The 218,403-nt window shown below is 45.4% G+C and overlaps 9 protein-coding genes and 1 long non-coding RNA gene across 23 annotated transcripts in view; 3 read left to right on the top strand and 7 right to left on the bottom strand.

Moving 5' to 3' along the window:
- Nucleotides 1–12,936: 12,936 nt before the first annotated feature.
- On the bottom strand, nt 12,937–15,771 carry FUT4 (fucosyltransferase 4). The gene has a single exon (XM_053385632.1). The coding sequence runs from the start codon at nt 15,331–15,333 to the stop codon at nt 14,164–14,166; it is 1,170 nt and encodes a 389-aa protein (XP_053241607.1). The 5' UTR covers nt 15,334–15,771; the 3' UTR covers nt 12,937–14,163.
- Nucleotides 15,772–21,002: 5,231 nt separating this feature from the next.
- LOC128412563 (uncharacterized) lies at nt 21,003–22,932 on the bottom strand. The gene is made up of 5 exons (XR_008330107.1): nt 22,910–22,932; nt 22,551–22,602; nt 22,021–22,110; nt 21,836–21,918; nt 21,003–21,129 (listed from the first exon to the last, which is right to left on the bottom strand). It is a non-coding gene; the product is annotated as an uncharacterized LOC128412563 (long non-coding RNA).
- A 2,595-nt stretch (nt 22,933–25,527) lies between these two features.
- Nucleotides 25,528–185,766, bottom strand: HEPHL1 (hephaestin like 1). 6 transcript variants are annotated; one of them, XM_053385611.1, is made up of 20 exons: nt 185,533–185,766; nt 179,765–180,009; nt 178,878–179,090; nt 175,851–176,030; nt 173,768–174,022; nt 171,147–171,315; nt 169,850–169,989; nt 169,502–169,633; nt 168,187–168,398; nt 162,271–162,421; nt 158,395–158,607; nt 156,398–156,611; nt 155,365–155,504; nt 151,834–151,968; nt 150,583–150,689; nt 149,793–150,015; nt 147,695–147,834; nt 146,091–146,250; nt 145,643–145,714; nt 144,109–144,631 (listed from the first exon to the last, which is right to left on the bottom strand). In XM_053385611.1, the coding sequence occupies exons 1-20, from the start codon at nt 185,700–185,702 to the stop codon at nt 144,429–144,431; spliced, it is 3,474 nt and encodes a 1,157-aa protein (XP_053241586.1). In that variant the 5' UTR covers nt 185,703–185,766; the 3' UTR covers nt 144,109–144,428. The 6 variants fall into 6 exon arrangements, with proteins under 6 accessions (XP_053241589.1, XP_053241586.1, XP_053241585.1 ...); XM_053385610.1 differs by having other exon boundaries at nt 144,109–144,634; nt 185,533–185,765; XM_053385612.1 differs by lacking the exon at nt 158,395–158,607 and having other exon boundaries at nt 144,109–144,634; nt 185,533–185,765.
- Nucleotides 40,367–49,416, bottom strand: C4H11orf97 (chromosome 4 C11orf97 homolog). Of its 2 annotated transcripts, none has more exons than XM_053385638.1 (4): nt 49,060–49,416; nt 45,981–46,085; nt 42,600–42,810; nt 40,367–40,502 (listed from the first exon to the last, which is right to left on the bottom strand). In XM_053385638.1, exons 1-3 carry the CDS (start codon nt 49,151–49,153, stop codon nt 42,644–42,646), a joined length of 366 nt encoding a protein of 121 aa, XP_053241613.1. In that variant the 5' UTR covers nt 49,154–49,416; the 3' UTR covers nt 40,367–40,502; nt 42,600–42,643. The 2 variants fall into 2 exon arrangements, with proteins under 2 accessions (XP_053241613.1, XP_053241614.1); XM_053385639.1 differs by having other exon boundaries at nt 42,685–42,810; nt 49,060–49,412.
- Nucleotides 54,289–61,404, bottom strand: ANKRD49 (ankyrin repeat domain 49). Of its 2 annotated transcripts, none has more exons than XM_053385633.1 (4): nt 61,279–61,404; nt 60,984–61,104; nt 57,555–57,975; nt 54,289–54,946 (listed from the first exon to the last, which is right to left on the bottom strand). In XM_053385633.1, exons 3-4 carry the CDS (start codon nt 57,813–57,815, stop codon nt 54,485–54,487), a joined length of 723 nt encoding a protein of 240 aa, XP_053241608.1. In that variant the 5' UTR covers nt 57,816–57,975; nt 60,984–61,104; nt 61,279–61,404; the 3' UTR covers nt 54,289–54,484. The 2 variants fall into 2 exon arrangements, with proteins under 2 accessions (XP_053241608.1, XP_053241609.1); XM_053385634.1 differs by having other exon boundaries at nt 57,555–57,890.
- Nucleotides 61,557–88,670, top strand: MRE11 (MRE11 homolog, double strand break repair nuclease). Of its 5 annotated transcripts, none has more exons than XM_053385624.1 (21): nt 61,568–61,674; nt 64,367–64,474; nt 65,077–65,162; nt 65,331–65,469; nt 66,336–66,496; nt 66,677–66,764; nt 67,705–67,846; nt 69,953–70,067; nt 70,993–71,178; nt 73,413–73,584; nt 74,044–74,124; nt 74,600–74,726; nt 75,169–75,269; nt 76,466–76,639; nt 77,508–77,570; nt 78,851–79,070; nt 80,077–80,160; nt 82,709–82,767; nt 83,433–83,500; nt 85,370–85,448; nt 87,160–88,670. In XM_053385624.1, the coding sequence occupies exons 3-21, from the start codon at nt 65,131–65,133 to the stop codon at nt 87,205–87,207; spliced, it is 2,139 nt and encodes a 712-aa protein (XP_053241599.1). In that variant the 5' UTR covers nt 61,568–61,674; nt 64,367–64,474; nt 65,077–65,130; the 3' UTR covers nt 87,208–88,670. The 5 variants fall into 5 exon arrangements, with proteins under 5 accessions (XP_053241596.1, XP_053241598.1, XP_053241599.1 ...); XM_053385622.1 differs by having other exon boundaries at nt 65,062–65,162; XM_053385621.1 differs by lacking the exon at nt 64,367–64,474 and having other exon boundaries at nt 61,557–61,674; nt 65,062–65,162.
- GPR83 (G protein-coupled receptor 83) lies at nt 92,104–102,864 on the top strand. 2 transcript variants are annotated; one of them, XM_053385631.1, is made up of 5 exons: nt 92,104–92,645; nt 92,753–93,256; nt 98,105–98,230; nt 98,750–98,883; nt 101,138–102,864. In XM_053385631.1, exons 2-5 carry the CDS (start codon nt 92,864–92,866, stop codon nt 101,763–101,765), a joined length of 1,281 nt encoding a protein of 426 aa, XP_053241606.1. In that variant the 5' UTR covers nt 92,104–92,645; nt 92,753–92,863; the 3' UTR covers nt 101,766–102,864. The 2 variants fall into 2 exon arrangements, with proteins under 2 accessions (XP_053241606.1, XP_053241605.1); XM_053385630.1 differs by having other exon boundaries at nt 92,104–93,256.
- PANX1 (pannexin 1) lies at nt 110,903–129,067 on the bottom strand. 2 transcript variants are annotated; one of them, XM_053385627.1, is made up of 5 exons: nt 128,795–129,067; nt 117,925–118,064; nt 115,240–115,454; nt 112,907–113,577; nt 110,903–111,886 (listed from the first exon to the last, which is right to left on the bottom strand). In XM_053385627.1, exons 1-5 carry the CDS (start codon nt 128,973–128,975, stop codon nt 111,795–111,797), a joined length of 1,299 nt encoding a protein of 432 aa, XP_053241602.1. In that variant the 5' UTR covers nt 128,976–129,067; the 3' UTR covers nt 110,903–111,794. The 2 variants fall into 2 exon arrangements, with proteins under 2 accessions (XP_053241602.1, XP_053241603.1); XM_053385628.1 differs by lacking the exon at nt 128,795–129,067 and adding an exon at nt 121,556–121,630.
- On the bottom strand, nt 167,150–167,837 carry LOC128412562 (small integral membrane protein 4-like). The gene has a single exon (XM_053385640.1). It carries the CDS (start codon nt 167,684–167,686, stop codon nt 167,474–167,476), a length of 213 nt encoding a protein of 70 aa, XP_053241615.1. The 5' UTR covers nt 167,687–167,837; the 3' UTR covers nt 167,150–167,473.
- A 12,297-nt stretch (nt 185,767–198,063) lies between the features above and the next one.
- The window catches only part of LOC128412560 (transmembrane 4 L6 family member 1-like), a 20,808-nt gene continuing 468 nt past the window's right edge, over nt 198,064–218,403 (top strand). The window contains exons 1-5 of the mRNA XM_053385636.1: nt 198,064–198,202; nt 205,998–206,180; nt 212,154–212,219; nt 215,163–215,308; nt 216,921–217,101. Of these exons, the coding sequence (XP_053241611.1) occupies nt 198,200–198,202; nt 205,998–206,180; nt 212,154–212,219; nt 215,163–215,308; nt 216,921–217,101 (579 nt within the window). The 5' untranslated portion in view covers nt 198,064–198,199. The remainder of the gene's footprint in view (nt 198,203–205,997; nt 206,181–212,153; nt 212,220–215,162; nt 215,309–216,920; nt 217,102–218,403) is intronic.

Genomic DNA, 218,403 nt, shown 5'->3' with positions numbered 1-218,403 from the left:
ACCATCGGCATTGCTACCAGTTGTCGGTTTCAAGCCAAAAGTCAGAGGAATTGGCCACCCTCCAGGTGCCCGGCTTGAATCCTTGTTGACCTCCCTGTCTGCGACTCCCGGCAAGATCAGGCGAGATCTCAATCGGCGATCCTTCCCAACGTGAGAAGAACACACCATTCCTCCCCTCTCATCCCCAGGGAGGGGAAAGAGACAGACAGAAATGTATTTACATGCCTTTATTTCTGTCCTTCCAGCAGTACAGAGAAAACGTGACTGCACTCTCTCATCACCAACAGCAGAGAGAGAAAAACTCCTCCCATGTACTTCCAGTACAGGGTCATGTGACACTCTGAGCCAACATCCAGTGCTCAGTACACTGAATAGGCTGTCCCTTTGTTCCCACGGTACAGTCCCATTTATCAACATCCTGTTTGGCTTTCCAGCCACCTGGAGCACGCTGCTGCATTGCTCCTTTTTCGTAACAGTATTTGTGCCTCTCATTTTTTTTGCCCAAGTGCAATACTTTACATTTTTCCCTGTTAAAATTCATCTTGTTTGTTTTGGCCCAGTTCTCCAATCTGTCAACGTCGTTTTGAAGTGTGATCCTGTCCTCTGGGGTGTTAGCCACCCCTCCCAGTTTGGTGTCATCTGCAAATTTGATCAGGATGCCCTTGAGTCCATCATCCAAGTCGTTGATAAAGATGTTGAATAAGACCGGGCCCAAGACAGAACCCTGTGGCACCCCACTAGTCACTCTTCTCCAGGATGAAGAGGAACCATTGATGAGCACCCTTTGGGTTCGGTCAGTCAGCCAGTTACAAATCCACTGAGTTGTAGCAAAGTCAAGACCGCATTTTACCAGCTTCTTTACAAGAATATCATGGGGCACCTCGTCAAATGCCTTGCTGAAATCAAGGTAGGCTACATCCACTGCGTTCCCTTCATCTACCAGGCTTGTAATTCTGTCAAAAAACGAGATCAGGTTAGTCTGACATGCCTTATTTTTCAGAAATCCATGCTGACTATTGGTGATCACAGCATTCCTTTCTAGGTGCTCACAGACTGTTTGCTTAATGATCTGCTCCAGAATCTTCCCTGGTATTGATGTCAGACTGACTGGGCGGTAATTATTTGGGTCCTCTCTTTTCCCCTTTTTGAAAATAGGGACAACATTTGCCCTCCTCCAGTCTGCCGGGACTTCGCCTGTTCTCCAGGAATTCTCAAAGATGACTGCCAGTGGTTCTGAGATCACATCTGCCAGTTCTTTTAATACTCTTGGATGCATTTCATCTGGCCCTGGAGACTTGAATACATCTAAACTAGCCAAGTATTCTTGTACTATCTCATTAGTTATTCTGGGCTGTGTTTCCTCTGCTGAATCATTTGCTCCAAATTCTTCAGGTCGGGCATTGTTTTCTTTATCGGAGAAGACTGAGGCAAAGAAGGCATTGAGGAGTTCAGCCCTTTCTGTGTCCCCTGTTTGCATTCCACCATCTTCTCCTCTGAGTGACCCCACTGTTTCTTTGTTCTTCCTTTTGCTACGAACATACCCATAAAAGCCTTTTTTGTTGCTTTTAACCTCTCTAGCAAGCCTGAGTTCATTCTGTGCTTTAGCTTTTCTGACTTTGTGTCTACACGTGCTGGCTATTTGTTTGAATTCCTCTTTGGTGGTTTCCCCCCTTTTCCATTTTTTGTACACATCCTTTTTTAATCTTAACTCAGTTAAAAGTTCTTTAGATAACCACCTTGGCTTTTTTAGGCACCTTCCATGTTTCCGTCTCATTGGTATTGCCTGAAGTTGTGCTTTTACTATCTCCCTCTTAACAAACTCCCAGCCATCGTGAACTCCCTTTCCTTTTAGTATTACTCTCCATGGGATCTCACCCAGCACTTCCCTAAGTTTTATGAAGTCGGCTTTCTTAAAGTCAAGAAATTGAGTCCTAGTATGCTTGGCTGCTCCTTTCCGCTGTATAGTAAACTTCAGAAGAGCATGATCACTCGCGCCTAATGATCCTTCCACTTCTACCCCACTAACCAGGTCATCAACATTGGTTAGGACCAGATCTAAAATGGCTGTTCCTCTTGTTGCTTCTCCCACTTTCTGGACAATGAAGTTGTCTGCAAGGCCAGTGAGGAATCTGTTTGACCGTTTGCTCTTGGCTGAGTTTGACATCCAACAAATATCCGGGTAATTGAAGTCCCCCATTACTACTATCTCCCTTCCTTTTGCATGCTTGGCCATCTGTTCCAGGAAGGCATCATCTATTTCCTCCGTTTGGCTTGGGGATCTATAGTAAACTCCCACAATGAGGTCACTGTTGCTCTCACTTTGGCTTTGAGGTTCTAAATCTTGGATCTCTTCACAGGTATACACATCCCTGACATATAACGCCACTCCTCCTCCTTTCTTGTCTGGTCTGTTTCTCTGAAATAGATTGTATCCCTCCATTATTACATTCCAATCGTGGGACTTATCCCACCAGGTTTCAGTGATGCCTATTATGTCATATTTAGTTTGCTGTACCAAGATCTCAAGTTCATCTTGTTTATTTCCCATGCTTTGTGCATTAGTGAGGCTTAACAATTTAATCTGTGTAAGATGTATTAACAATTTAAGAAAACGCCCACCTGCATTGTATATTTAATCTGCAGCTGCAAGTACAGTACACTAAGTAAAAGTAATTTGTTCTTTAAACTTTAAACACAGAGTTTTTATAGGAGGGAACTCATTAAAGGGTCCCGCAACCCAGGGCTCTCTTCCTCAAAGCTCTGCAAATGGGAACTAGAGTCTTAATTCCCACCAAAAAAAAAAAGCTGGAAAGTGAAAGTTTGATGTAGAGTTCCTAGAAATTAAAAGAAAGACGACGGAAGAGGAAGAATAGTTAGAGCAATTTAAAAATGCAATATTAAAACTAATTACAGTTGGTAGAATAGGGTGGGTCCTAAAATATCTGAGGTGTCAAATAATAATCATAATAATTTTATTATTTATACCCCGCCAGGAGAAAGAGGTACCTCTTCAACATATGACAGAAACTATGTAGTGAAGGTGCCAGACACATCTCTGTGGAAAGGGAATTCTAAAAATGTGCTTTTATTGCAGCAAGCTTTCCCAGACATGGAATTGACTTGTACCGATTTCATCGCTGCTTTATTTATAGGGGCAAGTTTGCTGAGTGGGATTGCGGCTTGAAGTCTACCGATATCCATGGTCTGAAGCTGGCTGAAGTCTATAGTGATGGACTTAATGGAACCTGGCAGGGGTTGGCGGGTGAAAGCTGGTGGAGCTTGCATTTGGAAGCCGGCAGATGTCTCAAGGCTGGTGTTTGTGGATGTCAGCTGGTTGAAACTCACCTTCGGAGGCCGGTCAACAGAAGCCGGTGGATATTTGTGGACTGAAGCAGGACGCAAACGTAAACAAATGGAGAGTAGATTATGACCGATTGTATCTGCCGGTGTTCATTGTGGATGCTGGCTGGCGTACGTTTGTGTGTGGGAATGGGAGGTCTCAAAAATGGTCAGGGCGAAATGGTACATGTATGTGAGCGAATGGGGTGGGATGTGTGGAAATGTTTGTGATCAGATGGAACCTGTGGAAGCTGGAAGGCTGAAAGTTAGCATATAAAGTCCCTAGGCAGAAGTCGGTAGAAGTGCCTGGGTGATGCTGCCATATGGTAGCCGTTCCATTCGTGGTCCCATGGATGTCTGAAGCCAGTGAGGTTTCCTCAAGGCCACCCATGAAAGCAGTGAAGAGAACTGCAGGGCTTAAGCAAGGCAGCTTATAGTTCATTTGAAGAAACGCCTTTCTAAACACATCCACCTGCAGTAGCTATTCTGTCTTTTTATTCAAAGTCTCATAATGGGATATCACACACCTGACTTGGTATCGTTACACAGGAAAGGTGTGTAGGGTGAGAAATAAGCAAACCCCTGTGGAGGTGCCTCCAAAATCGTCAGGCCACGGGAGGTTGTGCTGATGCTCTTGGCTGTGGACTGCCTGTGATGTCACAAAAGAACATGGTGGCTGAGGGAGAAATGACAGTTATCAGAAGAGGGAAGAGGTTCAGGTGAAGGAGGCTCTGGAGAAGTTGGGTCAGGGGCAGCTGGAGGCAGAGAAGGGAAATCTGGTTTAGCTTCATCCTGTCTATTGGAGTTGCCTGTTGTCCTGTGCCTCACCTACGTAGCTGTCAAAAAAGTCACAACTGATTTTTGTCACAGAGAATCCAGCTGCCCACCATAAACTTTTAAGGATCCTCAGTGTTTGAAAAACTTCCTTTTAGCTGAAACATCACCGTTAGGTCTAGTAAGGTACTTCAGGATGCGGATTTTTAAGAGGAAAGATGACGGAAGTCAAGCCGTCATTAAATGGTGCACAGCATAGAAAAAAGACACAGAGAGCCAGCAATATTTTCAGGATGGTATGAGCAGCTCCTTCGTCCGCTCTCCTCCGATTTTATTCTCCTTTGTTCCCCTCTCCCCCATGGCCGGTCTGCCAATGTCTCACGTTACCTCATCCGGTCATGGCTTTTACTACACCAATCACCATATAAGGTAATCACTGCCCAGAGGAAACACAACTCCATATAAGGTCAATACATTCTATACACTGTAAGGCAGAGAGTGCTGGTCAGCCGAGGTCAGGGGGCACCCTGCAGTATTACAAGCCTCTGCCATGGCTTTATGACTCCCACAGAAAGAACCCCAGTCAAATGTAGGGGTTCAGCGTGTGAGCTATGATGAACCACAAAGACCCGGAATTGAATCTCACTGCTGCCCTCAATAAAAGATCCCAAAGAGGGGAAATGTGTGTCTCTCTCCCCCCCCCCCATCGTTCCTTCCTTCTTCCCTGCCCCACATATTTACAAAGTAGTCTTCCTGGGCCCTTTTAGTCTGAGATCATTTCAACTGGCAATGCTGAGGATTAAGACTGGGCCCTTATGCACAAAATGTAGGATGCTGCCTTATACCCAATCAGCCCCTTGGTTCATCAGCATGGTGCCCATCCCATAACCGCTTTATGCACCTCCCTGGTTGTGGTCAGTGGATATCAGGTTTATATACAAGAACCAAGTTGATCCTGGAAGCCTGAAGTCTACCCATGCTTGTTAGAATGGATGCATTTCTTGCAGCCAAGGAAGGTGACTGATGATTTTACAGGTTTCATAGGTGTCTTTGAAAGATAATTGTAAACACATTCAAATTGTTGGCATCAAACAATCAGATGGAAAACCTGATATCTCTTGGCAGTTGAGACAACTCACTTAGCAAGAGATACTTTGGAGAACACAGCTAGAGGAATCGATGCGGGTAAATCAGCATGAATGCAGTTAGCCCCTGGGTTTAATTTTCTGTAGCATTTTTTACAAAACACTTCCAGTGGAATATTGGTTATTCAGCTGAATGATGCACCAGAAAAGCTTAACCATCTATTTATGAAGTGTCCATTATTATTATTATTATTATTATTATTATTATTATTATTATTTATTTAATTTCTATACTGCCCTATACCCAAAGGTCTCATTAGCATGAGATATTAGATATTTGCTTTCTCCTGTTGACTTCTACAGTGACCAATTATGCAGTGCTAAAAGGCGCATTTTGAAATAGATTTGCAGAAAGGACAAACATTACACAGAAAACTAAACTCTCTTCCACCCCTCCACTGTTCTGGCCGGCGGGGGGGGGGGTGTTTTCCAGCCCCACAAGAGTCAATGGAGTGGGGGACATGGGGCACTAGTGCAATTATTTAAATCGGACACAGAAATTAGAAATATATTGCAGTGTAAGAAAAAGATACAAGGGCAAGTTGCTGGTGTTGCATTCAGAGTTTTCTTGCCTGGAAAACACTGCTTGTGTGCTAGAAATCTGATAATCCACAATCATTTCTAGAACCCATGCTATTTTTCAAAAATAATACCTATATCTTGATGCCACATAATCTTGTAATCCTAATCTTATTCTATAATATTAATATTTTGCCAGCAAAGAAAGGTAATCCAGTCAGCATGGTTTCAGACATCCATCAAAAAAAAATTATTATTTTGGTCTAATTCTTAGCTAGGAAAAATCCTTCTTTGAAGGGAACAGCTCGCATCAGGAAACCTATTACACGTGGGTTAACGCCAAAGTCTAGGGGTTGCGTTGTACAGGAGTGTCTTACAGGGAAATTCTAAGTGAGGCCTAATTGTCACAGTCCGGTCTACGGGCGATCGAAGTCCCGGCTGAGGACGTCGGGACCTGGGGCAAGATGGCAGGGTAGAAGCAGGAAGGAGAGTCAGAAAGCAGGGAATCACGGGTCCAAGGGTCGAGAAGCAAGGAGTCAAGAAGCTGAGGTCCGAGGGTCAGGAAGCAAGAAGCCAACCACAGCAAGGCGGGGAACGTGTTGCTGTGGCAAAGAGCTGAAGGGAAATGCTGACCTAATATCCCTTCCCGGCTCTTGCCACCAGGTGCAGTGAGTTACCAAGCGGCCTCACCTGTGCCTTGCCTCTCCAGAACAAACTTAGGAAGGCCCCAGTCCTACGAAGCCCTACTGGTCACAGGGCGTGGCTCCTGCACGCACCCCTGACACTAATTTGTCATGGTCTGCTATACAGGCACACTGCAGATGGACAACACCAAGGCCCCTGACTCCCCCTCCTTCCTTAAACTCAACTTGGTCCAGGCATCACTTCAGATAGATGACTCCTCTAAGTGCCTTTCAAACAGGTACTGTCAAGTAGGACACATAGTCACTCTCTTGACTTGGGTGAGAGAAAGTAGAGGTTGCTACTGGGGCATAGTTGACGCAGCTGACAATGGAATTCTTTCTTTGCGGAGGTGGCTGCGAAGCAAACGTGTCCCTTTGCATCTTTGGCTCGAATTAGGAGGCACAGCCTGGCTTGAGTTGAAGCCACGGCTGCAAAGGAACAACGAGAACGTGCTTAGGGTGTGATCTCCGTTCTATGACGTTGAGTCACCTGGCATCATTGTAATGTCAGGAGACTGGCAGGTGGGTGGCCTGCAGGGAGGGAAGCAGCTGGCCAGATCCTTTTTCCTGTTCCCATTTAATCCTGTGATCCCAGCCACGTGCAACCTGTTTATTTTGCAAAGAAATGCAAATATTGGAAAACACCAATAAGCCTTCAGTTTTCAAATAAAACCAACCCTTGGAAGCTGTCCATAGGTGCCAACGCCCTGGGTGCCCGAGCACCCACAAAATTCCCCATGAAGGGGACGGGCACCCACAGATTTCGGCACCAGGGCCATGCACCAACCCTGGGCACCCACAGTCACAGTGCCAAGCTGGCACTCCTGAACCTGTCACCATTTGGAGAAGTGGGGGGAGCAAAACACTTTAGAACCCGTTTTTTTGTTGAAGGCCTTCAGTGGGAGTCTGCGGAAGGTTTTTTCCATGGATTCCATGCAGAATCTTCTGCTAAAAGCAGAGAATGAAGGACTTCGGATTTCTAATTTGCATCTACTGCCTGGTGGCATGGCTTTTTCTCAGGGGGCCCCCCCGTGACGTTTTGCTGCTATAGGCAAAATACCATGCCCCACTCCTGATTCGGGCCCCTTTCCTGCCCCTGCTATCAGTCCGCACTGACACCGGCTCCCTCACTGCAACTGCTATAATGCAGTGACAGCATCACAAGTGCAGTATTAGCAGTGAAGGCAGGGGCACTCTGGCTGCAGTGATCTGGGCAAAGGTAGTGGGGCAACAGGGCAGGTAGTGGTGCAACAAGGGTTGGGGGTGTCAGATCTGCCACCTGAAGCAAATTGCTTCACCCTGCCTCATGCACGCACCAGTCTTAGTTTTTCTGGTGCCACGTAAGCTATGACTCGGCTGCCTATCGAATTTACTAGGGAAAGTATTCGAGGTTAGAATAAACTTTTCCCCATTTGATTTACTTTACTGCCCCATGTTTGCTCAGAAAGCAAACTTTAAAGTGCATTACCCAGATCGTAATGCGTAAATCCGGGTAGGTGATTAACAGTCTTATCTCACTCCAAATTACTGATTCCAAAACGAAAGGCAGAATACAGGTGTTTCCAGGGCGGCAGGTGTGGAACAGCCCAAGTACAGCCGCAAAGGAAAAATTGTGAACTCCAGAGCACGCACCCAATTGTTAGAATCAGAATTGTAAAGCTGGAAGGGACCCCAAGGGTCATCTAGTCCAACCCCCTGCAATGCAGGAATGTCAGGTAAAGCATCCCTGACAGACGGCCATACAACCTCTGCCTAAAAATCTTCAAGAACGGAGCGTCCACAACCTCCTGAGGGAGACCGCTCCGCTGTCAAACAGCTCTTACTGTCAGAAGGGTCTTCCTGATGTTTAGTTCAAATCTCCTTTCTTGTAACTTGAAGCCATTGGTTCGGATCCTACCCTCCGGAGCAGGAGAGAACAAGTTTGCTCCATCTTCCATGTGACAGCCCTTGAGATATTTAAAGATGGCCAGCCCGGATCCTCTCAGCCTCCTCTTTTCCAGGCTAAACATACCCAGCTCCTTCAACTGTTCCTCATAGCAATGAACCACTTTTTAAAAAACCAAATGTGCAGCTATTTACTTTTGACACGCCCCCCCACCCTCTATTCTCCATCTAGAGAAGGGGTGGTCAACCTGAGGCCCGGGGGCCGGATGTGGCCCAATCGCCCTCTCAATACGGCCCGCGGACAGTCCGGGAATCAGTGTGTTTTTACATGAGTAGAATGTGTGCTTTTATAGTAGTACCTCAGGTTACAAAAGCTTCAGGTTACAGACTCCACTAACCCAGAAATAGTACCTCAGGTTATGAACTTTGCTTCAGGATGAGAATGGAAATTGTGTGGCACCAGCGCAGCAGCAGTGGGAGGCCCCATTAGCTAAAGTGGTATCTCAGGTTAAGAACAATTTCAGGTTAAGAACGGACCTCCCAAGGTACAACTGTATTTAAAATGCATCTCTGGGTTATTTGTGGGGCATAGGAATTCGTTCATTTCCCCCCCCCAAAAAAAATATAGTCCGGCCCACCACATGGTCTGAGGGACGGTGGACAGGCCCACAGCTGAAAAAGGTTGCTGACCCCTGATTTAGACAACCCAGAGCCATTGTCAGAGTTTAAGGACACAGTCCAGCAAGGGGGGGGATTATAGGGTGGGGAACAGGACGTGTGGGGTATGGGTTGTAGAGACAGGGGCTGTGGCTTAAGAATTCCAACAATCAGATAAAGGGACTGAATTGGAAGGATTTCATGTGCAGCAGGAGCAGGGGGGAACATGGCAACAAACCTTTTATTGGCCCACGATTTCCCTTTTAAACCCACATTTATGGGGCTGTATTTCCGGGCCCCCCCTCCACTCTTCCCGGTGGAGCTCTCTAACCAAAGTCCTTCTCACTTCAGCTTTCTCTCTTCATTGCACACAGTCCTCATTCACGGATTAAATTTAAGGAGCGACAACGAAAGGAATTTATTAGAAGTCCAAAAATCGAAGGTGAGAACAGGCTTGCTTTTGATAAGGCAGGGGCAATCAAAAGTTGCCGCCACCGGTGTTGAGCAAAGACAGTGGTGCTTCTCTCAGAAGCGGATGCTTAAATAATGCCACCTTCAAACTTTCTGAAGTCTGAAAAAACCCATGGCAGGCCATGACAGCTCAATGAAACAGTATTCCAGCTGTTTGCATTTGACAGAGGAAAGGGGCGTCAGAGAACACCCTTCCCACTCACCGGTTGAATAATAGCTTAAAAAAAGACTTCCAAACCCATCGCAAATGTTTAAGGAAAAGGAACAAAAATGAGAGAAAGGGAACACACATCTTAATAGGCTTCGTTTAACTTATTTTATTGTCACCTTATCAGAAATAGGTCTGCAAATAGAAAAATATCTGTTTTCAAATTGGGATCAGAATGAGAAGCAAATATAAAATTACCTGAGTTACCGGTACATGCATCAGAAATGCATTTTTTTAAAAAAAATACAGGACCATATAAATTTGTCTCTCAGTTGGTCCAGATAACTGAGACGCCTCACTTGATTTTTAAAATATTTTTTTTAAAGAACCACTCCCATACTACTTTAAGACATACACGTCAGAAATAAACAAGAGGTCTTCCGAGCAGGTCATTTTGCAAGCAAGTCAGAACAGAAAGAAATAAGGTTTAGTACGTGTTCTACACAAGGACACCACACAGCAGAACTCTAGGCACCTAATTATAACCACTTATAATTGCATCTCCTGATGTTGCATGGAATATATACTGATTCAGCAAAGGGAATCTGTGCACATAAGCAGACTTCCTTCAGGTACCAATGTACATTAGAATGCACTTTTCAGCATGAATGCTAGGATGAAGCACTGAGTGTACATCGCCATCCAACTTCCTGATGGCAGATAACATAACCATGACTAAATAGCACCTTCTTTATAGGTGAATGGCTGGCAGAGTCAACGACAACACGTCACATTGCAACACTTTGTTTTAGCTCTGGCTTATTTATCCTTAATTCAATGTGCCAGGGCAGGGGAATCTTAACAGACTGCACTAAATGCTTAGCCACTGGGATTTTGCCTCTCTTTAACCACTTGGAAAATTGGTCTGTAGCTGGTGAAATTCCTACAGGTGATGCAAAAGGTACTCCCTCACTGCCTCGTGAGCTGAATGCATCTCTGGAGAAAATTATACCGGTAGGTCTTTTTAAATCCCATTGATTTCAGTGGAAATTGATTTAAGCTTTTCCTATTGGAACCAAGCAACTTCCAAGTGATGGATTGAGGTTGGACTTAGCACAAGGTGGTGAAGCAACACTTTATATTCTCTCTAAATAAATTATGTCTTTGATCTGCTATTATTAAAACATAGCCCAAGTCTAATAGGTAGCAATATCGTTTTCATTTCCTTCTGTAAAGGTAAAGGTAAAGGGATCCCTGATCATTAGGTTCAGTCGTGACCGACTCTGGGGTTGCGGCGCTCATCTCGCTTTATTGGCCGAGGGAGCCGGTGTACAGCTTCTGGGTCATGTGGCCAGCATGACTAAGCCGCTTCTGGTGAACCAGAGCAGCGCACGGAAACGCCGTTTACCTTCCCGCCAGAGTGGTACCTATTTATCTACTTGCACTTTGACGTGCTTTTGAACTGCTAGGTAGGCAGGAGCAGGGACCGAGCAACGGGAGCTCACCCCGTTGTGGGGATTCGAACCGCCGACCTTCTGATCGGCAAGCCTAGGCTCTGCAGTTTAGACCACAGCACCACCCACGTCCCTTCTGTACAAACCACAAAAAAGATCATTCAAAACTGTTCATCTTCTGATAAGGACAGGGGTCAGCAAACTTTTTCAGCAGTGGGCCGGTCCACTGTCCCTTAGACCTTGTGGGGGGCCAGACTATATTTATATTTTAGACAGGAGTCTAAAGTAGAATCCAGCAACCAGAGAAAAAGCCCATGCTTCTGAGTCTGGTCACATTTATAATTACTAGCTATCAAGCTTATTGAGAAGGGAAAAGTAAACACACATCTTCAGTTTCTGCTAAAACTGGCAGAAAAGAAGTATTTTGTTATTATGGGGAGTCTGTTGGTGGCAATTCTTCACTCGGCCTCTGGCTCCCTGCCTTTAAAAACAAATATACATTCATACTTTTTTCTCTTCTCAGCCCCACAGAACAATTCCCCTAAAAATCCACATTCTCAATTTGCAGATAGGCAAAGTTCATCATGAATATAAATTGAGAACTTCCCTGACTTGCATAGCACCTGTCAATCACGGTATTTTGAGTTTTGCAGATTAATCATTGCACAATACAGGCTCATGATACTAAAATAAAAATAAAAAAGTTCTGATGAAGTCACAGATCAAGTCAAATTTTCCCCTCTTATGAGAACATGGGGGAAATTACACAAATGCCTGTAAATAAACACAAAACTCCCAACTCAGGCGCCGAAGACATTTTAAATCGTTTCTTCCTGTTTTGGCTCTCTTCATTTTTCTCTCTGGGCACAACTAGTTATTTTTAGTGAAAGAAATACTTTATACTCTAAAGGGCTGGCTGTTTGTTTGTCCTGACACCCACACCTTTTTGTGTGCTTGTGCGTGTGTCTGTGCAATTCTTGCCTGCTGGGATTTCTCTGAGGGTTCACAGAGAAAGGCTTCGTTTAGGCTTATTGCTATTAAAACCATCTTTAGGAGTGTGATTCAAGTTTTAACACCTAGGAAAAAAGTTGCCAACGCAGATTTGTCTGTGTGTGTAATAACCACAGCAGCTCAAACACGAATCCATGAAAACACAAACAAAGCTACCAAGTCAGATAGCTGGTTAATCTACCAGTAATTCATTATTGTCAACATATATTGTCAATATATACTGTCGATCACTGCCTTCCTGCTCCTTTCTAAAACTGGAGATATATCATGGATTGAACCTGAGATGTTCTGCATGTGAAGTATGTGTTCAGTCACTGAGCTATGCGCTGCTCTCTCCATACCTGCAGGGCACAGCTGGGCTCCGCCACCGAACTAAATATGAAGACAGACATGATGCTTGATTTGTAAACCAGCAGATCTACTTTGAAAGCACCCTTCCTTTCAGTATGCCATGTACCTTGTGCTCTCAAGGTCTTTGCGGTAGGAAGAAACAGCTCCACAAGTTTGCAGAAGAAGGCACACTGTGGTGCAATACACTTATTTAAGAGCATTAATATATATATATATATATATATATATATATATATATATATATATATAATGGATGAACATAGAAACATGAATTTGGCACTTAATATTTTTAAATTCAAAACATAGCCCTCCAAAAACTTGGGAATGGGGGGCTGGGGAAGGCTGATGGCTCAGCCAGTGTTTGATTCACAGGTATCGGAAAGTTGAAAAGCTAGGTGAGATTTCTGTATTATGATGTCTGTCTTCACCATAAGAGTGTGCCTGAACACACACATACCACGCCAGCATATTGTAGAAGTAGTGGATAAGCTGACCCCCCACCCTAAACTTGCCCACTGTTGTTGAACTTATCTCCAAGGAATCTCTCACAAGCTTCTAAGGAAGCCGAGTTCCCAGGAACACAAGATGAAAACAAATGCTATTGAGCCTGGATAGCTGTAGGTTAGACTGTGGTGCTGATAACACCAAGGTTGCAGGTTTGATCCCCATATAGGACAGCTGCATATGCCTGCATTGAAGGGGCCATAGGCTCCCCATTCCAGGTTGAGGTAAGTCTTAAGTACAGTGGAGGCCATCAATCCAAAAGAGCTATCATGGCGGGAAAGGATGGTTACAGAAACAAATATTTAAGTCCTCAGCACAGTGTGCTTGGTCTGTGCAGCATCTATGGATTCAGCTACGGAAGACCACGATGGGATGGATTTAGGTGAACATTGGTTCTGAAGCAGCACTGGGTCTATCAGCACCCAATGATGAGATTTAATTTAGCTGCACTTATAAGACCATCTTTGAAAACCCATGTCAAGGTAAGTTCACATATTTCAATGTCCTGAATCTGCAATTACCATTTGGTAACAGGTAAGATAGTATCACTGGTCTTCTGTTATGCAATCATTTACCTGCAGTGCATACATGGTGAGATTACATTCTGACATTACTGGGGAATTTAGTCACGATGGTTAGGCTCATGGAACCATCAATCAGCGGCCGACCATCGTGGGTCACGGTGAAATGGAAAAGCTTAAAAATATGGGCAGAGCCTGGAGCTGGCAAGTCACCATCCCAAACTGGCTGGCCATGCTCAAAATCAGGCATCATCATGCGACAAGTCCACTTGTGAGAAGTCACCACCTCAAAAACACCCTGCAAAATCACTGTTGAGCTACATGTTTGGCAAAATTATTTGGCAGAGTCCTGGGGCTATTAGTTTTGCAATTCAGGTGTGTGTGTCTAGATAGAGGAATTGCATTTATGGATAACTATAATTTAAAAATTATACAGTAGTACATCAGCAAGAACTAAAGTGCTAGCTTTCAAAGTGCTGGGGGAATTACATACAGAATCATTAAAATGCTGTTCTCCTATCTAGACCCAACATCCTTTCCAACTCTCCATGAGGCAAGCAACCCAAACTTGCAAATTTGCCTTTAGACAAAACTCCAAGGATTTCCTCTTTTTTGGTGTAGACCTGTCACCCCAGGCCCTTAACCCGTCACATACTCCCCTTAATTACACCAAGAAGAAACCCCAGCTAACCCCACACGGGGTCAACTCTCAAACCAGTTGGCTAGATTCTGGATGGTCTTGGGTTGCTTGCCCGCAGCCCTGACTGCGTCGCAAACCCTGCAGCCGTGTTCCACCCAGAAGAGCAAGACCTGCACGTCGTACCGCTTCCTCCAGGCAAAATACCTCTGGTACCGGCTCTTGTTTTTATCTAGGAATTTCAGGTAAAGGGCCAGATGCCTGGGACTGGCAAAGTCGTCGATATGGATGAAAGAATCGGGGGGAATGAAAAGCTCGTAGTTGGACCTCGCGGGGCCAAGCACGATGGGCACTGCCCAGGATGTGAAGGCGTTCCTCCAGAGCTTCTCAGTGATGTAGTCTGGATGCTGGGAGTTCTCAAAGGCCAAGTAGAACTTGTACTCAGAGACCGTCTTGACCACACTATTGTCCTTCAGCTTCAGGCCGTGGGCGCCGTAGATGTCGATGGGGAGGTGGTCCTTCAGCTGGTGGTAGTAGCGGACGCGGGCCTGCTCTTCCTTCCAGTTGCTGATGGCCCAGGCCACCAGCTTGGTCTTCCTGGGCATGGGGAGGTGCAGGGCGGGTGTCTGGCTGGGGCGGAGATACCCATAGGGCACGAAGACGTCCGAGTCCACCTTGTAGGACATGGTCCAGTTGAAGATGCCCCCCAGGTCCTGGAGGCCTCGGGTATGTGAGGGTGACTCCGAGTTCATCCACACCCAGCGCTGCTCAGGGGGCCTAACCCGGGGCAGGTTCTGGAGGCCACTGCTCATGAGGTTCCTGTGGTGGAAGACGACAGCCTGCGCCTCCAGCTGGCGCCCCCGGTCGGTGGTGAGGTTGCAGGCGCGGATGCCGAAGCGGCGCTCGCAGCCGTCCAAGGGCTGGTTGCGCCCGAAGGGCACCCACCACATGAGGACGGTCACCGCCTCGTCGCCCCCGTCGTTGCCGCGGCCCCACACGGGCGGCGGGTCTCGCAGGCTGTTGGCGGCGTACAAGGCCAGCACGGTGCAGCAGGACAGCCCGGCCGCCAGCAGACGCCGCTTCAGCCCCGGCGCCCCGGGGCAGGAGAACCCGTGGCGCAGCCAGGGCGCAAGGCGCGCAAGCCGGCCTCGCAGCCGGCACAACAAGCCCGGCTCCGGGGAATCCATCGCGGGCCGCCGCCGACCGAGGGGATGAAGAAAGCGCCGAGGGCGCATCGTGGTCCTTTGGCGGCCTTTGCCACCGCCTCCTGCCCGGCCCCGCCTGCCAGGGCGCCGAGTGGCGCATCCCGATGGGTCCCGGGTTGCAGGCCCGCCTTCCCCAGAGGGGGCCGCGGCTCTCCGGCCTCCTCCAAGCCCTGCTTCTAAGCGGAAGGGGGGCCGCTGCAAGGATCCGAACTCCTTGGAGAGCCGCCGGACAGGACCCGGTTGCTCCTCGTCCCTTTGTTTGTCTGTTTGTTTGTAGATGCCGATTTCCTTGGGGCGGGCAGAGATTCAGCCGCGACAGCTTTCCCCTCCGCCAGAACCGCGGGAGAAGAGATGGCAGAGCTGCACCTGTTGAATTTCTGCCTGAGCTAAGAGGTGGAAGGGGGTGTGAGCCCGCGCAATCGGATGGCTTCTGCTGCGCCGTTGCTCTCTGCCTGCTCGGAGATGCAGTGATTTAGTTGGAGTTGGAACGGCGAGGGAGGGAAATGCCCAAAGCTTTAACAGCGCACTCCTAAGCAAAGCGTACTTAGAAGTTAGCCTCTGCTTGAGTTAACCTGCTGCGGTGTTGCAACCCGAAGCACGGAGAGGTGCGACGCAAGTTGTGATCACGATGCAAGAACGAAATGCATGCTGCACATGGGAAACGGGTAAAAGGCGGATCCAGCTGATTTTAAACGGATCCTCATGAATTCATATGATATTTTTTTTCATTCAAATTAAATAAAACTGCCATGATACTGTAGACCATGTCTTAGTCTGTAGGCTGCATCAAAAAAATCACGCTCCCACTGTTTCGTGGGGCCACGCAATGGCGCAAAAACATGGTTAAAAAACACGGATCCTCATGGATCCTCATGATTTTTGCACTAGATCAGCCCGAAGTCACCATCAGATCAAACATCATGGCCATGGGCACAGCATGCACCACAAAAATCACGGATCCACGGCTTCCTGGCCATATCATGGCCCAAAAAATGTGGTTCTGAAGCACAGATCCTCATGGATTCTCACACTTTTTGCATTGGACCAACCCTAACTCACAGTCAAATAACACATCATAGCCAGGGGCACAGCTTGCACCACAAAAAACTCGGATCCATGGCTTCCTGGTCGTAAAAGTAAAGGCACCCCTGACCATTAGGACCAGTCATGACCGTATCTGGGGTTGCGGTGCTCATCTCACTTTATTGGCCGAGGGAGCCGGCGTACAGCTTCTGGGTCATGTGGCCAGCATGACAAAGCTGCTTCTGGCGAACCAGAGCAGCGCACGGAAACGCCGTTTACCTTCCACCTGAGCGGTACCTGTTTATCTACTTGCACTTTGACGTGCTTTCGAACTGCTAGGTTGGCAGGAGCTGGGACTGAACAACGAGAGCTCATCCCGTCACAGGGATTCGAACTGCCGACCTTCTGATTGGCAAGTCCTAGGCTCTGTGGTTTAACCCTTCCTGGTCATACCATGGCCCAAAAACGTGGTTCTGAAGCACGGATCGCTGTGGATCCTCATGCTTTTTGTCTCTACTTTCCAAGGACAATCCTGGATTTACAGAAGCCATTCTGGTTTCTGATTTGATCCCGGAAAGCCCCGCTTTTCCTTAGGACGCCCCTATTTCCATCAGAGAAATGTTGGAGAGTGTAGTATGATTTTCCTGAGAGAAACGTTGTGAGGGCATGGAGTCATGAGATCCTGGAGCCAAGAAGATCAAGTAACTATGCAACCTTTAGAAGGCAGCTGAAGGCAGCCCTGTATAGGGAAGTGCGTAATGTTTTCCTATGTTTTTATGTATGTTGGAAGCCTCCCAGAGTGGCTCCGGCAGCCTTAGTCAGATGGGTGGGGTATAAATTAAATAATAATTATCATTATTATATCATTAATATTATAATATTATTATCAATATTATTATTGTTATAAGAATTTTAAGGTTGTACGTATATAAAATAAATGTTCATAAATGTACCAAGCACACACACACACACACACACAAACCACATGTCCGAAGCGCGCAGAAAAAGTCCTGAAACCATTTTGTCCCTCCCAAATTTACCTGTTCCGAACAGCACATTGAAATGATGGTTAATGATAAAGGCTTGATGTTGTTGGAGTTTGCTAAGGCCAATGCTAGCTTGGAAGATTTGATTTCTACCCTTACAGAATTTAGGCTTGCATGTGGAAACTTACAAAGCCAAAAGGGATATATTCTCTGGTAATTCTGATCTAGAATCTGGTGAGGATTCTAGAGTTGCTTCTGTAGTGCTGGGATGCTTCATGGAAAGCGATTCACAAATGAAATGAATGAATAAAGAACAGCACCCACCCCAGACCATTGGCTCTGCTGGCTGGGGCTGACAGGGGTTTATAGTCTTAACATCTGGATGCTTCAGGTTCCCTGTCTGGGCTGGGTGATCTGTATCTCTCCAGATATTACTGCACCAAAACCCCCAGCAGCTCCTTTTGGACTTACTTGCTTGGTTGCCTTAAGAGAATGGTATTTTGTCGGTTGATTTTGAGTGATCAATTCAATATCTGTGTAAAGAAGGCTTCTATGGCTGACGTGCCCTTTAAATGAAGGACTTCATTAGCTGTCAGATGATCTCTTCTAGTGCTTTGCAATGGCTGAGGAGTTGAGCACCGTGGCCGGCAAGCAAGCCAAGAGGCTGAAGAGCAGCTGCAGCAACACAGAGGAGGCAGCGGAAGAAGCTGGAAAGCAGGAGGAAAACAGGCATGAAACGAAATGGTTCAAGACCAGTGGGGAGGAGGTGGAGGACGGAGTGAAGAGGTTCCCCAAAAGGAAGGTTGTGCTGCTGATGGCATATTCAGGGAAAGGCTATCATGGGATGCACATAATAGGCAGAATATGTGGTCCTGGTCTAATGATAGGTGAGAACAGTGAACAGAGCCAGTGAGAGAGTGGTTGAGAGCCAGTGTGGTGTAGTGGTTAAGAGCGGTAGACTCGTAATCTGGTGAACCGGGTTCGCTTCCCTGCTCCTCCACATGCAGCTGCTGGGTGACTTTGGACTAGTCACACTTCTTTGAGGTTTCTCAGACTCACTCACCTCACAGAGTGTTTGTTGTGGGGGAGGAAGGGAAAGGAGAATGTTAGCCGCTTTGAGACTCCTTAAAGGGAGTGAAAGGTGGGATATCAAATCCAAACTCTTCTTCTTCTTCTTCTGAACATACCCTCCGTAGTTCTACACTTGAGGTCTTCAGCAGCAAAATGGATTTCGAAAATGTGTATTTTCCGCTGTTTTGCAGGTGTTTCTAAACTGATTATGGACATTTCCTCCCACTTCTGGTGAGCCAGGGCTGCTCAGCAATGCAACTGGTTGTCTCCAGTGGAGGCGAGCTCCTCTTTCTCCTTCACGGAGCAGCCATCCCTCCAGGCGATGAGAGTCTGAGTCCAACCCTGGCAGGCATGTCCAAAGTCTGTTTTGCGGGCCTAAACCGGCCCGTCGGTTGGTTGAATCCACCCCCTGTGGCAGTTTATTTCGTGGGGTTAAATCCTAAAAAAACCTCAGCTTCAACCCTGAAAAAAACTCCAGAACTTCAATCCTAAAAAAAAGGTCAACAACTTTGGTTTTCGCTTGGTCGGCCCTCATGGCCCTTCACTTCATCAGATCTGGGCCTCTTTGAAAAATGTTTGGGATTCTCTGAAAGGCTCTCAGCTTCCCCTCAATCCATGAACGTGGCTTGTTTCCCTCCCATTCTGCGTCCTGCAGCAGACAACTCTGATGGGTTCTAGTTGTTTCTTTTTCCTGTCGCCAGATCTAGCCTCACCAATGCCTCTCTGGAGAAGAGCGTTCAAAGCAAGGAGATCCATTCTGTAGTCTGTGTGATGGGAAGGTAAGCTGGATTCCAGGGTAGGAAGAGGAATCTGACCTGGAAAGGATCAGGGGAAGATTGGGTCAGGGAGGACCAGGAAGGGAAGGAGTCAGGAAGGAAGGAAACCCTATCCCCATGGGGTCAAGAGCTTCAAAGCAGACGAGCCCCTCTCAGAAAGCAAGGCTCCAAGGGATCATTCTGCATACTTGTGGGCCGTGCTTTTTTCTAAAAATATGTGGAGGGGTACTCTCCTTTTCCTACTCATATTGAAATATGAGCCCCCTCAATGAGGCCAAACTTAGATTCACAAAACGTTTAGGGGTATGCGTCCCACCAGAAAGAAAAGCATTGCTTGTTGGACAAGGACAGTATTCGCCTTCACTTTGTCCTGGCAAATTGGACTGAACTGAGGAGACAGGCTAACTTTTCAAAGAAAAATGAGAAATTCCTTGCTAGAGAGAAAGGGGGTTGGTGGGACTTGTTGTGCCCCTTCCTTTGCCTTCTCCCACCAACCCTGTGATCACTGTGTGTGTGTGTGTACACACACGCACGCACGCATGCACGCACGCACATTCAACCTCAATAAAGTCAGGTAGTCCTCAATCAATAAAGTGCTGACTGGCCACCTGCCTCAGTGGGTGTTTGGAGCTCACAGTATCACTCACACTAAGCAGACCAAACTGCTATATCAGGAAAAATAAAGGAACAAACCCTCTTGCACCCAGCAAGCTGGAACATTAGGACCATGTGTTCTGGCTTGCTGCAGGTCAGCAACTCACGGAAGATGAACATCATTGACCATGAGCTGAAAACATGCAACATTGACATTGCTGCTCTACAGGGGACAAGACTTGCTTCGAATGGCAGCCTCAGAGAGAACTACACCCTTTGTGGCAAGGAGGGCATCCCGAAGATTCACGGCATAAGATTTTTGCAGCGAGGGACTACCTTCTGTCTGTGATAGAACTGCCAGCTGAGGGCTCAGAATGCTTGCCTTCTCTCCATCTCTCATCTACCTCCATTCCGGTTAACATATTGAGTATACTCTGTGTGTGCTCTGATATGCAGATCAAGAACAAGTTCTGCAAGGAACTAAACCAGCATGTCAGCAGCCTTCTCGGTAGTGGCACCTGCACTGTGGAACACCTTCCCAGCAGATGTCAAAGAAATAAACAACTCTCTCACTTTCAGAAGACATCTGAAGGCAGCCCTGTCTGAAGTTTTGTTCTGTTTTTAGTGTTCTGCTGGGAGCCGCCCAGAGTGGCTGGGGAAACCCAACCAGATGGGCGGGGTATAAATAATAAAATTATTCTTACTATTACTATTACTATTCCTGCTAGGAGAGTACATCACAGCTGGGATAACCACAGAGGCCCCCTTGGTATCGGGAGCGTGAACAAGAATGGACAAAGGCTACCTGAACTGTGTTCATACCACAGCCTCTGCGTCACGAACATGGTGTGCTCTACCAAGGCAAAACACTCAGTATCCTGGAGACATCTTAGATCTCATCTTAGATCTGGCACCAGCTGGACTGGATTGTCACCAGGCGATTCCACTGAACTGTGTCAATGCCACACGGAGCTACCACAGCACTGACTGCGACACGGTCACACCCTGAAGGCGAGCAAAGAGGACCTCTAGCCAATCTAAGGTTCTGCACTTTGGCAGGAAGAACCAGCTGCACAAATATAAGATGAGGGACACTGGTTTGCTGGTAGGGAAAAGGATCTAGGGATCTTAGGGGACCACAAGCCTAACATGATCAACCTGAGAGTGATGCGGCAGCAGCAAAAAATGCTAATGCTATTTCAGGCTGCAACAACAAAAGTGTCCAATGGAAGACAATAACACAACGAAATTCAAAACAGTGACAATTTATCGAGCATTTATTCAAAATCCATTAAAAATATTTATTTTTATTCCATTATTTTCCAGTTCTTTTTCTTCTGGACACGTGGAGTTACACAGGGAGTAGATCATATATCCTAAGGAACGGAAAAACCCAAAATTCCGTGAGATCTTTTGAGGCAAAATAATGGTAAGAATTTTCAGATCTCTCTCTCTGTCCCCTGCCCTGTCTTTTGCCAAAACAAAGGGGTCAACCCTCTGCCCACATCTGTCCTCCCCCCCTCGGCCTCCGTGATGTGGTCCAGAGGAAAGAAGAGCAAGGCGTAAGGCACCAGCTTGGCTGCAGGAGTTGCCAGAAGGAGGCCTACAAAACGCCACCCAACCATCTTAGGGACTCCACTGTGCATCTCTGTAGGGTTTACTCTGGAGCCTTTTCTTCCCCTGAACCCATCCCACGAGGCAGCAGAGGTTTAGAATCAGAGTTCTCCTCGATGGGCTCCCTTCTGGGGGGATGAGCCCCATCGGCCCCTGGCTTCCCTCTACAGCACGTGCACAAACAGCTTCCTCTGGATCTCGTCCGCTCCATCTGCCGGAGCCTGTCTTCTGACACAGGGGAAAGTCCCTCACTCACCGAGGGTTTGAGACCCATTGGCTCCCCTCCCCTGGTTCCTCAGCCTCTTCTCCCTCTGAGTGCTCCTCCTTGTCCCCCCCCCTCCACTCCCTGGGCTCTGAGACATCTTCCCTTCCTGGTTCCTGCTTCCTCCCACCATTCCTCTGTGCCCAACCAGTCCATGACATTGTTCCAGCCTTGGCCTCTGTCCCCACAAAGCAGCTTCCCCCTACCTGATCTGGTCCCACAGCCACTGCTGCCCTTCTGTCGCTATGAAAAGATGGAGAAGGAGGTCTTGCTGGCATCGTTCTGTCACCTGCAAGAGAAAAAAGGTAAGCAGGATGCCAGGAGTGCCTGCTTCTCTCATAGATGAAACAGGGCATCTCTAACTACAGATGGGCTTTTGAGAAAGTCTTACCTGCTGAGTGCATTTGGATGTTGGCCTCTCTCTGGCGTCCAGTGGAGCCCGAGGTCCGCACTACCTATAAATCTTCAATGATGATGTCATCTGGATGGAAGAGAATGAGAATGAGAAGAGAATGAAAATGAAAATGAAAATGAAAATGAGATTTTCCCACAGGCCTTTAGTCAAAGGTCGCTGTCTCACAGGATTTTAACTGGTGTTTACTTGCTTAAGGAGATTATCAGAAGAGATCACAAAGAAAAAAGAAAAATATATGAATAAGATGAGACGTGGGAACAGCAAGATAGGACTGAATAGAAATATGAACATTATTTGGACAGATTTGTGGATATTAACGCAGCAGTAAGAAGATGATTGGAAACCCCTTCGGAACTTGAAATATGGGTACCCCCAACAAAAAAATTAAAATTCGGCTTTGTAATTCGGAATTTATGTGATTTGATTTGATTTGATTTGATTGGTCGGTTAATAAATATTATTTTTTTAAAAAACAAAGGTCGCTGTCTCCAAGGTGTGGGGCTTACCTTCTTTCGGGTTCAGGCGGAAGCAAGCCAGGTCCGGCCGAACTACTGTCACCTGCAGAGGAAAGAAAAATCGGGGTCAGATGGGAGCAAGAGAGCACAGAAGCAGCGCCAGGTCAGGAAGGATGGGTCTCCCTCTGTCTTGGCCCAATCCCTTGTTCCGGAGGACCTCCCTGGGCCCTGCAGCCTCCTGGGCAGAGGTGGAAGGGCAGCAGCAGGAAAGGGGGCAGGAAAAGCCCCTGGCCTCATCCTGGCCCCCAGGGACACACCCCGCATCATCTGCACTAAAGATCACTTGGGGATGTGATCTTGGGGGGATGGAAGTAACCAAAGAAATGACTAGAAGAAGGCAAGGTACTTACTCTGAGGTTGGGGTATTTCCGGGTGTGGCGTTTGCCTCCTAGGATGGGTCAAGGAAAGGGTTAAAATGGGTGTGATGTGATTGGCCAGTGAGAATGCAAGGGGGGAGTAAAAAATAGAGTGGGAGGTTTTGAAAGTCAGTTGAGGTTTCGGAGTTGGCAGTTGAGGTTTGTCAGTTGGGAGTTGAGCCTTAGGTGTTGGAGAAGGAAGAGGGAGGATTAGGTGTGGGTTGGTAGAGTTGTATTGTGAGAAAGTGAGAGGAATTGTTAGGTTGAGTTAGATAGACAGTGGGAAATAATTCAGTTTGGAGTTGCTAGGAACTAAGATTAGGAAACTGACAAGAGAAAAATAAACTGCAACCATACGCTTGTTCCTGCATTTAAAAATAAACTTGATTATTTGTTTATGTTAACAACTGTCTGGACTCTGTGTGTCCCTGTGAGAAGCGGGGTGGTGGCAGCGAAGAAAGCTATCGCAGTGGTGGCACAGGGTCAATAGACCGTGAAATATCCAGGGCCCTGTGTGTTCGCCACACCGGGCAATGGCCAGCGGCAAGGAAATGAGCCTTGAGCCTCCCCACTTTCCCCCAGGGCGTATCCTTGGAAGTCCTGCTGGAGGAAAGAGCGTCTCAGATTCAGGGGCCAGTCTGGGCCAAAGCGGCCCCCACTGCCCCCACCACGGAGTCCCTGGCACTTCTGGACCATGAGGGTTTGCCAGCTTTGGTCTTGGACCAAATTGGGGGCCAAACAGGCTCTGTGCCCCAGAAATGGGGCAGTCCATTGGGTAAGGGACAGGGGGGACGGACAACTCTAAGACCACCCCTGATGCCATCGGGACACTTACACTGAGAAGGTGGAGGAGGGTGCCAGGGTTGGGGGCTTCCATAAGGAGACTCCCCAGCAGGAGCCGGAAGTGCCTCTTCAGTTCCTGCGGGAAAAGAGAGAAGAGAGTTTGAATGCTGGGTTGGTTCTGCAAGTGTGTGATGAAGAAGAAGAAAGAGCCGTGAAGGGAAGTCAAAACCAAGGACATACTTCTTCTCTCTCCTCCTCGGCCCCTTTCAGCACGGCCTCCGACATCCTGTGCAGGATGGCACTGATCATATCGCAGCTGAATTTGGGCCTCATCGTGCTGCAGAGATGAAAGGGAGAGGGTTAGAGTCTCCCTTGCCCCCTTCTCCCTCCCGCCTGCTCTTTCCCCCTAGAGTTCTGCCCCCCACCCACAACCCCATCCACGCCAAAGACCCCACTCACCTGAGCTGGAGGAGGGCCTCCAAGCAAGGGCCAGGGTCAGGGGGCGATCCCTGAAGTGCTCCAAGGGCCCCAAGATGTCCTGGAAGAGAACAGAGGAGGAAAATCAGCTCTGACCCCAAACACCAGGCTTGGCTTTGCAGGGGAATGGCAACCCCATGCCCTAAGCTGGCAGGGTCCTCCTCTCTGCAGATGCACAGCCCCTTCCCCCCTTCCCCCCACACCCCCCATCACCCACCAAAATGGCTTGGGCCATCTCCTGCCTGGAGCACTTCAGGGATCGGAGCCCCCTGAGCTCAGCTGCCTGGCAGCTCTGGATGACCCCCAGGAGGTAGAGCTGTTCATCCTCCAGCAGCTGAAATGCAAAAGTCAGGCTGTCAGCTCCTCACGAGGGGAAGGTTTCTCCGCATCTGAGAGTGCAGAGTGGGGGGCAGGTCTGAGGGATCCAGTCCCTGCTCTTGTTTTCTCCAATACTCACCCCTGGGGCTGGGATGCGGAACCGCAGCAGAACTGCAAACAGAAGGACATGGGAAGAGGTGAGTCCTCTTTTGTATCCTTGGACTAGTTGCCCCCCATGCCCATTCCTGCCCTCCTCTGTCCAAAAAAGGAGGGCCACTGGCTCACCTGGTGCCACGGGCTGCTCTGGGTCTTGCTGGGGGGGCACCCTGTGGCAGCAACTGAACAGGCGCCTTAAGCACCTGATCCTAGAAGAGATGAGCGGAGAGAGCGACTCAGACGCCGGCAGCCCCAATTCCTGGGGGGGGGTGTGAGGAGGGGTGTCTGGAGAAAACAGTGAACCACTGCCAAATTGGCAGAACAGAAATACATATGTGGAGCCTAATCGATCCTTGCCGGCCCATCATGACCAATTCCTTCCATCTCTCTGCAGTTCAGTGACCTGAAGGGGCATCATCAGAGCCTGAAAGAGGCAGTCCAGAGCATGAAGGGCTGGCAGAGAGAGAAAGGAGGTCCCAAGTGCTCTGGATTCAAGAGCTACGGCCATGCCAGGACCCAGAGAGCCTGGTCCCCTTGTTCATGCAGTCAAGCAATGTATAAATTTCATGAAGCAAATGAAATGAATAGGGAGAGCTTTGGGTCATTCTTAACATTGTTACTGGATTTTTTTGGAAAGGGTGGCGGGGGTTTCCCCCTCCAGCAGGCACCATACCCCTCTCTAACTGTACCCCAAATCAACACCTTCACGTCTGCAAATTTCCCCACAAAACACATCCTGACACAGTCCTTTCCTTTTCTATTCCAAAGGCTCCCATAAATAAGGGTAGAATATTTGCCCTAATGAAGGCTGAACTTTTCGCTCACAAGGCGCTTAACCAATCCGCTCAGACTATCCAACGAACTGTCCAATAGCAACCAGTGAGCGCCACGAAACAGCACCCTCTAGAACAAAGCACTGAGGGCACAAGGAGAAGGGGACGACAGAGGACGAGATGGCTGGACAGTGTTCTCGATGCTACCAATATGAGTTGGACCAAACTGCAGGAGGCAGTGGAAGACAGGAGGGCCTGGCGTGCTCTGGTCCATGGGGTCACAAAGAATCGGACACGACCAAACGACTAAACAACAACAACAATAGAACAAAGCACACAGGCACTGCAGCTGCTGACCAGCCGTGGCCTCTGCTCTACAAGTAGGAATTCCCACTGGGAAAAGGGGAAAGTCAGAACCAGCCATGAAAACCATTCTTGGTCCATTGAAACTAGTCTTTTAAGTTTCAGTCTAGGCTCTTGCACTACCAACGCAGCTGTACGCTTGTGAAACATGGACCACTTATAAACGCCATCACCAGCTCCTTGAAAGATTCCATCAATGGTGTCTCCGAAAAATGTGACACACCACTTGGGAAGACAGGCGAACGAATACCAGTGTCCTGGAAGAAGCAAAGATCACCAGTGTGGAAGCAACGATTCTTCAACACCAACTTTGTTGGACTGGTCACGTCCAATGGTTGGGAAACACTGGCCTGCAAATGCTCCAATAGGAGAACAGCCTTTACCAAAGGTGTCATGGGCTTTGAAGACACTCGAACTCAGGACGAAAGGGAGAAACGAGCTAAGAGGAAGGCACGCTTGGCAAACCCTCACTGTGATCAATAAATAAAAGTGTTAAAAGAAAAGAATAAAGGAAAATAAAAATAAAACAAATCAAATAAATCAAATAAAAGCAATAAATGAAATCAAAATAAGAAAATGAAAAAAGAACAATTCACAAATCCTCTGCCTACTCTCCACCAACCGCCGCCACCACCACCTCCTCTCTCCTCACTATTATCGAATATGTTAGTCCCTTTTATTGGTTTGCCAGTGCTTGCCATTTGCTAATCAGCATGCAAATCATATCCAATTGCTAATCATTCAATCTGTCATATTTTACTGGATTTTTTGTGAATTACCATATATTCAATCAGACAGACAGACAAGATTTCTTCTACTATATATTTCTTTCTTTATCATATACACACAAAGCTTCTATTTTTAAACAGGAAATATTTTTGTAACCTAAGATCTATTATACAAATCCATACAGATGTTCATTTTGTTACAGTTCTGTTAAGTTGTATACAAATTATAAAGATGAGTCAATTATTTACTAAATTTGCGAGTTTTGCCATTACTGCATATTCTGATAGTTTCTCTTTCTATGCATCTATTCCAGGACATATGTTACCGTATTTTTCGTTCTATAGGGCGCACCGGCCCATAGGACGCACCTCGTTTTTTTGGGGGGGGGGGAATGAATAAAAAAAAATTATTCCCCCCCCAGCCGCGGCTGCCGCCCCAAGCCTTGCGCACACCTGCCCGAAGCACGGAGAGCCCTCCGGAGGGCTCCCCGTGCTTCGGGCTGCAGGCTGCCGCCGCAAGCCTCGCGCGCCCGTCGGGACCTCCCGCCGGGCGCGCAAGGCTTGCAGACACTCGCCCGAAGCACGGAGAGCCCACCGGAGGGCTTCCCGTGCTTCGGGCGACAGGCTGCCGCCCCAAGCCTCACGCGCTTGGTGGGACCTCCCGCTGGGCGCACAAGGCTTGCAGACACTCGCCCAAAGCACCGGGAGCCCTCCGGAGGGCTCCCCGTGCTTCGGGCGACAGGTTGCAGCGCCAAGCCTCGCGCGCTCAGCAGGACCTCCCGCCGGGCGCGCAAGGCTTGCGGACACCCGCAGGGGCTGCAGGCTGCTGCCCGCAAGCCTTGTGAGCCCGCAGGAACTCCCGCCGGGCTTGCGGATAGCTTCCTGAAGCCTGGAGAGCGAGAGGGGTCGGTGCGCACCGATGCCTCTCGCTCTCCAGGCTTCAGCGAAAGCCTGCATTCGCACCATAGGACGCACACACATTTCCCCTTCATTTTTGGAGGGGGAAAAGTGCGTCCTATGGTGCGAAAAATACGGTAGATTTCCATATGTTAGCCAACACCACTCTGACTGCTGTGTTCATATAACTAAATAGTTCCACAATTTCACAATACAGTAGCTGAAGGGGTCATTCCCAATGGCATAGTTTTGGGGTCCAATGCAAATTTAGGGTGTTTTTTTTTTTTTTTACATTTTTTTCATTTCGAAATGAACTTTCCTCCAAAACTTTTTGGTCTTTTCACAGGTCCACCATAAATGGAAGAAGGTTCCTTGAGGTCTATGACATTTCCAGCAATGTCCATTCATTTCATTATTCATCTTCTGTATATCTTTCAAAGTTATATACCATTGAAAGAACATTTTTGTACAGTCATACCTCATGTTACGGCTGCTTCAGGTTACGTGTTTTCGGGTTGCGGACCGTGGGAAACCCAAAAGTACCGGAACGGGTTACTTCCGGGTTTCGCTGCTCACACATGCGCAGAAGCGCCAAATTCTGCTGGCGCCCGAGCAGACGCGGCACTTCAGGATGCGAACGCTGCGGGTTGCAGACGTGCCTCTGTCACGGGTTACGTCCGCAACCTGAAGTTCCACTGTACCACTTTACCAATTTTGTTTTAGGGCTTAACTTGCAGTGAATTTTATTCCTTTATTCATAATTGTTCTCATTGTTGCACTGTAAACTGCTCTTAAATTTTTTGCAGCCATTTTGTCATATAAGGTTTTGCTTGTTCGAGCTCGGTGTCATATTAGAGTAATAGTTTATAAATTTTACCCAAAAGGTAGACCTCTGTTATGATGGACTCAAATTCTGTCTTTTCACTGATTTAACTGTTTGCCATACAGTCTTTCTTGAATCTGGATATTAGTTGACAGTATGTAAGCAGTTTCATATTTTTTCTCCTCTTTAATACTTTGGCATGTATTTGATCTGTTCTTGAAGATGAACCATATCTTGGTACAATATATAGTCATACATTCTCCTCTCTGCTCTAATAATAATGTTCCAGTGGTGACATTAACAGTGCTGCTAGGGGCATTTTTGTGATTTTTGTAGTGCAACTCATGATTTTTGTGGTGCAGGCTGTGCCCCTGGCTATGACGTGTGAATTGAAGGTGAGTTTGGGGTGGCCCAATGCAAAAAGCGTGAGGATCCATGAGGATCCGTGCTTCGCAATCACGTTTTTGGGCCATGGAGTTTCCAGGAAGCCGTGGATACATGATTTTTGTGGTGCAGGCTATGCCTCTGGCTATGATGTGTGATTTGATAGTGAGTTTGGGGTGGCCCAATGCAAAAAGCGTGAGGATACATAAGGTTCCTGCTTCAGAACCACGTTTTTGGGCCACGGTATTTTCAGGAAGCCATGGATCCGTGATTTTTGTGGTGCAGACTGTGCCCATGGGCATGATATGTGATTTGACGGTGGGTTTGGGGTGGCCCAATGCAAAAAGCGTGAGGATCCATGAGAGCCAGTGTGCTGTAGTGGTTAAGAGCGGTAGTCTCGTAATCTGGGGAACTGGGTTTGAGTCTCCATTCCTCCACATGCAGCTGCTGGGTGACCTTGGGCTAGTCACACTTCTCTGAAGTGTCTCAGCCCCACTCACCTCACAGAGTGTTTGGGGTAGTGATAAAGTGTTATGTACTGAGTTGAATAGGATCCAAACTGCAGCAGTCTGATTGGTCCTAGAACAATAGGATTCAGAATGCAGCAGTCTGATTGGTCCTAGAACAATGCAGCAGTATGATTGGTTGGCAGGAACCACCCAATCATGCTCCAGATAGAAGTGAATCTACAACCTGATTGGCTTACAGTAGAATTCCGGAATTAGCCAATCATGTGCAGCCCATTGTGTAAATAATGTATATAAAGCAGATGCTTTGAGGGGACTTTCATTCATTCCTCCTCACCACTATGAGCTGAATAAAGAGCATGAAATCACTTTGCGACTCTGAGTATATTTCAGATATCAAATCCAAATTCTTCTTCTTCTTCGAAACCATGTTTTGGGGCCACGGAATTGCCAGGAAGCTGTGGATCCGTGATTTTTGGGGTGCAGGCTGTGCCCATGCCCATGATATTTGATCTGATGGTGACTTTGGGCTGATCTAGTGCAAAAATCATGAGGATCCATGAGGATCCGTGTTTTTTAACCATGTTTTTGCGCCATTGCGGTACCATGAAACAGTGAGTGTGTGGTTTTTTTGGTTCTGCCTACAGACAAATACATGGTGTAGAGTATCATGGTTTTTTATTTTGTTTCAACATAAAAATCATATGAATTCATGAGGATCCATGTTTTTGTGGTGCTGCAGCGAGGCTAAGTGTTGGATCCACGTTTTTTATAGTCCTGTCTGTAGGTGTGCCTTCCAGATGTGATTTGACACTGGATTTGTTGGAGGTATTTTTTAAAAAGTGGAGGATCCATGAGGATCCATGTAGATCCGCCTTTAACCCAGACCCCTGTACATGCTCTCTTTTTTAAAAAAAAAATTAAATTTCTGTTTTAAATTTTAGAATATTCACCTTAAAATATCAGTGACTTCCCTTCTTCTCTTTCTTTCGTTCATTTTGCACAACATAAATCCATGCATATTTTATAAAAACTAAACTGTTCAGCTTTCCATTATTACATAAAAAAAACCAAACTTATTTACACTGTTGAATTTATCTTATGCTGCCCACATTTTCAATTTTCCTCCATATATTCAATAAACATTTTCCAATCTTTTTTAAATGTATGTTCTTCTTGTTCTCTTACTCCAGTCAATTCCAAATGCATACCATACATGCTCAAAGGCATTGTATAGATCAGGCATGGGCAAACTCAGCCCTCCAGATGTTTTGGGACTACAACTCCCATCATCCCTAGCTAACAGGACCAGTAGTCAGCAATGATGGGAATTGTAGTCTCAAAACATCTGGAGGGCCGAGTTTGCCTATGCCTGGTATAGATGGTATGATTTGGAGCATCAAACCTACAAGGTGCAACTTTAAATGGAAATGTTTTGGGCCCTTATCTCCATTTGGCTGGAAATTGTACTGTGTCTCAAGACTCTCCCTTTTGTCACCTTGGCAGATGTCATTGCCTCCCCATTGGTCCCTAGCTACGTATACAATTTCCAGCTCTTTACTGAGAGATTTTGGACTTACCCATTTTCCCCTTTAGGCTTACTGTGACCATGCTGTTCTTTTCCTTCCTTCCTTCCTTCCTTCCTTCCTTCCTTCCTTCCTTCCTTTTCCTTTGTGTTTTTCTAGGCCTCTTGGAACAAATGATTTAACAAAACCATCATTCTCAATGGAACCAGCGGATTCAAATTTCAATAATTTTTCAACATTTTCCTTTATTGAAATGTTGAATATTTAGGAGATTTCTAAATATTAGGAATAACTTTCTGATAGTAAGAGCTGTTTCACAGTGGAACAGACTCCCTTTGAAAGTGCTGGACTCTCCTTTACTGGAGGGTGAGGGTTTTTTTGTAATATTTTTTATTAAATTTTCTGTTTTACAATTTCAAAGAAACATTTTACAAACCTTAAAATATCCAATGACTTCCATTCTTCTCTTTCCATGGTTCAGTTTACATATCATACATCCCTGCATATTTTACTATAACCAGTCAAATAAATTTTCCACTTTTATATCCATCAAAAAATATTTACTCTGTTGACTTTATCTTAATGTTGCCAGAGTTTTCAGCTGTATACAGTTATTTTCCATATATTCAATAAATGTTCTCCAATCTTCTTTAAACGTATGTTCTTCTTGCTCTCTTATTCTATATGTTAAATCTGCAAGTTGTGCGTATTCTGTCAACTTAAGTTGCCAATCCTCTTTAGTTGGGACCTCGCTCACTTTCCACTTTTGAGCTAATAAAACATGGGTCGCAGTTGTTGCATACATAAATAACCTTTTCTGACACCTGGGAATTTCAGTCTGGGTTATCTCCAACAAAAAGTACCATCTATGAATCCTTTTCAAATAGTGCTCTTTCAATTAATAGCATGCTGAACCCAAACTGAACCCAATGGACGACCTAAGGAGCCAAGTTACAGATTGGTTGCATTATCACCAGTTACACGATGTGTTTAAATTAGATAGAAAGAATGGATTTTTGGACCAAAGCTCACAATTTGGAAAACACACACACATAACTCATGCAAAATAAGGATAAACTTTTGTCTAAAATGTGCAATCTTCTGTTAGAATGGGAAACAAAAGACAAGCTTGTTAAAGCTCAAATGAGACATTGAGCAATAGACATAGAGCATAACATAGATTTTAATCTGGGGGGAAACTCTGGAAAAGTGGCCTGAAATTTACAACATGCTATTCCCTGGAGGTTTTTAAGCAGAGGTTGGGCAGCCATCTGTCAGGGATTCTTTAGCTGTGACTCCTTCATTGCTGGGGGTTGGACTAGATGCCCCTCCCAACCCTACAATTCTATGGTTCTGTGAACATCATCAGGGCATCAAGTCACTTCCCACAACCCCTGAGAAACCTTAACCCTTTTCACCAGGGTGTATGTCGTCAAGTGAGGTATAACCAGTTGGAAATCTTTCTTGATTTATAGTCAAGCTTTAGGCTTAACATGTTTGATTGCTTCATTAAACTGTACCAGTAAACGGTGACTCTGCAGTCTGCGAACAGGTTTCACCTCTTCTCCCCAAACACATGAGGAAATCCCCTCCCCTCGCAAATATCATTTTCCTTTTGCTTACTCTGGCATCCTGTGTCGTTCCTACTTCACAGGGTAGTTGTGAAGATATAATGGATGTCAGTGTTTGTAAAAAAAAAAAAAAAGGAAAGGCTTCTGACCTCCCTTTGTCGCCTCAGCCTGGTCCTCGGACCCTTGTCGGCACAAAAGAGTCCACAAGAATATCCTTGCAGAGTGCTTTCTGCTTTTATTCTTAAAAGTCTTTCTGCAAAAGCGACTGACCAACTGTACACACATCAACACTACCAGCTTTCACTCACTAACTAACTAACTAACTAACTAACTAACCAACCAACCAACCAACCAACCCAACAACAAACTAACATTTCTCACTCTATATATACAACCCAGTGCAAGCCGCTGACTCATGCTGACCCAGCTTTTTAAGCATTAAAGAAACAGCAGCCATTTTAGCCGTGACAATGGAAGCATGGCGGGGGAGGGAACCATGCACAATGATTTGATCTTTCATTCCACAACACGGAAAGCAGAGGACAGACCAGGAAAAAGAATGCAAGGATCAACTTCACCCAGTAGCTTGTTGGAGGGCCCAGGATTTAGTCTGGCATTCTGCAACAATAGTTCTCAAAATAGGCTGCTTCAAGGGACTCAAATATAGGACTCAAAATAGGCTGTTTTAAGGGAGGTTCCTTCCCCCTTTATGATTTTTTAAATAATAATTTTTTATTAGTTTTCAATTACAACAATCCAATAATAGCCTCATTATAATAATGCCAAATTATAATACAATTAACAATACCAATCATTGAGATGCCAAATTATACAATTTAGTTGGCTTCTCATGTGCTAGAATTGATGGTTTAACGATTGACTTTATTTCTGCGTTCCAAAATTTTATAAATTCCAATTTGTTGGTCTGATCTAGACCAAGTGCTTACATTCCTATTTGACTATTTTCTGACCCATTAATTGTATTGGCAGGAGATAGGAATGCCAGAGTGTAGATATTTGTACGAGGTATTGCAACCTTAAGCACGGATAAGTGCGATGCAAGTTGTGATAACGATGCAAGAAGGAATTGCATACTGAACATGCTCAAAGGCAGACCATGTCATTACCAAGGAAGCAGATTTAATCACTGTTTGAGCACTATCCCTGCCTCCAGGTCTGGTCTTAACCAGATGGATACTGGAATCAGCAAGGGAGACCCACATGACCTGAAGGTGCTGCTGTGCAATGCCAGGTCAGTAATTAATAAGACCACTGCCATCCATGACTTGATCGTGGATTGAGGATTTGACCTGGCATGTGTAACAGAGACTTGGTTGGATGAAGCAGATGGGCCTGTTCTTGCTGCTGCTTGCCCACCAGATTTCTCTTACACACAGCAACCCAGGTCATGTGGGCGGGGAGGGGGGGTTGCAGTGAATTTTAGGAAGTCATTAGCTTGCACCAGGCGTCCGATTGGGAAGACCCAGTTCTCTGAGTGCATGTTCTGGAAGTTGGGCAATAGGGGCAGTACAGGATTCCTTTTGGTGTACCGGCCTCCCCGCTGCACCAAGGATTCCCTGTCCGAGCTGCTTCAGGTCGTGGCGGATGTTCTCCTGGAGACACCTAGTTTGGTTGTCCTGGGGGATTTTAACATCCACACCAACACGACCTTACAAGGGGCCGCTTGGGACTTCGTGGAAAGCATGGCCTCCACAGGGCTGTCCCTGAATAAGTTTGGCCCAACTCATAGTCGCCAACATGCCTTAGACCTAGTGTTCACCTCTATGGATGTGGGTGATCTGACACTAAGTAAAAGTGAAACAAAGAAGTGCCAGGGTCTGATCACTTATTGGCGCAACTGGATTTCTCCGCTGGAAACCAGCTGGAAATCTTTCATTTACACAGACCTGTTCCTCTTTTGCCTCTTGCCACCCAAGCCACTGAGAAGCCTTTTATTACAATCAATCAATCAATCAATCAATCAATCAATGAAGTTTCATTAAATCAACAAAGAAGACACATAGGCAAAAGCCCTTTGCTTAATCACACCCCAGGCCTCTCCTCCTCTGTTTGGAATTTTCAACTTTTTCAGCAGGATACAGTTCCAGAAAGGCTTTTGCCCCCCCCCCCCCAATTTTTAGAAATTGAGCTTTGTGCATACTTCCTCTTCCAGGGATGACACCCTCCTTCCTCCCCTGCACCCCAGTCAAATTAGGAAATTGGGATTGTTGTAAATAAAAATATGCCCTTTCCCCATATGGGGTATCCAAGAGCCCACATAGAGTCCTTACATAGATTCTCTATTGGTAGGAGAAAATAACAGAGGCCAACCAGAGAATACTGAGAAGCAAAGCAGCTTGTAAGCTTGATCTTTATTTATCTGTTGCAACAGTGTGCTCCCCTCACACGTAGGAAAGGAGGAGGACCCAGAAAAATGGTGAGCAAGGCCTTATAAAGACTTTTGAAATTGCCACCCTGTAGATCAAGACCACCCCCAGAAACATCATACATACATCACAGAAGGGGTGTAACCTAAGACCACCCCTCAGATACATCACACCTACATCACAGAAAAGGCAGTCCAAAATACAAATTTTAATATTTAATATGTTTTTCTCCTGTTTTTGTTTATCTCCTGTCTGGCAGGTTACTTGATTGGATTTCCTGGGTAGCCTGGCCAGTCTTTTGTAATGATAAATACTTAGTTCCTGGGCCAGGTCACAGGCTCACACCCTATTCAAATAGACATATCCTTAAGACAGGATTTGTGAAGGAAAAGACAATGGGGAGGGTTTTCCTTTTTGACCTTGCAGAGAAAAGATTTGGTCAGTTTAGGAATCAAAATGGTTCCAGGTTGGCCTTCCTGTGCTGATCTATGTATGTGCTTGCTTGGTACACTTATGAACATTACCATATATCTAAGACCATAAAATTCCTATCACAGGATCACCGCCCTGTTCTGGGAACTTGCAGTTCACCAAAGAAGGGTGGATATAGACTGCTGAGGTGGCTTGGGATGTGGGTGGCTGAGTGGGAAAGAGGTGGGGGGCGGGGAATGTAGGCAAGCACACTGGTACAAGAAGTTGCAGGGCCGAGCTGTGCTGCAAACACATGTACCCCTCTTCTGATGGAAAACATAAGGAGAGATTGCTGGATCAGGCCAATGGTCCATCTAATCCAGCATTCCTAGTGTCACAGTGGTTACTCAGATCATGGAATCAAAGAGTTGAAAGGGACTCCCAACTGTCATCTAGTCTAACCCTCTGCAATGCAGGAATCCTGCTCACAGCCATCCCTGAAGGTAAAGGGACCCCTGACAGTTAAGTCCAGTCGTCAATGACTCTGGGGTTGCGGCGCTCATCTCGCTTTACAGGCTGAGGGAGCAGGCGTTTGTCCGCTTCTGCAGACAGTTTTTCTGGGACATGTGGCTAGCATGACTAAGCCGCTTCTGGCGAAGCCAGAGCAGTGCACGGAATCACCGTTTACCTTCCCGCCACAGTGGTACCTATTTATCTACTTGCACTGTGTGCTTTCAAACTGCTAGGTTGGCAGGAGCTGGGACCGAACAAGGGGAGCTCACCCTGTTGCGGGGATTCGGACCGCCGACCTTCTGATTGGCAAGCCCAAGGCTCAGTGGTTTAGACCACAGCGCCACCCGCTCCAACCAGCTCAACCTTCTGGTTATCAGCTACCTGCACTGAGCCACCGTAATGACACTGAGAAACACTTAGCCAGGATGCGAGCACAAGGGCAATCTCCTCACCTGCAGGTTCCAGCAACTGGTATTCAGAAACATTACTGCCTCCAGCCGTGAAGGTGGTCCTACCAACACTAGGGAATGGGATGGGGAGCTTGTGACCTTTCCAGATGTTGTTAGGCTCTGCTGATGGGAGCTGGCATCCTGCAACATCTAGAGAACTTCCACCCTTTCCAAACCAGGTATTTTCCGGTCTCCTGCAAGAGTCTACAGATATATTCTCCGCAGATGAAGGTCCATGACTCAGAGAGTGTCTGCAGCGCAGGGGAGCTTCACAGCTCTTTCTCCCCTGCTGTACACATCAGCAGGGCTTTTTTGGTGTCAGATTCATCTCTATATGTGAGGGCTTTCTTGGGGTTAATAATATTAATAAATAATTTTTTATTTATATCCCGCCCTCCCCAGCCAAGGCTGGGCTCAGGGCGGCTAACAACAATCAAATAATACAACATTCTAAAATCATTTCATTAAAAAATTACTTCAAATCAAATTGATGGCAACTATTGGGCTAGAGTTCTGTGAAGATTGCCAAAGGAGGGAGTCAGGCTGTGCCCTGGCCAAGGGCCTGGTGGAACAGCTCTGTCTTGCAGGCCCTGCGGAAAGATGTCAAGCCCCGCAGGGCCTTAGTCTCCTGTGACAGAGCGTTCCACCAGGTCGGAGCCACAGCCAAAAAAGCCCTGGCTCTGGTTGAGGCCAGCCTAACCTCTTTGTGGCCTGGGACCTCCAAGATGTTTTTGTTTGAAGATCGTAAGTTCCTCTGTGGGACATACCAGGAGAGGCGGTCCCTGAGCAGTGGTGCACCCAAAGAGCTTCAAGGCTGAGAGGGATTCAAACCCAAGCCCTACTCCAGCCCTCTAAACACTATCCACACCTTCCTCAGACAACGTCGCCTTTCCCCCTCTCTTGTTCTGATCCGGTAGGACTCATGTTTTTCAGCTCTAGAGAGGTGCTGCCAGTCAGTGTAGACAATGGCCAATGGCCTCACTCAGTATCAGACACGTTCCAATAATTCTTTCTCCACACAATTTACGAAAGATATATATATGCATATTATTTGTACACCATCTTAGGTCCATAGATCTGAGGGTGGTGCGTAACATAAAATACCGTAATGGTTTCTGCAACAGCACCAAGTCCTCTTCTTCCCGAACGTCATTCTCTCTTGCTTCCAGTGAGTTTTGCTGGTTGACGTGGCACTTAAGAGAAGTGAGGGAAGGAGCGACCTTGTGATTTATAGTCAAGCTTTAGGCTTAACACGTTTGATTGCTTAATTGAGCTGTACCTGTAAATGCTGTCTCTGCAGTCTGCAAACAGGTCTCACCTTTTCTTCCCAAACACATGAGGAAATCGTCACCCCTTGCAAATATCATTTCCCTTTTGCTTACTCTGGCATCCTGTGTCATTCCTACTTCACAGGATAGTTGTGAAGATATAATGGAAGTATGGCGCAGGAGGCAACCATGCGGATTGATTTGATCTTTCCTTTCACAACACGGAAAGCAGAGGACAGACCGAGAAAAAGAATGCAAGGATCAATTTCATCCAATAGCTTGTTGGAGGGCCCAGGATTTAGTCTGGCATTCTGCAACAATACAGTGGTACCTCAGGTTAAGTACTAAATTCGTTCCGGAGGACCGTACTTAACCTGAAACTGTTCTTAACCTGAAGCACCACTTTAGCTAATGGGGCTTCCTGCTGCCGCTGCGCCGCCGGAGCACAATTTCTGTTCTCATCCTGAAGCAAAGTTCTTAACCTGAAGCACTATTTCTGGGTTAGCGGAGTCTGTAATCTGAAGCGTATGTAACCTGAAGCGTATGTAACCTGAGGTACCACTGTAGTTCTCAAAATAGGCTGCTTCAAGGGACTCAAATATAGGACTCAAAATAGGTTACTGCACACCTTGGGGTTACCCTGAGTGGTAGTGAAGTTCTACCATTTTAGATTCTGGACATAAGGTTCTCAAAAGGAAAGAAACCCTCTTTAGAAAACTACTTTAAAACATGGATTCTGCTCCTTCAACTGAGTGGTGCCCTGGAGGAAGAAGACTGCATAAGCAAATCCAATTTAATAAAGGTCTAATAGCTGCTGATAGACCTACACTTCTTCAACATCTCTATTCCTCTTTATTAAAACACCACCTAGGTAAAGGTAAAGGTACCCCTGCCCGTACGGGCCAGTCTTGCCAGACTCTAGGGTTGTGCGCTCATCTCACTCTATAGGCCGGGGGCCAGCGCTGTCCGCAGACACTTCCGGGTCACGTGGCCAGCGTGACAAAGCTGCATCTGGCGAGCCAGCGCAGCACACGGAACGCCGTTTACCTTCCCGCTAGTAAGCGGTCCCTATTTATCTACTTGCACCCGGGGGTGCTTTCGAACTGCTAGGTTGGCAGGCGCTGGGACCGAGCGACGGGAGCGCACCCCACCGCGGGGATTCGAACCGCCGACCTTTCGATCGGCAAGTCCTAGGCGCTGAGGCTTTAACCCACAGCGCCACCCACCTAAGCTTCCCTTTAATACTTCCTTCAGTCTGTTTGTGTCATGCCTGCTTTTTCCCCAGCCCTGCCCCCACTTATATCAAAAACCAACAGGATTAAGGTTGTAATCCTATATACAAATTTACAGGGGAATCACTCCAACTGAACTTCCTGGTGCTTACTTCTGACATAGAATCATGGCATCATAGAATTGTAGAGTTGGAAGGGACCCCGAGGGTCATTTAGTCCAACCCTCTGCAATGAAGAAATCTCAACTAGTGCATGCGTACATGGCAGATATGCCATCACATCCTCCAGGGAAGGAGAGTCCACCACCTCTTGTGGAAGTCTGTTCCACTCTCAAAAAACTCTTACTGTCAGAAAGTTGTTCCTGATGTTTAGTCAGAATCTTCTTTCTTGTAACTTGAATCCATTGGTTCGAGTCCTACTCTCTGGAGCAGGAGAGAACAAGCTTGCTCCATCCTCCATGGGACAGCCTTTTAGATATTTGAAGATGGCTATCATACTAAAAAGCAGAGACATCACCTTGCCAACAAAGGTCCGTATAGTTAAAGCTATGGTTTTCCCAGTAGTGATGTATGGAAGTGAGAGCTGGACCATAAAGAAGGCTGATCGCCGAAGAATGGATGCTTTTGAATTATGGTGCTGGAGGAGACTCTTGAGAGTCCCATGGACTGCAAGAAGATCAAACCTCTCCATTCTTAAGGAAATCAGCCCTGAGTGCTCACTGGAAGGACAGATCCTGAAGCTGAGGCTCCAATACTTTGGCCACCTCATGAGAAGAGAAGACTCCCTGGAAAAGACCCTGATGTTGGGAAAGATGGAGGGCACAAGGAGATGGGGACGGCAGAGGACGAGAAGGTTGGACAGTGTTCTCGAAGCTACCAGCATGAGTTTGACCAAACTGCAGGAGGCAGTGGAAGACAGGAGTGCCTGGCATGGGGTCACGAAGAGTCGGACACGACTAAACGACTAAACAACAACATGGGGGACTTGATTTGGGGATTTAGCCCTGGGGCAAGGACAAAGGAGGAGCATGGCGCAACCATTTAAGAGTCTCCTATGCTCTTCAAAGGGACGCGGGTGGCGCTGTGGGTTAAACCACAGAGCCTAGGACTTGCCGATCAGAAGGCTGGCGGTTTGAATCCCCATGACAGGGTGAGCTCCCGTTGCTTGGTCCCTGCTCCTGCCAACCTAGCAGTTTGAAAGCACGTCAAAGTGCAAGTAGATAAATAGGTACCACTCCAGCAGGAAGGTAAACGGCATTTCCGTGCGCTGCTCTGGTTCATCAGAAGCAGCTTAATCATGCTGGCCAGATGACCCGGAAGCTGTACACCGGCTCCCTCGGCCAATAAAGCGAGATGAGTGCCGCAACCCCAGAGTCGGCCACGACTGGACCTAATGGTCAGGGGTCCCTTTACCTTTATCCTCTTCAAAATGGCAGCACACCATTACAAACATGCAGACATTAGTAGAGATCTTACATACCTGCTGCTGTTTTTAAACATGAGTGGCATTAACAGTTGCACAAAAACAACAGGATTCCCACTTCTTCCTCCAGCTTGCACACCCTATATTGTTCCCAGATCTGCTCCGGGGAGTTGGGAGTACCCCAGAACAGATTTACGGAGCTCCGCGGGTGGGGGGGATATTCTGTTGTACACGGAAAAATCATGGCGCTGGTGGAATGTTTTGCTTTGCTCAGTGTTGAATACAGCTGTTCATCACTGCTTGTACAGTATATGAGCCCACTTTTACTAGCCTGCATTTCCGTGCTGTTTGCAGAAAAGGGGGCCATTGAACTAATAAAAGAACAATCTTCTACCAAACAGGCGTGTGCTGTGCGGGTAATAAAAATTTAGAGAGGTGAAACATTTTCGCTCTGGAACATTTTATAGCTAAACAGAAGATCAACACAGATATACTGACTGATGCATGGTTGAAAAGTTTATTTTACATGCTATGATACAAGTTCTAGAATATAGTACTCAGCATTTGGATAAAAATAGCAGCTGTGAATTTGCCTAGTTCCTGTCCCTTCCATCAATGCTGCTTTTCACAGGGGCTATCCTGCAGGAGGGGAAAATAATGAAAACAGAGACTAGTAAATGTTTTATTGGTGAGACATTTCCACATATATGTACTTTTATTTATTCATTTTGTTAGCCACCTAACACAGGGCAGTCTCCAATCAAGTTTTCTTTCTTTTTGTTAATAAAAAGGTGTCATGAACTATATATGCATTTTTTTATACAACATGACCTCACTGAATGTGAGGAAGCAGACAATTATTTTTAAAATGGGGGTGGAAACTTACCTGAGGTGCCTCTCAGCTACAGAAGTTGAATCCATTCAGTTAGAGAGGGGCACAAATTATTTAACATTTTTAATTGACAAGGGTAAAAACAGCTTGAAGTGTGCAAATGTGTGCGAAATCTTGTGCACTCAAACAAATGAAGTTGTAGGTTCACAAGTTTAAGGAAAATTGCAGATGTTTATGGAAGGTAGGATTCTTTGGCGGGGGGGGGGGTGGAATGAGAAAGCTAATATAAAAACAACCTAAACTACCTCACAGGGTTGTTGTGAGGATATTAAATGTGGAAGATAATGAAGTGTGCTGGCCTGAGCCACTTGGGAGAAGAGCAGAATATCTGGATTGGCTGTATGCTGCCTTAAGTGATAGAAGGAAGGTGGGATGTATATGTAAGGAAATAAATATGGCCATCTATTTTGGAGTAATCTCGTTGACTTTATTGGTTTATTATGACTTTACTGACTTTAACCAGGAGTTGAGATTGTAATTGCAAGTTCCCAAAGCAGGGCGGTGCTGCTGCCCGTGGCCCTGTTAAGATTCTTTTACATTTGAAAATTTTATTTGCCCTCAGGAGTATTTTATTTTATTTATTTTTTAAAATAATTTTTATTGGTTTCATTATGCAACACCAAACATTAAAACAACAAAAAAGGCAAACAGAACACGAAAAAGTAAAGAGAAAAAAAAACAAAAAAAGGAAAAACAGTACATAACATAAGATACAAACAAATTAAACTTATAGTAATTAGTACAGTAATTAGTATTTTAATTGTCCCTGCAAGAGTTTCTAGACTGCATTTTATTGGCTTGATACTGGGGATGGGTGCACTTTCTCCTGCTGCAGCAACAGCCATCTCTTCTGTGAGCCTGGACAGCTAGACTCCATCCCCCTAACGCTCCGCAGTTGTGTGAGAACCAAAAACAAACCCCTGTGTTGCAGTAGGAACCAACCACAACAATACAAACACAACACGTAGGCTAACAGTTAGTAGAGAATATATAATAGAATAATGATATTATTCAAATTGTAAGAATAAGTCAATCAAAGTTCACATGTACAATATAAGAGTGGTAGCGAGGACTGTCAAGTTGTGTGTTCAAAACAGATGTCTAAGGACAGTCTCACAATAGTCTTTCAAAAGTTTCAACAGAAGATGTCTCAAAAGTTTCAAAAGGACAGAGTCTCCGGAATGATACTACTGTTTCAGTAGTAGACATCTGTTTTGAACACACGGCTTGGCAGTCCTCGCTACCACTCTGTTATATTGTACATATGAACTTTGATTGGCTTATTCCTACAATCTGAATGATATCATTATTCTATTATATATTCTCTACTAACTATTAGCCTATGTGTTGTGTTTGTAGAGTTGTGCAAGAACCGGCAGCCCCACTTATACACTACGATAATTTTCCCTTGCAAAGTGCATGAATTGAACCAGCACCTCAGCAACTGCCCATCCCTGATCTCAAGGAGCAAAACCAGACTAAAAACACTGCAAGCCACATTGCAAGCCAGGAGTAGCAATCTTAAAGCAGAGTCGCAAATCTGAAGATCTAAAGAGCAACTAGTATGGTGTCTAACGGGCAGAGCGCTACCCTACCACAACCATACAATCCTAGGTTTCACGCAGCCGTGAAGTTTTACAAGATAGCCTTGGGGGATGTTTTCTTGCTTTCGCTCTCTCTCAGCCTAGTCTACTTCACAAGATTGCTCTGAGGATAAAATGGGGGGAAAACATACAGCGCCTTGAAGGAAAGGTGAAGAACAAACAGGGTGCTGTTTTTTTCCTTCCCTTAAAAAAAGTTTTATGTGACTTTTCAAAAGCTGATGGATGCTGGGATTCACACACCAAGACGGACAATCCCAGGTGAATGTTTTGAAAGTCAGAGTTGTTTACTGATGCAGGATGCAGCCCCCAGATATTTCATTCTTACTTCTTATTACGGCATGTCTGGAGTAGTACTTGGGCTGTGAAAGCAAGCTACTTGGATTCTGTGATGCCGGCTTGAAGCCTCCCACTGGGAAATTCCTTTTCAAGCTCCAAATTCCTTCCAGAGCCGCTGTTCAAAATATATGAAGAGCATTATTGTCAGTTGGGTTCCAAGCTGACCTTCTATATTTTTAGGTAGGAGGGAAAGCAATTAATACCCGCGGACCGAAATATTTGTACAAACCACTGGCTGACGAAACATAATCGTGCAACTGTAGGTCTGGAAGGAACCTTGCATTATTGATTCGATTCCATTTATGTGCGGTTTGCCGTAAAATATCTCCGAGCAGTATCATAATAAAAACAAGTCCATATGTAAAAAACAAGTTAATATACACAAACAATTAAAAAACCCACAACTCTGTATGTAAAAATGCTTGCAAAGCATCCCATATATATAATAAATTTCCAATCCAATACAGATACACACTGGGATAAAAAACACACCCTCCACTTGTTGTAAAAGGAAGATCTTCAGTAGGTCCTGAAAAGACAACAGAGTTGGCGCCTGTATAGTGCGTAATGGGAGAGAGCGCCAAAGGGTAGCTGCCACCTTCCTAAATGCTGTTCCTATATTGCGGGCATGTACAACAGGTCGATTGGGATCCTGGGCTAGATTATGGTCGATTGCAGGTCAATTGCTGCGCTCCTGGGGGACGTGACAGAGCCCTGCTGGCTCCCAGGAGAGCTGGCCTCTGTGTGTGTGTGTGTGTGTGTGTGTGTGTGTGTGTGTGTGTGTGTTTGCCTGTTCTCCTTCCCACTGCACTCCTGGGGGGATGTGAAAGGGATGCTACCCTGGCGGCTCCAAGGGAGAAACTGGCTGCTCTGCCAGCTCCCAGGAAGAGCTGGCCTGTGTTTGTGTGTACGTGTGCGAGAAGATGAGGTGTGTGGGCTCTGCACGGGCTGCGGCTGTGGAGGCACCCAGTCAGGGAGCTGAGGGAAGAGTGGCACATGAGAGAGACAATGACGTCCCCCTCCCTTTCCCCCCTCCCGCCAGTTCCCATGGAAAGAAAAACCCTCTCCCTCCTAGTTCTGGATGGGTGCTGATACCCCGCCCATCTGGCTAGGTTTCCCCAGCCAAATATACCGTATTTTTCACTCTATAAGATGCACCAGACCACAAGACGCACCTAGTTTTTGGAGGAGGAAAACAAGAAAAAAAATATTCTGAATCTCAGAAGCCAGAACAGCAAGAGGGATCGCTGCACAGTGAAAGCAGCAATCCCACTTGCTGTTCTGGCTTCTGGGATAGCTGCGCAGCCTGCATTCGCTCCATAAGACGCACACACATTTTCCCTTACTTTTTAGGAGGGAAAAAGTGAGTCTTATAGAGCAAAAAATTACGGTAATATGTTTAAGTTTAAGAATGACAATGGAAGAGCGCGGGAGATCACTGCCAGTTTTTGATATTGGACGGTATATTGAAACCTTATGGATGTTGGACGTGCCTGCTATATTGTATGGAATGGACCTCCTGATATAGATGGAATCTGCAGGAGACCCTCTGCAGCAGAGCAGAGTGATCAATTGGGTATATTGCATATTATTGCAAGGTCTGTGATAGATGCAAATATTAAGCCTCTCATCATGCATTTTTGCAGTGGTATGACGTGGTGGATAACTCTGTGGAATTAACAACTATAGGGCTTACACCAGTGGCTTTCAAACTGGCTTCCCAGAAACCTTGGGGTTCCTTTGAAGCTTCTCAAGGGTTCCTAAATGAAATTGGTAATGGCTGTGCAGCTTTTCAGAAAGACAACTTGCTCAATCTGCTGATGTTCTCCTGCAATGGGGAGCAGCAGGAATTGTGTTGTAAGCTTCATGCAGGGTGAATTGTGAGGCCCGTGTCCCACATATACTGAACTTGCCACAGGATCCTCTGCAGTGTTCAAAGTTCCACCACAAGCCATACGGATTCCCAGCTATGGAAAACATTCCTTCAAGGTAGCATCTTTGAAAACCACCAGCTAAGGCAAATTCATGGAGTAACAAAATACACATGGATGTCAATCAAAGTGGATGAGGGATGTCTTAACAGAGAATCAGTATGGAATAGTCAATTGCGTATTGGCCTTAGGCTTCATTTCAACCCCTTAATCAGCCATAAAGTTTACTAGGTGGTCAAGTCCCGCCCCACCCCTCTTTCTCTCAGTTTAATCTACCTTGCAGGGCTATTGTGAGAATAAAAAGAATAAACTTGTGCAGTGCTTTTTTTCTAAAAAAATGTTTAGGGGTACTCTCATTTTGACTCAAGAAAATCACCATTTTATAGTTCAAATCTGGGAAAATAAATACAGTAAATGGACAAAAGTACAAAGATTGACAAAATGTTTAGGGGTATGCGTACCCCTGTGTACCTCCAGAAAAAAGCACTACTGAACTTGTGTATTTTGATTGGAGCTTCTTGATAAAAGGCTGAATACAAATGATGACATGCCAAGGTAACAGTATTTATAGGGTCTGGCCCTCTTCTTCTATAAGTTGTCCAAAGCCAGCTTGCAACTACTAACTGCTGTTTTGGATTTCTCTGTTGAGGCTTCCCTAAACTTTAAATGAGCTGTTCCGAAGAATGGTGTTAAAGAACTGCCACTCTGAAAGATAAATGAAATACTTAATATGAAAAGGGGGGGCCACTCTGTGATTCTTACTTGGTCGGGTTACTAAATGAGTTCAATAGGGGCAAGCCAATGTACTGGCTTTTGCTAGAGTTTGCTCTTGTATTGAGCCTCTGAATTTATTATACTGTTGTAACCCACCCTGGGACCTTAAGGTGAAGGGCAGGTAAGATATACTGGGAGCTCTCCAATGAAGTGCTTCCGCTAGCACCACGACTTCTGATGTGCAACAGAAATTATTTCCTCTACCCAGGCATCCTCTAAATCTGCTCTGGGTCCCCCACCCCACCCCAACCCTCTGGAAAAGGATTGGTGGAAGACACAGGGGAGCATGAGAAGAGGCAAAGGAACTTCCATTGTCCAAGCAGAAATCCTTGTGCTGGAGGGTATCACACTTATAAATAATATGACATGCACCATTCTGAATGCCTGGAAAAATTGTAAGATACAAATATGATAAATAAATAGAACTTTGTTTTACCCGTAACATCTGACTTTATATTTCCTCAAGTTAAGCAGTATTTACACCAGATTTTCACAACTTATTATCCACTAAACCTTTCAGATTTTTCTTCCCTAAATCATTTTATTTTTATTTTATACCTTTGCCGGCCACGGAGCTTACCTTCTGAAGGGTGTTTAATTCTGCATTCATCCCTCCGAAAATAAAGCTCTTCTTCCAGCACTTCCTTAACTCTCCTAGGTGGTTCGACATATACAAACTTCTTCCCTGTTTTGTTAAAGACAATTTACAGGGATAAGGAATCCCATATGATACACGCCTTATTTCACTTAGCTGTGTATCAGAATTAACTAATTTGACATAATAAAATCATTCTCATTTGTAATATAAAGTTCAAAAATGCAAACAAGACGTTTAAAAAATGTGATACGAAAAATATCAATCATGTTTTATTTAAGTCACTGATGCACCCATAGCTTAAATATTCTTTTCTGGTACTCTGTTCTCAGGTGCAAGATATAGCAGATATGGAAACAATACTGAGATTTGTAATAATCTTCCATGCAATCACTAACTATTTTATATTTTCCCATGACACACCAGTGAAGACAGTAACTCAGACCACTGGTTCATCTAGCTCAGTATTCTACATTGCCTCACTATGGTTTCAGACAGGTTTTCCCCAGTCCTACCTAGAGATATTCTGGGTTGAAAATGGAACACTATGTGCACAAATCATGAGCTCCGTCACTGAGCTATGGCCCTCTCCCAAGGTGTGCATCACCACACATTAATTCCATAATTAAAGGCTCAGAAGACTCCAAAGCCATTACATTGACTGATTGGAGAGGTTTCCCATTGCATGATTTACGACAAGCAGAAGTGATGCTTCGCTGAACTCTGGGGCATAGTAACAAATGTTGCAATCCTAACCCCACTTACTTGGGAGTAAGCCCAAATGAGTTCAGTAGGATTTACTTCTGAGTAGGCAATTTTAATTGAAGGTTGTTGTTCTTAGGTAACAGACAGAAGAGTCACTTATAAGGATTCATAAGCATATAGGAATCAGTGGTACGGAGGTATGGAGTGGTACTGAAAAAAATATGTACTGTATAATATAGCGGATTGTTTGCGAAAGGGACCTTATCTTCCCTTTTGGGGCACTAGAGGGCACTGTATAAAATTATACTATACAGTATATGCAACAGGTTTTTGAAACAACTAAATGCTTTTTAACTCCACACACTACTCATCTGAACTGCCACATGGAGTGATAATCAGGTAATATGTGTATACTGCCATTCTGTGGGAGTGGGGGAAAGTGCAGAATGTGAAAATAGTCCCAGAATTCAGAGAACAGTGGCTCATAATTTGTTTTCCCAAAGCTTGGTGCCCCTTTAAGGTTGTAAAGTTATGCTTCAGAAGGAAACAATTCCTGCTGAAATCTCAGGAGCCAAAGGAGTGCTTGAATAGTCTGTCCAATGTTTGGAGGAATGGGGGGTGGCAGGGAAGGGCAGCTGCCTCCCCAGCAAGTAAAATAATAGAAATACTTAACAAATCACATTGGTCCCCCCCCCATCTTGGCTACTCCCATGTTTGGAGGTGAAGTTTCAATTCCACTTGTAATGGGATGTCCAAGTGTGGCATGAAACTGCTTAAATGCAGTCAAAATTTGCAAATGCTAATCTATAGTTTTGTGAGCCATTTGGGCCCAATAGCTCACCGGCAGCTGTGCTTTCAGGTGTAAAATTAACCCATCTCACTGCCCCACATATTGTATAGGCACCCCAGCCAGTTGCGGTTCAGTGACATTTCACTGTATTCTATACATGGTGTACCCAAACTAATGAACCAAAAGCAAATCACGACTATCAGGCATGTGTATGTATCTATAAAATGTCATACACATGCATGCAGCCCTTGAAGGTGATTACGTATAGATGGTTTTCTGTAAATCAAGTGTTTGTTAAGTTGTCCTTTGGTGAGTTAAAACGCCTGCGTATGAATAATGCTTCCATAGCTGATGGACTGAAAGCTTGCTGGGTTAGGCAACTCTTTCAGTAGAAATGGCGGTCAGCGATGCTGTAACAGATCTCAAAGTGGTCTGTGTTCATCACAGTGAGAAAATTTCCCCATGGGATAAACCAAACCTCCAGCATGTTTGGAAAAACTGCATTGAAGGAGATGGGGTGTATAGCATTGGGATGGGATGTCCCCAATGGAATTGACTATAATTGGGAATTGAATGTTGATTTTTGGTGGGGAGCAGAGGAAAGGGGAGGACACCAGTCCTTCTAGAATGGAACTGAAAAGAGTTCCTCATAGTGATTTTTGTCAAGCGGAATAAACCCTTGTGGGGTGTGCAATGCCCTCATGGAAGGGAGACTGATATGTGCACAAGGCGAAAAAGCACAGTAAGCGAAAACCTTCCTCTTAACCTGGGCATTTGGTCGATTAACATCCTATGGCTTTTAAAATGTGTTTGTGGGAAGGGGGGGTTGTTGGTTTGCTTTTGCTTTTTAAAAATTATTATTATTATTATCATTTATTCTTCATTTCATTTCTATACCATACCGTTTTGTATTTTTAAGAAAAATCTCAAAGTGGCTTACAGCACATTAAAAGGCCAGGAAAACAATCCGGAATGAAACACTACTTAAGAAAGTCAAACATAAAAGTACACAGCCAAAGCAACCTAATTAACGGGAAAACGAAAATATCATCTTAAAAGATTTCAAAATAAAACATTACAAAGGAGGTCGACTGCAGAATTTTATTATGCATTTTGTACTTCTCTGCCTGAACTGCCCTGGGATCTTCAGATGGAAGACTGTATACAAATTAAATAAACAATAATAATAATACTGGAACAGGCAGGATCCTCTGCACTGGGGGAAGAGGGTGGGTGGTCCCTTTGGGAGGCAAGGGAGGTGGGTTCTCTATGGGGAAATGAACAATGGCATCACATCATGGGCAAGGGGCATTGGAGCGGAGGGGGTCCAATGGTGCCAGGCAGTCCCTAATGCAAGAGGGTGGGGTGCCCTTTCCCTCTAATGGGGGTGGGTGGAGGGGAGAGGGCAGCACCCCCACATTTTGCACAGGAGAGGGGTAGCAGCAGCAGCCACAGCAATGACCCCACCTACCCACTCCCCTTGGCTCGAAAGAGGTTGCCACGCTTTCCAGCCCTGGAGGGGACTACGCGGTTGTGTGTGTCCCCCCTCGGCGACCCCTCCCCACTCACAGGGCTGCCCCGCTTCATTGTACTCCGCGTAACTCCGGCTGCTCCCCGGCTCCCCGGGACTCGGCTCCAGTTGCTCTCCGGCCGCCGCTCTCATGCCTCGCCGCCCGCCGCCGCCTCTTGCACCAGCCGCGCCCAGGCAAGTGGGAGACGCGCGGGCCCGTTGCCATAGGAGCCCGAGGCGGAGAAAGGAGGAGGAGGAAGAAGAGGGAGCCCGGAGCTCGCGACTCGCCTTCCCCGGGGGAGCTTAAGAAGGAGCCTGGGAGTTAAGTTTCCCGCTCCCCGGGGCCGGGGGAAAGCGCAGGAAGAGAGGCGGCCTAGAGTGAGACTAGGCCCGGGCCTCTTGGGCGTTGCCATGGCGACGGATGCTGCGCTAAGAAGCCCGGCGGGGATGGATGGTGGGTGAAGCGAGCAGAGGCGTCACAGTGCAAAAGCGCTGCTGTCGAAGGCTAAAGAGGCACCTGCAACTACTACTTCTTCGGCGATCACTCGTAGCCCAGCAAGATTGCCTTCCACAAACACGGTTTTAACAGTGAGTCCATAAGTTACTGTGGAGGCCAATTCTGGATCCACACGTCTTTCCACATTGGGGACATTTGTTTCTGGGCGGGAGTTGATCATGGTGAGGGTTTGCCAAGCGTGCCTTCCTCTTAGCACGTTTCTCCCTTTCGTCCTGAGTTCGAGTGTCTTCAAAGCCCATGACACCTTTGGTAAAGGCTGTTCTCCAACAGGAGCGCTCGCAGGCAAGTGTTTCCCAGTTGTTGGTGTTTATACTACATTTTTTAAAATTTGCCTTGAGAGAGTCTTTAAACCTCTTTTGTTGACCACCAGCATTACGCTTTCCATTTTTAAGTTCGGAATAGAGTAGTTGCTTTGGAAGACGATAATCAGGCATCCACACAACATGACCAGTCCAACAAAGTTGATGTTGAAGAATCACTGGTGATCTTTGCTTCTTCCTGTACACTGGTATTAGTTCACCTGTCTTCCCAAGTGATGTGGAAAATTTATCAGAGAGACCGTTGATGGAATCTTTCGAGGAGTTGGAGATGGCTTTTATAAGTGGTCCATGTTTCACAAGCATACAGTAAGGTTGGTAGTACAATAGCTTTGTAAACAAGCATTTTGGTTTCCTTGTGAATGTCCTCAAACTGCACTTCAATTGGGAGAAAGCCGCACTCGCAGAGTTCAGCTTTGCAACTTATTGTACCAGTGTGCTTGCGTATATCCCCCCCCTTCCCACTTAGCCACCCACATCCCAATCAGGGCTCCTGTGACCTGCCTTTCAGGCAGACATTCAACCGGAGCTTCTCCCCCATGGAAACGGCCCTGCTGAAATCCATGCCTAGAACTAAATCGGATGTGGAGACCCTTTGGCCTAGATGTTGCTAGACTCCCATCAGCCCCAAAGAGCACAGCCAGTGGCCAGGGAGTACAAAATCTGGAGGGCCAAAGGTTTCCCCTCGTCTGGCCTGAATACAGCATGTTAGGCATGCTTTAAGCCCGTGGATTTGAACTGGTGCAAGAAGGACCATTGTGTTCGGGTCTTAGGCGAAGCGGAGCAGGTTATCTCCCAACTGTTGACTTCAAGGGGGGGGGAGCCCCTAAATGAAACACACAATTAAGCATATTGTAGCTTGTGTAAACCCAAAAGAAAAAAATGGTGGGATATATCTCTAATAAGAAGTAAACCCAGCTGGACGCCTCCATTTGCCCGAGCTGCAACAAAACATGTATTTCCCGTATTGCTCTCTACAGCCGCAACACGCGCTGTAACCTTCCAACAGTTTGACTTCAGACCCCAAAGGCTCACTCCTCCATTGTCTCCTGAGACAGATGGATGCCAACCATTCCTCCAAGGTCAAGAATGGTCTAACATGGTTCTCTCCCCCTGCCCCATTTTTAACACCACAATCATGGGAGGCATGTTAGGCTGAGACGGTGACACGCCCAAGTTCACCCACTGAACTTCATGGCTGAGGGGGGGACTTTAACCCAGCTCCAGTACTCTAACCACTATGCCACACTTACTTACTTCCAAGCAAACCTGCATTGGGTAGTATTGTAAAATCATTTTTTAATAGAGCTAGGTAAACACACTGCATAGGAATATAACCAAGGCTTTCTAGCTGAATGAACATTTTGAGGTTAAGGCTTCAGAAATGCTACCATGGGGAATTCCAGCTACCAGATTCTCCATGTCTTTGTTCATGCTGTGTGCTTTCCGTGTGCTGGGAAAAGCATAGTTAAAATATGTATGGTCCCTGTGTGCTGCTACTTGTTTTTGAAGTGACATCACATAGAAGACATCCAAATATAATGCAAATACATCTGATAAACTAAAATTGTATGTAGATATTCTCTAAGCATACTTACAATCTTGGATATCTTGAGAATCACATAGGATAAGGTACAAACGACGCACTTTCCCACCAAACACACCGTGGTTTGGCAAATAGGCTTAGTTCCAGCAAAAACACAGCTTCCCAAACAGATTTTGAAATTCTGCAGCTGGCCACACGGTATGAGGAGTCAGAATCCCACTGAGCATGAAAGGACCACAGCTCAGTTCCAATAACATGCTCTGAATGCAAAAGGTCCCAGGCTCAATTTCTGGAATCTCTATTTAAAAGCATATTACTAATCAGCTGAGACAATGCTGAGCTAGACAGACTAGCAGTTCAACTCAGTAAAAAGCAGCTTCATATGATCATGTGCTGCTAATCACACAACACTCTGTATTGTGTTCCACCACAACCACAGGCAGTAGTGAGCCCCACTCACACTCTCAAAGAAATGCCAACATATGCATGCAATTAAATTTTAAAAAGGACAGTGTCAGTTTTCCTGAAAGTGCGCTAGCTTCAACACAATCCCTCAGTGACACACGTACAATTACTCATTTCCCCTTAATACAGACCTTTAGATATTTAGCTGCACTGTATTTCTGAAAGCTGTTAGTATCCAGAGTACTGTACTGCTCTTAATTAACCCACTAATCATTGCAACGAACCTTGCAGCTGAAGACCTGATCACGTTTCACTGTGTTAAATATTTTATTTTTAAATAAGACTCACAGCAGAATTACAGTATACTGTATTTCAAGTGTTACCTGTATTAAGTTCAGTTACATTCCATTTCACTTTTCATGCGGTTTTCAAACATTAACAAGTACCTCACAAAAAATAAAAAAATCTTTAAAGTGAACTTTGATATCATCTGTATTTGTCGTTTCATACAATAATAAATACTCCAGTTCTCTCTGTTACAACACACTAGTGCTTTACAGCTTTCAGTTACAGTAGATCTTCGCAATTTTGCACTACTTAAAGACGTACTACAAAATTCCTTTTTCTACACTACACCTTTAAAATGGTTTCAGACCTGCTTATTAGTCACAGCTCCCAACCACAGAATGGCAATTGCAGTTTGAGATAAAACTGGCAATCATTTTCCAGTGAAGCCTCAGCATTGACAAAACTACAAGTCACGGTGTTCTTTTGGGAGAAATTGTCACATTTAAACTGGTTCCCAAGCAGTTTAAATTTGTAGTGCAACCTTAAGATGGTGATCTGCTAGCCACTTTAATTAGCATACTACTAACTTAAAATGGCTTGGATGTCAAATCTTGAAACATTTATTTAGAGGTGCCGTTAGAACAGCAGAATGTGTAGCCTAATGCTAAGCACCGGTAATCAGTTCAGAAAACTAAACCTGCCTATTACAATTACAATGAGGCTTACTTTCTAGTAACTTAGGGAAATTATTTTACTGATTTTAGCAGGAACTATGTGATTATATGGAGCAAAGTCTGCTGATAAATGAACAGGATAACATACTAGTAATTTTCTGGTCAATTCAAGTAGTTTATAGACCACATTCGAGTGCCGCACAAACAGTCACATTTAGTAAAGAAGTTCAAGTTTGTAAGTAGTAATCAGAACTGGGTCTTTGGACTACAAAATTAAGGACTGTTGGCTTCAATACGCAAGCCACTTTGCTCCAGAGTTCCCTCGCTGATCTACCACTGATGATTGTTTGTCTATTTCAGAGTTAAGTGGGTTTTAGCTTACAAGTTTTGGATTGTAGCCTTTAGGCCACTTATTCAAGAACAGCCTCAGTGAATCGAGTTATGAGGTAACATCACATTACCACCCAATGTTAGTGGGTCTGACTTTTAATTTAGGGCTAATTCACACAAGACATTCAAAAGGAGCAAACACAGTGTTTACATGTATGTCAATTCATACATTACCCATTGACACTGTACATGAAATTGAGAACCTATTTGTACCAATTTCTATCTGGTACAAGCCAATAAGATTTATAAGGGGGGATTACATGTAGCCGTAGAGAGACAACACCTACTGTTTACATGAATTTTTTCAAACTTGTATTTTAAAAGTATTATGTGAACCAGCCCCAAGTATCTTTGGAATGGATAAAACCTCTGTGTGTGACAACAGGCTACTTCTCGTTCATGAATGACATCCAGCTCATCCCTGCCCATTATATGAAAATGTAACAAAGGAAGAAAGTACATGAATTACCAAGTTCTGAAATCTCATAGTGCCACTTCCGGGTAATGTTTTCTGCTCCCAGGTTTGCTTCTGAAAAAATCTATCGCTGTTAAGTATCCACGTAACTTTCAACAATTGAATTCATCAGTAGGATTGAATGAGGATTCAAATCCTGCTCACAGAGCCATCAAATAAATAATGTCATCCCAGCATATTATTTCCATTCATTCCCGTTATCCCTTTAAAAAGCAAAATCTGAGCACATAAAATGTTATGGTTTGAAGGTAGGCAGACAAGGTATATTATATATTGCACCAGACACTGAAATCTGACCATCACATTGCACTTTTTGATTTCAGGGTAGCTCAGTTTTTAATAGCTGAGAAAGTATTTTTCCTCTGTTGATTGGCAGCTGCTAACCTCATTACAACTGCCTGGAGGCTGTACGGATTTCTTTCTGCTCAAGCACAGCCCCTGTAAGTCAGCAGAGAGGTCTCAGTAATTCTCAATGGTTTTAAAAGGAAAAAAACAAAACACCCCAAATGTTTCAAACAATGCTGGTTCCCAACTCCTGTGTATTCCCATGCTTTGGGATATGAGATTGACGGATGGGAGTACTTCTGCCACGTTAAGTGGTCAATGTGGGAAACGGTCCCAAGATATTTAGGATTCCTCCAAAGCTTTTCAAGTAAAAATGGAAATGTTTCACAAGTTTAAGGGTAGAGTGGTTTATAGTATAAAAATAATGACATCGTAACAAAACGAGACCTCATTTCAGCATCTCACAGAGTAAAGCTACACCAAAGAGGTGGGGTTGAAAGCACCGACTTTTGAGTGCAATTACAAAGAGAACTTCTTACAAAGGCGCTGGCAGTGTGTGTGTTTCGACATTCAAACGTATGCAACTTCTAAGAATCGGACACGGAATTTGTGCAACTTTCGACAATCTCAAACAGGTAGTGATATATATCAGTCCTCCTGGCAATATCGTATGCTGTCTCGTCCAAGTTGTTCTTGAGATTTGGCTTTAGGTAGCGATTCATGAGCAAGAGTTCGAGGGTTTCCTTGCTCTCCCGGTTCCCTGCTGCAAGGTGAAGTGGAGTCAGCAAGCCATTGGTCTGAGCATTGATATCTGCCCCATGCTGGAGCAAGAACGATGCTATCTTGGTGTTGTTCCACTTGCAGGCACTGTGCAGGGGAGTCCAGCTATCCACTGTCAAGGCATGGACATCCGCGCCGTGGGCAATCAGTTCCCGTACAACTTCCAAGTGCCCGTTATAGGCAGCCCGGTGGAGAGGGGTATAGAAATCTTCATCCTGGACATTTACTGGAGCAAGGTTTTGAGACAGGAGCCTTTGCACCGTGCTGAGCTGCGGGGGTGAAGAGACAAATAAGTTTCAGCAAGCCTGCAAGCTAGACGCATTGCTTTTACAGCAAGAGTAGAACTGAAGACATTGAACCAATACTTTGCTTGGCTATAAACCTCAGTCAAATTTATTCTCTCTCAGCCTAATGATGTGACCTGTCCTGGACCATGTGTGATCACCGCCCGAGACCCTTTTTCGTGCGCCTCCCCCATGAGAGGGCCAGAGCATGGCAACACAGAAAAGGCCTTTTTTGCAGTGGCTCCCCAGTATGTGGGATGTTCTCCCCCACGAGACTCGCCTGGCTCCTTCATTACATATCTTTAGGTGCCAGATGAAAATGTTTCTCTTCAACCAGGCGTTTGGCTCATTAACATTCTATGGCTTTTTGAATGTGTTCCTTGGGAGGGAATTATTGGTTTGTTTGCTTCAGTTTTTATTATGCATTTCGTGTTTGCGTTTTGTATTTTTATGTTGTGAATTGCCCTGTGATCTTGGGATGAAGGGTGGTATTCAAAATTATTTAATAAATAGTAATAATGGAACACAGAGTTGACTTAGATATGATGTTTTTGCCCCATCTCTCCTGGAAGGGCTTTGGAGTGATATACAGTGGTACCTCAGGTTACAGACACTTCAGGTTACAGACGCTTCAGGTTACAGACTCCACTAACCCAGAAATAGTACCTCGGGTTAAGAGCTTTGCTTCAGGATGAGAACAGAAATTGCGCAGCAGTGGGAGGCCCCATTAGCTAAAGTGGTGCTTCAGGTTAAGAACAGTTTCAGGTTAAGAACGGACCTCCAGAACGAATTAAGTTCTTACCCTGAGGTACCACTGTACATGGGTCTTCGCTTCCTGTTTCCCCCCCTTACAACTGGATGTACGGAGAGAAAGGGTGATTGGCCCGAGATCACCGAACGAGGTTTAAGGCAGAGTGGGGATCTGAACCTGGGTCTCCCTGTTCCTAGCCTGACACTCTATCTACCACATTCCATCGGATCTCTATTGTGCAAGAGCCATTGCCGGGACAGAATGAAGTAACACTAAAACCTCTTAAGATTATAGCACACAATAAACAAGGATGATTATTGGCCTTGACTTCTGTGCAAAAGCACTTAAGCAGCATGGAGATGAAACATCAAATCCCACTTCGCAACTACAGTGGTACCTCAGGTTACAAACGCTTCCGGACCCGGAAACTACAACTAATCCAGAACGCGGCAGCTAGACTGGTGACTGGGAGCGGCCGCCGAGACCACATAACACCGGTCTTAAAAGACCTACATTGGCTCCCAGTACGTTTCCGAGCACAATTCAAAGTGTTGGTGCTGACCTTTAAAGCCCTAAATGGCTTTGGCCCAGTATACCTAAAGGAGCGTCTCCACCCCCATCGTTCTGCCCGGACACTGAGATCCAGCGCCGAGGGCCTTCTGGCGGTTCCCTCACTGCGAGAAGCCAAGTTACAGGGAACCAGGCAGAGGGCCTTCTCGGTAGTGGCGCCCTCCCTGTGGAACGCCCTCCCACCAGATGTCAAAGAGAACAACAACTATCAGACTTTTAGAAGACATCTGAAGGCAGCCCTATTTAGGGAAGCTTTTAATGTTTGATGTATTAGAGGATTTTAATATTTTTTTGGAAACCGCCCAGAGTGGCTGGGGAAGCCCAGCCAGATGGGCGGGGTACAAATAATAAATTATTATTATTATTATTATTATTATTCAGGTTACAGACTCCGCTAACCCAGAAAAAGTGCTTCAGGTTAAGAACTTTGCTTCAGGATGAGAACAGAAATCGTGCTCCGGCGGTGCGGCAGCAGCAGGAGGCCCCATTAGCTAAAGTGGTGCTTCAGGTTAAGAACAGTTTCAGGTTAAGTATGGACCTCCAGGACGAATTAAGTACTTAACCCGAGGTACCACTGTACAGTTTTTCTGCATAGCAGGAAGCATGCCACAGTGCCCCAATCCAGGGCTTCACTAAACTTTATTTATGAAGCTAGGAATGGGTACCAGGTCTGAGCAACCCTCGGTTCCCTCACTGCACCCTGGTTTTGATTAGATGTTCCTGGTTGGTATTCAGCCAGAAAAAAAAGTCTTCACTGGGGTACTGTGACTTAGGGTTAACAAATCAGGAAAATAGCTTAAATGAATCCAGTTCTTGGATAATATTTAAGTTAGCATCCACTGTGGTGCTCATCCTTTAGTTGGGTGGGGGCCAAGGCAGGGAGGTAGGCCTATTGCACTCTTAGATGAGCTTTTTAGGAATTTTGTATTGTATAGTTTGCTAGATCTTTGCCTTCTAATTTATTTTATCTGTTGGTATTGTATCCAATTAAAGCATTTTGAGACTTTTTTTTTGTACAAAGTGCCTAACAAATGTAATGAATCGTTCATTTGTGATAATAATAAATCATCAACAACTTTGTGCCAAAGCCAGAACATGATGAGAGGAGGGAGAACGGAAAGGAAGAGTGCTCAGCTTTGGCACTCATTACCAGCTTCATAAATCATGAAGCCTGGAATGATTGTCCACATCAGGTTGAAGAAATTTAGGTTTCTGGCACAACACACACAGCCCCAATATGAATTTCCGAAATGTGATTACGAAATGGCTTACTCTATTTTTTTCTGCTGCCCAAAGCAGAAGCTTATCTGGGTTGTTTTCCAGCTTCTTCTCTTGAGCCTGGTACCATTCCTCGGTTTTTTCTTCCTGATCTTCATCGTCAGAATCTCCAGACCAAAGACTCTGTGTTCCGGTGGGGATCAGGTGCCGGTGGGTCTCCAACAATTCAAGCTGGTTAAAGCTCTCAGGAAAGTCTCTATAATCTTTTGCATCCTCCTCTATGTTCTTCTCTGAGGACTTCCCACTTTCATTCATTCTGCAGACTTGAGTTCTCAAGCCCCAATTCACACGTGAAATAGTTCCTTCTCCTCTTCTAGCTCATTTCATTTCCTGATTGTTCATCAGCAGAATTTACAAGCACGTAGAAACAGCTAGCAAAGGCTAGTGGCATAGATCGCATCGACATCATGGCAACCTTTAGAGAAAGAAAAATTAAGAAATGATTAATACAGTGACCAGTACACACGAAAAATAAATAAGTTCTTAGCATTTAACACTAAAAAAACAACGAATTGTGGCAAAAAAAAAAAAAAAAAAGGAATCCTTCTACTCTCAAATCCTGGCTTATATCAGACCTTACACCTCCAATGAAAGGTCAGCTAAAGTGAATAGGTATTGTATAAGACGGCATTTTATGGCATCACACAAAGCTTAGTCATTTTGTTAGGTATCTTTGAGAGCATTGTGTGGCAAGACTGTGACAATTGCCGTATTTCTCGCTCTATAAGACGCACCAGACCACAAGACGCACCTAGTTTTCGGAGGAGGAAAACAAGAAAAAAATATTCTGAATCTCAGAAGCCAGAACAGCAAGAGGGATTGCTGCGCAGTGAAAGTAGCTTCACTCCATAAGACGCACACACATTTCCCCTTACTTTTTAGGAGGGAAAAAGTGAGTCGTATAGAGCAAAAAATACGGTATGTCCAAACTTAGGCCAGTAAGATTTCCTCCCTGTCCTTCCCAATCTTATTATTACTATTACTGATTAATTTACATGCCACTATCTATTTTTAAGTAAACCAAACAAGGAGGCTTACAAATATGAAGACAGCTATATAATAAAATCAAGGGGAAAACTATGGTTCAAGTTCACAACAAAATACAAACAAATTTGAAAGGGCTGCAAAATACATAGTCAAAACATTCCAAAAGCAGTAAAAGAGTCTTGTGGCAGTGTCAAGAATAACCAATTTATTAGGGAACAAGTCTTAGTGGAATACAGTGCACTTCATCAGATGCATCAGGCATTATCCTGTATTATTCACAACAAGTGTGCTGTGAACAGCCAGTGTGATTAACAGTCTACTTGTTTTGCTCCCCTCCGATATCGCTGTAGACAAACTCATAATACCATAATGCATTTGATGAAATGGGACTGCGTCTCATGAAAACCTATGGCGGCCTTCCCCAACTTGCTGCCCTTCTTTTGTTGTACTAATACTCCCATAATGCAATTAGCCATACAAGCTAATTGGAGGGGCGGGGGAATCTGACAGGCACCGATTGGGGGAAGGCTATCTCACATAATAGATCTGTCAGTCTTTACGATGCCGCAAAGCTATTTATTATAATAAAATCAGACTCCTACAGAAGATTGCTTGAATAGAATAGTCACTGCCACCTGTCTAAGAAGCAGACCGTGAGGGGATCAGTTAAAATTCTCTTGGGATGCTGTTCCAAATCCTGGGCACCGCAGCCGACGAGGTCAGTTAGCTACCCATGTGCCTTGCCTCAGAGCCAGGACCTGAAGGAAGGCCTCTCAAGTAGAGGAAATATACAATCTCAACTTGAAGAATGTCCTTAAAATCTTCCATTCCATTGGATCCCTTCCAGTTTGGATTCACTGAAACTGCCTTGGTCGCACTGTTTGATGCTCTCCGGCAGGCTAGGGTTAGAAGTACTGTTTTGAGGGAACAGGAGGCGGGCAGCTGTGGAGGACTCCCTAGTCCTGAATGGGTTAACTGTGCCCCTGAAGGACTAGGTATGCAGCCTTTGGAAATTGTGTAGAAGAGGGATTTCAGCAGGTACAGCTTGCCACTCAAACTTCACGCACTAAAATACCCTCTGCACTGTGGGTTAAACCACTGAGTCTAGGACTTGCCGATCAGAAGGTCGGTGGTTTGAATCCCTGTGACGGGGTGAGCTCCTGTTGTTCAGTCCCAGCTCCTGCCCACCTAGCAGTTCTAAAGCACATCAAAGTGCAAGTAGATAAATAGGTACCAGTCCGGCAGGAAGGTAAACGGCGTTTCCGTGCGCTGCTCTGGTTCGCCAGAAGCAGCTTAGTCATGCTGGCCACATGACCCAGAAGCTGTACGCCGGCTCCCTTGGCCAATAAAGCGAGATGAGCGCCGCAACCCCAGAGTCGGCCACGACTGGACCTAATGGTCAGGGGTCCCTTTACCTTTACACAGTGGAAAATGAATGGTCCTCTTTTGCGGCTAGCTGCCCTAGCTCAGGGCACAAGAAGCCTGTACCTGCTTTGTATATTGTAAACAAAAACTATATTAAGCCTCAACAGGGCCGGCTTACCCATAGGCACTAAGGGTGTGCAGCACCCGGGCGCTGGGCTCTCAGGGGCACAAGGCCAGGAGTCCAGGGATTGAAGAGCCAGGCCAGCTGACAGCCGCTGCCAGGTGGAGCAGAGCCCGTCAGAGCGCCGCAGGCTTTTCTGCTGCTCTGAGGCAGTCGGCTGGCTCCACCCTCCTACGCGCCTGGGATTGGTGGGCTGTCAAGAGGCCCGCCCAGCACACGCATGCTGCTCACATGAGGCGTGCAGCTTCCCTCCCAAGCCTCTGTGGGGATTGCTCTCCCATTGCAGCAGCATGGGAGAGAGTTGTGCGCCCAAGCCGCTGTGGGGGTTGCTCTCTTCCCTCCACTCACAGTGGCATGGGAGAGAGTTGCATGCCCCCCCCAAATCTCAACAACTTTGGCCTGCCCTCCCCCCAAATTGGGGGCGCTGGGCAGTTTTTTGCACCCCGGTGTCGCATATGCTAAAGACGGCCCCAAGCTTCAACATGCAAAACAATCGCCTAAGAATTGCTCACAGCTCTACCAGAAAGAAAGCTCTTTGGGTTGCAACCTTCACATTACTTATGCCAGAGCTAAAAACTATACTGTGCTCTTTTCGGTGCCTGCTAAATACACTGTTTACGCACGCCGTCCCAGGTGCTTAGAAATGCTGACGTGAGTTTTGATCTAATTTACGGTTCTAACTTTTTGCATGTTATAATGTACGGTAAATGTTCTCCTGATTTTATGCTTTCCGTAAACCACTTTGAGGTTTGTTACTTTGCTGGTAAAATCAAGCGGTGTATAAAATAAAAAATACCCAGCTGCATCCTGGTTTCCAAGGAAACTGACACTTGCGCTCCTCTGCTTGCAAAATCCCACTGCTCACCGCAGCAACTCCCGTGTATCCTTACCTTGAGCAAGAAGTCCCATTGAACTCAGCGTTGCTTAGCAGACACATGTCGTGATTCTCTCTCTCTCTTTTTTGCAACAAGCTGCAGCGCTCCAGAACCAGAAGCATCAGGTTTCCAAAGGCTGGCAAAATAAAGAGCAATTCATTAACCCATCATATTTCAATAATAATAATAATTAATATTCCTTCCCCCCCCTTTTTTTGCAAGCGACGCCCGAAAGACAGAGCCCCTCGGCTGGCACCTCCGCAGGGCTTTCGCAGCAGCCCGCCTCGGACGCGCCGCGGGTAAAACTCACCCCCGCCTCCAGCCCGGGGGAAGGGGCGGGGCCAAGGAATGACCGGCAGCAACCCCAGGCGCCGGGGGACTTCCGGCCTTCCTCGGGCCTTTCGTGTCACTCTTTCACCCTTGCTGCGGCTGCGCAGTGGGGATTGCCTGCAGTGCTTGGGGAATCGGGTTTAGAAGAGGAGAGGGGGCGTGGCCTGAAGCGTGCATTGGGTACGAAGGGAAAAGGAGGAGCTAGCTCGGAGGCAGGGGGGCGGGGTTCAGGACGCTTGTCGCGAGATGGGCCTTGCCTTGCGCGTGCGCGCCCGGAAAGAGGCGGGGTTATTTCTCTCTACCTCCCCGCTCCCAATAGCCGCGGCGCTATGAAAACTGGAGGCGTTGCGTCGTAGGCCGCGCGCCGGGAAGGAGGGTAAGAGCGCGGGAAGCGTGAGGCGCCGCGTGAGGCGGCATCAGGGGAGCTGGGGCTCAGGTAGAGGCTGCGGCCTAGTCCGCCCGTTCCCGCCCTCCGCGGGAGAAGTTTCGCTTTTGAAGTAGAATTCAGACATCTTCCCCATCCCCCACGCCCAAAATAGCCTGCGCCTCCAGGGAAAGAAAGGAAATAACTGGACCAAAAAGAAAAGGGTCTCTTCCCACGCGCAGAAGGCTGCGTGTCTTGCGTAAGACGCTTGTTCCATTGATTCCTCCCTCACGTCGAGGCTGCAGTAGAGTCCACAGAAGTGTAAGGGCCCACGGAAGACATCTAGTCGAGCCCCCTGCAATGCAGGAAACTTTTGCCCAATACGGGGCTCGATCTCATGGCCCTGACTGAGATTTAAGAGCAGCCATAGGCAAACTCAAAGGGACGCGGGTGGCGCTGTGAATTAAACCACAGAGCCTAGGACTTGCCGATCAGAAGGTCGGCGGTTCGAATCCCCGCCACAGGGTGAGCTCCCGTTGCTCGGACCCTGCTCCTGCCAACCTAGCAGTTCGAAAGCACGTCAAAGTGCAAGTAGATAAATAGGTACCACTCCGGCGGGAAGGTAAACAGTGTTTCCGTGTGCTGCTCTGGTTTGCCAGAAGCGGCTTAGTCATTCTGGCTACATGACCCAGAAGCTGTACGCTGGCTCCCTCGGCCAGTAAAGCGAGATGAGCGCCGCAACCCCAGAGGCGGCCATGACTGGACCTAATGGACCTTTACCTTTACCTATAGGCAAACTCGGCCCTCCAGATGATTTTCGCCTACAACTCTCATCATTCCTAGCTAACAGGACCAGCGGTCAGAGATGATGAGAATTGTAGTCTCAAAACATCTGGAGGGCCAAGTTTGCCTATGCCTGTTTAAGAGCCTCGCGCTCTAGTACCCACGGAGCTACCCCAAGGAGTCGTTTTCTACCCATAGAGGATGTTGCCTGCCGTGTCTCTCCATGAGTCTCTGCTTTGGCAAGTGCCTCTTTCCAGGGGAAAAGCAGCTGGTGTTTCTATTTGGGTGTGATCAATCTGTCACCCCGGGACTTAAGCAGAAACAGTTTGTTTGTTTGTTTGTTTGTTTGTTGCTTTCATTAGCCTCTTTCCCGCAGAGTGGCCCAAAGTGGCTTGCCTGAAGGTTGGTTAAGAACCTTTGATGGAAATCTAAAAGCACAGCTGAATAGATAAAAGACAGTGCTAGAAGAGGTCACAGAGTGTGTACGGAGGGGGAAGGAGCCACCCGGAAGGCCTGATCTTGTATTTGCATCTTCCTCACCTCATGTGGTGGTTGCCTGCTGTGTCTCTTCATGATGCAGTGTTCTGGCTGTGCCGCTTCCTGAATAAGCCTCTGGCATCGCCATGATCCATTTGATCACCCTTCACATTAAGATTAAAGTTGAATTAGCTGCCCATAGTAGAGGCTGCCTGCTGTGTATCTGCTAATCAAGTATCTGGAATTCCATGGACTGTGATCATTATATCACGCCTCATGCCAGACATCTCAGCAGAATCATCTACCTACAGGGGAAGTTGCTTGCTGTGTCCATGCATGAGTTCTGCCTAGTTTTGATGTGCTTATCTTTTAGGGCCTCCTTTGTTGTCCCATTGGTGCCAGGCAAAATAATTTTAAAAAGAAACTAACAGGCCTTTTAGACTTAATTTTGATTATTGTTATTAATCTGGATCTTACAATTTTGTTGCCTTTATGGTCTGTATGTTTTACAATCAGTTTTATTTGTTTTACCTATATTTTTATTGTTTCGGGGTTTTTTCTTTTATATAAACGCCTATTACATAATAGGTATTCCTATTGAATGATGTTTTAATTTTTTTATAATAAACAAACAAATAATGTTTCATTTGTTGGAGCAAAACTCAATAGATGTGCTTCCAAAATACTTAAACAACACTTCACGTTTGCAAAACACTCCAGCATCACTTGAATTGAGCATTATGGAAAGGGAAAGAAGCTACCCAATTTCCTTCTTTCTCTTCCTATTGTGTTTTTGCAGGATACAGTAAGCGAGACACTGCTAGCATTTGCTGCAAAAGCTTGACTCAGGAGAAATAAAACACTTGTCCTTTTCCCCTCTGTAGAAGGAAATGAAGTACAGTAGTACCTCGGGTTAAGAACTTAATTAGTTCCAGAGGTCCATTCTTAACCTGAAACTGTTCTTAACCTGAGGTACCACTTGAGCTAATGGGGCATCCCGCTGCCGCTGTGCCGCCGCCACACGATTTCTGTTCTCATCCTGAAACAAAGTTCTTAACCCGAGGTACTATTTCTGGGTTAGCAGAGTCTGTAACCTGAAGCGTCTGTAACCTGAAGCATCTGTAACCCAAGTTACCACTGTAGTTTTTATTCAGCATGAGATTTTTTCCTCAAAAAAGACCAGTAGTGTTTAGCTGCTGCTTCCTGCAAAGGCCCAATGGAAAGGGAGAAAAACAAAGCTTTACTTCTACCCCCAAGTTCTGTGTGATAGAAAAAACCCCAAAAAACAATCTTACTGCCACTGTCAACCTCCACAGAGGATGAAGAAGAAAAGAATGTTTTCTCAAAAAGCAAGCATGAGTTTTAGTGAATGCTTAGAGGTGCATGTCATTGGTGAGGAGGCAGGTGCAGTTAAACTCTGCTTGTGCATTGATCATTCCATTAGGTGTGATTGGATCATTCTGCCATTTTCTATGCCAGGATCCCAGAATGGAGGAGGCTTCCCGTTCTCACTGTATGATTCATAGTGCCTTTCAAATCTTTCTGGGGATAGGTAATTCTGCCTCAGTCCATTCCAGAGGATATGTTTGGATAGATCAGTTACTGTAGATACCAAGATTGCAGTAGAATTGCATGATCTCAAAAGAGGAATGCCAGTCAAAATTTTGAGTCACCACGCCTTAGCTTGTCTTCCTCCATAGGTGGGGCTGTCACTTTTCAAGGTGAGGCTTCAAAGAAATGCGCAGAAAAACCAGTAATTTCTTTATGACCAACAGAAAACCAACGTTGTCACAAAGACCAAGTTTATGTGTTCTTAGGGCTGCAGGTTTTCTAAAGGAAACTTAGAGGGACTTTCTTTTGTGTGTAGACAACATACATAGGCCATGCTGTTTATGACTTTATGCTGTTATTGTAACAAATATTAAATAAGTTTCAATACAAAGCAGTTGTATGCATGTTTACTCAGGAGAAAGTCCTATTGTTTCAATGGAGCTAAGTGTCTTTAGAGCTGTAACCCGAGGTGTTTGTAACCTGAGGTACTACTGTATCAGTTTTATACTTTGCCTATAGATTGTCATTGAGTCTTTTCCTTTTTTGGATGTTACTCTCAGGTCCTGACTCTGAATCTCCTTTTTTCAGTCTCTTAATGTTCAGTGGTACAGCTGCACTGTTGAACTGTGAGGAGTCCTGTGGGTTTGGGGCGCCGGTATGATTGCAGAGATGAGGCCTGCTACTTCCACGTAAGTCCCCTGCTAATATTTTGTCTCCCTTTGTGTGAATCCTTTTATAGAATTGAGTCTGTATGGTTGTAGAGTTCAAGGAGTGCAACTTCTAACTTTTGCAAAATGCTTCATTGTCGTATAATCGCATAGTAACAGTGTTACGTTTCCCCCCCATGTTCGCTTTAGGGATGATGAAGAAAATGCTACATTTAAAATTTTGGTTGCTACGGACATTCATCTTGGGTACTTGGAGAAGGATGCTGCACGTGGAAATGATACGTTTGTAACATTTGATGAAATATTGAAACTTGCTCAAGATAATGAGGCAAGGCAGTTTTATAACACTTTGTAAGGTTAGCATCAAGGGACCAGTATTTTCTAGAAATCAGTGTTTTTATGTGGCAACAGCTCTGTGTGTACCATGTAATCCATGGCAATGTGTAGGCCAGGGATGGGGAACTGTTGTCCCTTAGATTGTTGCTGAACTGCACCTTCCCTCATCCCTCTGGACCACTGGGCCATCTGACTGATGCTGAAGGGAGCTGGATTTAACACAGGTTCCTCATCCTGAGTGCCTTCAACCATAAGCAAGGATTGGAATAGTAATGAAGGGCTACATGTGGCAGGATATTTTACTTAAATGGCTTCAGAGATGTGACGTGTTGCGGAAAATGTTCATAAATTGTTGAAATACAGATGGGGACATTGTGGGAATAGTAATGTGGTTCTGCCAATGCATCAGTTTCTTGAAATTTCACTGTAATATATAATGTATTATAGCTGATTTTAAAAAATGAATATATTAATTTTACAGAGTTACAAACTTAAATATTTATTACTCAGTATAAATTCCTGGATAAATTTGCCGTTTTATGTACTGTTCTCTGTTTAATGACTTTTTTGAGGCTAATCAGTGCTGAAAGAGCAAGATTAATTTTGATTATTTAAATTTTGTTTGCACTGTTAATTGCTTTTAGGTAACCAAAAACTGCTCAGAGAAATTTAGCTGTTTAATATGATGTATATAATATTATTATGAATAATGAATACAATAATAATGTAATACTGCCAATTTATTTATTTATTAATGCTCTTTGCAAAGGTGTATGGTTTTACAAAACTGAAGTAAAAAATTATAAATGGAAATGGTTTTCAATATTTTAAAATAGCTTTTCCCTTTCCTTTTTATAGGTGGATTTTCTTTTATTAGGAGGCGATCTCTTTCATGAAAACAAACCTTCCAGAAAAACATTACATACTTGCTTAGAATTATTAAGGAAATATTGTATGGGCGACCGTCCTATACAGTTTGAAATTCTGAGCGACCAGTCAGTTAATTTTGGTTTTAGCAAGTAGGTATCTTTATGATAAAACTGACTATCATAGTTGTAATGTTTTCTAAATTGAGTTTAATAAATGATAGTAATTATTCTGTGGCCATTCATTTATGGCATGTTTCAGTGTAAAAAGTGATGACTTGAGCTGTGATATTTCTGTTTATAAAGGAACTTAAACTTTGCTCTCCTGTTCAGGTTTCCTTGGGTGAACTACCAAGATGACAATCTCAACATTTCTATTCCAGTTTTTAGTATTCATGGCAACCATGATGATCCAACAGGGGTAAGAATGTTATACAAAAGTTGATAACTAGTAGGCTAAATGAATTATTGGATATGACAAACCTTCAGAAGATTAGTAAAGAGTTTAAACATCAGAATCAAGCAAACATTTACACATTGATGTCCTTACAGTACAGCCCTAATAATGTCTACTTAGAAGTAAGTCCTGTTGAGGTCATTAGGACTTCCAGGTAATTTGGGTTAGGATTGTAGCCTTAGTGAGATTGCAGCATTGGTGCCTAGGTAAACTACTGTCTTAATTCTTGTATGAAACGGTTGTGGTGGCTTACATTGTAATGTTGAAATAGTTGCATTGAGGTTTTTAAATGATTTATACTTTTTAAGAAGGCATAAACTTGTTACATGAGGTGCTGAAAATGCGGTTGATGGGGCTCTGTGTTTCCTTTGTTGGCCTAGGATAAAACATGCTTTTTAATGGCATAAACATATACACTTACCATGTAATCAATTCTAGTTTATCCTCTTAAGGTCCACAAAGATATTAGTACTTAGCATTTTAAATATCTTTTATGTCTACATAGATCTCTGTTCATTGTTTGTGGCCTATTGATGGCCTGAAGAAGGAGGGAAAAGAATCAATTCCACTTTACAAAAGCTTTCTTGCCCAGATGCCTAGCCCTAGAGGCTGTTACAGGCACCCGGCTAGTAGCTATTTATAAGCCTAGTTTAGCTGATCTGGAAAAGAATACAAGATTTTTCCCCCTTAAGTGCTTTACATTGGTTGGGAAACCTGTGTTCCTCTGCTTGTTGCTGGACTATTATAATCCCTGGCTGGCTGTGACTAATGGGAATTGTAGTCCAACATTTGCTGGACCACATTTTCCTCATCTGTACTTCATGTGTTTCTGGACTAAATGGTGACCAAGCCAACCTTTGATAAACAAATGCTAATTGTAGATATTCCTTCATCTATCTTACAGGCAGATGCCCTTTGTGCTTTGGACATCTTAAGTTGTGCAGGACTCGTTAATCATTTTGGACGATCACCATCTGTAGAGAAGATAGACATTAGTCCTGTTTTGCTTCAGAAGGGCAGTTCCAAAATTGCTCTTTATGGATTAGGTATGCTATTTTTTTTGGAATGGTGGCAAGGCTTTAATGAAACCGTAACATCTTGGAGCAACATCAGGTCTGGCCTGAAGATGGCGAATTTTATTTATTAGAATTAGCTTTATGATCCTGGGGTGTAAGATTAGTGGAGTTTGATTTGGAAAACCTTAAGTCTGTTGACCAGTATTTATGGTTTTCACCAAATGAGGGAAACCTAGGTTTGATGTCTCAAAAGTTTATAGTAAAACAAATAGCTCTTTCCATTATACTTGTCAGTAAATCAAAGGGGGAAAAGATGGCAAGCAATGAGTGCATTAAAAGTGCTTTGCATTTAATAATTACATTATTTGTGGCTCATTGAAAACCCTATACATTATTATTATTATTTAATTAAATACTGACTTTCCCCCTCTGTCTTCCTGGTTCTTTAGTGCTGGCCTGCTTGCCATCTCCTTGACCACATTTTCCTATTTCTTTCATTCTCCTACTTTTCTACAGAAACCTGAGTGCCGTTGCCAATACAACTATGTGGAAGTCACTCAAACACCTGTTGTTTTTTAAAATCAAGTGGTGTATTTAAATTTTACTAAACAAATACAGTGGTACCTCAGTTTTTGAATTTCTCCATTAACAAACATTTTGGTTTTTGAATGCTCTAAACCCGGAAGTAAACGCTTCGGTTTTTGAACACACCTTGGGAGTCGAACATGCCGCACAGCTTCCACTGGGTGAAAGATCCTGAGGCCTAGCTGTCGGCTATTGAGTTTTCGGTTTCTGAAAGTTTCAGAACTCGAACGGTCTTCTGGAATGGATTGTGTTTGAAAAACGAGGTACCACTGTAAAAGGAAGTTCATGTAGATTGCAGATGTGAGGCAAAGTGGCCTGAGCTGGTAGATAGCACAGTGTAGGAATACAGCAAGCTAGATTGTCCATCTAGAGCAGTATTGTCTACATTGACTGGCAGCAGCTGTCCAAGAATTCAGATAGGATTCTCTCGAACCAGGGACCTTCTGTGTGCAAAACAGATGCCTCACTTCTGAGCTACAGCACTTCCCCAAAACAGAACAATAAACTCTCGAGCACATGGTTCCGGAACCTATTTTCCCCCAGATTTCTCTGCTGTTGCTTTGGCCTGCCAATTTATCGTTAGCATGTTTTCCCTGCTTTGCTTCCATCCAGCACTTGCATTTCTTTTAGAAACTGTTCAGGGGGCGGGGGCGGAATCAGGTTTTAAATATTCTAGAAACCTAAACAGTTGAGATTGCCACTCTCCTTTTAATCAGGCTTGATAATAAATACTTTGGCAGTAGGCAGCCACTTCCTGCCCAACTCACCAAGCTCAGGGCTCCCTCCTTCACTGGATGCCATAGCTCATGGGTAGGCAAACGAAGGCCCGGGGGCCGGATCTGGCCCAATCGCCTTCTGAATCCGGCCCACGGACGGACCGGGAATTAGCGTGTTTTTACATGAGTAGAATGTGTCCTTTTATTTAAAATGCATCTCTGGGTTATTTGTGGGGCCTGCCTGGTGTTATTTACATGAGTAGAATGTGTCCTTTTATTTAAAATGCATCTCAGGGTTATTTGTGGGGCATAGGAATTCGTTCATTTTTTTTTCTCCAGAATATAGTCCGGCCCCCCACAAGGTCTGAGGGACAGTGGGACTGGCCCCCTACTGAAAAAGTTTGCTGACCCCTGCCATAGCTCCTTACCGTGTTTCTTTGACTAGGACACACAGCACTGGTCTGGGGGCTACCAGCCTTTACTTTGTCCTGAGTGCAGCCTCGGGAGTTCTGCTCTGTGCCATTTTTGGACAGGAAACTCAGTGCAGCAGCTTGGGAGGGCAGCGATGACTGTGTAGGAAAGTGTCGGATGCCTCTTGGCTGCTGACCCAGGACATGCTACTTGCTGAAAGTGAATATGTAAGTGGCAAATTGCAAGGTAGTTTTAGACCTTTTCTAAACATTGGCGACTTTAATACAAACCGTTGGGCTGGCAAGGATAATTTAGTCCAACCTCTTGCCAATGAAGGAAGTCTATTAGTGCAGTACTGTATGTCATTTTCATGGTATTTCATCACAAACAACTCACTACAAGGTAATTATTATGTCTGTTCCAGGATCTATTCCAGATGAGAGGCTTCACAGAATGTTTGTGAACAAGCAAGTAACTATGCTGAGACCAAAGGAAGATGAAGATAGTTGGTTTAATCTGTTTGTAATTCACCAGAACAGGTACTGATGTTGTGTTTTTGTATATTCTGTTGGCCAAGAGGGGCTGGGACAACCCAGTCACATGGGTGAGGTACAAATGATGATGATGAAATTTGTACCTTTCTCTCCCCCCTCAACTCTGCTCTGCCTTGCTTTAAAGTTGTCATTTTGCTTGTTCTTTGATGACAGAAAAAAGATGATGGACTACGATGCTAGCTCTGCACAGCTGATGTGAATATAGAGTACTTTTCTGCTTTTGGAGGGACATAAATAATAACCTTAGGCAACAGGTTTTAACTCTTTAATAGGGAAGGTCTAAAGTACCGTAATCCTTAGGGTAAGGAACAGTTGCTCTTAGCAATTTGAAAAATAAACAACTTTTGTTTATGTGGGATCCAAAGTGCTCATTTGAATGACGGCTTGCTCTTGTCAAGTGAGTAACTTTTTCTGTTACCTGTGTTTATAAATAACAATGGATAAATTTTGCTTTTCATTCTGGCTCCTTGGTGTGGATGAGTCACTTTTGATTATGCAGAAAACGAGGTTCAGTGGTGGTAGGATTGCATAAGGCTATGGGGGACTTGATCTGGGGACTTAGCAATAGGACCCAAGTGTCCTAATCTCTGAGTCAACAAAGCAGCTTGCAGGTGGAAGGAGTTGCTGGGCTATTTTCCTGTGCTTCAGTGCTACCCTTATAATGGCCCTCTTACCTTTGACCGTTTTTTATCTGTCTGCAACCTGAACTTCTGTCTGTCCTACAGCTTTAATTTAATTTGCTTTTCCTTACCTTTTGAAAATTGTACCTGATACACATGTTTTTGCAGTTGTTAAAGTGGAATTAAATATTTTATAAACACACATTTTAACTGGAATATTTTAGTTTAATATCAGTGTAAAACCACCTCCTCAGTTTTGCAATTACGTTTGTATGTTTCCTTTTGTACAGGAGCAAACATGGTGCCACAAATTATATTCCGGAACAGTTTCTAGATGATTTTATTGACCTTGTAATTTGGGGTCATGAGCATGAATGTCAAATAGCTCCTGCCCGAAATGAACGACAACTTTTCTATGTGTCTCAGCCAGGAAGTTCAGTGGTCACATCTTTGTCACCAGGAGAAGCTGCCAAAAAGTATGTACTTAGGTTTTATTTATTATTTTGTCTGGTTTACTAAATGAGATATTGCAAATTACCATATTTTTCCGTCTATAAGATGCCCCCATGTATAAGATGCCCCCTATTTTTGCGGCAACAACCAATCACCAGTCCACCCTCGGCACTATCCATGTATAAGATGCCCCCTAATTTTTGACATTTTTTAAAGGAAAAAAACCTAGTCTTATACACGGAAGAATATGATATTCTTTGCTTGCTCTCACCCTTTTGGCTTGTTTATAAGGTGAAAGCAGGGGACTATAATTTTTATTCCTGGTATTAAGGGGAAACTAGTGAGGAATTAGAAGATCTCCCCATCCCTTAAGCCCTGCCCCTTAGTTTTAGCTGCTTGCTCCTACCTGTGTCCCATAATCTGCTCAGCTTTGAAAACGCTGTTCTAGAGAAGACTTCAGGGCGCTCTCACTGTGACAGATGGCAATTCCTGTTGTCACAGTACTAGGACTATCTTGCACCTCCCTTCCTACAATTTCAGTGATTTACCAAAGGGTCCAGGACCTGGCTTGACTTGTGGCTGCTGACTCCCCAGTAGTACTATCTGTTCTTGGTACAAGCATGCCACATACCATTCAGCTGAAATGTCTACAAGAAGGGAGAAGGCACTGAGCCTCTTGTCTGTGTCCCCTGTTTTTCCCCAGTGGTGGAACTGGACTGACATAAAGTGGCAGATAGAGAGGGCTGGGCTAAGGAGAACAAGCTCTGCATTGTTCCAGTCCTGGCCAGGAAGGGCGGGGTATAAATATATTATTATTATTATTATTATTATTATTATTATTATTATTATTATTTGTGGACCCTCCCCTAATAGTGATCTTGTAAATTAGAAAATTGAACCATAACTGATTTCTTTGCTATGCTCCTTTGAAACAAACAAACAAGCAAACACATTCAGAATCTTAGTAGCAGAATAGCCTCATGGGCACCAGCAACCCTTAATCCAAATGGCTATGGAGCAATTCACCCAGAGACATGGAGAACTGCACAGGAAATTTTTGCCACGCAAGGTGCAGAGTGAGAGAATCTGGCATTTCTTTCATTTCTTTCCTCAAGTAAAGGAAGGAAAGATGGTGGGCCAGTTATTATTGGAGGAGGCCCTGTTCTCTAGGGCTAAGAGGCAGTCTCTGGTATAACTTCTGGAGGAGACTGGACTGCCTTTGGCTCAAGTCCCCGTTCAACTTCCTACCTTCTGACGAAAGACAGACCTCGAGGAGCTCATGCACTGGCCTGAGAACCAAATAATAATTAAAAATAGAGAGAGAGAGAGAAAAGGAAAGAGGTCTGTGCCATCCAAGATGCAGAGTGCAAGAATCTGCCATTGTTGTTCTCTTCTCAAGAGAAGATAATACAAGTACCGTATTTTTTGCTCTATAAGACTCACTTTTTCCCTCCTAAAAAGTAAGGGGAAATGTGTGTGCGTCTTATGGAGTAGATGCAGGCTGCGCAGCTATCCCAGAAGCCAGAACAGCAAGAGGGATTGCTGCTTTCACTGCGCATCAATCCCTCTTGCTGTTCTGGCTTCTGAGATTCTGAATATTTTTTTCTTGTTTTCCTCCTCCAAAAACTAGGTGCGTCTTGTGGTCTGGTGCGTCTTATAGAGCGAAAAATACGGTAAATAGATTTCTGTAGCTTAGGTAATGTAGCCTTGTTAAGACAGAATTGCGATTGTAGATTTACTGATGACATTTTAGACTAAAAACTGCTTGCCTGGTGCCTGTAAGTTCCCAAACCACTTGCTGAGCTGCTGAGATACTTGAGGAGGAAGGACGGGTTCTGTAATGTTGTTGATAGTGAATGCAAGGAAAATGGAAGGTCAGCTGGTCTTGGTGAAAGAAACCTGTGAAGGCAGAATAGGATTCATGATGGGATTACAGATGGCAGGTTATTTCTGTTAAAAATGTAAGTTAGATCTTTAGCTGCAATGGTCTGCATTAAGCTAAGTACGAGAAGGAGATTCTTGCACATCTCCATTCACTGAATATTTGTATAAGGACCCAGATCCATTTTGATTATTCCCAGTGTGAACTTCTCCTAGCCATGGACCTTGTCCCTGTCCACCTGTTAAGGCTTCTATAACAAGTAACAGCTTTCCATCATGTTGACAACTTTGTGAGCCTAACACTGATCATGGCTGAAATAAATTCTCAGGGTATATGCCACATTCGATTTACCCGGCTTTACTCAATGCATTCCAGACATGTTGGCTTGCTGCGCATCAAAGGCAAAAAAATGAATATGCAAAAGATTCCTCTCCAAACAGTACGGCCTTTCTACATTGAGGACATTGTTCTTGCTGACCATCCTGACATCTTTAATCCTGACAATCCTAAAGTAACACAAGCGATACAAGCTTTCTGCATGGAAAAGGTAGGAGCTGGAAAAGATAAGAGTGGGGCACGAGTCCACTCTGGTTTCAGATATTAGGAGTGCTGTCTCATTGTGTATGTGGACACTTTGTATGTGGGTTGTAATATTGTGGAATATGAATGGTTCATAATGTTTGGGGCTGTGAATAGTAGTAGTGTTGTCAAATGGATGGTGAGTGAGATTGGATGAATGATTGCATGTTGTGGGGTGTGAAATATTTATGTCATACTGGTTTGTAGTTCTTTCAACCAGATGGGCAGGGTAAAAATAATAAAAAATATTATATTATATTATTATATTAGGATATTGCCTTTGTATTCTGTTATGTGAATAATTTGATGTGGTTTTTTGCACTTAATTCTGCATGCAAACTACTCTGAGATCTTTTAGATGGTTGATAAATGGAAATAATAAAATAAATAGCCAGGTATGTGGTTTTTTTCCTTCCCATTTTTAAAGGTTGAAGCCATGTTGGACAATTCAGAAAGAGACCGTCTTGACAACCCCAGACAACCAGATAAGCCTCTAATAAGATTACGAGTAAGATGGGGCTCCTAATATGGTTTTTTTAAAAATTAAAAAGCAATGTAGCAAACATATTGTTAAACACATTACATATTTTAAAGTGCTCTTGTTCAGCATACATTTTAGGGCCTCCCTCCCCCTTCATGGAGTGGCAGTACGTGACTATCTTGTCTGCATTCCTTGAAGCAGTGGAACTGAGGCATTTGTGGGAAATAATAAGGGGTTTAAAAGCCATCTAGCTATTTAAAAAAGAGAGAACAAATGTGGTTTTTGATGTTTGAAACCATTTCTGTTTGCTTGTAAAAGCCTGCTGTTGAGATGAATTATTAAAGATGGGTATCTTGAGTGTTGTGCTGTATCGTAAACACCAGGATGGTTAGTTAGATATTCACAAGGGCATTAGACTAAACTGATGAAAATTGGATCATTTTAGATGTTTGGTTGCAGAGCCTATACCTTTAATGCTTATTTTCTTCTCTCTTTTTTGAAGGTAGATTACAGTGGAGGCTTTGAACCATTCAACATTGTGCGTTTCAGCCAAAAGTTCATGGATAGGATAGCTAATCCCAAAGATATCATACATTTTTTCAGGCACCGGGAGCAAAAAGAGAAAAATGGTAAAAGAATGAATAATGTAGCTTCTACAGAGAATTATAACAAATATTGTTGATGGGGAAAACAACATTATTCATGGAAATACTTTGGTGTGGCAACAATGTATTTGAAGCATTGCAATGCTTCTATACAACAATAATGTAGCATTGTTCTATAAGCAGAAATCCTTTTTTGACAGGATGTGTTAGTTTAATACCTCTCTGAGTATGATTTAAACATTGGGAACCAACCAATATATATCATAAAATACTAGTTACCACAGGTTAGCAATTGTTTTGTGTTAAGGTCAGATATTCACACACACACACACACACACACGGACTGTTCTTTTGAATTATTTCACCCTGCAGATATGCATTTTGCCTTACTGTAATGATAATTTGGGGTAGCAAACCATTTCTCTACATGGGCTAAAAATTGCATCGTTTTTCCTTTTTTTTAAAGATGAGATTAACTTTGGAAAACTGGTCCACAAGCCTGCATCAGAGACAACAACTTTGAGGGTAGAGGATCTTGTTAAACAATACTTCCAGACAGCTGAGAAGGTAAACTTATTATTCAGAATTTGAGGTGTTGTTTCCTTCTTGTTATCTCAGGTTGAATTTCTGGTTTTAACGCTAATTCAACAGCAGGTGCATTTTGTTTCTCAAAGCCTTATAGCTATTGATTCTTTATTCTAAGAGTCTGAAATTGTGTGGAAAGAAAAAATCTAGAAGAGAAATAGTGTTAAGTTTTTTGAGCAAAAAACCAACAGAGGCTTGTGGCCCCCAAGAAAAAGAGATGAATCATAAACAACAGCAAACCATGATGTGTTCTGATGTGTGAATTGATACCATCTGATAAACCATGGTTTGTGAGCGGATACAAAACCAGGATCAAAATCGCATAATTTGAAGCTGGTTTGCAGACCAGTTTGGGTAAACTCTTTCATCATTGCATCCAAACTGTCCAATAATAATGTCTGTTTAAATACACAAGATAAGTAAATGATCCACAAAACCAAGTCTAGGTCTTGCAGCAATCATTCCAATAGACCTGAGAAAGCACTGCAAAAACAGTTATTGAGCTTCTGCTGAGCCGTTTTTTAAAAAAAAATATTTTTATTAAAGATTTCTTAGTTTGCTGAGCTGTTGAGCTGTCTTTTGAGGAATCACCCCTGGCTCCAGCCCTCACTTACTTACTGTATTAAACTGTGTAAAAGATGACCCCCAATTTATCACTTTAAAAATTCCAGAAAAAAGGTCTCCTTATCCATGGAAAAATATGGTATGTTTTAATCTGAGGTCTGAAAACAAAGTAAGGAGCAATTGCACCTCTGTGGGGAGGGAGTTGTGCATATGACATGCCACAATGCAGAAGGCCCTGCTCTGCATTGCTACACCACAAACTGAATGGAACAATGAGCAGGGCCTCTGCAAATCTTAATACAAAGGTGGAGAACCTTTTTCTGAAGGTCAGATAGAAAAGCCTAGACTGCATAGTACAAACCATGGTTTGGTGTTACACTATGTGCTTTTGTAGTCAAGAACCATAAAGCTTAGGGCGGCGTTCAACTAAATAATTGTGTGAGCACAACCACTTCCCCCTGTGCATCCCTGCCTTTAGCCAATAATTTTCAATCACTTGCATTTCGGCTCATCTTAAGCCCCCCCCCCAGGTTACATAGTTTCACTACCCAAGAACACCAGTTGTAAATAAATCTGGGGTATTCAATGCAGTATCTTGTTTGTCTTTCTGCAAGAAAGTGCAGCTTTCCCTCCTGACCGAGAGAGGCATGGGAGAGGCAGTGCAAGAGTTTGTGGATAAGGAGGAGAAGGATGCGATTGAGGAGTTGGTGAAATTCCAGCTAGAGAAGACACAGCGGTTTCTGAAGGAACGCCATACAGATGCAGAGGAAGCTAAAATTGATGAAGAGGTTAGTATGGAGCATGGGTAGGCAAACTAAGGCCCGGGGACCGGATGCGGCCAATCGCCTTCTAAATCTGGCCTGTGGGTGGTCTGGGAATCAGCGTGTTTTTACATGAGTAGAATGTGTCCTTTTATTTAAAATGCATCTCTGGGTTATTTGTGGGGCCAGCCTGGTGTTTTTACATGAGGAGAATGTGTGCTTTTATTTAAAATGCATCTCTGGGTTATTTGTGGGGCACAGGAATTCGTTCATCCCCCCCAAAAAATGTAGTCCAGCCCCCCACAAGGTCTGAGGGACAGTGGACCGGCCCCCTGCTGAAAAAGTTTGCTGACCCCTGTATGGAGGGACTTACCTTTCTTGAAATGACAGTGGGTAGCAATATTTGGGAGAAAGAAAGGTGTTGGAACTTCACAATTATTTTCTGTAAACGTCCAATGTCCCCGCCCCACCCCCAATTCACCGTTCTGACAAGCCGATCCTTTTTACTAGCGTGTTCTGAAGGTTGGAGTATTAAAAGATAACCCAGCCCCTTAATTCATGCGACATCTTATTAAAGTGACTGAGTGGCATTGCCATTTTAAGCCACAAGATGGCAGCAAAATAGTATAAACTGGCTTTACAGAGCTGGATGCCCTCCAGTTGATTCAGACCCAACAACCTTAGTCTGAATGACTTAATAGCTGTTGGATGCATTTACCAATGTAAGTCATGAAGGTCAAGCTCTACCTATCAGCATCTCAGGATGCCCCCCCATTATTTGTTGTTTTAATAATGGAAAGAGCAAAACAGTCCCATTCTTTTTTGCCTATCTTTTTTACCCTGAAAGTGTAAAAATACATAGTTACCGTAGTTACCTTTTACCACTTTGACACAGGTGCAACGCTTTAGAGAGTCGAGAAGAAAAAACACCATGGAGGAGGACGAGGAAGTTCGAGAGGTAATTAAGCTGAAAAAATTGAAAGGATCTAAGGTGACTTGGGCCATCATAGCTGTCAACTTTTCCCTTTTCTTGCGAGGAATCCTATTCGGAATAAGGGAATTTCCCTTAAAAAAAGGGAAACGTTGACAGCTAGTTGATTGGCTTGAATAACATAGAGAGAGAGGGGGGGGGGGAGGGAGGGAGAGAGAGAGAGAACTTCTGTATGCAAGCAGTAGCTTCCATTGTGTCCAAAATGTGTATCGCAATGTGTTGACATTCATTTCAATATTTTCTCCGTTTCATATTTCTTTGGTAATAAACATGTTCCCCAAACTTTGCCCTGATCACATGGTGTTGCAAGCTGTGTTTAATTAAAACTGGAAGCAGAAGCTTCCAGACTCCTCCTCCTCAACCGACACTGAGCCCCAGTGGGAGTCTAGGCTCATCCTTGTGAAGCACAAAACTCCGACTTAGCTGCTAATACATGTTGGCTCCAGCAAAATAGATACTTTTGAGTTCTCCCCTCTCAGCTACCATCAAATCACAAATTGTATCTGTCTACATTGGCAAACCCAAAGATCCAGAGTTTTCCATCACTGCTGGATGCCGAAACACAGCTCGTAAGAGGAACAGTCTATGGGTTCTAATAGTTTTTACAAGGGATTGCCTAAAATTTGCCATCAAATCATAGATCGCCAGATTTGTTCAGCGATTTGTTGACTTTTTTTGTCATCCTTTGTAAAAAAGCATGTCTTGAATCAATGTTTCATCGTGGCAAGGAATGGATCTGTGATTCTTTACTGTGTGGTCTACCAATGTAAGCTCAAGATTTTATGGTGGTGATGGGAACCTGTGTAAAACCATGCAAATTCAAGAATATCTGTTTTAATTTTTCTGAACCTGGCAGGTGTGTCTGTGTGTGGGATGGTGGTGGTCACTTGTTCTTCCTTGCTTCCAAGAGAGAAAGAACCTTTTAAAAAGGGAACCTTTTTAAAAGGGAAGCTTTTAATATTTAATAGACTATTGTATTTTAATATTGTGTTGAAAGCTGCCCAGAGTGGCAGTATCATAAAGTATCATTAATAATAATAATAATAATAATAATAATAATAATAATAATACCAGAGAGGGTGGAGTCCATGGTGCACACTCAAAAGTTCTTGGGCTCAAAAAGGTTTTTCGGCATTGATTTAGTATTATGCCTGAACCAACCCCCTGGGGAAAGCAGATGAAACTTCGATTTTTGTTCCAGTAAGGCCGTTAATATACTTCAACATTGGTTAACACTTTTCTCTCAGGCTTTAAACAGGGCCAAAGCTCATAGATCTCAGGGAGCTTATCACGCTTCCGTCAGTAGTGATGATGACCTCATGGATGTGGCTACCTCTGGTCAAAGGGCTAATGATGATTCGGATGATGATGATTTGCCACCCAGCAGAGGAAGAGGGAGAGGTCGGGCAAGAGGCGGTAAAGGGCAGAACGTAACAGCAAGAGGAGCATCTCGACGAGGAAGAGGAGGCCAGTAGCCTTATTGTCCTTTGGAATTGCAATCCCAAGATTGTGGGATTATGATGGTGATGATAGTCATATTCATATATACATAAAGCTCAGTTTGCAAATGTGCACAGTTTGCTAGGAGAAAAAAAAGAGCTGTCTGTTACCCATGTGCCCTGTTAACCTCCAGACTGGTGGAATCCCTTCCTTGTGTGAGGAGGATGTTGTTGTTGTTTCGTCGTTTCGTCGTGTCCCGACTCTTTGTGACCCTATGTACCAGAGCACGCCAGGCACTCCTGTGAGGAGGATGCTTATGATTAAACACAGGCAGAGGCAAACTCCAGCCCTCCAGATGTTTGGGACTACAATTCCCACCATCCCTAGCTAACAAGACCAGTGGTCAGGGATGATGGGAATTGTAGTCCCAAACATCTGGAGGGCCGGAGTTTGCCTATGCCTGATTAAACAGATCAAAGAGGGAATTAGAGGTATTTCTTAAGCACACATCCATTCTATGATGATTTGCATTGGTGATTCATGGTCAATTTCCAGTTTTAAGGAAGCATTTGCTTATAGCTTTCATCTTAGATCATTTTCTCTGCCCTGGCTCTTCTCTGTCAACCCTTTTCATGCTGGGGTGATACAGACACATGTCCAAAACGCCAAACACTTGTGGCTCTTATGATTGCAAGAAACCTCTCCCTGGCCACTACTTTTTCCTTAGAGGAATTCTGTCTGCACATGCATTCACGGAAATGGCAGAGACTATCTTACATTTGCATGCACGTGCTTTCTTGAGCATGCGCTACTCTAGTTACTGCAATGCAGACCCTCTTCTTACTTCTCCAGGCCAAAATAGAGCTTCCTTTCTCAGGTACAGGCTACCATTCTTTGAGCTGGGTGTGTTGTAAAAGGCATGCATAGCGAAACAGAGGAAAGGGTCGCATCACTCTATCTGCTGCACCGTAGTGGCTCAGTTAACAATTGGAGAAATGTAAACATCTGAATATTTACTTTTCTATTACTGCAGGAGGCACTGGCCAGGACCAGATGATTAGCAGCAGAACATATAAATCTGCACCCGTTCCTACGAAGAATATGTCCATCATGGATGGTACGTTCAGAATGCAAGTGAACCCCTATATCATATTGACATGCATGTCCGAATTTGTTACTCTCTTTAATGATACCTTAAGAAAATAATCCACTTGATGTTTTTGATGTGTCATAGTGTTGTACGTGTGTCATTTTCAGAGGTTTAGTTGTCTTAGGGAGCAATCCTAGGCACAAGAAGCTGGTATAAAGCTCGCCAATGTAATTTAAGCCAGTGTAAAGTTACTCCAGATCCAAATCTGGTCCAGCGGTAGGACTGCTGCTGTTGTTTTACCTAAGCCTGGCAGATGGAAAACAGGCCTTTAATATAGTGTTCTGTGCCATGTTACCGAGACAAATGGGCTGAGGATCCAGCCTAATTTGCCAACCTTTCTGATTCTGCCCCTGCCACACCCCTATTTGGGGACTGACACTAGCCTCAGCTCAGATCAATGAGCAAGTTATTTGATGCATCTTTGACTGAGCTAGCGCTGGGAACTTAACACCAGCTGAGCTGATGATCCACTGTATCTTAAGCTGTTCATCCTGATGGATCTTTCCATAGGATTGCTCCCCTAATCTGTGGCAGCAAGAGTCTTGTGGCACATTAAAGACTCACAAATGTATTCTGGCATAAACCTTTGTTGATTAGAGTCTACTTAATCAGATGCTTGAAATGCTATTCTCAGTTGGCATGGGATGGAGGAAAAAGGGTAACAGCAATGTTACAGGTAGTTGGAAATTGAATACAAATGCATACTGTCTGTAATAATTATGTTAAAACTTAAATGTATGTAAAATAAGCACAGTCACCAGTCACAAAAGCAGTCTTGGTGATGAGAATTCAAATATCCTGGCATTGCCAAGTGAATTAACACATATAGTGGAATAGAAGCCCACTATCTCGCATTAGACCGCAAGTGATAGAACTCTTTGACATATTTTCATTCAGCAATTTCACATTGGAGTTTTCCTTTTGAAGTTCCTTTGCACTTTCACGTTAGCAGTTGAGTATCCTTAGAAGTTGATATGTTCTCTGGTTGGATTTTGCACATTTCTCTCTGATATCAGACCTGTGTCCATTTATTATCTTTTGCGTAGAGACTGACTTGGTTGTTGTGTTACGGCTCTGAAGGGCATTGTTGGCAGATGATAGTACATGTAACGTTGGAAGATAAGCAGGCGAACGTGCTCTTGATGTTGCTGCTAATTTTATTAGGTCCTGTAAAAGTTGCCCAAGTTAGATACAGGGATAAAGTTGGTGGCTGGAATTCGTTGCAGGGTGTGATCCCAAATTGTCCATTGTGTGGACTCCGTGATGGGTAATTGTTTTAGATAAGGAAGCTACAGTCATACCTCGTGTTGTGTCCGCTTCATGTTGCGTCTTTTCATGTTACGTCCCGCGGCAACCTAAAAGTACCGGAACAGGTTACTTACGGGTTTCACTGCTCATGCATGCGCAGAAGCACTAAGTCGCGCTTCGCACGTGTGCAGAAGACCAAATCACGCCACGCGCCTGCTCAGACGCAGCGCTTCGAGTTGCAGGCATTTCATGTTATGGACAGGCCTCTGGAACAGATCCCATCCGTAACACGAGGTACCACTGTACCTGCAAGCAAAGACAGGCCTACCATCTATCTTTCTCTTTCTTTCTTTCTTTCTTTCTTTCTTTCTTTCTTTCTTTCTTTCTTATTTTTTCACCACCTGTCTTTGTGATAGGGAAGCATTCTGTCCAGGATGGGCATGTTTGATAATACCTAGCTGCTACTATATATAACGTGTGTGTCAGCCTATATACGTACCTGCTTGCTTGTGGGTTAATTTGCCATTTCTCTGTAAAAAGCAATCTGATGCACAGCAGCTACTTCTAGATATGCCTTCATAGCAATTCCAGTTGTTCATACTCTGCAGGTAGTAATGGTGAATGACTAAGCTAAGAAAATAGAGCGCTGTAGGGAGCTGACCTTGCACAGGATTGTGCACTGTGATCACAATGTTAACCTGTGAAATGTAGGCTTCCCATGGAATTATCGTGGGTTGTAAGATAGTGTGATTTTCACATTTTATATTTTACGTTTAACTCTCTTGTTTTATGTCGGTTTGCTTTCTAGCAAGAGAAGTGAATAACCCACTGCTTTTTATATCTTATCAAGGTTGAATACTAGCATTCTGTATTCTGTATTCCTCTTGGCACAAGAGGATAGAGCAGCTGTTCAGGTTTTTTAAAACTTACTCATACCAGTAGCATGTCTCATTCTTATTAAGTTAATTCACAAGTATCTTGTTTTGGTGTTTTTCACCGTTTTTAATTATAAATTCCCTTGAGACAGTTGTTTGGAAGGCAATTAATAAATTGATGGAGAAAATAATAATGATGGGAATAACCGTCAATAATTCATGTTACTTGCAGTAAGTGCATTTTCAAAGCTTGCATGTTTTTTGTTGCATTTTGTGTACTTAAAAACCACTCCGTAGGATTTTTTTGTTGTGATGCTACAAATTTCCACTAAGCTCCTTTGATTAATTTATAACACCCTACAGCGAAACTTCTCACTTATAATTTATTCTAGCTTTTAAGTCATCAAGACAGCAACCTGCCCGGAATATGCCAGTCAAGAGTTATTCAGAGGTGAGTAGTTATTTCATGGATATTAAAGCAGAAGATTTCCTTTTGCCTGTTAGCAGCTTCTTTGTATATATGTATTCTTGCTTGCATGCATTTAAAATACACACACACCTCCTTTCCACTAAAAAGCAGCTCAAAATGCAAAATAAACGATTAAGTGGATTTTACTTGATATTTTGTCTAGAAAAAGGAGAGAGAATCTTACCTGTAAGCTTGTGTTTGTTTATTTCATAAAATTTATACTCTGTAAAAAACATACACCCTTAAAATGGTATGCAAAAAGATAATAAAACTGATGAAATAATAAATCGCAACCATACTTTAAAACATACAGTACTGATTAAAATTACCTAAACTTTATAAGCTTGTCCGAACAAGAATGTTTTTAGCAGGTGCTGAAAAAGAGTACAGTGACGGTCCCTGCTTGATCTTAATATGCAGGGAATTCCAAAGTGCAGGTGCTGCCACACTAAATGCGTCGGTGCTTACAAATGCGGAACAGGTATTATGTGACAGTTCTGGTAGTGCCAATTCCTCTGAGCGAAGCAGTTGAGTGAGCACATGAGGCGTAAGGCGATCTCGTAGGTAGGCTGGTCCCAAGTTGTTCAGTTTTTTATCTGTGTTACAATTACCATTAGATACTATTGTTCTTTGTCTTTCTCTTCTAGGTAATTGAAGATGATGACTCTGATTTGGAAGAAGTGTCTTTTACTCCTTCCTCCACTGCAAATCAAAGGTTAGTTAGTGCATTCATTTCCATGATCTTTTAGGTTGCTTGATAAATATGTACGAAGAAAGGAAAAGCAGAAAGGCAACAAGTACAGGAGAAGGTTGCTGAGCCCCCTGTTTTTTCAAACAATCTTTTTGTGTCGTCTAATTGCAAAAGATTCTGGGCACCTTGAAGCTTGCTCTACTTTCTTCGCCTGAAAAATGTTTTCATGTAATGAATTGTAAATTCCATCTGCCCACATTTTGCATGAGCTTCTTTATAGACAAATAAATTTTTAACCTGTGAGTATTTACCTTATTTTTCTGTGCATAACATGCCCCCATGTATAAGACGGTATGGGACTCCAAATAGAGAAAATGGGGGAAGATTGCCCCCGTGTATAAGACACCCCCCACTTTTTAGCATTAATTTTAAATAAAAAAACCTAGTCTTAAACACGGGAAAATGCGGTATTTATTTAGGCTACTTTCAGCTCACCTTTCATTCCAAAGGATACTAGGGAACAGACAAAAGTGAAATGTACACAATTGCATAAAGAATAATAAAACATAGACAGCGACATTTGGGGCAGTGTGTGTGTGTCCTGCCTCTACTTTTGAACATCTCGTTTTTGGGCAAATGCCTGAATATAGCTTACGATTTGTGTTTATCAAAGTTTGCTGAGTTCAGATGAAATGGTAAAGTGTGGTTTGCCACTAAACCAGGATCAAACGCTTCTAACTGCTGTGTGTAAAAGCAGGGACATGCTCTAAGGTGCAGGCTAATGATGCTAAACTATGATTAGTGTTTTGAACAGCCCTCTTATTTTAGCTTGTCTGTTTTTATTTTACCAAAAGGTTGCCTGGGTGTTTACAAAGAACTACTTCCAAGCATTCCCAGTAGAGGTTTCAACTTTCCCCCTTTGGTTGGAAAGTTATTTCCCCTCCTTCCCCCAATCTCTGCCATATTGCACACTGCTTGGGCATAATGAGTTCGTTACACAAATTTAGTGGCTCAGCACAAAGTGGGAAACGGCTTTACTTTTCAGCCATAATATCACTTAATTTTTAAAAGTGACCTTGCTACAAAAATATTTTCATATGGTTGTTGTTGTTTATTCGTTTATTCATGTCCGACTCTTCGTGACCCCATGGACCAGAGCACGCCAGGCACTCCTGTCTTCCACTGCCTACCGCAGTTTGGTCAAACTCACGCTGGTAGCTTTGAGAACCCTGTCCAACCATCTCGTCCTCTGTCATCCCCTTCTCCTTGTGCCCTCAATCTTTCCCAACATGAGGGTCTTTTCCAGGGAGTCTTCTCTTCTCATGAGGTGGGCAAAGTATTGGAGCCTCAGCTTCAGGATCTGTCCTTCCAGTGAGCACTCAGGGCTGATTTCCTTCAGAATGGATAGGTTTGATCTTCTTGCAGTCCATGGGACTCTCAAGAGACTCCTCCAGCACCATAATTCAAAATTTCATATGGTAACCATCTTCAAATATCTGAAGGGCTATCACATGGAAGATGGAGTAAGCTAGTTTTCAGCTGCTCCAGAAGGTAGGGCCCAAACCAATGGATTCAAGTTACAAGAAAGGAGATTCTGACTAAACATCAGGAGGAACTTTCTGGAACAGACCACCTCGGAAGCTAGCAATTTTTAAGCAGAGGTTGGATGGCCATCTGTCATGGATTCAATAGCTGTGATTCCCTCAATTTAGGGCATTAGATCACATGGCCCTTAGAGGGCCCTCCCAGCTCTATAATTATGATTCTGTGGGTAATCTCTTATTTATTTCAAATGTGATATTGATAATGTGTGACTTTCAGTGTTATGCTTTGTGATTTTTAGTGCTGTGCTTTCATTGATGGTGACCAGTATCTCCTATTTATAATGTTTAGATCGTTTGGAGCATCCGCATCTAGCAAAAGGAGCTCACAGAGCCAGGCATCGAAAGGAGTAGATTTTGAATCAGATGAGGTACAAAAATCTTTTCTCTTCAGTGCATTTCCTCTAATTTGTATATAAAATATTACTGGACGATGCCATGTATGTGTGTTTTTAAAGTTTCTTTATATGCGTTTAGTAATAAACTTTATTGTTCCTAACTTTATCTTCAAAACCTGTTCCATTATGTCCATTAGCTTGTCTCTCTGAAAAAGGGTAGTGTTCGTTTATTTATTTCATAAAATTTACATACCACTTGTAGGAAAAACCCTCCAGGCAGTTTACAGAAAAGATAAAATGGTAAAATAATCAGAAAAAATATTTGCAACCACAATTTAAAATTTACAGAAAGTTAAAACTGCAAAAAATTGACTAAGACAAATTAAAATGCCTACAGGCTTTCTGAATATCTGGGTAGGCTTATCTAAATAAGAATGTCTTCAGCAAGTGCCAAAAGGAATATAATAGGTACCTGCCTGGTCTCAATAGGCAGGGAGTTCCAAAGTGTCAGTGCTGCCACATTTAAGTCATCAAGTTCCTACAGATGCAGGGCAGGTACTGTTTGGCACTTCTAAAAGTGCCAGTTCTGCCAGTCAAAGTAGTCAGTCATTAGGTGATGGCGAGAAAACCCTGTTGAAAACGACTAACTTAAATTCATATGCTTCAGTTTTGACAGGTGAGGAAATTCCTCCTAATTAATGCCTGTCATGGCTCAAATAACCGTTGTACCCTCTTCCCCAACAACTAGGAAACAGGTTCTTCGAATAAACATTTTGCCGCTGGTTGAGCAAGGAGACATATTTCTCCTCCCTAAAGTCATTCTTCCTCAGTGAATGGTTTCAGATAACCATTGCCTCACCTGCTTCCCCACACAGCTGGCCCATATTTGGCAACTCCCTTGGGTGTCAAAATGTGCTGGGTTTCAGTCACAATCTTGGGAAGAAAGCCCCTTTCTGCACTTTTTAGTTCTTGTTTTTCTTGGTGGAATAGGGATTCTAAACAGTGATGGCGGTGCAGTACACTCCTTCAGAAATCTAGTTATTTAGTGCAGTTAACTGATGTGGGACACAGTGGTGTGACAGTCGCTGAGGTCTGGGAAGGCCACTTTCCTCTTGCCCAATTGTGGTGACTCATGCACTCTTAGGCTGGACTCCCACAGTATGGAGGATGGCAGTAAGCGTGGATTTTGCAGGCAGCTCTAATAACAGAAGAACCTGCTTTGCAACCGAGAGCAGGACCGCTGAGTCTGACATGTTGCCTCAGACAGGTCATGTGCACTCACGCCAGGAGGAATGCAACTGATAAATTTGAGGAAGTCAAGCAAGGGTTCTTAGAATTATTTTGAAGGCTGATAACAATGAGAAAGAATTGACTGGATGCTTTGGTTGGTTTTGATTGAAGTATATTTGCAGAAACAACATGGATGTTTTCCCTTGGTCTCCTTGTTGGTCAAACCTCGCAGATCCCTCTACAAAGTGCTGTATCCTAATACTTACATTCCATCTTTCCTTTTATTTTTAGTTTGACTCGGTAGTTTTGTCCAATTTCTAAATGATAACAAATTTTCTGTACTGACGCATAACTGTCTGTCCCGGTTTTTACATGCTTTGTGTCACTTCAGTGATTCTGTACTAGTTTTTGTGTTCTTGTGAAAAAGGTTCAATAAAAAATTAAATGAGATTGCTCTCCTTGGAAATGTGGCCTTGTTGATGTCTTAAACTGAAATTCTCTTATTATTTTACAGGATGATTCTGAGTTATTCAAGAGCACTTCAAGAAGAAGCAGGCGATAATTTCAGAGGCCGCTATATAGAAGGATAATACAGGGGAAAGAAAAAAACCCTCTGGAAATTCTGTAAAGGAATCTTACGATCTATGCAGCTTTTCTCCAATAATTTCACAGTTAATTACATGTTGCCTTGAAATGTTTTGCTTCCTTGATGGAGGAGTAATTGTTACTTATTCTCTATATGTAGTATCACTTAATGCAAATGACATTTCTAATAGCTGAACCATATTCCTCCCCGCCCTTGTTTAAGATAGAATAACTACTCAAAAAAGATGATGAGGCAGTGGGCCCATTGCCCAGGCCATTGCTGAGGAACAGCCAGTGATTTTTAAAATTCCATTACCTTTTTATATTACAGAGGAATAAATGAGACCTGTTCTGTAAGTGAATCGACAGTGCTCTTGCTTTCTTTGTTTCTTAAACCTTATACTTCAGTCATAGAGGGAATGCTGACAGTGTTAAGTATTAAATCCATCTTGGTTGCTTCCTGTAAGCAGGAGGCAGTAAGCAGGGCTTGCCAAGTCCTTGGATGTAAAATGTGACTTTCATTCTGAAACTGTTTATAAGCTTAAAAGTACTGTTCAGCATGAAGAATCTCAGAAAGCATAAATAGTTTTAGGGTAATGCCTTATTCTGAATGCTTTGCAACACTTTCTTAGCAATTCCACCAGCTGGCTGCATTGAGCTGGTGCTGGTTGGGTGCCTGTAATTGTAAGAAAAATTGGCAGGGATTTAATTGATATGGATAGAAAGTAGTAAATTGTGATGGTACATGGATAAAAGGCCATAGCCCCACCTGGCGTTTCTTATTTTTCAGTTCTTCCTCTGTTTTGTCTCTGCCCAAATTATGGCCATTGTTTCATTGACTTTGGAAACATCAGTCCGAAAGAAGGGTACCTGAAGATAATTTCCAACATAAAGAGCCGTGTTGGATCTGGTAAATTTTTGAGTGGAGCAGTATATTTTTACATGGAAAGTCCATTGGCAACGATGATGATATTTTTTATAGACATTTTAACTGTCTTAGAAAGACACATAGGAGAACAAATAATGTTATTTATGTGTTATGGAACTGTTAAATACTGGGGTTTTCTTAAAATTCTATATTTTTCCTTCTCATATTATCAAGATTTTGGGTGGGTTCATAATGCCTGCTTAGAATACTTCTGAATTTTGGTTTGGTCTTATCAAACACAGAAGCAGAAAAGAGGCTCTTGATTATACTGCAATAAGGAGAAAGGTACAGTGAATAGTGTCTGCATTGAAGTACTTAATTTCTTTGATTTCTCTGTGGAGTGCCTTCTGACCTGAAGCCCCAGAACCTCCCCATGTTTCATTCACAACCTGTTTCCGTCTTCTTGTTGGTCAAACCTACCAGCTAGAATAGAGATGTGTTTCAGAAACTATTATTCTGTATACAACCATTTTGCAAATAAATTTTAAAAAGCAAGGTGGGTTTAACTTTAATTGCCTATTGCCCATTTTTTATAATTGTGATTACCCTGCGTGACATAAAACAAATGGAGTATGTACAGTTAATACTGAAGTGTCAGAAGAAAAAAGCTGCAGATACAAACCCACCGTTGGGGGTGGAGACTGGAAGCCTTGTGAACCGTGAACCGAGTGGTCCCCAACCGAGCAGAAGACCAAGAAACAATATTTACAACCAGTGGCGAAGCTGCATGCCCCGCTACCAGGGGCGGAGTGCAGGCTGGGTGTGTACCTGGCACCCCCGGGAGTGTGGTACGCTGCCCGCGAGGGCATGGTGCGCGTTCTGGGGGTGTGATGTGCCGCCTGTGGGGCGTGGCACCCAGTGCGGGGGGGGGGGAGCTGCTCGGTGCTAGTCCAGGGGAGCCGCCGCGATGGCACCCTACCGGAATAGTGGTGCCGGGGGCGGTCCACTCCCTTCGTTCCTCCGCCAGTGTTTAAAACATATCCCTAGCAGGCTATATTTATCAGGATCAAGTACAGTGGTACCTCTGGTTATGAACTTAATTCGTTCCGGAGGTCCATTCTTAACCTGAAACTGTTCTTAACCTGAAGCACCACTTTAGCTAATGGGGCCTCCTGCTTCCGCACCGCCGGAGCACGATTTCTGTTCTCATCCTGAAGCAAAGTTCTGAACCCGAGGTACTATTTCTGGGTTAGCGGAGTCTGTAACCTGAAGCATCTGTAACCTGAAGTGTCTGTAACCCGAGGTACCACTGTAAATTAAAAGAATACAACCTACCAATGTATTTTGAACCTCATGAGAAGAGGGGAATTCTGAAGCCTACTTCCTCCAAGACTGATTCCAGGTTGCTACCTGTGACAACCAAGAACAGCAAAGGGAGGTCAAATGGGAGTGACACTACTAACACCAATAGTACTCAGGAATGTAACAAGAGAAGAAATGTTCTAGCAACTTAAAATGTTTAAACAAGAACTTATGGAATGCTTTGGGACTTACATACTTGTAGTGAATCAACAGAAATGACCCTCCATGATGAAAAGCTAAAAAACCTGAATTTTGAAAATAAACTGAAAATTGATTTTGATCTGCATTTCCTGTTTAACAACAACAACAACAACAACAACAATTTATGCCCCGCTGGGTTTCCCCAGCCATTCTGGGTGGCTCCCAACCGAATATTAAAAACACAATACAGCACAATACAGTTTTCCGTTTCCACAGAGGAAACGTTACAGGAAGCAGTGAAGATAGTTAATAAAGGGAATATGCATGAAAGAAATGAGCTTCATTAATAAGCCGAACAAAATCAAATTCTGGAAAAGAAACTGGAAGAATTCACAGGGCTATATAGAAAAACAGGTTTGACAAAAATTAGGCAGAAAATAGAGAAAAAATGCATATAATTAAATTTACTTGAAAGTGATAAAAGCGATGGATTTATTAAATTCTACCTGCATGCCCTCCCTATTAAAGTGGGACGTTCCCCACTTTATGTGATTTCACTTATGCATGAGGGCTGCTGGAACATAAAAGTTGGGGGACGCCTCTACTATACGTACAATTTTATTTAATGAAATTATGAACAATGCCAAAACAGAAGTCAAATATTGTAAGTATGGTAACAAAATTTGGGAAGAAGGTTTTAATGAAATCTCAGCCATAATTGGATGGGGGGTGGGATCAGAAAAAAAGCTTATTTGACTCTATTAAATATATTTACAGAGAAAAATCTGGATAGTTTACATTAAAACTTGGTGGGCCACTTTGGTGGACATAGAAACCTTACCCACAAGCTGAAATCACGACTTGCAGTTAAGTAGCCTTGTTGGTGCTTTTCCATTATCCTTGCAGTAGGAAAAATTTAATTTCTCACTATTTGCAAAAGAACTTCAATCCTTTCATGTAACCAAGAAGGATGGATAGTGAAGCATTTTCTTTCCCCGAGCAATAAATATTTACTGTCCTCTGTTGCCTAGCAGCAAATGGCTCTATAAGAATCAACATCTTTCTGCTTTGACTGCTAGCTGTGATTTTGAAAAGGTGTTTTGCCCCCAGAGATGAAAGCCTGTGGTCAACGCATGTCAGTTGTGTGTGTTTATTTAGCAGTCCTAAATAAAGCTGCTCAAGTTATTAAAAACCCGACATTGGTTATGAATAAAAATTAAATACATTGTTGAAAATATATTTTCTCTTAAATATATTTTCAACAATGTATTTCATAGTGAAATGTATTTCAGAGGGAAGAATGTGAGAATGCATTTTTAACAACATAATTTTGTAGAGAAATCTATTCTCTCACATTTTTCTATTTAAACATGGCCACATTGTAATGTGGCATCCCAGTTGCAAAAATTTTAATAATGAGGCAGCTCACATTTACATATGATAGGGTCATCTGAATGTGTATTAAGGTACATTTGTCAGGATCCAAGGGACTATATTGCGGGCATTCAAGAGCTTGCATGTCTCTGTTAGATATCACCAGGGGGCACCACACAGCCAGTTTCAAAAGTAGTGTCTATGGGCCATGTGAAGTTGCTGCTCTAGAAACATATGACCAACTCATTGGACATCTAGAAATGATGGCATCCTGGCAATTTCTCAGCACCATGCACAGGTATGTATTAGAAGCTGCCCTATACGGAGCCAGATTGTTGATTTATTTAGCTAGGTATCGTCCACCCTGACTGGCAACAGCTCTCCAGGGTTTCAGACCAGAAGTCTTCTCCAGCTCTACCTGGAGATCTCTGGCATTGAACCAGAGACCTTCTTCATGGAAGGCAGATGGTCTACCACCCAACTAGAGTCCTTCCCCAGTATATTTTTGCCGATAGCTTATGAAGACTATTGTCCACAGCCCAAGGTCCATATATTTGCAAGGAAATCGAAAGCAATGGAGGGATGCATCAGTCAAAATGATGGGAATTACCGTATTTTTCGTCCCATAGGACGCTCCGTCCCATAGGACGCACGTAATTTTTTTGGGGGGAAATAAAGGAAATTTCCCCCCCAAAACCAGGTCGGGGAACAGCGGGATGGCGGCGCTGCGCCTCCCCGCTGTCCTTCGAGCTTGTGGGGCTGGCCGATGTCTGCCCGGTGCGCGGGGCGCTCTGCTTCAGGGCACCCTGCGCGCCGGGCGGCAGGCTGCTCCCCATGCTGCGGATGTCTGCCCTGCGCACAGCGCGTTCTGCTTCAGGGCACCCCGCACGCCGGGTGGCAGGCTGCTATCTGCAGCCTAGGGAGCCCTGTGGGAACTCCCGCGGGCTCCCCAGGCTTGCTGATAGCTTCCTGAAGCCTGGAGAGCGAGAGGGGTCGGTGCGCACTGACCCCTCTCACTCTCCAAGCTTCAGCGAAAGCCTGTATTCGCCCCATAGGACGCACACAGATTTCCCCTTCATTTTTGGAGGGGGAAAAGTGCACCCTATAGGGCAAAAAATACGGTAACTTTAATTGTGTTTATCTTAGGACAACTACTTTATCCTCAAAGTGCTACCTCTTTAGGGGGGCGGGCAGAGAAAGCAATAATGGAGCAATCATTGTTGGGAGTGTTTTTCACAAATGCCTCATCAGTACCCTAGGTATAAACCATGCCACTTGGCTCCTGAAGGATACTGCCAAAGTGTTTGCATGTGTTCATGTTTTACCTTTTCAGCTAGATAGATAACGGTGAAAGATTGTGGGGTTCTGCACAAGGCGGAAACTAGCCTACAATTTACTTGAATAGAAGAGACTTTTCAATTGGACCACCTTCCTGAACACAGCACCGCAGACACTGACCAAACTAGGAGTTGCTGCCGTGACATAAGAAGCCAGCATTGCGGTAATTGGTGGATTATTTCCGCCCCCCCACCCTGTTCCTATTTTTCAGAAAGAGTGGAAGCAGAAAATTGAACCCAGAGGGGGAGTGTGTGTGCAGACAAAACCGGTGCTTCGGAATAGGAACAATACTGTAAACCAATAGGCTGAGTTCTTAGTCAGCTTTCTATCGGGTAATGTGCTGAGAAACTCTTGAGTGCCTTGATTACGGGAGAGACTTGCAAGGGCACAGCAGTTACCACTGATATTTTGCCAATAGATTTCTGCACCTTGTTCGCAGTCCTAAAGACTGCCTCCTAACAAAAGCTGAGCATGCCTGGTTCTATGTCCTATCGATTGAGCACATAGAGGGAGCTGCTTTGGAAGACGGACGTTGATCCTTTCCAGCCCCATGGGAAGGATCACTTGCTATATGTGGCTTTACCTTACTCACTTCGCTAACTCCCTCGTGAGATCCAAAAAGTTTGCAGTCAATGGAAGCTTGGGGGCGTTATTCGAAGCACCGAACATCTCTCACTTTTTATCTTGGACAAACTATACACTTGCTGACTGGCAGAGCTTTCTGGAAGGGAAAAGGTACGGGTCAGGTTCCCAAAACCTTCTTGTGAAAATCCTCCTCGTCGTGGCGTATTCCGTTATCATAGTTTTCTCCCTCTTCGGCAACGCCTTGGTGTGTCACGTCATGGTCAAAAACAAACGGATGCATTTTGCCACCAGCCTGTTCATTGTGAATCTTGCTGTGGCGGACTTGATGATCACCTTTCTCAACACTCCCTTTACTTTGGTAAGAGCATGGGGATAATGTTTATATTTATTGAGATTATTGTTTAAGTAGCACAATACTTGCATGTGGATTTAGCTCCCTTGTGCCTGCTAAAATTATTAGGGGGGCAGGGGGTGGGAGCAACACAGTTTATTTAAAAGTAGTAATTGATAGTGATTGCCTGCAGGATGGTTGTTCTGTGTTTGCGTGTGTGTAAGCAGAGAGCTGTGTTATCCTAGCCACTTATACGAAGCTAGTAATGTGTTTAAGGTATCATTGTACTTTTTAAAAGCACCTCAAAGATCCATTAGTAAAAGTCTCTTGCACAAGCTCTTGCAAACCGAAAGGGGATGCAGAGTGTTGGGTGGAAATTACTATCAATGTATGCATAGTCCTTTGATCCATTAGGAAAAGCACTGCAACAAGGATTTATTGTGTTCTCTGTGGAGGCAACAGGCATATATTCATAGCAAATGGGATTCGTTGGCAGCTAAGTTGCTTCCCCATTTGCAAGAAAGCTAGCCAAATGCATTGCTCTCCGCAATCAGATTTTAATAGGTGCAACTGGACTTCTCTGCGTGCAACTGGACTTCTCTGCGACCCATCCCCTCTGCAGGGAGGTGGGACCAATTCGGATGGTCCGCGCCCGCCACTTAATGGATCCAAATGGTTTCCAGAGAGTGGTAGGGGATGCTTTATCCCATGTTGATGGCCTTTCAGCTGATTCCCTGGTGGCCCGCTGGAATGTGGAGTTAACCAGGGCTATTGACTGTTTGGCTCCGAAGCGCCCTCTCCGATTGCATGGAGCCCGGACAGCCCCGTGGTTTTCCATGGATCTGAGGGCAATGAAACAATCGTTGAGACGGCTAGAGCGCCGGTGGCTGATAACTCATTCCGAATCTGACCGGACACAGGTTAGAGCTCAACGTCGAGCCTACCAAGTGGCGATAGCGACGGCAAAGAAGAATTTCTTCACCGCCTCTATTGCATCTGCAGAAAACAGCAGCAGGAGACTTTTTCAGGTGGTTCACAATTTAGCGGAACCACCTGCAACATTGGGGCCCAGTACGGGCCACATGTTCTCCTGCAATGATTTTGCAAAGTTTTTTGCAGATAAAATTGCTCAGATTCAGGAAGAAGTAGACTCCACCATGGGAGCAGGGCCGGGGCGGGAGAGTGCTAGAGTTCTGTCTAGTCAAGTTGAGTGGGATCAATTCCAATCTGTTACCTCCGAGGATGTGGACAGGCTGCTTGGACGAGTGAAACCAACCACCTTTCTCCTGGATCCTTGCCCATCCTGGCTTATAAAAGCTAGCCGGGAAGGACTGGGCGATGGGCTTCGTGGGGTGGTGAATGCTTCCCTCCGTGAGGGAGCCTTCCCAGACCCGCTGAAAGAGGCGGTTATTAAACCGCTTCTTAAAAAACCATCTTTAGATGCGGCCACGATGGCCAACTATCGCCCAGTCTCAAATCTTCCATTCTTGGGCAAGGTGATTGAGCGAGCGGTTGCCGAACAACTCCAGGCACGCCTGGAAGAAGCGGACCATTTGGATCCCTTCCAATCGGGATTCAGGCCTCATCATGGGACTGAAACTGCCTTGGTCGCACTGGTTGATGATCTCCGGCGGGCTAGGGACAAAGGTGAGAGCTGTTTCCTAGTTCTGCTGGATCTCTCAGCGGCATTTGATACCATCGACCATAACATCCTTCTGGACCGTCTTCAGGGGCTGGGAGCTGGAGGCACTGTCATACAGTGGTTCCGCTCCTTCCTCCTGGGCCGTGTTCAGAAGGTGGTGGTGGGGGATGAGTGTTCAGACCCCTGGGCTCTCACTTGTGGGGTGCCTCAGGGTTCTGTCGTCTCCCCCATGCTTTTCAACATTTACATGCAGCCGCTGGGAGAGATCATCAGGAGGTTTGGGCTGGGTGTTCATCAGTATGCGGATGATACCCAGCTCTACCTCTCTTTTAAATCAGAACCAGTGAGGGCGGTGAAGGTCCTGTGTGAGTGTCTGGAGGCGGTTGGAGGATGGATGGCGGCTAACAGATTGAGGTTGAATCCTGACAAGACAGAAGTACTGTTTTTGGGGGACAGGAGGCGGGCGGGTGTGGAGGATTCCCTGGTCCTGAATGGGGTAACTGTGCCCCTGAAGGACCAGGTGCGCAGCCTGGGAGTCATTTTGGACTCACAGCTGTCCATGGAGGCACAGGTCAAATCTGTGTCCAGGGCAGCTGTTTACCAGCTCCATCTGGTACGTAGGCTGAGACCCTATCTGCTTGCAGACTGTCTCGCCAGAGTGGTGCATGCTCTGGTTATCTCCCGCTTGGACTACTGCAATGCACTCTACGTGGGGCTACCTTTGAAGGTGACTCGGAAACTACAACTAATCCAGAATGCGGCAGCTAGACTGGTGACTGGGGGCGGCCGCCGAGACCATATAACACCGGTCTTGAAAGACCTACATTGGCTCCCAGTACGTTTCCGAGCACAATTCAAAGTGTTGGTGCTGACCTTTAAAGCCCTAAACGGCCTCAGTCCAGTATACCTGAAGGAGCGTCTCCACCCCCATCATTCTGCCCGGACGCTGAGGTCCAGCGCCGAGGGCCTTCTGGCGGTTCCCTCATTGCGAGAAGCAAAGCTACAGGGAGCCAGGCAGAGGGCCTTCTCGGTAGTGGCGCCCGCCCTGTGGAACGCCCTTCCAGCAGATGTCAAAGCGATAAACAACTACCTGACATTCAGAAGACATCTTAAGGCAGCCCTGTTCAGGGAAGTTTTTAACGTGTGATATTTTACTGTATTTTTGGTTTTTATGGAAGCCGCCCAGAGTGGCTGGGGAGGCCCAGCCAGATGGGCGGGGTATAAATAATAAATTATTATTATTATTATTATTATTATTATTATTATTATTATTATTATTATAGCTAAATTAGTTAGCATCTGAATGCAGCTTCACATAGCTCAATCAGCTCTCAGGGCCCAGAAGCCTTGATTGTGCGGAGCGTACTTCACAATTTCTATAGCACTAGGGAGCCACAATAGCTTGGATTGTGCGACTGGTGGTCATCTTCCTGGCACAGATTCAGCTAGATTCCCTTATCTCTGTTATGCCTGTAGACAGACAAACCAAACCAAAGGCAATAGAACAACCCACAGCAAAGTCTCTGTCAAACAGAAACCAGGGTGATTTATTGGATGCAGAGCTTTGCTTCTAGTAAGTGACGAATTATTGTAATAAGTACCTGCATATTGTAACAAGTATCTGCATAATATCATTATCAAATTTGTTACTTGCTTTATCTTGCCCAAGGCAACCCAAAGCAACTTACAACCAAACAAAGAAACATTCAAAACATCCCACCCACTTGTGAAAGACCATAGATAAAGGCCTGGCTATAGAGGGAAGTTTTCATCCGGTACCTAAAGAAATGTAACAAAGGTGCCAGGCAAGCGTCCCTGGGGAGAGCATTCCTCAAACAGGGAGCCACCACAGAAAAGGCCCTGTCCTATTGCTGCCCTCTGGACCTCTTGGGGAGGGTCTGGGGCAGTTCATTTGGGGAGAGTTGGTCCTAGAGGTATTGCAGTCCTGAGGTATTTTCATTTTCAAGCCCTCTGGCATTTTCAAGTGTTTAAAGCAGATCACATGCATTAGGTAAAGGTAAAGGTACCCCTGCCCGTACGGGCCAGTCTTGCCAGACTCTAGGGTTGTGCGCTCATCTCGCTCTATAGGCCGGGAGCCAGCGCAGTCCGCAGACACTTCTGGGTCACATGGCCAGTGTGACAAGCTGCATCTGGTGAGCCAGCGCAGCACACGGAACGCCGTTTACCTTCCCACTGGTAAGCGGTCCCTATTTATCTACTTGCACCTGGGGGTGCTTTCGAATTGCTAGGTTGGCAGGCACTGGGACCGAATGACGGGAGCTCACCCTGCCGCGGGGATTTGAACCGCCGACCATGCGATCGGCAAATCCTAGGCGCTGAGGTTTTACCCACAGCGCCACCCGCGTCCCACATCACATGCATTATTTTACTGTAATTCCTGCAGAAATCCTGCAAGATAGGAAAGTGCTACTTTCTCCATCTTGCAGATGATGGGCTGATAGAGATGGGGGAGGGTTTCAATTCAGTTCACATTTAGAGTCCAGTCTTTCACACTATCCGAAACACTATGTGAACACAAGTTATCCCTAGAAATTCACACTTCTATTTATTTTGCAATGTGGTTTTCCAACCAAGCAATGTTTATTATTTTTTTTTATTATTATTATTATTATTATTATTATTATTATTATTATTATTATAGCATATATTCAGGGACAGTGTACATAAAAATGAATATATCAGTGAAAATAATGTAAACATTGGGAAATTACTTGCAGAAATGTGCACATTAATAAAAAGCTGCATAGAACAATGTGCCAGGGGAAGTTTGCATTAAAACACTGATGAATTTTCATGAGTTTTATTGGGGTGGGGTGGGGTGGGGTGGGGTGGAGAATCGCAACAGAAATGCGATGAGCTGAATTTAAGGTTGGGAAAATGAGAAACAAGATTGGCAGAATATTTTCTCCTTAGCTGAGCAGGAGTGGCTTGCTCAGTCAGGTCTCAGAAATACTGCAAAGAAAAGCAAGTTAAAAGACAGTTCTTCTGAACTGTCTGGTGTGTGGGTGTGGGTGGGTGGGTGTGGGTGTGTGGAAGTAAGAGAGAGAGAGAGAGAGAGAGAGAGAGAGAGAGAGAGAGAGAGAGAGTGTCAGACCAGTCCAGTCCATTTGTGCTGGAAATAGAAGCAAGTCCTAGCAAGGAAGATATTGGCCGACCACAACCCCAAACCCTACTGGGATTGTAAAAAATGAAAATTGTCTTGTTCCTGCCAGGCTCGCTTCGTGAACAGTACATGGATATTTGGGAAAGAGATGTGCCACATCAGTCGATTTGCCCAGTACTGTTCCCTTCATGTCTCTGCCTTGACCCTGACAGCCATTGCCATAGACAGACGCCAGGTGAGGAATTTTTTATTCCAAACGGCAATCAACAACATTTGGTTTATTTTACTTCTTTATTTTACTTCTTTATTTTACTTGCTTTATTTTACTTCTAAAAGCCTTTTTAAGGAGATAGCCAGCTGGCAGGCCTCGCCCAATATCCCGCAACATCTCCCACGAGGAGTATTAACCCCTTTTCTTGGTGACAAAACCTCCTTCCACAGCGTTGCTATTTTGCAGGTGGGATTTAGCTGCATATAGGCAAAGTCGGGTTGCATAATTAAAGTGAATTTTGTGCTTTAAGAAGCCCTCCTTTCCCCACCCCTGCACCAAATCAGACCTTTTCCCCATAAGGGAAGTGATGGGGAAATTCACTGAAAAGTGTAGGAGATCAATTTTGTGATGTGTCATATAATCTCCCCTCAGACAAACAAAAACGAATGCTCAATATGTAGCAGCAGCAGATGACATAGAATGCTCCTGCAAACTTTACATTTCTAAAGTAAAGCTTTCCCCCCCAACATGGTCTGCAAACAGGTGATACTGCATCCTCTGAAGCCTCGGATTTCAACTGCAAAGGGTCTCGTTTGCATCTCCATCATCTGGCTAATGGCCACATGCTTCTCTCTCCCACATGCAATCTACCAGAAATTATTCACTTTTGAATACAGGTAAGGGGGACTTTTTGGCAGAGCAATCTTTGGTGTGCTGGTCCCAGGGGGTTACCGTGCGGCGTGGTCCGAGTCCAGTCCGAGGTCAAGGGTGTGGTATGGGGGCTGCCCGTCAAGGCTGAAGCGGGGTCCAAGGCAAGGAGTCGGGTGAGGTCAGGAACTCTGGCAGAAGAGCAGGACAGGGTGCCGGCAGGAACAGGTTACCAACAATGTTGCTCCTGCAACCTGGGACTGGGCTGGCTGGCTTTTATCTCCTTTGAGGCATAGGGTGGTCCCGGTCCACAGGTGACTTGCCTCTCCTGGGCTGGAGGCGAGCACTCCTCCTGCGAGAACCTAGTTCCCTCCGCCTCTCTGCCCTGAGCCTCTGCAGCTCAGGAGAGGCTGGAGGATTACTGGACCCAGAGGCAACTTCAGCTTCCTCTGACAGGGCTGAGAGTGGAGCACCTGCAGGCAATGGGTGCTCAATCACCTCTGGAGCCAGAGCAGATTCAGCTGGTGTTTGCTCCTGAGGATCAGGCACAGGTGAGGGCCCTTCAGGTTCAAGCCCCAGCCCCGGCTCAGCTGGTTCTGGAGGCAGGGACTCCTGTGCAGGCTAGGATTCCTCAGGTTCAGCCTCTGAATCCGATTCCCAGGCCATCACACTTGGGCTTCTGTCAGGTAATGGCATCCTTGAGTCAGTGGCGGACTTGGGTACGATGGTGCCGTATGTAAGACCAACATTTGGAACCCACCCCTTGTTGGGATACTGCCGGGAGACGGGGGCATCAGGCAGGCCCCCAGCTGGCGCCAGCCACCGGCCGGCAGCCGGGCGAAACTCCGGTTCTCAGAATAGCATCAATCAGCGACACAAGCCTCAGATACCCTTAGAGACTTGGCACGCTCTTATCAGCAGAGTGAGTAACTTCTCACAACAGAAGTGGTGGACAGAGACATGTGTAAGCATTATTTACAGGTGTTTATTCAGAATAGTTCAGGAACAAAGGAAAAAACATGTCTGCTTCCCTTTGTGTCCAAGCACACAGCAGCCAAGCAAAAGCAACATAGAACGGAAGTTCCCAGCAGACTGTGCTGGAAGTAAACAGGCATGTGACACACAACAGTCATGCCCGTTCCCTTTTAAGGTGGAACGGAACTATATCCTAACACCCCTGTCCTTTTGCTTCTTTCCCAAAGATGGGTAAGGAGGGGCACAACTTTGGGAAGGAGGCACAAGGGAAGGAGGCAAGGTCCTAGAGCCCTCTCACCTCTTTCCCAAAGCTGGGAAAGCACTAACTCGAATTTGGGAAGGAGGTGGGAGCACTCTAGAACCCTGTCAGAGCCCTCATGTCTTCTTCCCAAAGTCCATTGGGGGTGGGGAACATTCTACAGACAGAGGACCACATTCCCAGCTGGGCAATCCTTCTGGGGCCACATGCTGCTGGTGGGTGGAGCTAGAGACAAAAGTGGGTGGAGCAAAAAAGGCTTTTTTTTACTGTTGTGCTAGTTCCTCTCTATCCATAGCAAGCAAGAGACGCTCTTTCCATTCCAGGACACATCCCAGCTAGGCAAAAACATTCCAGGACACATCCCAGCTAGGCAAAAACATTCCAGGTCTGTATGAAACAAGGCCAGTGAGGGATGTAGGCTTGGAGAGGGTGTGTGAGGATGAGTCCCAAGGGCCAGATAGAGAGGCCTGGGAGCTGGGCCTGCGGTTCCCCACTTCTGATCCAGAAGATTCTATGTTGAGACTCCACAATTCTATGATTCTAAGTGAGGGCTACCCAAAAATACCCCAGGAGCCAGTTTATAGTGCCATCTATGGGACGTGGGTGGCTCTGTGGTCTAAACCACTGAGCCTTATGGGCTTGCCAATTGGAAGGTTAGCGGTTCGAATCCCTGCAGTGCAGTGAGCTCCCATTGCTCTGTCCCAGCTCCTGCCAACCTAGCAGTTCGGAAGCACGCCAGCGCAAGTAGATAAGTAGGTACCGCTGTGGCGGGAAGATAAATGGCGTTTCTGTGCGCTCTGGTTTCCATCATGCGCCAGAAGCGGTTTAGTCATGCTGGCCACATGACCCGGAAAGCTGTGGACAAACGCCGGCTCCCTTGGCCTGAAAGCAAGATGAGCACCGCAACCCCATAGTTGCCTTTGACTGGACTTAACTGTCCAGGGTTCCTTTTTTTTAGTGCCATCTGATGAACAACCTAGTGTTTCCTCACTGCTGAAGCCAAGCCAGAGCAATAGCATATTAATGGAATATCTGCCCTTGATTTTCAGGGAGGAGATCACCCGATCCTTGTGCCTCCCCAATTTTCCCGAGCCAGCTGATTTGTTCTGGAAGTACCTGGACTTGACAACTTTCGTTCTGCTCTATGTGCTGCCCCTTCTCATTATCTCCATCACCTACGTGACCATCGCCAAGAAGCTCTGGTTCCGCACTGCCATTGGGGTCATGATGGTTGAGCAGTACTTTGCCCTCCAGAGGAAGAAGATTATGACCATTAAAATGCTGATGCTGGTGGTGGTGATCTTCGCTGTCTGCTGGTTCCCTTTGAACTGCTACGTCCTCCTCCTCTCCAGCCAAGTCATCCACACCAACAACGGCCTGTATTTTGCTTTCCACTGGCTGGCCACAAGCAGCACCTGTTACAACCCCTTTATTTACTGCTGGCTCAATGAGAATTTCAGGGCAGAGCTGAAGACCTTTCTTAAGGTCTGCCGGAAATCCTCAGATCCAAGGGAGCAAAGGCTTCCGTCTCCTGCTGGTCTGCCGTGCAGGGCAGCCTGGCCACAGAGAGATCACCACAAGGGTTTACAGGTCTCCCTTGACCTCCCGTCCACCTCCAATTTTCAGCTGAGAAAGAATGACATCACCGCTGTGCAGCCTATAGTTGCTGTGACTTGAGCATCGAAGCAAACTAATTGGGTGGTCCATGGCAGCACTGCAAGGAGGCCTTCTCCAGGTCTGATGGACTCGGCAACTCTGCAGAAAGCTCTGCCTTGTCCTTTAGTGTGTGTGGCTTTGCTCACTCACTTGAGTCTTTCAAAGCTCTGAAGAACCATGTGTTTGCTCCCGTGTCGTGCTCCTGTGATATTCAGTGATATTGCAATGGATGGATAGGTCAGCAAAAGGTTGATGTAAAGGATCTTCCTTTGGGGCAGAGAGTTAGCCCCTCTAAATCCTCCCAGCTCCATGGCTCTGGGTCCGCCACACTGCCAGTGATGGGCAGGAACCAATCTGGCAGCTGCTAATGACATCAAGGCTAGGTTTTCACATGTGATGGAGGGGTGGGCATTATTCTCTAAAAAGATAAGAGCCAAATAGGGGCCAGGAGCCAAGTTTTGTTGAGTGATACTTGACATTAAAGAAAGCACCCCGGACCAAGATTGGTTAACCACCTTGTGTTCCCATCACACACGCAGGAACGAGTCTCAGTGCTCACATTTTCTCCAGCCATAGGCAGACATAGACTTTGCTCTTTGGGAAAGGCATCTACAACAATTTTGAGAGTGGCCTCCCGAATCCTGGCCAAAATAGATTTTAGGGGACGCTTTGCCCAGAGACTTATTTCAGAGTGTTTCACCCCTGAAGAAAGCCTTTATTTGCCTTTGCGGTTGAGTTAAGCAACACAATAACCTTAAACCCCCTTCAAGGCTGAGAAACTAGATGGAGAAAATGAAACGAGAACACAATTCAGTTGACATGTATTTTACTTGCAATGGCTCTTATTGATTAGTTGTCAGTGCTACTTTCTGAGCAAAATCATGGAGTCTGCAGAACAGGCGTCTTGCTGTGAGTAAATCATTTTTTGCAATGACTAAGCGTCGTTCAGCCTTTGTTTTCCAGTGTGTCATGGTGTGACATTTGAAAATAACCCCAGGGTTTTAATGAATTTGTTAGCCCTAGTTTGTTATGCTAGGGTTTCTGTAATAGCTTGCTTTATGAAACAGCAAAACAACTGCAAGAAAGCTCCTTCTGTGACTAATAAAGACTATTTCTGTTACCAGCTGCCTGGGTCCTCTGATTCCATCATACTACACATGGGTCTCCAGATGATCTCTGGCCGTCAGCTGAGCTGGCTGGCAATGATGGGAGTTGTAGTCCAACATTATCTGTGGGCCCAAAGTTGATGAATTCTGGAGTAAATCATTAGTGCAGCTGGATAAGCATAGGTGATACATGAACTATGCTGCTATAGATGGAGGTAACAGGACATTAAAAAAACAACAATTAGCACATCGCAATGTTCAAGAGCAGTGATACGACCAGGACAGGGCTTTAGGGCAGAAGGGCCTCAAATTCAGCAGGGCTGCATACCCTCCAAGTGTCCTGATTTTTCAGGGATAGTCCCGGAATTACAGAAGCCATCCTGGTTTCTGATTTAATCCCGGAATGTCCCAGTTTTCCTTTTCCCTCCCCTTTGGAGTGTGTGTGTGTGTGTGTGTGTAGGTGCAAAAACTGAGTACTGTTTATCCTGAAAGTAAAATACTTGCACCAAATTTGAAATTATTTTTTTTTTGGAAATACTTTATTGTCACTTGTACAACTTGTATACAGTGAGATTACACGAGCACCCCCCACTCAGCTCTCTTAGTCTTAATTCCCCTCGTTTACTGACACACACACACACCAAACCTGAAAGTCAGTTGCCCTGTTGTTATCTTTTCATTCAGAGTCTAACAGCCCACGGACAGAAACTGTTCTTTTCCCTGTTGGTGCGACTAATCATATTTCTATATCTTCTGCTTGAGGGCAGGAGATCAAAAAAAGTGCCAGCCAGGGTGTGAATTATCCCTGAGAATTTTCCTCACTCTCCTGAGGCAACGTTCTTCCGCTATTTCATCCAGCGGATTCACGGGACAGCCCATAATATCTTGTGAAGGAATGAAGGAAATGGTGAAGAATTGGGAGTGGGGAGACCTGGAAAATGTATTATATTTCTATTTAAATGATAAGTCATCATTTCTAGATTTGCATGTCCACACTCTGTAGCTCAGTGGTAGAGAGCCAAAGGTCCCGGTTTCAATCGCTTATCTCCAGGCAGGACTTGTCTGAAAAGTCCCTTGTATGAATACTTGGCAGGTCTCTGTCAGTCAGAATAGACAATGCTGAGCTAAATGAGACCGTGGTCTGACTTGGGATAAAGGTAGCTTCCTTTTAATTGGTACAAGTGAATTATATGCAGGTCTGCATATTTTTTGATAAGCATTTTAATCTCTCCTCTCTCCCCGTCTCTTTCTGTCTTTCTCTGTACAGAGAAAGAGAGAGATGGACGGATGGCTTTTAATCATGATGGATATATGTTACTGCCAGGATCAGGCAGATTGCATCTGAGTTCTTAAGCATGTCAGACTAGGACCTGGGAGACCAGGGTTCCTCCCCTCCACACTCATCCATTCAGTCACTTCCTCTCAGCCTAACCTACCTCACAGGGGGGTTGTGAGGATTAAATGGGGAAAGGAAGAACCACACACGCCACCTTGAGTTCCCTGGAGGAAAATGTGGGATATAAATGCAATAAATAAATTAATACATATATATAAAAGGTAAAGGGACCCCTGACCATTAGGTCCAGTCGTGGTCGACTCTGGGGTTGCGGCGCTCATCTCGCTTTATTGGCCGAGGGAGCCGGCATACAGCTTCTGGGTCATGTGGCCAGCATGACTAAGCCGCTTCTGGCGAACCAGAGCAGCGCACGGAAACGCCGTTTACCTTCCCGCTGGAGCGGTACCTATTTATCTACTTGCACTTTGACGTGCTTTTGAACTGCTAGGTTGTCAGGAGCTGGGACCGAACAACGGGAGCTCACCCGGTCACGGGGATTCGAACCACCGACCTTCTGATCGGCAAGCCCTAGGCTCTGTGGTTTAACCCACGGTGCCACCCGCGTCCCATATATATATATATATATAGTCATTTAGTCGTGTCCGACTCTTCGTGACCCCCATGGACCAGAGCATGCAAGGCACTCCTGTCTTCATTCTCCCAGGCAGGAGAATGCTGTTGTGCTCAGGTCCTGCTTGCACGCTGCCCATGGGCATCTCACTGACCAATGTGAGAACAGGGCATTGGACTAGATGGGCCTTTGTTCCTATCAGGCAAGGCGCTTATGTTCAAAAAATGAGAGTTGGACAAATGGCATTGGTATAATTCATTCCAATCAAATGTTAGGCCCTATGTGATGCTATTTCTGCACCCAGTTGTCTTGAAGGATAGTGGATCTGTCACTTGGCCCCAAACTCCCACTCTGAAGTAGAATAATAATAATAATAATAATAATAATAATAATAATAATAATATATACCCCATTTATACCCACCCATCTGGCTGAGTTTCCCGGCCACTCTGGGCGCCTTCCAATCGAGTGTTAAAAACAATACAGCATTAAATATTAAAAACTTCCCTAAACAGGGCTGCCTTCAGATGTCTTTTGAAGATAGGATAGCTGCTTATTTCCTTCACATCTGAAGGGAGGGCGTTCCACAGGGCGGGCGCCACTACCGAGAAGGCCCTCTGTCTGGTTCCCTGTAACCTCACTTCTCGCAATGAGGGAACTGCCAGAAGGCCCTTGGCGCTGGACCTCAGTGTCCGGGCTGAACGATGGGGGTGGAGATGCTCCTTCAGGTATACAGGACCGAGGCCGTTTAGAGCTTTATAGTATAGTTCCAAGCCTTAGTTTGGTAGTTAACCTGTAGGAGAGAGAGAATGGGCATGCCACATGGTAGAATGTGATAGTGTACTATTTCTGTAATAAAGCCCAACGAGCTGATTTGCATGTGGGTGGAGCTGTAGTATGTGTTTATACCCATCTTACGCCAGGCTGGAATCATCAGACGAAAGACACTTTGTAGACATAAATAAATGTGCAAACTCAGGCCACAACAACTGTTTTCTTGGAAAACTGCATCTTTTCCCCCACAAGAAGAAAAACAAATAGTTGGCGTGTGTTGCGATTTTGGGCAGGCAGGTGACAGGAAGGGGAAGGAGGAAGCAACCCTTCTCCTGCCTCTTAAACTGTCAGCCTGTCAGCTGTGGTTTTCAACTTAAAAATAACTAAACAAAATGACGGAGAAAAGATTCATATGGATGTGTGATTCGGTCAGTGGGAAGAAGGTGCAAAAGGAAAAGGTTCTTCCCAAATATTCTGCCGTGGTATTAAAATAAAAACAAAAACCACTCAATTCCTTCCCACGTAGGGACCTAAGTAAATGTGACAGTCATAGAATTACTTCCAAACCACATCCTCTTCGCAAGTCCCACAGTTGCAATCATACACCCTATAATTGCTCTTGAGCGAAAGCGTTCTAAGTGAACAGAGGCAGAAGCTGAAAAGTTTCTTTTCAAATTGCATGGGAGTTATCCTCATCTAGCCAAGACTCCTGATAACCCGTGTGGAAGGAGAACACTGGTATTGGGCACATTTACATGTTCACCTTTGGAAAAGAAAGGAAGAACCCTGCCTCCCCAAAATTATCCCCACCATTCATTGTTGTTGTTTAGTCGTTTAGTTGTGTCCGACTCTTTGTGACCCCATGGACCAGAGCACGCCAGGCACTCCTGTCTTCCACTGCCTCCCGCAGTTTGGTCAAACTCATGTTAGTAGCTTTGAGAACACTGTCCAACCATCTCGTCCTCTGTCCTCCCCTTCTCCTTCTGCCCTCCATCTTTCCCAACACCAGGGTCTTTTCCAGGGAGTCTTCTCTTCTCATGAGGTGGCCAAAGTATTGGAGCCTCAGCTTCAGGATCTGTCCTTCCAGTGAGCACTCAGGGCTGATTTCCTTCAGAATGGATAGGTTTGATCTTCTTGCAGTCCATGGGACTCTCAAGAGTCTCCTCCAGCACCACAATTCAAAAGCATCAATTCTTCGGCGATCAGCCTTCTTTATGGTCCAGCTCCCAAGCTTGTTCTCTGCTGTCCCAGAGGGCAGGACCCAGATAAACAGATTCGAATGACAAGAAAGGAGAATTCAGATAAACACCAGGAAGAACTGTTAGACAGTGGAACGGACACCCTCGGAAGCTGGTGGACTTTTCTTCCTTGGAGGTTTTCAAGCTGAGATTGGATGGCCATCTGTCATGGATGCTTGCGCTGAGATTCCTGAATTGCAAGGGGTTGGACTAGATAACCACTGGGGTACTTTTCTACTCCACACTGCTATGATTTATCAGCCTGTGTAGACCAGCTCTGAATCTTGATTACACGTGCCAAGGATTAGCACCTGGCTTTGCAGGAGTCTCCTGTGGATGGTCATTTGATCCTTAGTTGTCTTTGGCAGATTGCTTGTGTTGAATGCCAGAAATTGCCATGTTGTATGTGAATACACAGCATTCTCAGGGCTGTAATCACCCTCATTTTCATTATTTTCCTTTCTGTGTTCAGTATGCACGATTCCACCCCACCCACCGCGCACCTTCTCTGTGCCTGCAGGATGTCAGACAGTTCCCCCCCACCTCTGGCATCATAGGAAAGGAAAAGAACGATTTAGTTAATGCTGCATAATTAATATCCTGGCAGCAGAAGCAGAAATTGCAACAACTACAAAAGACACAATTTGAAGATCAGTGGCTTAATATAGCCTATTCCTTTTATACTTTAAAATCTACAAAGAGCTGCATTATTTTCCTGTGGTTTTGGCACATTCAGTGCAAGAAGAGCTGCTGTGAACTGCCTAAACAATGTGCAGCTCTGGCCCCAAAATGGAAAATGAGCGAGGTCCCAACTAAAGAAGCATGGCAACTTAAGTTGACAGAATATGCACAACTCGAAGACTTAACATATAGAATAAGAGAACAAGAAGAACATACGTTTCAAAAAGATTGGAAAACCTTTACTGAATATGTAGAAAATACCGCATTTTTCACTCCGCACCCGACCTTAAGACGCACCTAGTTTTTAGAGGAGGAAAACAAGAAAAAAATATTCTCCCATCACCTCAACTCCCATCTTCCCTGAGCTCTGGCCTTGCTACCTAGGGGTGATGGGAGTTGTAGTTCAACAACACCTGGGGACCCACAGGTTGAGAAAGGCTGAATTACAGTATGTGAGGTGGGGCTTACCTGCCCCCCCAATATTTTATTCAAGTTGGAAGAGGGAGGGAGGGAATGAAGGAAGGAAGAGAGAGGGAGGGAGAGCTCAAATTTGTGCGTGCCTGTGGCGGGCAGCTGTGGCTCCCCCTTTGCTTGAATTACAGTCAGCTGGGAGGAGGGACAGAAGGGGCTGCCGTCCGTCCCTCCTCCCGCCTCGCTGTAAAGCCAGCAAGAGCCTTTTGCTTTAAAGGGAGAGCTGCGCAGAGCGTGCCAGAGGCAGCGGCTCTTGCTGGCTTCGTTCCATAAGACACACAGACATTTCCCCTTACTTTTTAGGAGGAAAAAAGTGCGTCTTATGGAGCAAGAAATACGGCAACTGTGTACAGCTGAAAATGCTGGCAGCATTAAGATAAATTCAACAGCGTAAACAAGTTTTGAAGGATGCAATAATGGAATAATGAATGGTATAGTTTCTGTATAATGTGCAGGGATTTGTGATATGCTGTAGCCTTATTGGAGTTCACCGATCGGGTCTGCGTTGCTCCGGAACAGGAGGAAGGAAGTCAAAATGACACCGAGGTTGGTTCAAAGAAAGAGTTTATTCTGCTCTCCGGAAAATGAACCATGGAAAGAGAAGAAGGGAAGTCACTGATATCTTAAGGATGTAAAATGAGTATTTTAAATTGTAAAACAGAAAATATAATTTTAAAAATTATATATATATATTATACACACACACACACTATTTACAGGTCTGTTTCAGTACCAACTTACTTTGTTGCTCAATTTTTAAGCTAGTTGGGCCTTTAGTTGTAGTGATAATTATGGAAGAAAGGGGGATAGCTACCATTTCACTTGTCGCATCAAACCAAGTGGGAAGACTCCTGAATCCTTCTCACACTTTTAACAGACAAAAAGCTAGATTTCAAGCTAGCTTTAAACAAAGAACTTTAATTGCTGAAAAGAAATGTCTGAGCAGGGGGCGAATGCTGCTGGTAGATTTATTATTTGTTTCCAAATCATTTCCCATTCAGCGAAGAAAAGACTGCAGAAAACATGTCCCAAGGAGGCAACATTTATTCATACACAAATTTTTATAAATGGCTTTTGGTTCAGCCACTAACAAATGCGACAAATCTTACTGTTGTCACACGGCAGTTAGGCGTTTTGTTCAAACATAATTGCAGTAGTCCTTGAAATGTTTCAAGCTGTCAATGTCTTATGCAAATCTTCCCCAAGTCTACTCCATGCAATACTCCTCTACAAAGTGAACATGATCACACACACATTACATATACATATACATATACATATACATATACATATACATAGGGAGTTCTCTTTTCAGAGCACTAAATGTGGTCTGCCTACTACAAGTGGCAGCAGCTTTCAAAGTCTCAAAGGCTATACTGCAATTGGCAGATGTGGCGTTTGCCCGTTTGTTTGAAAATGTCTGTACAGGGGGAGAGAAAGGGTTAGTATGTGGACCAATAGGAAAGCTGGAGGCGGAGCCTACCTGTTTATAAAAGGGCTTAGCCCGAGGTTCGGGTTGTGCATAGTTGGTTGGTTTTAGTCAGTTGGTTGGTTGGTTGGTTGGTTGGGAAAGGCAGTTGGAAAAGCAGTTGGCAGGCAGTTGGAAACAGAGACAGTGCAATTGGTTCTTGTGTGAGGGGAGGTAGAAGAGATAGAGACAGGATAAAATAAGACTAAGAAGGTAAAGAGAAACAACGTTTGGAATGCAGTTAAAGTTTGTTTGTGTCTGCAATAAACTACACTCTTCTTTGTTAACTTAAGAACCTGACTGAGACTAAGTGATTTACTGGGGAGGACCTGGTTGGTGGCAGCGCATTAGTGGTGTACGGCTCAATAGTCCGTGAGACGACTGGGGTCTCCGTACGAACGGCACAGCAGTCCTTTATCCTGGGTGTTGGACAGGGATTACAGATCTACAATCTTCCCCTACATCTTACCACGAGTAAATAATAATAACAATAACTTTATTATTTACACCCTGCCCATCTGGCTGGGTTTCCCCAGCCACTCTAGGCAGCTTACAGCACATAAAAAAATGGTAAAACATTAGACATTTTAAAAAATATTCCCGATACAGGGTTGCCTTCAGATGTCTTCTAAAAGTCAGACTGATAGTTGTTTATTTCCTTGACATCTGGTGGGAGGGCGTTCCACAGGGCGGGCGCCACTACCGAGAAGGCCCTCTGCCTGGTTCCCTGTAACCTCACTTCTCGCCAGAAGGCGCTCAGAGCTGGACCTCAGTGTCTGGGCTGAACATGACAAAACCTCCCTTTAAGCCGCGAATAATCACACAGTTAGCTGCATTTTGTCACTGTTAAAAGACCATTGACACTGAATGCTGAAGGCAACGGTTGGTAAGGTTAAGGTTGGTTTTAGCCCTATCGTAGGTCTTTGTCAAATCTCCCTTAATACAGGTACCTCTGGCCCTTTGTTAAACTACAACTCCCATCTGCCCCAGCAGCATGGCCCATGAAGAGGGGACTTGTAGCTCAGGGACATTCGGAGGCACAAAGGTTCTCCACAGATGCCGGCGTAACACAAGTAGCAACGGAAGAAAACACATCCTCATCAATGCAGATAGCGCTGAAATGGTGTTTTTCAAAACAAGCACCCTCGTCCTTAAAAGAGGTTTTTCTGCTTGCAGTTTGAAGAGCACCTGAGAGGACTGCAGTCCCTACAAGGCAGCCCCACGCACTGCTGCTGCTTCTGCCACGCCACACGGCTGCACCCTGGCTGCTGTTGCCTGCTACATCCACGCCTTTGGATATAATGGGAAAGAGATCTACACTTGTGTGCATGAGGAGTTCCTCTGTGCAAGGAGGAACCCCGGCTGTAAAGAAAGCCCGGTTTCGCAGTCAGTCAACTTCCAAAAGCAACAGGTCTAATTCAGTTTTTAGGGCTGTCCTCACCATTGTTTCTAAGGGGCAGGGGTGGCTGTAGGGCACCTTCCCTGGAAGCACAGTAGCAGCTGACCACAGAAAGTCCCACACAGAAGATTGCAGGAAAATCCTAAGGGGCACAAGGATCTCTTGCATGTGCATCACAACTGAAATAACAAGAACACAAGGAGCACCGTTTATCCGCGTTACCTGAATTATTATGTATATTCTCATAGCATCCCTCTGTGCAATCACAGTGGCGGTTCTGACACCACAGAAGATTAATATGTATGTATTTAGCAGGTGCGTATTTGTTTCAACAAACAACTGAAAGAGGACATGATTTCCCCATCTTTGGAAAGATCATGAAAAACCCACCAGCATTTCCCCCTCTGCAGTCTTATCCCCACAGTTCAGTCCACCTCTTTGTGCCATGTGCGTTGATCCAAGTCCATGAAATATTCCTAATTTCAGAGCTTAAGTTGTTGGTTACCTTGGTTTTAAGTGCATGGTCATTAATCGAACGGGAAACAAGTGCGTACATGCACACATGCAAACCAGACTCAAGTGTAGAGTGATTAAGGCTGCAAATCAATAGGATTTACTTCAGAGTAGACATAGTTAGGCTTATACTGTGATATCCACACCTGTGTACAACTAGGCCCCAAGTGTTCCATTGGTGAGAAAAGCTAACTCCTTTTTCCTTCAGGTCATCCAGGATATTTCTCTCTGTGCCCTACTTACAATGTGGACTTTCTTCCATCGTTTCTATCCCACAGAATTGGCATAAATAACCTCAACCATCGGCCATAAGACATAGGGGCTGGGCAGGCATGTAAACATAGGCATATAAAAAGCTTGTAAACTATGGTTTGCCCTTAGGCCCAGCCCCCTTACACACTCAATAATGAGGCGAGCACCCAGGGTTCAGTATGGCTTACGCTGGAGTAACTGGGAAGAACAGTCAGAATCCACAAATTGCTACGTGGGCCCATCAGCACGAAGAATCAAGAAGCCTCTGGCGAAGTTTGGCGTCTTCTTTACCTGCTTCTGCTCCATTGCCAGGTGACGTCTGTTCTGTTGCATCTGAAAGACAGCAAGTCGTGGAAAATGGAAGTTCAGTTATCCTTTTCCATAGAAATCACAAAAAAGTAGTCTTGTTGCCCTCAAACAAAATGTCCGTGTGTGAGAGAGAAGAGGAACTTCCCGTCCTTCATATAGTTTAAGACTGTAGCTATATGTCCATCTAGGCTGTTGAAGTTGCCTCCTTAGCTGTCTGCAGGTTTGTAGCCATTAAAACAACAGGTTATTGAATTGTTTGTAGCCATTAAAACAACAGGTTATTGAATTGTTGTTTTTATTTTGATTATATATTTTTTTGTTTTATATTTTGATTTTTTTCTGTGAACCGCCCTGAGATCTCTGGGTATAGGGTGGTATAACAACCACAACAATAACACCACCACCAACAACAACAATATCAGAGGCATTTGAAAAATACCCACAGATTCTAGGATATGTGGGATGTAACTCCAGGAATGGAGCACGTGTGAAATAAGGCTTGTAGGGTAGTAGTCCACAGCATTTCTTTCCTAACTGGTATTTAAAATTCAAAGATATTGGGGTGACCATCTTGTACACATTTCCCTTTGAATTCAGCAGGCTTACTTCAAGATGAAAACACATTGGATGTGTGATCCATGACTTCACATCCCAAACGCTACTTTAAGTCTACATATAGAAAGGTTCGACAGAATGGCATTGTTTTACGGTGTTTTAAGCTGCTGCATTTTATAGCTTTACGATTATGATAAGCTTTTGTAAATTATCTGGAGGCATTAGTATGAGGCAATTAATACACCTCCTCCTCAAAATGCACAGGTCTGTTTGCTTGTTTTAGCTCTGGCTTCTGGGATAGCTGCACAGCCTGCATTTGCTCCGTAAGACGCACACACATTTCCCCTTACTTTTTAGGAGGGAAAAAGTGAGTCTTATAGAGCAAAAAATACAGTATTTAAAAACTTGCAAACCACTTTGATCAATATATTAGGAGCAGTGATATATGCATAACATAAAAGGAAGCAAACCGAAGTGAAGCGACTTTACCCTTCAGTTCTAGCGCACTGTTTGGCTTTTCCGGCTCTGCTTTCTTTCCAGAGCCCTCTTTGACGGTGGCTGACTTGCCATCTGCAACGTCCGTTTTAATCGAGCCGAGATTCATCAGGAGTTGCATGGGGTCGAACTTCTCGCCGCTGCCTTTCAGGTTCTCCAGAACTTTGAGGCACTTGTAAGATTTAAGCTCGCTGACGTTCTCCTCGAGGAAGAGGAGGTAGAGGCTCAAGTCGTTGTAGTGTTTGGTTTTGACTTTGAGGACGTCAAACGTCGGCAGGAGCTCATACACTTGCAGAATGTCTGAGCGCTGCCTGAAAGGGACCAGCAGCGCATATACCACAATGGGCATGAGCAAGAGGTACACTATGATGTTGATATAGCTGAGGAGCTGGAAGACACCGACGGCAATCAGTTTGCACTGGAAGCGTTCGGGAACAGTGGTGTCGTTCTTCAATATCCCGGTTTTGATGTTGCAGATAAACTCATCAGTCATTGAGGAGAGGCTGATGTAATATCCCAAGTAGAGGCAGGAGAGCAGAATGATCATCAGGGTCAGCAAACGGCAAATAATGTACTTGATTATTAAGCTCTTGGAGCCCTTCTTTGTCTTCAGGTACTGTTCCACAATGGGGTATTTGAAGTGGCTTTCGGATATTTCCCAGAAACTGGAGGGGAGGGGGGAACACCAAAGAGACAATATCCAGAGCCATTACACCAGGATTTCATTTGCTCAGATGCTGCACAACACACACACACACACACACACACGAAACTGGGAGGGCTCAGATTCCAAAGCACCAGTGTCAGCGCTGCCCAAGGTCCCAGCTCACACAAGACCAACGCTGCTTCTTCCTCAAGTAAAAAAGTCTTTATTGAAGTTCAGTTTCATTTCCAAACGCGCAACGCGCAACGCTACGTCTATGCCTTAGACCGTAGAAGTCCCATCTGAATCTCCTCCCCCCTGACACCAGCTTAAGATTCTAGCCTTACTCCACCTCTTCCTCTGTTCCTTCTTTCTCTGGGTCCTCCTGCTAGTCGGAGTTTCAGCCCTCCTAGATTCTTCTGACGCCGAGTCCCCTGACTCTTCCCCCCCCCTCCTTCGGGCTTTAGGACCTGGCTCCCAATCCGGGTTTTTGCTGTCCCGCGCTCCTCCACATTTGAACTTGGCGCGCGCAGCCTCCCACTTTCCTTCTGACCGTTACACTTGTGTCACTGCTCCCTCTTTCGGGGAGGCTAGCTGGACCTGGCCTTCCCTCCGTTTCCCCACTCCCCGATGGGGGCGTGGTTACCCCTGACTCATCTTCTCTCCCCGCTGGAGGAGAAGCTGGTCCTGACTCATGTGACTCTTCCCCCCCACTGTGCTCTGGTGGGGGAACTGGTCCTGATCCTCCGCTACTCCCTTGGGAGTCCCCTCTGGTTCCTTGTTTATGGAGCGTCCCCCCTGGGACTCCCCTCGCCCTTACCATAGGCGCCCCCTTCTGGGAATCTTCTGATTCGCTGGAGAAGCTCATGGAATCTCTCGGGCCACTGTCATATTCCCCTACGCTCCCCTCTGATTCCTCTCCTCCGCTCTCTATTTGCTCTCTCCCCTGCTCTTCTGCTCCTGAGCCTCTGACAACCAGCATCATATTTTTTTTTAAAGATGCATCCTGGAAGAGCAACTGCAAAAACAGAGTGCATCATGGCACCCCAAAGTCTACTGTGTTCAGTGCATGCTTTTGCAGGACAGTCTACTTCCTCCAACATGAAGAAGAAGAAGAGTTTGGATTTGATATCCCGCTTTATCACTACCCTAAGGAGTCTCAAAGCGGCTAACAATCTCCTTTTCCGTTCCTCCACCACAACAAACACTCTGTGAGGTGAGTGGGGCTGAGAGACTTCAGAGAAGTGTGACTAGCCCAAGGTCACCCAGCAGCTGCATGTGGAGGAGCAGGGAAGCGAACCCGGTTCACCAGATCACGAGTCCACTGCTCTTAACCACTACACCACACTGGCTCTCGTGAGAATGATGGTGGTGTGTGTGGTGGGGGGTTGAAATGGGATGGCAGAATGGAGAACTGCTTGAAATTCAATTAAAATGGTGAGCCAGGTGAGCAGCCCTGAGGACAGTGCTTCAACACTGAGGGGCCACCACAGAGAAGGCTCTTTTCTGATTGCCACCTGCCTAACTTCTGGTGCAGCTGAAGAAAAGCCTCCAATTATCTAAGTCAAGAATGGGGGCCCTGTGGCCCTCCAGAAGTTGTCAGACTCTGGATGTGAGTAGCTTACCTATTTTTCCAACTCAAGTTCATTTTAATTTTAGAAAATGGAAAGGAGTGGGATGTTACCTCTGAGCCATATTCTCATTAATGGTCGGAGATGAGCCCCTCACGTCCCCACTGCGGCAGCTGTTTGCGGCTTTGATTGCCCTGTTATAGGATTTGTCGAGTTCTTCCATAATAAATTTCAGGTCTGAGCAAAGGTGGGGGGCTGAGGTGAAGCGCCAGAAGAGACATGGGAGGTACAGGAGGATTGCAACCAGCAGGAGGATGTATGGGAAAAACTGCAGAAGAAAATAACGAGGATAAGGAATTAGCTCAGAGCCATCCGCAATCTGTTAAATAATAAGAGGCAAGCAGGACTGCTGAGACGTTTTGCAAACTGAATTTGTGGCTCCATGATAGAGCATTTGCTTTGTATGCAGAAGGTCGAATATTAAAGATTAGTAGTTACTTGAAGGTACTAAATAGGCCTAGCGTTAAATTAGGACTCAATAAATAAATGAGACATAGAGGTTAAGAAAAGTTAAGAAATCTGATTATAATTGGAATATTGTATTTTTGAATAATGATATTGGAAAACAGCTACATTCAGGTACAAGGAAATTCAGATGGAAGAGATTAGAGGAAGTCAAGTAATATGTTTGAGAAGTTGGAAGTTTAATTAATTAATTAATTTTTATTGTTTATGTGTTTGTGGTTGTATTTTTGGTTATCATTTGTTATATTTGTTTTGTTTTTATTTTTGTTTTCGTTTTATTTTTGTTTCATTGATTTTATAGTATGTGTTGTATTTGTATGAAACTTAATAAATATTATTGGGGAAAAACAAAAACAAAAAGCAAAACAGAAGGTCGCCAGCATTTCCAGGTCGGGCTGGGAATATCTGAAATCCTGGACAGCTGCTGCCAACCAGTGTAGACAGAACCAGGCTAGATAGATCAATGGTGTGATTCAGTATAGGGCAGTTTCCTTTATTCCTAATATTGGGATTATTTTGCGATACAGGTCTGGAAAGCGTACGAATAATAACATTCGCTGCAATCCTGTCCACACTTATCTGGGAATAGGTCCCACTAACTTAAAGGGGTTTACTTCTCAGTAGACTTAGCTAGGCTTGTGCAAGAGACTGAGGCTGATTGCCTTGGAAGCACCACCAAAGAGCAGAATATAGCGTCTTTAAAATAAATGAATAAATAAGAGTAAGCGTGCCAACATTTTAGCTGACACTGCTGCTGTGATTTTAACAGCAGACTGAAAAACCAGATGCAGAGCATCTTATCGCGCTAACATGACTGCAGAAGTGTCCTCTTTTTGGGGGATGCCAGAGGCTGTAAAAGGGATAGGAGCAGGACCAATGGAAAAAAGTTGGCCACCCAAAGCAGAGAGGGTGTAAGAACAGTGGCAGACTGATGCGGTTAAGTACGGCTCACTACTGATGTTACCGCATCACAAGCGGCTGTGAATGGCCTTGGGACGAAGGACAACTCAAAACAACAGGTTGATAGGAACGTGGGCTGTAAGAGCAAATTGGAATGCCTAGAGAATTCAGACTCCATTGTGAAGTAGTGGGGGGAAATTAGACGAGAGGAACTGCGGCAGTATGGGAACACATGGAAGCGGAGCTGAGGTCAGGCTGAAACCGCGTCGGCTGCCTGGCTCACACATTCTTTATTCCTCTGCAGATTGAGTCTGTATCTGGGAAATGATCCAATCTTTGGAATCAAATCAGTCTTGAAGAGCTCTTACTCCAACCAAGAGGACTGTTTGTTTTTTTGGGGTAATAGCTAGAGAATTAAGACTAGATGAGAAGCCTATTTGCATTCAGCTGCTTTCTGTCTCTCAACCTTTCCCCTTGACCTTGTTTTCTTCCCCTGCAAGCTCATCTGCCCATTCCTCGCTTCCTTTAGGTAAGAAGCAGCTTCTTCTCTCTCGCTTTATCGTTCTGAACTAGCACTGCTGTAAACTTGCAAGAACGACAGCAAAGTGAATGCGCTTCAAAAAGACTGCTAGCAAAACCAAGCGAAGAGCCCTATGACCCCGTTCACGAATGCGTGGCGACATAAGTTTCCATGGCCCGCAGCAGCTTTTGTTAACTATAAACAACAGTCCCAACTCATTTATTTCCTCTAGGGACTGTGTCCTTACTTGCTTTGTTAACCTACACACAACCCCCTGTTTCCTAATTGTCCTTCTGCTCATACTGCTTTCCTCACACTGACAATGCAGGTGAGGGATAAAGTACAGTTCCCAGAATTCTTTGGGGCAGGCTATTCATGTTAAATGTGGTTCTGATCTACGGTATGGATGTGATTGCTAGCTCTTCTTCCTGGCATTTCCTCCCCCCGCCCCCGTTTCAAGGAAGGCTGCTTTCAATATGTGTGCGAGAGAGAAGAAGAGAGAATATTGAATTATGAAATGATTCCACTTGAAACGGCACAGATTAGGAAAGCCTATAATTTGCTGCTTTCAAATGGAAACAGACATAATTGGGTCATGGGGATTATGATTGCTATTTTTTTCAAAAAAAATAAACTACTACTTCTAACAACAACCAGTTTAAAAGCTCTGGGGCATTAGGGCAAAAGGCAGCTAAGGAACCATAACAATCAAACCACAGAGAAAATATAGCTCGTACATTAACATGAGAAAAACCATGAATGCCAGTGGGAATGCAATGCTACAGCTTCAGGTGTCTGAGTGGGGTTTTTATTACCCAGAATAAAGAAGGTGACGAAGGCCAATTATACAAACTTTATGAAGCCAGAGTGGAAGGTGCCCCGAGTCGCTCTGTGAAAGCTGTTTTTGCTGCACAGCCGCCCAGCAGTAGGAGTCCACGTAAGCAGCCTGGCGCCAGGAAAATGTACTTGGAGAAAAGCAGCTCATCTGGGTACCTAGCAAGTAAAGAAGGATGCACTGTAAAAGGGGGAACAACATGAAATATACAGGGTACAATACAAAAACGGAGGGTTTGGAACCCATTTTGATAGGCAGCTGGGTCAAGTAAAGGAAGTTTTGCCCAGGTTGCACTATTTCACGCTGCAGACATAGCGTGTGAGCAGGCATGCACTGAGCAAACACGTGTTCATGTCTGAATGCTTAAGTGGGTGGGGAGGACACAGAAAATCAGGAAGCCTAGTCATCTTCCTGACATGCACTTTTTCTACATGCAAGGTGGAGTTTGAAACAGTGAACCCATGGGAAAGGTTCAGCATTGAAACCCATTACAAAACACAGTTTGTTTCACATGAGTGTCATTTCTTCATTTTGTTAGCTGGGACCCAGTTCTGCAATCTGTTATGGTCATTTTGAATTATGATTCTGTCTTTTGCGGCATTAGCTACCCTTCTCAGTTTGGTGTTGTGGCGTTTGCCCTCCTAGGTGTGTGACGTCATACTGGGTTCATAGGGAAAGGGTTAACTAATTGTAAAATGACTAACCAGTGGGAACCCAAGGGGCAGAGTTAAGCAGTTTTAGCACAGAGAGAATTTGTTAAGGGGAGTTAGAGTTAGGGTGGTTGAGAAGACAGTCTGGAGTTAGCAGAGACAGAGAAGATAAGTCTGTGGGTTGGGCTAGTCTGGTGTGAGAGAGGGAGAGAATTTGTTAAGAGGAGTCAGTCAAACAGTTGAGATAATCAGTCAGAAGGTATTAGGAAGGTATAGGCTGGTAAAGAAACTGAAGTTAAGATACTGACAGGAATATTATCTGAGAAACCATAAACTTGTTAATGTTGTAAAATAAACTTGTTTTTTTTTTTTGGTTCACTTTTAACAACTGACTGGACTCAGTGTTCTACCAGAGAGTAACTGGTTGGTGGCAGCAGGGAAGCGAGCACAGTGGTGGCACAGGGATCAATAGACCGTTAAACGTCCGGGGACCCTGTGTGATCGCCACAGGTGTCATCTGCAAATTTGATGAGCACCCCCTCAATTCCTTCTTCCAAGTCATTTATCAAGGTGTTGAACAACAACGGGCCCAGAGCAGAACCCTGAAACACCCCACTTGTCGCTTTCCCCCCCAGGATAACGAGGAACCATTAATGAGTACTCTTTGGGTTCGGCTGCTAAACGGCAACTCCCATCATGCCTGACCATTGGCCCCGCTGGCTGGGGCTGATAGGAACTGTATTCCAACAATATCAGGAGGGTCACAGGTTTTCTACCTGAGAAGTAGTGTACAAAACAGACATGCACAGAACTCTGTGCAGAGAGAGAGTGGCTGCAGCAGAGAAGCTGTCTTTCTGCGCTGTCAATCTGTCCAGGAAAGGGAAGGGCACAGCTGGGAAGCTGGGCAACAAGGGGAGCACTTCGGGAACACTGCCATGCCCCACCCATGCAAGGATAAAAGACCCATGGGTGGGGCAGCGTAGGTGGGTGTACAGGCTAAGCAACAGAGAAAGGAGATGGAGGGAAGCAGAGGGAAAAGAGGGGAAAGCAGTGGAGATAGCAGAGGTGTGTGCTTCAGGGAGCAGAGAGAAATGTAGAGAAGTAGAGGTAGAGGTAGAGGACCCCTGGATGGTTAAGTCCAGTCAAAGGCAACTATGGGGCTGCAGAGCTCATCTTGCTTCAGGCTGAGGGAGCTGGCGTTTGTCCACAGACAGCTTTCTGGGTCATGTGGGCAGCATGGCTAAACCACTTCTGGCGCAACGGAACACCGTGATGGAAACCAGAGCGCACAGAAACGCCATTTACCTTCCCGCCACAGTGGTACCTACTTATCTACTTGCGCTGGCATGCTTTCGAACTGCTAGGTTGGCAGGAGCTGGGACAGAGCAGCGGGAGCTCACCCAGTCGTGGGGATTTGAACCGCCGACCTTCTGATCGGCAAGCCCAAGAGGCCCAGTGGTTTAGATCACAGCGCCACCAGCGTCCCAAAAGAAGCATGTTGAGAGAAGAAGCATGTGAACAGGGTGAGGTTGCTGGAAGTAGCAGCAGGGAGACAGCTTCTAAGTGTGGGGTGTAGAGGAAAAGCTAGAGGCAGAGCAAGATAAGGAGTAGAGGTGTGAAATTGAAAGGTTAAGAGCAGGCACCCCCAAATTCGTCCCTCCAGATGTTTTGGGACTACAACTCCCATCATCCCTAGCTAACAGGACCAGTGGTCAGGGATGATGGGAACTGTAGTCCCAAAACATCTGGAGGGCCGAGTTTGGGGGTGCCTGGTGTTAACGGAAGAATCTGAGGGCTCCCTTGGACAAAAAACAAAGACACCAACCAGGACAATTTGGAGCAAAACAGCAGCCTGTAGGCTTGGCCTTCATTGGAAACTGTCGCAACAGGACTCCCACCCACAACAAGATGAAGCAAAATGGAAGTCCAGAACAAAAGAAGACCCCAACTTTTATTAGTTTTATTATTAGTTACTAATCCCCCAAACTATACCCCTAAAACTACATCACAACTACATCATTGATACATCACAAAAAGGAGGGGTTGAGGGAGGAGTTGTGGTGGTAACCTGAGTGTCCTGTCACCTGGCTGGTTCCCCCTTTCCCCCTCCCCATGAGTACTTTCCAGGTGACAGAGGGGAGTTTGCAGTTTCCTGCCCCCAGAGGGAAGATCTGATCATTGTCCTTTGTTCCAGTCCGTGCTGAATCCACTCCTATATGCAAGTTCTTTGTGACCTTGATGGTCTTCTGTCTAGGACCATCAGGGTTGGCATAGCAATTGGACAGGGCTCCTGTGTATGTGCTGGTATGCTCAAGGGATTATGGCTGCCCTGTATCAAACCTTCCCCATTTTGTAGTCCTTCCTTCATGGAGTAAAATAAAAGTGGAACGGTGCAGATCCGATGTATGGTTGATTTTCTATGAATTTATAACAGAAGTGTAGCGTATGTCGTGTGTGTGTGTGTGTGTGTGTGTGTGTGGAGTTTGTACAAACTGAATGATGGGGGGGGTGTGTTCCTGCGACACTGGTTAAGAGCAGTGGAGCAGGGAGGGAGACAGATAAACCAAATGTGTTCTTGAGTGTGTGAAGATATGCAAGGAAGGGAGACAGTTTTCTACAGCGCAGGTTGAACTGGACTGTGCTTCCTCAGTGACAGGGAATAAACAAAGGACAAGGAGGATCCCTAGTGCGAATTACACCTGCAGCGGGCCATAAACCAAGTAAACAGAGACGCCTGATAGCCAATGTGTCCAGCGAAAAGGCATGAGATTCTGAAGGCTTCGTCAGGAACCTCCGATATCAAGCGGAACACAAGGTGAAGGAAGCTCCCTTTGCCAGCAGGGCTTCCTAATGTCTTATGTGCAAACCTCTCATATCTGCAGTTCCTGGAAGCCTTGAAATAATTATTGCTGGATGCGCCAGCATAGATCAGATTCACTTATGCAAAAGACGATCCCCTTTTACAACAAAGGCTGAAGTCACAAATGCTTGTAACGTACGCTGCAGTCAGTAAGCATCCAACATCTGATAAATCTCCACATTCACATCGACAATGTGCAGCAACGAAATTTTAGGGGTCCTGTTTACAGTGCCGATGAAAAGATTTAGTGTGAGTCACAGCTGACATTAATTTCAAAGGCTGTTGTCCTATCAATGCCATAGTAGTCACAGGGCTCCCTTATGAGTACAGCAGTGTGTTTATGTGAGCTAGCTGGGTCTATTTTAAACCTCAGCCAACTTGGCATGAGTCCCAGTGGTCCTTTTCTTCCAAAATGCCAGGCAGTGGAGAGATGGGAGCTTTATGGCTACAAAAGCTGTTGTCATTCTAGGCACTGCCATGAAAAGCTGGATGATCAGGGCTGCCAAATAACATTAAATACTCTTGCACTAGCAGCTGGGTAAACACGTAAGCATGATGGCTCGACAGTTGAACCCTGGGTTTCTCTTAACACCAGAGGTTCCTGGTGAACCCTTCAGACACCCATCATTAGCTGTTAAATAGGAATCTCCAAAAACAACAACACCCAAACCCCAGATGCTGTGAAAAGGAGGATGAGAAAAATCAGGACAAACATGGGGTGGGGTGGTAGGGAAAAGCAGCTTTTCTGAGGTGGGGTGCTCATAGGGTCATAGATTTGGAAGGGATCCCGAGGGTCATCTAGTCCAACCCCCTGCAATGCAGGAATCTTTTGCCCAATTGGCGACTCGAACCCACAACCCTGAAATTAAGAGTCTCATGCTCCACCGAAGAAATGGCTGTATCCAACATTGCAACGGGTGTGGGCCGGGGGACGTGCAGAGCAGTGTAGCTCTTGAGCCAAATGAAAATTCAGCCTCCCCTCTATGAAACATGACCTCTGGCAGCTGTGAGGCTTTGTCATTCCTAAATCGTGGGAAGTCCCGCTGATTATTCTTAGCACTGTATAAAGTAGTTCGGAATGCCTGTTTTGCTCGTTTATATGCTCCTCAACTGACAAGTCAGCTTTGGGAAGAGGCAAAAATGCAATAGCTATTTTCCAGATTTATATCGTTTCCATTACTGCTTCAAGTTAGAAATTAATATGTGAGCTGATCAGCAAGCTTAATCTTGGTGTCTCTGCTGTGGAGACCAGGAGACCCAGTTTGCATGCAACAGTAAGCTAATATTGCTAAAGCACACTGTGGTTTGCTGTGAATGGGCAGGTTCCAGAGCAAGGATCAGAGGCCCTGTGCTTATATCCTGACTGTGTTGCCGCCACGTGACCCAGGGCTAAGCCATGGTTTGGTTTACCATTTGAACCTGGGCTCATGGGTTTTTCTTGCCGCAGTCAAACCAAAAGCTATAGCTGAAGTTTGTTCCTGGCTTACTGCTCAGAGATTGCCTAGAGGAGACAACCTATGAACTGAGGTTCTAAGCATCACTTAGCTACAGCAGGAACAATAGTGTTTACTATTGTTGGCTTATTATGTAGAACAGGCGTAGCTAGCAAGCTGCCTTTCACACGTTCTTGAATGGCAACTCCCATCTGCAGCATGGCCCAATGGTCAAGGATGATGGGAGTTGCAGTGCAGCACTATTGAGAGGGGACCACAATGTCCTCTCCTGGTTTAGTGTCCAACAACGAAGGAATACTGAGAATTGAATTGAATCGAATCAAAACAAACACAACTCTGTATACAACAAAATTATAATATGCACTGAATGTTCCAATGCAATTGGGAGTGGACCACATTGTCCTCTCCTGGTTTAGAGTACTGAGAAAATAACAATCCTTCTGGGTCAGACTATTTAGTTCAGCATCCTGTTTTCCACAGTGGCCAATTAGATGCCCCTGGGAAGCCCAAAAGCAGGACATGACTGCAATTGCCCTCTGCTGCTGTTGTTCCCCAGCAATCAAGGTACAGTGGTACCTCGGGTTACAGACGCTTCAGGTTACATACGCTTCAGGTTACAGACTCCGCTAACCCAGAAATAGTACCTAAGGTTAAGAACTTTGCTTCAGGATGAGAACAGAAACCGCGCAGCAGCGGCACAGCGGCAGCGGGAGGCCCCGTTAGCTTCAGGTTAAGAACAGTTTCAGCTTAAGAACGGACCTCTGGAACGAGTTACGTACTTAACCCGAGGTAAAGGTAAAGTGACCCCTCACCATTAGGTCCAGTCGTGGCCGACTCTGGGGTTGCGGCGCTCATCTCGCTTTATTGGCCAGGGGAGCCGGCGTGCAGCTTCTGGGTCATGTGGCCAGCATGACTAAGCCACTTCTGGCGAACCAGAGGAGCGCACGGAAACGCCGTTTACCTTCCCGCCGGAGCGGTACCTATTTATCTACTTGCACTTTGATGTGCTTTCAAACTGCTAGGTTGGCAGGAGCAGGGACCGAGCAACGGGAGCTCACCCCGTCGCGGGGATTCGAACCGCCGACCTTCTGATCAGCTAGTCCTAGGCTCTGTGGTTTAACCCACAGTGCCACCCATGTCCCAGTACTACCTGAGGTACCACTGTATTATTATCATCAGTTTGATATGTATACTGCCCTTCACCCATAGATCTCAGGCGATTCACAACCTAACAATACAATGTAAAACAAAAACACAATAAAAACGAAAACAGAAACAACCCAGTAACTCCCTCCACTTCCATAACACATTTAAAAGGGCATTGGATGTCAATCAGCCCAAGGTTTGATTAAGAGTCAAAGAGTCATAGAGTTGGAAGGGACCCTGAGAGTCTTCTAGTTCAATTCCCTGCAATGCAGGAATACGCAGCTGTCCCTTACAGGGATCAGACCTGCAACCTTACCAGGACCATGTTCTAACTAACTGAGATAGTGGTTGAAGAGGAACGTTTTTCGCCTGGTGCCTAAAGGTGCGTAATGAAGGTGCCAGCCGAACCTCCCTGGGGAGAGCATCCCACAAACGGGGGGCCACTGCAGAAAAGGCCTGTTCTTGTGTTGTCATCCTCCAGAGCTTACACGGAGGAGGCACAGGAAGGAGAAGGGCCTCAGGTGAGTATTGCAGGGTCTGGGTTGGTTCATATGGAGAGAGACGCTCCTTGAAGTATTGCAGCCCTGAACCATTTAAGGCTTTATAGGTCAAAATCAGCACTTTGAACAGATATAGATAAAGGTAAAGGACCCCTGACAGTTAAGTCCAGTCACAGACGACTCTGGGGTTGTGGCGCTCATCTTGCTTTACAGGCCAAGGGAGCCGGCGTTTGTCCGGAGACAGTTTTTCCGGGTCATGTGGCCAGCATGACTAAGCTGCTTCTGGCACAGTGGGACACCGTGATAGAAACCAGAGTGCATGGAAACGTCGTTTACCTTCCCGCCATGTCATGTGGCCAGCATGACTAAGCTGCTTCTGGCACAGCGGGACCGTGATGGAAACCAGAGTGCATGGAAACGCCATTTACCTTCCCGCCAGAGTGGTACCTATTTATCTACTTGCACGTTGATGTGTTTTCGAACTGCTAGGTGGGCAGGAGCTGGAACTGAGCAACAGGAACTCACCCCATTGCGGGGATTCGAACCGCCGACCTTCTGATCAGCAAGTCCAAGAGGCTCAGTGGTTTAGACCACAGCGCCACCTGCGTCCCTTTGAATAGGTGTACACGGTGCTAAGTAACCATTATGCCATCACAAGGATTTCCACTTGCACAATGGAATTCCCCTCCTCTCTGCCCCACACCCATCCCTGTTCCAGTGGGAGAACCCAGAGAACAGATTTCAACAGTGCACAGGAGGAGGGAGTGGGGAAGTCAAATTGTGCAAGGAAAAACTTGACAGGATCATGACTTAGCCCTCCTTTGGATTCTCCTCTAGTCAGCATTCTGTGACTACTGACTATGTTTAGTCATCACTGAACTGCAGGGTGGTGGGCTTCCTTCCACCACAGAGTATTTTATTCAAACCCCTGCAGCATGGTGATATCATATATTCTACATGAAGGTAAAGGGACCCCTGACCATTAGGTCCAGTCGTGACCGACTCTGGGGTTGTGGCGCTCATCTCTCTTTACTGGCCGAGGGAGCCGGCGTACAGCTTCCGGGTCATGTGGCCAGCATGACTAAACTGCTTCTGGCGAACCAGAGCAGCGCACGGAAACACTGTTTACCTTCCCCGCCACAGCAGTACCTATTTATCTACTTGCACTTTGATGTGCTTTCAAAGTGCTAGGTTGGCAGGAGCAGGGACCAAGAAATGGGAGCTCACCCCGTCTAGGGGATTCGAACCGCCGACCTTCTGATCGGCAAGTCCGATCCCATCCCATATTCTACATACAGAGCTCTTAAAAAGACAGAAGCACTAAAACTGATCTCTTCTCCATATGCGCTAAAAAATACGAGGGTCAAAATTGCTATGTTGTCTGGATTGGATTTGTGATTCGCGAGTGATTGGTTGGGAATAAATAGGTCACTGGAGTCTTTGGGGGTGGGTAGGTTACTAGCGGGATCTGCAGACAATGGGAATAACATGTTCAATAGATTCTAGGTCACAGGGGGGGACTTGGCAGCTGGATCCCAAACAAGGAATTCTTTTGTTGGCAAGTGAGTTTGGATAACACTGGATTAGACAACCACCAGAAATCCTGAAGCCCTACAATTTTTCTCCCTGTTTTTCTTCCGGGAGATGATGCAAGTTTTGTCTTCTGTCTCAAAAATCTATCGGTTCCAGTATTTAAAACATTGGCATCTGTTTCTCCTTTCCTCGAAGCAGCTTTACAATAAAGGAAAACAGCCATAGCTACCAACAAACAACAATCCATACAGAAGCCCTAGAGGATGAAGCATGGCTTATAAAGAAATCATGTGACGATATCAGCATTGAGACAAGGAGGAGCAACAGCTGTTATGGAACTGAAAGCAAGAGGCACGCAACAAAGGATATTGGTACAGGCATGCCCTGGAGTTTGAGAAGTGCTCAAGCAATGAAGCTGATTTGGGCTTCGTCAGAATGTTGGCCTGCATAAAAGAAAAACCCCCTTTTCAAAATGAAAATGTTGTGATTATTATTTGTGTATTTATTCCGTCTAAACCACAGAGCCTAGGGCTTGCTGTTCAGAAGGTCGGCAGTTCAAATCCCCGCGATGGAGTGAGCTCCCGTTGCTCGGTCCCTGCTCCTGCCAACCTAGCAGTTCGAAAGCACATCAAAGTGCAAATAGATAAATAGGTACCACTCCAGTGGGAAGGTAAACGGCGTTTCCGTGCGCTGCTCTGGTTCGCCAGAAGCGGCTTAGTCATGCTGGCCACATGACCCAGAAGCTGTATGCCGGCTCCCTCGGCCAATAAAGCGAGATGAGCGCCACAACCCCAGAGTCGGTCATGACTGGACCTAATGGTCAGGGGTCCCTTTACCTTTACCCTTCATCCCATCTTTTCTCCAAGTTGCTCAAAGTGGCATACAGTGGTGTTCTCCCATCTCCCTGCGATGTAGGTCAGGCTGAGGGACTGTGACTCACTGGCCCAAGGGATCTTCATGGCTGCATGAGGATTTGAACCCTGGCCTCCGTGCTATTAGGCCAACACTGTAACTACTGCACCTTCTCTGTGGCATAATTCTCTGATTAAAAAAACCTGCAAAACAATGCTTAAGGGCTATTAAAATGCAGCGTAAGTGGCTTTTTGTTGAGTCATGCATCAAAGGGCAGCACAGCCTGTTTCCACACCCAGATATATATAAAGCAGGACTTTGAACTGTCAGTGGAAGTGTAAAGATGAGGGAGGCAGACAGACAGACACAGAATTAAAACAAAAACTGATTTAAGAGCTTTTCACAAAACGCTGCCCATTTTTAGGGAGGTTACAGAAGTTTTAACTTGCTGCTTTTAGATAACGTGCCTTAGAATGCTCCGAACACAACTTTGGGAGGACAAAAGGCTGAAAACTTTAAATAAATGTGATAATATAAAATACCTTGTCCATTTACTTCTGCTCAAAGCACTTTGGGACTTAAGATTTATTTAGCAGTTTTTATACACCGCTTAAAAGTCAAAACCTCTAAGTGCATTCATTCATTCATTTATTCTAATAAACGTATTTCCTGACCTGTTCTAATACCTTTTCCTTATGGTATTAGATGAGGCAGTGTGGTGTAGTGGTTAAAATGCTGGACTAGGATCTGGGCAACCAGGGTTCAAAACCTCACTTGGCTAGAAACTCACTGGGAAATGCTGGGCCAGTCACTATCTCTCAACCTGACCTACCTCACAGGTTTGTTGGGGGAATAAAATGGGTAGGAGGAATACCAATAGTTGAAAGTTGTGATATAAACGTATTAAGAATGATTTCCCCAGTCTACAAGTCCTCTGCTTCCCCACTCCTATAAAATTTGTTTCAGTTCTATGCACCTTTACGCAGATTTAATCCATTAAAACCCTTTGGATTAACTGACTTTTGTTGTTGTTGTTGTTGTTTAGTCGTTTAGTTGTGTCCGACTCTTTGTGACCCCATGGACCAGAGCACGCCAGGCACCTCTGTCCTCCACTACCTCCCGCAGTTTGGTCAAACTCATGCTGGTAACCTCAAAAACACTATCCAACCATCTCGTCCTCTGTCACCCCCTTCTCCTTGTGCCCTTCATCTTTCCCAACATCAGGGTCTTTTCCAGGGAGTCTTCTCTTCTCATGAGGTGGGCAAAGTACTGGAGCCTCAGCTTCACGATCTGTCCTTCCAGTGAGCACTCAGGGCTGATTTCCTTAAGAATGGATGCGTTTGATCTTCTTGCAGTCCATGGGACTCTCAAGAGTCTTCTCCAGCACCATAATTCAAATGCTTTTGAATTAACTGACTAGAGTCATCGAATTATGATTAGGATTGCATTGCAAGCGTCCTTACATAGAGAGCAGCTTTTGCTTTTGCAACCTTCAGAATCCATAGCAATTTTAAAAGCCATAACCTGCAATCTGGAGTGGTACAGTCCAGGGGTGCCAACTTGAATAAAATATTGAGGCAGGTGGTGGTGGTGGTCAGGTAAGCCCAGCCCCAAATAATCGATCATGTGACACGCACATCCCTTGAATGGCAATGCCCATCAACTATGCGGCTGTGCTTGTGCGTCGAATATTTTATTGGTGGGGGGAGGAAAGATGCTCGGAGTTGGCTGCTGCGGTACAGTCACATCCCTACCGCCCCTGCAGCCCGCTCCCGCCCCCCCCCCACGTCGCAAGGTGCGTGCCTAAGCATGCGTGCCTATCTCTCCCCAGGCCCGGCCCCTCCATCGCCTGCGGGCGGTGCCAGCCCCGGGGTGGGGCATCAGCCCCCTTACCTATGGAGATCTCCTGCGCGAAGGCCAGCGAGATGAGCAGCAGGGGCAGCCCGACGGCGATGCAGGTGACCAGCTTGTCGACGGCCAGCTCCAGCCGCAGCCCCTTGTACTTGCTCTCCGACGGCTCCTTCAACAAGAAGTCCGAGAAGACGTACTCGGTGGCGATGTGGGCGATGGCCATGGTGGCGCGCCGAGGGCCAGGCGCCTGCCGGCTCACCCAAAGCGCCTCTCGCCCACCCGCCGGACCCGCGCTCTCCTCCGGGCTGGCTTCGTCCGCGGGCTCCCTGCTGGGGGTCTCCGCCGGGTCTCCCCCCCCCGGTGCCTGCGCGCCCTGCCTGCCTGCCTTTGTTTGGCGCGCGCGCCCCCCTCGCAAGGCGGCGAGGCGAAGGAGCGCGAGAGAGAAGGGAGGGCGCTGCTCAGGTCTCCGCCTCCGCCCGGCCCCCTCCACGCCCCCCGTCGCCGGGCGGGAACCGGCTGCTGCTGCCCCCGCCGGCTTTCCCAGAAGACGAGGCGGAGGAGGATCTTTCAAAAGAGTGCTGTTTGTACGCTTATTAACGCCATCTCCAACTCCTCGAAAGATTCCACCAACGGTGTCTCCGAAAATTTTTACGCATCACCTGGGAGGACAGGCGAACTGGGAAGAAGCAAAGATCACCAGTGTCGAAGCAATGATTCTTCAACATCAACTTGGTTGGACTGGTTATGTTGTGCGGATACCTGATGATCGTCTTCCAAGGCAACTACAGTGGTACCTCGGGTTACAGATGCTTCAGGTTACAGACTCTGCTAACCCAGAAATAGTACCTCGGGTTAAGAACTTTGCTTTAGGATGAGAACAGAAATTGTGCTCTGGCGGCACGGCGGCAGCGGGAGGCCCCATTAGCTAAAGTCGTGCTTCAGGTTAAGAACAGTTTCAGTTTAAGAACGGAACTCCGGAACGAATTAAGTTCTTAACCCGAGGTACCACTGTAACCGGGATAAGGAATTAGCTCAGATCCATCCGCAATCTGTTAAAGATCACAATATACAAAATCAAAATAATAACCATAACCCAATAACAGCCCCCCCCCGAAAAGAGCCACATTTTAAAAGGGTATAGGATGTCAATCAGGTCAGCCAAAGGCCTGGTTAAAAAGGAACGTTTTTGCCTGGCGCCCAAAGGTGTATAATGAAATGTGGTGTTAGCCGCAACCCACAGGTATTCTGCAGCTGTTTGAGAGATGTTTTGATGAGCTTTCCCACAAAAGAGCTTCCGCCACATCTGAAAATGGAAGCCATGGTCAAGCTGAGGTGTGTACAATTCTGATAAGCCACCGGGCCATGTGCAGAGGATGGACCGAAGTGATTTCGAATTTGGCCCAGGAAACAAATCAGGTAAAGGGCACCAGGTGAAGACAATGTAACAAATGCAATTTTCTATATGGAAAAAAGAATAAAATATTACAGTGGTACCTCAGGTTAAGAACTTAATTCGTTCTGGAGGTCCATTCTCAACCTGAAACTGTTCTTAACCTGAGGTACCACTTTAGCTAATGGGGCTTCCCGCTGCCGCCATGCAATTTCTGTTCTCATCCTGAAGCAAAGTTCTTAACCCAAGGTACTATTTTTGGGTTAGCAGAGTCTGTAACCTGAAGCGTATGTAACCCAAGGTACCACTGTATTATAAAAAAGGACATCCCTGCCCCTTCTTTGGTCTGCATGGCAATGTGATGGGGAGGGATTCCCCTTGCTGTGTTTCAAATGTGAACATGGTGTCTAAAAACTTATGAAGTTGGTTGCAGGTGTGCCTCTTTAGGGCACTGTGAAACTGGAGGCTAGCACTGGAAATGGCCCTCCTTTGTAGTTGCAGATCACCCCCTGTTGTTTTGCATATTCCCCAGGAACCTTTGGGCTGAAGGATGGAATATATATTTAGTAAACAACAACACACTTTCATGATCACTGCAGATGGTGACAGCAGCCACGAAATTAAAAGACTCCTGCTTCTTGGGAGAAAAGCAATGACAAACCTAGACAGCATACCAGATAAATGAAGTCTTCAAACAGGACAGGAAAATCGGCTTCCAGGTGGAGAAGTCAAAGTTAGAAACAGAATTGTTAGAACCCAATACGAAGAACCTGTCTAGAATGTACAACTTGCTGCTGAAATGGAATACACAGGATGAAATGGTTAAATCAGCTATGATTAAATGGGCACAGGACATTGGTCATGACATTATGTTTGCTGACTGGGAACAGTTATGGACCACCGGTATAAAATTTACGGCATGTAATGCCTTAAGAGAGAATATTATGAAAATGATTTATAGGTGGTACATGACCCCAGTCAAGCTTGCAAAAATTTACCATTTGCCCAATAATAAATGTTGGAAATGTAATGAAACTGAAGGTACTTTCTATCAGCTTTGGTGGACGTGCCCAAGGATTAAGGCCTTCTGGGAAATGATATATAATGAAATTAAGAAGGTGCTTAAGTGTACCTTTCACAAAAAACCAGAGGCTTTTCTCCTGGGCATGGTAGGCCAATTGGTGTCAATGAAAGATAGGATGTTTTTTATGTATGCTACAACAGCAGCGAGAGTTCTACTAGCAAAGTATTGGAAGACACAAGAACTACCCACACTGGAAGAGTGGCAGACGAAGGTGATCGAGTATATGGGACTAGCAGAGATGACGAGCAGAATCCGTGACCAAGGGAAAGAGACGGCGGAAGAAGATTGGAAGAAATTTAAACTTTATCTTAAAAATTCTTGTAAAATTACTGAGTGTTAAAATGTCATGGGTAAAGCATAACAGATTTGCAGCGATAAATGATTGGATAAGAGGAAAGAAAGAGGTTAAAGAAAGGAATTAAGTAATTTGGACCAGGGGTTGCTGGAAAAAAAGTTCAAAACAGGGATGCAGAAAAGGGGGGCATGGGGAAGTCGCTGAAATCGGGTACATGAAAAAATTTATGAAATTATACATGTTTATATGTTTGTTTGTTTGTTTGTGTTTGTCTTTTGTATTGTTTTATATTGTATGTTGAAAAACCAATAAAAATTTTATAAAAAAAAAAAAGACAAACCTAGACAGCATCTTAAAAAGCAGAGACATCAAAGGCCCGTATAGTTAAAGCTATGGTTTTCCCAGTAGTGATGTATGGAAGTGAGAGCTGGACCATAAAGAATGCTGATCGCCAAAAAATTGATGCTTTTGAGTTATGGTGCTGGAGGAGACTCTTGAGAGTCCCATGGACTGCAAGAAGATCAAACCTCTCCATTCTTAAGGAAATGAGCCCTGAGTGCTCACTGGAAGGACAGATCGTGAAGCTGAGGCTCCAATACTTAGGGGCTGGGCCTAAGGGCAAACCATAGTTTACAAGCTTTTTATATGCCTATGTTTACATGCCTGCCCAGCCCCTATGTCTTATGGCCGATGGTTGAGGTTATTTATGCCACTTCTGTGGGATAGAAACGATGGAAGAAAGTCCACATTGTAAGTAGGGCACAGAGAGAAATATCCTGGATGACCTGAAGGAAAAAGGAGTTAGCTTTTCTCACCAGTGGAACACTTGGGGCCTAGTTGTACACAGGTGTGGATATCACAGTATAAGCCTAACTATGTCTACTCTGAAGTAAATCCTATTGATTTGCAGCCTTAATCACTCTACACTTGAGTCTGGTTTGCATGTGTGCATGTACACACTTGTTTCCCGTTCGATTAATGACCATGCACTTAAAACCAAGGTAACCAACAACTTAAGCTCTGAAATTAGGAATATTTCATGGACTTGGATCAACGCACATGGCACAAAGAGGTGGACTGAACTGTGGGGATAAGACTGCAGAGGGGGAAATGCTGGTGGGTTTTTCATGATCTTTCCAAAGATGGGGAAATCGTGTCCTCTTTCAGTTGTTTGTTGAAACAAATACGCACCTGCTAAATACATACATATTAATCTCCTGTGGTGTCAGAACCGCCACTGTGATTGCACAGAGGGATGCTCTGAGAATATACATAATAATTCAGGTAACGCGGATAAACGGTGCTCCTTGTGTTCTTGTTATTTCAGTTGTGATGCACATGCAAGAGATCCTTGTGCCCCTTAGGATTTTCCTGCAATCTTCTGTGTGGGACTTTCTGTGGTCAGCTGCTACTGTGCTTCCAGGGAAGGTGCCCTACAGTCACCCCTGCCCCTTAGAAACAATGGTGAGGACAGCCCTAAAAACTGAATTAGACCTGTCGCTTTTGGAAGTTGACTGACTGCGAAACCGGGCTTTCTTTGCAGCCGGGGTTCCTCCTTGCACAGAGGAACTCCTCATGCGCACAAGTGTAGATCTCCTTCCCATTATATCCAAAGTCATGGATGTAGCAGGCAACAGCAGCCAGGGTGCAGCCGTGTGGCGTGGCAGAAGCAGCAGAAGTGGGTGGGGCTGCCTTGTAGGGACCGCAGTCCTCTCAGGTGCTCTTCAAACTGCAAGCAGAAAAACCTCTTTTAAGGACGAGGGTGCTTGTTTTGAAAAACACCATTTCAGCGCTATCTGCATTGATGAGGATGTGTTTTCTTCCGTTGCTACTTGTGTTACGCCGGCATCTGTGGAGAACCTTTGTGCCTCCGAATGTCCCTGAGCTACAAGTCCCCTCTTCATGGGCCATGCTGCTGGGGCAGATGGGAGTTGTAGTTTAACAAAGGGCCAGAGGTAGCTGTATTAAGGGAGATTTGACAAAGACCTACGATAGGGCTAAAACCAACCTTAACCTTACCAACCGTTGCCTTCAGCATTCAGTGTCAATGGTCTTTTAACAGTGACAAAATGCAGCTAACTGTGTGATTATTCGCGGCTTAAAGGGAGGTTTTGTCATGTTCAGCCCAGACACTGAGGTCCAGCTCTGAGCGCCTTCTGGCGAGAAGTGAGGTTACAGGGAACCAGGCAGAGGGCCTTCTCGGTAGTGGCGCCCGCCCTGTGGAACGCCCTCCCACCAGATGTCAAGGAAATAAACAACTATCAGTCTGACTTTTAGAAGACATCTGAAGGCAACCCTGTATCGGGAATATTTTTTAAAATGTCTAATGTTTTACCATTTTTTTATGTGCTGTAAGCTGCCTAGAGTGGCTGGGGAAACCCAGCCAGATGGGCAGGGTGTAAATAATAAAGTTATTGTTATTATTATTTACTCGTGGTAAGATGTAGGGGAAGATTGTAGATCTGTAATCCCTGTCCAACACCCAGGATAAAGGACTGCTGTGCCGTTCGTACGGAGACCCCAGTCGTCTCACGGACTATTGAGCCGTACACCACTAATGCGCTGCCACCAACCAGGTCCTCCCCAGTAAATCACTTAGTCTCAGTCAGGTTCTTAAGTTAACAAAGAAGAGTGTAGTTTATTGCAGGCACAAACAAACTTTAACTGCATTCCAAACGTTGTTTCTCTTTACCTTCTTAGTCTTATTTTATCCTGTCTCTATCTCTTCTACCTCCCCTCACACAAGAACCAATTGCACTGTCTCTCTGTTTCCAACTGCCTGCCAACTGCTTTTCCAACTGCCTTTCCCAACCAACCAACCAACTGACTAAAACCAACCAACTATCCACAACCCGAACCTCGGGCTAAGCCCTTTTATAAACAGGTAGGCTCCGCCTCCAGCTTTCCTATTGGTCCACATACTAACCCTTTCTCTCCCCCTGTACAGACATTTTCAAACGAACGGGCAAACGCCACATCTGCCAATTGCAGTATAGCCTTTGAGACTTTGAAAGCTGCTGCCACTTGTAGTAGGCAGACCACATTTAGTGCTCTGAAAAGAGAGCTCCCTATGTATATGTATATGTATATGTATATGTATATGTATATGTATATGTGTGTGTGTGATCATGTTCACTTTGTAGAGGAGTATTGCATGGAGTAGACTTGGGGAAGATTTGCATAACACATTGACAGCTTGAAACATTTCAAGGACTACTGCAATTATGTTTGAACAAAACGCCTAACTGCCGTGTGACAACAGCAAGATTTGTCGCATTTGTTAGTGGCTGAACCAAAAGCCATTTATAAAAATTTGTGTATGAATAAATGTTGCCTCCTTGGGACATGTTTTCTGCAGTCTTTTCTTCGCTGAATGGGAAATGATTTGGAAACAAATAATAAATCTACCAGCAGCACTTGACATTCGCCCCCTGCTCAGGCAATTAAAGTTCTTTATTTAAAGCTAGCTTGAAATCTAGCTTTTTGTCTGTTAAAAGTGTGAGAAGGATTCAGGAGTCTTCCCACTTGGTTTGATGCGACAAGTGAAATGGTAGCTATCAGTGGCGTAGCGTGGGTTGTCAGCACCCGGGGCAAGGCAAGTAATTTGCGCCCCCTAACCCGTGGATTTTAGCACTCGAGTGCGAGCGCGCCCCCCCCAGATGTTGCGGCCGGTGCGGCCGGCCCCCCTGCACCCCCCCACGCTACGCCACTGGGGCTGGGGGCGAGCGAAGGAGCCAAGGACCCCCCCCAAAGGCTCAGCAGTAATTTATTAAATTTATTATTTGCGGAGCCCCCGCGGGCCGAGGCAGCCGAAGCCCCCTCCCCTCGGGCGCCTCCCCGCCCCCTCCTCTCCTTAGGCTGTAGGTGGAGCCCGCGCTCCGAGGCGCTTCAGATCCGAGCTTGGCGAGCGCCTCTCCTCCTCCCAGCCAGGTCCGGGGGCTTCCAGCCGCGCTCCGTCCTTCCCCCCCCCGCGGCTGAGACTTGCGCTGAGAGCCGGAGCCAGCGGCGCCCCCTTCTGCTGGGAGACCCTCGTCCGCCCGCCGGCTTCCTCTCGGAGGGTTTTGGGGAGGGCAGGGCGCGTCGAGGCCCCTCGGAGCTCTCCTCCCTTCCAGTCGGCAGAAGCAGCTATGGCTGGGCCGAGGGGATGGCGGCGGCGGGGGTGTGTGGAGGCTGCCCGTGCCCAGCCAGGCGTCGGTGGCGGCGGCGGCGCTGCTGCAGCGGCTGCTCCTCCTGCGAGCAGTGAGTGGAGCGCGGCCGCAGCGGCGGCAGGGCGCGCGCGCGCGCTAGGGCGCAAGGCTGGTGGTGGCGGCGGGGAGCCCGGCGGAGGAAGGAACTTGTCCCTTCCCTCTGGACTCGCGCCCCCCCCAGATGTTGCGCCCGGTGCGGCCGGCACCCCTGGCACCCCCCACGCTACGCCACTGGTAGCTATCCCCCTTTCTTCCATAATTATCACTACAACTAAAGGCCCAACTAGCTTAAAAATAATCTAAAAATTGAGCAACAAAGTAAGTTGGTACTGAAACGGACCTGCAAATAGTGTGTGTGTGTGTATAATATATATATATAATTTTTAAAATTATATTTTCTGTTTTACAATTTAAAATACTCATTTTACATCCTTAAGATATCAGTGACTTCCCTTCTTCTCTTTCCATGGTTCATTTTCCGGAGAGCAGAATAAACTCTTTCTTTGAACCAACCTCAGTGTCATTTTGACTTCCTTCCTCCTGTCCTGGAGCAACGCAGACCCAATCAGTGAACTCCAATAAGGCTACAGCATATCACAAATCCCTGCACATTATACAGAAACTATACCATTCATTCTTCCATTATTGCATCCTTCAAAACTTGTTTACGCTGTTGAATTTATCTTAATGCTGCCAGCATTTTCAGCTGTACACAGTGGCCGTATTTCTTGCTCCATAAGACGCACTTTTTTCCTCCTAAAAAGTAAGGGGAAATGTCTTATGGAACGAAGCCAGCAAGAGCCGCTGCCTCTGACACGCTCTGCGCAGCTCTCCCTTTAAAGCAAAAGGCTCTTGCTGGCTTTACAGCGAGGCGGGAGGAGGGACAGACGGCAGCCCCTTCTGTCCCTCCTCCCAGCTGACTGTAATTCAAGCAAAGGGGGAGCCACAGCTGCCCGCCACAGGCACGCACAAATGTGAGCTTTCCCCCTCTCCCTCTTCCTTCCCTCCCTCCCTCTTCCAACTTGAATAAAATGTTGGGGGGCAGGTAAGCCCCACCTCACATACCGTAATTCAGCCTTTCTCAACCTGTGGGTCCCCAGGAGTTGTTGAACTACAACTCCCATCACCCCTAGGTAGCAAGGCCAGAGCTCAGGGAAGATGGGAGTTGAGGTGATGGGAGAATATTTTTTTCTTGTTTTCCTCCTCTAAAAACTAGGTGCGTCTTATGGTCTGGTGCAGAGTGAAAAATGCGGTATTTTCTATATATTCAGTAAAGGTTTTCCAATCTTTTTAAAACGTATGTTCTTCTTGTTCTCTTATTCTATATGTTAAGTCTTCAAGAAGTGCATATTCTGTCAACTTAAGTTGCCATGCTTCTTTAGTTGGGACCTCGCTCCTTTTCCATTTTGGGGCCAGAGCTGCACATTGTTTAGGCAGTTCACAGCAGCTCTTCTTGCACCGAATGTGCCAAAACCACAGGAAAATAATGCAGCTCTTTGTAGATTTTAAAGTATAAAAGGAATAGGCTATATTAAGCCACTGATCTTCAAATTGTGTCTTTTGTAGTCGTTGCAATTTCTGCTTCTGCTGCCAGGATATTAATTATGCAGCATTAACTAAATCGTTCTTTTCCTTTCCTATGATGCCAGAGGTGGGGGGGAACTGTCTGACATCCTGCAGGCACAGAGAAGGTGCGCGGTGGGTGGGGTGGAATCGTGCATACTGAACACAGAAAGGAAAATAATGAAAATGAGGGTGATTACAGCCCTGAGAATGCTGTGTATTCACATAAAACATGGCAATTTCTGGCATTCAACACAAGCAATCTGCCAAAGACAACTAAGGATCAAATGACCATCCACAGGAGACTCCTGCAAAGCCAGGTGCTAATCCTTGGCACGTGTAATCAAGATTCAGAGCTGGTCTACACAGGCTGATAAATCATAGCAGTGTGGAGTAGAAAAGTACCCCAGTGGTTATCTAGTCCAACCCCTTGCAATTCAGGAATCTCAGCGCAAGCATCCATGACAGATGGCCATCCAATCTCAGCTTGAAAACCTCCAAGGAAGAAAAGTCCACCAGCTTCCGAGGGTGTCCGTTCCACTGTCTAACAGTTCTTCCTGGTGTTTATCTGAATTCTCCTTTCTTGTCATTCGAATCTGTTTATTCGGGTCCTGCCCTCTGGGACAGCAGAGAACAAGCTTGGGAGCTGGACCATAAAGAAGGCTGATCGCCAAAGAATTGATGCTTTTGAATTATGGTGCTGGAGGAGACTCTTGAGAGTCCCATGGACTGCAAGAAGATCAAATCTATCCATTCTGAAGGAAATCAGCCCTGAGTGCTCACTGGAAGGACAGATCCTGAAGCTGAGGCTCCAATACTTTGGCCACCTCATGAGAAGAGAAGACTCCCTGGAAAAGACCCTGATGTTGAGAGAGATGGAGGGCACAAGGAGAAGGGGATGACAGAGGACGAGATGGCTGGACAGTGTTCTCGAAGCTACCTTCATGAGCTTGACCAAACTGCGGGAGGCAGTGGAAGACAGGAGTGCCTGGCATGCTCTGGTCCATGGGGTCACGAAGAGTTAGACATGACTAAACGACTAAACAACAACAACAACACACTTTCAGTAAGGAAGGGTGCTTGGAACAGTTGGGCGCCATTGCCATTATAAGAGAACCAGGGCGGCATCTATGATGAGTTCTGGCACCTCTTTTTCTATAAAATAGCAATAATAATAATAGGAGGAAAACTCATTTATTTGGTGGAAGAAAACCTTTGGCTCTGACCTACTGCTTTTTTTACCCCCTTTTAATGATTTTAATAATTTTTTGAAAAAAGACTTCCGGGTCAGCGCCATTGGCAATGGCGGAATTCCTCTGACTCAGAGGAACCCACTCTGTGAAAATCGGGTCTTGCCGCCGCGGTGAAGGCGGAGACCCTTTAAAAATCCCAGGCGGAGGAAGCCTGGGAACGTGGGATTCGGCTGACACCAGGAGCGCCTCCCCTACTCGCAGGGAAACCCCTTTTTTGGGGATCCGAAGCGACGTGGGGTGAGCAGCGCGGTGTCTTGAATCGACCGCTATTCTTACGGAGTGAAGCCGCACAGCCGTTGCCGGAGAGCGCTGACTTTTTCCTGTGGACAATTGGACTCTAAGCAAGTACCCGTGAGTAGAACGAAAAATTGGATTAAGAAACACTTTAATTTGGCATTGAAGCGGGAAGGTCTAAACAGGAAGTCCGCCTCCCGCTTTTTGTATATAGACTGAAGCAAAAATTGTGCAAGCCAAAGTCTGGAGAGTTGTATATAAAGATCTAAATTTCCCTCATTTTTAACCATCAAAACCCCTCTTGGAAGCAGGGGAAAAGAGGGGGAATTTGGATTGTTTAAGCCTGCGGAGAGAGGATAAAGAAAGATAAATTTCCACCGTCTCAAACCTGGGAACGGGGTGTCAGAGACAGAAACCTTTGGGGAAGTCCATCAACTGTGAATGGAATGTTTTTCGACAGATAGTTAAAGAAGAGAAACAAATTGATTCCAAAGTTACCTTTTGCACTTAAAAGAAACGAAATTTGAAAAATGAAAGTAACTTTTTTTTGCTGGACTTGCCTTCAAAAGATGGATACAAATGGAAATTGTTCCCTCTAGAGGGAGCTTGTTAAATTGTTGCTGGAGTCGGTCTGGGGATTTCACAGCTGTGAAGATTAGGATCGTGAGACCAGACTCTGACCTTGAACAAAAATGGATATAGAAGAAGTTTTGGTGCTTGCTTTTTGCAAGACAAACGCTTTGCTGGAGCAGATGCATGAGAAGATGAATCTGATGACTGTTGCAATTCAAAATTTTGGACAAACAGTGAATTCTTATATAGAATCCACTCAGGACCCAACCCAGGAACCTGTTTTGACAGGGCAAGTGCAAATGCAGAAGACAATGGAGGAGGTTGCTGTTGAACCTCAAGCAACACAAATGGATAGAACCGAGGTCCTGCAGGAGCACAAGCCGCTGTTTTTGAAGATTGAACCTGGAATGGGCCAGGGGGGGTCTGGAGTTGTGGGGGTCCTTAATTTTGGAGGGACTTTGAAACATGCATTTAAATATTTTCTGGACTACCCGGTTGACTGTGGGGAATGGGACTGTGGGGAATGGGCTGATCTGATGAAGGGAGAGGGAGATATTTTTGGGTTGGAGTTTCCCCGAGACCTACTCCTCAATGAGAAAGGAAAGAAATTAAGAAAGAGACTAATAAAAGACAAGGCAAAGGGCTGGTATAAACAAGAAGAAGAACTGCAGAAGGGACATGGAAAAGACTTAAGAGCCTCAGACATAAGGCTACCAGGTTGATGGACTAGATGGAAAAGACAGTAAGGTCTGACATAACCCGAGACCAGGAAGAAGGGACGTTGGATGAAGATTGGAAGAAAGTTTTAAAAATTTATTTTGGGAATTAGGGTAAAATCTATTTTGGGAATTAGGAAAAATGGTGGAATGAAATTATTTGGCTTTAGCAGAAATGATATTAGGAGATATGTATAAATTAGTATTAAGTTCTAGGATTTAAGGTATTTTATCGTAAGATAAGGTTAATATAAATTAAGGTAAATTGAATGATAGAATATTCTGAAGGATGAAAAGGATTTGTTGAGTTAATTGATAGGCTAGACTCTTAAGATAAATTATCCAATAAAAATTGAGAAAGATGGAAAGAATTTGCTGAAACAAATAATTAAATTAGAATACAAAAAGGGAGGTGTGAGGAGGTCGATGAAACAAGTAAATGAAAGACAAAGAGATGGAATATTGGATGTGTGTTTTATTTTTTCTCTTTTTATTGTTATTGCTGTATTTTTCTTTCTATTTTTACTTTTTTCTTTTTCTATCTATTTTTTTTAAATATATATTGTAATGTATATGTTGTTAACTTTTTTGCTGTTTGTTTTTTGTTTCTCCTTTTTTGTAATATTTAAACTCTTAATAAATATTATTTATAAAAAAATAATAATTTTTTGAAAAACATGGGAGAATTCATAAAATTTAAATCCACTGATGACTACCACTGATCATTGTTAAAACTACTACTACGTTTACAGTTTCATTCTGACATAAATTACACAACCCCACCCCCCAAAGTGCTTAACATATTCAGTTTTATTTATGCTGTTTAGTGCTTTAAAATCTGTAGAAGCACTTAACCGTTCTGTAAAAGCACACACACCATCTGATGCAGTCCTAGCAGTAATGGAACAAAACATTGCTTTGAATTTTACCGATCTCAAGACCACTTACTAGTGATTTGTGATTTAAATGTACTCCGTCTTTAACTATTGTTTACTTTCATTTCAGCGCTGAAGCCATACCAGACGCAAACTGGCAATCTGAAACTCTGTACTGAATTGCCCTCGTTAGAGAAAAATGAAAAACGGAAGCTTGAACAAAGTTTTTCAGTTGCACTGCTATCTTAAATTGGATGGAACGGAACAGCAAACTAATTTTCAGCTTTTTGCAGAGCGCTCTATACAAGGAAATGATTGGTTAAAGAAATAATAATATCTAAATAGCACAACCATATGCCAGTGCAAAGTCTGGTACTTAATTGTGGCTGGGGTATATCTGTGAAAATGGGTTTGAAGTAGCCAAAGCAATCCACATCTCTCCAGAGTTTTGATAACGCTTTGAGTGGCCTGCTGATTAATTCAGTAGCTTGTGGTAAAGAAGCTAGCACAAAAAAACTAGCACAAATAAAGTGAACTAACTTTATTGATTTACAACAAACTGGGGTAAATGGAGAAAGGTACACCCTCCAATAAAATGCTTCACAGAATAGAAAAATAGAAGGGCCATTAAGGGGACGCGGGTGGTGCTGTGGGTTAAACCGCAGAGCCTAGGACTTGCTGATCAGAAGGTAAGCGGTTTGAATCCCCGTGACGGGGTGAACTTCCGTTGCTCGGTCCCTGCTCCTGCCAATCTAGCAGTTCAAAAGCACGTCAAAGTGCAAGTAGATAAATAGGTACCACTCTGGTGGGAAGGTAAACGGTGTTTCTGTGTGCTGCTCTGGTTCGCCAGAAGCGGCTTAGTCATGCTGGCCACATGACCCGGAAGCTGTACGCCGGCTCCCTCGGCCAATAAAGCGAGATGAGTGCCGTAACACCAGAGTCGGCCACGACTGGACCTAATGGTCAGGGGTCTCTTTACCTTTACACACTCTGATAAAATGCTTCACAGAATAGAAAAATAGAAGGGCCATTTAGGTCTAAGACCAGGGGTCAGCAACCTAAGGCCCATGGACCGGAAGCGGCTGGCAGAGGTTGTTTGACTGGCCCACAAGCCACCCCTGAATTGAGCTGCCCGCTCACGCAGCACAGCACGGGGACTCGCTTCTGCGCAGAGGCAGATGCCGAAAATCGCAATTGTGCATGCACAGACGCCGAAAATTGTGGACACGCGCAATCACGCATGCCTGCAACCCGGGGATCCCTCTGTGGGACCGATCCGACCCAGGCAAGATAAACCTTGCTGACCCCTGTTTAAGACTGACCCCCTTGAAAAAGGCTTTTGCAACAGGTTCTCATGAGGAGTGAAACAGAACTGAATGATTCTACTTGTCATAAGTATGGCAACAGACAACAGCTTTCAAGAGAGATGAAAAGTATTATTGCCCTAGGTGTACAAACTAATTTTGTTTGCCCAGCTGCCATTTCTGGTGAAACAGGATTTTGGAATTTGTTTAGTAATATTAGGATGAGTGTTCACATCAAAGATCAAGATCCTGCTCTTACACCGCCTTCAGCAACCTGAAAATACTATTGTTAGTTGCCCGTCACAATGTCTCTATATGGAACCATTTCACTACTATTAAGAAGCCAAAAAGACATTATTGGGTCAGTTCAGTGTTGCAACGACGGACCTTGGTTTGCCCTTTCAAGGATCAGTCTGTATTAGCCTCCTTCACACTTGTGCATCTATATTCTGCTTTTGAACAAAGCACAGTTCTTTGTTACACCCAAATACAGGGAACTGTGGTTTGCGCTAACTGCAGTTCAGATCAATCTGTGGTTTCAGAACTAAGCACAGTTCTCTTGGGTCTGAGCTGGCCCATTGTTTTAACTGACCATTTTAGATTAAAACCACGACAGAAGCAAGAAATTACCGTATAATAAGCAGTAGCTGCATCCATAAAATTAGCTAATTTCTTTAGTAAGCAAGCACACCATTTGCCACATTTGTATGTTTGCCCTTCCTCTGAGGAACTCAAGACAGCCTATATGGCGATAACCCATTTTATACTCACAATAGTTTGGTGAAGTAAAAGACAGCAAACAGTTTTCCCAAGAGGCTACCCAGTGAACTTTATTGATTCTTTGATTTCTGTACCGCTTAATATATCTCTAAGCGATGCACAAAAAAACTGAAGCAACGATAGACAACTTAAACAGTATGTATTACAAAAATACAGAGTTACATATAAAAATGTTACATTTTTTGGCATGAGAGGGACAACTTTCTGGTCCAAGTCCAGCACCGTATTGTCTACTAGACACTGACTCTCATCCCTCACTTCACTTAATACAATAAATTAGCGTGGAAAAACACCCACCCATGTATTCTTGAGTAGAATCATAGAATTGTAGGTTGGAAGGGACCCTGAGGATCAAAACCCCCTGCAATGAAGGACTATGCCCTGGAAAAGACCCTGATGTTGGGAAAGATGGAGGGCACAAGGAGAAGGGGACGACGGAGGACGAGATGGTTGGACAGTGTTCTCGAAGCTACCAGCATGAGTTTGCCCAAACTGCAGGAGGCAGTGAAAGGAGTGCCTGGCGTGCTCTGGTCCATGGGGTCATGAAGAGTCGGACACGACTAAATGACTAAACAACAACAACAACAACAACAACAACAACAACAAAGTGGGCTGATAGCAGTACTTGCATGGATTGTTTTACATTATATTGTTAAGATTGTATTTTGTCCTTTTCATCTTTGTGAGCTTTCTAGAGAGCATGAGTTACTGGGCGGCCAGACAAATGAAGCTAATATTAAACAATAAAATAAAAACAGAACAGACAGCCAAGCCGATTCATTTCCCATATGTGTCCTTTAGTTGCTTGAAGAATTCATTTAGATTCTGGCTCAGGTGTGTATCTCCACATGGTCCAATCCATATCCCTTTCAGACCTAACTCAAATCCGAGATGTTCTGGGGCCTGCTTTGAAATAGTTCTATGTGGCAAGAAGGGAGTTCCCCAAATCACTCGTAGTTTTATCCCAACTACAAGACTGCTCAGAATTATTGCACTATAGTAGTAGCTGCTGTAGTTTCGCTCTGTGTAACATACATGGATGCTTCCAGACTGTCGCTATTTCGGGGTGAGATTCAGTCACATACCGGCAAATTAAATTAAAACGGACTTGGAGTTCCTGAACAACAAACCTTCTCCCCCATACCCACCCAAATTAGATTTTTTGCAGTTAGGAAAGTGGTGGGGAATGCACTGTAAAATGTGGGATAACACTTGCTTCATGCAAGTGTGCCCAACCTCCCTGAAAACCAGGGACATGGGAGGGTTAGCTAACACGGGCTAACCTCCCAGCGAACTTTGTGGGAACACATGGGGAAGAACGATAAATAAACTGGTCGTCTGGAAGTGGCCATATGTGTCGCCGTTTCCTCTCACCTCAAAAGGCAGCAGCAACATTCCTGACAAAGTCAATGTTCAGTCAGATCAGAAGGACTCCATTGGAAGACTGCATTTGCGACCTATGGCCCTATAACGGGCCTTTTTCTTCTGGCAAGCAACAATGAGAATAAGGATCAAGAGAGCTACCAACAGAACAAGTCCAGTGATAAAAAGAGCTTTGAGCACCGAGCTGGCTTCTCCTGGGCCCAGAGTTTTCCCCAAGAATTCTATTCCTGCTCTGCCTTTACCTGCTGAAAGAGAAAGGCATTTGTGAGAAATGTACTCCTTCACCTGGAAGGGAAACGTCAACGAAATAAAAAACAAACAAACCCCACTGTGGGCTGATTGAGACATTTTGCTTTTAGTTGTACATCTTCCCCTTTTAGTTGGGGAAGGGCTGTAGCTCAGGGGTAGATCTTGCATGTAGAAGGTCCCAGGTTCAAAGCTCAGCAGGTAGGTCCTTCCTGAAACCCTGAAAGGTTGCTGTCAGTCTGGGCCCATCCACACTTTTGTTTATCCTGTGATATCAAGTCATGGGTCCAAGAAGGGGTTTTTTTGGGCTCCTTTGGCTTCCCTGGGAAAACTCACTGTTTACCACCTGGATCCATGACTTGAAATTATGGGACAATTAAAAGCGTGAATGGGCAACCTTAGTGTAGACCAGGCTTTCTCAAACTTGGATCTCCAGCTGTTGTTGGACTACGATTCCCATCATCTCTAGCTACCAGAACCAGTGGCCAGGGATTATGGGAGTTGTAGTCCCCAAAAACCCAAACAGTTGGAGACCCAAGTTTGGGAAACCCTGGTGTAGCCAATACTGAGCTACATAGAGCAATGGTTGGACTTGGGGATAGCCCACACTTCCGCTTGTCCTGTGCCTAGAAAGCATGGGTCTGAGCAGTTTTGCCTTTGACCCACTGCTTTCCCATGGAAAACCCACTCTTTAGTGCTAAATCGGAACAAACGGCAATCTGCGAAAATCCCGGTTGCCTTATTCCAATTCAGCACTCAACCACATGCTTTCCCGTGGGAAAGCAGTGGAGCAAACCAAAGTGTGGATGAGCTCTCAGTCTAAAGCAGGGTCCTGTGCTCCCATCCTAAATGTGTAATTGAATATGGAAAGCATGAACAAGAAGTGGGGGCAAATGTCTGCTTCTAAACATCGCACTCATTATGGAACCTAGTCTGGCCTCTTGAATGTCCTTTTTGCGGCAAACCTGGGTTTGCTCCATGAAATGTGAAGTGGCCCAAAGTCATACCTTCTCCAGTCTTCTTGCCATTGACTGTAAATGTATCATATTTCGTGGTTGTGGCTCCATGTCCCACACCATCTGAGCAAAGGAAATAAAAGCAATGTTGGAGTCCTCAATTAACCACAGTTCCTTTCTTTTTCCTAACCAGGAGCCTACGATTAATGACGGGAATTGGTAAGAGGGTATATTAATCCAAACGAAGGAAATAAAAGCAATGTTGGAGTCCTCAATTAACCACAGTTTGTTCCTTTATCCAAACCAGGAGCCTGTGATTACTGATGGGAATTGGTAAGAGGATGTATTAATTAGGTTTAATACTCTAGAGACCCACGTGTGTTGGCCACTGTGAGATCAGGGTGCTGGACTAAGTGGGCTTTTCAACAAGGCTTTTCTCATGTTCTATGACTATTTGGGTGCATAAGCTACCCAAGCCCATGTTACAAAGGAACCTTACCTGATTCAACAATAGTGTAAGTTGTCTCCATCCCAGCATGGATGTGATCGTGAACGTGGCAGTGCAGAAGCCATGTCCCAGGATTGAACGCTACAAGTTCAACAGTCTGAAACGTCCCAGGGAAGAGGTCATACACATCTCCTCTGTGATTGTGATCCTTCTGTGTCAAAGACAGGAGAGCATTGAGTAAATTCAAAGCTTATCCCTAGGTGGTATAAGCAGTGGCGTAGCGTAGGGGGTGCAGAGGGGGGCCGGCCGCACTGGGCGCAACATCTGGGGGTTAGGGTTAGGGGGCGCAAATCCACGGGTTAGGGGGCGCAAATCCACGGGTTAGGGGGCACAAATTACTTGCCTTGCCCCGGGTGCTGACGACCCACGCTACGCCACTGGGTATAAGTAGTTCACCCTCTGTTTTTATGAGCTTTTGGGATTTCCTGCTGTAGAAATTCCAAATTACTAGAAACATTCCGGTCTGAAAGGTGACTGTGCTGATCAGATGATCAGAGGGCATTCTTATACAGCTCTTTGGGAATGTGGCCCAAATGGGATACAGTGGTATCTCAGGTTAAGTACTTAATTCGTTCTGGAGGTCCGTTCTTAACCTGAAACTGTTCTTAACCTGAAGCACCACTTTAGCTAATGGGACCTCCTGCTGCTGCCACGCTGCCGGAGCACGATTTCTGTTCTCATACTGAAGCAAAGTTCTTAACCCAAGGTAATATTTCTGGGTTAGCGGAGTCTGTAACCTGAAGCGTCTGTAACCTGAAGCATCTGTAACCTGAAGCGTATGTAACCCGAGGTACCACTGTATTCTGGCCACCCAGTCACCATGCACAAACAGCCATATGGGGATCCTCTGTGATTATTGCAAACACATTTTTTTGGTATGTGACTATGAAATCTCTTATTTCAGTGGGGGAAGAGAACCACATGCTTAACACTCTTTCTCTCCCCACCTCCCCTTCCTTTTTTAAAAAAAGGACATTGAAGTGCTTAGCTTGGCAGAATCATACCCTCTGCTTTGTTTGCTTTTTGAAACTCTGAGAAGAAAGAAAAGAAGAAGAAGCTCCCCTTCCCCCTCATTTGAGTATGGGCAAATATGTCCATTTTTGTTTATCTTACTTTTTCTTAAATTCAGTTTTCCACATCTCCATATCAGTCTGCAATTTATTTATTTTTAAAGTTCTCATGAAAATTCAGCTGCATTTTAGCATATTTTTGTCTGCAGTTTTGCCAGCAGCACAAAGTAAATGGTTGGAGATATGAATTCTCATCTATGTGGAAGATATACACCCACAGCCATATATATTTATATATGCATGCACAACTTCTAATCCACCAAAGGGATTTACTTATGTATCACTCTTCAGGCATTAATAGGATATAATCCAAGTGCCTTGTGCTTATGGAAAAGTAGCTAATTATAGCAGCATGACCAAAATGCTTTACCTCTTTTTACTAATTGTGACCTACTAATGTCCTGCTGGTATAGGATGTGCATGCAAACGTGGTTTGTTTGCAATAACATCCCCCCTCTGAAAGCTAATGTTTTCTATTTAAGTTATTCGTCACAATGCAAATAGTACTATTTTGCTTATACCAACCTTGAACAGAAAGCTCTCTCCATGGAAATGGACAGTATGAAGGTCAATTTCATTTCCCATTCCAATCAGGTACCAGTTGGTGTTTTCCCCTTTGTTCATCGTTAGCCCATGGAGATTGTCATAGATCTTTCCATTGATTGCTGAAGGGAGAGATTTGCAAAGTTTGCAGAAGCATGCAGGTTTATCAGTGTGCTCCACTGCAAATTAAAATCAGGTATATACCGTATTTTTCTGTGTATAAGACGATGCTTTTTGCTAAAAAAAAATTAGACAAAAATTGGGTGTTGTCTTATACACGGATAGTGAATGCAGAGAGGGGACGGGCGATTAATGGCAGCAGCAAACAGGAGATTGGCAGTGGTGTTTGGGCGGGTGATTGGTGGCTGTGGCAAGGCCTGCAGGCGATTGGCTGTGGCTGCCGCAATTGGGCAGGTGATTGGTGGCTGTGGCAAGTGGGCAGGTGGGCTGTTGGTGGTGGCGAGCGGGCAGACAATTGGTGGCTGTGGCGAGGTGTGCAATGAGCAGTGGCTGTGGCAAGCAATCGGCAGTGGTGGGCAGGCAGGTGAGCCATTGGCGGAAGTGACCTCCCCCCCTGAAAGCTAAACTACTTTATTAATTTTGGGTTAAAAAAAAAAGGGGTCGTCTTATACACGGAAAAATATGGTACATTATTCAAAACTTCTGCTCTTGCTAGAATGATTGGCTTGGATCCAGAGAATCCCTTGCCTTTGTGGATTTCCTCTGGTCTCCTCCCTCCTACTGGCAACTCTCTGAACCACATGATTTGCCATTCCAGGGGATTTCCAAACCCTCCAGATCAGCTTTCGCTGGAGCAGGAAGCAGGCAACAACTGTTGAAGAAGTATTTCTTTAGACCAGGCATGTCCAACTTTCAAGAGACTGTGATCTACTCCCACTATAAAAAAAACTGGCAGTGTCTACCTCCATTGGACTGAACAAAATTGTTGAGCTTTCCTTAGGGAGCCACAAATGTTGATCAACCAGTAGATCATGATGAACCAGATGGACATTCCTGCTTTAGATTAAAGCTTTTTATTTCCAAGCATTCTTTGTATTAAGGTTTTCATTTCTAAGCCCTGCAAGGAAAACCCCCTCTCTTATTTACCTGTTCACCAGCCGGTCCTTGACTGAATGTTTTCCCCGCTTGAAAAGCTTGTCACACTCAGAAAGCAAGTACCTCAGGAGGTGTCCTCTTCTTGACACAATGCTTTCTTAAGTGCAGGGAGCATTTGTGTTGCCTATCCTCCAGCCCCATCAGTCCTAACAGAACTATAACGGAGAAGCGCTTTGAATGTCTGCATTTATTCCCGCTTAGTGCATGTCGCATTGTGCAACTGTTCAGTAGCAAACCTGAATGTTTCACGAAGTAACATTTTAAAATAACAATCCTATGCTCAACAGCATACCGGGCCCATCACCTCCTGGCAAATAGAAGGGGAAGAAATGGAGGCAGTGAGAGATTTTACTTTCTTGGGCTCCATGATCACTGCAGATGGTGACAGCAGTCACAAAATCAAAAGACGGCTGCTTCTTGGGAGAAGGGCGATGACAAACCTAGACAGCATCTTAAAAGCAGAGACATCACCTTGCCAACAAACGTCCGTTTAATTAAAGCTATGGTTTTCCCAGTAGGGATGTATGGAAGTGAGAGCTGGACCATAAAGAAGGCTGATCGCCGAAGAATTGATGCTTTTGAATTGTGGTGCTGGAGGAGACTCTTGAGAGTCCCATGGACTGCAAGAAGATCAAACCTCTCCATTCTTAAAGAAATCAGCCCTGAGTGCTCACTGGAAGGACAGATCTTGAAGCTGAGGCTCCAGTACTTTGGCCACTTCATGAGAAGAGAAGACTCCCTGGAAAAGACCCTGATGTTGGGAAAGATGGAGGGCACAAGGAGAAGGGGACAACAGAGGACGAGATGGTTGGAGAGTGTTCTCGAAGCTACAAACATGAGTTTGACTGAACTGCGGGAGGCAGTGGAAGACAGGAGTGCCTGGCGTGCTCTGGTCCATGGGGTCACGAAGAGTCAGACACGACTAAACGACTAAACAACAACAACAACAACAACAGCAACATACCATGCATATTGTTCCCTTCCACAAAGTCATCAGTGTGGTTGAACGCCTTCGGATCCTCCTGTAGATATTTCTCAATGTTTTCATTCAAATACCAGGACCCGTTTTCATCAAAGACCAGGAACAGAAGGGCAAATTCTCGGTCAATGTCTGTTCTTAAACCCTTTTCATTCAATACTCCTTTTCTGCAAATTATAAGCGGCCCGATCAAGCCACTGTACATATCCTGGAATTAAAGAGAAATGGAAAACAAGGAATAACATTGTGTTAAAAACACTGTATTGTGTTTTTAATATTCAATTGGGAGCCGCCCAGCCAGATGGGAGGGGTATAAACAATATATTATTATTATTATTATTATTATTATTATTATTATTATTATTATTATTATCATCATCATCATCATCATCATTATCATTATCATTATCATTATCATCATCATTATCATTATTATCATCATTAATTTATAGATGCATGCAGTTATTTTGTTCAAAAACCAGCTTTTTAAATGAAAGGCTGCTAAAGCAACTGTGAAAACAAAGAGCCATGCCAGAATAACAACTATAATAGTGTAGCAAAGTGTTAGAACAGCGGTCCATGGGGAGATTGCGGGAGATCAGTATCCAGGCCGAATCCTGTTCCCCATCCCTGATCTACATTTGGCTTTGTACAGATGGAGCTTGATAATATAGTATTCATTTAACATTTTAGGCAAATAATCCCCCCCTCTCAAGGGTTCTCCCATAAAAGACACACAGGGCGGGGGGCGGGGGCACACCTTCGCTACATTTACCTTTACAAAATGCACTGTTGAGTAGTAAACCCAAGTGATACAGTTGGGATCCGAGACTCCAGGTCCTGACCTTTCTGGGACGTTCCATCGGTAAGTGCTTATTTCTCCTGTCCACATACATGTATGTTTATAAAAAGGAATAAATAACAGTTTGTCAAAATCCAGAAATCTGATGACACGCAGTACTTTGGTTTGAAACCAAAACATTAAAGACAGTAGCTTGCTTCTCAAGCTGGTATGGTACAAAACTCAAAAGGTGTTAACACCACCCCCTACCAAAATTAAGTATTTCCAGTCCCTAATGATTTTTTTAAAAAATGAAATATTTATTTCCCACCTCCCTGCTACATACAGGGGACTCTTAAGGCATCTTACAATGAACAGTTCAGACTCAGAATAAAATTACAGTGGACGCTCGGGTTGTGAACGTGATCCGTGCGGGAGGCACATTCGCAATCCGCAGCGTTCACAACCCACAGCGCCGCATCTGCGCATGCATGGGTTGCGATTCAGGGCTTCTGCACATGCGTGACCACCGAAACCTGGAAGTAACCTGTTCCGGTACTTCTGGGTTTCGGCACATCTGTCACCCGAACAAACACAACCTGAAGCATCTGTAACCCAAGGTATGACTGTAAACACAGTAAAACACCATAGCAGCAATGTGATGGTCTTGGGCAATGCAAGCAATCCCTGGCCAAAATCTGTTGATTGTACTAATTATACAACCATCTTAACTTGATATTTTTTAAAAATGTGGCCACACCTATAGGTTTGTCAACATCAAGACATCTCCATATTTCCCTGTTGTGATTAATTCTAGTTTAAAGGTAAAGGTAAAGGGACCCCTGACCATTAGGTCCAGTTGTGACCGACTCTATAGGCCGAGGGAGCCGGCGTTTGTCCGCAGACAGCTTTCGGGTCATGTGGCCAGCATGACTAAGCCGCTTCTGGCGAACCAGAGCAGCACACGGAAACGCTGTTTACCTTCCCACTGGAGCGGTACCCATTTATCTACTTGCACTTTGACGTGCTTTCAAACTGCTAGGTTGGCAGGAGCAGGGACCGAGCAACGGGAGCTCACCCCATCGCGGGGATTCGAACCTTCTGATCGGAAAGTCCTAGGCTCTGTGGTTTAACCCACAGCGCCACCCGCGTCCCTTTTAATTCTAGTTTAGTGTGCATTAAAATACTAAACGGAACACATTGTTAACAGAACCTAAAGACTTGGAAACATGCAGTGTAATTCACCTGGCATCGTGGTGCGTGCTTTATTCCCAGCTGCTGTTGCTTCCACGCCATGTGCTGATACTGAATATGGACGACTAGCTTTGTTCTTAAACACAATTAGTATTGAGTCGCCAACTTCTGCATGGATCAAGGGCCCTAAGGTGGTGGTTGTTTTTTGAAAAAGCCAAAAAGTAACGGAGAGGCATGCAAAGTTAAAATATAAGTATTGAAAACACAACACACACACACATAATGCTGAGCACCATAATCTTCCATATCAGGGTTTCCCAGACTTGGGCCTGCAGCTGTTTTTGGACTGGTTCTGCAAGCTGGGGGATAATGGGAATTGTAGTCCAAACACAGCTGGAGACCCAAGTTTGGGAAATCCTGTTCCATGTTATTGTTGGGCGTTCACCGCTCAGTGGAAATGTATTTGTTTTTTCTCTCTAGCTTTCGATGACTATGGTTAGACTATTTTTGAATCTGTCTTGCTTTATAGCACTGATTTTGTGGTTTTATTATTAACGTTATCGGCACTGTTGCTGGTTCTTATTTTACTCTTTTCTTATTTTCATTCTGTTATTTGTAATTATGTGGTTTGCTTATGTTTTATGTAAATACTTTGAGGTTGCTTGTGAATAATAATAATAATAATAATAATAATAATAATAATAATAACAACAACAATAATTTATTATTTATACCCCGCCCATCTGGCTGGGTTTCCCTAGCCACTCTGGGCGGCTTCCAACAGAACACTAAAATAAAAGAACCTATTAAACATTAAAAGCTTCCCTAAACAGGGCTGCCTTCAGATGTCTTCTAAAAATTTGGTAGTTATTTTTCTCTTTGACATCTGGTGGGAGGGCGTTCCACAGGGCGGGTGCCACTACCGAGAAAGCCCTCTGCCTGGTTCCCTGTAACTTGGCTTCTTGTAGCAAGGGAACCGCCAGAAGGCCCTTGGAGCTGGACCTCAGTGTCCAGGTAGAACGATGGGGGTGGAGACACTCCTTCAGGTATACTGGGCCGAGGACGTTTAGGGCTTTAAAGGTCTGTACCAACACTTTGAATTGTGCTCAGAAATGTACTGGGAGCCAGTGTAGGTCTTTCAAGACTGGTGTTATATTGTCTCAGCGGCCGCTCCCTGTCACCAGTCTAGCTGGTGACTGGGAGCAGTTTATAAGAACATTAAAACATCTTCTCATTCTAACACTAGACAAGATTGGAAATGGATAATAACCAGGCCTGTTACTTGATTGGAGAGAAAAAAAGATTAATTGAGTAGCAATGCAAATGTAGGCATGCCAACTTGGAAGTAAATCCCACTGTGTTCAGTGCCATTTAGTTTTCAACAAAGAATGTGCTAGAAGGTTGTTCATATTTTCTCTAGCAGCCATTAAAGGAACCTGTGGCCCTCCAGATGCTGTTGAACTTCCAGCTCCCCCTAGTCCCGGCCAGTATGGCCAAATGGAGAGAGGAAGGATGGTGGCCTGTCCCATTTTGCCACCTGAGGTAAAACAGGAAGATGTCACCCCCCACCCACTGCCACTACAGCCTTGCTTGCTGGAGTTGTGTGGCAGCAGCAGCTTCTGGTGAGTTCCACAAGGTCTCACAAGATCTCCCCGGAAGCCACCACTGCTGCTTCTCCTGTGGCAACAGCAGGGGCAGGTGCGGTACCCATGCGGACAGGGCTTAAGCATATGCGGCGCCGGGATGCAAAGATCCGCCTGGCGCCCCCCCCCAGGCGTGCAGGAGGGCAGATCTGGCTGGCCACCTCAGCGTCTTGCTGGCTTGGTCACTCCCAAACTCGCGGCGCAGAGCCGCCCGAAGCAGAAGAGCCTGCTGCAGCGCTCCAGCCAATGGGCGGGCTCAACTCTTGGGCCCGGGACTCTCGGCCTGGCGCCCCTGAGAGCCCGGCACCTTGGTTCCCCGCACCTCTGGCGCCTATGGGTAAGATGGCCCTGCATGGGGGCAGTGGCGTAGCGTGGGGGGTGCAGGGGGGCCAGCCGCACCGGGCGCAACTTCTGGGGGGGGCGCGCTCGCTGCCTCCGGAGTCGCCGAAGAGCCTCAGGCGCAGGCTGTAGCAGTGCCCCATGTCTCGCGGAACCGACGAGCTGGCAGCGGCTCTCAGCGCTCGCTGCGGTCCCTGCGCATCAGGGCCACGGAGGGCGCGCCAGGCAGCCCCTCCTCGCCGACGGGCAGCGTTCGCCTGCGGGGCTCGGCCAGCGCGCTGGGCTGGCCGCGTGGAGTCGCCGAGGAGCCGCCGCCTGCCATGCCGCCCTGGCTGCTTCAGCCGCGTCCGACAGCCGGCTCGAGGCTCCTTCCGGCCGGGTCTCCCGATGGGGCGCTGCGGGCGGAGGCTCCGGCACCAAGCGCTACGCCGCCCAGGCTCGGGTCGCTGTCTGGACGCGCGCAGCCCGCCAAACGCGCCACCGGAGGCGAATGAAGCGCCAGCCGGAGCCACCTGCGCTCTAGTGTCTGCGTGCCAAGACCGCCCACCCGGCCCGACCTGGCCCGCCCACCCGCGCCGGAGGCCGGCGGACGCACTGGCCCCAGAGGCGCCCCCTCCCCGCGCCAGAAAGAAGCCGCGTCGGGGCTAGCCGGGCCGGGGAGGGAGGCCGCGACGCCCAAAGACGCGCGTCTTGGCGCAAAGGGGCCCGCGGCACCCAGACGCGGAAGGGACCCTCTCCCCCTGACCCGCCACTGAACTGCAATTCCCAGCTCCCTTGGCAAATCCCAGTCCCCAATCCCCAAGATGCTTTATTTGAGGCAGGGGTCCTTTAATTGCAAAAACAACACCACGGAGGGCAGTAGTCACCACGAGGTTTGCCCCAGAGTAGAGCCGTCAGTATAAATGACCATGGTTAGGTGTTAGGGGGCGCAAATTACTTGCCTTGCCCCGGGTGCTGACAACCCACGCTACGCCGCTGCATGGGGGCGCTGCCCCATGGGTTTCTGCCACCTGAGACAGCTGCCTCAGTCTGCCTCATGGTTGGGCCGGCCCTGTAATCAACACCAGAACATAGCTGTCAATGTTTCTCCTTTTAAAAGGGAAACTCCCTTATTCCGAATAGGATTCCTTGCAAGAAAAGGGAAAAGTTGACATCTATGCACCAGAAGGGCCACAAGTTTCCCATCCTTGCTTTAAACGAAGGCTGCACAAAGCATCTTATTTATTCTGCTGCTGAAGTGAAGTCACTCAACTTATTACTAATGAAATATTTTTAAATAAATCATTGAACTGAAAAAAAGAAGAAGCCTGCACACACATTTTTTCCAACCTTAACTCAGACCAATAATTGGGACAGTTCAGGGGAACTCTAATGATGTTGCTCCATCTCCTGGTGAGAAGCTTGATTAGCCTCTCTTCGACTGCAGTTTAAAAAAACAAAAACTCTTGGAGAGTGGGTGCATTCAGATGGCAGCTTTGAAAGGGGCTAGCCATGCTGCGTCCTTGCCTTTTCCTCACAAGCTGAACCAAATACCAATGCTTAATATTTGCAAGGTGCTTTCAAGAGTTTCAAATAAATTATGTAGCCCCAAATTTCTCACCTAGAATTTGCAGGTGTCGCTCCTTTGCGCCTCTCTTTTTGTGCTCCACGAAATCTCCACTTTTGTATTCTCTATAAACCGCCTTCTTGTACTTTGAACCAATGAGGCCTTCACCTTGGCTCACAAAGACATGCCCGTAACTTGAAAACATTGTACAAAGCGAGAAAACAGTTGAAAAGTTCCCCAAAAGATTTACCATTCTTAAGCAGAATAATAAAAAGTGAGGCAATGATAGAAAGATGGCAACACTTGAAGAGGCAAACTGTGTTCTGAATAGCTGGACAGTGAAATTCGTAGGCCTTGTTTACCCCAGGATGTGGAAGGGCCGAAACGAAAATAGCTGAAGCGATGCACAGTGCAATCCTATGCACATTTACCTCAGCTGCAAGTCCCACTGTGTTCAATAGGGTTTACTTCAAGATAAAGGTACCTTGGGTTGCAATTCTCTGCAAAACCTACTTGGGGAATTAAACTCCATTGAATAGCAGAGCATGCTTCTAAGTAAATATACATAAGCTCAGGATGCAAGTGCCTAATTTCTAAAGACAGAAGCTCAAATCTGTCAGGAAGCCATGACCTGTGACCGGGGAAACAAAGGACGATGCTGTGAATTTTGGTTCTCTCGGGTTGTCTTTTTTCCACATTTTAATCCATCTCCACCTTTCAACATCAGTTTGCTATTTTCTTGTTAGCATTTTATATGTTAGCATATACTTGTTAGCATTTTAGTGTGAGTTTATTTTAATAAATATGCAGTTTTGACCAATATGCACATTTCTGCAAGCAATTTACCCCACTGCAACACATTTCTGCATGCTATCTTCACTAACATATGCGTTTTTCTGTGCTTTCCCCTAACATAATGCATTTATATATATATTTTAAAACACATTGTTGAGTTGAAGAACTGTATCACGAAATTCAGAGGACTGTGAATCTCAAAGGACAGCTGGGCTTTGGTTCACAAATTAGATCCAGAAGTGAGAATTTGGCAGTTTATCCTATCAAAATCAAATTTGTCCCTTATCTGTACCTTTCCTCTTTGCTCGTTGCCTCCGCCCTCTGCTCCGCTCTGTTCTTATCGGGGGCATAGTCCCACTCCATTTCTTCGGCAGCAATATAATATGTTCTCATGGTTCCATAGTGCCTCCCATCGTGAGGTGTTTTGCCACAGGGCTTAACTTCATAAAGCTCCTTCATCCCTCCTGTAAAGTGATCGAACGTCCTGCAAACCAACTGGAAAGTGCCTGAAAGGAAATTGTGACATTTATCACCATGCTAGCTGCTCGAGGAGATGACTGTTGGTGTTATTGCACTTCAAATCACTGTACCCAAAGCAGAAATACAGCACCCCTCTGCCTGCCGGCTACAATCTAAAGCGAAGAGACAATATATATTAGTGTGGGGAATGAAATAAAAGGGAAGGCTGTTCAGCTGGAGGGGAAGCCAAGGTGAACAGATGTGTCTTAAGGAAGTGGGAGAGCATCAGCTGTCAGGAGGCATGCAACTGTAAAGGTAAAGGGACCCCTGACCATCAGGTCCAGTCATGGCCGACTCTGGGGTTGCGGCGCTCATCTTGCTTTATTGGCCGAGGGAGCCGGCGTACAGCTTCCAGGTCATGTGGCCAGCATGACTAAGCCGCTTCTGGCAAACCAGAGCAGCACATGGAAATGCCATTTACCTTCCCACCAGAGCGGTACCTATTTATCTACTTGCACTTTGACATGCTTTCGAACTGCTAGGTTGGCAGGAGCAGGGACCGAGCAACGGGAGCTCACCCCGTCACGGGGATTCGAACCACCAACCTTTTGATTGGCAAGTCCTAGGCTCTGTGGTTTAACCCACAGTGCCACCCACGTCCCTTCTGCGACTGTAGAAAGCTAGAAAAGTAAAAGCGTGCAGGTGGGGAATAGAGAAGGTGAGCAAAGATTTGACAAGAAGATTTGAACCAGCAGAGTGAAGGATCAAGGGAGGAGTATGTAGGGGAAGATTGGATTATTTCACACAGAATCACAGAACTGTAAAGCTGGACGGGACCCGAGGGTCATCTATCCCAACCCCCCGGCAATGCAGGAATATGCAGGTGGATCAAACCTGTGACCATGATGTTATCAGCACCATGCTCTAACAGATTGAGCTAATTGGTGGTACATTTACATTTTAAATGTTTTACTCCCGTTGCGAATTGCCCACGGAATGTGACCAAAAGAGGGTATAAAAATGCTTTACACACATATATACATATGGATGGGGACACAGGTGGCGCTGTGGTCTAAACCACTGAGCCTCCTGGGCTTGCAGATCGGAAGGTCAGCAGTTCGAATCCGCTCGATGGTCGTGAGCTCCTGTTGCTCTGTTCCAGCTTCTGCCAACCTAGCAGTTTGAAAGCACGCCAGTGCGAGTAGATAAACAGGTAAACGGCATTTCCGTGTGCTCTGGCACTCATCATGGTCTTCCATGCACCAATAGCCGGTTTTGTCATGCTGGCCACATGACCCAGAAAGCTGTCTGTGGACAAATGCCAGTTCCCTTGGCCTGAAAAGCAAGATGAACGCCGCAACCCCATAGTCGCCTTTGACTGGACTTAACCGTCCAGGGGTCCTTTACCTTTTTACCTTTCCCTATACATATGGATACAGAAGGAAGACGTTGCTGCAGATTCTGCAGCGGCCTCTTTTAGCTGTGTTTTGCCCTTGTATAACTTGATGGATGGAGATGCACACATGAGGAAGGCACTCCCTTACAACACAGCACTGACAATAGTATTATTGCAATGTTGATTATAACATAGCAGTGTCTTGCATTGCATCAATGCTATGTCCTTTGGCTCAAGCAGTTTATAAATCAGTTGATACACTGATACTTCAAGTAGAGGCTCAATGAGCGTATGGATGCTACAGCAACATTTGCAGTGTTCTAAACATTCATAACCCAGTGAGCATCACAATGATTTGATTTATCAACGCACATGGTGACAGCTTTGTAGTCACATGGAGAAAGGATGCTCAGGTCCCACTCCCAAAAACCTACCTACTTGGTCTGCCTGCATCAGGGCTGTTGCCGACGTGTGAGGGAACAAGGCAAGGGTATCCCTGGTTGTGCCACCCAAGTGAATGGTGTTCCCTTGGAAATGAACACCATGCATGTCTGTTTCTGTGCCTAGTCCAATACTATGCCAAGAAACCTTGTCATCCTTGCACATGGTGAGTCCGGGCAGGTTCCCAAACAGATAGCCATTGACAGCTGAAAGAAGAAAAAACACACAAGATCTCAGATTACTGTGCTTTTCCAAACCCACAACTGAATTTGCTCATATTCACCTGCTTGTTACCCTTGCCTCTCTGCTCGCCTGTTCTCAACTACTGGCTTATTTTAGGGCTCAACTACACATTATACTGGGACGTGGGTGGAGCTGTGGGTTAAACCACAGAGCCTAGGACCTGCCGATCAGAAGGTCGGCAGTTCGAATCCCCCTGACGGGGTGAGCTCCCATTGCTCGGTCCCTGCTCCTGCCAACCTAGCAGTTCGAAAGCAGGTCAGACTGCAAGTAGATAAATAGGTACCGTTTCGGTGGGAAGGTAAACGGCATTTCCGTGCGCTGCTCTAGTTCGCCAGAAGCGGCTTAGTCATGCTGGCCACATGACCCGGAAGCTGTACGCCGGCTCCCTCAGCCAGTAAAGTGAGATGAGCGCCGCAACCCCAGAGTCGTCCACGACTGGACCTAATGTTCAGGGGTCCTTTTACCTTTACCTTACACATTATACACAAATGTGCAAGAAATGTGCCCTGCCTACCTGTCAAATTTGGCTCACCAGGGAAAAGGGAGATTAAGATCTGTTCCAGTGGCCAGCAAGGCTTCCCCTGCCTTAAGGAATAGTTGACCTGGCTGACAAGGGATGAACACTCGCCTCTGCCAGAACTGATCATATCTTGGGAGGTTCTGTGAGGAGAGCAGTGATTTTTTTTTTTATAATATTTTTATTAAACAATTTTTATATTCATACAAACAAAACATACATAAACAAACAAAAGACAGAGACAAAACAAGAAACAAATACCATTTCATGTCCTAATTTCTTAAACCTTTCTTCTTCGACTTCCTCATGCCTCCCGTTTCTGTGTTCCAAATTCTAATCAATTGTTCAGCAAATCTTCCCTTATTTTGCTATAAATTTAAGCTAATCATCCTTATTCTCCTTGTCTTAACCATTACTAATAGTAACCTTTTACTTCAGTCCAACATCATTCTAACTGTCATTAATTTTGTAATATTTCTTTAAATAGTCCTTAAATTTTTTCCATTCTTCTTCCGCCGCTTCTTTTCCCTGGTTTCGGATTCTGCTCGTCATTTCTGCCAAGCCCATGTAGTCCATCACCTTCATCTGCCATTCTTCCAGCGTGGGTAGATCCTGTGTCTTCCAGTACTTTGCAATGAGTATTCTAGCTGCTGTTGTAGCATACATAAAAAAAGTTATATCTGTCTTTAACACCCCTTGGCCGACAATGCCCAAGAGAAAGGCCTCTGGTTTCTTGGGAAAGGTATATTTAAATACCTTTTTCAGTTCATTATAAATCATTTCCCAGAATGCCTTAATCTTCGGGCACGTCCACCAGAGGTGAAAAAATGTACCTTCCTTGAGGAGAGCAGTGATTGGGCTCTAGGTTTTGGTTCCCTCGGTGGGGCTACTGGGTGGATTCAATCCACCTATGACTGACATCAAAGATAAAGCTGTCATTTTCAAGATGACACCACATCCTCTGGGCACAATAAACATGAGTTCACTTACATGTGTAAGTAACTCTGGGTGCATCATTAGGGTAATGCATGATCATTTATGTGCCATTTTGGTTCACAGGAATGCTCACAAACTCAATGTATAATGAACTCATTTAGTTTAGTTCATGTCCTGTGAACTCGGCACCTATCTGCCGGAGGCAAAGAAGCTGTCTAGAGAACTTCATTAATGCTTGCCTGCTTTATTATTAAGAGGACCAAGTCATCTCTGAACTCCAAATAATTCAGATCTTGCAGATGATACTAATAGGCAGCAGCGGCTTGAGTCTTCATCCAGACTGCGATGTAGCATTTAATGCAACCCTACAATTAAGTTCGCAGAAGACAATGGTTTACATTTCTTCCTGGCTTGCTGTCCTGACATGCAGGTCAGTCCTTTGCGGCCTCCTTGAAAAAAATACCAAACTTTTGCAAAGTTTCCCTAGAAGTGCCTTTTGCTGGTCCTAGGCAAGTAAGCTTGATTTAACACTTCTTTGACTTCAAGCTAAGTTTGTATGTTCATGGAGTTTTCTTGGCAGGGATACTGGAGTGGCTTGCTGCTTCCTGCTCCAGGTGGATCACATTTAGTCAAAACTCTCCACTATGACCTGTCCGTCTTGGGTGGCCCTGCATGGCATAGCTCATAGCTTCTCTGAGTTATTCAAGCCCCTTCGCCACAACAAGGCAGTGATCCACGACAAGGCTGCATATTGTCTCCCTGCTTATTTAACTTATATGCAGAATTCATCATGCAAAAGGCTGGACTGGATGAATCCCAAGCTGGAATTAAGATTGCCAGAAGAAATATCAACAACCACAGATATGCAGGTAACACAACTTTGATGGTAAAGAACCTCTTAATGAGGGTAAAAGAGGAGAGCGCAAAATATGGTCTGAAGCTTAACATCAAAAAAACTCAGATCATGGCCACTGGTCCCATCACCTCCTGGCAAACAGAAGGGGAAGAAATGGAGGCAGTGAGAGATTTTACTTTCTTGGCCTCCATGATCACTGCAGATGGTGACAGCAGTCACGAAATTAAAAGACGCCTGCTTCTTGGGAGAAAAGCAATAACAAACCTAGACAGCATCTTAAAAAGCAGAGACATCACCTTGCCAACAAAGGTCTGTATAGTTAAAGCTATGGTTTTCCCAGAAGTGATGTATGGAAATGAGAGCTGGACCATAAAGAAGGCTGATCACTGAAGAATTGATGCTTTTGAATTATGGTGCTGGAGGAGACTCTTGAGAGTCCCATGGACTGCAAGAAGATCAAACCTATCCATTCTGAAGGAAATCAGCCCTGAGTGCTCACTGGAAGGGCAGATCTTGAAGTTGAGGCTCCAATACTTTGGCCACCTCATGAGAAGAGAAGACTCCCTGATGTTGGGAAAGATGGAGGGCACAAGGAGAAGGGGACGACAGAGGACGAGGTGGTTGGACAGTGTCCTTGAAGCTACCAGCATGAGTTTGACCAAACTGCGGGAGGCAGTGGAAGACAGGAGTGCCTGGCGTGCTCTGGTCCATGGGGTCACGAAGAGTCGGACACGACTAAACAACAACAACAACAACAAAGTTTGTATGCATTTCATAAAGATGCAATACATCTGAAGAAAGTTGGCAGTCAGACACTGCAGCTCATTCTGCAAATTTCAGCAACAGACATGGTACCTCAATGGCACCGCCATGGTCAGTATTTTGTGGGAGGGGTTCAAGTGAATACCGGGAGAATTGATTAAATTGCTCTGTCACCCTAATGCAACAAATCCACTTAAAAAAGAAACTGACTCCAATTAGAAAAGTCATGGGGAAGTGCGTTGGAATGAACAAATAGTGTGGAATGAAGAAATGACTTATGAAAAGGCATATAAACAAAAGCAAATCAGGCTGGATGCTCATTGTCGTTTAATCTCCCACAAAAAAATCATAATGAATCCTCAATAAAGGCCAGATATAGTCTAAGTACTGTGTAAGCTTTGTGCAAGCAAATCAGGACGGAAACTCAATAAACAGGTTGTTTGGAGAAGCCCTATGCTCTTCCCCTAGGACCTAATTCTGCCCTCATTTCTCTTTCATAATGGATACCTCTGCTACAAACCAATACCCAATGGTGATATATTTTTTTTACCATACCGTGCATTCTGTTGGATTCCTGGAAATCCTCATCTTCCTTATTAACTTTGGATGGATCACCAGTGAAGGAATTGATGTTTGTGTCAAGATAGAAACTCAAGTTCTCATCGAATACTGTAAACAGTAGGTAGAATTCTTTGTCTATTCCTTTCTGCAGTCAAAAAACAAATATGCGTTAGGGGGGAAAAACATTTCCACTTTTTTCTTTAAGCAGGAGATCAGAATCATTACGCTAGAATCTTTCATCAATGAAATAACATTCCAGTGCTAAATTTTGAACTTTCTCTAGTATTAAATACAGAGCTATAAAATACTCTACAATAGCTTCAGGAATCTCTCCCACTCAACATTAAAGAAAGTTTGCATAGCCCTTTCAGCCTGGAATGTACTCATGATTCTAAGATCTGGATCTTTTGGTTTACAACAACAACAACAATTTAATATTTACCGTATTTTCCTGTATATAAGACTAGGTTCCCCCCCGAAAATATAATGTCAGAATTTTATAGGCATTTTATACATGGATATATCTCTCCCCCCCTCATTTTCTTAAATCGGAGTCCCCCAAAATAGGGGATGTCTTATACATGGGGGCGTCTGAAGGCAGAAAACATCCGGGAATTTCTGCGGCGAGTTTTGCTGCTTTCTTTGGTGACTAACTGTTTTAAAAGTTAATAATAATAATAATAATAATAATAATAATAATAATAATAATAATAATAATTTATTATTTATACCCCACCCATCTGGCTGAGTTTCCCCAATACAGTATTAAATATTAAAAGCTTCCCTTAACAGGGCTGCCTTTCAGATGTCTTCTAAAAGTCAAATAGTTGTTTATTTCCTTGACATTTGGTGGGTGGGTGTTCCACAGGGTGGGTGCAACTAACAAGAAGGCCCTCTGCCTGGTTCCCTGTAACCTCACTTCTCGAAATGAGGGAACTGCCTCATTAAAAACAAAACTAGAACATGTCCCTGGACTAACTGCTGTTTCACAGGTTTAACCACCTAGAAAATGACGTTCTTAAAACAGCTCCTAATTGTGCATCCTGAATTAAAAGGATTAACCAAATTGAAGGAGAAAAAATCTCTTTGACAGGATTATAAAACTAGTCCAAGAGGTTTTGGTTAGAAATACCGTATTTTTCGCTCTATAGGACGCACTTTTTCCCCTCCAAAAATGAAGGGGAAATGTGTGTGCGTCCTATGGAGCGAATGCAGGCTCCCTGGCTTCAGCGATAGCAAGGCAAAGCCTCCGAAGCCTGCGCTCCGGAGGCTTTGCGTTGCTTCCGCTGAAGCCAGGAGAGTCTGCTCTTTGAGGCTGGCGGTGGGGAAAGCAGCGCTTCCCCCATCGCCAGCCCCAGAGGATGGGGGGCAGCAGGAAGGCGTGCGACGCCTTCCCGCTACTCTCCAACCCGGGTTTGAGGCTGGCGGTGGGGAAAGCAGCGCTTCCCCCATCGCCAGCCCCAGAGATTGGGGGGCAGCGGGAAGGCAGCGATGCCTTCCCGCTACTCTCCAACCCGGGTTGGAGGCTGGCGGTGGGGAAAGCAGCGCTTCCCCCATCGCCAGCCCCAGAGATTGGGGGGCAGCGGGAAGGCAGCGATGCCTTCCCGCTACTCTCCAACCCGGGTTGGAGGCTGGCGGTGGGGAAAGCAGCGCTTCCCCCATCGCCAGCCCCAGAGATTGGGGGGCAGCGGGAAGGCAGCGATGCCTTCCCGCTACTCTCCAACCCGGGTTGGAGGCTGGCGGTGGGGAAAGCAGCGCTTCCCCCATCGCCAGCCCCAGAGATTGGGGGGCAGCGGGAAGGCAGCGATGCCTTCCCGCTACTCTCCAACCCGGGTTGGAGGCTGGCGGTGGGGAAAGCAGCGCTTCCCCCATCGCCAGCCCCAGAGATTGGGGGGCAGCGGGAAGGCAGCGATGCCTTCCCGCTACTCTCCAACCCGGGTTGGAGGCTGGCGGTGGGGAAAGCAGCGCTTCCCCCATCGCCAGCCCCAGAGATTGGGGGGCAGCGGGAAGGCAGCGATGCCTTCCCGCTACTCTCCAACCCGGGTTGGAGGCTGGCGGTGGGGAAAGCAGCGCTTCCCCCATCGCCAGCCCCAGAGATTGGGGGGCAGCGGGAAGGCAGCGATGCCTTCCCGCTACTCTCCAACCCGGGTTGGAGGCTGGCGGTGGGGAAAGCAGCGCTTCCCCCATCGCCAGCCCCAGAGATTGGGGGGCAGCGGGAAGGCAGCGATGCCTTCCCGCTACTCTCCAACCCGGGTTGGAGGCTGGCGGTGGGGAAAGCAGCGCTTCCCCCATCGCCAGCCCCAGAGATTGGGGGGCAGCGGGAAGGCAGCGATGCCTTCCCGCTACTCTCCAACCCGGGTTGGAGGCTGGCGGTGGGGAAAGCAGCGCTTCCCCCATCGCCAGCCCCAGAGATTGGGGGGCAGCGGGAAGGCAGCGATGCCTTCCCGCTACTCTCCAACCCGGGTTGGAGGCTGGCGGTGGGGAAAGCAGCGCTTCCCCCATCGCCAGCCCCAGAGATTGGGGGGCAGCGGGAAGGCAGCGATGCCTTCCCGCTACTCTCCAACCCGGGTTGGAGGCTGGCGGTGGGGAAAGCAGCGCTTCCCCCATCGCCAGCCCCAGAGATTGGGGGGCAGCGGGAAGGCAGCGATGCCTTCCCGCTACTCTCCAACCCGGGTTGGAGGCTGGCGGTGGGGAAAGCAGCGCTTCCCCCATCGCCAGCCCCAGAGATTGGGGGGCAGCGGGAAGGCAGCGATGCCTTCCCGCTACTCTCCAACCCGGGTTGGAGGCTGGCGGTGGGGAAAGCAGCGCTTCCCCCATCGCCAGCCCCAGAGATTGGGGGGCAGCGGGAAGGCAGCGATGCCTTCCCGCTACTCTCCAACCCGGGTTGGAGGCTGGCGGTGGGGAAAGCAGCGCTTCCCCCATCGCCAGCCCCAGAGATTGGGGGGCAGCGGGAAGGCAGCGATGCCTTCCCGCTACTCTCCAACCCGGGTTGGAGGCTGGCGGTGGGGAAAGCAGCGCTTCCCCCATCGCCAGCCCCAGAGATTGGGGGGCAGCGGGAAGGCAGCGATGCCTTCCCGCTACTCTCCAACCCGGGTTGGAGGCTGGCGGTGGGGAAAGCAGCGCTTCCCCCATCGCCAGCCCCAGAGATTGGGGGGCAGCGGGAAGGCAGCGATGCCTTCCCGCTACTCTCCAACCCGGGTTGGAGGCTGGCGGTGGGGAAAGCAGCGCTTCCCCCATCGCCAGCCCCAGAGATTGGGGGGCAGCGGGAAGGCAGCGATGCCTTCCCGCTACTCTCCAACCCGGGTTGGAGGCTGGCGGTGGGGAAAGCAGGGCTTCCCCCATCGCCAGCCCCAGAGATTGGGGGGCAGCGGGAAGGCAGCGATGCCTTCCCGCTACTCTCCAACCCGGGTTGGAGGCTGGCGGTGGGGAAAGCAGGGCTTCCCCCATCGCCAGCCCCAGAGATTGGGGGGCAGCGGGAAGGCAGCGATGCCTTCCCGCTACTCTCCAACCCGGGTTGGAGGCTGGCGGTGGGGAAAGCAGCGCTTCCCCCATCGCCAGCCCCAGAGATTGGGGGGCAGCGGGAAGGCAGCGATGCCTTCCCGCTACTCTCCAACCCGGGTTGGAGGCTGGCGGTGGGGAAAGCAGCGCTTCCCCCATCGCCAGCCCCAGAGATTGGGGGGCAGCGGGAAGGCAGCGATGCCTTCCCGCTACTCTCCAACCCGGGTTGGAGGCTGGCGGTGGGGAAAGCAGGGCTTCCCCCATCGCCAGCCCCAGAGGATGGGGGGCAGCAGGAAGGCGCGCAACGCCTTCCCGCTACTCTCCAACCCTCCTGTGGGCTTTTGGGGGAGATGGGGGAATTCCCCCACCTCCCGCAAAAGCAGGCAAAAGCCAGGCGCTCTTTAAAGGGGCTCCGTGGCTTCTGCTGGCTTTTCTAGGAGGTGGGGGAATTCCCCCACCTCCTAGAAAAGCCCGCAGGAGCCGCGCACCCTTTAAAGAGCGAGCGGCTCTTGGGGGCTTTTCCCCAAGGAGGGAGAAGGGACTGACTGGCCGAGTCAGTCCCTTCTCCCTCCTGCGGGCTTTTGCGGGAGATGGGGGAATTCCCCCACCTCCCGCAAAAGCAGGCAAAAGCCGTGCGCTCTTTAAAGGGGCTGCACGGCTTTGCTGGCTTTTCTAGGAATTCCCCCACCTCCTAGAAAAGCCCGCAGGAGCCGCACAGCCTTTAAAGAGCGAGCGGTTCTTGGGGGCTTTTCCCCAAGGAGGGAGAAGGGACTGACGGGCCGTTTCAGTCCCTTCTCCCTCCTGGTCGAAAAGCCCGCAGGAGTCACGCGGGGCTCCTGTGGGCTTTTGCGGGAGGTGGGGGAATTCTGCCACCTCCCGCAAAAGCAGGGAGAAGGTCTTGGAGTAGCGCACAGGCTGCGTGCAGCCTGTCCACTGCTCCCAGAGCTGGGGGGGGGGGAATCATATTTTTTCCTTGATTTCCCCCCCTGAAAACTACGTGCGTCCTATGGTCCGGTGCGTCCAATCGTGCGAAAAATACGGTAAACGTGTCTACATTGATTGGCGGCATTTTTCCAAGGTTTCAGGGAGGTGACTTTACCAGCCTACCTGAAGATCCTAAAGACTGAACCTGGAAGCTTTGTGCAGTCCCTCTAAGCTGCCGTGTTTCCTAAAGCACCTGTTACGGGTGCAGAACACATAGCCCTCCAGATGTTGGTTGGCAAAACCTGCACTATCTCTGACCATTGGCCATGCTGCAGGGTAGGGATTTCTGTGACCCCCTCCAAGGTGTTGTTGCACTCAACCTTCCTCCAGCCCCAGTCAACAACATCTGGAGGAGCACAGTTCCCCACCCCTACAAAGAAATCTCTTTTTTATTATTATTTGTGGAAGGTTTTATAAAAACAGATGATTAATCAATAAACCAATGATGAAATGTTTTAGATGTACAATTAATTACAGCTTCTGAAATAAATATAAGTATTGTAACCAGTCTTTACTGTTCAGTTCCTGGGTAGCTGTGACTACAATAAGACAACTACAGCATCTTCTTCCAGCAACCTGGGTAGCAAAAACTTCATGGGACTCGAAACAGTCATCGTTCAGTCTGAACACTTGTAATTTTCTTAATTTAGATGTGAAAGGCAAGTAGGATTTAGAAGTTCAGATTTCACTTCATCTAAATTATTCAGCGTCAAAGTCATCTTCCTTCCAAATTTTGCTCATGCTGTCTCTCAGACCTTTTTCTACAGTAAACGTCATAAAAAGTCTCTTTCCCAATTCGGACTCTGATCATAAACCATTCCATAGCACCTCCAAGGATAAAAAAGAAAGGGAGAAATCTATATACTCCAAAGCGTTGCTTTCCAGGCACCATGTTCAAGAGTAGTTTTATTTTATGTTTGACAAGCATTTTACATAGGAACTTACAATCCTTGCAAGGGAGTGGTTGATCCTTGCAACTTTCTATTTGTGTTTCTATGTCTGGGATGCAACCTAGTCAGGTTCACGTCAACAAGTGAGAAATAAAGACTCCAATATCAAATCATTTCTGCAGCATTCAGTGTATAAACAGAATCTTCAGCATCCTCCACGAATTTTGTCTAAACCCAGGGCCAACCCATGCATGAGACAAGGCGAGGCGACTGCCTCAGGTGGAAGGATCTATAGGGGCAGCAGACTCCCTTGTTATCTCATTTTCTTGTTGTGAGCTTCCAAGGGGCATTTGATTAGCGACCCTTGGAGGCCCAAAGCGGAACTAGAAAATGATTTTTCTGATCATACGTTCTTATGTTGTAAGTAGACCCAATCAATATAACTTAGTTCAGATCTGGATTTGCTTAACATGCTACCCTTTGGGCTCAGCGAACGCTCTCAGCCATTCAAAATGCATGGACCGATCAGAATTAGTACCTGTGTTCCGTCTGGTTCCAAAGTATTCTTCTTGCAGATTATTAGAGGCCCCACAAGACCAGACTGGGTGTCCATGACAGGATCATTTGCTGAATAATACAGGTAGGTGAGACACGGTGGATCATCGCCCGTTGGGCCGACACTTTCAGGAACTCTCCATTTGTATTTAAAGGTTTTGCCGGGTTTAACATAAGCCCCCGGCTTCTGGTGCCCTAAAAATAAAAGGAGGTGAAAAAGCACCCTCCCAGACGAAACTTGCGGTAACACACACAAAATAATAAAAGAAGATCATTCAAGTAAATATCCTCATAGAAAACAATGGGATTTAAATGCATAACTGTAGTTGGATCAGACTAATTTTTCTATGTGACTCCCCTCCCCCTTTTTGGATGACAAGCCGGTATCTTTCTCTTCCTCTATTTTGACTGATAGATTGTTTAGGCTGTTCTTCACGCAGCTGTGTTACCTAAGAAATTTGTACACTGCTTTAGGCATGCTTTTTTCCATTAAAAAGCAGTGTAAAAATGTATAAGTAAGTACAGTGGTATCTCGGGTTACATACGCTTCAGGTTACAGACTCTGCCAAGCCAGAAATTGTGCTTCAGGTTAAGAACTTTGCTTCAAGATAAGAACAGAAATCGGGCTCTGGCGGCATGGCGGCAGCAGGAGGCCCCATTAGCTAAAGTGGTGCTTCAGGTTAAGAACGGACTTCCAGAACGAATTAAGTACTTAACCCAAGGTACCACTGTATTGTTTCATGCCACTCTAATCTCCAAGCCGTGAGGGACTCTAGGGCTTCCTGCTCTCATCTGGTTTCCTTGGAATGAAGGTGGATGGAGACTGCGGTGTCTTTGGGATATAATATTTTATGTTAAGATATGCACAGCCTGAGCAAAGGATGGGGGAGGCTCACAGCATGGACACCCCCAAAAGATCTTGCTCCTCCATTCGTCACAGCTTTGGACCCAGAACAGAGCAGTACCCTTTCCTCTCTGCAGCTTTCAGCCTCCAGTCCTTTTCTGCTCAGCTGTCACACACCACTCTGGCAACTGTTTTCTGACCTAGCAGCTAGTTGAGGGCTGGGGAAGGCTCTGTTCTATGGCACAGAGCAACTTTGTTGGTTATGCCAGTTGTGGTGCTTAACTAGTCAACCCCAAGCCATTACCTAGGCCAAGGGACTGGTTAGTCAAGCTTGCTCTTATACATTCTACCCCTTACAGGTACAGGATCCCAAGAAATGGAAGGAACTCGGGGCATCATCCAGAATGACCCCCGCCTCAAATTCATAACAATATACATAAATAAATAAAGTTACCATCTTCATAAGGGGCTCCTTCTGACGATTTGCTGAAAGCTACGCCATGAGGCATCATGCTGTAGTTCTTGTCAGCTTTGTTGGCAAAAGTAACCAAAATTGTGTCTCCAACTTCAGCTTTGATAACTGGGCCTGGGGGAGAGCAGGGAAGAGAAATGAGCTGGATTGGGGAAGGGGATGCTGAGCTTCAAAATGTCTCCCTGCTTGCCCCCATCCCCTTGGTTAGGGGCATTGCTCAGATGGGAGAAATGTTCTCAGGGTGCCTGGCTGCAACTTCCAATGTGAGAGACTGTAGCGAGACCGAAACCAGTGCCAAAAAAAAAAAAGACTCAAAACCACAAGGCGTACCAAGTATGCCAAGGTGAGTGGCGCCTTCTGTTTGCTTCTTTTTGCGAGTAAATTTTCCATCGGTGTAGGACACATAATGAACTTTCCAATATTGCCCTCCGATTCGGTCGTCTCCTTGTATGAAGAAAGGTGCTGAGTCACTGTGAGAGAACAAAGTATTGATACCGGTTGTACAGCTGACCACAGATTTGAAATGCTCAGTTTAAAGCAAACAGGTAAGATTATGCACAAAATAGATTTATCAATTTGTTTTTTTGGAGACCCACCTTTCTTCCTGGGAGCTCACAGCTGCCATTTTAGTCTCACGGCAACCCTGTGAGGAAGGTTAGACTGAAAGGTAGCCATTATCCAAAGGCTAAATAGCCCAAGGAGGAGAGAAAGATAAAGATGATATGAGAGACATGGAACTCCTACCTAAAGCAGAAGTCCTACATCACTTTCTTTTCTCCCCTAAGGTAACGTGCAGAGAAATTAAATGCACCATGTGACAATGCCGAGTTCCATCATTTTATTTCTCTACAAGTTATCAGGGTAGAGACAAGGAGGAGTCTCAAGGCTTCTTTTTTCAACTGCACCCATTTATTGGTTTGTTTTCATTCTTATTTTTATTATGTATTTTGTGTTTTTCAGATTGTAATAAATTATGTTGTGATCTACAGATCTACAGATATAGGGCAGTATACAAATTTTTAATAATAATAATAATAATAATAATAATAATAATAATATCGAATTCTACCCCACTGATTTCAAACTTAGGTTTCTAATATTTAAGTCAAACACTCAATCTGCTATTCCACATGGGCTTTAAAAACAACAGCAAAAACCTGGTGCATATATCTGCATAAGTTAACTCAGTAACCTATTTATTGAACTATTTATAGACTGCAATTTCATTTAGGAAAAGGTAGCATACAGCATACAAAATTACAACAAGGTAACTGTTAAGTTATGGGTGAACATATCAGACGACACAGCGATTCTTCAAACAGCTCTTGTTTATTCACAGGCCAGAACAGAACTGAACTGAAGGGTTCAGCCAGCCCGCTTATATAGAGCTCCACTACAACACAACAGTAACCACTTTCTGTAACTATCCAATCACTGAACGTCTCTTTCAATCCCTTATTTGCATATGTGGACCTGAGTGAAAACTATCTACAGTATCTACTATCTATCTCCCCCTGCTGGCCCAAGGTGAGAACTTCAGTACATAACAGTAACTAAAACATCAGCAAAAATGTCAGCTTTCAGCTAAAAGGGGAAAAGAAGAAATAAATAATATCACAACACATACCTGCCAGTAGCATTTAAAGGCTGGCCTGTGAGTTTATTAAAACCACCAGGTCCATAATCCCACAAAATTCTTTCAGCGGCAATGAAGTATATTCTTTCCTGACCACTCTGTGAAGGCCTGGTAATGTTTTGACCGCAAGCCTTGATGTTGTAGAATCCCATCATACCAGCTACAGTGTAGGAAAGGACACACAAGAAGTCTTTAATTTGATCTGGTTTCACCATGCAATAATTACGCTAATGCTGTAATTTCCAAACTGGGTTGTCAGGGGGCACAGTAGCGTGCCAAAAGAGTACGAATGTCATGAATCACAAGTTGGGACAAAGGTGAGGTAGAAAAACAACAAACAAACAAACAAACAAACGGAGCCAAAATTGTCAAGGGGGTGGAGCAATTTCCCTTATGAGCAAAGGTTACAATATTGTGAAAAGGGGAAATTCCATGCTAAGGATTATTAGGAAAGGAGCTGAGAACTGCCAATATCATAATGCTGTTATTGTTAAGTTGTGGCTGAACATATCAGACAACTCAGCGATTCTTCAAACAGCTCTTGTTTATTCACAGACCCGGAACAGAACTGAACGGTTCAGCCAGCCTGCTTATATAGAGCTCCACTACAACGCAACAGTAACAACTTTCTGTAACTATCCAATCACTGAACGTCACTTTCAATTCCTTGTTTGCATATGTGGACCTGAGTGAAAACTATCTACAGTATCCCCCTGCTGGGCCAGGGTGAGAACTTCAGTACATAACAGTTATAGAAATCTGCGGTGTGACTGCATTTGGAACACTGTGCACAGCTCTGGTGGCCTGACCTCAAAAAGGTTCAGAAAGGGGTCAACTAGAATGATCAAGGCTGCAATGGAGCAACGCCCCTATTGATGAAAGGTCAAAGTATTTGGGCCCCTTTCGTTTAGAGAAAATATGAGTAAGAGAGGACGTGTTGGAGGAGTCTAGAATGATGTGTGGTGTGAAGAAAGTGGATAGGGAAAGTTTTTCTCCTTCTCTCATATTGCTAGAGCTTAGGGGCATCCAATTAAGTTGAATGTTGGAAGATTCAGGACCCAGAAAAGCCTTTACAAAGCATGTAGTTAAACTATGGAATTTGCTGGCACAGCAAATACTGATGGCTGTAAACTTGGATGGCTTTAAAAGACGCTGGAGCTGGTAATAGTAGCCCTGTGTGGGGTCTTATAAAAACCTATCAGCACCCTTAACAGGCTTCAGTAAATCTTTGGGGCAAGCCAGGGCTGTTAAAATGGCATAAGGGTGCTTTAAATGGTGTGAATGCGACCTAATTATTTAAAACGGGATGAAGTCTAGGAGAGATGGGCTGGAGACAGAGGCTCAGAAAGTATCAGTTCACTGCCATCTTTTGTCTGGACAAGTGGCTCACTGGGAGCTCTCCGTGGTGCTGCAACAATGGACCTGCCTTGCTGACTGGTATGCCTTGCCCATGAGCTCCTCCTGGGAATCAGAACACGGTATGAGTGCCAAGTCAGGTTGGTTAAATGTTGGTTTTATTGGTGGTTTCCCTCTACTGTTTAACTTGTGCTTTTACTTATTTGTTTGCTTGTTTTTATTAAATTTCTATACCGCCCTTCATCTGAGGCTCACAGTGGAGTTTGCTGTATATATAAAAAAATACATAATACAGCAACAAACCAACCAACCAATTACACACACACACACACCCCAGTTTAAAAAGCCATGGATCATTTAATTAGCCAAAGGCCTGGGAGAACAGGAATGTTTTTGCTTGGTGCCTTAAGATATGTAACAAAGGCACCAGGCAAGCCTCCCTGGGGAGAACATTCCACAAACGGGGACCCATTGCAGAAAAGGTCCATTCTCATATTGCCACCCTCTGGACGTCTTGTGAAGGATGGGAACACAAAAGGCCTCAGACTGATGATTGCAGGCTCTGGGTTGGTTCATATGGGGATTTATGGCTGTTCATAATACTTTTTAAAAAATGTTGTGCTGTTTGAAGGACTTGCTGTGGCTGCCTGGTTATTACTGCTTGGCATTTTGAGCACTTTTAAATTTAGATGCAGCCTATACAGTCCTGCAACAAACAGGCAAACAACAGAAAACATTAGTCCCAGTTGGCAGCCGCCAGAAGCAGCAATTATTATCAGTGGAACAGAGCCTGTTATTGCTATATGGCTTTTTTTTTACAGCTTACACAATACATTCCTGGAATCATTTCAAGGTTGATGCACTGTGTAGAATATCAACTTCTTTGCTTAGAAACCTTTGCTGATATGTCTCCTTTTGTGCATTTATTTCATTTTGTTCCCATGTCCTACTGTAATTCATCCTGTACCCTCAGCCTATGCACACAGTACAACTGAAACAAATGCATATCAGTTCCCTGTTTATTCATTCCACTTCTTTTCTTTTCTTTTTTGTTTCCTTGGTGTTGAATCTGTAAGATCCTTGGGGCAAAGACCTGCGCTCTGCTCTGTACAGCACTATCCACACCGGTGCTGATACAGTGGTACCTTGGGTTACTTAATCCGAGGTACCACTGTATATAAAATATTACTAGCAGTAGTAGTTGTTCTGGCCCAACTGCAACGTCTATTGACCTTTCTCGAATGGTGCATAGATACCTTGTATGTGATGATCGACTTGACAGGTCAAAAGCCACTTCCCAGCATTCTCTGCCATCATTTCTGCTGTCACAAAAGTGGCTGGAAAGAGGCTGATGACATCCATCCTGTGGCCTCTGCTAAGCAAAGTATGGCCGAAGAACTGTGCAGAGTGAACGTCGATCTCGGTCCCCATCCCAAACAAATGCCAGGACACCAATTCACCAGCGCACATCTCCAGGTCAGGGAGGTTTCCAAAAACATAACCGTTAATTGCTGGAAACATATAGCACAATATAAGAAAAGATAATCCATGAGTTACAGGGATATGAATGACAGGAACATTCATTTTAAAATAGCTAATGTGTGCCACATTTGAGATTTTCCTTCTTTTTCTCTATTTCACTAACATAATGGAAGCTTCAAACCAAGTCATCATCACCCTTTCCCCCTTTGTTTAAAGATAAAGAGTGGCTGGGGAAACCCAGCCAGATGGGTGGGGTATAAATAAAAAAATTATTATTATTATTATTATTATTATTATTATTATTATTATTATTATTATTATTACAAGAAAGATATGAAATTTAAAGGTGAAAGAGACAGAAGAAGAGAATAAGAAAAAGAAAACCAAGAAAACCAAGGGGACATGAGATAAAAGGAAGAAAAACAGAGAAGGGAAAAGTTGGGCAGTTGGAAGAGGTCCCCATGCCTGAAGATGGGGCTAGAGATGGATTCTGGGGTCTAGACACTGACAGCTGTGGGCCAGGAGTAGATGTCTGAGGTGAGCACAGAGTTATGAGTCCAGAGGTCAGCGCCAAAGAGCAAGATTGCCTCAGAGGTGGTGGACTCTCCTTCATTAAAGGTTTTAAAAGCAGAAGCTGGATGGCCACTCTTGTGGGGTTGCTGTAGTAGTGACTTTCCTGAATTGCCAGGGGTTGCACTAGATTATCTTTGAGATCCCTTCCAATTCTATGAATGGAATTCAACATAGCACTAAGCGGGGCGTTCAGGTGGAGAAGGAGATCTGCTCATGCAACAAGACTTTCCCACCTTTTCTCCCTCTGCTGCACCTTTTCTTGTGCAGCAGAAAGTCCTGTTGCACAAGCGAACCACCTCATTCCATGCATTCAACAACTTAGTTGCATCCCACCCTACGATTCTAAAGACAGGACAAGGTGAAAGGCAGGAGGCAGCATTTAGGAACAAGCCAGCTGTCAGAACCCAAGAATACAGGAAGACACCAGAGCTCAGGGACAAGCTTGCTGCTCAAGCAAGGCGCAACTGGAACAGGGAGACCTTCAAACTCCTTCCTGCCCAGGGGGATCCTATGGACAGCCTGCCTGATGGGGTCAGTCCAGGGGCTGAGGATGCTAAACTGCTCAGATTGATGCTGAAACTTGCAGTTCAGGGTTTCACCACAAGGAGAAGCTGCGCACAAACCCAGAGGCCCTCCATTCAAGTCCTAGGGACTCATGGCGAAAGGCAGGGGTCAGCAAACTTTTTCAGCAGGGGGCCGGTCCACTGTCCCTCAGACCTTGTGGGGGGCCGGACTATATTTTGGAAGGGGAAAAAAATGAACAAATTCCTCTGCCCCACAAATAGCCCAGAGATGCATTTTAAATAAAAGCACACATTCTACTCATGTAAAAACACCAGGCAGACCCCACAAATAGAGATGCATTTTAAATAAAAGGACACATTCTACTCATGTAAAAACACACTGATTCCCAGACCGTCCGCGGGCCAGATTCAGAAGGCGATTGGGCTGGATCCGGCCCTTAGTTTGCCTTCCCATGATGAAAGGCATTTCACAATGGGTTGCTTGCCTAACCTCTGCTTTTTTTCCGATAGGAGCTGCTGAGGTGACTCAAAGCTGAGGAACCTGCCTCAGGATTGAACTGAAGGCACCTAATCCAGCTTGGCCTGTGTTTCAAGCTGTGGGTAGCAGACGAAAGAGGCGGCATTAATATCCTGACACAACCCCAGACTATTTCCTCTCACAAGGAAAGGAAGAGGAGCAGCAGCAATTAGAAATTTGCAACCAAATCTGGCAGCAATTGCAAAACAAGCGTTGTTCTTCCTGTCCTGCAGCACAGCTCACCGTGCATCTTATTGCTCAGTTGGAAATCTTCGTCCTCTTTATCCACAGTGCTGGGTTCCAAGCAGAAGGTATTTATATTTTCATCCAGGTACCAGCTGAGATTTTCATCTACGATGCTGAACATGAGAGCGAAGCTTTTTGTGGCATTGGCCGCTGGCGCTGAAGCATCATCTAATGTTCCTAAGAAAGCAAACACGTAAAAGTTTGTTTTTTTGTAAACCCTTTAAGTTAATTTATTTGGAGCCACTTCACATGTTCTAAAAATTCTTGCCTTGAAATCAATCCCCAGTAGGAAATCAGTGTGCAGACTCAAGGCCTAGGTACATATTATGTACGTGAATGATGTTGTTAGCAATTGCACAGGGGGACTCTTTAAACTTACAGACCAAGAACATGGGATAGGCCTGACTCGTGAGCAGCACAACAGTACATGGGGAAGGGCCAGGGCCGGCCCATCCATGAAGTAAGGAGAGGTACCTGCCTCGGGTAGCAGAATCTACAGGGGTAGCAAACCCACCTCCAAGGAATGCATCACCTGCTGCTGTATTTATACTCCAGATTTATTTTTGGAAAAGCTCTTTGCTGCTTTCAGCATTTATACATTCATAGAATTGTACAGTTGGAAGGGATCCCGCAAAGGTCATCCAGTCATCCTGCAGTGCTGGCATCACAGCTAAAGAACTACAACTAATCCAGAATGCGGCAGCTAGACTGGTGACTGGGAGTGGCTGCTGAGACCACATAACACTGGTCTTGAAAGACCTACATTGGCTCCCAGTACATTTCCAAACACAATTCAAAGTGTTGGTGCTGACCTTTAAAGCCTTATAAGGCCTCGGCCTAGTATACCTGAAGGAGCGTCTCCACCCCCATTGTTCAGCCCAGACACTGAGGTCCAGCACTGAGGGCCTTCTGGTGGTTCCCTCACTGTGAGAAGTGAGGTTACAGGGAACCAGGCAGAGGGCCTTCTCGGTAGTGGCCCCCTCCCATAAGATGTCAAGGAAATAAACAACTTTTTTGACTTTTAGAAGACATCTGAAGGCAGCCCTGTATCAGGTAATTTTTTCATGACTAATGTTTTGCCATTTTATATGTAAGCCGCCCAGAGTGGCTGGGGAAACCTGGCAAGATGGGGGGGGGGTATAAATAATAAAGTTGTTGTTGTTGTTGTTGTCACTATAATAGAATCGCTGACAGGTGGTCATCCAACCTCTGTTTAAAAGAGTCCACCACCTTCCGAAGCAGTCTATTCCCCTGTTGAACAGCTCTTACTGCCAGAAAGTTCTCCCTGATGTTTAGTCAGAATCTCCTTTTCTTGTAGTTTGAATCCATTCTACTTTCTGGAGCAGCAGAAAACAGCCCTTCATATATTTGAAGATGTCTACCCTATCGCCTCTCGGTCTTCTCTTCCCCGGGCTGAACATACCCAACTGTCCGTATCAACATCCTTTGCAATAATTGCACTTGTGTGTATCTGCTATAGACAGAACCAGCTAATGGGATGGATGGGAATGCATTGCTCTCCTGCCTTCCCAGCACCAGACTTCATTGCAGCTTCCCAAGAGGGACAAGGCAGTGGGGAGCTTGGCATGGTGTGGGTGCGGTGGCAGAGTCAATCTGTTGCTCCTGCTGCTGCTTCCACACTGCCTAACTTCCCACTGCTTTTCCCCTTTCCTCTTCTTCTCAGTAAGCAGCAGTGAAGCATGGCGTTTGGAAAGCAGGAGGGCAATGGAACCTCACCTGCTCTGGCTGCAGTTGCCATGAAAAATCACAATAATAATAATAATAATAATAATAATAATAATAATAATAATAAAAAATAATTTATATCCCGCCCTCCCCAGCCGGGCTCAGAGTGGCTAACAACAGTAAAAGTAAGCACAGCATTCTAAAATCAATTCAGAATCAAATTAATGGCAACCATTGGGCTAGAGTTCTGTGTGGATTACCAAAGGAGGGGGGGGGGTCAGGCTGTGCCTTGGCCAAAGGCCTGGTGGAACAGCTCTGTCTTGCAGGCTCTGCGGAAAGATGTCAAGTCCCGCAGGGCCCTAGTCTCTTGTGACAGAGCGTTCCACCAGATCGGGGCCACAGCCGAAAAAGCCCTGGCTCTGGTTGAGGCCAGCCTAAACTCCCTGTGGCCTGGGACCTCCAAGATGTTTTTGTTTGAAGACTGTAAAGTCCTCCATGGGACACACCAGGAGAGGCGGTCCCGTAGGTACGAGGGTCCTAGGCCGTATAGGGCTTTAAAGGTTAAAGGTAAAGGTAAAGGGACCCCTGACCATTAGGTCCAGTTGTGACCAACTCTGGGGTTGCAGCGCTCATCTCACTTTATTGGCCGAGGGAGCCAGCGTTTGATCCACTTAAACCTGATCCTGTACTCTACCGGGAGTCAGTGCAGCTGGTATAGCACTGTGTGAATGTGATCCCGTGGCGAGGACCCCGTAAGGAATCTTGCCGCGGCATTCTGCACCCGCTGGAGTTTCTGGGTTAGTCTCAAGGGCAGCCCCACGTAGCGTGAGTTACAATAATCAAGTCTGGAGGTGACTGTCGCGTGGATCACAGTGGCTAGGTCAGGGCGAGAGAGGTAAGGAGCCAACTGCTTAGCTTGGCAGAGATGAAAAAATGCCATTAAAGTACAGGAGCACAGCAGGTAAAAGAGATATGAATTTTGAGGGGTCAGTTAAAAAATATCTTCAAGTTGGCAGGTCAAAAACCTGCTGGAAGAGAAAACTCTTTGTAAGGCTGCAATTCAGGCTTTCTGAGAATACTCTCTCCTTTCCCCCACTCCCCAGCTATCAATGGGACTTGATGGGAGGAAATGGTTCTTTTAGATATCTTGGCCCAAAATTGTTTAGGGCTTTCAACATAATAACCAGCAGTGTGAATTGGACACCAGAAATGGGCTAGGCTACTCAGAGGTCATGCAAAGGTACAACTGCTGAACGTATCAGAATTTGTGGATGCAGACCTGAATTTTTTAACCAAATCTTGCTGCCACAGAGGCACTTGGCATGACATGTTCCGTACCTTTTCGACAAACCACCAGCGGCCCAATTAACCCAGTGCTGATATCTTTTGGCGTGTCGATATGCGAATGGTAAATCCAAGTCAGGCACCGTGGATCTGCCGGTGTAGGTGAAAACTCATCTGTAACCAGCCATGTATATGTATAATTGGAACCAGGGAGAACAAAATCATCAGCCTTGCTTTTGCCACCTGTTCCATCTCGGTAGAGGGCTCCTGAGGAGGAACGTAAAAAAAATAAATAAATTGAAATTCTTTGTGTGCCCTTTTAGACATCTTACACATGAGCATTTTAGTTTGTACTCTCTCTCTCTCTCTCTCTCTCTCTCTCTCTCTCTCTCTCTGTTAAAGTTGCTTTGATCACTTTTGCAAAAAGAGAAAAGGTGGGAAAGCGGCTAAGTAAATATAGGGCAGCACTCAAGTAGGTTTTATTCAGAATAAACCCACTGAAATTAATGAACGTGGCTGTGATGTGAGGTTAGGCACCATTGCCCTGCCCCAACACCTGATACTGGTATAAAAATATTTGGCTTTTGCACAGCCTACTGTACGAAGGCAAGAGTCACATTTATTACTCCGCCCACTTTTACTTCTGGCCCCGCCCACCACTGACATGTGACACCCCCCCTCGAAGATTCCCTGTGAGGGAATGTGGTCCTCAAGCTAATGAAGTTTCCACACTGCTGGAGTAAATGAACTCTTGGTCTGACCCAGCAGGCCTCTATTACATTCCTCTGCAGACAAATTGATGTGAGCCCAGATCTGAACCGAGGCCTCCTCTGTCAAGTTTCCAACATGCTACCTGAACCACTATACTGGCTCCCAGGAGTAATAGAGGAAAGAGATAGAATCTGAAACAGCAGATGAGGAAAAGCAAATCTTTGTTTTACCTTCAGAATCTTTCTCGTAGAAGACTCCGTGTGGATGTACAGAATAAGGCCGGGAAGCAAAGTTCTTCAAATGAATAATAAAAGTATCTCTTTCTTCGGCTCGCAGAACTGGACCTAGAAAACCCAGCCAAGATGGTTTGGGGATCTCCTGGGAGTACGTGTCGTCTGTGAATTTTTTGAAAATTGCTTTCTTGTAAACCCGACCTATCCTGTTGGGGCCTCTTCTCACATAGACAATTGCTTCTCTGCAGTAGAAAAGGGGGGGGGCGGTGAGTTTAAGTTAATTTTCAATCCATGAATCATATGGAACAGATGAGGAAGATGAGATTTGAAACACCAACAAAAGCACTCCATGTGTGGGAACCAATCAACTTATGTAGGGGACAGGTAAACACTGAATGTCATCATGTGTCAGGCTGGTTGCCCAGGAACGTACAGTGGTACCTCTGGATGCGAACGGGATCCGTTCCAGAGCCCTGTTCGCATCCTGAAGCAAATGCAACTCACGTCCGTGCGTCTGCGTGGGTTGCGATTCGCTGCTTCCGCACATGCACGTGATGTCATTTTGAGTGTCTGCGCATGCACGAGCAGCGAAACCCAGAAGTAACGCACTCTGTTACTTCCGGGTCGCCACGGAGCGCAACCCGAAAATATTCATCCCGAAGCTACTTGAATCCGAGGTACGATTGTACAAAGACAAGGGAATGTTTCTTACTGTCTGCTTTTTATTCAGTATTTACAGGGAGAGGCTATAGAACCCAGCCTTTCGGATAATGGTGTTGTCCCGAGTGAATCTCCACCCCTCGCCTCTCCCACTTCCTCATTCGTCAACCTCGTTGTCTCTCCTATGGGTGCTGCTACGTGCCCTCTGCCTTTGAGCTCTTTGCTCTCCTACTTTCAAGGCTCGCCGGGTTCTGGGAGAGGGGTGTGTGTCTGGAATGCTTTCTAAAGACACTGTGTCTGTCAGCTGTTGCCTGCCTGGTGCTTCCTCCTCCTCCTCCTCCTCCAATCCCATTATTTCCCAACTTTCCTCCTCATCTGCCTCTGAGCTGTGACCTTCCTGTTGTAAATCTAAACTGTCTTCTTCCTCCTCCTCCCTGGAAGGGTCAAGCTGGGGAGGCGGTCTCCACCATTCCTCCTCTGCCCAGCTCCTGACATCATGATACCATTTCACTAATAATAATACAGTCATACCTCATGTTACATCCGCTTCATGTTACATTCTTTCAGGTTACGTCCTGCGGTGATCCGGAAGTATCGGAAAGGGTTACTTCCAGGTGTTGCTGCTTGCGCATGCACAGACGCACAAAATGACGTCACGCGCATGCGCAGAAGCGGCAAATCACAACCCGCGCGTGTGCAGACTCGCCGCTGTGGGTTGCGTTCTCTTCATGTTGCGAACATGCCTCCGGAACGGATCCCGTTCACAACCAGAGGTACCACTGGAATAATAATAATAATACAGTGGTACCTCGAGTTAAGGGACGCGGGTGGCGCTGTGGGTTAAACTACAGAGCCTAGGACTTGCGAATCAGAAGGTTGGCGGTTCGAATCCCCCCAACAGGGTGAGCTCCCGTTGCTCGGTCCCTGCTCCTGCCAACCTAGCAGTTCGAAAGCACGCCAAAGTGCAAGTAGATAAATAGGTACCTCTCCAGCGGGAAGGTAAATGGCGTTTCTGTGCGCTGCTCTGGTTCACCAAAAGCGGCTTAGTCATGCTGGCCACATGACCCGGAACCTGTACGCCGGCTCCCTCAGCCAACAAAACGAGATGAGCGCCGCAACCCCAGAGTCGGCCATGACTAGACCTAATAGTCAGGGGTCCCTTTACCTTTACCTCGTGTTAAGTACTTGTTTCGTTCCGGAGGTCCATACTTAACCTGAAACTGTTCTTAACCTGAAGCACCACTTTAGCTAATGGGGCCTCCTGCTGCTGCCGGAGCACGATTTCTGTTCTCATCCTGAAGCAAAGTTCTTAACCTGAAGCACTATTTCTGGGTTAGCGGAGTCTGTAACCTGAAGCGTATGTAACCTGAAGCGTATGTAACCTGAAGCGTATGTAACCCGAGGTACCACTGTACCATTTTACACACCTGCTTCAACTAAACATTAATAAGCAGCACAGAGAAAATATGTGAAATGCTGGCAACATTGAGTTAGGTCTTGAGAGTGAATATTTGGAGCCGTTTTCCCCATTTCGTGATGACTTTTCTTTCATTGTCCCATAATGTAAACTAGATCTTGTGAAGCAGCAGCCATCTCTTGTTTGTCTTATCAGCCCCCCCACACCTGGCAAGCGTCAATATGTACCTTGCCCTTTGCATGGCACATACATTTCTTTTGCAACTCCCGGCCCTACAGGGCTGTAACCATACATAGGGTGTAGGCAACAAACACTGGCTAATGGAGTGGAAAAAGAGGCCATTATGAATTACTTCACAATTCAATTGCAGAGGCGACTTCGCTGGGAATTTTGACTTCAGTAGCTTAGCTTGCTTAATTAAGGGCCCCTCGATACATCCTTTTTATTGCACATTCACAATGATTTGTGCTCTGGATTCTGCCAAGACACAATCCTACTTTCAACACTGTGCCTGAAAAGGTTTCAGGGCAGCAATACTTCCTGCTGTAATCTTGTAACTTTTCATTCTGCAAATTGACCTCTGGACAGCAATTATGTTGTAGCATAAGGGGAAGCGTCACACAACAGCTAATAAAGCAGACCCCCACACACACCTCTAATACACTGTCATTGTGCCAACAATCAGGGTAGCCATACAGTGGTGTTAAGTTGTGGGTGAACATATCAGACGACACAGCAATTCTTCAAACAGCTCTTGTTTATTCACAGGCCAGAACAGAACTGAACTGAAGGGTTCAGCCAACCTGCTTTATATAGAGCTCCACTAGAACGCAACAGTAACCATTTTCTGTAACTACCCAATCACTGAATGTCACTTTCAACCCCTTATTTGCATATGTGGACCTGAGTGAAAACTATCTACAGTATCCCCCTGCTGTGAGAACTTCAGTACATAACAAGTGGTACCTTGGGTTAAGTACTTAATTCATTCCGAGGTCCGTTCTTAACCTGAAACTGTTCTTAACCTGAGGTACCACTTTAGCTAATGGGGCCTCCTGCTGCTGCCGCACCACCAGAGCACAATTTCTGTTCTCATCCTGAAGCAAAGTTCTTAACCTGAGGTACTATTTCTGGGTTAGCGGAGTCTGTAACCTGAAGCGTATGTAACCTGAAGCATATGTTACCCGAGGTACCACTGTATTTCAAAAAGTGAAAATCTGGACACAAAAGTTGTTCAGCTGTTTTTTTTTGGCCAAGTTGTTTAGCTATTTTTGCAAAATCTGAAAAAACAACAACACATTAAGTTTCTGAGCTATTTTAAAGGAAATTCGCCAAAATCTACACTTCCGACATGGGTTGCCATACGTCTGGATTTTCATGGACATTCCAGCGATTTCTGCTGTTTCCGACGGCCGAATCCTGGCTATGTCCGGGAAATTCCGGACGTATGGCAACCCTAAACATGTTGCAGAATACACCTACAATAAAACACTAATCTGGAAGGGAGCGTGAGTAGACTTGTCTGGTCTACATTTGATCTGGGGAATGTCTGCAAAGGACTGGTTAGTGCTTTGGAATTCTAAGAATTTGCTACATCCAACACTGCAAACCCTATTGGTCATGAAAAACCAGAAGCAAACGCTATGCAACAACATTTTAACATGCAACAAAGAGTTAAAATAAACTTAGAAATTCAACTTTTGAAGCCTTTTGAAGAAAAAAAGCACTGAAAATTTAGTGCAGATACATATAATTGCAGAAAAGCTTCTACCATCACGTATACAAATTGTTCTGTTTATCCATCTCAAACCACTCAGATGAAGCCACATTTCATCACTGTTATAAAACCTGCGCCTTCCAATGATTTTGTCTACAAGGTTACTTGCAAACACTCAAGCCTATGTAGAAGTCATTATTTCTCCACGAAGCTTGAAGGCCACAGCAGGCTCTGAAAACATCAAAAACATCAGATGCTTGGCAATCAATAAACGTTTCATAAAGCATCCATCTCCTTTATGCATTGATAATAGGAGCTTTTCTTTTTTTCCTATGCAAGCATATACATGCTTACTGACTCACAAGCAAGTCCCATTTACTTTAATGTAGCTTGCCAGAAGATCGTCTGTAGAATGCCAGCATTGGGTGCTTCTAGACTCACGTTGCACAACTAAAGTTGACTTGGTGCTCTTGGGCAACAACCGCCCCCAAGCCCAAATCTGACTTTCTGTGATAAGGAAAGTGATGGCGGAAAGGCACTGGGGAGAGTGGGGTGATGCTTGCTTGTCAAAATAAATGCTTTAAAAGCTCGTATCATCTAAGCTCCCTAACATTCTGCAAACAGATTAGGATAAATGATTGATACATAGGTTGTCTGGTAGTGACCTTAATCTCTCAAAAATGGTTCTCTTTCTGTCCCAGAGATTTATGCCTGCATTCCGAAGAATTCTGAAGAATTGTCACATGTGAATCGCCATGCAAGTGCCCCCTTCTCTCTGCTTACACCAGTGGTGTCCAAACTTTTTTCAAAGAGGGCCAGATTTGATGAAGTGAAGGGCTGTGAGGGCCGACCAAAGTTGCTCAGCTTTTTTTAATGATTGAAGTTATTGAGGGATTTTTAGGATTAAGGTAGTTGAGGGTTTTTTAGGATTTTACCCCAGGAAATAAACTAATAAACTGCCACAGGGGCCGGATTAAACCTACTGGCGTGCCGGATTAGGCCCCCGAAACGGACTTTGGACATGCCTGGCTTACACCAAAGACCCTTCTCAGAAATCTATATTTGGGGTGTGAATGTGTGTGGGGATCAGCAGGGCCACAGTTCAAGGTCCACTTTAACACATTAGTGGCTTGAAACGCAGCAAAGTCAACTCCCACTTCCGCTGTGTTTCAAGTCAGACCAGAGAGGGGGCAGAGATATCTTCACATTACCTGATTTCTTTCCCCACGTCAAACTCCAACTCACTGATGTTGTCTGCGCATGTGCTATCATGTGCGCATGCGCAGCCACTGCCTAAAATTTCTGCACCACAGTTTGATTTGGGCTTCTGTCTTCAAATCAAATGGAAGCTGGTTTGAAGAAAAGCGCAGCCGTTGTGAGGACCGAAGCTCCCGCCCAAAAATAGTCTGAAAAGCACCACCCTGAGTTCATTGGGACTTACTTCTTAGTAAGCGTGTTTAGATTGCGATCTTTACTCCTCCCGATACAAGTACGATAGCTCAACCATAAATACATAATCATCTTGGGGCGTCTAAGTCAAATGCAGTTGAATGGCAGTTGCACTGTGGTACTGAAGCTTAGGAAAGTTTGCGTTATTACAAAAGGACCGCAGCACAGGTCTTGACTCCCCTCCAAATCCCTTGGAATTTAATTTAATTTAATTTAATTGCTAAGTGTGCAGACCTGTAGCAGTGCGCCTTAAATGCACATTGCAACTGTGAAACGATGGGCAGCCTAAAAAAACTCCTCGCATTGCCGTTTGAACCAGCCTATGCTGCTTTCCGGTGCATTTTAAGGTCGCTTCAAAAACTTGTTTCATTGCCCAGACATGCTTCTTTGGAGGAAACAAACAAACAAGCAAACAACCTGGAAAGCACTGAGCCCAATATGCATCATGTGGGCAAGTGTGAATTAACTACTTTAAAAGCGACAGTAGAAACTCAGAAGACAGGGACTCCTGCTTTGACTTACTCATCCTCTGTGAGATTTTGTCCTGTGATCAGATTCTCGCCGCTCGGCGCATAGTCCCAGTTCTCCTCCACAATTCCAAGGTAGTATGTCCTGGTAGCCGCTTCTGCTAAAAACAAATGCCAGAAGATTAGGCTGGTTAGAAGGCAGGCAGCTCGCTTCACGAAAGACATTTGTGTGTGTTTTTGTGTGTGTGCAACTCAAGCGAGAGGCAGCCAAAGTGCGCTCACCTCAGCCCTGCCCACTCACATTCCAGCTAGTCAGACAGGAGGCAATGGACAAAGCCCTGCCCCTCCCAGGCAGCAATTTGGGGCTGATGAGGGCACAGGCCAGAAAACTTGAGCCAGCTGGCCGAAAAAGGGCCTGTGGTGTTGGGTTGCCATGGCGACGAGCCTCTTGCCAGGCTTTGAAGGCCCGCGTGTGTGAAACTGTGACTTAGTGTTGTTTGTCCCTCGAGCTAAATGAAGAGAGCGCTTTATTTGTAAATTTGGGCGATTTCCCCCCCCCCAGCCGTTCGTACTGTATGAAAAGGACGGTGCAAAAGTGTTATAATGGGGACTTTTTGTCTTCTTCGACTCCTGTCTGTCTGCAGGATGGTACACTGACACGCTCTGACAAGCCTCTCCTTGCTCTGTTTTCCAGTAAGCTGTGATCCTAAATTGAACGCAACAGTGCTTGACTTAGTGTTAATTGGCGAAACTTAGCTTATTTCATGAATTTGTGAGTTTATGGCAAATCTTCCCCTCTCCCAAACTCATAGCAATATTGTGCTGTGACAGACTGCATATAAATTGACGTCCTCAATGGGCCATTAGCCTGATCCCGCAGGCTCATATTACGTCCTTATGTTCTTAATGTGATTTCATACATGGAAGCAAACACGGAAGTTCATTCACACATAACTGCTCCTCGATGCACGCATCAGTATATCTTCCAGAGGGGTACCAATGTAAATCTCTTGCAGCAAAAGCAGCAAATAATATCACGGCACTTTATAAAGACTAACAGGTTTATTGTGACGTAAGCCATGGGTAACCAGTCATGTGCTTTCCAGGCACTGTGGGACTCTGCTTCGCATCAGCCCTAGCCAGCATGGCCAATGGTCGGGGTTGATGGCAGTTGTAGTCCAACAGAATCAGTTGGCTACTCCTGAACTAGGCAGTCTGACCCAGTTGTAGTAAGCCAGACTTCATGGACCTTGTGTCTTCCGGATGTTGTTGGACTATATGCGCTGCCTGGGGCTGATGGGAGTTGTAGTCTAGCAACATCTGCATAACATAGTCATTGCAACTAGTTGCTGTTAATCAGTCGGTTGGATAGCTAGGTCAGTTAGAGCGTGGTGCTGATAACACCAAGGTTGCATGTTCAGCCAGCTGCATTTTCCTGCATAGCAGGATGTTGCATTAGTCAGGCATGTCCAACTCCCAAGAGACTGTGATCTACTCCCACTATAAAAAAACAGCAACTGGCAGTGATCTGCCCATTGGATTGACCAAAGTTATTAACAACAACAACCCAGGGTTTCCTGCCTAAATTAACTTATGTGGACCTGAGTGAAAACTATATACACAATACCCCTGCTGGCCAGGGCGAGAACTTCAATATATAACAAAAGTTGTTCAGCTTTTTGGGGGGAGAATTCACCAAAGTTGTTCAGCTTTTTGGGGGGAGGAAGACCCAAAGTTGTTGAACTTTTGGGGGGGGGAACGATCAATCAGGAACACGCAATCAACCAGGATCAACCAGGGTTGCCCCACGATTGACTGATAGATCGCGATCGACCGGTTGGACATGCCTGGACTAGATTATCCTCAGTGTCCCTTCCAACTCTACGATTCGATGATTGCCTTCATACATGAGTCTGTATGTACATTTCAAGTCATTTTACCTATTTATTCCATTTTTATCCCACCCTTCCAAAAAGAACCTCAAGGCAGCATGCATTACTAGAGGGGTCTGTGGGCTTCTATGCAACAATCTAGTAAAGGTAAAGGTACCCCTGACCGTTAGGTTCAGTCGCGACTCTGGGGTTGTGGTGCTCATCATGCTCTACAGACCAAGGAGCCGCCGTTTGTCCTCAGACAGTTTTTTCGGCTCATGTGGCCAGCATGACGAAACCGCTTCTGGCGAACCAGAGCAGCGCACAGAAACACCGTTTACCTTCCCGCTGGAGTGGTACCTATTTACCTACTTGCGCTGGCATGCTTTCAAACTGCTAGGTGGGCAGGAGCAGGGACCGAGCAATGGGCGCTCACCCCGTTGCAGGGATTCGAACTGCCGACCTTTCAATCGGCAAGCCCAAGCGGCACAGTGGTTTAACCCACAGCACCACCTGCGTCCCATATGCAACAATCTACTCTACTCTAATATAAATTATACTACATGATGTAGGTATAATAATTTCAACTGACTCCAGTGAAGGTCCCCTATCAAATAATTTGCTGGTGGTGAAAATGAATGCTAATACAATCTCCTGCCTCACGCTATACTCTTCGTGAGTGGCATCAGTGCTATGCTAGCAAAAAACCTCCTGCTAATTCAGCCTGTTTCCCCAGTCTTATATTTTCTTTTCCCTTTACTTAACCTAATTGGTACTTATTGCCTCACAAGGCCTTTGCATATATTCATTAACGTCAATTATCCAGAGGCAAAACTCAAATAATGCTTATTGCAGCACTCCAGGCAGGTATCAGCAGATTTGGGGGAACTCCAAATGTGTTGGCCGAGGGAGCTGTACGCCGGCTCCCTCGGCCAATAAAGCGAGATGAGTGCCGCAACCCCAGAGTCGGCCACGACTGGACCTAATGGTCAGGGGTCCCTTTACCTTTACAGCTCAGTACAGCCTACTCTGACCGGCAACAACTCTCCAGGGTTCCAGATGGGGACCATTCCCAATCTTACCTGTGAATGCCGAGGATTGAACCTGCAACCTTCTGCATATCTATGACTACTCCCGTTCGTTAAGCCTTTGACTTCATCCCTCAGGCCTCCTCTCGTAACTGAAATAAATATGTGACACCATTTGCTGATATTCAAATGTTGCTGACTTCTCCTTCCCTCCCTTTTATTGACTCCATTATTGTGAAGATGAATCTTATAAGCGGCTTGCAGGCAGAGATGTGCTTAGTTTGGATTCATTTTGTTTCTCTTGCTTGTGGTTTCCGTTTTGTTTTGTTTTGTTTTGCTTGCTTACATGGGTGCCGGCTCACTAGGGCCCTGCGTGCTCAAGCACCAACAAAATTGCCCATGAAGGGGCCAGGCAGCCACAAATTTCAGCGCCAGGGCCATGCACAAGGCATGGCAACCACGGCTCTGGACGCCCCTGGTGGTGCAGTGGCAATAATTAACAATTAGTAACTGTAATTTCTGGTAAGGTTTTTATTAAAGTTTTTCATTATACCATATGATATAGAAAACAAATGAAAATAAAAAACCAAAAATACAAATAGAGTAAGTAGAATAGTAACCATAATTGTAAATAAGATCTTCAAATTAAATGAATTCCAGTAGTCAAATAGCAGCACCAATTCCTTTAGCCAAGTTTATTTATAGGCAAGTGCCAGACTAAGTAATTTTCCACCAAGGGGAGAAAAAAAACACCACACAAGTTTGACTTCCTGAATGTCATCTTCATAAGTTCCAGTGTTTTGACTTACCTTGTTCCACTGAATGACTACAACTTTTCCCCACTCGTAGCTTGTTCAGTCAGGACTAAACAAATGACTCTAAAGTCACAATGTACACTGTCTGGAGCAGCAGTGTGACATGGAAGAACTGGGAATGCTGAATTCAAGGCTCTGCAGAGCTACCATCCTGTGGAAGTTTGGAATGAGAAAACAGGAGCAATTCTCTCATTAAAAACTAACACATTGTGGTTTTTTGTTTATTTCATTTGTGAGTCCCTTGACTCCAAAATGGTCTCCAAGTGACGTATCTGATCAAAAGGCATACAAACGAAAACGAACATCAAAAAATAAAATGAAATCAGGCTTCTTAGGCTGAGCGGATGCAAGCCAGCCTTTATCCGCCTAACACAATCGAGCCCAGCAGATGACCCGGTCATTGAGCATTTGTCCTGATTTGCTTATGTGGTGGTTAGATTATATCCAGTCTTTATTGAATCATAGAACCACAGATTTTGTTATATATATTGATCCGGATAGCATCTCTAAGCTGAGGGAGCAGGTTTCCACAGGGGTAAATGATAAAGGTAAAGAACTCCTGGACGGTTTTGTCCAGTTAAAGGCGACTATGGGGTTGTGGTGCTCATCTCACTTTCAGGCCGAGGGAGCCGGTGTTTGTCCACAGACAGCTTTCTGGGTCATGTGGCCAGCATGACTAAACAGCTTCTGGAACAACAGAACACCGTGACGGAAACGAGAGTGCATGGAAATGTCGTTTACCTTCCCGCCACAGTGGTACCTATTTATCTACTTGCACTGACATGCTTTCGAACTGCTAGGTTGGCAGGAGCTGGGACAGAGTAACGGGAGCTCACCCCGTCGCAGAGATTCGAACCGCTGACCTTCTGATCACACAAACCCAAGAGGCTCAGTGGTTTAGACCACAACGCCATGCATGTATCCCTAGCTGGTCATGAAATCACATAAAAAAACAAAGTGTGTGATTCTTTGGCTGGTGGGGCTACAATACATACTCGCTTATTTGTGGGGGGACAGGACATCTTCCAATCAGCTGTTCAGAAGTGGGAGCAAAGGGTTGTATTCAGTCTTACTCTTCCCTGTTCTTACACACACTCATACCCCACAGCTGAACTGTGCTTGTCATTGCTTTCTGAGCAAATAAGGCATCAGAAAACTACATATAAAAACGGGAATGAGCTAACCTGCACGTACAAACCCATTTTCTAATCCTATTACGTTTTGTTGACTCTGCTAGAGTTAAGGCTCCCTCTGGTGGACAGAAACGGCCTCAGTTGTCATTTGCTAGTGGTTTCCAAACTGTGCTTGAGCAAAGATGGCATTCTAACGCTTGCACTTAAAAGGTGCAGGGAAGGACTTAGGGAAATGGGGTAAGAAATGGGGCTTTAAGGATGCTTTAAATCCTATTTCTGGTTCTTGAGGCATCGTTAGGTACAAACACTCTTCTGGGGATCTTAATGCAAGATTGGTGCCTTTGCTACCTGTTTCTTTAGCTGCCTCCTTGTGCACAATGTCCTCTGGTATCCTGGTAGCTAGCTGCCTTATAGCTGTTTATACATTTGTCCATCGAGAGCAGTATTGTCAGCTCGGGTGGGCAGCAATTATCCAGGTTCTCAGGCTTCCTCATCGCTTTCCCATCAGTCTTTCTAATCTCTTATACCTGATGCTGAAGATTTTGGCTGAGTCGTGCCAACTGGCTCTGTACCATATATGATGTCAGGTGTGGGGCAGGTAAAACCAGGCTTGACCAAGCACCCAACAACCACCTGATTGCTGAGCATTTGGGAAGCACAGGACAATTCACTACACTTTGACAGGCGTCAACCACCTGATGTCCTTATGATTGGCTGGTGGGTATTCTTCATGTCCACCTGCCTACGTTGGCTCATTGGGGATGGGAGAGTTAAAGAACTGGTGTCAGGATCCGGGGATTCGGCTCCCCGCCGCCGCCCCCCGGGCCATAGATAAGCAGGACAAAGCGAAAAGAGTCCATTATCATTTAAAGAGTCTTTAATGATCAAAGCAAAAGAACAAAGTATCCATTATTGGAATTGAAGGTGTTCCCAATTAAGGATTCTACCCACTTCCCCACTAGTCACTTCCGTCTTGCAACCTGATCACATAACCACCTTGCTTTTTGTGTAGCCACCTTATCTGCTCTACCTATCTGCTCTTGGACTGATAGGCTGGACACTTTCTAGAGAGATTCTGTTAGCTCTTTCTCTTCCTGTTCTTCTTCACTTTGTTGTTCACACCCCAGTTCTTCCCAGCTTTTGTCTTCAGAACTATGCCCCTCTGCAAACCGCTGTTCCAAATCTATACTGCTTCTTCTGCTCCTGGGCAGCTTCAGGATCCTTGTCAGGAGCAGGGGGAGGGCGAGGCTCCCACCATTCCTCATCAGAGCAGTACTCCTCAGCCTGGTCTCTGACATCTGGCCTGCTGAGCCAAAAAGGACACCAAACCCAGGTTAGAGTGTTGGAGCAGCAAGCACCAGGTTCAAACTCTAATTCAGCCATGAAGTTCATTGGATTGTGTTGGGCTACTCACTTTCTCTCTCCTTAACCTACCTCAAAGGGTTCTGGTGAGGATACAAGCATGGAGAAGAGCCAAGGCTTTTTCGATGAAGGAAACAACTACTAATCTGCAATAAATAAATCCAGCTCAGACTTAAGGATATTTAAACCTAATTAACGCCAATGTAACCATGCACATCTAACTCCGAACTGGTTCATAGCCAGTACTGTGGTACCTCGGGTTATATACGCTTCAGGTTACAGACTCCTCTAACCCAGAAATATTGCTTCAGGTTAAGAACTTTGCTTCAGGATAAGAACAGAAATTGTGCTCCGGTGGCACGGTAGCAGCAGGAGGCCCCATTAGCTAAAGTGGTGCTTCAGGTTAAGTACCGACCTCCGGAAAGAATTAAGTACTTAACCCGAGGTACCACTGTACACCATGCATTGGTGGGTTTGGGAGAAGCAATTTCTGGGAGTTTGATGTGATGCAACTTTTTGATAATAACAGCACATTAATGGCTGTTAATATTGGAAGTGCACGAACCTGTTCTTTTTAAGTGCCCGGCAACCTCAACAAGACTGACATAATGGTTAATAGTCTCTCTCTCCAATATTATCAAGCCCTTTCATTAAAGGATTCTGAGACGCTTCGTACCTCTAGTAATTATACCATTCTTGCGAGTTGGTTTAACCAAACACAAACCAGTCAATCGACTCTCCCTAAAGATGGGGCAGTAACAGGTTATTACCCTTAACTTTGCTAAGGATGCACAGAAAGGAAGGGTAGAATTTGACCACTAATTGGCAATGTGGAATTTACAGGTTTTAGTGGGACTAAGAGTGATCTAGGCCTCCATGTCAAATATTAATGCAACCAACTTAAAGACTCATTTTGGAAATTATCTGTGTTTGAAGACTGAAAAGAAGGTTGGTTTATGAATAGTAGAAGAGTTGGATGTTATTCTGGAGCAGGCATAGGCAAACTCGGCCCTCCAGATGTTTTTGGGACTACAACTCCCATGATCCCTAGCTAACAGGACCAGTGGTCAGGGATGATGGGAATTGTAGTCCCAAAACATCTGGAGGGCTGAGTTTGCCTATGCCTGTTCTGGAGCAATGCTGTAAATATAAATAAATAAATAAATAAATAAATAAATAAATAGGATTCCTTTTCAGATTGTTGTCTTGAGGCCATAACATTATATTTTTGTTATATTTTTTTAAAATATGCATTTTGGTGTTCTAGCCCTTTGTTTTTGCTGTGAGCCACTTTCTTAAAAAAACCAAAAAACTATTTTATTGCTTTTTAAACAAATACAAATAGCTGAGACAGTAGAGCACGAGATTCTTAATCTCAGGGTTGTGAGTTCAGGCCCCACTTTGGGCAAAAGATTCCTGCATTGTAGGGGGTTGGACTAGATGACCCTTCTGGCCCTTTCCAACTCTATAATTCTATGACTCTAAGTGTTTTGCATATATGCGTGCACATGGCTGATAGACAAAGAATCAGAAGTATTTCCTTTTCCTTTTCTTCTTTTTCCTTTATTTTATCTCCTTCGGTTTTTATGTTTTAAAAATGCTTGCCACTTGATGTTAACTTTTGCATATTTTTTCTTTGTTCTGCAAGCTTTAATAAAAAAAACTTTCTGAAAAAGAAGGAAATCAGGCTCTAAATATAGACGATGGTATACTGTCTCGCCATTTCTGCATATTCCATAAGTTTTTGTATCCATTCTTCCTTTCCTGAGACTATGTCTTCTTTCCATTTTAGGGCCAGTAACATTCACCTCCTGGCAAATAGAAGGGGAAGAAATGGAGGCAGTGAGAGATTTTACTTTCTTGGGCTCCATGATCACTGCAGATGGTGACAGCAGCCACGAAATTAAAAGACGCCTGCTTCTTGGGAGAAAAGCAATGACAAACCTAGACAGCATCTTAAAAAGCAGAGACACCACCTTGCCAACAAAGGTCCGTATAGTTAAAGCTATGGTTTCCCCAGTAGTGATGTATGGAAGTGAGAGCTGGACCATAAAGAAGGCTGATCACCGAAGAATTGATGCTTTTGAATTATGGTGCTGGAGGAGACTCTTGAGAGTCCCATGGACTGCAAGATCAAATCTATCCATTCTGAAGGAAATCAGCCCTGAGTGCTCATTGGAAGAACAGATCCTGAAGCTGAGACTCCAATACTTTGGCCACCTCATGAGAAGAAAAGACTCCCTGGAAAAGACCCTGATGTTGGGAAAGATGGAGGGCACAAGGAGAAGGGGACGACAGAGGACGAGATGGTTGGACAGTGTTCTCAAAGCTACCAGCATGAGTTTGACTAAACTGTGGGAGGCAGTGGAAAACAGAAGTGCCTGGCGTGCTCTGGTCCATGGGGTCACAAAGAGTCGGACACGACTAAACGACTAAACAACAACAACAACAAACAAACAAATGTTCTTGCCGTTGTAGTCGCATACATGAATAGGTTTCTATACAATTTAGGTACAGTGGTACTGTAGCACCCTGCTTGTGGTTAACGCTTAGCTGGAATGAAATATTCAACGCAGCAATAGAGAAATTAAAATAATAATTTATTTGTCAGACAAATAAATGAGAGGCACAGTGGTATATGGTTACCAAGCTCTGGCCTTCCAGCCCTGATGGCCAGCACTTATATTTCCTCAATCCAGCCCCCTTTCTCCTCCCTTTGGCTGCCTCTGTCCAATCAGCCTGGTTGAAATTCCTATTGGCTGTTTGCTAGAACCAATCATAAAAGATACACCCATTTCCTCTTACCTTTTATGGGAGACAAAGAGCTATATTTCCTTCTATCTATAAATGGCAGACAAGTAGCCATATATCTTACATTTACCTCGACCAGGCACCTTAATTATCAGATAACCTTTGGCCCCTGTTGCCCTATTCCCTGCAAAACAGATGGCTAATGGTTCTAATTTTATCTTAAACAGAGATCTTGGGTTCACCTTCTGACACACCATCTATGAAAGATCTCCTTCTTTGGAGGTCTTTAAGCAAAGGCTTGACAACCATATGTCAGGAGTGCTCTGATGGTGTTTCCTGCTTGGCAGGGGTTTGGACTCGATGGCCCTTGTGGTCTCTTCCAACTCTATGATTCTATGATTCTATGAAATAAGAATCTAACATAAGAATCTAACTTTTCTTACTTTCTAAATACTTTGCATAATTACATTTAAGCCAATATATTTCATACACAACATATATAGCTTTTTAGAAGAAAGGGAACTTAGTAAAAGCTAAGCTAAATTCTAAGTTCTCTAAAGCTTCAAAGCAGTTTCAGAGAGCTGCTTTGCCTAGTCCAGCTGCTGTTTCTATTTGCCCTTTTAACCTTATGAAAATGTGGCTCAAGTTTCTAATGGGAGGCACAATAATTCTTACTATTTACCAACTCTTAATTGTGTTTTGCAACTTGATTATTCTGTAATTTGTATGGTCAGTGACCTTTTGCTCCTAGCCTGTAATTTCCTTTTACAACCCTGAGGCACTGCTATAGATCAGGGGGGCCCTTGATCAAGAAGATAAACAGCTGCCAGAGTATGGTTTCTGCCTGGCATGAGAGATACAAACATTTACAAATATATATTTTTTTTAAGCTCATTTTAAAATACAAATCTTGATCAGATGCCTCAGTACCTCAGGTTAAGAACTTAATTCGTTCTGGAGGTCCGTTCTTAACCTGAAACTGTTCTTAACCTGAGGTACCACTTTAGCTAATGGGGCCTCCCGCTGCTGCCGCACGATTTCTGTTCTCATCCTGAGGTAAAGTTCTTAACCCGAGGTACTATTTCTGGGTTAGCGGAGTCTGTAACCTGAAGCATCTGTAACCTGAGGTACCACTGTAGTTCTGTCCCTTTTTTCCCAAGAAAAAGAGAGAGTTTGAGTTTCACACAGTGTCTGCTTGGCCACTGGCCTGATTCAGCAGGCTGTACTTATGCTCAATGGTTTGTCTCAGCATAAGGTATCTTCTAATGTTCCTAAGCACTTTGCCATCAGTATTTTTTTTAGCTTTCCCCCTGCACTATATCCGCGACCGACTTTGCAACAGGTAACAAAATCCATGGCTTTAGAGGCATCCGTTTTACTTTGTTCGATTTTGCAACGGCGTCTATTGCAGGTAGCCAAGAGAAGTAGACAGCTGCCTGCTCTGATCTCATTAACGCTGGTAAAGGTCTGTAATTGCACAGTTAATTGTTACTGGCAAAAGCCGAACGTAGCGATTAAGACCAGGAGGTACAGCTATTTGGAATTTGTAAACAGTAAAAACAATCACAAGATATCTGGCTCTCTGGAACTCAGGAGGAGGGCGTTGCACAGACCTGAATAGGCTTCCAGATGTCAAAATAGAACTTCGTGCTCCCACTGGCCCTGTAACAAAAACAAGACAGTGATTAGACTTGTTAAGCACTATGCCTTCTGTACTTACCCCAGTCCAAGATTTAAGTTCATCTATAAAACAATTAGGGACGCGGGTGGCGCTGTGGGTTAAACCACAGAGCCTAGGGCTTGCCAATCAGAAGGTCGGTGGTTCGAATCCCCGCCACAAGGTGAGCTCCCGTTGCTTGGTCCCTGCTCCTGCCAACCTAGCAGTTCGAAAGCACGTCAAAGTGCAAGTAGATAAATAGGTACCGCTCTGGCGGGAAGGTAAACGGCGTTTACGTGCGCTGCTCTGGTTCGCCAGAAGCCGCTTAGTCATGCTGGCCACATGACCCGGAAGCTGTACGCCGGCTCCCTTGGTCAATAAAGCGAGATGAGCACCACAACCCCAGAGTCGTCCGCAACTGGACCTAATGGTCAGGGGTCCCCTTACCTTTATAAAATAATTATATATGCCCATCAGGTACTGGCACACCTTTAAGTTTGTTTATTGTATCATTCATATTTACTGTACATTTTGAATTTAATCTATTATATTATTTGCAGGTATAAGAGGTCAGCCTGCATACCCTCCAACATTTGTCCAATGAAAATAGGGGCGTCCCATTCCACAATGATAATTTTACTATTTATAACCCACACATCTTACTGGGTTGCCCCAGCCACTCTGGGTGGCTTCCAACATATATAAAAACATAATAAAACATTAAACAACTTCCCTGTACAGTGGTACCTCGGGTTACAGACACTTCAGGTTACAGGCGCTTCAGGTTACAGTCTCCGCTAACCCAGAAATAGTACCTCGGGTTAAGAACTTTGCTTCAGGATGAGAACAGAAATCGTGCTGCGGCGGCAGCAGGAGGCCCCATTAGCTAAAGTGGTGCCTCAGGTTAAGAACAGTTTCAGGTTAAGAACGGACCTCCAGAACAAATTAAGTTCTTAACCTGAGGTACCACTGTACAGGATTGCCTTTAGACGGCTCGGGGGTCGGATAACTCCATACCCTCCAACATTTCTCCAATGAAATAGGGACGTCCTAAGGAAAAGCGGGACATTCTGGGATCAAATCAGAAACCAGGGCGGCTTCTCTAAATCAGGGACGTCCCTGGAAAATAGGGGCACTGGGAGGGTCTGGTGGTGCCCTGAGTCCCTTCCAGCTGTTTGGGGTTCTGTAACCAGCAAGGGCTAAACAGCTGGGTATCAAGCAAAAAATAAGGCTGTTGGGGTGGCAGATTATGTCTGCAGAAATCAAAACCCAACGGCACAGAGAGAAATGTGAGTGACAGAGGCAATATCACAATTTTTGAAACAGAGGTACTTCTTCTGTTCTGAGGCGGCGATAATAAGAGAGGGAGGAATGCACATCTGCTCTCAACCTATGTGCATTCAAGAGAGCTTGTGAAATATTTTCTGTCTGCATGTAACAGCTATGTGCATAGGCTTATATTTATATGATCTTTGACTCTACTGCAAACAGTAGAGTCCCTGATTACACAGAGAAGTCTGTGACCTTACAGCTTAGATGTATGTGTACACACACACACACACACACACACACACACACACACACGGGGTCTGGTCTACATTGTTTTTAATTCCCAATTATGTCAACTGCCTTGAGACAGCGGTTTAGAAGCTGATTAATAAATCAATGGAAATAATCATAACAATAAAAAGCAGCACAGTTGTGCCTGTTTACATTCCCTTTCCCATGATTTGAGCTGTGCAACAAAAAGAAAGCTCCGATGGTGTTTTTTTTAACGAAAGACAAATGCAGTGTTGATCAATATAACCAGGAGCCATTGATCAGTGGAACAGAGCAATGCTTTCATTGCCTTAAAAATCAATCATGCATGGTGACACACGCAAACATAAACACAGAGTACCGGATATCTCGCAGCCAAATTTTAGGGTATTTTTTTGTGTGTGTTCCCAAATAGTGTGATAGAAGGAACCATTTGCTTGCTTGCTCGGCTATAGCAACAACGCTCTAACTCCAGAAAATTTGAAGAGATTTGACAACGGGCTAGCATTTGCACAGGGTCTTCTCAAGGGTGTATTGTTTCGAAGTTCAGCCTCGTAACGAAGTTCATGGTAAGTTTGATTGGCATATTAAGGTAAGTGAATGTCTGCTGAAGCTGATCTTTTAGGCAGCCTTTAGGCGCCATAGATAAAAATGAATGTGTAATGGTAGACTAACTTCAAAGAACCTGCAGTGAAGTTGCACATCGTGTCAGATTCCTAAGGCACAAGCCATCAGAATGTTCCTTCTGTGTAATAATAATAATAATAATAATAATAATAATATTTATATCCTGCCCATCCGGCTGGGTTTCTCCAGCCACTCTGGGTGGCTCCCAACAGATTAAAAACAGAATGCTGTAAAACATCAAACATTAAAAACAGCACTGAAAAGAATGGGTTCTATGCATGAGCATCGGGTTCTGGCAGCAATCCTGATCTTTTCAATGCGGTTTGCACAAAAGACCATCTCACTAGATGGTGCCCCGCGTGCGTTTTCTGCTGCGATTACACAAATCGGACAATCAATGCGTATCTGGGCTCCCAGACTTTGGCGCTGATGGCAGAGGAACAAATTTGCACAGCTCTGAAACGGAAAGCTGGCTTTTATTAGATGTGTTGGTTCCGGAATAGCAGGACGCAGCAGTTGAGGTGATAACCTTTTCTGAACCAAGGTTTGAGCTGCGATTACTTATTAACACATCCAAGTCACCTCCTTTCCCCCCCTTAAAGTGTGTGGAGGACCCGAGGCAGGAGGTGTCAGGTTTATATAGGGCAAGGGTGGGTGTGATGGCCTGGGACATGGGCTCGGACTCGGAACCGGAGGAGTCTCCGTCTGCACTGGATCCCCTGCCTCAGGCGGCATCTGAACCGAGTCAGGGGCCTTATTCTGAAGAGCCCCAGTCTGCACAGGTTCCCCTGCAACAAGCACCAGCTGAGCCGAGTCAGGGGCTTGAGCCTGCCCTGGCTCCAGATGCGGGGATGACCTCGTTGCCTTCTGCTGGGCAATCACGTCCAGCTGCTCCACTACCAGTTGGGTCAGGAGAGTCTGAGGCAGCCTCTGGGTCTAGTAACCCACTGAAATCTCCCAAGCTGCAGAGACTCATGTCTGAGAGAAGGAGAGACCCGAGTACTCGCAGGAGGAGTGCTCGCCTTCAGGCAAGACAGGGAGGTGAGTCACCGGGGGATCAGGACCAGCCGTTACCCCGACAAAGATAAAAGGCTGTTGGACCCCACCCCAGGTTGTGGGAGCAAGATTGCTGCTTGTTGGAATCTGCCTGTTACCCTGTGCTTGACCTAGCCTGGTTTCCTGCCTTGGCCCTGTTGGACTGACTCCTCGTGGGATCCTTGGATTTGGGACCAGACCTGGACCATGTTGCTCAGGTTAACCCCCGGGCCCAGCACAGTGAGAAAGCTCAGACTTGGGGGCCAAACGCAGCCCTCCAGACCTCTCCATCTCATGCTTGGGACTCTCCCCAGGCCACACAACCTCTCCTGGCATTGCTTCACCCTCTGCAACGGAGTGTTTCTGCCTGGCAAGAATGTGCCCTTGAACTGTGAGATAAAGACTCTTGCTTAGCTGGATGGAGTCTGATGTGGGAGAGGGGGGCAGCGATTTGTAGGGAACCATACTGGCCAGGAGGCACGAGTCGGAGGCAGGGGAAGCTTCAGAGCTGGAGGGTGGAGCACCGGATGGGCTATAGAAGTGACAGTGTTGTTTTTGACAATACGGTGGTACCTCGGGTTAAGAACTTAATTTGTTCTGGAGGTCTGTTCTTAACCTGAAACTGTTCTTAACCTGAGGCACCACTTTAGCTAATGGGGCCTCCCACTGCCGCCGTGCTGCCACTGCACGATTTCTGTTCTCATCCTGAAACAAAGTTCTTAACCTGAGGTACTATTTCTGGGTTAGTGGAGTCTGTAACCTGAAGCGTCTGTAACCTGAGGTACCACTGTAAAGAGTTAGCTATCTGCTGTGTTCATTCATTGGAAATGTGTAGAAACTACCCTACTGCAAGGCTTACAGCCATTGCTCCACCCACTTTCACCTCTGGCCCCACCCACCACCAGCATGTTGCCCCCAAGAGGAAGGGGCTATCCACAACAACAGGTCCCTCAAATGGGCCCAGAGGGGAGGTGAGGACAAGGAAATGGGACCACGCCTAATGGCCACACCTCCCAACAGCCACAAATTCAGTGGAAGCACGAAAGGAACGTCTCCTCCACATGATCAGAAGCTCAGGATTGCTGATCATGCGGTAGAGCCCCATGTAGCTATAACAGTGTGCGCATTACAGGTCCTTTTTATACTAACACTGAACATGCAGACGTTGGGAGTGTGACCAGCACCATTTTGGTTCCTTCTCCAATGGCCATAGCTCCCAAGCACTCAAGGACTTTACTGTGCAAGATTCATCCAGACATCCATTGAATATTCATTGCTTGCACAACGCTTACACATAGTTAGTTAGATTGTATCTGGTCTTTATCGAGCATTTATGCTGATTTGCTCCCTGGTTGTTTATGTGTCTTCGCATTAATCGTATGTCCGTCCCATATTTCCCAATGCCTTTAACCCATCACTTCCCAAACCACAAAAAGTCCAGGGGGGGGGAGTAGATTTGTTGGATTAGGGCAACAGAGTCTTTATTGACTTTAAATGCACAAACCTAGAGTTATGGTGGGACGCGGGTGGCACTGTGGGTTAAACCACAGAGCGTAGGACTTGCCGATCAGAAGGTCGGCAGTTCGAATCCCCACGGCAGGGTGAGTTCCCGTTGCTCGGTCCCTGCTCCTGCCAACCTAGCAGTTCGAAAGCACCTCAAAGTGCAAGTAGATAAATAGGTACTGCTCCGGCGGGAAGGTAAATGGCATTTCTATGCGCTGCTGTGGTTCGCCAGAAGCGGCTTAGTCATGCTGGCTACATGACCTGGAAGCTGTACGCCGGCTCCCTCGGCCAATAAAGCGAGATGAGCGCCGCAACCCCAGAGTCGGCCACGACTGGACCAATAGTCAGGGGTCCCTTTACCTTTACCTTTAAAGTATGCATTAGATTCCCGCCCCCTGCAAAATACTGACAGAGCCTCCCACAGTGTTTATTGTGGGTCCCTCCCTCACCCTGTTATTTGATAGATGACTTCCTCTTGTTTTGTTTCCCTAAACTGTGATGTTGAAAAGCATTTCAAACATAATGATGGTGATGGGTGGAGGCTTTCAAAGAGCTGCAGAAAGTCAATGTGACTTCAAGGTGCCCATTGACCAATGGAACAGTCCCTGGAAAAAAATCCATAATGCAGAGTGACACATGGCCTCGGTGCCTGCCAAATGGAAGCTGTTTGGGGTATTTCCTTGTTCTTTGGTGTGGGTTTCACGTATTTGTTTAATGGAAGTTCTACCTCCAGAGGGTTTATTTGCCTTCCTAAGGCTGCTATGGAGAACGAGGGGGAAGTATAAAATCTGAAGCCATCAGAAAGATTAGATTCCTCACCCCTTTCCCAGCTGGAGATTTTACAGTTTGGGATACATTTGCCTTCCTGTACGATAAATAAGGTAAGGATTGATGCTGTCCTCGCCGTCATATTTCAGGAGGAATCCAAAAGATCTCCTTAAGGAGAAGATCTGCCTAATGTCAATTTTGGCTTACAGGTGGGTCAGGATTTGGGCTTGCCAGATTCCTAATGAGGCTAGCTAGGATTGGTGGAGTTCCCAACTTGTCCATCTGTTATCAGTCTGGTTTTTATTAAGAAGATGCACAAACTTGTTATTGTTTGGACGGTATCTTTGCATTTTTGCTTGAAGCCGAATCCTTTTTTTCTTGCAATTTGAAGAAAACATTGGTTTGTTTCTTATTGCTCCAGAGGTCAAGCTCCATCACCTATCTATGTGACACAGGCAATTTAAAAAATAAATAAATGGAGCTGATTGTTAGACACCTTCCTTATGTCTTCTAATCAGAGCAAAAGCAGTTCTCTTCCCTTCCCTAACCCAGCTAAGGATGTGGAAATGTCTTATTTAATTTGTTTGGAGTGGAACACAGAAAAAAGGCTGGAACCAAGAGACAGAGAGCTGAGATTGAGCTAACAACAGCATTGTGAGTCTGCCCCCTGATGAATTACTACTGCCATCAGCCCCAGCCAGCTCAGGAAACCTGAATAAGCTGTGCCTCCACCTGTGTTCAACCTGTATATCTGTAAATGAACTCAGATATTACATATAACACCTTAACCTTCCATATCTTCCTCCCGAAGGTTATTAAGCCAGGGCAAATACTGCATCCCCAGAACTTCACACTGCTCAGAGAAGCTAGGAGAAGCAGGTTGAGCATAGTAATATTGTAATCTACAATTTGATGATTCTATGGTTGTTCGATTCTATGTCAAGTTTGGTTTCTCAGTCTCTCATTTATCCAATCTTAAACTCAGTTCTCCACATTTGCATATCAGTTTGCGTTAAAAAAAAACACCTTCAAGGAAATTCATCAGCTTTTTGCTGCAAATTTCTCCTAATATACCCACTTTCCATGTGTACGTTTGCCTAACATACGCATTTTTGCAAGGTGATTTTCCCTACTATAATACATTTGTGCATGCTGTTTTCAATAACATGTGCTTTTTTAGGCATATATACTTGGCTGGAGAACTGCATTGCAGAATTTGGAGAAGTGCAAATTTCAAAGGAGAGCTGAATTTCGATTCACATGTTGTTTCAGAAAGAGCCAAATGTTGTTGTTGTTTAGTCGTTTAGTCGTGTCCGGCACTCCTGTCTTCCACTGCCTCCCGCAGTTTGGTCAGACTCATGTTTGTGGCTTCGAGAACACTGTCCAACCATCTCGTCCTCTGCCGTCCCCTTCTCCTTGTGCCCTCCATCTTTCCCAACATCAGGGTCTTTTCCAGGGAGTCTTCTCTTCTCATGAGGTGGCCAAAGTGTTGGAGCCTCAGCTTCAGGATCTGTCCTTCCAGTGAGCACTCAGGGCTGATTTCCTTCAGAATGGATAGGTTTGATCTTCTTGCAGTCCATGGGACTCTCAAGAGTCTCCTCCAGCACCATAATTCAAAAGCATCCATTCTTTGGCGATCAGCCTTCTTTATGGTCCAGCTCTCACTTCCATACATCACTACTGGGAAAACCATGGCTTTAACTATACGGACCTTTGTTGGCAAGGTGATGTCTCTGCTTTTTAAGATGCTGTCTAGGTTTGTCATTGCTTTTCTACCAAGAAGCAGGCGTCTTTTAATTTCATGGCTGCTGTCACCATCTGCAGTGATCATGGAGCCCAAGAAAGTAAAATCTCTCACTGCCTCCATTTCTAGAGCCAATTAGCTAGGTTTAAATGCAAACAGTATCTGATTTCTCTTCCATCCCAATTTAGAAATGATGAGGAAGGGGAGGTGAAAACACAGGCTGCTGCTTTTAGTGGTATACATGTAAACTCCATAATGCCTATTTTCTGCAGCCTTTCCTGTTTGTTTGTTTGCTTGTTTGCTTGTTTGCTTGCTTGCTTGCTTTTAAGTCTCCTGCATGTTAGAAGATATTGCAATGATGCGAGGAATACCTCTGCCAAGAGATGGTGCTATAGGTTTTTCTTGCTGCTACTGGGTCGTCCCCTGTCCCCCCCCCCCCACAACTTCTTTCTGAAATATAAGATTATGTACATATTGCTATCTTTCCCATCCTCCCCTAATGGGGAGAAGTTCCAGGACAGTACTAACTGGGCTTGGCTTCTTTTGGCTCAGGACATACTGGAGAGACCTGTCAGGAGTAAGCATGGACCAATGGTACCAAATAGTAAGGGAAACAGCCCTATTAGAAAAATTAACCAATAAACTGAAACTGACACAGGGACAAATAGAAGAAGACGCCTTCATCCCGGTATGGCTCCCCTTTATCACATACACAGCCCAACAAGACAACAACAAAAATCCACCAACAGCATAGAAATCAATATGGCTAACCTGATCCAAAACACCCACCTACCCCACTCACACATGAAAACAAAGACCACCACAGCCAACCACAAATGAACAACCACACCCTAGGCTAACCCCCACCTCTCTCACCACCAAAGGAACACAAGCGAACAGCAAAGAACCTGCACAAGAAACGCTGACACCAAACCCTACATATAGTAAGTAAAATAGAAACATCGCCGCCCCCACCCATCTTCCCCCCCTCCACCTCTTTCCCCCTTTTCTTCCTAATGTCTCAACAAATGCAGTTGATTTGTAAAAATGTTACATGGGGGGGAAAACATGAGAGAGAGACATTGCAGGTGTTATGTAGTGAAGTTCTCACCCTGGGCCAGCAGGGGGTACTGTAGATAGATTTCACTCAGGTCCACATATGCAAATAAGGGATTGAAAGTGACGTTCAGTGATTGGATAGTTACAGAAACTGGTTACTGTTGTGTTGTAGTGGAGCTCTATATAAGCAGGCTGGCTGAACCCTTCAGTTCAGTTCTGTTCTGGCCTGTGAATAGCTCCTGCCAACCTAGCTCCTGCCAACCTAGCAGTTCGAAAGCACGCCAGTGCAAGTAGATAAATAGGTACCGCTGGGGTGGGAAGGTAAACGGTGTTTCCGTGCGCTCTGGCTTCCGTCACGGTGTTCCGTTGTGCCAGAAGCAGTTCAGGCATGCTGGCCACATGACCCGGAAAGCTGTCTGTGGACAAATGCCAGCTCCCTCAGCCTGAAAGCGAAATGAGCACCAGAACCCCATAGTCGCCTTTGACTGGACTTAACCATCCAGGGCTCCTTTACTTTTTTTACCTTTACCATAAGCACCCATAACTGGCCTAGATATTATTGAGCTAGATGGATCAGTGGTCTGATTCAAAATAAGACAGCTGTTTATCAGAAAGCGTCTCACTTAAATGCCACAAATGGTCCTCTCCCACAATCAAAAGGCACCCTGTTTTATTTCCTGATTTCCACATGACTTATATCCTGCTTGATTGTAAAAAGCAGTTTACAAAAAAGGATAAAGCAGTAAGATTGTCAGTAAAAGAAGAAGTTAAGAACGACTTAAAACATTCAAAACATTGAAAACATAAAACCACATAAAACCACCAGTAAGCTAAATGCCAGATTAAAACGCACGTCAACATTCTGCATGTCTGAGTAGCAGCAGCAGAGCTTCATGCTCTGGCACTGGGGGCTGAGAGCAGGTGGAGGCAGGGCTGGTGCGCGTCCCAGGGGCGGGGCACACTGCCTGCAGGGGTGGGGCGCCCAGCGTGGGGAGGGGCAGCTGTGATGGCACCCTGGGGATCACACTGCCGGGGGCGCTGCACTCCCCCCGCACTCCTCTTCCTCCGCCAGTGCTGGGTGGGCTTAGAAGATTTTTTAGCAAAGCTGCCTGCCTGAGGTCAATAGGCAGGGAGTTCCAAAGTTTGTGTGCCGCCACACTAAAAGATGGATTTGCAACTTCCAGTTCTGCAGAGCAAAGCAGCTGAGCTGGCATATATAGTTAAAGACAGTCTAGCAAGTAAACTGTTCCCAAGCTGTTATATACTAACACAGGCATCCCCAACCTGCAGCCCTCCAGATGTTTTGGCCTACAACTCCCATAATCCCTAGCTAACAGTGGTCAGGGATGATGGGAATTGTAGTCCAAAACATATAGAGGGCCGAAGGTTGGGGATGCCTGTACTAACACCTTGAAAATGACCTGGCAGCAAATTGGCAGATCTCTGAGCAGAGGTGTTCTATGTTGACAGCGCCTCACTCCTGTCAGCAACCGCGGTGCAGCATTCTGCACTAACTGCAGCTTCTGGATCAAATGCAGCGGAAGCCCCATTCTTCATTTTATAGGGATCCACTTTTATGCAATGCATCTACTCAGCCTTTTCTTTTCGTTCCCCATGTCCTTCCTAAGAAGAGATACAGGATGTGCACTGGAAAATGCTCCAAATGCATTGGGATTGCCCTCCTGCCTCTGGCTGTCTGCGCTATCGTCTCCAATCTCCTCCTCTACTTCCCTAATGGAGAAGTGTTGGAACCACGCAGGATCACGGACCTGGTCTGGTTCTTCCACGGTATTCTTGGAGCTGGAATATTGGTAAGGAAAAAGCTGACACTGTTTCTCTTATTCATGTTTTCAGCTTTATGTGAAACAAACCTAAAGGGAACCTAACGCAGGGCAGATCTGAACTAGAAAACAATATTGATTTATATATATAAAGAGAGAGAGAGACGAGAGAGAGAGAGAGAGAGAGAGAGAGAGAGAGAGAGAGAGAGAGATGATAGATATGATAGATAACATTTATTTATTCAGATTAAATTTTTACAGTCACATATCCAACATACAACATAAAAATAAGATTCCAAAGAATCTCCTCCCCTTTGTCAGTCCTATTGTTAATCATTTCCTCCTGCATCTTTTATGATAATCCAAATCTTTTACCTCTCCATTGTGTCCAAAATTCACCATTAAACTACAAGTGATATTCCAATCCTATTAATGGTTTTAACTGTTTACAATGGTCTTTATGATAAGTTACAAATTTTCCCTATTCCATATTAAAATTTTGGTCTTCCTGATTTCTGATTCCTTTGGTCATTTTAGCCTTTTCGGCATAATCCATCAACTTGATCCGCCATTCTTCTCTGGTAGGGACTTTATCTTCTTTCCATCTCTGGGCCGATAACATAAAACGGAGTCGAATGTATACTGGAAATGTAAGGAAACAGAAGGCACCTTTTATCATATGTGATGGAAATGTAAGGTGGTAAAAGAATTTTGGGAAATGATATATAATGAGTTGAAAAAAATGTTTAAAATAACCTTTTCTAAAAACAAACAAACCCAAAGCCTTCCTTTTAGGAATTCTAGGTGCTGAAATCCCAAGGGAGCAGAAAAGACTATTTATGTATGCGACCCGGCTGCGTGGATGTTATTGTCCCAGAAATCAATATTGATTTTATACTTTATGCAAGATGTAATGATGACCGGACGCGGGTGGCGCTGTGGGTTAAACCACAGAGCCTAGGACTTGCCGATCAGAAGATCGGCGGTTCGAATCCCCACGACGGGGTGAGCTCCTGTTGCTCGGTCCCAGCTCCTGCCCACCTAGCAGTTCGAAAGCACGTCAAAGCGCAAGTAGATAAATAGGTACCGCTCCGGCGGGAAGGTAAACGGCGTTTCCGTGCTCTGCTCTGGTCCACCAGAAGCGGCTTAGTCATGCTGGCCACATGACCCGGAAGCTGTACGCCGGCTCCCTCGGCCAATAAAGCAAGATGAGCGCCACAACCCCAGAGTCGGCCACGACTGGACCTAATGGTCAGGGGTCCCTTTACCTTAACGATGACCACCAACTTGAATGGTTTCAAAAGTGGGTTAGACAAATTAATGGGGGATAAGAATGGCTACTAGCCATGATGATGATTAATAAAAGAACACACACACACACACACACACACACACACACACACACACACACCTTTCATTTCTAGAAGAAATACTTAGGTAAGTTGTTGGCATCTGTCATTCTTGAGAGACAATGGAGTGCGCCTCCGAGGGTGACGTCAAACTGCTGCGTTAGCAGCACTGAAGTGAGCTCCCGGGGCTCAAGCCTGGACAGTGTGTGTGGAGGTCTGGACTGATGTCAAGACCACCCTCTCGGCCTCACTGATGTGGTCCAAAGGAAAGCAGAGCAATACGTTTGGCACCAGCTTGGCTGCAGGAGATGCCAGAAGGAGGCATACCAGACACCATCCAACTGTCTTAGTCTTAGGGACTCTGTCTTAGTCTTAGGGACGAAAAGTTTACTCCTTAGCCTTTTCATCTCCCAAAGATATCCTGCAAGGCAGCAGAGGTTTAGGATCAGAATTTCCATTCTCCTAGATGGAGGACCTTCCCAGACTGATGAGCCCCCACCTGCCCCTCACATCCATAGCTGTCAACTTTCAGATTTGAAAATAAGGGATCAGCAGCCTCACCTGTCCCGGGGACGGTCTACGGGATATCTAACAATCCAGGATAGCAGCAGGAAGCAGCAGGAAACGGCACTGGAATAAGGGAATTTCCCGCAAAAAAAGGGAAGGTTGGGCCGTTAGAAGGACAAAGGCCAGAGTCGTGGGTTTGTGAGCTGAGTTAGAAGCAGGGCGCAGGCAGAAGCCTGTGAAACCAAGGCTGAGGCTATGAGAGAAGCAGGGAGGAGGAGGACAGTCTGCCGAGACCCAGCCCCGTGTGATGAACTGGATCTAAGGCATGGGTAGGCAAACTAAGGCCCGGGGGCTGGATCCGGCCCAATTGCCTTCTATATCTGGCCCACGGACAGTCCGGGAATCAGCGTGTTTTTACATGAGTAGAATGTGTGCTTTTATTTAAAATGCATCTCTGGGTTATTTGTGGGGCATAGGAATTTGTTCATTCCCCCTCCCCCCAAAAATAGTCCAGCCCCCCACAAGGTCTGAGGGACAGTGGACTGGCCCCCTGCTGAAAATGTTTGCTGACCCCTGCTCTAAGGGTCAGGCAGAGGGCAGGGCCACCCTGGACCATAGCTGTCAACTTTTCCCTTTTCTTGCGAGGAATCCTATTCGGAATAAGTGAATTTCCCTTAAAAAATGGGAAACGTTGACAGCTATGCCCTGGACGGGAAGAAAGAGGGAGCGGTGCGGAGCAATAAGGAATCTTCATTAAAAAAAGAAGAAGCTTTGTGCGTTTGCATCTAATCTTGCCCCTTTCTAAAATTTATTTATCGGTTTGTGTTTTTCTTTTGGTAAATCTACCAAAAATTAAAATAAAAATGGAAATAAGAGGTTATCTCAGGACAGCGGAGGGCCTGTGTGGCAGTCACCCTATTTCTAATAGGAAATGTTCTGGGTGTGGGTGGTGTGACAAAAATGTGGGGTTGAGGAGGGGCAATTGGGTTGGGGAGTGAGAAATGCCCCTATTTTCATGTGGGGAATGTTGCAGGGTATGAGATAAGAGACATATGGGAGGCCACAACCAGCCCCCTTCAGGGAAAACAGCTTATTTATGTTGTGTTGGTTTTTAAAAGAAGCACCCAAACGTCATCATCAAGGAAAGGCAGAGCAGAGAGGCAGTGTGGTTTGTGTTCTCAGTCAGAATATCACTTCTTGGGAAACATTTAAATAGAAATAGCCTAAGGTCAGATTGGTTGGCGTCAGACATGCGCAAGAAAAACAGCGAAGGGAGAGGCGCTCCCATCGATCTTCCGAATACCGACAACAGCACTTTGAGAGTAGATATTGACCCTTAATGCAGACTGCTGCAATTAAAGTGCATGTTTCCCCGTGAAATGACATAGGCGCTGACCGTTGGCGGGTTGTTCATTCCTGCAAACACCGTTGTACAGTTTGCATTTTGGATGCCATCGGTTTGTTGTTAAATAACGGCTAGTGTTTTACTGCTGTTTCCCCGGGGAGCCTTTTAAAACGTTTGCCTTCCCCATGATTCCAGACACAAGGGCTTTACTCTCCATTCATCACTAGAATGAATGGGAAATGGTCACTGAACTCGCTATATCCAGAAAAGCTTGATTCAAATCCAGAAGAGTATCTGTCTGTTAAGGCACCATTGTTTATTTTTCAGGGCTACTTTCCCCTCGGTGTGTTATGTTTATAGCTCTTTCGGTGCTGGTGTCTTACTGTAATGAAAGCCAAAATATTGAAGATTGCTTCCCCATCTCGCATTGTATGATAGCCTTTTTGAAAATTTGATGTGAGGTTAACTTATCATTTGGGGCAAAGCACATCTTGATTTAAGTTGCTCAAAAGCAACTGGTTAGTGGATTAAAATGGCAACAACTGTTAGTTGGAGGGAATAATAATAATAATAATAATAATAATAATAATAATAATAATAATTTTATTATATATACACTGCCCATCTGGCTGGGTTACCCCAGCCACTCTGGGCGGCTTTCAACACACATAAAAACATAAGATAACATCAAACATTAAAAACCTCCCAATACTGTACAGGGCTGCCTTCAGATGTCTTATAAAAGTTCTGTAGTTCTTTATCTCATTGAAATCTGATGGGAAGGCATACAAATAGTTGTTGTTGGAGGCTATAAAAATGTCCCTTAAGCAGATGGAAGGTTTTTTTGCGGGGGGAGGGTTGCGTGAGGAAAAGTGACTCACATAATCAATATTAAGAAGTGCTTAGAATTCCTGGGTCAATTAGGAAGTTGAACCAGAGGCCACCATTCTGGGCTGTGCTAACTGAACCACCGAGAACATCTCTCCATTATGCCAGCCTTCTGGCAAAGTTCCACTTCAGCTGCAAAAGATAGAGAGAGAGAATGAGAGAACAAATACACCACGTCCTCTATGGCACACAGTTGTCCTTGGAATGAGGCTAGATAAAATAAAAAGCAAATGTGCAGATTGTGCAGAAGGGCCTCCAGGAATTAGTTGGCTTTGGGTGTCGCAAGAAATGAGAGGGGAAGCACCAGTGGGTTGCTGAACTTCCATTTTCCGCCACCAGTTCCCTTCTGCAACCGAGATAAGAAACTTCAGCAATATCCTTAAAGTCTCAGGTGTTCGGAAATGGAGTGTCTGGCCTAGACTTGATGTGGTGTTATGGTTAGAGTGTTGGACTATGACCTGGGAGACCAGGGTTTAAATCCTCACTCAGCCTTATAAAAGCTCATTGGGCGACCTTGGGCCAGTCACTAACTCTTAGCCTAACCTACCTCACAAGGTGGTTGTGTGGATGAAATGGGGAGATGGAGAACCATCAGCACCATTAACAAATCAACGTGGTGCACATAACTCTACTCATTGATGTATTCAGTTTCCAGTTAACCCTCCTCACCCCCCCAAATGACAGTTTATTAGACTCTGTGCTGTTTATGCCTACAAGTTTTTTGCCATGTCTACAGGACGTCACCCTCAGCAAAATGATATCATTTCCCTATTTAATCCAGATTTACAGCTGCAGAAGTTCTGGTAAGGAGAAAGAACCAACCACCAAATACCATTTTTACTTGAAAGTAATACACACCTTTTTTGGCCAAATGACATTGCAAAAATCAGGATGTGCACTAGATTTGATGGCGCATTTACATCCGCCAGTGAATACTTTTTGGTTTCAAGGTTTTGAAAATCTGAGGTGTGCGTTAGATCCGATGGCTCATTAGAATTCATGTAAATACAGCAGTAAATCCGCATTAAGGGGTGGCATCATTTTTATGTGAACTTGCATACAAAAACAGCACCACAGCTACAATAAACTGCTACATATGTGGAAGTGTCCTATGATAAATGGTTACAAATCCACTCTGGAAATTGGGGCAGGGAAGTGTAGTTATGACGTTATAGGCACTACCCAATAGACACCTTCCACAAATGACTTTCCCGCATTCAAGCGAAAACACTCTGAAATCCTTCAGGGCTGTTCTTGTCCCATCCTTTGTTGTTGTTGTTTAGTCGTTTAGTCGTGTCCGACTCTTCGTGACCCCATGGACCAGAGCACGCCAGGCACTCCTGTCTTCCACTGCCTCCCGCAGTTTGGTCAAACTCATGCTGGTAGCTTCAAGAACACTGTCCAACCATCTCATCCTCTGTCGTCTCCTTCTCCTTGTGCCCTCCATCTTTCCCAACATCAGGGTCTTTTCCAGGGAGTCTTCTCTTCCCATGAGGTGGCCAAAGTATTGGAGCCTTAGCTTCAGGATCTGTCCTTCCAGTGAGCACTCAGGGCTGATTTCCTTCAGAATGGAGAGGTTTGATCTTCTTGCAGTCCATGGGACTCTCAAGAGTCTCCTCCAGCACCATAATTCGAAAGCATCCATTCTTCGGCAATCAGCCTTCTGTCCCATCCTTACCACTACAAAAATGTCTGTTTATTTGCAGACAAGAAGAATAACTATCAGACCCCATCCAGCACTCCTGTTTAGAATTTGACTGCTTGCCTTCAGCTTGATGTCTCATTCCTCATGCATGTCAGCTGCCCTCAACATTGGACACAATTTTGTCTTGGCAAAAGCCTTTGTTTGCTTGTGTAATAACAACGACTGCTTTCTTCCACCACCATTTAATGTGTGCTTTTCTTTTCCTCCAGGTTTTCTTGCCAGCATTTATGATATTGGGTGCGGGTGAAGCCAAATGCTGCGCTAACAGGTGTGGGGTAAGCAAAGCCTTGTAAATTGGGGGGGGGGAGAAATGCTCCTTTCTGTTTCCCCTTCGCCCCAGTTTCTCCACATCATCTCTTAGTCAGCATTCCATGGTCAATGAGAACAGTCAGTCCTCGCTGGGTTGTTTTGAATTCCCTTCCCCTTAATATTCTTCTTCAAACTCTGGATGAGTAATACAGAATCTAGAGAGAATAGTGCAATTTAAAGCAAATCACCTATGAAATTTAAAGAAAACCGAGGAACTTAAAGCAAAGCAGTACTTACAATGGCACAAACTAACAGCTATATTGACAAAGCGATCAGTTGCAGTAAGTGGCACAGTTAATATAGTCTCCTCCTAACTTCCTCCAGCCAGCCAATTTAGTTGTAAAACAGAAGTTCTAAGTTCCCTTTTCTGGTTCCCTAAAAGCTTGGAATAAAGTTGATTATTACCAGTCCAGGGCAGTATGCAAAGTTCCCTCAGCTGGAACTGTTGAAGCAGACATGTCAACATTCCTCAGATGAAAATCGGGACATTTCTCACTGCCCCCCCAGCTGACCCTCCTTAGTGCCCCATTTTTTTGTGTCCCCTCCTGTAGAGATTTTCCTATCAGGAGAAGGACGAGTGCCCCCACTACCAGCACCAGCACATGCCCCCCATCCTGAGAGAAGCCCTTTTAAATTATTTGGTATACAGTCATACCTCGGGTTACAGACGCTTTGGGTTGCGTGATTTCGGGTTGCGCACTGCGCTGAACCCGGAAGTACCGGAACAGGCTACTTCCGGGTTTTGGCGCTTGCGCATGCGTAGAAGCACTAAATAGTGCTTTGCGCATGCACAGAAGCGCCGAATCGCAACCTTTGCATGCGCAGACGCTGCAGGTTGCGGACGCTATGGGTTGCAAACGTGCTTCCCGCATGGATCACGTTCGCAACCTGAGCGTCCACTGTATTTACAAAAATAAAAACACACACCAATAAATAAGTTTTAGAAAGGGACAAGATTAGACCTGAACACACAATTCTTTTTATTAAAAAACAATAATCCTTGCACTCTGTTCCCCCTTTCTTCCCACCCAGAGCAGCCCTGCCCTCTGCCCATGTGTGTAGCCAGAATTTTTGTTAAGGGGGGGGACACAGGACTTCTGTTATGGGGGGGCACAGCCAACATGATTGGTCAGTTAGTTAAGTATTTTTATTGTTTAACTTGATCTAGGGGGGCCAGCTGCCCCCCAGCCCCCCGCCCTTGGCTATGCCCATTTCCTGTGTCTGCCCCTCGGAGCTGCTTTGAGCTGTCCAAGGCAGGAGGCCAGCAGCAGCCGCCACGGAGAGGTTATGAGATGCTTCCTTGCCACTGCTGCTGCTTGGGACAAGGGCCAGCTCGTTTTCCTCCTTGAGCCTGGCGACGGCAGCAGTGCTGGCAAGGGAAATAGGGGCATTCCAGGATCCAGTCAGAATCTGGTATGGCTTTTGTAATTCTAGGACTATCCCTGGAAAATCAGGACACTTGGAGGGTCCAAGAGAGTACAGAAAGAAGGTATATAAGCAGCAGGCAACAAAAACAAGAAAAGTTACCTGCGGATCATCTGTACAAAAATTACACACACACGAACACCATATACAGTGGTACCTCTGGATATGAACAGGATCCATTCCGGAGCCCCATTCGCATCCAGAGCAGAATGCAACCCGCGTCTGCACGTGCATGGGTTGCGATTCACCACTTCTGCGCATGCACATGACATCATTTTGACCGTCTGCGCATGTGCGAGCGGCGAAACCCAGAAGTAACTCATTCCGTTATTTCCGGGTCGCCGTGGAGCGCAACCCGAAAACGCTCAACCTGAAGCAACTTCAAGCCGAGGTATGACTGTACATATATGGTTTTTAAATTTCGGTTTGTACCACATATGAAACAGAGAACACTTATTATAACAGCAGACAAAAATTAAAAGATAAAAACAAAACTGTAAGATGGGCACACAGAATGAGTACATTTGCCTGTGGGTTAAAATAAAGTCAAAGAAAAGACTATTGGTGTGGTCAGAAAAAGTGTACGCTTTTTCATATTGATCTGGAACTGGGTCAGGGTTTGGACTTTTCTATATTTTGCATAAATTTCATTACTTATGTTGGCAGGATCATAGTCTGAGTTACCACAGTCTGGGAGGCGGGATAGCATACGCAAGGGCCTTTCTTCACCAGTGGTTCTTTGTGCAGGCACTGTTGATCGTTTGACTCTCTCCAAGGCCTGTTTTTCTAAACGTGTTATGGTTTCGCTTTTGTTTTGCTTCCTCGCTGTTCTTCATGTTGGAGACGTCTCGTTCTGGTGATAGCACGATGCTTCCTTCTAATCTCATCCTTCAGAATGCCAAGGTCTCACGTAGGAGGCTGCCGCATAGCAGAAAACTGCAAACAGTTCACTCAGAGATGATTCAGAGTTGCATACTCAATCTATCTTTGATCCATCATGGCTTCTTTGCTGTGTGCCTCGAAGTTGCCTGGAGGGTTCCGCCAGAATACCTGTTTATGAAGCATCTGTCCTGATTTGCTTGCAGTGAGATGAAATGACATTGGTTATTTAACAAGCGTTTGCTCTCGTTATCCGCTTGCAGACAGGCTAAATGACCGTGTTATGTCACAGCAAATTTTATCCCACAGTATTTTCTCATCACTTTCCTTATCGCCTGCCCAACTTTTGGGGAAACTGCTTCATTGAGCAAGGTGTCCCAGTCAAGTATAATTGTGCAAAACTGAATTTGCAAATGTGGGATGGAATCCCACCTGAGAATTGCAACAGTCTGGAACTACCTGTAGTTGCTGGTTCCGCGGGCCTATCTAGGTTCAGGTGAACAGGCAGGGGATCAACCCCACTGCTAGTCAGGTCGAAATTACATATACCGGTACTTTTTGGAGTTTCAAATGGCTTTGATGCTAATGCGTCTATTGTCTTCCAGATGGTCCTCTCTCTCGTCTTTGCTGTGCTTGGAGCTGTCGGTGGACTGTACTGTGTGATCATCTCATCCTTGGGGTTAATTAGTGGTCCTCTCTGTGATATTGGTGATGAAGTATACATCTACCCTTTCAGGAATGACAGCTTAGTGTGAGTATAATGGAGCCCCTCTACCATCAACATCACCACTGCAAAGTCTGTGCAAAAAAGTGGTATATACCGCAGCAGCAAGGACATAGCTGCTGGGTTGCCCAGTTTCCCCCTCTCCCATTCTTCTGTCCACTTTCCCATTTGCTGTAGCAAGGGGGGCTACACGATAACGACACACTTGATGGAGAGGGCAGAGCCAGCAAGCACAGCCTGCCCTCCCTTCCCCCCAATATGATGACAACCATGTAAGCTGCAGGTGATTATAATGGGCCTCAAAGTAAGAGCTGGAAACCGTGGTTTGGAAGTGCGCTTTCAACTTGGAGGCAATCTTATGGTCACTATAGTTTGCTGTCTTCGGATGCAACAAGAAACTGTGGAGGTTTCTTGGAAACCAGGAAGAGGAAGAGAGAAAACTAGTGTGCTTCAGGAGCGAAGGGAAATATGAGAGCCTAAGGCACAGTTCCAACGTAGTTAGAAGACACTTCAATATTTTGTTTGTTTTAAAGGTCGGCAGTTCAAATCCCTGCGATGGGGTGAGCTCCCGTTGCTCGGTCCCAGCTCCTGCCCACCTAGCAGTTTGAAAACACATCAAAGTGCAAGTAGATAAATAGGTACTGCTCTGGCGGGAAAGTAAACAGCGTTTCCGTGCGCTGCTCTGGTTCACCAGAAGCGGCTTACTCATGCTGGCTACATGACCCAGAAGCTGTACGCCGCCTCCCTCAGCCAATAAAGTGAGATGAGCGCTGCAACCCCAGAGTCGTCCGTGACTGGACCTAACGGTCAGGGGTCCCTTTACCTTTACCTTTACCTTTACCTATACCACCTTTTAGGCCAATTGCCTCACAAAGTGATCATAGTCACAACACATCAATAAACAATTGTTAAAGGTAAAGGTACCCCTGCCCGTACGGGCCAGTCTTGCCAGACTCTAGGGTTGTGCGCCCATCTCACTCTATAGGCCGGGGGGCCAGCGCTGTCCGCAGACACTTCCGGGTCACGTGGCCAGCATGACAAGCTGCATCTGGCGAGCCAGCGCAGCACACGGAACGCTGTTTACCTTCCCGCTAGTAAGCGGTCCCTATTTATCTACTTGCACCCGGGGGTGCTTTCAAACTGCTAGGTTGGCAGGCGCTGGGACCGAGCAACGGGAGTGCACCCCATTGCGGGGATTCGAACCGCCGACCTTTCGATCGGCAAGTCCTAGGTGCTGAGGCTTTAACCCACAGCGCCACCAATACTGTAACACTTTATACTGAGTTCCCCATGACCCATGCCTTAAAATGAACTAAGAATGTTGGGAAATTAAAGCTACACTAGGAATTTGGTTCATTTCAGACAAGTCATAGTTAAGATCAGCTATGGTTTGTTGGGTTCAGATGCTGCTGCAAGGTGTGGTTAATTAAAAAGGGAAGGAAAAGTTTCTGAACTCCTCTTCCCAGCTGCACCGGGGAAGAGGAAGGAGTGTGTGGACCCAATGGAGGCTAGACTTATTCCTGTTATGATAAACCATTGTTTACTATGATTCCTGAATGCAGCCTTTAAGTCTGATGAAGGAAGTATTTCTCAGCTGAAAGTTTCTAGCAAAACTCAGTTTTGACCTCTCCCTTTGTAGGGACAATTATTTGTTTAACCAGACAACCTGGAGCGTCTGCAAAAAACCCGAAAATATCATCCTTTGGAACATTGTGTTGTTTTCCCTCCTGCTGGCAATCGGCTTGGCTGAAGCTATCCTCTGCCTCATCCAAGTGGTCAACAGTCTCATCGGGTTCATACGTGGCTTGAGGGAAAGAAAGGTGAGTGCAACTGGGATGCATACTTCAGATCTTCCCACCTCCAATAAAAGGCAGCAGAACAGGGGAAGATAGAAGAAAAGGCAACGCAAGCATTACGGGGCATAGAATATATTCCTTATAAAAACAGTTGTGCGAATGAGGTCTAGAAAACCAGGAGTTGCATTTGAGAGAATGAACTGGTTTATCCTTGGTTTATGAAGGAATGAAACTGGTCGGCCATTTTGTATTTGGGTTTTAGTTGTGAAACGTTTGCTTTCCATTCAGATCAGATATTGCGAAACTTTGGCCCACCTTTGAATGGCTACCGCTACAGTTGCCTATTTGTATTCAATGTGTCATGGTAGGTTGTATTCCTGCTTGGGGGAATCTCAGGCCTCTAGGTCTACTGCGGCCCTCAGTCCTCTCTCTTAGGCCCCTAGGACTCTCCCCAACCTCTCTCCAGGCCTGCCCCTCCTCATCCGTGCTCTAAGCCCTCCTGACTGGAATGTGTCTTTGAACAGTGATAATCCCTCTTGGCTGACTGGCTGAAAGACAGAGGTGTGTGTGTGTGTGTGTGGAAAATGGCCTACTGTACAATGATAAAATTGACATGGTGGGAGGCAGCAATGCTTCTGAATACCAGTTGCTGAAAACCACAGGAGAAGATTGTGCTATTGGGCTCAAATCTGGTCACTTTTATTGTATACAGCCAAAGGCCTTTACAATGGACGACAGGGAATAAAAGGAAAACTTGCTGCCAGCACAAATTTGGCTACCTGGGGTGTAATATATAGATGTTTATCTGCTAGGAGTTGTGCTCGAATCGTGCTTGCATGCTTTCGACAGGCACCTGACCACTATAGGAACAGGATGCTAGATTAGATGGACCATTGGCCTGATCTGGCCTGCTGTTCTATAGCGTAGGGTTGCCATATTTCAAAAAGTGAATTCGTTTTTTAAAGGAAATTCGCCCAAAACTTCCAACATGTGTTGCCATACTTCCAGATTTTCCAGGACATTTCAGCACTTTCTGCCTGGACCCTGCTTCCGACCGCCGAATCCTAGCTATGCTCAGGAATTTCCGGACGTATGGCAACCCTAATATGGTGGTTCCCCATAGCTTGGGGGCACAACCTGTATCTACCAGAACTGTGTGTTCTGTATTGCAGGCCCAAGTTCATGGAACTCCTTTCCAGTTAAGGTCAGATATGTCTCCTCCCTATCTGGGGCCAAGTGAAGAGTTTTGTTGTTATTATTACAGCAGACATTTAAACTAAATTCTGATAAAGTAAAATGAAACTATGCTATCTGACTGCGATCTTG

The sequence above is a fragment of the Podarcis raffonei genome, chromosome 4 (genome assembly GCF_027172205.1).
Source record: "Podarcis raffonei isolate rPodRaf1 chromosome 4, rPodRaf1.pri, whole genome shotgun sequence".
Taxonomy (NCBI): domain Eukaryota; kingdom Metazoa; phylum Chordata; class Lepidosauria; order Squamata; family Lacertidae; genus Podarcis; species Podarcis raffonei.
Note: the sequence above shows the minus strand (reverse complement) of the source record. Positions and strands in the feature narration are given on the sequence as shown.

Coding starts and splice junctions, on each gene's coding strand:
- FUT4 (XM_053385632.1), bottom strand. CDS start 15,333: ATGCGCCCTCGGCGCTTTCTTCATCCCCTCGGTCGGCGGCGGCCCGCG.
- C4H11orf97 (XM_053385638.1), bottom strand. CDS start 49,153: ATGAGAGCGGCGGCCGGAGAGCAACTGGAGCCGAGTCCCGGGGAGCCG. Junction 46,086..49,059: donor CAATGAAGCGGGGCAGCCCT/GTGAGTGGGGAG, acceptor TTAACAAAACAG/GGAAGAAGTTTGTATATGTC. Junction 42,811..45,980: donor AATTAAACACCCTTCAGAAG/GTAAGCTCCGTG, acceptor TATTTTGAACAG/CGGCTCTGGAAGGAATTTGG.
- ANKRD49 (XM_053385633.1), bottom strand. CDS start 57,815: ATGAATGAAAGTGGGAAGTCCTCAGAGAAGAACATAGAGGAGGATGCA. Junction 54,947..57,554: donor GGGCAGCAGAAAAAAATAGA/GTAAGCCATTTC, acceptor TCACCCCCGCAG/CTCAGCACGGTGCAAAGGCT.
- MRE11 (XM_053385621.1), top strand. CDS start 65,131: ATGATTGCAGAGATGAGGCCTGCTACTTCCAC. Junction 79,071..80,076: donor ATCTCGACGAGGAAGAGGAG/GCCAGTAGCCTT, acceptor CTATTACTGCAG/GAGGCACTGGCCAGGACCAG. Junction 85,449..87,159: donor TAGATTTTGAATCAGATGAG/GTACAAAAATCT, acceptor ATTATTTTACAG/GATGATTCTGAGTTATTCAA.
- GPR83 (XM_053385631.1), top strand. CDS start 92,864: ATGGGAAGGATCACTTGCTATATGTGGCTTTACCTTACTCACTTCGCT. Junction 98,231..98,749: donor TTGCCATAGACAGACGCCAG/GTGAGGAATTTT, acceptor GTCTGCAAACAG/GTGATACTGCATCCTCTGAA. Junction 98,884..101,137: donor TTATTCACTTTTGAATACAG/GTAAGGGGGACT, acceptor CTTGATTTTCAG/GGAGGAGATCACCCGATCCT.
- PANX1 (XM_053385627.1), bottom strand. CDS start 128,975: ATGGCCATCGCCCACATCGCCACCGAGTACGTCTTCTCGGACTTCTTG. Junction 118,065..128,794: donor CGCGCAGGAGATCTCCATAG/GTAAGGGGGCTG, acceptor TTTACTTGCTAG/GTACCCAGATGAGCTGCTTT. Junction 115,455..117,924: donor TTCCACTCTGGCTTCATAAA/GTTTGTATAATT, acceptor TTTCTTCTGCAG/TTTTTCCCATACATCCTCCT.
- LOC128412562 (XM_053385640.1), bottom strand. CDS start 167,686: ATGCTTGTCAAACATAAAATAAAACTACTCTTGAACATGGTGCCTGGA.
- HEPHL1 (XM_053385610.1), bottom strand. CDS start 185,702: ATGTCTTTCGTGAAGCGAGCTGCCTGCCTTCTAACCAGCCTAATCTTC. Junction 176,031..178,877: donor GCTGGTGGTTTGTCGAAAAG/GTACGGAACATG, acceptor TTGCTTTCTTAG/GAACATTAGATGATGCTTCA. Junction 145,715..146,090: donor TTACACTATTGTTGAATCAG/GTAAGGTTCCTT, acceptor TCCTTTGCTCAG/ATGGTGTGGGACATGGAGCC.